The 288,358-nt window shown below is 42.0% G+C and overlaps 3 protein-coding genes across 5 annotated transcripts; 2 read left to right on the top strand and 1 right to left on the bottom strand.

Moving 5' to 3' along the window:
- The first annotated feature begins 23,784 nt into the window (after positions 1-23,784).
- ralylb (RALY RNA binding protein like b) lies at positions 23,785-173,514 on the top strand. Of its 3 annotated transcripts, none has more exons than XM_014180970.3 (9): positions 23,785-24,729; positions 80,961-81,234; positions 144,335-144,410; positions 146,737-146,784; positions 157,254-157,441; positions 164,734-164,850; positions 165,214-165,383; positions 166,466-166,504; positions 170,925-173,514. In XM_014180970.3, exons 2-8 carry the CDS (start codon positions 80,979-80,981, stop codon positions 166,496-166,498), a joined length of 888 nt encoding a protein of 295 aa, XP_014036445.1. In that variant the 5' UTR covers positions 23,785-24,729; positions 80,961-80,978; the 3' UTR covers positions 166,499-166,504; positions 170,925-173,514. The 3 variants fall into 3 exon arrangements, with proteins under 3 accessions (XP_014036445.1, XP_014036444.1, XP_014036446.1); XM_014180969.3 differs by having other exon boundaries at positions 23,785-24,023; XM_014180971.3 differs by having other exon boundaries at positions 23,785-24,023; positions 164,737-164,850.
- A 37,084-nt stretch (positions 173,515-210,598) lies between these two features.
- rbis (ribosomal biogenesis factor) lies at positions 210,599-230,292 on the bottom strand. Its single transcript, XM_014180972.3, has 4 exons — positions 230,195-230,292; positions 229,891-230,007; positions 211,063-211,179; positions 210,599-210,934 (listed from the first exon to the last, which is right to left on the bottom strand). The coding sequence occupies exons 2-4, from the start codon at positions 229,999-230,001 to the stop codon at positions 210,866-210,868; spliced, it is 297 nt and encodes a 98-aa protein (XP_014036447.1). The 5' UTR covers positions 230,002-230,007; positions 230,195-230,292; the 3' UTR covers positions 210,599-210,865.
- A 1,643-nt stretch (positions 230,293-231,935) lies between these two features.
- On the top strand, positions 231,936-240,203 carry LOC106590208 (carbonic anhydrase 1). The gene is made up of 7 exons (XM_014180973.3): positions 231,936-232,161; positions 232,475-232,672; positions 234,432-234,550; positions 234,992-235,084; positions 235,242-235,304; positions 235,426-235,581; positions 238,341-240,203. Exons 1-7 carry the CDS (start codon positions 232,128-232,130, stop codon positions 238,458-238,460), a joined length of 783 nt encoding a protein of 260 aa, XP_014036448.1. The 5' UTR covers positions 231,936-232,127; the 3' UTR covers positions 238,461-240,203.
- Positions 240,204-288,358: the final 48,155 nt, after the last annotated feature.

Raw genomic sequence — 288,358 nt, forward strand, 5'->3', positions numbered from 1 at the left:
CGCCCTGATCTGTTTCACCTGTCCCTGTGATTGTCTCCACCCCTCCAGGTGTCACTTATTTTCCCCAGTGTATTTATCCCTGTGTTTCCTGTCTCTCTGTGACAGTTTGTCTTGTATGTTTAGTTAAGTCAACCAGTGTGTTTTTCCCCGTACACCTTTTCTATTCTCTTTTGCTAGTTTTCCTGGTTTTGACCACTGCCTGACTCTGGACTACTTTCCCGCCTGCCTGATCATCCTGCCTGCCCTGACCTTCAATCTGCCTGCCCTTCGGTACCTATTGGACTCTGAACTGGTTTTGATCTTTTGCCTGTACACGACTATTCTCTTGCCTACCCCTTTTTGGATTAATAAACATTGTAAGACTCCAACCATCTGCCTCCTGTGTCTGCATCTGGGTCTCACTGTGTGCCTTGATAGTACGAACTGGCAATGACAGACCCAGCAGACTTGGAATAGCTCCGCCACGATTTTTCCCTGCAGGGAGCCACCATTGGGAGACATGAGGAATTGTTACAGGGCCTTTCGGAAGGGCTCAGTTCCTTGATGGAACGCCACAACCATTGGTTAAAGGTTATTGTGGAGCAAATCAGGGAGTTAGCTCAGAGGCTGCCTGCCATCTCTGAAAAACCCCAATCACCCAGTAATTCTTTTCCCTATCTGTGGTGACTTTGTACAGCCTTTCTTGGCTCCCCGAGAACCCCGCTTACCTCCTCCGGAGCGATATTCGGGGCATCCTGGTACCTGCCGGGGTTTTCTTTCTCAGTGCTCGCTTATTTTTGAGCCACAGCCATCTTTGTTTCCTTCAGACCAATCAAAGTTAGTGTATATTATTACTGGGCTATGGCAGTTTGGGAGAAACAATCTGCCATTTGTGGTCATCTGGAGGAATTTATGGCAGAGGTGAGAAAGGTATTTGAGTCTCCGGTATCCGGGAGAAAGGTAGCCAGTAAACTGCTTGACTTACGTCAAAACTCCCGTAGTGTGGCAGACTACGCGGTTGATAGAGTACATAGAGGAGTCTCTGGCCACTGGGGCCGTCCGTCCGTCCGTCTGCATCTCCTGCCGGAGCAGGGTTTTTCTTTGTGGAGAAGAAGGACTAGACCCTGCGTCAGTGCATTGACTACCGGAGACTTAACAACATTACTGTTAAAAACCGTTACCCCCTACCTCTCCTCTGCGTTTGAACCTCTCCAGGAGGCCACCATGTTTTCCAAGTTGGACCTTCGGAATGCCTACCACCTGGTTTGTATATGCGAGGGGGGTGAGTGGAAGACAGCCTTCAACACAGCCAGTGGACATTATGAGTACCAGGTCATGCCATTTGGACTCATCAACTCCCCCACTGTTTTCCAGGCTTTGGTCAACGATGTGCTCCGGGACATGCTAAACCATTTTGTGTTTGTTTACCTTGACGACATCCTGTTTTTTTCCCGATCTGCCCAAGAACATGTACTTCATGTCATACAGGTCCTTCAGCGCCTCCTGGAGAACCAATCGTTTGTGAAAGCTGAGAACTGTGAGTTCCACCGCTCTACTATCACCTTTCTGGGATATGTCATTGCTGAGGGCAATGTTCAGATGGATCCTAGAAAGGGGAAAGCAGTAGTGGATTGGCCTCCACCAACGTCCAGGGTGCAGTTGCAACAGTTTCTTGGTTTTGCTAACTTCTACCGCCGTTTCGTTCGGGATTACAGCACCCTGGCAGCCCCCCTCTCGGCACTCACCTCTCCCAAGGTGCCGTTCAAATGGTCTACAGCTGTCGACAAAGCCTTTGTGGACCTGAAGCATCGGTTCACAACAGCCCCCATCCTCATCCATCCGGACCCCTCGCATCAATTTGTGGTGGAAGTTGATGTTTCGGATGTTGGAGTGGGGGCCATCCTGTCCCAGCAATCTGCCCACGACCAAAAGCTTCATCCCTGTGCCTTCCTGTCCCGTTGTCTCAATCCTGCAGAGAGGAACTACGATGTTGGCAACCGAGAACTCCCGGTGGTTAAGATGGCGTTGGAAGAGTGGAGGCACTGGCTGGAAGGAGCAGAACAGTCATTCTTGGTCTGGACCAACCATAAAAACTTGGAATATCTCCATACAGCCAAGTGTCTCAACTCCAGGCAGGCCCAGTGGGCCCTCTTGTTTACCAGATTCAACTTCACCATTTCCTACCACCCAGGGTCAAACAATGTGAAGCCTGATGCTCTCTCCCGCCTAAACCTTCCTCTGCCACACCCTCGACCTCCGAAACCATTCTCTCTACCTCAGGCCTTGCTGCCACTGTGGATTGGGGTATTGAGAACCTGGTGCGTGAGGTGCAACGCTCCCAACCTGGACCTGAAGGGGGCCCGGCTAACCGGCTGTTTGTCCCTAACCCAGTCCGGTCCTGGAATGGGCTCATTCCTCCAGGCTGAACTGTCATCCAGGGTCCCGTCGTACACTAGCCTTCCAACGTTTCTGGTGGCCCACAATGGTTCCTGACGTCTCTGCCTTCGTTGCCTCATGCCCTTCGGTACCTATTGGACTCTGAACTGGTTTTGACCTTTTGCCTGTACATGACTCTTCTCTTGCTGACCCCTTTTTGGATTAATAAACATTGTAAGACTCCAACCAGTCGTGAAGAGGGCACGACAAAGCCTATTCCCCCTCAGTAAACTAAAAGAATTTGGCATGGGTCCTGAGATCCTCAAGGTTCTACAGCTGCAACATTGAAAGCATCCTGACTGGTTGCATCACTGCCTGGTACGGCAATTGCTCAGCCTCTGACTGCAAGGCACAACAGAGGGTAGTGCGTAGGCCCAGTACATCACTGGGGCTAAGCTGCCTGCCATCCAGGACCTCTACACCAGGCGGTGTCAGAGAAAGGCCTTAAAAACTGTCAAAGACCCCAGCCACCCCATTCATAGACTGTTCTCTCTACTACCGCATGGCAAGCGGTACCGGAGTGCCAAGTCTAGGACAAAAAGGCTTCTCAACAGTTTTTACCCCCAAGCCATAAGACTCCTGAACAAGTAATCAAATGTCTACCCGGACTATTTGCATTGTGTGCCCCCCCCCCCCCCAGCCCCTCTTTTTACGATGCTTCTACTCTCTGTTTATCATATATGCATAGTCACTTTAACTATACATTCATGTACATACTACCTCAATTAGGCCGACCAACCAGTGCTCCCGCACATTGGATAACCGGGCTATCTGCATTGTGCCCCACCCACCACCCGCAAACCCCTCTTTTACGCTACTGCTACTCTCTGTTCATCATATATGCATAGTCACTTTAACCATATCTACATGTACATACTACCTCAATCAGCCTGACTAACCTGTGTCTGTATGTAGCCTTGCTACTTTTATAGCCTCGCTACTGTATATAGCCTGTCTTTTTACTGTTGTTTTAGTTCTTTACCTACCTATTGTTCACCTAATATCTTTCTTGCACTATTGGTTAGAGCCTGTAAGTAAGCATTTCACTGTAAGGTCTACACCTGTTGTATTTGGCGCATGTGACAAATTAACTTTGATTTGATCTGCCTCCTGTGTGTGTATGTGTGTATATGTATATGTATATATATATATATATATATATATATATATATATATATATATATATATATATATATATATATATATATATATCTCAACTCATAAACCCTGTGCCATGGAATCGGTACATCAAAAATCTCTCTTGAGTTCAACCATAATATTTGGTCTATCTTTTCAAGGGGATGATATTGGAATTGTAACCAGGTCTGCAATGCTTATTTGAAAGATAATTTGAAAAAGGTTTCATTTTCAATTAATCGAAAATGAGACATGGCAATCTGCACAAAGGCAAAAGTCAATTTTTAAACAATGGGTAAGCTTTTCTTAGTAATCTACTTGAGAACCGTTTTGGATTCAAGTAAAACATTTGTATAAGTGAAGCTTTTAGAGAGGTTTGGTGTGTTTATATTTAATCATCTCAACCCACCCAGATAATATTCATTTTATAGTTAAGATAAAGAGTGCCTGTCTGGTTTAGCATCCCAGATAAATTTAAATATTTTTTTCTCATATGATATGAAAAACGAATAATCAGGAGTAGACAGTGCCATAAGTGAGTAAACTGAGATATAACTAAGAAGTTAATCGGTATAATTGTTTCATAAATAGACAGGTATTTATCTCTCCATGGTTGCAGGATTGTGTCTATTGTTACAACTTTTCTATTGACATTCATTGTGGAGAGCTCATTTATATATTTTGTGATATGAATACTAAGTATGTCTACTTCACCGTCAGCTCTTTTTATAGATAAACTGCAGGGTAATGTAAAAGTTGTATTTATAAAGTTCCAATAAGTAAGATGGTACACTTATCATAATTAGGTTTTAGTCCAGAGAGTCCAGAAAAGTTATCTTCAATGAGACATTGCAGGGATCTAGCTTGCGGACTTAATATAAAACTTGAGCCTTGGATTTCTAATCCTCTAATGTTATTTGATCTGATTTTAATAGCTAGCATTTCGATGGCCATAACGAATAGATATGGTGACAGCGGACACGCTTGTTTAGCTCCTTTTGACAATACAAAACTCTCTGAGAACAAGCCACTATTTACTATTTTACACCTGGGGCTACTATACATTACTTTTACCCATTGAATAAGAGAATCACAGAAATTGAAAAAAATCCAGGCATTTATATATAAAATCCAAAGGCCTTTTCAAAATCCGCTACAGTGGGGGGAAAAAGTATTTGATCCCCTGCTGATTTTGTACGTTTGCCCACTTACAAAGAAATGATCAGTCTATAATTTTAATGGTAGGTTTATTTGAACAGAGAGACAGAATAACAAAAATATCCAGAAAAACTCATGTCAAAAATGTTATAAAATGATTTGCAATTTAATGAGGGAAATAAGTACTTGACCCCTTTGCAAAACATGACTTAGTACAAGGTGGCAAAACCCTTGTTGGCAATCACAGAGGTCAGACATTTCTTGTAGTTGGCCACCAGGTTTGCACACATCTCAGGAGGGATTTTGTCCCACTCCTCTTTGCAGATCTTCTCCAAGTCATTATGGTTTCAAGGCTGACGTTTGGCAACTCGAACCTTCAGCTTCCTCCACAGATTTCTTTATGGGATTAAGGTCTGGAGACTGGCTAGGGCACTCCAGGACCTTAATGTACTTCTTCTTGAGCCACTCCTTTGTTGCATTGGCCATGTGTTGTGGGTCATTGTCATGCTGGAATGCCCATTCACGACCCATTTTTAATGCCCTGGCTGAGGGAAGGAGGTTCTCACCCAAGATTTGACGGTACATGGCCCCGTTCATCGTCCATTTGATGCGGTGAAGTTGTCCTGTCCCCTTAGCAGAAAAACAGCTACAAAGCACAATGTTTCCACCTCCATGTTTGACGGTGGAGATGGTGTTCTTGGGGTCATAGGCAGCATTTCTTCTCCTTCAAACACGGCGAGTTAAGTTGATGCCAAAGAGCTCCATTTTGGTCTCATCTGACCACAACACTTTCACCAGTTGTCTTCTGAGTCATTCAGATGTTCATTGGCAAACTTCAGACGGGCATGTATATGTATTCTTGAGCAGGGGGACCTTGCGGGCGCTGCAGGATTTCAGTCCTTCACGGTGTAGTGTGTTACCAATTGTTTTCTTGGTGACTATGGTCCCAGCTGCCTTGAGATCATTGACAAGATCCTCCTGTGTAGTTCTGGGCTGATTCCTCTCCGTTCTCATGATCATTGCAACTCCACAAGGTGAGATCTTGCATGGAGCCCCAGGCCGAGGGATATTGACAGTTATTTTGTGTTTCTTCCATCTGCGAATAATCACACCAACTGTTGTCACCTTCTCACCAAGCTGCTTGGCGATGGTCTTGTAGCCCATTCCAGCCTTGTGTAGGTCTACAATCTTGTCCCTGACATCCTTGGAGAGCTCTTTGGTCTTGGCCATTGTGGAGAGTTTGGAATCTGATTGATTGCTTCTGTGGACAGGTGTCTTTTATACAGGTAACAAGCTGCGGTTAGGAGCATTCCCTTTAAGAGTGAGCTCCTAATCTCAGCTCGTTACCTGTATAAAAGACACCTGTGAGCCAGAAATCTTTCTGATTGAGAGGGGGTCAAATACTTATTTCCCTCATTAAAATGCAAATCAATTTATAACATTTTTGACGTGTTTTTCGGGATTTTTTGTTGTTATTCTGTCACTCAATGTTCAAATAAACCTACCATTAAAATTATAGGCTGATCATTTCTTTATCTGTGGGCAAATGTACAAAATCAGCAGGGGATCAAATACTTTTTCCTCCCACTGTATATCTGGCGTGGCTTCTTAGATGTTTCATGTTCTATTAGTTCTAGTAGTATGTGTAATATCGTCAATGTATCGTTCATGTAAAAAAGCCTGTCTGATCAGGAGGAACAATACCTGGTAAAACATTTTTAATTCTGAGTGCCATGCATTTTGCTAGTATTTTGCATCACAACATTGAAATGTAAGAGGCCTCCAGTTTTTTTAGATGAACTGGATTTTTATATTTGCCACCTGGGTCTTGTTTAAATAGTGAAATCAGACCTTCCTGCTGATTACCTGACAGACTACCATTTCTTTAGGTGTTGTTAAAACATGCTAATGAAATCAAATTTTATTTGTCACATACACATGGTTAGCAGATGTTAATGCAAGTGTAGCGAAATTCTTGTGCTTCTAGTTCCGACCTTGCAGTAATATCTAACAAGTAATCTAACAATTTCACAACAACTACCTTATACACACAAGTGTAAAGGAATGAATATGTACATAAAAACATATGGATGAGCGATGGCCGAACAGCATAGGCAAGATGCAGTAGATGGTATAGAGTACAGTATATACATATGAGATGAGCAATGTAGGGTATGTAAACATTATATAAAGTGGCATTGTTTAAAGTGGCAAGTGATACATTTATTACATCCAATTTTTTTATTATTAAAGTGGCTAGAGATTTGAGTCAGTGTGTTGGCAGCAGCCACTCAATGTTAGTGATGGCTGTTTAACAGTCCGATGGCCTTGAGAAAGAAGCTGTTTTTCAGTCTCTCAGTCCCAGCTGTCATGACGTTGGCCTGTGGGTAAGGTTTATGACCCCCCCCATAAATACCTTTCCCCCTTCCCCTCTCTTACTGACCCTACTGAAGGACTGCTGTCCTGTTAAATATAGAGAGTCTGTGAACATCAAACAAATGGGGAAAGGTACCACATATTTTGTTAATAAAACCAGTTGGAAATATGCTTGGGAACGTAATGAGTATGTATGTCAGTTCGGTTGTCATCTGAGACATTATGACTGATGACAGGACGACATAAACTGTACCTGGGAAAGTATCCACCCTCTAGTTATCAGAGTCACATGGAATTGTTATGCAATTGAAATGTTTGATATTGAAAATGTTTGTTAGGAGATGAAATGTAATTTTAGCTTCCGAATGAGAGATTTGGGTTTTCATAAGGAAAGTGCCCTGCTCGATCAGTGGCCCAACCCTGTGAAGAGACAGGGGTTATAAACGATGAAACACCTCCCTCCCCCTCTCCACTATATAATCCTCACCAATATCCAATGGTATAGCGTGGCGCGAAATACAAATACCTCAAAAATGCTATAACTTCAATTTCTCAAACATATGACTATTTTACACAATTTTAAAGACAAGACTCTCCTTTATCTAACCACACTGTCCGATTTTCAAAAAGGCTTTACAGCGAAAGCAAAACATTAGATTATGTCAGGAGAGTACATTCCCAAAAATAATCACACAGCCGTTTTCAAAGCAAGCATACATGTCACAAAACCAAAAACCACACCTAAATGCAGCACTAACCTTTGATCTTCATCAGATGACACTCATAGGACATTATGTTATACAATACATGCATGTTTTGTTCAATCAAGTTCATATTTATATCAAAAACCAGCGTTTTACATTAGCATGTGATGTTCAGAACTAGCATACCCACCGCAAACTTCCGGTGAATTTACTAAATTACTCACGATAAACGTTGACAAAAAACATAATTATTTTAAGAATTATAGATACAGAACTCCTTTATGCAATCGCGGTGTCAGATTTTAAAATAGCTTTTCGGTGAAAGCACATTTTGCAATATTCTAAGTACATAGCCCGGCCATCATGGCTAGCTAATTTGACACCCACCAAGTTTGGCCCTCACCAAACTCAGATTTACTATAAGAAAAATGTGATTACTTTTGCTGTTCTTCGTCAGAATGCACTCCCAGGACTTCTACTTCAACAACAAATTGTTGTTTTGGTTCGAAATAATCCATAGTTATATCCAAATAGCTCCGTTTTGTTCGTGCGTTGAGGTCACTATCCAAAGCGTGACGCGCGGGCGCATTTCGTGACAAAAAAAATTCAAAATATTCCATTACCGTACTTCGAAGCATGTCAAACGCTGTTTAAAATAAATGTTTATGCTATTTTTCTCATAAAATAGCGATAATATTCCAACCGGGCGACGTTGTATTCATTCAAACACTGAAAGAAAAACATGGAGTCGTCTCGTGCACGCGCGCTCCAGTGTCATTGTTCTCAGCAGGACCACTCACAAAAACTCCTGCTGTTTTTCGCCCAGAGACTGGAGAGCTCTCATTACACTTTCTGGCGCCTTCCTAGAGCCAATGGAAGCCTTAAATGTCACGTTACAGCAGAGATGCTGTATTTTTGATAGAGATGCCCTAGAAGGAGAACAAATTGTCAGGCAGGGCACTTCCTGTATAGAATCTTCTCAGGTTTTGGCCTGCCATATGAGTTCTGTTATACTCAGACACCATTCAAACAGTTTTCGAAACTTTAGAGTGCTTTCTATCCAAATCTACTAATTATATGCATATTCTAGTTTCTGGGCAGGAGTAGTAACCAGATTAAATCGGTTGTTTTTTATCCGGCCGTGAAAATACTGCCCCCTATCACAAACAGGTTAAAGCTAGTGAGGGAGATAAGTGTTTCCAGTTTCAGAGATTTTTGTAGTTCGTTCCAGTCATTGGCAGCAGAGAACTGGAAGGAGAGACGGCCAAAGGAGGAATTGGCTTGGGGGGTGACCAGAGAGATATACCTGCTGGAGCGTGAGCTACAGGTGGGTGCTGCTATGGTGACCAGTGAGCGGAGATAAGGGGGTACTTTACCTAGCAGGGTCTTGTAGATGACCTGGAGCTAGTGGGTTTGGCGACGAGTATGAAGCGAGTGCCAGCCAACGAGAGCTTACAGGTCGCAGTGGTGGGTAGTATATGGGGCTTTGGTGACAAAACGAATGGCACTGTGATAGACTGCATCCAGTTTATTGAGTAGGGTATTGGAGGCTATTTTGTAAATGACATCGCCGAAGTCGAGGATCGGTAGGATGGTCAGTTTTACGAGGGTATATTTGGCAGCATGAGTGAAGGATGCTTTGTTGCGAAATAGGAAGCCAATTCTAGATTAGGTCGATTAGAAAGGCTTGCTCACTGAAATGTTTCAGGTTGCGTTTGACAGTGATGAGTGGAGGTCGTTTGACCGCTGACCCATTACGGATGCAGGCAATGAGGCAGTGATTGCTGAGATCTTGGTTGAAAACAGCAGAGGTGTATTTAGAGGGCAAGTTGGTTAGGATGATATCTATGAGGGTGCCAGTGTTTACGGCTTTGGGGTGGTACCTGGTAGGTTCATTGATAATTTGTGTGAGATTGAGGGCATCAAGCTTAGATTGTAGGATGGCTGGGGTGTTAAGCATGTCCCAGTTTAGGTCACCTAGTAGCACGAGCTCTGAAGATGGATGGGGGGCGATCAGTTGATTGGTGAGAGACTTGTTTTTAGAGATGGATTTTTAAAAGTAGAAGTTCAAATTGTTTGGGTACAGACCTGGATAGTAGGACAGAACTCTGCAGGCTATCTCTGCAGTAGATTGCAACACCGCCCCCTTTGGCCGTCTATCTTGTAGTTAGGGATGAAGATTTCAGAGTTTTTGGTGGTCTTCCTAAGCCAGGATTCAGACACGGCTAGGACATCCGGGTTGGCAGAGTGTGCTAAAGCAGTGAATAAAACAAACTCAGGAGGCTTCTAACCTGTTATGGATAGGGGGCAGTATTTTCACAGCCGGATAAAAAACGTACCCGATTTAATCTGATTATTACTCCTGCCCAGAAACTAGAATATGCATATAATTATTAGCTTTGGATAGAAAACACTCCAAAGTTTCCAAAACTGTTTGAATGGTGTCTGTGAGTATAACAGAACTCATTTGGCAGGCCAAAACCTGAGAAGATTCTGTACAGGAAGTACCCTGTCTGACCATTTCTTCCCCTTCTTGATTATCTCTATCCATTACAAAGGATCTCTGCTGTTACGTGACACTTCCTACGGCTCCCATGGACTCTCAGAAGGCGGCAAAAAGCTGAATCGTGGCTTTGCAGGCTCTGGTTGAAACAAAGTAGCGCGTTTGGGTAGTGGCTGGTTACAGTACTGTGAGACTCAGGCGCGTGCCCGCGTCGACAGAATGCTTTGTTTTCTTTCCTCTGTTTACCTAAACGCAGATTCCCGGTCGGAATATTATCGCTTTTTTACGAGAAAAATTGCATAAAAATTGATTTTAAACAGCAGTTGACATGCTTCGAAGTACGGTAATGGAATATTTAGAAATCTTTTGTCACGAATTGCGCCATGCTCGTGACCCTTATTTACACTTCGGATAGTGTCTAGAACGCACGAACAAAACGCCGCTATTTGGATATAACGATGGATTATTTGGGACGAAACCAACATTTGTTATTGAAGTAGCAGTCCTGGGAGTGCATTCTGACGAAGACAACAAAGGTAATCAGACTTTTGTAATAGTAAATCGGAGTTTGGTCAGGGCTAAACTTGGTCGGTGTCTAAATGGCTAGCCGTGATGGCTGGGCTATCTACTGAGAATATTGCAAAATGTGCTTTCACCAAAAAGCTATTTTAAAATCGGACATATCGAGTGCATAGAGGAGTTCTGTATCTATAATTCTTAAAATAATTGTTATGTTTTTTGTGAACGTTTATCGTGAGTAATTTAGTAAATTCACCGGATGTTTGCGGGGGGGTATGCTAGTTCTGAACGTCACATGCTAATGTAAAAAAGCTGGTTTTTGATATAAATATGAACTTGATTGAACAAAACATGCATGCATTGTATAACATAATGTCCTAGGGTTGTCTTCTGATGAAGATCATCAAAGGTTAGTGCTGCATTTAGCTGTGGTTTTGTTTTTTGTGACATTATATGCTAGCTTGAAAAATGGGTGTCTGATTTTTTCTGGCTGGGTACTCTGCTGACATAATCTAATGTTTTGCTTTCGCTGTAAAGCCTTTTTGAAATCGGACAGTGTGGTTAGATTAACGAGAGTCTTGTCTTTAAAATGCTGTAAAATAGTCATATGTTTGAAAAATGGAAGTTTTCGGATTTTAGAGGAGTTTGTATTTCGCGCCACGCCCATCATTGGATATTGGAGCAGGTGTTCCGCTAGCGGAACGTCTAGATGTAAGAGGCTAATGTTAACATGAATGAAACCAAGGCTATTACGGTTACAGAAGTCATCGAAAGAGAGCGCCTGGGGAATAGGAGTGGAGCTAGGCACTGCAGGGCCTGGATTCACCTCTACATCACCAGAGGAACAGAGGAGGAGTAGGATAAGGATACGGCTAAAAGCAATGAGAATTTGTTGTCTATGACGTCCGGAATAGAGAGTAAAAGGAGCAGATTTCTGGGGGCGATAAAATTGCTTCAGGGTATAATGTACAGACAAAGGTATGGTAGGATGTGAATACAGTGGAGGTAAACCTAGGCATTGAGTGATGATGAGAGAGATATTGTCTCTAGAAACGTCATTGAAACCAGAAGATGTCATAGCATGTGTGGGTGGTGGAACTGAAAGGTTGGATAAGGTATAATGAGCAGGGCTAGAGGCTCTACAGTGAAATAAGCCAATAAACACTAACCAGAACAGCAATGGACAAGGCATATTGACATTGAGAGGCATGCTTAGCCAGGTGATCATAAGGGTCCAGTGAGATTCAGACAGCTAGCCGGGCCATAGGTAGCAAGCTGGCAGAAGATGGAGGGAGGTTCCGTCTGTAGATTAGTGGGGTTCCGTGTGGTAAGGGGGACCAGTCCAATTGGCAAAATAGTTATAGTGGCCCAAGAAAATTGTCCAATAGACCTATTCAGATAGCAGCCGATAAGACAGCTAACAATTAGCGGTTAGCTCCGGGACCGACGTTAGCCAATAGTCACTCGGGTAGCAGCTAGCAAGCTGCAAGATCCAGGTGGAAATGTCCAGAGCCTGCGGTAGAAATCCGGGGTTTTGGAGAGAAAATAGGTCCAGGATGCTCTGGTCTGAGTCGCGCTGTACAAAACTGGCGATAGCTTTTCAAGCTAAGGGATAGCTGATGACCGCCAACCGTGGCTAGCTGAACTCCAACGTTAGCCAGTGAACTGGCTAACCTCTGGCTAGCTTCTGTTGTGGATTTCAGATTTGAGGTAAATAATATATATTTTTTTTTATTGGTGAGGCGGGTTGCAGGAGAGTGTTTTGAGGTTGAGTTTTTTGAAAATATATATATATATATATATATATACATACATACATACATACATACATACATACACACACACACACGGGACACAACAAGAGGAGGACAAAGGACATCTGACTGCTATGCCATCTTGGAAATATGATCTAACTTCATTAAATGAGCACCAGCAGCCTGTTCTCTGGGCAACCAAACGAGTAGAGCAGAGACTGTGCGTAAAGTAGAAAATCTTGCACATGTGCAGAAACTCCAGACCTTTAGCTATTGGAAAGAGGATTCTAGAGAATCTGGACCCACAGCCACTATGTTTCCCGATTCCCTGTTAAATGTATGTGCACTAGTGTTGTGTTACGATAGACGCCACACACACACACATATATATATATATATATATATATATATATATATATATATACATACATACATACATACATACATACATACATACATACATACATACATACATACATACATACATACATACATACATACATACATACATATATATACATATGGTGACCTAAACTGGGATATTTCTTTTTATATATATATAAAGAAAGCATCCTGAGTAATTAATGCTCAGAACATAGCATTCATGGGACAGTAGACTTCACAACACAAACTTCCCATCAGTTCAATGTTGACAACTTTACTTCTATCTATCACAACGTGACAGAAAAAACAACTAAGTATAGACTCAAGTGTATTAACCCATGCAAGGGTGACATTTAAAGAACAGTGGTGTTTCAAAATCTGTTCAAATATTCTTCAGAAAACATACACGCAAAAAAACAAGGTGACCTTCAAAGAAAGTGTTGTCTTCAGTAAGGTCATCAAGCTTAAATAATTGTTGTTATTCAAACTGTTTTTATCGCAAAGTGTTTTTGTTTAGTTCATTTTGTTTATATTCACACAATTCCTTTCTCACAGAGCAGCTTCAGGTAACAATAACTTAATAACTACATGATTTATGGTTAATTAATTTAATGAATAATTCATTGATGGGTTTTGAATAACTGATGTAAAAATACCCCAGCTAATTGAAAAAAAAATATTATAATGGAAGGTTCCACTAATTGGCTTTCTTTATGCTTGACATCTGAACTTTGTATTTCACCTGGAATGAGCTTAAGTCTTTACCTGAATATTGACACATTAAAATGATAAGGCAGCAAATTAATCAGGAACACAGGCTGTGTCTACACAGGCAGCACAATTCTGATATTTTCCCACTAATTGTTATTTTGACCAATCACATCAGATCTTTTCACATCAGATATTTTTCAGAGCTGATCTGACTGGTCAAAAGACCAATTAGTGAAAAGAATAGCAGAATTGGGCTGCCTGTCTAAACGTAGCCATGGCCTACTGTATCATATACAGTGGTTAGTAAAATTATTGCATCAGGAGCATTGCAGTGCCCAAATGGCATTGTTGTGAACAGCCACAGCCACAGTAGTGAAAAGCGTGTGCCTTTGATGTAAATATACTTTGTATGTCATTATACTCTTCTTCAACCCACTTATCACACTATAGCCTACATCTTTAGTGATATTTTTCCAAATCGAAATGGGAAGCACAGTGACAGTTCATGGGACATCTAATAATTTCCTGAAATAATTGCCTCTATGAATCCACTTGACTTTAGACATTGTAAGTCATTTTGTCTGGGGATAATTCCCCTACACTCAGCTTTTATCTTATGGAATTTGTTCATTGAAAGAATTGGCCAACTTCGTCACTTCAAGATCCATCATCACTCTGACATTTGCATTTTCTCTCCCAGGCATGCCACGATGGCTTTACATATATATATTTTTTATCCAATGTAGACCTATATTACTGATGAAGGCAGAGACTATTCTCAAAATTTCTCAATATTTTTATGCATTAAGTTTTTCTTTTTACTCTGGGCATGTTCTGAGCTTACACCGAATATGAAATGGTGATGGATTGTTTACATCATTGGAATGATCAAATTTCCAGACAGATTAAGTCATTTAGTTTCCAAGTTGATGAAAACAAGAGGGATTGTGCAGCTCACCTACCGTTATACGCTCTAACCTACCCAGGTGGGCCTTTTGGTGTTCAGGAAAGTGTTTCCCTGAAGGTGTCATGATGTTGCCAATGTGAAATGGATAGATAGTTAGCGGTGCATGCTAGTAGGGTTCACTCAGTGACTTCACCTGCTCGGAGACCTAGAAGTATTTGTTTTGTGGCATGACTAGTTAACTTCATGGAGACACATGTCGATGTGTTGATCAGAAGGTCTCTGGTTTGAGGCCAGGTAGGTGCAAGGAGAGGGGTGTAAGCAACGATGTTACACTCGGCCATTAACAAAATAATTACATTTACATTTAAGTCATTTAGCAGAATAATAATGGATTTCTTTGTCTATCCAGCTCATGTAATTACCAGAAACATATCTAACAATGTTTTGAGTAGCCTACTTTTATTCACCATAACAGGAATATACAATGTCATTATATACAGAAATATTTACAAGTAGGCTATGCAAGCTGCTAACTTAATGTTTTGAAGGTAATGAAATTAAAGCAGTGGAAGGTTTGAATTTAGAACATGCAGCTGTCAGGTTACCATGACAATGTTTGCAACAACAGGGTCAAAGTTGAATGTCTCTTGCTCCTATTTAAAAGGTGAATTCAGACAAGAAAGAGGTAAGAAATGGTGCTGTTTGAAAGAAACATTGCCCAATTGTTTTTATTGGCAACATACCGTGTATCCAATGTGAAAGCAGTATAAGTCATCTCCAGATTTGAGATCGCCCCCAGATGAACTTTTCTGCTTCAGTGACACTTACAGTTGACTTTAGTGTGTGAAGTTGATGGAAGAAGTCTGAGCATTGCATCCAGACAGGTTGGTTGCTACATACTGTATTTGCTACATGCTTCATTACATGCATATAGGGTAACGTGGGGTAACCTAGCCCCCCTAAGAACAATGTCCAATTGCTGACACAAAAAAGCAACGTTTGGTAAATATGTGGTACGTGGGTGATGGTCATAAAGGCAAACTATGAAGGGAAATAAGTGGCTACAGTTTCCACATTTTTTGTTATTTAATGAAATGTTGTTTTTAGAAAACGGGCATCTTCCCCAAGTACCGGGGTAACTGCTCCCTTACTTACCTTCATTACCTTGAGGTGACAGAGAGAGTGAAAGCTACTTTATCAACAACCACTGCAAATTAAACCATTTTTATCCTAACCTCAGGCTGATATGGGATCGTTTAATGTATTTCTATCTTCTTTACCTCTACAAAGCTAATGCCTTGTCACATCTCAGAGATATCAAATCATTGCATTTGTCTTCACCTTCACTCTTGTAATGTTGCCACCCAGACTCTGGAGGATGTTAATGGGAGGAAAAGCGGGAGAGATTTGTTTATCATATTGAAGAGCAGGGCCCTTGTGATGTTACTGTAGTCATAACAAAGATAGACAGGACTGTAACGATCTAGAAGGGAGCATAACTGAGGGGCAAAAAGACACCTGTAAATGTATCAAGAGTCATAACAATGACATATGAGGGATTAAATGTGTTAAATAAAAGGTGATGGTCATGGGTGTAAAGACACAAACAGAACCTCCCACCTTAGGCACAATAATGCCATGTCTGTATCATATGAGTATAGAAGGCAAATTGAAACACACAGGGGCTAAAGCGATTTTTAAGTAACTTATTAAAAGCCAACGGACCGATATTGTTTTAGCCACGCCTAATTAATTCACTACTAAGTCTCAGTTTAGCCAATTTCATGCTCCTGTGATCTGACAAAGTGCTTAAATGGTTTAGCATCTGCGAAAAACTCCAATAAGGCGTCCGTCATTAGTAAGGGTGCATTCATAAGAGTGGCTTGATCTCTCTAAGCATTCTCCTGATCTACCCAGAGCACCATATGGTCCAGTGTGCAACATAGTCAAGAACAATGCTAGAATACAAGAACATAGTCGAGGAGAAAGTAAGATGGCATTCACACATATTTAGTGTCTCACACACACACACACATATCTATTAACCATAAGGATGGTATAAATAAAACATTAATACAATCTGTTCATCTCTCAAGGCTGAAACCTCACCTCCTGCTGACACTGGCTATGTGTATGATATAAAGATCCACATTACAGTGTTCCTTTGTGGCCTTGTGTAAAGGTCACTACTCCATAGTTTTAGTGGGTGGGCATAACTGAGACATTTGAGTGAGTGTGTTATCTGTGAGTTATGCTAATTAGGTAGATTACAGTTGTGTAACAAGGGAAATACGACGACAGATGTGGATGTGCTTGTTTGGCAGAACCTCTCCTTGTTTTGAAGCACAGTTGCCATGGAAATGTTGTAACTATTTTCCGTGTGTTTATGTCTTGTCTTCTGAGCCAATTATTTTGCTCATCAGAATGTAACATTGTGAGTGACTTATTTTCAGAGCTCCTTGTGTCACTGACTGAATGCAATTAATCCGATATGCAAAGGCCACATTTGTTTTTGCAAGTCTTAATTTTAAATTAACCAGAAGCAGAACAGCTTTATAATACAGTATAGCATCAATAAATTGGCATAGTGAAGCATACCTGATGGTAAAGTGTGTGTGTGCATGAGCAAGTGATCACATGTGAGCAAGGAACACTGATTCATTCTTTTGTATAAAACCTCTCGACAACACATCAAACCCTGCGTTGGTAGGACAGGAAGCGAAGCATATGTTCACTGCAGAGTGACAGAATATGAAACACCTATAATTGGGTCTCCTCTACAAACAGGCTGTGTGAGAGAGAACCTCAGTCTGAGTAAAGGAGAAGTGGGAAGTTGACTGTTGCAGTGAAAGAATTGGAAATATGCCTGTATTCAACAAATGTTGAAATCACATTGCAAAACTAACATTTGCAAAAGAAAGTAGTTTACCAAGGATATGTCACCAACTTTAGTGCATGCAGATCTGAATATCAGCAATGTAAATACTATCTAATTCAAACACATTTCTGGAAGCTCCAACCTGTAACAGTAGGGACAGTGTAACAATGAGGGACTCAGTTGGGTTTGTGGCTTTTTCCATGTCAGTGTTGCCAACTTCACTTACTTAATTGCTTGATCTTTTCAGACCCCAACAGCAGAAGCTACAAGACACAAAGTTCAATAATTATATGGATTTTGATATTCATTTTGTGAATGCAAGACTAATAAGAAGGGTTTTGTCCATTTTCTCTTCTTTGCTGTCATTCTTTTCAATAAGTACTGTATTTTCTCTCTCATGTTTCCTGTAGCTTTCAGACTCTTCATTGTTTAGGGCCATTATGCTCAGAAGCAGAGAGCTATCTGTGCATACTCAAAATAAAGTGCTGTGCTGTATTTAGTGTATCAGACAGCCAAAGTCTACCGACAGCTCCGGAAATCTTTTTCAATTGAGAATCATCACCATGATGCTACATATACAAAATGGCCTGCCATCAAATATAAGCTAATCATAGACAACACCAAATCGCACACAACATGGAATGCGATGGGGAGCAATAATCACCTAGTAACACTTTGCATCCAAATACATTCAATTCAATAACATATGGAATGAAATTCTCATCTAAGTCCTTTGCTAAAGTATGTTCAAACATCAGAATACGGAATGTAGATAACAGAACGAAGATGTAGACCATGTAGCCATGATCCTTTCCCTATGTCAGGTAAATAGTGCAAACCCCCTTTAGCGTGACATCAGTGGTGATAAGACCACATCAAGCTAATGAGTACAAATCCTAGCTGCTTCCTGCTTCCAGGCTGGCTATGGCATTGAGGAACTGAAGTAGAATTAATTTACCTTGATAAACACAGAAAGGTGAGGTTCTGCACTGGGATGGGTCATGTTTGGCATGTGCTGAGTATAAATCATCATTAAACTGTGAAGACATATTGGATTACTTTTATATGTTGGTAAAATAAGAGGCAGAGCTTAGCCGACTTATCAAAGCAGACTTAATTTTTTGTTGGGTTCTAAACCTAGCTCTTCATTAAAACATACATTAAAATACCCAACATTGTTAATCAAAGTTAATTACCCTGATTTTCATGCATGCTATTGTTCCTTACCAACTCTGCCATATGTTATTTATTTCCTCTGTCTTCTCAGACTTAGTGGCTGCGTTTCTACATGCCCACCCCTAGCAGGTGTTGAGTATCTGATATGAAAGGAGCATAATTTGTACCTGTGACAAATACATTTTTTGGGAACCTATGCGATTCACTCTTAGCATTGAAAATAGGAAATCCAAGTGGGAGTTTATACATCATTGGAAAATAAAGACATTCAAACTGTAGGTGTCTTTTATTGTACTTATTTTTGATTGGATTAACATTGTAAGAATGTTTACAACGTAATCCCTGGTTACATTCCCCAGCCTTAAGGTAAAGTCACCCCCATGTTACAGTATTAAAGACAAACAGGTTCATTGACTTAACCAAAGGTCAAATTTAGCTTATTTCCCAGAAAGCACAGTTGGCGCACTTATAATTCACCCACAGAATTGACTTTGCTCAAGCTGATTCTAGTTAGGGAGAGGAATCCACTAGCCCATAAGCCCTACCTGAATCTTTATGGCATAATATGAATATTTCATTCCTAAACCCATTTTGCCAGACATGGACACACTGTACCCAACACGCCTCCATCCCTCCATGTTTGGCTGCATTGGAGATTCAGTAAGACGTGTGTTTAATAGTAAATACTTTCAAGAGACGTCTCAGGTAGGACACATGGTGTAACCGTGACCAAGAGAAGTTGTAGGATACAGGATATTTTAATTCTCTGTGTAAGTTGCCTAAAAGGGTTATTTGGCTGTCCCCATAGGAGAACCATTTGAAAAAAAAGGTTTGGTTCCAAGTAGAACCCTCTTTGTTCTATGTTGAACCCTATTGGGTTCCATGTAGAATCTAAAAGAGTTCTACCTGCAACCAAAAACGGTTATACCTGGAACCAAAAAGGGTTCTCCTATGGGGACAGCCGAAGAACCCATTTGGAAACCTTTTTTCTAAGAGTGTAAGGGTGATTTCTGAGACTTTCGAAGGTGCTATTGTTTGCCTTTCCTTGTGGGGCAAGGGCCATTATGGCCACCAGAACGGACGCAAACAGCAAGTTGAGGCAAGCAAAGACCAAACTGTCCTTATTATTGCTGCCAGAAAGAAACATTTAGGATAAGCATCATTGTGTGGATGAGCAGAAGATCAGCCAACTCCTGCTTGGAGAGAGTGCAGCTGCTGGCAAGCCTTTGCTTATTTAGTCAAATCATGCTTTAAAACTAATGGGAGTTGGGGAGGAAGCCAAGGGAATGTGGCGTATATAGGTTAATGGAAAACGAATTACAAAAAAAATATGAATAGCTGCATAGTCTGTGTGCATCAAGTGAGAAAATGTGTTTATGACTGAAAAGAAAGAGAAACAACTCTGTGTATATATTACCAATGTGTATTTGCTACTACCTCAAAAAAAATCACATAAACGAATGCAAGAAAATGACAGTTATCGCATGATCGTGCTTTAAGATGTGCATGAGCACATATGATTATTGATTAACACATGCTGTGTTGTTTGAACAGGTAAATAAATAGTTTGCACATTGGTGCCGCGCTGACACCACAAAGGTCCTTTTTCCATTGTGATATCAATTAACAGAATCCGTTCATCTCAGACTGTAAATTGTGTGAATATGGCACGGGAAGAACCCAATCCCCAATAATGACTTGTTAATCCGAGCACCGTTGTGTCTGTGCAGTCCATTTGTTTCTGAATTGAGTGCAATATCCATTGGCAACAATTACACATTTCCTAGGAGTCCATAACAAAACTATCATTTAGAAAATGCTAAATCCATAATTGTGACAGTGGAAATTAATTCAGTCCATATTGTGTATTAATCAACGCAGCGGGAGCTTGGACTCTGTTGGCAAAGCCGTGACTGGGCTGTGACCATGTAAGGAATCAGTTTCCCTTGTCTAAGTCTGAGAAATTCAATCTCATTCCCAGCAATAAAACTCAAAATGCCATAAATAGTCAAACCTTAATCAATGGTCTCTTTTGGGTCTTGTGCCATGTGCTTTGGCTATTAATTCATTTTAGAATATGGATTAAACCTTCACTTAAAAATTCCCGAAATGATTCCCATGGTGTGCATTTGTTTCTTCAGCTCTTGCGTGTATTTGATTACAACATTGTATGAAGCTGAGACACGAGTTATTACCATAGCAATCAAGCTCATTTAATTTCCAAAACATGTACACCTGCATAGGAGAGGCCATACAAATAAAAATGTCCAGGTTTTGCTCAAAGCGAAAAGGCAATTATTAAGTGGAAAGTTGTATTTTCAGGCATCTCAAACCGCATATGTTTTAAATGCCTCAGGTGATATCCAGACATTCATTTTTTTCATCTCTCTCGGGAGACATCACAGAGAAATCTCAATCAAGCTTAAAAGACAGTCAAACAGGTAGCATTTATGTCCTTAACAATGATGACAGACAATCATAAAACATCAAACGAAAGTCAAATTAAGCAGGCCTCTGAAAATTATGAGAGATAATTTTGACATTTAGTATGGGAATATGAAGGTAGAATTCCATAATACAGTACCTCTTTTTAGAAGATAAGACTAATCTCCCTGCATTTTACTATTTTATTTTTTATTGCAGTTCAGTGTGAAGCTCCATATAGTACAACAATTTAAAAAAAAGGTTAAAGCATTCGGTTAAACAGAATATTTTATATTGATTAGATACGCACATAGACTGACAACAATGAATCGGTCCATAATTAATGCACACACATTTATTGATTCATGTTACCCTTGGAGGATGAGGATGTTGAGTGTTCAGAGGCCCAAAGGTTGATTGAACTTTGACCCTGGCTGTCTCTGTGGCTTCTTTATGCTTTATGGTCTTGGGGGAAAATGGTTTCAAAGGATGTGACATATTTACTGTATTTCTGACTATATTTACTGTATTCTCTTAACTCAAATGAATCTGTTCTTGGGTCAAATTGTTAAATGTTTCCTTGTTTTTGATCATTGACATTATCGAGCTAAACTAAGCCAGTTGTTATTCATAACTCCAAGGGGTCCAGGTTTAGATAACGGGGCTGGCTAATATTGGAATATACAGTACAGTGGATAGGGAAAGCTTACCATATCGCTGTGACAACAATGATAAAAGCCGTTATTGATATCTTATTTCAGATATTCATAAAGGGCATTCCTTTAACCTTGGGGCTCTTTGTACGATGCATCAGCAAGTGATAAAGAATGTTCGCCGCCACCTCTGAATAAAAATGGTCTGTCATTGTAAACATTATGCCTTATATTCTGTTTATTGTGATGTACATAAAATCATGTCAAAGTTGATGTAAAATCACATGTAAATAACAATCGTAATATCACACTGCTTTGTTTATTTTGTATTTTATTTAACCAGGTAGGTTGACTGAGAACACATTCTCATTTACAGCAATGACCTGGGGAACAGTTACAGGGGTGAGGAGGGGGATGAATGTAAGCTAGGGATGATTAGGTGACCGTATGAAGGCCAGATTGGGAATTTAGCCAGGACACCGGGGTTAACACACCTACTCTTACAATAAGTCCCATGGGATATTTTAGTGACCACAGAGAGTCAGGACACCCGTTTAACATTCCATCTGAAAGATGACATCCTACACAGGGCAATGTCCCCAATCACTGCCCTGGGGCATTGGGATATTGTTTTAGACCAGAGGAAAGGGGGCCTCCTACTGGCCCTCCAACACCACTTCCAGCAGCATCTGGTCTCCCATCCAGGGACCAACCCTGCTTAGCTTTAGAAGCAAGCCAGCAGTGGGAGGCAGGGTGGTATGCTTTTTGTAATAAGAAAAAAGATTGGCTGCAAAGGGGGAAAAAAATGCAACCATGCGTAAGTCATAACCTATTGTATTATCTTAACAGGCAAAAATGAAAAAGATATGGTTTCCATTTTGTTATCTTCCTTGTTGGTTACTGGACTCAGGGAAATGTAGAAAATATCAGGGTTCGTATGTATCAAACATCTCAGAGAAATAGTGCTGATTTAGTATCAGTTTTGCCTTTTAGATCACAATGATTAAGAATACATGGGCAGGGGGGACTAGTCCTAGATCAGCACGCCTACTGGCCTCTGATATCATGATGATCTGATGGGATCACTATGTGCCGTTGAGGGGCAAACCACAGCCATGTCCACATATGGCTTTGAGGCAAACTACCTGTTACCACCCATATTCCATTAATGAGTCATACTGTAGAGGTCTGGGACCCAAGGCTTCCAATGGTTCTTCCTATAAGGTCATCAAGACCACTAGGCACAGATAGGCATTAATCTGATGAGTACAATATATTTTAATGAAAAAAGTCAGATACACTCTGGAGCAGGAACGACAAACTATGACAGGTGCCTCTATGATGTAATCTTAGCAGTTAGCACATTGGGAATGTCATATTGAATGACATTAAATGTCCCAGTAGTGTATTTAGGTAAATGCGCTGGTTCTGAATCTGATGGACTGTTGCAGGTACACAATGCTGTCGAATTCCACCCTGGGGATAGCAGTGTGTTCTTAGATGTTAGATCACGAATAACAAAATAACATGCTTTACACTGTAGCCTTTAGAGAGGTATGTGACACCATAGTCATGCACACTATTGGCATTCAAACTGCATGGTCGAACAGCTTTCATTTGCCACACTGATTTAGAGTGCACAGCTAAAGTGCAGCGCAATGCTGAGCAAGCATGCACTGAAAGGAGTAATGTTAACTGTTGCCTTCAGTGCATTGACAGCGCATCTTGTATTTTCAGTTACCGAAGAGTTAAGTCTACTGTTCACATTCAGTGCATGCTTAGTCTGATTAACGTTGCTGTATGCTACTTTACCTGTGCAAACTCTACAAGCCACTCCTGGTACACTTGTAACAAGAGTGGCTTATACCAAACGAAAATAGCCAATATCATACAGCAAGACCTACTTGGCCTTACAAATCGCTGGGATACAGCAACAATCACGTCCAAATGACTGCTAGGTAGTGAAGGAATCAACCAGAAGTTGAAAGAACAGCCTTGATGTTACGTAGGCTCTGACATCGAGTGAGCGCTGCATCTTTAAAAAGAAAAAAAAATCTAGAAGAAAAAACACAACCAGCTCAGTCATAACTGTAGAATGATAAGGACTACCTCTTTTACTTTTGGAGAGCGGCGAGCCGTTCGGAGAGTATTCGGCTTCAGCTGTTCTACGCTAGTCGCTCATTGCTGGATGTCGGGCTGATTCTGAGTCACATGACAGAACCGGAGGCTGAGATCTAGAGAAAAGCACATCATTTCGGGCTTGCACCGCCATACTGTATTTTGTGCCATATCACATTTTTATTGCAACATTTTACTCCCGCTCGGTGAGTACATTTCCAATGGCTTTTTCTAAGCATTTTTTGTCTTTTTAATTACTCTTTTTATTTTTCCTCCTTTTGCTGGTGTTTAAGATGATATTTGAAGTGGTGGTTTTTAGCGTTTTTCCATCCAGGCTTCAAGTTTTTAGCATGCAGTGATTCTGAATCTTGTGTACCGAGATGGGTAACGGTTTGCATCGGGCACTGGAGATTCGTGCTTGCAGTCTTGTGAAATCATGAAACTGGTTTTTCAACCAAGCGGGTTGTCAGTCTAATATTTTTCTAATGTGGTTTTACTGGTGGTTTTCAAACATTTTTATTTTTTGTTTCTGTCGACTTTTGCTGTTGCTATGCTTTGCTTTGTATTTTGCAGTGTTGTTTATACGAGTTTTGTGATTTTGGTGTCTCGGTGCTCACTGACCAAGCCTTTGCTTTTATTTTGGTCCTCTTTTCTTTAAAGGAGTCATTTTTAAACCTGATGACGTTTTAACTTGAAACTTTTCTTGCAGCTCACTGATCACAGGTTTGTTTCTTTTTGTGTTTCTTTCATTTTTTCGATTTATTATACTTTTGCAGATATCAGTGTCAAGTATTTTTGGAAGTATCATTTTTCATAGATGGTGCTGAGTGGACGAGGAGTGTTTTGATTCTTGGGTCAATGCGTTTTTGTTTTCTGTTTCAACGAGGATGAACAGACATTCTCCCTTTGCAGGTATATAATGAGTGGATTAGTTGTCACACCTTTAGTGCCTGTGTATTTGCAATAAAAAGCAAGGTGGTACAGAAATATGCACCTGTGGCTGATGCATTATTTTGTGAGGGAATATTGCGTTTATTACTGTATAGGCCTGATGCATTTGAAGGTTGTCTGAAGGTTTTGCACAATAATACTTGGTAATAGGCCAACTCAATGAAAACGAATAAAAAACACATGCAGGTTGGTACAGTATAATGAGTTTCCTTCTGATCAACAATCACCAAGTCGCCGCATGAAGATGGTAAAGGATAACACTTCTGATGTAAGAATGTAAGTACGGTTCTCTGAAATTCTACCATGGTCCCGATAATAAGTACAGCAGATCCAAAGTCTATTGCTCACTTTATTAAATATGCACCATATGACATGCCGTAGCCTATAGGCTATCCAGGCTGTTGCACCGATACAGTTTAGCTCCGCGGAAAATAAACCGGCGCTCGAGCCAATTACATCCACATTTCCTTCAGAGTGCATCATTGTGGATTAGATGAAGAAATGAGTGAGAAAATAATTGGCAATACAATGCACGCGCATAGGCTACCCTGTGGACTAATGGTACTTAAACAATGCGTCCGTGCATGGTCTTTCCGTTGAAGGCAATCCATTTCGATACAGCTTTTAAAGGCTATTAGGCATGGTCCTTATTCCCTTTACCCCCTCCCCTCGCCAGTCATGGTCTGTTTGTGTGGTTCACACTTGTAGTCAATCTCTTTGTTATGATTGCAGTAGTGAAGGTACACTGTAGAGAGGTGTTGCTATGTGGTTATTGTGATTTGGTCTAAATTAGATTATGATTTGGCATATTTGTAGTAATAGTAGCTGTAGGTTACTGTTTACATAATAACAGCCAACTCCAAAATGCTGTATAGGTATCATAATCTATCAATAAGATGTATGTACCCTCTGTAGGTGTTGAAAGGTATTTCTGCCATATTGATAAAAAATACCTCCAACACGTCTCCTGCTGGGCGTTATGATGAGGCTGCATTACTTCCTGCAGTTGTTGTGTCTGCCCTCTAGGCAGCTCCCCTGTTATCTGGGCCCAGCCAGCCTCGCACAGCCCTCGCTATAAATGAAAACTGAAAAATATGATAGCTCATATGTGGAGATACCTTGGCTCTCATCATGAATAATACCTCTGACAGGAAAGTCCTGTTGACATAGAGTTGAAGTCGGAAGTTTACATACAGCTTAGCCAAATACATTTCAACTCAGTTTTTCACAATTCCTGACATTTAAACCTAGTAAAGATTCCTTGTCTTAGGTCAGTTAGGATCACCACTTTATTTTAAGAATGTGAAATGTCAGAATAATAGTAGAGAGAATGATTTATTTCAGTTTTTATTTCTTTCATCACATTCCCAGTGGGTCAGAAGTTTACATACACCTAATTAGAATTTGGTACCATTGCCTTTAAATTGTTTAACTTGGGTCAAACGGTTCGGATAGCCTTCCACAAGCTTCCCACAGTAAGTTGGGTGAATTCTGTCCCATTCCTCCTGACAGCTGGTGTAACTGAGTCAGGTTTGTAGGCCTCCTTGCTCGCACACGGTTTTTCAGTTCTGCCCACAAATGTTCTAAAGGATTGAGGTCAGGGCTTTGTGATGGCCACTCCAATACCTTGACTTTGTTGTCCTTAAGCCATTTTGCAACAACTTTGGAAGTATGCTTGGGGTCATTATCCATTTGGAAGACCCATTTGCGAAAAAGCTTTAACTTCCTGACTGATGTCTTGAGATGTTGCTTCAATATATCCACATAATTTTCCGTCCTCATGATGCCATCTATTTTGTAAAGTGCACCAGTCCCTCCTGCAGCAAAGCACCCCCACAACATGATGCTGCCACCCCGTGCTTCACGGTTGGATGGTGTTCTTTGGTTTGCAAGCGTCCCCCTTTTTTCCTCCAAACAAAACGATGGTCATTATGGCCAAACAGTTCTATTTTTGTTTCACCAGACCAGAGGACATTTCTCCAAAAAGCACGATCTTTGTCCCCATGTGCAGTTGCAAACCATAGTCTGGCTTTTTTATGGTCGTTTTGGATCAGTGGCTTCTTCCTTGCTGAGTGGCCTTTCAGGTTATGTCGATATTGTGATACAGTGAATTATAAGTGAAATAATCTGTCTGTGAACAATTGTTGGAAAAATTACTTGTGTCATGCACAAGGTAGATGTCCTAACCGACTTGCCAAAACTATAGTTTGTTAACAAGAAATTTGTGGAGTGGTTGAAAAACGAGTTTTAATGACTCCAACCTAAGTGTATGTAAACTTCCGACTTCAACTGTACTTGCGTGCCTTGTCCATGATTGTGTGTGTGTGTGTGGTGTGTGTGTGTGTGTGTGTGTGTGTGTGTGTGTGTGTGTGTGTTTGTTTGTTTGTTTGTTTGTGTGTGTACTGTTCAGGGTCACTGCACACAACCCAACTGGCTGGGTCAAAATAGTCCAGTGTATGTTGTGTCCAATATTTATCCAGCGCTGGGTTACCAAATAACCCAAATTGATTTGTTTTTAACCCAGTCAGTTGGGTTTTTGAGGGTGTATTCAGAATATTGTTGTAGTTTTATCCCATGTAGCCATTGAAAAGGTTAAGGCTTCTAACTCTGTCAGTATATTCTGTATCCATGAAAATGCGCCTTCCTCAGATCCCCATGTCATCAAAGCTGCAGGGTGTGTGGGACAGGAATCAAAGAGTCTTTCAACAGAACTGTCTGATCTCTTAGAGGATTGGCCACAAGTAACCAATATCTGAGTCCATGAAAAGGAACTCAGGGCTTCAAGGATGGTGGCATGCATATGGGATAGGAAGCTATTTTCACTTCTGTTACCTGAGTTCCCAGTTACACATCATGGTGAAGAGAATCAAATTAAATAAGTCATGAAATCACATTCTAAGGTTTGGTGGGAAAGCAGGGCCTGTGAGTTTAGCCTCTGGTATATGAAGGCCTTCATTGCAATGTAGTTATCAATTATTCAGTAGTTCTTCATTTTGATTGTTGAATATTCTTTGCTTCATCTCCTTGGGCTTTAGAGCTTGATATTAGTGAGTGTGTGCATCCTAAATGGGACCCTATTCCTTATCAAGTGTGCACCACTTTTGACCAAGGCACATAGGGCCCTATATAGTGCACTATATACTATATAGGGGATAGGGTGTCATTTGGGACGCACAGATTGTTCTGTCATTCCTGTTGTCAAAGACACCAGCCACCCAAGTCATAGACTGTTCTCTCTGCTTCCGCACGGCAAGCGGTGCCAGAGCGCCAAGTCTGGGATTAAAAGGCTCATGAACAGCTTCTATCCCCAAGCCATAAGACTGCTAAACAGTTAATCAAATGGCTACCCAGACTTTTTGCATTGACCCCCTTTTCCTTGCAGTGACATTCTTGCACTGGCTCTATGCACACTCTCTGGACTCCACCCACATACTCACACATACTGCACTGACACACAAACACACACACACTCACACAATATATACGCTCACACACACACACACACACACACCACACACACACACACACGCATATATACGCCACACTCATACATAGACACACTTTCACACTCTTCATATATGCTGTTGCTACTCTGTTTATTATCTATCCTGATTGCCTAGTCACTGTTACCCCTACCTACATGTACATATTACCTCAACTACCTCGTACCCCTGCACATTGACTCGGTACTGATATACTCTTTGTATATAGTCTCGTTATTGTTATTTTATTGTGTTACTTTTTCCTTTATTTTTTTGCTAATCTTTTGTTACTTTTTAACTCTGCATTGTTGCGAAAGGGCTCATAAGTAAGCATTTCACAGTAAAGTTGTATTCAGTGCATGTGACAAATTTTTAATTTATTTTCATTTTTTATTGCTCATTCGCAGCCACTCTTTTTTTTTAACCTTGTATGGGCTCTGGCTCCATTGTCTATGTATGGCAATCTCCCATAAATAAATTATTCCTTATTATGAAAACAAACTCCCATATTTTGCACTCCACTCATATCTTAATGAGTGGTTGGATTATAAATGAGTAAAACAAATATTTTCTCTCAATGAGGCGTTCCTCTTCTTAGCTCCATTCTCCTTTTGAAGAGATAAACAGCTTACCCATTCCGCTTTTTTTAACCGTTATGTACCTCGAGGTCCCCTTTTCTTAGCTGTTAATTTGATAAGTGAAAGGATATCTCACTTAGTAATCATATTCTATACAATTAAACCCGTATCTGAAGAATTGGACCGGACTGAACGACTTTTCAGTGCCAATTATGTGGAACCATTTGAGTTATAATTCTCCACTTAAATGAGCCGTTCATGACACATTGGGACTCAATTGTGTGTGAGGATTGCTGATGAAATAGTGGTTTTAGAACAAATGACATTTCATTAGTTCGTTAATATCATGATTGATTATGGAAACTCATTTAGAAAGACACTCTTATCCAGAGCTTCCCATGTTAGTTTTATATTTTGTTTTTAATGATTGTGTATGCTGAAGGTGGTAACTTAATAGCGTAATGCTTACTTCTGGGCAAGCTTATCCACATACTATTGCAAAAGAGCTTCTGAATAGACACTACTGAAAAAGGCAAGTTGTCACTCAGTCTTGATATTGCTGTTGTCGACTGTGGACAACAGCAGTCAATTTTGTGCTGCATTACGGGGAGTGACTGAATCATCCCCCCATGATTTCACCTCTCTGTTTAGGACAGTATGTCTCATCTGTCTGTCTTCATGGCTCTTTATAAGGTTGACCCCCCACTTACCCCCATCTATCTGGAGCTAAAGCACACTGCATCTATCTCTTCTCTATTGAATGCGATCAGAGTAGAGCCCCACAATATTGATGATAGGCCTAGTCTATATCTACCCGACAGCAATATCAACTCTCTCTCTGTCTCTTTATTTTTTTATTTCGCTCTTGCCCCAGCTGAGTAAGTGGTGTGTGTGTGTGTGTGTGTGTGTGTGTGTGTGTGTGTATATGAGTGTGAAAGAAAAGAATAACTGAAAGCACCATGTCACGCTCCATTCATTTTAGGTCTGGCAAATTAGGCATTGCACATAATCTCTTTCTTTCCTTCTTTCTCTCTATTCTGTATCCCCAAATCCACTCTTGGGATGATTCCTAAATGAGTTTTGGAGAAAGAGAAATCATATTTGCAGCGAGTTTTAGTCTTCTTCATCCTTCAGACCTAATTTACTCTCTTCTCTATTATCATTGGGTTGTGACTGGTGTCATTTTTCAAATAGTTATATTTCTCCCATATCCACCAGCATGGGACCAGGGATGTATACACACCAAATACCCAACAAATCACAGGGAACAGTACACTTAGTGAATTGCCTTTACGTGTGCCAATACATTTACAGTATATCACACATTATCTGTCCTTGCTTGGAAAATATTTATGATTCAAAGTTATTTCCCCTTGCTCACAGATTCACTGAATCTTAAACAGAAACCCAACTGGCAAGAGACCATCCAACGGGTTTTGTCATTACATTTTTTTTATCGTAAAACGTTTTCTTGGTGTTAGATACAGTCTGTGAACAAACTTAAAATGTATGACTTAATGCTTCGGATTACGGGATGGCAAGGCCATATTTTACCATAGTCTCTTCCAGTTAAAGTGCTGTTCAGATTCAATTAGATCTGTGGACCATACTTATTTAATGGCTAGCTCAGAATATGAGCTTTCCAAAAGTTATTTATATATTATAGAGATCAGTCCTTTCAGGAGCCCAGATCATTTATAAACCCCATCATTGGATGGTGCGGTAGTTGAATTTCCCAAAGGACAGCATAGCTGACATAAGTTGTAAATATAGAAAAAAATGAGTTGCCTGGTATTGCGTATGTATCTTTAAAATCTTGGAATTTTCAGAAACCATAATTGTTCAGGATATCGGTAAGCGTACGGGTTCCACATTTGGATCATTGGTGGGATGAAAAGGGGTACCCTCCAGATCGCAAGGTATTATTGTGAAATATTGGAGTATGAGCATGCCATTTTGATTCCAAGTTACTTTGTTTTTCAATTTTGCACCAAATAGAAATTGTTTGAGCAATAATAGGACCAAAGCATAGTTTACATTGTTTAAAGGATATATCAATGAAGACCACCTTTGCATTTTATTAGGAAATCTGCAGTTTTGCATACATGGATGTATATAATTATGGTATGTGGGCATGTAGGGTAATTTGCACCACCAAATTAAATAAAACACTGAATTATATGATGTCTATGGATTGCACACCAAGTGCTAACTTTGGCTTGTTCATAACCATAGAGACAGTGATTGAGCAATGAAGCAAATTTCAGGACCATGGACTGGTTTTGTGATAAGGTACTTTCAATCATGGACAGTTCAGGACAATCGACACTGATTTTGTGAAAAACTATTTCAGGACCATGGACAGTGATTTAGTGATAAAGCCCATTTCAGGACCTTGGACAGCGCTTTTGTGACATTCTTTTCAAGCCCAAGGACAGTTCAACGTTAGAGCATTGCATGATAACCCTTTATCAGAACCACGGACAACTCCAATTTCTGCAGGAGTACATTTCTGCACCAAGGACTCATAATAACTGTACACTTATCTCTAATTAGAACAAATATACCAGACTACTATATACCAGACTACTGTAATACAAAGATAACATTTTCTGGTGAGAGTGAGTGTGTTTGCTTCTATTGCTCTCTCATTGTGTATCGATGTGCACATTATTTTATCCTTGCAGCTGATTATATCGGGATTCACTTCATGGAATCGATTTCACAGCCTATTTCAGTAGCATCCCTTCCAAGATCAGACTGAATGTCATTTTAGAGAATGATTTGTCTCGCTTCAGGTGCACAAGCTTTTCCAATGTATATACTTTTCTCAATGTATCATATTTGCTTGCAGGAAAGAAAAATCGTAATTAGTGTCAAAAGACTTACCCTCGGGCTTGAGTACAACTAGACAGTGACTGCTCAACAGTCTCAACATATACATCTTCTCACACTCTGGATTGTATTATGTTCGTAAAATGCTAGAGAAATGATTGGGCAAAACAAACAAGTTAACACGCCTGTACGCACGAATGCAAACACACACGCACGCACACACACAGAGTACACACACACCGTTGCTAGTGATATTTTGGGAATATGTGGAGTGAGTAATGACAACATTCGTGACACAGTAACGCGCTAACTGGTTTTGACAGTCACACACAACACAACTCACCATTTACGTTGCTGTAACAAGCTTTGATGATGACAATGTGTCTTCATGACATGTCTGTGCGCTCTGTCTGGTTTGGGTGCTGACAGTGACTTCCCTGTCTGTGTGTGTGTTCTGTCTGTATTTGAAGTTGACAGTCCACGTGTCTCACTCCTGTGTCCTAATGGAGACAAAGATGGTTTCTGACTCTTGAGTACACAAAGCTAAAATAATGGTGACATCTCAGTGTCTTTGACTTCAACACACTCACATTCATCTCTATTTCAGATGTGCTGTCTTCATTCTATTTTGATATATTTATTCCTGCCTTTCTCTACCTCTATCTCCATCCTTTTTTGAGCCTGTCTCAATCCGTCTGAGCTTAGCCATTGGAATACACCAATAACTTCATCTCTTACCTAAAATAGTTGGCTATATTGAACGATTTAGTAAATAGTTTAAATCTCAATATTTCTTTATTGTGATGTTATATGAGAGAGTTCATATAGAGCTCATTCCAATATGTCCCTTTTAGACACATTTATTTAAAGTGACGTTTAGGGGAATCTGCTGAATTTTGGATGCTGAGAGCTGGGTCTTCACAACCAAATTGTACTTTTGATATTTGGTCGTAAGAGAGTACTCAGTGAAGCATTTTCTACTTTAAAGAGCTCAGTATTTTACAAAGGGTTCCACCTAAATACAATGATTCTAGGCATAGTAAAAGCAAAGGACTTGATCCATGTTCCTCAAGCACGTATCGGACATGGCTATGTGACTGTGTGATATTTAGAGAGTCTGGGAAAGAACAACAAACAAACCAACAAGGAGGCAGATGAGAGGTCTGTGGCCCTCCAGAGCAGGTGGTGAAGGCCGACAGATGCTGCAGAGAAGCACTGAAGCAGATAATGCCCTGCCTGGCTCCCCAGATGACCTCTGGGACCCGATTTAAGGAGGATTTTTCCCCATCTAGGTCAGCTCCATGCTGGCTCTACCACTGGACTCATCTGTTCTGACTAGTTCTGTTGGACTCAGCTGTTCTGACTGGTTCTGTTGGACTCAGCTGTTCTGACTGGTTTTGTTGGACCCAGCTGTTCTGACTGGTTCTGTTGGACTCATATGTTCTGACTGGTTCTGTTAGACGCAGCTGTTCTGATTGGTTCTGTTGGCTGGTTCTGTTGGACTCAGCTGTTCTGACTGGTTCTGTTGGACTCAGCTATTTTAACTGGTTCTGTTAGACTCATCCATTTTGACTGGTTCTGTTGGCTGGTTCTGTTGCATTCAGCTGTTCTGACTGGTTCTGTTAGACATAGCTGTTCTGGCTGGTTCTGTTGGCTGGTTCTGTTGGACTCAGCTTTTCTGACTGGTTCTGTTGGACTCAGCTGTTCTGACTGGTTCTGTTTGGAGTATGGTAGTAGGTGCCATGTGCACCGGTTTGAGTGTGTCAAGAGCTGCAACGCTACTGTGTTTTTCACGCTCAAAGGTTTCTTGTGTGTATCAAGAACGGCCCACCACCCAAAGGACATCCAGCCAACTTGACACAACTGTGGGAAGCATTTAAGTCAACATGGGCCAGCATCCCTGTGGAACGTTTTCAACACCTTGTAGAGTCCATGCCCCGACAAATTGAGGCTGTTCTGAAGGCAATATTAGGAAGTGTTCTTAATGTTTTGTACACTCAGTGCACTACTTTTGACCAGGACCCTGGTCAAATTCAGTGCACAAACTAGGGAATAGAGTGCCATTTGAGACAAAGATTAAGAGTTTGTTGTTAGTCAGACCCACTACTATTCAAGAGTTTTCCACTAGACAGGGTTTATCATGGTTTCATAACATCTCCTCGCTCTTTCATTTCACACTTTCCACTACATCTAGTGTGTTTCACTGCCTGTCTGTATTGGTTTGAGAGGGAGTGGCGGGAGTGTGAGAGATAGAGACAGTGTGTTATAGTGTTAGGGTTCTTCCTTTCTAGTTAATCTGCCTGTTCTCCATTGGGGTGTCACACCGTGTCATCTCTGTACACCTCACTGTGTCACAGAATCACACCATGTCTTCAAGGTTGGTCACACAGCTATGCCCATAGACGTTCACCCTCTGTCACCATGTCCCACTATATCTCTATTCTGTAGCGTTCACCATGCACAATGCAATCAAGAGCTAAGATACTCCAATACTAAGAGATTTGCACTTTGCCTTCTGGGGGCAAATGTATCAAGTGTCTCAGAGTAAGAGTGCTATTTTAGGATCAGTTTTGCCTTTTAGATCATAATGAAAAAGGTTACATTGGCAGGGAAGACCTGATCCTAGATCAGCACTCCTATTCTGAAATATTTGATACATACGGCACTTGCAGTATTTCTGAAATAGAGGTGCTCCCTGAGTAAGATATCTCTGCACACTTATGAGGATCATGACCTCAATTTCCAGAGTCTATCACCAGGAAAACAGAGGTTCATTCAATGGGAGAGAAGGAGTGAAGGGAGATGTGTTTGTCTTTAAGCACGTCCAGGAAGCAAACCTTCTCGGGCCCTCTCCCAATGGTTCACTCTAGCCCATCGAAAGTTCATTTTTTTGGTAGTGATCTTTGATTTTACTCCACAGGATGTTGTTTTGAACTGTGTTCCTGATGATGATTAGCCTCAGGGGAGTGCAGGAAGTAGACTCACTTGAATCTAGTGTTTGGACTGATGTAGTATGCTATGACTGCTGTAGTGATTGGAATTAGTAGCTGTCCATGAGGTTGATTCAGTGTGTGAACCCTCGACAATGCTCTTAAAGGGCCCCAGAAAGCCAGGGCTAACAGGGAATGAGGATGTGTTCCAAATAGCACCCTATTCCAAATATAACTTTTGACCAGAGCCCTGTGTCCATGGGGGAAGAGTGGAGAAGTGTCATGGGGGTAAGGATATGGATGCAGCTAGGGAAGTCAGACATGGATGTGCTGTACACATTCAGTGGTAATGAGAACCAGCTGGGGGCTGTGAATGGTAGAGCTATGACTATGATAATGTGTGAGTGCGTGCGCGCGTGGGAGCGTGTGTGTGCGCGCATGTGTGGGGTGGGTGAGGGTTTAAGCATAGCAGTTGCCTCACTCATTTCATTCCGTCTGCATAGTAGGTTCCCTTTAAAACCTATGAAAAAGCCCAACCATCTGGCTGTTCAAAACATCACCATTCTAAAGTGGAACAAAATTGTCCTCTGATTTAATTTCCCTTCGCTTAGCACAGCAATTTTCTCTGGGATATCAATAGCTTGTTGACATCTTGCAGTATGCCACAGTCCATCAGGTGACGTGTGTAAACAAGACTCCATTCTCCCTATTGATTTTCTCTCTGTTTTTGACATCAGATGAAACCAAGGTGCTTAGTGGTTATTGTTCTATTAGATGCCAGGAGCCATATTGCTCCTTAATTGTTAATTTCCCCTGTTCAAATGAGTATTTAAAGCCATACGCCATTTTTGCTCCACAAACACATTGACTCAGTTGATGAATATGGCTATGATCCACTGGTATTACGGGAAATGGATGCAAGTGTTCACATTGATTGCGATAGATATATAACAAACCATTAGCATATTGCATCCAGAAGTAATTTAGAACATCGTCAAATGATCCTCCTCCACGCATCTCCAATGACTTATGTGCTCTCTGTCTCACACACACACATACACATACACACACACACACACACAAACACACACACACTCACAATTTTATCAGCATTTGATCTCAGGTAATGTGGTCCACTAAGCCGCTCTCCTGTATATCAATACCGGCATCTGAAGTTATTAAGTGTGTAGGAGGATCTAAGAAAATTGTATTAAATCGTGTGTGTGTGTGTGTGTGTGTGTGTGTGTGTGTGTGTGTGTGTGTGTGTGTGTGTGTGTGTGTGTGTTCCACATTCCTATCCTTCAGTGCAATTTCAGGTCCTTTGTTGTTTTGATTCAGCATCCCTCTCACTCTGAGATTGAAAAATCCTATCCAATATGTCCATGGATTAAACCTTGCACAAAAAAAGGTAGTAGAAAGCCATTATTTGTATGTAATGAATTGCTTTGTCTGTTAAGCAAACAGTAGCGCAGGGTGTATTTGTCTCTATCGTTATTATTTTGCTGTACTGTCAAAGACACATGACAATAGCATCGTTAGAGATTACCAACATAATTAAGTAATCAAGCAGACCCATTATGCAAATGGTGCTAATTAGAGACATGGGTTTAAAATAGTCCTCTGAATTAGTCACAACACTTAGATAGTGATCTCTCAAACAAATGTAATCATGGTGCTAATTAGGTCAGTCAACGAAAGTTGAAACAATTTGAAAAGCAATTCCAGTTTCCAATTACTTGTTCAGTGATACTGCCCTATAACTGGGTAGAATGCAAATATAGTACTGTCGGAGGATGCAGAGAGCTCTTTGAGCTTTGAATATGATCTCATGAATATAAGACTATGTCGCTATCATGGACTCAGTCATCCTTCATTAAGTGAGGTTGAATGTATTGTGGATATATGTATATTTGTCATAGTTTGATATTCAGAGCACAATGATGTAAATGTTGTCCTGTCCATGATGTGAAATTCCTGTCCACCCTATTCCCTATATAGCAGGGGCATAATTTTTAGAAGTGGGGGGGACATCACATTTTTGAATTTTTTATTTTGTTATTATTTTTTCCTGTCAGATAAACCCTCCAAACAGCCTACCCGACCGCTCAGAGTCGTCCGCATGGTCCTAAAGCACACCGTTGCCCCGTTTTTGTATCACATTCTAATAATAAAACTGGGACAAACAAAAATGCAATTTCTTTCACTGGGGACATATCCCCCCCATCCCCAGTGAAAGTTGCGCCCCTGCTATATAGTGCCCTTGTTTTGTCCAGACCCATATGGATACAGAACAAATGCATGCCTAGCAGTCCAATCTAGCTCCACCCATTATCAGGAGGACCTGCTAGAACCTGAGTGAATAGTCCATCCTCATTCGTCACATACTAGCGTAGCCTAGTGGTTAGAGCGTTGGACTTGTAACCGCAAGATTGCAAGTTTGAATCCCTGAGCTGACAAGGTACAAATCTGTCGTTCTGCCCCTGAACAACCCACTGTTCCTAGGCCGTCATTGAAAATAAGAATTTGTTCTTAACTGACTTGCCTCGTTAAATAAAGGTAAAATAAATAAACATTTTACCTGTAGAATCATCCCAGTAGGTTAGTCTCCTCTCTATAGCTTATCGTTGAGGGGTGTCTGCGCCCTAAGCGCTAGCCTGCTGAATACCATCAGAATAATTCAATCATTATCAGAGATCTCATTATGGGGCCAGCGCCGGGGCTTTAGCAGTCAAATTCCCATACAGTACAGTGGGTCAAGTGATTGACAGACTGAAGGTTCTTTCAGGGTGAGTTCATCATTAAATTGCGTTTCACTTCCCAGACTGTCTGAGTTGGCATTCACCCATCCAGCCTCACAAGTTACTTGGATATTTTTAATCCTCTGTGTGTGTGTGCATTTCTTATGGTAATCTGTTTTATAATCTACAAGGCATGAAGCAGCAAGGCAACTATTTCTGTGTATGTATTTCCAGAAGAAGACCATTGACTATTCACATGCAGAAATAAAGAGAGTGATGAATTGAATATAATTTCTTTTTTTGGGCATCGGTCTTTATTCCCTGTCTCCATCACTTACCAAAGCTCCTGACTACTACTGCCTGAATTTGATATCATTAAATTCCTTGTTCACTTTTCACTTCTTTCTTTTCCAACTGCGTTTACACAATATTTTTTTTTTGGAGACTTCTTCATCAATAGATATTCCTTCTCTGATGATAGAGCTCCTGCGGTGCACACAATAGGCTTTTTTTTGGTAATATCTCAGAGCCCAACATGTACTGTATATTGTCACATAAAAGCACTTCGCTCTTGAAATGAAACCACAAGCTAGCTTCAAGGCCTTCCTCTGAAGTTTTGATAGTGGTCCCATTGCGTTAAGTAAGTAAGTAAGTAGATAGGTAGGTAGGCAGGTAGGCAGGTAGGTAGGAAGGAGCATAGTGTACTGAAGTTTTCCAAAGAATACACACAAGGGCTCTCCTCATGCAACTGCAATCAGAGAGTTGGTTCTGGATCGTCTCATGAGAGTGCACTCGTGGATCATGGTGTGCATCTTTCTTCATCTCTGCACACTTAAAAATAAAGCAGCAAGTTGGAACCCAATAAGGTTCTTAAGAGCGATGCCATATGGGAACCATTATAGAGTCTCTGAAGAACCATAAATGGGATGGTTCTTTGAAGAACAAAAATCCCAAACCAGAAATGTTTTGACCCTCCAGGACCTTATTTGCATATTTCCTTTCAGGTGAATTTTAGAGCTACAGTACTAGTACCACACTTGACTGTTTGCTAGTGACAGAGACATGGTTGTTGCATTCATTCATTTTCAGTCCTGTGGTGTTCACCAAGTGAGATTCTAAGTGAATATATTGTCATTAAAATGAATTTGTTTAAAGGTCCAGAACAGTCATTTGGATTCCCATTTAAAATAACCTTTTGAGTGACTAAAATGTCACCGTAATATTTTTTTTGCAGATAGAAATGCTTGAAATTGGTGAAAAATAACATCTTCTCTCATTTCGAGCTACCAAGAAGTTTGAAAAGACAGGCTTAGTGGGCGGGGAGCTTATATTCATGAGTTTGCCTTGACTGACAGCTCTTTGAAATGCCTATGTCAACAAACTTGGATGCAGTGTGCAGCATTGCAGTGAAAAACTCTCAAGCTAATTTGGTGATATACAAAGCAATTCGAACATTGAAATTGCATCAATGATATATATATATTTTTATACAGCTCCTGTTTGACATGTCTCTTGTGATGCAATTCACAGCAGCACTGACAGATGTGTTGACATGACAACTACGTCAGAGTTTTGAACGACTCTTTTGTTCCATGCTGTTCCCTTTTGTTCCATGCTGGCTGAAGACCTAGCTAGCCAGGAACTAGCTAACACCAGACACAGATGATAGGGGAAACATAAGTATCTTTGCTACAGATAAATAGTGTACATTTCTTATTATATTTGCTGACACCCTACAGTCAAACGTTGGCACCAGTAGAGTAGCTATATAAACCACTCTCCTCTGCAAACCCACCTTCTCCGATGTTTGTTAAAAGGCGGAACTTATTTAAATTAGTTAAGAAAATATCATGTTACCATTGGTGTATTACAAATGTTGTTATATAATCCCTGAATCCAAGTGTTTGACATGGGGGAGGGGACCAGTAACTTTATGATCAAATTTATCAGTGTAGAAGCAACAGTCATTGTTCATACTTTGGTCATCATACTTCGATCTGGTTTCATCCAAATATTATTCAATTTCATAAAAAACATGATTTTGACTGTTCATGACCTTACAATACAATACATATTTAATAAGGCCTTCTTTTGAGGGCCTAGTTTTATCCTAATACAGTGGCCTGAAACTCATAGTTTACAAGTCACATTAAGCTGGCTTGCAAAGTGATGTGTAATTCCTATTAGAATGCAGCCAGAGTGAGGATATCCAACATTTTAAATTTGTATTCACCCGCAAACTGCATTCAGAAAATGACTGCCAGGATTCAGAAGACTAAAATATGAGAATACCTTAAGCATCTTAACTGGAACAACCATTCCAGTAATGGGTGCAATATAAGTCCAAGTAACATATTGGAATGGTTTAGAAAAATGTATGTTATTTATATTTGAGTAGCATGATTAATTAATCAATCACTGTACATGCAAAAACATAGATATTGAAACAAACAGTTCTAAAAATTAACCTGCAATAGAGCATAGTGGAAAATATGATAATGATGGGCATGGTTTTGGTTCAATTCTGGTTATTAACACCAACACTGGGGTCATTTTACACCACTGGGTGTTGTCTTTACAGTGTTAATTTAACTCTTGAGTCAACACTAGAAATGTTACACTGAAAAACCAACACTAGTTAACACTGGCCAATTTGCTGTGTGGTATGAAAGGGGCACATCTGCAGGCTTAAATACATTTGTAAAACACTTTTAGAATTCTGAAGAAATGTAGATGCCACAAAAATAACCCCACACTTAACTCAAATGTTATTTATTCAGGCAAAAGTTATCCAATGAAACTGAGCAAGAGCTGAGGAAGAACCATTTAAGAACCTTTATTTTTTTTCAGTGTGGCCCCCAATGGAATACACTATTTCACACATTATTCCTCTCTCATACACTCCCCCCGTCTTTTACATACTTCTCCATGCTCTCATAAACTCCCCTCTCCTACTCTATTACTCACAACCTTTCTCCCACACGTGACTCTGGGCCCCCTGAAAAGTTACCTGTGGCCTGTGAAGCTTTGGTCATTTAGTGTAGCAGTTTTGGTCATTCAGAAGTTTTGGGCATTTAGCAGATTTGTCATTTAACAGCTTTGGTCATTTAGCAGCTTTGGTCATTTAGCAGCTTTGGTCATTTAGCAGCTTTGTCATTTAACAGCTTTGGCCATTTAACAGCTTTAGTCATTTAGCAGCTTTGGTCATTTAGCAGCTTTGGTCATTTAGCAGCTTTGGTCATTTAGCAGCTTTGTCATTTAACAGCTTTGGCCATTTAACAGCTTTAGTCATTTAGTAGCTTTGGTCATTTTGAGCATCCACTGTGGTCCTGTCGATGCGTTTTTCTGGATTTTTTTGTTGTTATTCTGTCTCTCACTGTTCAAATAAACCTACCATTAAAATTATAGACTGATCATTTCTTTGTCAGTGGGCAAACCTACAAAATCACTTTTTTTCCCTCACTGTATGTACAGTTGAAGTCGGAAGTTTACATACACTTACGTTGGAGTCATTAAAACTCATTGTTCAACCACTCCACAAATTTCTTGTTAACAAACTATAGTTTTGGCAAGTCGGTTAGGACATCTACTTTGTGCATGACACAAGTAATTTTTCCAACAATTGTTTACACTTATAATTCACTGTATCACAATTCCAGTGGATCGGAAGATTACATACACTAAGTTGACTGTGTCTTTAAACAGCTTGGAAAATTCCAGAAAGGGATGTCATGGCTTTAGAAGCTTCTGATAGGCTAATTGACATAATTTGAGTCAATTGTAGGTGTACCTGTGGATGTATTTCAAGGCCTACCTTAAAACTCAGTGCCTCTTTGCTTGACATCATGGGAAAATCAAAAGAAATCAGCCAAGACCTCAGAAAAAAAATTGAAGACCTCCGCAAGTCTGGTTCATCCTTGGGAGCAATTTTCAAATGCCTGACGGTACGACGTTCATCTGTACAAACAATAGTACGCAAGTATAAACACCATGGGACCACGCTGCCTTCATACCGCTCAGGAAGGAGACACATTCTGTCTCCTAGAGATGAACGTACTTTGGTGCGAAAAGTGCAAATCAATCCCAGAACAACCGCAAAGGACCTTGTGAAGATGCTGGAGGAAACAGGTACAAAAGTATCTATATCCACAGTAAAACAAGTCCTATATCGACATAACCTGAAAGGCCGCTCAGCAAGGAAGAAGCCACTGCTCCAAAACCGCCCTAAAAAAGGCAGACTACGATTTGCAACTGCACATGGAGACAAAGATCGTACATTTTGGAGAAATGTCCTCTGATGACCATCATTATGTTTGGAGGAAAAAGGGGGAGGCTTGAAAGTCGAAGAACACCATCCCAACCGTGAAGCACGGGGGTGGCAGCATCATGTTGTGGGGGTGCTTTGCTGTAGGAGGGACTGGTGCACTTCACAAAATAGATGGCATCATGAGGAGGAAAATTATGTGGATATATTGAAGCAACATCTCAAGACATCAGTCAGGAAGTTAAAGCTTGGTCACAAATGGGTCTTCCAAATGGACAATGACCCCAAGCTTCCTTCCAAAGTTGTGGCAAAATGGCTTAAGGACAACAAAGTCAAGGTATTGGAGTGGCCATCACAAAGCCCTGACCTCAATCCTATAGAAAATTTGTGGGAAGAACTGAAAAAGCATGTGCGAGCAAGGAGGCCTACAAACCTGACTCAGTTACACCAGCTCTGTCAGGAGGAATGGGGCAAAATTCACCCAACTTATTGTGGGAAGCTTGTGGAAGGCTACCTGAAACATTTGACCCAAGTTAAACAATTTAAAGGCAATGCTACCAAACACTAATTGAGTGTATGTAAACTTCTGACCCACTGGGAATGTGATGAAATAAATAAAAGCTGAAATAAATCGTTCTCTACTATTATTCTGACATTTTACATTCTTAAAATAAAGTGGTGATCCTAACTGACCTAAAACAGGGAATTTGTACTAGGATTAAATGTCAGGAATTGTGAAAAACATGAATTTAAATGTATTTGGCTAAGGTGTATGTAAACTTCCGACTTCAACTGTACATAGACATGGAATCACTGGTCACTTTAAATGGAACGCTAGTCACTTTAATAATGTTTACATACTGTTTTACTCATTTCATATGTACGGTCCCTTCGGAAAGTATTTTGACCCCTTCACTTTTTCCACATTTTGTTACGTTACAGCCTTATTCTAAAATTGATTAAATAAAACTAAATCCTCAGCAATCTACACAGAATACAACATAATGAAAGCGAAATCAGGTTTTACAATTTTTTACAAATGTATTTAAAATAAAAAAACACATACCTTGTTTACATAAGTATTCAGACCCTTTGCTATGAGACTCGAAATTGAGCTCAAGTGCATCCTGTTTCCATTGATCATCCTTGAGATCTACAACTTGATTGCAGTACACCTGTGGTAAATTCAATTGATTGGACATGCACACACATGTCCATATAACCACCCAGCCAAACTGAGCAATCTGGGGAGAAGGGCCTTGGTCAGGGAGGTGACCAAGAAAGCGATGGTCACTCTGACAGAGCTCTAGAGTTCCTCTGTGGAGATGGGAGAACCTTCTAGAAGGACTTTCTGGTAGAGTGGCCATGCGGAAGCCAATCCTCAGTAAAAGGCACTAGACAGCCCGTTTGGAGTTTGCCAAAAGGTACCTAAAGACTCTCAGACCCTGAGAAACAAGATTCTCTGGTCTGATGAATCCAAGATTGAACGCTTTGGCCTAAATGCCAAGCGTCACGTGTGGAGGAAACCTGGCACCATCAATACAGTGAAGCATGTCGGTGGCAGCATCATGCTGTTGGGATGTTTTTCAATGGCAGGGACTGGGAGACTAGTCAGGATCGAAGCAAAGATGAACGGATCAATGTACGGTGAGATCTTTGATGAAAACCTGCTCCAGAGCGCTCAGGACCTCAGACTGGGGTGAAGGTTCACCTTCCAAACAGGACAACGACCCTAAGCACACAGCCAAGACAACGCAGGAGTGGCTTCAGGACAAGTCTCTGAATTTCCTTGAGTGGCCAGCCAGAGCCCAGACTTGAACCCGATCGAACATCTCTGGAAAATCGCTGTGCAGCAACGCTCCCCATCCAACCAGACAGAGCTTGAGAAGATCTGCAGAGAAGAATGTGAGAATGTCCCCAAATACAGGTGTGGCAAGCTTGTAGTGTCATACCCAAGAATACTCAATTTTGTAATCGCTGCCAACGGTGCTTCAACAGCGTACTGAGTAAAGGGTCTGAATACTTATGTAAATTTGATATATCCATTTTTTCATACATTTGCAGAAATTTCTAAAAACCTGTTTTGCTTTGTCATTATGGGTTATTGTGTGTAAATTGATGAGGGGAAAAATGATTTAATCTATTTTAGAAGAAGGCTGTAATGTAACCAAATGTGGAAAAAGTCAAGGGGTCTGAATGCTTTCTGAAGGCACTGTATATACTGTATTTTAGTCAACGCCACTCAGACATTGCTCATCCTAATATTTATATATATCTTAATTCCATTCTTTTACTTTTAGATGTGTGTATTGTTGTGAATTGTTAAATTCTACTGCACTTTGAGCTAGCAACACAAGCGTTTCGCTACACCCGCAATAACATCTGCTAAATGTGTGTATGTAACCAATCAAATTTGATTTGATTTGACTCTCACATTGACAGAATCCTGAGTGAATGTGTTGAGAAACATTCTGTCAGAGAGGACTCCATGTGCAGGGAGTGAGGGACAGGTTCTGAAAGGGTTAACTATGTTGGTAATCTCTAATGATGCTATTTGACCTCGTTAGAGATTAGCAATTTGATCAGGTGTGGATTAGCATGTTAGCTAGCAGTAGGACAAGAGTAGGGGTGTGAGAGAAAGAAGCAGCCTTCTCATGCTTGGTTTGTCCTTATGTGAATCACAGAACACTCTGAATCACAGACATCTTTTGCCTCTGCTTCTCTCTCCACTGAAGAATGTTTGCATTGTCAGGAAGTTTTGCAGTGTTCTCATGGGAACATTTGAATGTATGTATTGAATAACAAAGACACTAACAATACTGAAGAAACAAACAAACACAATGCAAATATTACAGTACACATGAAAGCAATAGGGAATAAATTATTAAGGAAACATAAAGCAGTAGACCTGTTCTTTTTGCACTATTTATATGCTTCCCATGCGTACATTTTGTTTTTGCATCTTTTACTTTCGGTTTTGTACAACAGCTTCAAAAATCTGAAAATACAATATTTTTGATTATGGAAAATATATTTTACAGCAGTTTAGATGGTACAATGATTTGCTACACTATACTTGCTTGTTTTGTCACATAAACTGAAAATAGGTGAACTAGTCGGATTTTAGCAACCAGGAAATGGTGGAGACATTTCTGCATAGTTCATCTTTAATACATTGTGGTAAATGGGTTATTAAAGCTTTAACATTGTCACAGTGTTTTAGAATAGCTACATTCATTCTCCCATTTATTTTCTCAAAAAAGGAAGATGGCCTTGTCAGAAAATCACAGGAACAAATGCCTCTGGGCTTTTCTCTAACATCAATCTTCATTTTTTTTCTAAATTTCCTTTTCTCCTTTTCTCTGTGAGCCTCACCAGCTGTTGTTGCAGATGGGCGAAGCAGGAACAGACCCCACTCTAATAACACTATCTATTCCCACATAAGCAGACAAACAAATGGAAGCAGCTTGGCTAACCATGTGAGAATAGCAGCAACCTTTTATAATTACGCAGACAGAGAGGTATAGTGATTGTGATGACGTATGAAATGTTAGACACCTCCAATACAGCGTAAATAACCTGAGAGAAATAGGGTCGCACAAGCCACATTTTTCCTCTTGTTATCACTAGCTGTTTCCCTCTGTCTAGCTCTATGCTCACGATCTCACCATATTTCACTCTCTACCTCTCTTGCTTTATTCAGTACCTTTTCTCAGAATGCTCTTCTTTTCCTTTATTCTCTGTCACGCTGCTGTTTATTTCTATCAATGCTTCTCTCACTCATTCCCTCATCTCCTTTCCAATATCATCCGATACCTCTGCTTTGGATTGGGACCTTCGATAAGGAGGAGAGAAATGAGTGACCCTTTTTCTCTCCTCCTTGTCGAGGGTCCAATCTTGCCAGCGTGTGACGCTGACATGTAAGCTTTTAGCTCCGTAAGCGCAGAGATTTAAGGCAAAGGTGGCTTCTATTGAAAGGCCTTTGTGAGCATCCGCCTTCTACGTGGTGATAGCATCAAGTGTCACAGAGCAGAGTAGAGGTTTGTTGTGTGTGTGTGTGTGTGTTAGGAGATTCAGACTGAAAACGTTGACTTTAGATCAGATTTAATTCAAGACCAACCTAAATACAAACTGAGGATAAATGGTGTGGGGCTATTTTATGAGAAAGTCACTGTTATACAGTTCTAAAATGTGGAAAATCAGTTGTTGTGAATTGTAATATTCATTAATTATCTACCTAGTAACTAATCTACTGTATTCAGGCTGGTCAGATATTGTTAATTGCTTTAGGAAGAACAGGAAGTAGTGGAGTTAATGCATGGGTCTAACGGTGGTCAATTCATCATTAAATCTGCAAAAGAGTAATCAGTCTCCATCCAGTGTTTGTTTACATAGCCATTCATCCTCCACCATCTAAAGAACCCTCCAACTACAATGTATCTTCTGTTTTGCAGGTACTGTCTGCAGCTGCTTGGAAGTACTGTATTGTCGCTGTCTGATCAAAATCTCGTAACTACATTTTTGCCAATGTAATATTTTTTGACATTTATTGAAAACGGTAACTCCTCTCAATGTACTCTGAACATTTCATGACTCTAGGACCAAAAACATGTATTCAAAATAGCTTCTAAAGTTTAATAATTGTATGTTCATTAAATATGCAATATGTAACTTTTTGAGCGACCCCACCAAATTCACATAGACATTTTTGTCTATAGATCTGTCATTCTCATTGAAAGCAAGTCTAAGAAGCGCTAGATCTGTTCTATGTGCGCTATTTCTTTTACTTTTGGTTTTGAACACCAGCTTCAAACTGCTGAAAATACAATATTTTGCGTTGTGGAAAATATATTACACAGCATTCAATGGTACAGTAATTCTCTACACAAAGACTGCTTGTTTTGTCTCAAACTGAAATTAGGGAAACTATTTGAATTCTAGCAACCAGAAAATGGCGGCAGCGATTTCTGCATGTTGCACCTTTAAAAGTTTCTGCTTTGGAGATTAGGTTTTCATCAGACAACGACGGTATAGGTCAAGGTTTTATATCTAGACTAAAACTGTATTAGGCACAACATACTGTATGTACTAGAGCTGTTTGTATTGTTAAGGTGGGTGTTTTAGATCATACTTACTATTGTGTGTAGCCTTTGTTATTTTTAGATACAAAACTAGACAGCACTTCAAGTAGTTGACAATTATCAACCTTAATATAATCAGTAAACTGAAAGTCTTTTTTTGTTGTTGCTCAACTGTCAGACGTCACAAGAATGATGATAATGAGTGACACTGTTAACCCAATGGCAAATGAAGCAACATGAGTAAATAGGCACAACCTTAAAGCCAAGATGCATCAAAATAGAAAGCTAATTATAGGTACACCATGTATATTTTGGCTGTCCGTCTTCATATTTAAATGCCTTTTCCGCTGTCTTTGACTTCCTGCCCTTGTCAGTCTTAATGAGGAGTGGTCGAGTGGATCACATGTCTTTGTGGAGCCACACAGGGTAATGTACTGTGATGCTCTGAACAGAGGGAGACAGGCTCCATGTTGAATTGGAGTGACTGAGTAGTTTGAACCTTATTGATCTCTCAGATCAGAAGTGTCGACTGGCGGACCTTAGTGAAGGTGGACCTGACAATCAAGAGCCCGTAACGTTGAAATATCATATTGATTGAAAGTAATGGGCTCATTTTAAAACCAAAATGGAGGCAGTTGTGTATGTGCGTGCGTGTGTACTGAATGTGTGTGTAATGAATGTGTGTGCATTTGGGCTCTCTGGCCAATGGGATGACCTGCCTCATGCATTGAGCGCCCCTCAAGCTTTAACCCCCTATTCCACGTAGAGCTGTAGCTTAGCTGTGACTGCAGCCTTGACTAGCTCCGTAGCTGACTTGACTCTGTGCCAAGTTTTTTTTTCTCCATTTGGCCATCAAGGAGATTCACAGCCCCCTTTGAGAGGATGGGTTTATAATAAACAAACAGGATGAAGCCAAGAATGATGTTTGAAGGCCCAGATAAGTAGAACGGGTCATACCACATCAGCTCAATGGGGTCGCACAGAGTAGTGACCTGGCACCATGAATTCCATTGATAATATTTTAAAAGCTTGTGTGGACAAAAAAAGACGGGGGAAAAGAAAAGAAAGGGTGACAAAGGGATGGACTAGTTTTGGGGTGAAACACGAGTCAGAGGAATCCATATTTATGATTTATAATTTTTATTCCAATCTCTATTAGCTGCTGAAGAAGCAGCAGCTACTCTTCCTGGGGTCCACACAAAACACTAAATATTCACTGCTGTGTTTGAATGATCAAGGTAGAGGAATCGAGGTGTGGAGAGAAAGCTTTGATAGTAAAATGACTGTCTTTCTTCATTGAAAACAATGTCGTGGGAATCTATTTACCTCAGACGTGTCAATATAAAATGAGGTGGAATGGTTCGTAATGATGAAAGGATGTTTTGAAAGCAGAGAGGATTGTGTGGAAGAGATACAGCTGGATTCGGGGGTCATAGCATCTCCTGAGTGGCATGTTGATACTGACAGACAGCCCAGACTTTTTTATTTATCCAGTAAAGCGCTGTATAGAATAAGAGGATGTACAGTGCATTCAGAAAGTATTCAGATCCCTTCACTTTTTCCACATTTTGTTACATTACAGCCTTGTTTTGTTCTAAAATGTAATAAATATTTTTTTCCCTCATCAATCTACACACAATAACTCATAATGACAAAACACAGAGAGTTTTTTAGAAATGTTTGAACATTTTACATAAGTATTCAGACCCTTTTACTCAGTACTTTGTTGAAGCACCTTTGGCATCGATTACAGCCTTGAGTCTTCTTGGGTGTGACGCTACAAGCTTGGCACACCTGAATTTGGGGAGTTTCTCCCATTCTTCTCTGCAGATCCTCTCAAGCTCTGTCAGATTGGATGGGGAGTGTCGCTGCACAGCTATTTTCATGTCTCTTCAGAGATATTCAATCGGGTTCAAGTCCGGGCTCTGGTTGGGCCACTCAAGGACATTCAGAGACTTGACCCGAAGCCACTCCTGCGTTGTCTTGGCTGTGTGCTTAGGGTTTTTGTCCTGTTGGAAGGTGAACCTTTGCCCCAGTCTGAGGTCCTGAGTGCGCTAGAGCAGGTTTTCATCAAGGATCTTTCTGTACTTTGCTCCGTTCATCTTTCCCGCAAACCTGACTAGTCTCCCAGTCCCTGCCACTGAAAAACATCCCCACTGCATGATGCTGCCACCACCATGCTTCACCGTAGGGATGGTGCCAGGTTTCTTCTACACGTGACGATTGGCATTCAGGCCAAAGAGGCCAATCTAGGTTTCATCAGATCAGAGAATCTTGTTTCTCATGGTCTGAGAGTCCTTTCGTCTGGTTGAGTGCAGCAGAGATGGTTGTCCTTCTAGAAAGTTCTCCCATCTCCTCAGAGGAACTGTGGAGCTCTGTCAGAGTTACCATCGGGTTCTTGGTCACCTCCCTAACAAAGGCCCTTCTCCCCCGATTACTCAGTTTGGCCAGGCGGCCAGCTCGAGGAAGAATCTTGGTGGTTCCAAATGTCTTCAGTTTAAGAATGATGGAGGCCACTGTGTGGGACCTTCAATGCTGCAGAAATATTTTGGTACCCTTCCCCAGGTCTGTGCCTAGACACAGTCCTGTCTCGGAGCTCTACGGACAATTCCATTGACCTCATGGCTTGGTTTTTGCTCTGACATGCATTGTCAACTGTAAGATCTCAATTTCGAGTCTCATAGCAAAGGGTCTGAATACTTATGTAAATAAGGTATTTCTGTTTTTTATTTTTAATAAATGTGCAAAACAATTTACCAACCTTTTTTCGCTTTGTCATTATGGTGTATTGCATGTAGATTGATGAGGAAAATAAATAATTGAATACATTTTAGAATAAGGCTGTAACTTAACAAAATGTGGAAAAAGTGTAGGGGTCTGAATACTTTCTGAATGCACTGTAGTGTATATCAGCTTCTAAATGTAAATGAATCATCATTTAATGTTGCACAAGCATTTGAAATGGTTTCTGCATCATCATGATGTTGATTTCACACTACGTTGAGGTAGAAATCTGAGTATAATGCTTGTATGGATGTCAACCACAACACATTAATGTCATCGTCACTAATCAACTGCATTACAGTTAAAAACAACGTTGACTACCACCACTGAGTTCTGTATGCTAGCTATGATAACCAGCTTGTACAAACAGGAGTTAGCATTTAGCAGTCACTTCTTCTAAACCTGGAAAGGGACAACTTCTAAATCTTATGCAGCGAAAACAGCCAAATATATCCAAATTGGACTTAAGTACCCACATTGTGGGCCCGTTACAATACATAAATCATGACGTATTTGACGAATATACACTTTGTTAGAACAGATTTGTTGAGTGTGTGCCAATCTGGTCATGGTAATGGTCTGCGTTCCGTTGACCCCTTTACCGCATCTATGTCATAAACCCTCAAAGTTCCAGAATGGGTGAAAATGGCAGCCGTATTAGTCAGGGAGAAATCCAAACCAGTCTAATTGGAATGAATGGCAGTGGAGGCATAATCCTGATTTTTCTTATGCAGGAAAATAAAAGTAAGGCATGTGATTTATCATAAATTGTGTAATATAATTATTTTCAACCTAAAATACAATTATAAATAAAGTTTGAACGGGTTTAATCAAATATTTTCTGTATAAATAGCCTCTAAAATATATGTGAACAGACCATAAATGTCTAAATGTTTTGTTTTCTTCCAAAGCTATAAGTGCTATTATATGATACAATATCAGTACCTGTTGCATTTACAATTTGTCTTTCATTAACTGATTTTAGCCAGTGTATGCATTGTTTGGAATGTTGGCATATTGGCAGTTAATTTGAAATATGTATGGAATCCTTCCTCTAAAACTGGTTGGCTGGCTAACTAACAAACATGCAGTGCAGATAGCCTAGTGGTTAAGTGCATTAGGCCATCAACCAGAAGATGCTGGTTTGAATTGCTATTTTTAGACAGCACTTAAAGTAGGTAATAATTATCAACCAAAAAATCTGCAAACTGAAAGTCTTTATTTTTTTGCTCAACTGTTAAATCCCACAAGCATGATGATAATGAGTGACACTTAGTCCAATGGCAAATGAAGCACCATGAGTAAATAGGCACAACCTTAAAGCCAACATGCATTAAAATAGAAAGCTAATTTTAGGTACACCATGTATATTTTAGCTGTCCGTCTTCGTATTTAAATGCCTCTTCCACTGTCTTTGACTTCCTGCTCTTGTCAGTCTTAATGAGGAGTGGTCGAGTGGATCACAAGTCTTTGTGGAGCCACTCATTGTAATGTGCTGTGATGCTCTGAAGGCAGGCTCCATGTTGAATTGGAGTGACTGAGTGGTTTGAACCCTGTTGATCTCTCAGATCAGAAGTGTCGACTGGCGGACCTTAGTGAAGGTGGACCTGTCAATCAAGAGCCCATAACGTTGAAATATCATATTGATTGAAAGTAATGGGCTCATTTAAAAACCATATAGGGAATAAAATGTAGGCAGCGGTGTACGTGCGTGCGTGTGTACTGAATGAGTGTGTACTGAATGTGTGTGTACTTGGGCTCTCTGGCCCATGGGATGACCTGCCTCATGCATTGGGTGCCCCTCAAGCTTTAACTCCCTATTCCAGATAGAGCTGTAGCTTAGCTGTGACTGCAGCCTTGACTAGCTCCGTAGCTGACTTGACTTTGTGCCAATTTCTTTCTCCATTTGTCCATCAAGGAGATTCCCTGGCTGGCTAGCCAGCTAACAAACATAAAGGGAAGATAGCCTAGCGGGTAAGCACATTAGGCCAGTAACTGAAAGGTTGCTGGTTTGAATCACTTAGATAACTAGATGAAAAATCTGTCGATGTGCACTTGAGCAAAGCACTTAACCCTAATTGCTCATGTAAGTCGCTCTGGATAAGAGTTTCTATTAAAATTCATTATTTTACACTATCTTATCACAGCACTGGCAAACCATGGTTGACCAATTCCCTGACCAAAATGGCTGACCTTTAGAAGGTTCATGTAAATTCTAGTATTCTAATTCCTAACTCTATGGTCAGACAGAGTATCATGGTGTGTATCTCTAGTCAGTACAATCCTGTTGACAGAAATCTGCTTCAGCAGCCTCTGTACTGGATGTGAGGCAAAACTCACAACATGTTTATTTTTAGACTCCAGAGTGCTGATTGAGTTGAGAGTGATTTATTAAGCAGGGGGAGATTGACGTTGCTGGGTTTTAGACATAACACTGGAAGGTTAGCCACATAAAGCAGACCTTTAGGAGTAGGAGGGAAGAGGAAGGGAGGCTTCGCCGTTCACTGCACTGACTGACGCACGTAAGTGGTCACCTGGGGGCCTTACTTAGAAACCGTGCCTAAGTACCAAATATACCCCAAAATGTGTGTGTGTTAGAAAACGTGTGCTTTGCTATATTATACTGAACAAAAATAAACAGCAAAAAAAGAAACATCCCTTTTTCAAGACCCTCCTCAAAGATAATTTGTAAAAATCCAAATAACTTCACAGATCTTCATTGTAAAGGGTTTAAACACGGTTTCCCATGCTTGTTCAATAAACCATAAACAGTTAATGAACATGCACCTGTGAAACAGTCGTTAAGACCCTAACAGCTTATGGACGGTAGGCAATTAAGGTCACAGTTATGAACACTTAGGACACTAAAGAGGCCTTTCTACTGACTCTGAAAAACACCAAAAGAAAGATGCCCAGGGTCCCTGCTCATCTGCGTGAACGTGCCTTAGGCATGCGGCAAGGAGGCATGAGGACTGCAGATGTGGCCAGGGCAATAAATTGCAATGTCCGTGAGACGCCTAAGACAGCGCTACAGAGAGACAGGGCGGACAACTGATCGTCCTCGCAGTGGCAGACCACGTGTAACAACACCTGCACAGGATCGGTACATCCGAACATCACACCTGCGGGACAGGTACAGGATGTCAACAACAACTGTCAGAGTTACACCAGGAACACACAATCCCTCCATCAGTGCTCAGACTGTCTGCAATAGGCTGAGGGAGGCTGGACTGAGGGCTTGGAAGCCTGTTGTAAGGCAGGTCCTCACCAGACATCACCGGCAACAACGTCGCCTATGGGCACAAACCCACCGTCGCTGGACCTGACAGGACTGGCAAAAAGTGCACTTCTTTTACGAGTCGCGGTTTTGTCTCACCAGGGGTGATGGTTTATCATTGAAGGAATGAGCGTTACACCAAGGCCAGTACTCTGGAGCGGGATCGATTTGGAGGTGGATGGTACGTCATGGTCTGGGGCGGTGTGTCACAGCATCATCGGACTGAGCTTGTTGTCATTGCAGGCAATCTCAACACTGTGCGTTACAGGGAAGACATCCTCCTCCCTCATGTGGTACCCTTCCTGCAGGCTCATCCTGACAGGATGACAATGCCACCAGCCATACTGCTCGTTCTGTGCATGATTTCCTGCAAGACAGGAATGTCAGTGTTCTGCCATGGCCCGTGAAGAGCCCGGATCTCAATCCCATTGAGCATGACTGGGACCTGTTGGATCGGAGGGTGAAGGCTAGGGCCATTCCCCCCAAAAATGTCCGTGAACTTGCAGGTGCCTTTATGGAAGAGTGGGGTAGCATCTCACAGCAAGAACTGGCAAATCTGGTGCAGTCCATGAGGAGGAGATGCACTGCAGTACTTAATGCAGCTGGTGGCCACACCAGATACTGACTGTTACTTTTGATTTTGACCCCCCCCCCCCCCTTTGTTCAGGGACACGTTATTCAATTTCTGTTAGTCAGTTTTTGTCTCAGTTGTTGAATCTTGTTATGTTCATACATATATTTACACATGTTAAGTTAGCTGAAAATAAACGCAGTTGACAGTGAGAGGACGTTTATTTTTTTGCTAAGTTTATAAATGCAACATGCAACAATTTCAACGATTTTACTGAGTTACGGTTCATATAAGGGAATCATTCAATTGAAATAATTCATTAGGCCCTAATCTATGGATTTCCCATGACTGGGCAGGGAGACCAGCCATGGGTGGGCCTGGGAGAGGCCCACCCACTGGGGAGCCAGGCCCAGCCAATCAGAATAAGTTTTTCTCCACAAAAGGGCTTCATTACAGGCAGAAATTCTCCTCAGTTTCATCAGCTGTCCAGGTGGCTGGTCTCAGATGACATTGCAGGTGAAGAAGCCGGATGTGGAGGTCCTGGGCTGGCGTAGTTACACATGGTCTGTAATTGTGAGGCCGGTTGGGCGTACTGCCAAATTCTCTAAATCGACATTGGAAGTGGCTTATGAACATTAAAATTCTCTGGCAACAATTCTGGTGGACATTCATGCAGTCAGCATGCCAATTGAACGCTCCCTCAAAACATGAGACATCTGTGGTATTTTGTTGTGTGACAAAACTGCACATTTTAGAGTGGTCTTTTATTGTTCCCAGCACAAGGTGTACCTGTGAAATCATCATGCTGTTTAATCAGCTTCTTGATATGCCACACCTGTCTTGTAGATGGATTATCTTGACAAAGGTGATATGCACACTAACAGCGACGTAAACAAATTTGTGGACAACATTTTAGAGGAATAAGCTTTTTGTACATATGGAACATATCTGGGATAAAAAATGGCTCATGAAAAATGGGACCAACACTTTACATGTTGCGTTTAAATTTTTGTGCAGTGTGTATATATATATATATATATATATATATATATATATATATATATATATATATATATATATATATATATATATACACACTGAACAAAAATTTAAACGCAACATGTAAAGTGTTGGTCCCATTTTTATATCGATCCCTGCGGTGTAGAGGGGATACAAGTCTGGATGCTTCAATATACTGAACAAAAATTTAAACGCAACATGTAAAGTGTTGGTCCCATTTTTATATCGATCCCTGCGGTGTAGAGGGGATACAAGTCTGGATGCTTCAATATACTGAACAAAAATTTAAACGCAACATGTAAAGTGTTGGTCCCATTTTTCATGAGCCATTTTTTTATCCCAGATATATATATATATTTCATATCTTAAAGTCTGGCAGCCTGCAGCAAAGATACGCTCTGGGACTGACCTAGTGACATTCAAACAGAAGGCGTGTGGCATAGAGCAAGGCACCCTGGGACTAGGGCATTGGCCCTCCAGACATGCCAGATGGAGTCTCAGGAAGGGTGATATAAAGCGTGCTAACAGCCCCTGAACACTTCCTCAGATACAGGCAAGCACTGTGGCAGGCAATATGAGAGATTAACCTCTCGATATCTATATTGAGCACACTGCTGCATCACATGCATAAAACAGCACAGATGTAGGCATAGAGATCTACATTACACAGACATACACTGTACATGATGATGATAATACAACTTTACTCCTATTATCCAAGCAGTCCGCAACCCCACTATCCTTCAGAAAGTTGGTGATCTAGTTAGTAGTGTTACAGGATATTGGCAGATATGTGTGGTAGGTCAAAACCTATTTATGCTAACATCGATACACCTTTCCATGTAGTGTATTGATCGAACAGAGTGCCACAGCACTAGCCTACAGATAAATATATAAATAAACAGTGTATTGACCGAAACTGTACAGTAGGTAAAAAGCCAGCAACACTACCAATTACACACCCATACCCATATCGATCACATAGACTTCAACTGTAGCACTGTCCTTCTGAGATTGAAGCATCCAGACTTGTATCCCCTCTACACCGCAAGGATCGATATATATTGACTAATGAGACTGCTTTATGAGATTCACCCTCCGAGAATAATTATTGCCTCCGACTAAGCAGCGGCTGTATCCAGGGACATTGGTGTTCTAAGACAACAGAGCTCATCTTTTTTTTAAAAACAAACACAGTAGAATCAAGAGGATATTTTTTGTGGTCGATCAGAGACAAACATTATTTGATGATGCAGGGAGAGGTATGTTACAATTAGTGATGCTCCAATATTACATTTTTGGCCGATACCGATATCCGATATTTTCCTTGACAAAAAGCCCTATACCGATAACCGATATAAAAAATGTAGCGGCCTTTTAAGCATTCTAGTACAGTTAAATTGTTAACACACACACATGGATGCAGCGGTCTAAGGCACGGCATCTCATTGCAAGAGGTGTCACTACAGTCCCTGTTTCGAATCCAGGCTGTGTCACATCCGGCCGTGATTGGGAGTTCCATAGGGCGGCGCACAATTGGCCCAGCGTCATCCGGGTTTGGCCGGGGTAGGCCATCATTGTAAATAAGAATTTGTTCTTAAATGACTTAACTGCCTAGTTAAATAAAGCTTACACACAGACACCACACTGACCAAAAAGTTATTTTGTTGGCATTTACGTATGTCCCCATTACCAGTAAAACATAATCAAAACATATTTCTTTCACTTACTTGCTGTGCTGTTTCGTTGTTTATTTGTTCAGTCGTTTCATTCTCAACCAGGATTTCTATGGAACGCCGTTTGAGTCTTTGCGTGTCAAAAAATATACTATTTAACACTATTTGACGTGTCAAATAACACTATTTGACATGTCAAATAAGTTTGTTGACCAATCAGGACCTGAATATGACTGAACGTCACAATAATTTAACGCGTACATACATTTTCTACGTAGTTATTACACATTGATGACACTATCACTCGTATTTCATATGTCACAACGATTCATCGATACGTATGCTATGATGCTGATAAAGTTGTCTCGCGCACCTACAGTACTGGTCATTTTTTTTTAAAAGCATGGATGCAAACAATGTTCTTCCCCAAAAACATATAAAAACAACATAATCTGTTTCAGTAGCTATAGTTAGCTAGCTAACTATATATCTAGGTGTCATCTAAAATAACCCTCATTTATAAGACAGTTCTTATTTGATTAATGGTGGTTGGACCCATCTATGTGAAGCTAACCACAATAGTGGACTTTGCGGTTAGCCTTCAAAATAAAAGTATGGCATAATTCTACTATTTGTATTCATTTGCATCACTGTCAATTACATACTTTTATTTAGATTTTGAAGGCAAACCGCAAGTTGCACTATTGTGGCTGGCTTCACAACACATAACCCGGTCCGGTCGACCCTCACTAGCCAGATGAAGCTTGCTGGCTGCTTATAATGTTAGCTTTGGGCAACAGGGTTAAGTAGCTGGCTAGCAATTTATTGTCATGAACTGAAGTTCAATTTCAATAGGTGAACAACAAGTGGCAACCTAGCTAATACTTACTCACAAAGATTCCTAAATCATTGCTAAGAATAATGAAAATGACTGCAGTTTCTACTGGTCATTGTTTTCAGGCTGGTTGTATTGGTGCTAGCTAGCTACCCCAGAAGTTGCGGTCGAACAAATGATGCTTTATTACCAATGCGGTATTGTAAATACATTGTTCGTGTCCGGTGTTTGCTTGTTTGTAGACTTTTTTGTACATCTTTGACAGTGCTAGTGTATATTTTTTGACACGCAAAACCCAAACGGTGTTCCATAGTATGTATGTCTTGAAGCTAATAGCAGTGACACTATTACTGTGTAACTCCAGAAGGGCAACATCTGAAAAATAGCGCACTTGGTAGTGTGTACCGGTGCTCGACCAGTCGGCGAAAGCCAACATCACCCATGACCGAGAACGGTTGATTGGCAAGGGCAATGAATTCCATTATCTTGGCTTTAATGGATTTCGCCTGTTGAGTTGTCTCGCTGAAATGTTCTTACTCTTTCGAATGACTGCTCGACTTGTTGACTGCTCAATCCACAGAGCAGACATTGTGGGCTAGGTTATGAATGCTTTGTTGCACGTGTAGTGGAACATTTTACATGTCGTCATTATGGCATGTACCTACGTTATATAGGTATGCATGTCAGCTTTGACATCGGTTTTGCACATCAACGCTAAACTAGACATCGGCCAATAACGATGTTGACATTTTTAGCTAATATCGGCCGATTCCGATATGTTCACCGATATATCGTGCATCCCTAGTTACAATAATTGTCAAATATTGGCGTTGTTTGGTATAAGACACATACGAGGTGTAAAGGTACAATATGTTCCATGAATATATCATGCAGACCACAGTGAAGGGCAATCTTCGGTTATTGAGCAGACAACAGCCTTCTTGTTAAACTAAGCCTACTGATTGGGTGGTACAAAAGACCATCTTGTGCTTGTCACACATCGATGTTTTTGTTAAGTGTTATAACACCACTATCAATACCATATCAGTACGCTACTCACTTATCAGTACTTATAGAGAACAAAAATATAAATGCAACATGTAGTGTTGGTCCCATGTTTCATGATCTGAAATAAAAGAGCATTTGTCCTTTGCCAAGATAATCCATCCACCTGACAGTTGTGGGATATCAAGGAGCTGATTAAACAGCATGATCATTACAAAGGTGCACCTTGTGCTGGGGACAATAAAAGCCCACTCTAAAGTGTGCAGTTTTGTCACACAATACAATGCCACAGATGTCTCAAGTTTTGAGGGATAGTGCAATTGGCACCCTGACTGCAGGAATGTCCACCAGAGCTGTTTCCAGATAATTGAATGTTAATTTCTCTACGATAAGCCTGCTCCGAGATCGTTTTAGAGAATTTGGCAGTACGTCCAACCGCCTCACAAAAGCGGAACATGTGTAACCACGCTAGCCCAGGACCTCCACATCCGGCTTCTTCACCTACGGGATCGTCTGAGACCAGCCACCCAGACAGCTGATGAAACTGAGGAGTATTTCTGTCTGTAATAAAGCAATTCTTGTGGGGGAAAACGTACTCTGATTGGCTGGGGCTGGCTCCACAGTGGGTGGGTGTATGCCCTCCCAGGCCCACCCATGGCGGTGCCCATGCCCAGTCATCTGAAGTCTATAGATTAGGGCCTAATGAATATATTTCAATTGACTGATTTCCTTATGTGAACTGTAACTCAGTAAAGTTGTTGAAATTGTTGCATGTTGCATTTATATTTTTGTTCAGTATGTATCAGTATCGTATTAGTACTCCAAATCGCAAGCTTTAAATGCCCAAAATATGTTTTCATAAGTGCACTGCTTACTCATTCACTTGTATTTAACTTTGTGGTACAATAGTGCTCTTTTGAATTATCTGACATCAGCACACTCAGAGAGAGATCTAGGGACATATTTCACATTCTTGCCTCGTCTCAAACCTTTCTCTGATACAACTGTCACTTTTCATTGTGGCCCTTTTCATATATATATTCATGAAGTCTAATAAGAAGAACATTTGTTTTGTTTTTATCCTGTTTATCATGTTCTGAAGGGCTATTTCATTTCACACCAAACTTGAACTTCATCCCTCTCTTTCTCATATTCATCTCCTCTGTCTGTTACAGACAATCTCCTTTCATAAATAAGCTCCAGAGAGAGTCATTAATTACAGGAGAAAGTCATTACATGTCTTCCGCATACTGAATGATGAAGCTCAGCGGAGACTCGTGTGTTAGTCGTTAATACATTCATTACCGGGCTTCAATCTGGCCTTCATCAGGAACAAGGATACAGCTGCATAATCAGCCTTCTCTTGATGCTGCCCAGTGACAAGACTTCCTTCATGAACGTGTTGGCTCCTGTCACATCACAACCTACACAAACATTCCTAATTGGCCTGGTGCTCTTTAGGACACTTTGTTACTCCTGGGGAGAAACACACATTGGAATCATAGACCCTCTTGCAAAGTGAAGATTGAAGTGAAGGCTGAACAGATTCAGTATGTTAGACTTTATAGGAACTAACTATCTATGGCAGAAAGTAATTTGTACCCAGTGTTCATGTTTGAAGCTAGTAGAAGGACTATAACATATTTACTCCACCCTCTCAAACCCATGTATTTACAAGTCAATTAAACAATTCAATTATTTCATTCTCTCTACATAATGATAAGTCCTGTATAATATGCATTCAGAGGCTATTGATAGTGCATATAACCCTATAACCATATTGATGAAACATACAGTAGATGGTACACACATACCCTCAACTGCAAGGGCGGATAGCCAAAAAGCAGCAAACAGTACAATGCTATAAATTAAATGTAACAAAATGATTTGCAGCAGGTATTCAAGAGCACATTAAGTATCTCATAAAAAGTCAATGGTTTTGTGCAAGCTCAATTTGAGAGAGCCAGAACCCCTTTTGACAGCCTGCAAATGGAGCGTGGCTTATAAGGTATTTTCTACAGTGTGGTAGCATGCCAGTTTCTGAATAGCTTAGTGCTGGCTAACGGATTAAACTGTCTATAGGCATTGAACACAATGGGATCGTATTACGTGGGGAAATTATGTTTTTATGCTTCTGACGTTATTGCCTCATTGTGAAGGAACAGAACATTGGATGGGGAGGCTGAAGAAAAGGCTGCAGCAAGTCTAGATGCACACCACTGGTGTTTGTTTGTGTGTGTGTGCGAGATAGACAGAAAGTAAACATGTTGTGTGTGTGTGTGGAGAGAGAGAGAGAGAGAGAGAGAGAGAGAGAGAGAGAGAGAGAGAGAGAGAGAGAGAGAGATCATCCAGGACCAGAGTTCCCCACATTCCTCAGAGAGATGGGGAACAGTAAACACTAAGCTGCCTGCAGCCCTGTCATAAATATTATTGGCTTTGATATGATGAGAGCCTCCAAATAATCCTCTTGCACTCTGTTAGGCGATTTGGAGAATGAATGTACACTGAATAAACATATGATGGCATATTGTGTGTGTGTGTGTGTAAGAAAATAATAACTGAAAGCACCATGCCACACTATGTGTGTCATATTGAGAATCAACAACTTCTGCCTTTGGTCAGTGTGGTCAATATACTTTAAATAAAATAATAGTTTATTTATGAATGTTTTCCGATAGCTAATGTAGCTATAGAGTAAATACCCTGCCATCCATCCACTCTCCCATAATCCTTACTCTGCATTAGAAGGCCTATCAGCACTTCTCAGTTCTCACTCTGTGTTGCATTATTCACTAGGTACTTCATCCAATGGTAATAGATTGAGCTGACAGATTTTGTGTCTTGCCCAGATTTGGATGCAACTGGTAAAAAGCATTAAATGAGTGAGAACATTTCCTATGTTAGTAGCCATCACATCATACTGTAGTAGGAATATTTTTGTATTCTCTGCGATTATGAAATACTTTGCTAAACTAATAATTAACACAGGATATGCCATATATGAAAATAAAGAGTATGGGCACTTGAAGAGTCTCCTTCCAAAGCGCTATATAAACACATTTTTCACATTTGTGTTTTTTCATCAGAAATTATTGTTTATGGGTACCCCCATTTGTGTGTTAAATATTACTGTTCTCAGATTTTGTATTCATACATTTTAGATGTGTATTAAAATGGGTTTTGTTGCAAAACGCTATATATCCATTGTTTAGATAGAATGGAATGTGTAAAACATAGCAGTACTACTTATTCCTCTGAGAGTTTGCAACGAAACATGATTGTTTGTCCCACTGAAATGAAACCATCAAGTGATAGATTAAAAAAAAAATACTTGTCTGTCATTGAACAACCCCATGCCATGATAAATTCTGTAGTAATCAATAAAAGCTAATTTACTAACATTTCTGAAAATGGAAATTTTGCGTTTTGTAACGAAACTCTTCACTTTTAAACCCACAACAACTACTATTCTTTTACTTGCAATGTTCAACGTGTGTATAACTGGGTTTTGCCCCGTGCAGTGGTCAGGTTAATAAAGTTAATTAAAGTGCTAACATGTTCTATTGCTTTAACTCATTCATCTTGATGACTTTAATTCAATCACAGCAGATAAGGCAAAACGTGTTGACAAGTTCCTAGAGCAATACCAAGAAGCACTAAATATGTCACTTACTTCATTTGTTTTCTTTATTCTTGGTGTTTACCTTATCTTGGTAACTGTCTGCCTCTCAGACTTATCACTGGAGTCTTGTTAGACACTGTATTACAGCAGCAATTCACAGGGTCACATTTGATGATATGAACTTCTGATAAATTATAAACATGGTGGATGGCAAAATGAAGAGGCGAGAGGGGGCCTCCATTTCAAGCATTAAAGACTGTCCCCTAAATGGTCTATTTGTTTGGAACATATACGGTGTCAATGTACTCTTGTCAAGCATTAGGCACATTAACACTGTTTTTAAGTGTCATTCACATTACGGATCCTACTGACATGAAATAACGTTACTGTCGATCATGTTTCAGTTTCTATGCAGTACAAATGGTGAGGTGTAAGTGTGGCAGGGTGTTATGATTTTTGTGTTGAAGGGTGAATGCAGAAGTGGGAACATTCCTGCTCACGTTTAGTGTTATCGCCTGGCTTTAGCTCACCCCTCCAAGACGCTCCTGTCACTAAAGCAACAGGACTAGGAAATGGTTTGAATACTATGCTGCTTTATCAAGTCTGACCTCCAAAACAGCCAGGCTGACATTTGGACTGAGATTGCTGGTGGACTTGGTTGAATTCAGCTCATAGACTGTAGTGAGGCTACTTTTATTAGGATTAGATTTTGAATGGTTTCTTGATGACCAGATAATGGGGGATTATTTTAGGAGGTCAATTTGACATTAAGTTTACATATGTGTAGTTTCTCCCTAATGTAATTCATTGGCATAAAAAAGCAGTTTCCTGTGCTGTGATTCAAAGGAGAAGACATACCGTAGTAGAATTTGGTTTAAATATAAATGTGCTTTTATGCCTGAGGAGTTGCACAGCAATTTATGTTCAATTAAATTAGTCATGTTGAAAATTATAATTAGTCTTGTTAAGTGAAAAGATTGCCCAATTCCATATAGTGATAAAGCATGTCACGATTATAGCTGCTAGACTAGTTTTATTTTATTAATAGGGAACGAATCAAGACATCTAAAAGTATGAAGCAATGTACTTCTGAAATCAGTATAACATGGCATGTGAAGCATAGTTATGCTCTCTGAAAGTAGTGGGGTCCCTGCTGTTAGTAATTCCAACTTCAGAATGCACACAAGCAATTTTTTGTATGTCAACTTCATCACAAACACCTTTGTGAGACACAATCACAAAATAAAATCAAATTGAACCAATGATGAGACACTTTCTTTGACATCTGATTTTTGCATTCCTTCACATGCATTGTTTTTTTTCAGAAGTGGGGAATGAAATTGACTCGTCTACAAAGATTTGATGTTTTTCAAAGCACCCAAAGTTAAAATGTTCCTTATCTTTAACTACACTGTAAAGGGGTTACCATGAATTTGACAGTAATTTACAGGCAGCTCGATTGCTAGTCAAATTCTGTATTTAATAGATTGGCTAGCTCCTTTGAACAGAACAGTGTCCTGACGAGAGGGCACATGTTCTACGCCAGGCGAAATCGCGCATCATTAGCTCATTGTCATGGATGTATCCAAATAAATGGCACTAGAAAACAGCTTAAACAAACGCAAATGCAGCTACTTTGCTGTTATTCTGGCTGCACTGTTTGACATGAACGTGTTAGCCATAGTTGGCTAGCTAGCAAGTAAGGGATAAGAGTGTTGCCAGCCAGCATGGCAACGGAACATTTGGAACAAACACGTGGGTCGTGTATCTGGCAACCTAACCGATAGAATGAACGACCAGACGGCTTGGCTAGCAACCATAGATTTGTGTCGGGACTAGGCCTATATTTTCACAGTGGGGTGACATAGTAGCCTATGAATACATTTATCAAAATAATGTTTTTTATTATATGGTAACCCGTTGTAGAAGAGCAATTTTACACTTTAGATTGTGCCAAACTATTTTTTTAGCACGGCTGTGCTGATCTATGGTACTTGGCGGACTGCAGCACAGCCGTGCTAAAAAAGTAGTTTAGTACACGCACTTGTGTACAATTGCTTTAGTATTCTGTGGAGTGGAATTACAGTACCAATCGAAATCTAACAATTTTAGGGCGGCAGGTAACCTAGTGGTTAGAGAGTTACGCTAGTAACCAACAAGGTGAAAAATCTGCCGATGTACCCTTGAGCAAGGCACTTAACCCTAATTTGCTCCAGGGGTGCCGTACTACTATGGCTGACCCTGTAAAGCAACACATTTTACTGTCATTTACAATATACTGCTGTAAAACGTTTCAGATACCTTTTTGTTTTACTATTGATAATACCTCAAATTACCCTATGAATAGCAGTTTTTCGTTACAGTGTAGTAGTTCTACTACAACTGTAAGTATCAAAAAGCAAACATTGATAATTAATAAAGAACTCCTCAACTTTTGGCTTTATGACTTGTGTCTTTTGCATATGATCTATTCAGGTAATTAACTACAGGGAGATACATAAAGGGCTGCTGCAATGCCAATGTGTTTTTTTTATCTCTCTGTGGAGAGGAAGACAGGAAGATACATGTTTCAACAATCCTCAAAGTACACACAAGGAAGAGAGATTGCACTGTCAAACTGGCCACATTTTTAAAGTTATACTTTGAAGACTGTGCGTGCATGAGCACATGCGTGTGTGCATGGGTGTGTGTGCATTTCTTATGATAATCTGTTTTAGTCTACAAGGCATGAAGCACTAAGGCAACTATTGCTGTGTATGTATTTCCAGAAGCAGACCATTGACTATTCACATGCAAGAATAAGGATAGAGTGATGAATTGAATATAATTGGTGTCTTTGTTCTCTCTGTCGCCATCACTTACCAAAGCCTACACACAGCTCCCAATTACTGTGTGTGTGTGTGCGTGCATGGGTGCATGCCTGCGTGCATGAGTGTGTAAGTAGTGAGAGTGCACCTACTTTCTATACCAGTGGTGGTCGGTGCCATTTAAGATTAGGGAGGACTTATTTCTAATACAACATATTCGATGACTGTCATTCATATTCCATTCACCCAACTCATTCTAACATCGATTGTCAAGCTGGTATAAATGATTCGGGAGACAGGCGCAGGAATGCGTAATATTTGTTTTTATTATGCTCCAAATTTCAGCGTGCCGTGTAAAGCCACGGGGACGAAGACCAAACAAACACGTAACAAAAACACAGGGTTGAAACCCAAACAAAAGAGAGAGGAGTACCTTGAATAAATAACACTAGTGCACAATGATTGTCACACGGGACGAGACCTGTAATCATCTGCGCAATCCACAACGGTACGAAAGCCCAAAACACACAGCACAGGTACTCACATGCACCAAAGGACATTGTAACAATAATCGACAGGACCATGGTGAACAAAGGGCACATATATACAAATACAATCAGTGGGAATAGGGGCCAGGTGTGCACAATGAAAGTTCCAGAGGGATCCGTGACAGTACCCCCCCCCCGTGACGCGCTGCACCAGCAGCACAACAACACCAGTCTCGAGGACGATCACAGGAATGCAGTGCAGGTCGATCAGGACCCGATGCAGCTGCTGAAGTTGCGTCGTCATCGTCGGACTGGCCAGTTGCCGCTGCCGAAGGTGCGGCGGCGTCGGATGGACCAGTAGCAGTGGCGTCGGACGGACCGGTTGTGGCGGCATCGGACGGGCCAGTTGTGGCTGATGAAGTTGCGTCGTCAGACAGACCCGTTGTGGCGTCGTCGGACGACCCAGTTGCAGCTGCCGAAGTTTCGGTGGCGCCGGACGGACCAGTCGCAGCGTCGTCAGACGGGCCATTCCCGCTGTCTCCCTCAATGGTCGATTATTCTGTCACGCTGGTATAAATGATTCAGGAGACAGGCGGCAGGAATGCATAATAGGGTTTTTTATTACGCCCCAAATTACGGTGTAACACACAGCACAGGTACTCACACGCACCAACGGACATAGTAACAATAATCAACAGCACCATGGTGAACAGAGGGCACATATATACAAATACAATCAGTGGGAATAGGGACCAGGTGTGCACAATGAAAGTTCAAGAGGGATCGGTGACATTGATAGGTTTAGGCTATTCCATGATACTCGAATTTGAACTATAGCCATCATGAGGTTGCTATAACCCAGCCTACAAATGAAAGCTTATAACGTAGGTGCACAGGTCGAGAGGACAAATTGGAGTAATCAAGATGACTGATGGTGACACGCTCTTGCTTCCATCTAGCTGATCTTGGTTGTAATCATTAGTCCAAACAGTTGCTAAACGTTGCATTTTGCAACTAAAATGAGAGTTTCTTTTAGAAAAAGTTACTGTAGGTCCATCCCGTTTTGTTCTGTTTCCCAAGCCTCTCTTTGGGTCAGTTTCTACCATAGAAGACTCAAACCAGTTTATCGGGAAAAAAATATATGAAATTCACTGAGTAAAATGGTCCTCCTCTGAGGAGCCTCCACTGTTCTATACTTATTCAGCTTGTGTCCACACACAGTGAGTTTGTTACATCCGTCATAAAGATTGGACCAAGGTGCAGCGTGGTAGGCGAACATTTTACTTTTATTTAAAATGAACACCGACAAAACAACAAAATACAAAACGAACGTAAAGTTCTGTAGGCTACACAGCAACTATACAAAAACAAGATCCCATAAACTAAGGTGGGGAAAGGGCTGCCTAAGTATGATCCCCAAAAAGAGACAACGATAGACAGCTGCCTCTGATTGGGAACCATACCTGGCAAACAAAGAAATAGAAAAACTAGAATGCCCACCCAAATCACACCCTGACCTAACCAAATAGAGAAATAAAAAGGCTCTCTTAGGTCAGGGCGTGACAGTACCCCCCTCCCCCAAAGGTGCGGACTCCGGCCGCAAAACCTGACTCTATAGGGGAGGGTCCGGGTGGGCATCTAGCCTCGGTGGTGGCTCCGGTGCGGGACGTAGACCCCGCTCCACTCGCGGATCCGCGATCTTCGGTGGCGACTCTGGTGCGGGGATCATCGCCGGAAGCTCCGGACCGTGGTTCGTCGCCGGAGAAACTGGACCGTGGATCGTCACCGGAAACTCTGGACCGTGGGTCGTCACCGGAGACTCCAGATCGTAGGTCGGCGCCGGAGACTCCGGACCGTAGGTCATCGCCGGGGACTCTGGACCGTAGATCGTCGCCGGGGACTCCGGACCATAGATTGCCACAGAAGGTTCCAGACTGGGAACCCCGCTGGAGGCTCCGGACTGGGAGCCGTCACTGGAGGCACCAGACTGCCGACCGTCGCTGGTTGCTCCGGACCGCCAACCGTCGCTGGAGGCTCCGGACCGCAGACCGTTGCTGTAGGCTCTGGACTGCAGACCGTCGCTGGAGGCTCCGGGCCATGGATCAAAACAGGAGGCTCCGGTCCATGGATCATCACAGGAGGCTCCGGTCCATGGATCATCACAGGAGGCTCCGGTCCATGGATCATCACTGGAGGCTCCGGTCCATGGATCATCACTGGAGGCTCCGGTCCATGGATCATCACTGGAGGCTCCGGGCCATGGATCATCACTGGAGGCTCCGGGCCATGGATCATCACTGGAGGCTCCGGGCCATGGATCATCACAGGAGGCTCCGGGCCATGGATCATCACAGGAGGCTCCGGGCCATGGATCATCACTGGAGGCTCCGGGCCATGGATCATCACTGGAGGCTCCGGGCCATGGATCATCACTGGAGGCTTCGGGCCATGGATCATCACTGGAGGCTTTGTACTGCGGAGGCGCACTGGAGGCCAGGTGCGTGGAGCCAGCACAGGGCGTACCAGGCTGGGGAGACGCACTGGAGGCCGGGTGCGTGGAGCAGGCACAGGTCGTACCGGGCTGGGGAGACGCACTGGAGGCCGGGTGCGCGGAGCTGGCACAGGATATAGTGGGCCGTGGAGGCGCACTGGAGGTCTGGAGCGTAGAGCTGGCACAACCCGTCCTGAGTGGATGCTCACTTTAGCCCGGCAAGTGCGGGACGCTGGCACAGGACGCACTGGGCTGTGAAGGCGCACTGGCGACACAGTGCGTAGAGCCGGCGCAGGATATCCGGGACCGAGGAAGCGTACTGGAGGTCTGGAGCGTAGAGCTGGCACAACGCGTCCTGAACAGATGACCACCTTCGCACGGCAAGTGCGGGGGGCTGGCACAGGACGCACTGGGCTGTGGAGGCGCACTGGAGACACGGTGCGTAGAACCAGCACACATTGTACCGGAACGGTGACACACACCTCAGGACGAGTGCGTGGAGGAGACACAGGACATACCGGACTGGGGAGGCGCACTGGAGGCCAGATGCGTGAAACTGGTGCATATGACACCGACTGGTGTCACGCTCCTCAGCACGCCCGCTCTGCAGCGCTCTCAACGCCAACACCTCTCTCCGGAATCTTTCATCGAGTTCCTCACTCGACTCCCTGACTGGCTCTGGTTCACCCCTCGGCTCTGCCGACCACTCCGTGTGCCCCCCCCCCCCAAAAACAAAATTTGGGCTGTCTTTTAGGACTTGCGTCCTGGTTTCGAACCCCGGAGTCGTCGTTGATCCTCCTTCGCTGCCTCCACCTGCTTCCATGGCAGGGTCTTGTCCCCTGCCATAACCTCCTCCCATGTCCATGATGTCCTCCACTCCCTTTTCTCCCGGGCCCAGGATCCCTGCTCCTTCTGGCCACACTCCTTGGTCCTTTGGTGGTGGGATCTTCTGTTACGTTCGTCGTAAAGATTGGACCAAGGTGCAGCGTGGTAGGCGAACATTTTACTTTTATTTAAAATGAACACCGACAAAACAACAAAATACAAAACGAACTTAAAGTTCTGCAGCCTACACATCAACTTTTCAAAAACAAGATCTCACAAACGAAGGTGGGAAAAAGTCTGCCTAAGTATGATCCCCAATCAGAGACAACGATAGACAGCTGCCTCTGATTGGGATCCATACCTGGCAAACAAAGAAATAGAAAAACTAGAATTCCCACCCAAATCACACCCTGACCTAACCAAATAGAGAAATAAAACGGCTCTCTAAGGTCAGGGCGTGACAAAGTTTGTGTATTCAGACAGTTAATCTCAGCCTGTGATATATTCCACTGATATATGTGGCCTTGCAGTGTGCAGTGATAGACTCACTCTTCAGTAAAAGATGAACAAATCCGGAGTAATAAAGCAAGCCACTACCCTCAATGAAACAGCAATGACCATCTAGCAGCTCTGGGGACCCATGGAGGTGTCCCCTGGGCTCTGCATGGCTACATCCAGAACCTTCTCTCTGTCTTGTATGTTTACCCACTAATCACAGCTCTGAGTCATTGGTCTGTCCACTAAATTAGTAGGCAATTAGACCAGTCATTCAGGGCTACAGACCCTCTACTGCACACATTTAGGTTTTTAATTGAAAAAAATATGCCATCCTATTTTCCGGAAGGTTTTCTGATAATGCATCAGTAATTTAAAAAATAACTTTTACCCTTCACAAACAGATTATTTTTGGTTGCCTCAGGGCAACGTGGTGCCATAAGGGTCCTAAAACACAAAGGAAAATCCGATATTTTCAGAACATTTATTAAGTGAAACATAGTAGAAACAAGCACTCTTTTTGTAAGAAAATGCAAGTTGGGCATAAACTAGTATTTCATTGCCTCTCAAACCTGATTCTGGGGTCCATTCTTCCTCGCTGTCACTGTCCTCAAGCTCACTGTCCTCACTATCAGAGGGTATGATCCCTACTGCTCGATTAGGCTCAAAACATTGACCAAGGCCATCATTTTACATCAAATGGCATGTCTTTCATTGAGCATGATATTACCCTGAAAAGTAGCCTAACTGGACATCGTTGCCCCAAGGCAACCAAAAAAGTAGCCTAACAGCAAAACAATTCCCCAAGGCAAAAAAAAATAAAAAATATATATATATATATATATATATATATATATATATATATATATTTTTTGTTTTGCTGTTTTGCTGTTTTGACTAAATAAGCATTTTTGATAGATTGTTTTATATATTTTTTATATATATATATATATATATATATATATATAAAAAATATATAAAACAATCTATCAAAAATGCTTATTTAGTGGTTCCTAGACAAGTGTTTTATTGTGAAGTTATCTATTTAAAAATGCAAAAGAATGAAATGTATCTTACCCTTTTCTCACACCATTCGCTCGGGTCACTCTGCTTCCTGAAATAATGTCCCTCCCCCAATTTATACATCATACCAACTTCTGCACCTCATTGGATTGTTTACAGACATGTCATCACATATTGTCATGTGTAGCATTTTTTTTATTATTTATATGGGCGGATGTCAGGGGCAAAAAGGTTTTCTCTTGCCTGAAGGCAATGATGTGCAGTAGAAGGTTAAGAAAACAGTGGGGCATAAAGGGCAATTTTTCCAGAATACCACCAGAAAGGAGATGAAGAAAAAAGATAGGAAGAAGAAAGAGAGAAAGACTGTGGCTAATATGGAGAGACATACTTAGCGTGACGGTATCTCTCATTAACCCTATCTGATTTTGCCTCTTCGTCATTCCTCTTATGGAGTGCTTCCCCAGACTTGAATAATTCAATGGGCTGCAGACATCAAGTGCACCTCTGCTGAAAGATTCATACACAGTGGATGGAGGAGCCATCAAATATGGAGGACCCTTTATTTGGGCTTTCTCCATTACAAACACTGTGCAATTAAAGGAAAGTGCTATGAATGGGAGTAATGAGGATTCTGCCAGGAGAGGGTGAGGGCGTGAACCATGCTTAATATAGACACCATGCACTGGCACCCAATTAAATAATGCAGTTGAACATATAATTTACCTCTCGGAGACAATTTACTTCTCAGCCTGAAGCATGTTTTAAGTTGAACCATTCAGCCAGCAATGGGGATATGTATCTACCTACAGGGATAGGTATCTACAATGTTCCCTTTCTTAGAATTGACTGCGTTTTGACAGAGCACTCTCCTTGGAGTCAAAATATGGCATCTTGGTTCATAGAGAGTTAATGTGTTTGTTCCGGTTCAGACTGGTAAATGATTGGGTGGAATCGATTTCTTTGTCTGACTTCCCCACCTGGAGGACTTGCATGTCTCGCATGAATTATTTGACAACAAGGCTCTGGTTGGACAACTCCTTCTAGCCCAGAGGAGAATACATGTTACACCTTCCTCCCCAAACCTAAAACTGGTATATGGGTGGTTATCCCTTTATCTGCATTTCATTTGAATTGCCCAATGTTCTAACATTCAGTAGTTAGCCTACACATTAAGCTTATAGGGGATCAAGTGATTGAACTCAAATAAACAGTGAAAATTAGAGTCGGCAGCGATATGGTTTTCGGACATGCTGTTAGTCAAATTGTTGATTGTTGATGTGTTTTCTCAGACTTCTAATAGATCACATGATCTCAGGGAAAGGACCTAAGCCTGTCTGACAGACAGATCCATCAACATGCAGTTGTCAGTTAAGCTTCTTGTTCATCTCTGTAACCTCACTGCAGGGCTCCAAAAGACAAAAACATCAGTCCTCCCCAAATAGAACAAAGCAAGCTAGGAAAGAAAAATAACCAGTCTTTTTACAGCGGAAAGGGGGAAGGATATTGATTCACCAGGTACAGTGTAAGAAACTGTGGACTTTTTGCAAGAAATCAGTCTCAAAGAAAAATATGGAAAAAACTGCAGGTACATAGTTACAGTAAAGATGAGATTAAGATTGTCCTAGACAATTCATGGGGTCATCCTCGTGTCTGGACAACATGATGTAGCCAAAGTGTTCAATTATGACTATGAATATAAGATATTGCAGGGGCGTTAATGACAGCTAGATATCCTAGAATCTCCCTTAATGGCAGCACTTAACCTGTGATTGCACAATCGTTCGACTGATTGGTGTGTTCTGGCAGCTGTAATTACCAAAGTGTCTTCAGCCAACGGAAGGGCAAAGAATGCAGGCTAGGGGCAGTCTCTGTCTCAATTAGTCTTCTCTGTTTTATCAGCCTCACTCCAAACACACTTCAATGGCACCGAGAAGGACGTCTGTCCCAGCAAAACACAGCTGGTGGGTATGTCCTGTCGTCCTTAAAACAGAACTGGAGAAATTCAGTGAGTCCCAGAGAAGATTAAAGCTGTCATTGAATTCTGGGAGATTCTTTGAAGTTGATATTGGGTATCTTGAATTGATGTTACACAAAGGATTATACAAGCCCTTTTATGCATAATACAGAGTAACATGATACTGTAACTAATGTACTTTTTGACAAACTGCACACTTTCTTATCAGGGTATTCCTAAATTGGGGGGGGGGGGGGTTGGACTATGGTCCAGAATAAGCTATGCATGATGGAAGCCTCTAAATTTCTCCAGGTAGAACCTTTTTGGATTCCATGTAAAACCCTCAGTGGAAAAGGTTCTACATGGAACCCCAAAAGGTTCTACCTGGAACCACAAGGGTTCTACCTGGAACCAAAAAGGGTTCTTCAAAGGCTTTCCCTATGTGACAGCCAAAATAACCATTTTAGGTTCTAGATAGCACCTTCTTTTCTAAGAGTGCACCTTGCATCAACCTTTAACAGAGTACAATATGTTAATGATGAAATTACAAGCCAATAAAAAAGATGCAAATTGACAAGCTCTTCTGTCTGTGCTATGGATATATGTCGATCATGAGAAAAGCATGGCGAGGCAGAAAAATGGCAGGGGAACGCAGTAGTATGCAGATGAGCTCGAGGGCCAGAGAGGTTCAGTAATTCTACAAGAATCTAACCTTGAGTTTGTAGCAGAGGTACGCATCAAATCAAACTGAATTGTGTGGCTAGTCTTAGTAGATAGTTCTCTACTGTATATGCACATACTGTGGAAAGCAAATAGTTTGAGGCATCGTTATGACATACACACACATGCGTGCACAACATGCACGCACACTTGCGCACACACACACACATAGACAGACACACACAACACACACACGCACACATATACATACCTCAGAGCTACTTCACAGCTGTGTTTTTCTGAGTGAGAACAGGGGAGGGAAAATCAGAAGCAGGTCTGTGTGCGCTCCCTGTCTACCTCATCGTGCATTACTTCTGCATGAGAAATATGCACTGTAGAAAAAAAAGAGGTTGAGACGCAGAACTACCAACATGGCATCACTGTGGTGTCAGAGATGAGAGGAGTACTGCAGTGAAGGAAAGTGGGTGGTGGTCTGGTGGATGAGGAGATTCCTTACTCATGGGTCAAGTCAAGACTACTGATGTTTCACATGCTGTCAACATAGCACCATTGGAGAACAGAGAAGGAGAATCTAATACAGAGTAGAGATAATGTACAGTAGTTGGATATTTTTATAATGGTACACTGCAGAAACACATAAAACTTAAAGGGTCAGTATTTGAAAATAGCGGCACAATTCCCAGTTCTGGGAGATGGTCACTTCTGGTCACTAACTCAGTTGGGAATGTTGCCTTTTGTGTTTGTCTGAGTATTTTTGTCCATTTGCAAATGATTTCCATTTCTTCCTCCTTCTAATCAGACTCAGGCTGTCTCAGGCAAGCCTTGAGAGACACAAAATGGACTGTCATCATGCTGATAAAGACAGGCATTTCAGCACTTACAGCTCTTTCAGAGCACTTTCAGACTCTTTGTAGTCAAATGTTTTGATTTCCACCAAGCAAATATGTCTCAGACAACCGCCAATACTTTTGAGTGAATATCTTTCAAAAAGTGTTATTGATGAAACAAGAATGTGTTCCCTCAAATGCTAATTGTCCTTAAACCCCACTCATCGGTGCCAAAGAATGTTTCACCATCACATGGTATCAGTTCTGATAGAAGCATACCTTTGATAACCAAAATGTACTCTGTATATTATATATTCAAAACTTTGCTTGTTGAAGGAGCCACTAATAATATTTGGACTGGCGATTATCTGTACTAATGAAGAGTTGAGACACTGTTTTACTTCCCCTGTAGAGTGCAACATAAGCTAATGCTAATTTCTTCCCAATTAAAGCACTTTCAGTTGCACCTGGTACTAAGAGTTCCAATCATGACATAGATTCTAACGAGGGAAGAAGAGCATCCCTTGAAATCAAGTACACCCAAAACAGCTAAGACTCAGTCACTGCATTACCAACCTTAAGCATGTGTGTATGATTGCCTGCTTTGACCCGACAAACTGATAGATGTTTGGTGGTACCTTTGAATCAAATTGATACATCTCTGCTGTACCTCAGATCGCATATCTGCAGATCGATTCAAATAGATACTGAACTCGGTGACATTCACACTGCCGTTACAGGCTGACAATGTTGATACCATCTGTCTCACACTGGTATATTCCAAGCGAGGTAGTAGCTAGACATATGTCCAATGTCCAAGGGTAAGCTGGGGGCAAGCGTTTTGCAGACCAAGGCATGTTTGCAGTAGATAATGGATTGGCCTGGAGCCCACGGATTTGACCAATCACCTGAGGCAATACACAGGGGTCAAATAAGTGGGGGTAGACAGAGAGGTGAGATCTTCAGGTTAAGTCATCAGAAGGGGAACCTGTTGACTTCACACATGAGCAAACCCTGAGCTGACTACAAGCATTATCATCACTCATCCCAACGTCTGTCTCCAATGCAGAGGGTTTTTCTTCCATTTTCCCTTCTATTGAGGAGATTTGCATGTCCATCTTTTACGAAGAAGTTGGTTTCAAATTCTGATAAATGACACCTATGCTGGGTTAAAAACAACGCAATTTGGGTAAATATTGGACAGAACACACGTTGGGTTATTTTGACTCAGCCAGTTGGGTCACAAACAACCCATTTTTTTCTTGAAGTTGGGTTGTTGTTGCTGGTTTATTAAGCTATGATCCAACAGGGCAGATCAGAAGACCGGAGGCGTGACTTAGTAGGTGTGTGGCTTTCAGATAGTTATTTTTGGCCACCTCTGAGAGTAAATGTAAATCCAGTTCTGTTGTATTGTCAGCACATGTTAAGATTCAGCACTAACACGTTTGTAGCTTTAATAAGGCTTACGCAAGAGTATGAGTTTCTTAAGTGCCTATGCATGTCCTAATGTTGGGATAGTTACCAATATGTTATAATAGTGTCATGAATTTTATATAAAGATAATTAATGTGCAAAAACAGAAGGAACATTTTTATTTTCAGCGTACCAACTTATCATGATGAACATGAATGACCGAAAATAACTTTCTGAAAGCCACGCCCCCAATAGCCCAATTCTTTGAATTAAGAAACATGGGTTAATTTAACCATCAGTTGGGTTTTTATTCACTTTCATGCTACAGTAGGTTGACCCAGCAGATCAGTCTTTAGAAGTGGTGACCTAATGGGGGCGTGCCTTTCAGATAGGTATTTTTGGCCATCCGTGACAGTAAATGTAATTCCTATTCATCATATTATGTTAGTACACTGCAAATTAAAATGCCCCTACAATATTTTACACATTATGTATTTTAATACGCAATCATTTACATTATTGTTTAAATATTCTAAAACCAATAACTATCCCAACTTTGGGATATACGTAATCACTTGAGAAACTCACCTTCTGCAAGTGTCATTAAGCTACAAAAGTGTCAGTGTTCAACTGTAACATATAGTGTATGGACAATACAACAGAACAGATTAACCGGAATAACATTTACTCTCACGGGTGTCCCAACTGGCTGGGTCAAAAATAACCCACTGTTTACCCAGCACTGGGTTGTTTTTAACCCAGCATTTTTTAGAGTGAACGTGCCAGCCTTACCAATCAAGTGGAACTGCGACCAGACAGGGATTGATCTTTTTTTTATTAGCACTTCTTTGTGTTCAGAGAGATTGGTGTAAATAATGTGTAGCTCGACCGTACGTTGGAAAGCAATTAAATCCAGTCACTGCAAAAGTGTTTCCCTGTCCATCATGGACAAGTGATTCCGTTCAGGCAATTTCGAGTTCCACAGTTATCCATTTGGTATTTGCAATGCTCCCAAACACACACTCCTGTAGCTCCCTTTCCTCCCCTTGTCCCACACCACACCTTTGTTCAAGGTGAGGAGAATACTCCTGCAGGGAAGGGTTTTAGTTCCGTGTTGGAAGAAGAATGGTGTTCTCAGTCTTAGTAATGTCATGTTACGGAATTCATACACTGAACATTAGCTACAACATGGACATCGCAGCCGACAATAGTGACATGTTGTCCCACATTCCACAGAAGGCAATGAATAAACCGAACCTAAAGCAATTGCATATCTTTGAGTGAGGGTTATAGAGAGAAAGACCTTTTGCATATTGCATGTCATGGTCCTTGAGTTATTTTAGGCCCATTGCTGTAGAATGAGGAAGGCAAGAGACAATGTATTATCGGCAGTCTATACTCATTACACTAATAGAGTGAAGTAATTTACTGTATCGAGGGATCTTGATGCGGTGTTGTGCACAGTGTCCAGTCACAGTGGGAAAAACAGGTGAGTGTTTGACTGAGCTTTTTCAGGCTGATTGTCACTATGACAGGCTGCCTTGGCAACAGTCAGAGTAGGGCGACTGTGGCAGAGGGGAAAATGAGCAGTGGCAGAGTTGTAAATTACACAGAAGTCAATTCTGGAGAATAGCTTAATGAACCCACAGGCAGACCTCTTCAAAACTCAAACGGTTCCCTTTTGAGAACCTTCTCTACCTTGGTACAATCCATTACACTGCCAGTCCTAGCACTTGCCCTGCGAAGTCTGTCATCCAACTCTCTCATCCTGTGAGGCTTTTACTTTGCATCAGTCTGTTATGCTGGTGAAGGTTATGAATTTCAGTCAACTCTTGGAGAACCAATATCATTATGGCCTTATTTCAGAGGCAGAGAAATTAGTTGGAGAGTATTTCTGTTAGGCTTATGACCAGGGGATATTGGGAACAGGGAACTAGGACATTGCATAGTGGGCTAGTCACTGAAATGGCTTAGGTCATTGTTAGAACTTTTGCTGTACCTATTCCCACAGCATTTAGTATTTCCCATACATAATCAGTTTGCGCCATGTTTGACGTCCAAGTTGTTATCTAATGTTCTCTTCATTGCAATGTCACTCAAGTGGTTGGACAGTTTAATGCAGGTTGTAAATAAAGTAAACAGCAACAGGAACAGTGGAGATAAAATCTATTAAGAGGCCCGTGCTGAAAAAAAGACCGGAACTCTAACAGTGATGAGGAGGCCGTGGTGAGGAAGAGGGCACATGTGATTACCCACGTGTGATTTATCGGAGATTGAGAGGCAATCTAACGGTTCAACGCTTATTTGTGGACTTTGTTAATTCCCTGTCCACAACGTCCATTTGGGTGTCAGAGTTGCCGGCCTAAATTACTGTTCGATGCTCATCATGACAGTAAAGTCATAAAAAATGAGTGTGCGTGTGTGTGTACCTGCACCAGCATTATTTTATTGCTTGCCAATAAATATCAAGGCTATAAGAGAAGGTAACTCACAGCAGTGTAATCAAGCTTAGAAACAAGTCAAACACATACTTTAACCTAGAGTCGATGTCCGCTCCCCCGCGGAAATGTACTTAGCATAATAAAGAAATACCCATAAAATCTGACTATTTAAACTAGAGATATCTGGGGTTTTTTGCATGGGCTGCATCTCAGTCCACCACATACGCTAATGGTGGCCTTCCGCATCTGGGGTGGAAGGTTGCCGAGCTACAGCGATGTTTGTCAGACCATGAGACATTCCGAAAATTGGTCTTCTCACGAAAATGCCTGAGCAGTTTGGCCTACAAAACTAATACGGCCACTCTATGGAAAGATGAGACAATCACGATGGTGTTCTCCATTTTGTTTTACGACCCCCCCGTCACGGGACTCTTCTGAAGTAGGTACCCGACGATCTGCAAACTTCTGTCTGTAGAGTCCGAACAGTTTGGGCTACAAACTAATATGACCCCGCTATGGAAAGGTGAGACTCTCAAAAACACATACATGTTTTGCTCTCCACAAGCCTCACAAGACTCGTCTGAAGATAGTCCGGTACTAGTTTAAAAAAATTATGGAAGTATACTTGTAAGCAGTGCCAAAGACAGGGGTTAAATATGGGTAAATGATCCCCACGCATAAACTCTTAAGGATTACAGGGGTTGCTGTGAATTTGACAGTAATTTACAGGCAGCGTGGTGGCAAGTAAAATATGCCAACTGCATTATAAATACTTTATCAATGGAAGTACTGTGTAATGACACACAGTACAATACAGTAAAATTTACTGAATTATACATTTAAAAAAGTAAATGCTACCATAATTGGAATGAATGGATGAATGAATGAAATTCATTAAGGGAGGGAGTTTGTATTTCACAGTATTTTACTGTAATTACAAGGGATTGTTGCAAGCATTTTTATGTTTTATGTCACTTGCACTTTTAGAGGCCTTAACAAAGGAATCCAAACTGGGCAAAACAGATCAAAAGGACATGGCAAAATGCTCAACCATTTGAGGTTTAAGCCTTGCTGTCCCTCCAATCTGTCCCCTACACATTTTAAATTTCCCGAACAGTCATTCTGATTTCCATGTAAAATAGCCTTCCAAGAGACTAAAATATCTCCCATAATATTTGTTTTGGATAGAAATGCAAAAAATGTGACAAAAGCAAACAAGCTTATATTCATGAGCTTGCCTTGACTGACAGCACTGTCAAAGGTGTTATCTTGTCAATGGAGAAATGCTCACTAACAGGGATATAAACACATTTGAGAGAAATAAGCTTTTTGTGCATATGGAACATTTCTGGGATCTTTTATTTCAGCTCATGAAACATGGATCAACACTTTACATGATGCTTTTATATTTTTGTTCAGGATATATTTGCAATGTAGAGTATCTATGGAGATATATAAACCACACCCCTCTGCAAACACGCCTTCTCCGATGTTGGTTACAAGGCGGTACTTATTTAAATTAGGTAAGTGAATATGATGTTACAATTGGAGTATTAAAATGAGAGTTAGGATGAAGGGGATGTCAACCTACCCTCTTAATAGTCCCGAATCCAAGTGTTAGACATGGGGGAGGGGACCAGCAACTAAATGATCAAACTTTATCAACGTAGAAGCAACAGTCATTTTTTATACTTTGGTCATCATACTTTGATCTAGTTTCCTACAAATATCATACATTTTCATGAAAAACATAATTTGACTGTTTATGACCATTCAATTGTTGGGGCATTATAACCACATATGAGTCAAATTGATACAACATTCTTACTCACGGGTGCAACAAATATAGCCTCTTCCAAGACACGCCTAAAAACGGGTTAATGAGCCAGAAACAACAATACCATGCACCCACTAATTAATGGTCAAAAGGTTTTTGGTGCTCCAAAGATATGGTACGGTACTGTATTCTGTGGGGTATAATTACAATACCATTTGAAATACTGCATTTTTCATACAATGCACTATAATTTACAGTATACTAAAGTTAAACGTTTCAGAGATTTTTACTGTTGATAATACCTACAATTACCGTATATATTACATATATTATAGTACACACACACAAACACACACACATTGCAGAAAGGTTTTCTTCTTGGATTAACCATATTTCCTTTGATTGTCTCCATTCTATGATACTTTAGATTTAACACTCACAGGACAGTAGATGATTTTGAAGTGTAGATGGAGTGTGTAATGGCTTACGCATATACTGTACTATCGCAAGTCAGAGAAAGCCATGAAGGAGTGGTGTTTATGTTCCTGAGTGGGCTGCTGAACAGCCACACTAGAGTGATCTCAGTCTCAGGTGTAATGGACGACTGACAGAGAATCTCTCCCCTGTAAATCACATGGCTGCTCTCTATTTAGCGGCTGACTGAACAGCTTCCTCCCTCGGCCAGGTACAAAACAAGCTAGTTTTGGAGAGAAACTTCACTCAATGGTCAGGGACAGTTTTATTGGTAGTATTTCACTTGGGCACATTGCATCTTATTGAAGGTTAGAAATAGTCACGCGTGTCAAATGGTGGGAAATATGCATGTTTAGCCATGAGATTCAGGTTGGAAATAATGCCATTTTACCTGTTTATAAACAGATCATGAAACCTTACAAAGGGTGAAGTATTAGTCAATTAGTGTACTGAAATGTAGCTATAAGTTATAATTAAGGAAATACATAAACTGAGAGGAGAGTGAAATGTGTAGCGTTGTGCAAATTCTGGGAGATAGAGATGTTTTATCAGACCACAGACCACACATTGTGTTTGTCTGAGCTTTGAGGAAAATGGGAAAATTTCAGCTGGTAAGTCACCTTGGTGGAAAATGAATGAAAACCTACATTTCTGGGACCTCACAACAATGCAACAGTGCATGTGTGCGTGTGTGCGTGCGTCAGTCAGTATCTGTGTTACCATGGTAACTAATCCTATTTACTGAGAATTGGACCCATTATTCAGGTATTTGGTCTCCTGTCTCAGGGACACTGAAGCAAGAGACCAGGACGATCATTGATTGTTTTCTCTGTTACTGAATATTGCACTTAATTCTGTTATTGTATTCCAAGGTCAATTCAATTATACAGCATGGTACTCTTTTAGACATTAACAACGGTGGCTGCAGTTTGCTTGTTTGCCACGGGGTAAATGCTTATGTGGTCCCCTATATCACAACAGGTGTCATTTTACTCACATTATTGGTTGTGCAAACCTTTACAACAACTGCTCCCCGGGCGCCGATGACGTGGATGTCGATTAAATACGGAAGACACATTTCGGTTGAATGCAGCCAGTTCTGCAACTGACTAGGTATCCCCTTTTTCCCTAGTAAAATGTCTCAATCAGTGCGATGAATGCTAGTCTGAGAAATTCCATTGAGATGCTGAAGACAGCCTTGAAGGAGATTAGTGAACTTCGTATAGCAGTGACAAGCATGGTGTTTTGCGCTCTAGGTGCAGGGCTGTCACATCGAGAAGCATTGAATGAAGTGCTGTTCAGCCCAAATCTGTGTATTGCAAGCCTATTCCTGTTGACACAAGGACTCTGTGCAACCCGATGATATCTTTATAACTGACAATGCTACAATGTTATGTAAGGGCCATGACAAGTTCACTTAAAATGGTTGTGAGGGCGGCATTCAGAACTCATACTTCATTTCAGGAGACATTTTGACGTCACAAAAAAAAAGAGATACTGTTATAAAAATAGACGTATCACTTCAAATAGTTGTGCAAAATGTATTCAAAACAAATTCGTGACTGATCACTAGTATGCTCAATATGTGATATAAACTTTTTGCAGTCGTATCACATGGTTTAGTTGTCTGTGGTGTTCATTATTGCTACTCTCACTTGACCATTGCACTAGCATAAAATAAACCAAAGTTGAACATGCTGTCTTCTCTCCATTCACATTAGATCAACTCTCAGCAAAGGGGTTGGGGTTGACTAGTGACTCTAAAGCCCTCTACTCCTTGTATCTGTCTGTGTCCCAGGAGGGCAACCGGAGGAGGATGACCGGTAAGATTCAGACCAGCAACGTGACCAACAAGAATGACCCGCGCTCCCTCAACTCCAGAGTCTTCATCGGCAACCTCAACACCGCCATCGTCAAGAAGACCGACATCGAGGTCATCTTCGCCAAGTATGGCAGGATCGTAGGCTGCTCTGTTCACAAGGGCTTCGCCTTCGTCCAGTACATCAGCGAGAGGAATGCTCGCGCCGCCGTGGCCGGAGAAAACGCACGTATCATCGCTGGACAGTCGCTCGGTGAGTTGCCATTTTGATTTTCCCTGGTTTTCCATGTGAGCATCAGATTTTCTTTCAGTGTTGAGTGAATTGATTTTACAGCTTTTAGCCATCATATAGCCAGGAAATGGCTTGGTAAACTAGGACATTTGGTTTCAAGTGCATTATGTAATGCCTGCATCTGTACTCATTGCCATTGAACACAGCAATAGTTTTATTATAGACTGTGCTATTTTAGAGTAATGGACTATATGTCCCTCATGGGGACCCATCATGCCTGAGACGTCTTTTAGGCTTGTTTAGATGCTCTCATGGTTCTTGAGGTTGAAGAGTATGTATGTCGTGCTGTTCTCAGGAAAGGGGACCTGCTGAATCCATTAGTTTAAGTAGTAGTGTATGTCAAAACAGTTAGAATGTGGCTCACTAAAGTATGTCAAGTTTCTTTAAGAGTTCCTGTGGCTAAAACCACTAAAGGAAAAGCACAGACCTGTTTTCTTTTTGGAAAAATTCCGGCAGTAGCTACCTCTTTGTTCACTCTGTTTCAAAATGTTTTCTTTCTACTGAATATGACCTTGGTTGACACACTGCAATGCTAGTTTCAGTTTTTTTTGCTGTGCCACGGTTTGCATTTAAAACCCTTTCTGTGACTCTAGAGCTATGGATTTTGTGTAGTTGATTCTCTAAACGGCAGCCATTTTGGTTCTCACTTTTAAAAATTTCTTCAGTGTGTTCCCTCAGGAGACATAAAGATAAATTACAGATGCGCTGCAGCAGTACACCGTCTAACTGAAATCCCTGACCTCTCTTGGGACCACTACTTTTAACAAGGAGGTGCTACAGATAACTTACCCTTTAAGTGCAGTCTCATTATCCAATTGACCTGCTTTCAGAAAAGTTGTTTTGTTTTTGCAATGCAAATCTGTGGCACAAAAAATCTGCTCTCTATACATAATGCAGAGTATAGCCAAGAGACCACTATTAAAACTAGCCCATTTGGTTAGATGTAATTGCATGCAAGGGCAGTGAGAGTGTGTCAAAGAGAGAGAAAAAGTAGAGGATAAAAAGGAGAGAAATTATGGTGTTGTGGAGAGAGGAAGCAAGAGAGGGAGTGAAAGAGAGAGAAAGCGAGACAGAGAGTGAGAGTGTGAGAGAGAGTGAGAGAGATGAAGTGGGAGAGAGAGATCCTCCCATGCCCCTTATATAATCTTCCACCAACACACAGGTCTGTTGGTTATTACATGAGTGATAGCTGGCTAGATGACTGATGATGGCTAATGCACTGAAAATGTCTTTCAGTATTTTAGGCCTCTCACTTGCAGTTTCCGTGTTAGCGTGAACTTGTGCATTCAGAATGTAAACAGAACAGACAGAACCATTGGCTAATGGAATCCAGTCAGGGAGATAGATACCATCGCCAAGCCTCTATTACGCCAAGCTCCCTCTTTCTCTCTCTGCAGTCATGGTGAGTGTCCTGGAGAGCCCTGCCGGATGTTACATATTTATACTGTCCGACATTGCTTTACGATAAGCAACTTGAATATAAATATTTATTTTCATAAAGCCACTCGCTTTGCGGTTTCCTGAAGACGCACACAACCTCAGGCTGTTTTCTATTTACAAACCCCATATCAGAATACAAATGTTGAAGCTATTCAGCGTTCAATACTCTTGTCACTAGCTCTACTTTGGTGATTCTGTCACTGAAGACCCATTAGTAGAGAAGGAGACAAAGATTAATCTCAGGCATACTGATGTGGGTTTATGGAACTACCTGAAATGCTGTGGTGTCCACCAAGGCAGTGTGTGGTTGTTTTTTGGGTGTTACATAAAGACCGACATTACTACATATTTCTGTTAACTTTCCCAAATTTCACAGGTTTTCCAGAAATCCCGGTTGGAAGATTCCCAGATTTCTTTCTTATTCCCTCCAGATTCTGGGAATCTTCTATCCGGGATTCCTAGTAAACCTGCACATTTTGTGTAAATTACAGGACATTTGGAACCCTAATGATGACCCGTTTTGTCACAAGGTTATCATGATACATTGCCTTCCAAATAATCTAAAAACTCCTTGAATACTTTTAACGTGACAGGTAATTTTCCATTAGATTTTTTTGCAGATGACACTGCATTTCTTGTGCTCTACTGCTCTCTGCTCTTTCTACCTACCTTATGAATGGTAGTGCACGGTATTTTCATCACTTCCCAAAGGTCATCGACATGATCACTCACAAATCATGTGGCAGAGTAATGTTTGAAAGCACATCCCCGATTGACAATTATGGATACTCATTCTCATTCTCCTGGACTGATATGTTTTATTAACATTGTGTAGAGTTGTGAATGTGCAGTACAATTATATATCGAGGACCGGCTCTCCCAAATGGACTACTGCTGAACCTGTTCTCCCTCTCCATAAATTCTCATTAAAGGAAATGGTGCTGTTAAGCCTGTCAGTTGCTTGTGGCCTAAACACCATGGTGAAAATAGTCATATAAGTGTGATGTGCCATTGTAAATCTTGCAAAAAGGAGAGAGTTGCAACCCACTACTAGTGTTACGGCATTGGAAGGTCAATTGTCATTGTCTAGCATTAGGGGTTATGACATTTGTCATGTCTTGCAGGCTATTTGATGCCTATTTTAAGAGCCACTCTACCCTTCTCCTTCTCATTCAGTTCATGTTGTTAGAGTAGTCCTCCCCTTTGGCTGATGGCTGTGTGGAAGTTTCCCGTTGGCACCATAACGACAGCTAACATTCATGCCACCATAACGCATTATCTGAGATGACAGTTCCCTTACCTCACCCTTCATTGGGCTGCCGTGGTTACGTCACTACAGAGACCGACTCGCAGCCCTGAGCCATCCCAGCATGCAGTGTACCTTTCCATGTGTCAGCACAGCGCAGTGTCCAAATCCACATATGCTCAACGAGAGGAACTCCAGGAGGTCCTGAGGACGACACAACACGCTTCAACCTACATTTCTGCCTGCAGCACTGCAACCTCAGAATAGAGAACGACCAGAGAAAATAAATGCTTTTGTCTTGGAGAGATGCTTACTGGACTCTTGCTGCAAGTAGACCTGAAAGGAAATTGAATTAGCATTCCATCTATAATTCATCAAAACATACGTCCTCATTTTATATTTATATCGATTTGTCGTACGTTTGAGATGGCAGATCTTGTGCTTCATGTCTTCCTTACTGAATCCATAAATTGACCAGTAGCATTCTCAGCTTAGTTTTCCCCTGTTTCTAGTGTTGTTTGTTACAAGACTTACTGCATTATGGAAGTTCTTGAGAGCTTAATTGAGATTGCACTGAACCTGTCAAGGTTATACCGTACAAAGGTATGTGAATATGGATGAATTTTGTATGATGCTGCCCAGCTTGCTGACCGGGTTGGAGTTGGTTTAGTTTTCCCTCTTGACTACTACAGCATCTTCCCTTACTGTAGGGTTTGGTCAATGGGCAGGAGGTTTTATAACGACTGTGAGTTCCATACACTGTAAAAACAAGTGTTTAGGATCTGTACACATAACTAAACACTTTTCTGTAACACTTTTTAAATGTGTCAAGTCATTTAGAATTTCAATAAAAATAGTGTGTGTTTAGACCTGTTTATTTGCATTTGGGTTTAAAAAATTAAACACTGGGGGTGTTGTTTTAACACTGTGGTGTTTACAGCTGTATTTGCATATTTCCCAGCATCCATTTCGAGTGAATGTGTGTGGTACCCACCCATGATTGTGTTAGTCAGTGAGAGACACATGGTTGTTGCATTCAATAATTTTTTATTTAAGGGCTTTCACTAAGTGGTTGCTTAAGTGAATGTGGTTCAATTAAAAGTTAATGATTTATTACTTTATATTACACATGTCATAAGGCCTTTAGATATGGCTTAGTTATCCACAACATTGTGGTCTGAAAATCCTGGCTCATGGGTCTCATCAGACCTCAATGTCACAATATGATGGTTTGTGAAATTATTATTAATTCCTATCAAAATACAGCCAGAAAGACAATATCCAACAATTTCAATATTTTATCACCCACAACCTGAAATCAGAATGACTGGTATGGTGAAGGACTTAACAGATAAGACTACCGAAACCTAAACTGGAACAACCATCTCAGTAACGGGTTCAATTAGTTTAGAAAATGTAAATTATTTATCTTTGTGTAGTATAAGATCAATTAATCATTCAATGTGTATACTCTAGATATTATAACAAACTTTTCAAAAACAAATCCAATAGTCCGTGACTGCATCCCGCAATTTGGGGCATTCAGATGAAGGAACGCCCCCATTCGAGCATCCCATTGGTTCCTTCATGAACACTCCCTCCCCTCGAGTATCCCATTGGTTCCTGCATGTACAAGACAAAGCAAGACAAAGGAGCTGATCATGGACTACAGGAAAAGGCGGGCTGATCAGGCCCCCATTAACATTGACGGGCTGTAGTGGAGCGGGTCGAGAGTTTCAAGTTCCTTGGTGTCCACATCACCAACGAACTATCATGATCCAAACATACCAAGACAGTTGTGAAGAGGGCACGAGGAGACTGAAAAGATTTGGCATGGGTCCCCAGATCCTCAAAAAGTTCTACAGCTGCACCATCGAGAGCTTCCTGACCGGTTGCATCACCGCCTGGTATGGCAACTGCACTGCATCTGACCGTAAGGCGCTACAGAGGGTAGTGCGTACGGCCCAGTACATCACTGGGGCCAAGCTTCCTGCCATCCAGGACCTATATAATAGGCGGTGTCAGAGGAAAGCCCATAAAATTGTCAGACTCCAGCCACCCAAGTCATAGACTGTTTTCTCTGCTACCGCACGGCAAGCGGTACCGGAGCGCCAAGTCTAGGACCAAAAGGCTCCTTAACAGCTTCTACCCCCAAGCCATAAGACTGCTGAAAAATTAATCACCAGACTATTTATATTGACCCCACCTCCATTTGTTTTGTGCACTGCTGCTACTCAATGTTTATTATCTATGCATAGTCACTTCACCCCTACCTACATATAGTTTATTTGGTAAATATTTTCTTAACTCTTCTTGAACTGCAATGTTGGTTAAGGACTTGTAAGTAAGCATTTCACGGTAAGGTCTACACTTGTATTCGGCGCATGTGACAAATAAAGTTTGATTTGATTTTGATGAACGCACCCCCTCGAGCACCGCATTGGTTTCTGCATTAACGCAAATAACTACACAGTAGAGTAACAACAACACCACGCAATTGCAAAGATTTATTGAATCAAATGTCCTATTCAGTTGTGTTGAAATGTAGGTGACATACGTTCCTAACACTGAAATAAAAGGCATGGAAGTCACATCATTTTCTAATGACTAAATACGCTCTAAATAGGACGATGGGAAAGTAAACATTAGGGTTTAAAGTCATTAGTGTTCAAACATTAGTGTTCTCCTGGTTGGAAACGGCTTCGAACAAGTTGACTTTCATTTTTAATTCTTGTGATAACACTTATTTTCAAATCTAAATTCCTGATATTTAAATTTTAAACACTGACGTTTAGGTTATAAACATGTCACATGTTTCATGATTTTACAGTGTGCCCAGATGTTCTGGAGAGAAAAATTATAATCATTGATTGACTAATTTCTATCTTGATGGAGGTAAAGAGAATATTACAAACAGAAATATTGTTTTGTACCTCTCCTGTGTCTTGTAGTGTTTGTTGTAACTGTGTTTAGTGTTTGTGAGCCTGGTGGCAGCAGGATTGTGTGGCTGGCAAGGAGAGATGGAGACACTGGTAGAGGAGACTGATAGGATAACACAACATGCTGTTAGAGTGGCCGGGTATAAAGAGTCCTGAGCCTCCAGCTTCAAATAGAGCGAGAAGGAGAGGAAGAGAAAGGGAGAAAAATAGAGAGAGCGTACAAGCATTTCCAGAGAGACTCATCATTAATGTTTTTCTGTTTCCCCCTTTTAATTCTATGGAGAGAAATGAACAACCGAGTCCAACAGAAATGTATTCACACATCACAAACAATAAATGTTGATATGATGTTGTGTTACCTCCAATCATCTAATAGTGTAACTCTATATCACCTGCTGCCATCCAAAGCTCTAACCCAAGGTGCAATGGCCAATATATGGCCCATATTGTATGCACACCTTGTGTGCACTTCACCTGAACAGTAGAGGGGCTTCTGCTATTATATTACAGCGGTAATGAGCACAGTGAAGGGTAATGAATGATGGATCACCTATCGCTGTGTCTCCAAATGGAATTGGCAAGAGTTAGGCACATACATAACAAAGTGATTTAGATGCAAAATCCATCCTAAGCGGATTACAGTGGCAGCGACTCCGCAATCAATCGTCATTTTGGGCCAACATGATGCATGGCAAGTAGAAACACACATAGAAAATAACCAGTGGAGTGGAGGGAGGGAGGAAGGTAGGGAACGAGGGAGGGAATGAGGGAGTTAGGGATGGACGGAGGGAGGGAGGGAGGGAGGAGCAGGATGAAATGACAGTAGGGCCTCTTCCAAACTCTACATAGTATCTGTGTCTGCCTCTGTAATCTCTCTTTCTCTCTTGCTCTCTTTCTTCATCCCACTCTCCCACCTGTCTGTGCCACATTGCTTTTGGAACAGGAAGGAAAGGTCACACCATCTCTTCACAAAATGGCAGCTTATCCATCTCCTCCATTCAAATAAATCATTCAGTCCCACAATCTTACACACTACCATAGTCAGCAGATTTAGTCAAATGTTGAACCTGAAAAGGTCCACATGTCCCTATGGATGCTGAACAAAAGAACAGCATGGAGCTTTGAAATGATTTAAGAATAAGCTTCAGAGGCTAGTATGTAACCAGTGATGGCAGATACTGTATTAGGCGATCACTCGAGATACATAGGTGTACGATAGTTTCCATGAATCAAAAGATACACGGGATTTTATTAGTTGGGGGCCTATTCAATCCGTATTGCAGAAGTACAGCGTAATTGAAATTTCAAGGCAATGTTCCCGCGTTAGCGGAGACTGCATTGACGGTAAACGCTGCATATGTCGGCTCAATTGGAAATGACCTTTACATTTCCATTGTGCAATCTATAATGCTTCAGTGATGTAGATTGAATAGAGCCCTTGATCTTCAAGGTTACGCCAAGGAAACACGAGGACGTTTCAGTCAGGGGTGTGCAATGCCGTTTCACTATGGCCCTCACCTATGGCCCTCACCTATGGCCCTCACAAAGTTGTGAGGGCCATAGTTAAGCAGCATTGCACAACCCTGACTGAATGGAGTTCCGTGGGGATTGTAGTATGGAACTAGAAAGGCCAATCCTTCCTGATCCACTGGACTGAGTTTTGCCAGGACTAACCCCATAAGACCCACTCTCTGTCTTTTATGTCCCTGTGTTTGGTTCTGAGGCTTCGACTCTGTGTAGTGTGTGCGTGGGCGTGTGCGTGCGTGTGTGCGGGAGGGAGGGAGGGAGGACATGAAGGAGGTTTCTACTCTTTGCTCTCCTCCACAGGCAAAAAAATAAGGAATTTAAGACACCTCACTGGAATGATAATTTCAAAACAACTCTCTCTCTCTCTCACACACACACGCACACACAAACTTGTCTGTATAGTAGAGAGTCCTTGTGGGTGATTAAAATGCACCCTGACTGTCTGTCTGCTCTCTCATTAATCACACACTGACACACTGAGGTGGACTCACAGTGTGATCACAGTGTGTGAATATACGCTGTGTTCTCATCACACCACTCCACACAGCTATTATGATGAATATTCACCTGAAAGAGCTCCACGTAGAACCATAACACTTAATATAGAGCATGTAAGAACACTGTGACCATAATGCTGAAAGCAGTGAGTCTTCAGCGGGATACTGCAGACACAAGGCTGAATATACAGCAGAAAAAGGGAACTGCACAGGGATCCTATTCTGTATATAATAGGATAATAATTCGGAAGATACAGCACACAGTGTGCTTTGAGAGAGAGAGAAATAAAGAGAGAGAGAGAGAGAGAGAGAGGGGAGGGAGAGAGAGAAAGAGGGGGGGGGGGGGGGGCTTGGCAGGTCTATTAAAGCTCTGTGTGCTGTGACTCTGATTCACTGCTCAGCTTTTCCAGCCTCCTGAACCCAGATTTCTAATCACAGAATTAGCAGTGTTTGTCCTGCCAACATGCAGCCTATAATCCATCTCACTTTGCCCAGGCTGTGCTTCTGTATAGCCCCATGGAGAGGTGTGTGTGTGTGTGTGTGTGTGTGTGTGTGTGTGTGTGTGTGTGTGTGTGTGTGTGTGTGTGTGTGTGTGTGTGTGTGTGTGTGTGTGTGTGTGTGTGTGTGTGTGTGTGTGTGTGTGTGTGTGCGTGCTTCTGAGTCTTTGTTGGCCAGCAATGACCACAGCAGGGCTGAATCCACTCAGCTAAACATCTCTCTCTCTCTCTCTCTTTCTCTTTTTCTCACTCTCCCTCATACACTGTAAACCCCAAGGCATTTTGAACTCAAAGTCAATGAAAAGTCATTATTACTTAAAATGTTCATGTGATACTGACTCAAAACTAAATGAGAAGTCACATCAACTCTAATTTTCTTTCCCTTTATGCTCTACTGCAGGTAGATCTTTTTAGAATAGTTTTTAATATCTGTGTTTTTGCATGTCCGTTGAGAAATTGATTGATTGATCTTATGCTACACAATAATAACATACATTTTTCTGCTGAAATGATTGTTCCAGTTTAAATGGCTTAGGTAGTCTCCTCACACTTTTCCTAACCCTGGCAGTCATTATGAATGCAGGTTGCGGGTGAATACAAATGTCAACTGCTGGATATCCTAACTCTGGCTCGATTCCAATATGAATTACACTTCACTTTGCAAGCAAGCATAATGTGACTTTTCGGTAGGGTTGCAAAATTCTGATACATTTCCCAGGTTTTTGAGAAATCCCTGTTGGAATATTCCTGGATATCCTTCAACCAGAATTTTTGGGAAAATCTGGGAAATTTGGGAAAGTTACTGGAATTTTGCAATCCTACTTGCAGGCCTGAAGTGGCCTGTATATCATTAGTTTCAGGCAGACCTTCCCAAATTCCTGGAGATGGTCTAGCCTCTTTGGTGAGGCGCCAGGCAGCCTGGGAGTCCTTCCGGAGAGAAACGAAGACGCTGGCAGAGAGGTGGACGTGCGGGGATCTTAGCGAGACGCAGATCGACCCGTCCACCATTAGCGAGCATACTACTCGCAAATGTTCAATCATTAGTGAATAAACTTGATGAACTCAGAGCGAGGATCTCCTTCTGGAGGGACATCAGATTCTTCCACATACTCTGTTTTCTGAGACTTGGCTTTCCCCCGACATCCAAATGGATTATATGTAACCAGCGAGTTTTACAGTTCATCGAGCGGACAGGAAGAGGGCTCTCTCTGACAAGAACAAAGGCAGTGGTGTCTGCTTTAGGACCAATAACAAGTGATGCGATGGGGGAAATGTACAGGAACTCCCAACTTGGAATACTTGGTTATCAAATGTTGCTCTTTTTACCTTCCGAGAGAGTTCCCAGGGATTATTGCCACGGCTGTGTACATCCCGTCCCAAGCCGACACAAAAAAATGCTCTCTAGGATCTTCATTGGACAATGAACAAAATGGGGATTGCGTACCTGGAGCCAGTGTTCATTGTTGTGGGGGACTTTAACAAAAGTAATTTAAGGCCCTCTCCTGTCCTCCTTTCGGCATATGTGTGACTCTATTTTGCTTCTCCCCGCCTACAAACAAAGACTCAAGAGGGACGTTCCGGTGGTCAAGTCTGCGCAACACTGGTCTGACCAATCAGAATCCATGCTCCAAGACTGTTTTGATCACGTGGACTGGAATATGTTCCAGGTCATTTCTGGCGATAACATCAATGAATACGTCAACTCAGTCACTGGATTCATAAAAAAATGCATAGATGATGTGATACCGATGGTGACTTTCAATACTTACCCGAATGAAAAGCTGTGGATTGACGGCAGACCTTTCAGAAAATTGAAGGAGAGAGATGCTGCTTATAAACACTGAAAAGTGACCGGGACAAGCCTATGGTTAAACAGTACAAATACGATCTACGCAGATCGATCAAGGTGGCGAGACAAAAGTATAGGGACAAAGTGGAGGAGCAATTCAGCGAGTCATACACAAGGCGTATGTGGCAGGGGCCTCTAACAATCACAGATTACAAAAAGAAAGCCAGTCACATTGCGGACAACAACGTCGCCCTACCAGACAAGCTAAACACCTTTTTCTCATGCTTCAAGCATAACGAATCTGAGCCTCTGAGGATAGCCCCTGAGGACGACACGGTCTCCATGAAGGACGTATGTAAGTCATTCAAACATGTTAACCCTTGCAAGGCCGCCGGCCCAGACGGCATCCCTAGCCACACCCTCAAGCATGTGCAGACCAGCTAGCTGATGTGTTTTCTGTCATTTTCAATCTCTCTTGCTCAGGCCGTTATCCCCACCTGCTTCAAGATGTCCACTATCATCCCCATTTACAAAAAAGGGAAACTAACTGAACTGAATGACTACTGACCTGTAGCACTCCCTTCTGTCATCATGAAGTGCTTCGAGATGCTAGTCAAAGACCACATGACCTTCTCATGCCCCGGTACTCTCGACCCTCTCCAATTTGTCTACCGCCCAACAGATCCACGGACGACACAATCCCGATTGCACTGCATACTGCCTTGACCCACCTGGACAAAAGGAATACCATACTCCTCCCTATGCAACTAGTCCTGAACTTCCTGATGAGCCATCCCCAGGTGGTGAAGGTAGGCAACATCACCTCCTCTTGTCACCAGCAAAGCACCATCACACCTCCTCCTCCATGCTTCATGGTGGGAACCACACATGCAGAGATCTATTCACCTACTCTGCGTCTCATAAATACACGGCGTTTGGAACCAAAATCTCAAATTTGGACTCATCAGACCAAAGGACATTGCGCGTGTTTGTTGGCCCAAGCAAGTCTCTTCTTATTATTGGTGTCCTTTAGTAGTGGTTTCTTTGCAGCAATTTGACCACGAAGGCCCCATTTCACGCAGTCTCCTCTGAACAGTTGATATTGAGATGTGTCTGTTACTTGAACTCTGTGAAGCATTTATTTGAGCTACAATTTCTGAGGCTGGTAACTCTAATGAACTTATCTTCTGCAGCAGAGGTAACTCTAGGTCTTCCTTTCCTGTGGCAGTCCTCCTGAGGGCCAGTTTCATCATAGCGCTTGATGGTTTTTGTGACTGCACTTGAATAAACTTTCAAAATTGTTGACATTTTCTGGATTGACTTAAAGTAATGATGGACTGTCATTTCTCTTTGCTTATTTGAGCTGTTCTTGTCATTATATGGACTTGGTCTTTTACCAAATAGGGCTATCTTCAGTATACCAACCGTACCTTGTCACAACACGACTGATTGGCTCAAACACATTAAGAAGGAAAGAAACTCCACAAATTAACTTTTAACAAGGCATACCTGTTAATTGAAATGCATTCCAGGTGACAACCTCATGAAGCTGGTTGAGAGAATGTCAAGAGTGTGCAAAGCTGTCATCAAGGCAAAGGGTGGCTACTTTGAAGAATCTCAAATATAAAATATATTTTGATTTGTTTCGCACTTTTTTGGTTACTACATGATTTCATATGTGTTATTTCATAGTACAATGTAGAAAATAGTAAAAATAAATAAAAACCCTGGAATGAGTAGATGTGTCCGAACTTGACTGGTACTGTATATATATACAGTGCCTTCGGAAAGTATTCAGACCCTTTTACTTTTACCACATTTTCTTACGTTACAGCCTTAATTCTAAAATTGATTACATTTTTGTTTTCTACACACAGTACCCCATCATGAAAAATCAAAAACAGATTTTAATATATATATATATATATATATATAAAACTGAAATATCACATTTACATAAGTATTCAGACCCTTTACGCAGTACTTTGTTGAAACACCTTTGGCAGCGATTACAGCCTTGAGTCTTCCTGGGTATGACGCTACAAGCTTGGCAGAGCTGTTTTTGGGGAGTTTCTCCCTTTCTTCTCTGCAGATCCTCTCAAGCTCTGTCAGGTTGGATGGGGAGTGTTGCTGCACAGCTATTTTCATGTCCCTCCGGAGAAGTTTGATCAGATTCAAGTCTGGGCTCTGGCTGGGCCACAAGGACATTCAGCGACTTGTTCTGAAGCCACTCCTGCGTTGTCTTTGCTGTGTGCTAAGGGTTGTTGTCCTGTTGGAAGGTGAACCTTTGCCCCAGTCTGAGGTCCTAAGCACTCTGGAGCAGGTTTTCATCAAGGATCTCGCTGTACTTTGCTCCGTTCATCTTTGCCTCAACCCTGACAAGTCTCCCAGTCCCTGCCACTGAAAAACATCCCCACAGCATGATGCTGCCACCACTGTGCTTCACTGTAGCGATGGTGCCAGTTTTCCTCCAGACGTGACTCTTGGCATTCAGGCTAAAGAGTTCAATCTTGATTTCATCAGACCAGAGAATCTTGTTTCTCATGGTCTGAGAGTCTTTAGATGCCTTTTGGCAAACTCCAAGCGGGCGGTCATGTGCCTTTTACCAAAGAGTGGCTTCTTTCTGGCCACTCTACCGTAAAGGCCTGATTGGTGGAGTGCTCAGAGATGGTTGTCCTTCTGGAAGGTTCTTCCATCTCCACGGAAGAACTCTAGAACTCTGTCAGAGTGATCATCAGGTTCTTGGTCACCTCCCTGACAAATGCCCTTCTCCCCCAATTGCTCAGTTTGGCCAGGCAGCCAGCTCTAGGAAGAGTCTTTGTGGTTCCAAACTTCATCCATTTAAGAATGATGGAGGCAACTGTGTTCTTGGGGACCTTCAACGCTGCAGACATTTTTTGGTACCCTTCTCCAGATCTCGACACAATGCTGCCTCGGTGCTCTACAGACAATTTCTTCGACCGCTTGGTTTTTGCTCTGACATGCACTGTCAACTGTAGGACCTTATATAGACAGGTGTGTGCCTTTCCAAATCATGTCCAATCAATTCAATTTAATACAGGTGGACTCCAATCAAGTTGGAGATATATCTCAAAGGATGATCAATGGAAACATTATGCACCTGAGCTCAATTTCAAGTTTCATAGCAAAGGGGCTTAATACTTATGTAAATAAAGTATTTCTGTTTTTTAATTTGAATACATTTGCATAATTTATTAAAACCTGTTTTTGCTTTCTCGTTATGGGGTATTGTGTGTAGATTGTTGAGGGGAAAAAGTTTATTTAATCAATTTTGGAATAAGACTGTAACGTAACAAAATGTGGAAAAAGTCAAGGTGTCTGAAGTACTATATATGCCGTCTTGCGATCTTTTTCATATTCTATTATTTTACTTAGTATTATTACTATTATTATTATTATTGTTTCACTCACTTCTCTTTAACCTGCATTGTTGGAGCTCACTGCGTAAGAATTGCACTGCCCTGCATTTACATATGCAACCCTGTACATGTGACTAATAAACTCTGATTTGATTTGGGTAAAGCTAGGCCTCAAAATAAGTCCTCATGAGATATGTAATGTATTGTCATAAAGACTTTAATTATAATGATACTATTGAACTAGGAACTCACTTTGTGAAGGCCACTGGACTGAAAATTAGTGATGCACCGATATTACATTTTTGGACGATACCGAAAACCGATATTTTCCTTGCCAAAAACAAAACCGATAACTGATATTTACATTTTTAGCGGCCTTTTAAGCATTCTAGTACAGTTAAATAGTTAACACACACACATGGACGCAGCGGTCTAAGGCACTGCATCTCAGTGCAAGAAGCGTCAGTACAGTCTCTGGTTCGAATCCAGGCTGTATCACATCTGGCCGTGATTGGGAGTCCCATAGGGCGGCACACAATTGGCCCAGCATCGACAGAGAACGATTGATTGTCAAGGGCAATGAATACCATTATCTTGGCTTTAATGGATTTCGCCTTTGAGTTATCTCGCTGAAATTTTGTTACTCTTTCATATGACTGCTTGACTTGTTGACTGCTCGATCCACACAGCAGACATTGTTGGCTAGTTTATGAATGCTGTGTTGCACATATAGCACAACATTTTACATGGTGTCATGTACCTTCGTTATATAGGTATGCACGTCAGCTTTGATATCGTTTTTGCACATTGGCTGATACCGATGTTGGCATTTTTAGCTAATATCGTCCGACTCCAATATGTTCACCGATATATCATGCATCCCTACTGAAAATGATCAAATTCAACAACCATGTCTCTGTCACTAACAAATACTGTCATGGGTGGTAACTCTACAATTCACTCGAAAAGGCACACTGGGAAATTATATTGGAGGCGTGGCTTAGTGGGTTCGTACTCAAAATGTTCAATCTGATACAACTAAAATCTTGACCCGCCACACTACAGGGTCACAGTGACTCTATCGGTTTGAGTAATGACTACAGAATCACTGTATCCATTTCCTGCAGTCAAATGACCTACAGTAGTGACTCCATGAGTGGAATGTTATTCATATTTTTCATACTTTCATAATTAATAAACAATATTTTTTAAATCCTGCCAAAAATCCGGTGTTTCTATGTGAAACAGTTTTGTTATATTTCAGTCTTGATGTATAATGTAATATTGGGATGCAAACTCAAAATTGAATAGATTTCAACTCTATATCTGACATGGTACAGGTGCAATGTTCTCTCTCGCCAGCTCCCAGGGACTGCTGCGCAGAAGCAATATCAGCCTGCAGCAGAGAAGCACGAGATTGAACTTCACTCAAATTTCTAGTTTTTCTCTTTAGTTAACATTATCAATGCTTCCCTCTACTGTGGGAATTGCCAATATTATCCACTTTCAATGCAACATACCGAAATAAAATGAATTATGCAAGACTTAGTATGCAAAACTAACTATGAAAGAGATTTTCTTGTAGGCAGAACCCACCGGAGTAGTATTCTATTGCATTGACAGGCAGGACTCAGCCCATACTCTACAGACCAGTGCGGCATAACCAGTCACAACTGCAGCATCCTTATATGCAAATAGTACATTGCCATATATGGATCTGTGCCGTTCACTTTGAACTGAACTGTGTTTACAGCACGAGTGGTCGTGAGTAGATGCGCTTGTTTTGAGATCAAAGCGAGAGCTTCATGTAGCCATGTGTGCACATTTGTTCATATTCTTTGATAGTAAGTGTGTTACTAGCCCAGTTATAGCTAATTTCTAGTCAGCAATGGGGGAGTGGTTGCTTCTTACAAGAGCACACAACGTGTGTGCATTTCTAGCTATGTTTGAAAAGCAAGTCAGGTAAAGAGAATTTGTTATGTCTTAAAGGGGTAGTGTTGTATTTTGAGACAGGCTTGAATAAGCTAGCAAATAAGTAGCAAATATGCAGAGGGTAGCATAATTTGTCTGATTCTCTGTAATAATGGTATGGGAATAATAATTCACTTTATTTTGTAAAGTAGTTTCTTGCATCAAATAGCACATTTTCAGTCACCTCCTTGTCTGAAGGACAAGTGGATAAACAGGTTAATGTCAAGCGCTGCATATTTTTTCCAAAAGTGTCACAGAATGTAGGCCTACGGGCTACAGTAGGCTGAATGATAGAACAGCTGTTTCCATGTTCAAATGTTATGGGATGCATTTTCTCCATTGTTTTTGATGGTAGTCCACTCTGATAGGCCTAGATTATGATCAAATAGCCACAGTAGCCTACTTGGCCACTGTTATAACTGTAACTTAAAGCGGGTACAGCCTCAGTGTTCACAGTAAATCCGAGCCAGAAGTTGCACAGAATTTTCACAACGTTCAAGTTTGCACTCAGCAGACCTGACATTTGCTCAGTGCCAAAACATTTTTTGAGGGAACATTGTACAGGTGTCTTCTTTTTTTAAGCCCATAACCATCTGTGTGAGGTGCATACTTTTGTTTCAAAGCAGATTTGTTTAAGACTACCAAGAAACACTCTGTGTGACCCTGATTTAGCCCACTGCAGTAAAAGGTTATTAAGTAACTGTACTCAGATATATTAAGTACAACGGGTTTCTTCAAAAGGTTTGAGTAATGACAAGTTTACAGTGTACACAGATTTAGACTAGACCAGGGACATCATTGAGAAGATTACTGGTAAAGTGGAAAAAATACAGATGTGTGCTATAATTACACAACAACTTCAGTCTTCATGCATCCTTCCTCCATTTCATTTTGCATTTGATTCTCGCAGCAATTCTACATTCATAGATATAACATTTGAGTTTGAGTTCAGTAATCAACTTGAATGGCCCTGAAGATGTTTGTTTTCTTAGGGCAAAAAAATTGTTTGAGTGTGTTAAATGAATAATACATAATATGAAGAAAAAAAATGATGTTATTTTGGGTCATGTTGACAACTAATCCTTCTATTTTCATTTTCAACTGAGACCACAGATTGGCTCTGACAGATTGATAATCATCCACGATTATGAGCACCTTGAGGCATTGAAGAATTAACAAACCACTCAATGGAGATTGTGTCATGTATTGTTATTGCAGTGTGTTCTAACTGTGTAGCATGTCTGCTTGTTTTTTTAAACATTTTTGTTTCTCTTCTTCACTCCAGTTCTCTCTTGGTGTATCTTCCATCTGACTGGTCTCTACAAGCTGCAGGACGACCGAGGTTACAGTTATTCCCCTTAGCGTTACACTGTGCAGTAAACAGCACACAGAATGTCTGTCCACTTTGAGACCGCATGGGGGAGTGTGGCATGAAGGACCAGCTCATAGCCCAACAAGAAACACTGTCTTCCAGGGACACTCATTACAAAACACACACATGCGCACACACACACACACACACACACACACACACACACACACACACACACACACACACACACACACACACACACACACACACACACACACACACACACACACACACACACACAGGCAAGCAGGCACACACACATGTGCACACACATACACACGCCACACACACACACACACACACACACACACATACACAGCTCGGCTCTCTTATACAAACACAGAAGAGTCCAAGCTGTGAGGAGACTGCAGAAGTGCTGAGTTTGAGTTTTATCAGGTCATGGAAGGCTGGCATTGCAGTATTTCCCCTGGATAACTTTATCAAAGATATATGCTTGCTTACAGATGAGGTCTGGAGTTCACATAGAGGTCAATTACACCTGTGGGAGAGGGGTGGGGGGGGGGGGGGGGGGGCAGGACAGACCCCTCCGTGTATCTTCGTGGATTTGCTATTGGTCACTTGAGGGGGATAATGAACCAGTCGCGAGTTTTGTCATGAAAATACAGAACTCTTTTAAGAGTTTGAAGTACATAGGCTACATGGACATTTTGCTATAAAAAAATAGGTAGGGGAACAATTTTAGTGGTTTGGAATTGGTCCATTGAATCGTGGATTTCCAGGAAATAAAACTCCATCTCCTAGTATACACAATAATGTTTTCTAATGGACTGGAATAGAAACTCTCTTCTGCAAGAGCATGGTTGATAATGGCTTGGAACAGATCCCTGGACTACAAGGGCATGGTTTGAACTGAGTTTTAACGGGAATCCTGAGGGTATGTACTGTAATGGATTGGAACGGCTCTTTGTCTTTAGGATTAGGACTAATGGAGATGTCACAGAGTCAGCCAGCGCGACAATGTGTGTGAGGTAGAGGCGAAGACTGTGTGTGTGTGTGTGTGTGTGTGTGTGTGTGTGTGTGTGTGTGTGTGTGTGTGTGTGTGTGTGTGTGTGTGTGTGTGTGTGTGTGTGTGTGTGTGTGTGTTACAACAGGACAGCAGGTGACCTTTAAACGGAGCGAGCCTTTACAGCAGAACAGATCTTTATGGGCCTCATATGGACCCCTGGAATAGAAAAGCTGCCCTTTTTGCTCTCCATCAGGATTGATCTGCTCGCCATGCTTGGCTCGTTATTAACACCATAATCATCGACTGGTTGTGTCTGAGAGCCTATTCAACTGAGATTATATGACAGAATTAACACTAGGAGCGCGATAAGAGCAAATACAAATTGTAAAGATTACGTATACTGTAGTCTACATCGCGGTTCATGGTTTCTAATAATTCATGCTAGGATAATTACTTTGACCCTTGAGGTTTTTCTGTGACTGTGGAATTGCTCTTCTGACTCCCACAGATTAAGAATGGCTTTGACACATTTTCTGATGTACGCAGCCCAGGCCCGGAACAAGATGGACATTGTAAACAAAATAACACACTCACACATACACACACACACACACACACACACACACACACACACACACACACACACACACACACACACACACACACACACACAGTATCACACAGTACTGTATAGAGCCATAACTAAATGCAATTCTCTTCCACCTCAGGTAAATCAAGCTAGCAGTAAAATCAGATAAAAAATACATTTTTAAAAAGATAAAACAACACCTCACGGCATGGCACACTCACGGACTGTGAAGAGACACACTCACACACACCCACACATTATTCTTAGTAATGTAATGTAGTATTGTAATATTGTAATGTAATAATGGAGCAATGTCCATTTGTATAATGCACAATCATTTGTTTGATGTAACGTTTTATCTCTGTTTGAACCCCAGGAAGAGTAGCTGCTGCCTTGGCAACAGCTAAGGGGGTTTCTAATAAAATACTAAATACTAAACTAACACACTCACACACAAACACAATTAGCGGCTAAGCTACGGGGCAGTGCATGAGTCACTGCAGTCACTGGTCTTCGGTGTTGTCTAATTTGCGAAGGAGCAGGAAAGCCTTGGGCCCGTCTGGCTACCAAAAGGTCACATCAAGCATATTTCAATAGACACACATTACCCCCTAGTTTATGTTGAATCACCTCCAGTTTGTTTCTATAGATACCACACATTCATTCATTATTTTACAGCATTTCTAACAATGCTACCAGCTAGCGTTAGATTTTATAGCATTGTAGACACCATCTTCTTGACCTTTGACTTCAACCAAGTTATTTTGTGTCTATATGCCAGAGGAGACGCTCGAGTCTATTTGGCCAAATTACTGATGGAGCAGAAACTGTGCATAACACTGCATTTAGAGCACCCTGAACAGCTCTGTTAAGTCGTGTGTTCCTTAAAGTGTGCCATTGCTCTAGCCCTGTGGGATCACTGAGCGTGCAGTACAGTGGGACCACTGAGCGTGCAGTACAGTATGTGTGTTCTCTAAAGTGTGCCATCTCTCCCAGGCCTGCCTGTGTGACAGCATTATTAGTAGACACTGTCCATAATTATTCAACTTGTAGTCCTGGTAGAAGAGGAGCTGAGCTGACTTATTTGAGAAGTGGGACTGCTGTTGTCAAATGAAATTTGGGTCTGGGCTAAGATGATAGGCTCTTGTTATAACTAAAGTGGAACTTGATAAAATATTAATTACTTTTGAAATGATGCTGAAGAAATTCTCAATCAAGTCTTGTGCTTGTTGAATGAATGAATGGTCTTTATGAAAATGCTAGACATGCCTTCCAGCTCTGTCGAGATTAGATGTTCTGCTCCTTTACCTTTGTGGTCCTGAAGCGCCACTCTGTGGGGGAAATTGGTACTGTTACAACACCTAGAGAAATGAATGCGTTATGCATATTTGATATATTCTCCTTAGATTTATTTGATAATCTACATTTAATCATATTATACTGAACAAAAATATAAACACAACATGTGAAGCTTATTTCTGTCAAATTTTGTGCACACATTTGTTTACATCCCTGTAAGTGAGCATTTCTCCTTTATCAAGATAATCCATCCACCTGACAGGTGGGGCATATCAAGAACCTGATTAAACATCGTGATCATTACACAGGTCCGCATTGTTCTGGGGACAATAACAGGCCAAAAATGTGCAGTTGTATCGCACAACACAATGCCACAGATGTCTCAAGTTTTGAGGGAGCGTGCAATTTGTATGCTGACTGCAGGAATGTCCAACTGTACCGGGCAGATGGCAGACAGTGTGTATGGCATCGTGTGGGCAAGCTGTTTGCTGATGTCAACGTTTTGAACAGAGTGCCCCATGGTGGTGGTGGGGTTATGGTATGGGAAGGCCCATTGTTGTGCCATTCATCTGCCGCAATCGCCTCATGTTTCAGCATGATAATGCACAGCCCCATGTCTCAAGGATCTGTACACAATTCCTGGAATGTTCCAGTTCTTCCATGGCCCGCATACTCACCAGACATGTCACCTATTGAGCATGTTTGGGATGCTCTGGATCGACGTGTACGACAGCATGTTCCAGTTCCCACCAACATCCAGCAACTTCGCCAGCCATTGAAGAGGAGTGGGACAACATTCCAAAGGCCACAATCAACGCCCTGATCAACTCTATGCGAATGAGTTGTGTCGCGCTGCATGATGCAAAAGATGTTCACACCAGATACTTACTGGTTTTCTGCATTATGCACCTACCTTGATTTAAAGTATCTGTGAGACATAGACAGATTGAGAGAACTTGCCTCAGTTCCTCTTACTGACGCACCAATACTCTTTTGACTTACAAATGTAATTTACCAGTACATCACAGAATTACACTGAGTATAATTTCAATGTATTCTTTGATAGGTTGTTTGTTGGTAGCATTTGAGAGGGAGTAGGGCTAAGGTTAAAATGTTGGCCATGTGTGACCCAATCATAGTTTTTTTTCTGGATTATGGCAGTATTTCCTTAACCTTTTACTGCAGTGGGCTAAATCAGGGTCAGTGTTTCTTGGTAGTGTTAAATAAATCTAGTACTTTGTAACAAAGTAATACACCTCACACACATGGTTATGGGCCTAAAAAAGAAGACACATGTACCATGTCAAATATAGAGTTGAAATGTATTTAATTTTGAGTTTGCATCCCAATATTACACTTTATATACATCATAGAAGACTGAAATATAACAAAACCGTTTGACGTAGAAACACACAATTTTCTGCGTTTTTTTTTTAATAAGGTTTATTCATTATGAAATGATGATGATTTATAACATTCCACCCATGAGGCCACTAGGTCATTTGACTGCAGGAAAGGGCTACTAGGATTCAACACACACAATAATTAGTGTGTATGTAAGCCATTTTCTCTCATGTTCTTCCCGAAGCTGTGGCTATTGCTGTGCTGTACAGTGCACTCGGAAAGTATTCAGTCTACTCATCAATCTACACACAATACCCCGTAATGACGAAGTGAAAACAGGTTTTTAGAAATATGTTAAAAATAAAAAACTAAATACTATATTTATATAAGTATTCAGACCCTTTGCTATGAGACTCGAAATTGAGCTCAGGTGCATCCTGTTTCCATTGCTCATCCTTGAGATGTTTCAACAACTTGATTGGAGTCCACCTGTGGTGAATTCAATTGATTGGACATGATTTGGAAAGGCACACACCTGTCTATATAAGGTCCCACAGTTGACAGTGAATGTCAGAGCAAAAACCAAGCCATGAGACAGGATTGTGCCGAGGCACAGATTTGGGGAAAGGTACCAAAACATTTCTGCAGCATTGAAGGTCCCCAAGAACACAGTGGCCTCCATCATTCTGAAATGGAAGAAGTTTGGAATCACCAAGACTCTTCCTAGAGCTGGCAATCGGGGGATAAAGGCCTTGGCCAGGGAGCTGAACCTGATGGTCACTCTGACAGAGCTCCAGACTTCCTCTGTGGAGATGAGAGAACCTTCCAAAAGGACAACCATCTCTGCAGCACTCCACCAATCAGGCCTTTATGGTAGAGTGGCCAGACGAAAGCCACTCCTCAGTAAAAGGCACGACATCCCGCTTGGAGTTTGCCAAAAGGCCCCTAAAGGACTCTGACCATGAGAAACACGATTCTCTGGTCTGATGAAACCAAGATTGAACTCTTTGGCCTTTATATATTCATAATTCCATTCCTTTATTTTGGATTCGTTTGTATTGTGTGTATTTTTTTGAAATTGTTAGATATTACTGCACTGTTAGAGCTAGAAACACAAGCATTTCGCTACACCGCAATAACATCTGATAAACATGTGTATGTGACCAATATAATTGGATTTGATTTGATTTGAATGCCAAGCGTCACGCCTGGAGAAAACCTGGCACCATTCCAACGGTGAAGCATGGTGGTGGCAGCATCATGCTGTGGGGATGTTTTTCAGCGGCAGGGACTGGGAGACTAGTCAGGATCAAGGGAAAGACGAACATAACAAAGCACAAAGAGATCCTTGATGAAAACCTGCTCCAGAACACTCGGGACCTCAGACTGGGGCAAAAGTACACCTTCCAACAGGACAACAACCCTAAGCCCATAGCCAAGACAACGCAGGAGTGGCTTCGGGACGTCTCTAAATGTCCTTAAGTGGGCCAGCCAGAGCCCGAACTTGATCCCAATCTAACATTTCTGGAGAGACCTGAAAATAGCTGTGCAGAGACGCTCCGCATCCAACCTGACAGGTTGTGATGTTTTTTATTTGTAATACATTTGCAAACATTTCCCAAAAACATTTTTTGCTTTGTCATTATGGGTTATTGTGCGTAGACTGATGAGGGAACAATTTGTTTTTAATACATTTTAGAATAAGGCTCTAACGTAACAAAATGTGGAAAAAGTCAAGGGGTCTGAATACTCTCCGAATGCACTGCACGTGTCCACTTTTAGGATATCTTTATAACCCCTACTAATGCAGTTAATAACTAATAACTCATCTTTAGCAGAGGGGCCAGCTCATCATGGTGATAAAGCCCAGCTCATGTGTGTCATCATTAAGAGAAAAAGAAAGTGATTTTTTAACTTGTGAAATGTGGTTTTGGAACACTTCACATGCCATGATATTTTACATAAAGTTTCACTTGGATATTTTTCACATGAGATTTCACAGGTGATGCCATGCAAACGAAAATGTGTGGTTAGGAATTTCCGGGAATGTCAAGCAGTCGCATAGTTTTCAACTTACATATTTGACATAGAATACCAGTCAGAATTTTGGACACACCTACTCATTCAAGGGTTTTTCTTTATTTTTACTATTTTCTACATTGTAGAATAATAGTGAAGACATCAAAACTATGAAATAACACATATGGAATCATGTAGTAACAAAAAAAGCGATAAACAAATCAAAATATATTTTATATTTGAGATTCTTCAAAGTAGCCACCCCTTGCCTTGATGACAGCTTTGCACACTCTTGGCATTCTCTCAACCAGCTTAATGAGGCAGTCACCTTTTTTTAAATTATATATATAATTGAGAAAGAAAAAAAACCTTCCAACTGACCCTACACTCATTAAAAACACATTACCTCATTCCACTACTTTGACCCTATCTGCTCCTGCACCATGCCAACAGCCTGGAAGGACACCACAACTCAACACACCCTGTAACTCTTCTGAAGTCAAATCTCGTATACCCAAATACTTCTCTGCAGCTGCCACCACAACATCTATTTTATGTGATTTATGTTCCATTTCTGCGGTACAGTTGATAACCATTGAAATGAACGCTAAAAGGCTAACCTTACTGAAGCTTACAGTATATCACTCGTTGGCCTATCCCGCTAATCTGGCACAGATCTACTACTCACAGGGATCTTCTCAGTATCCTTCACCCTTGACCCATCCTCCTCTACTTTCTTCAATGCCTCAGCATATGACACCTTCTGCACTACTCTGACTCTGGCCACCTCAACCTAGAATCTCTCTCCTGTGACACACTGACCGGAAACGTTGCATTTGAAACACTGCAGTGGATTCGGCACAAAAGCTCTAACAAGATAACTGATATATTCTAACATGACTTTGTCTGGTAAATACTCAGATACTCTGACTCAAAACTCAAAAGGCCTGACAGTGACTCCTCTGTTTCACCTCGCTCACCAACGGGGTCTGCGTTGCACCAAACAGCGGGCATCACAAAAAACAGGAATCTTCAACTTCAATTGATCCACATCCACAATTCGCTCTACCCCATACCATCACTCCTTTCAATCGTGCCCTATTCCTAAGCACAAAGCAAGAAACAGATCTTGACCCAAGTTGCGTGACATGGAGCGCCCGATCCCTCAGGGCAGAATAAACACAAACAAATATCACAAGTCCACCAGCGGCAGTCAGTGCCGTTTAAGATGAGGGAGGATTATTATTTATTTTTTATTAGGAGCATGGCCTTATTTCTATTACAGCATATTGGATGACTGTCATTCAAATTCCATTCACTCAGCTTAATGTAACATCAGTAGGTTTAGGCTACTACATGATACTGAAATTATCCCTGTACCCATCATTTGGTTGTTACAACCTAGCCTATGAATGAAAGTTTACGACGTAGGTGGACAGGTCGAGAGAATTTTGAGTAATCAAGATGACAGACAGTGACACATTTAATATCACCTTGCACACTCTTGCCTGCATCTAGCTGATCTAGGATGTAATCATTAGTCCAACAGTTGCAAATGAGGGTTTCTATTGGACCAATTCAGGTATGTTTATCCCCGTTTCATTCTGTTTGCTTCCGTTTAAGAAACGTTTTTCAACAGAATCCGCGGATTGAATACATCCCTGATCACACACAAACAGTTCACTTTCATAGCAGCCACATAAAAACAGCATGATCACTTTGCTCATTGTATATATAATTCCTTCTTGCAACTATTTACGCATTGTCCTCCTCTCACGTTTTCCCTTCAGCTGTCGGTTACCAGGTGAAAGAATCTTTCCAAGCCAAACCTTCATATCATGACCGCTATCCACTACAAACAGCCTACATCATTGTCACGCCATATTCAACTAGAACTAATACAACTAACACGTTAGTAAACCCACTACAACATGCAGTAAAGTGTACATTCAGAAAGAAATTGAGCAGTTACACCGGTGGGCCCCGGTGGCAATAAATTAATAAAATCAAAAGCTTAACTTGATTTGGAAGAGTTCCAGTGTTGGATAACCATAGCCAGGTAGCTAACAAAGCATCCCTCTCTGTTTGAGCTGGGTATTTGAATAGGCTAACTAACTCTCTCTCTCTCTCTCTTTCTCTCTTGCTTCTACTTAATTTTTTAAGAAATTAATTTGTTCAAAACTGTTAAACTATTGTCTTTCTCTCTCTTCGAGTCAACTACTCACCAGATCTGATGCACTGCAGGACTCGCTAGCGGTAGCTTATGCTTTCAGATTGGGTGGACATGTCAGTTCATGCAGCGAGAGCTTTTATAAGTCTATGGAAGGGGTTGAGAACCATGAGCCACCTAGGTTTTGTATTGAAGTCAGTGTACCTAGAAGAGGATGGATCTAGTTGTCCTCCGGCTACACCATGGTGCTACCCTACAGAGTGCTGCTGAGGCTACTGTAGACCTTTATCGCAAAATCTGGTGACGTGACTATACACTGCTCAAAAAAATAAAGGGAACACTTAAACAACACAATGTAACTCCAAGTCAATCACACTTCTGTGAAATCAAACTATCCACTTAGGAAGCAACACTGATTGACAATAAATTTCACATGCTGTTGTGCAAATGGAATAGACAACAGGTGGAAATTATAGGCAATTAGCAAGACACCCCCAATAAAGGAGTGGTTCGGCAGGTGGTGACCACAGACCACTTCTCAGTTCTTATGCTTCCTGGCTGATGTTTTGATCTTTCACTCTAGTGGTAGCATGAGACGGAGTCTACAACCCACACAAGTGGCTCAGGTAGTGCAGCTCATCCAGGATGGCACATCAATGCGAGCTGTGGCAAGAAGGTTTGCTGTGTCTGTCAGCGTAGTGTCCAGAGCATGGAGGCGCTACCAGGAGACAGGCCAGTACATCAGGAGACGTGGAGGAGGCCGTAGAAGGGCAACAACCTTGCAGCAGGACCGCTACCTCCGCCTTTGTGCAAGGAGGAGCAGGAGGAGCACTGCCAAAGCCCTGCAAAATGACTTCCAGCAGGCCACAAATGTGCATGTGTCTGCTCAAACGGTCAGAAACAGACTCCATGAGGGTGGTATGAGGGCCCGACGTCCACAGGTGGGGGTTGTGCTTACAGCCAAACACCATGCAGGACGTTTGGCATTTGCCAGAGAACACCAAGATTGGCAAATTCGCCACTGGCGCCCTGTGCTCTTCACAGATGAAGCAGGTTCACACTGAGCACATGTGACAGACGTGACAGAGTCTGGAGACGCCGTGGAGAACGTTCTGCTGCCTGCAACATCCTCCAGCATGACCGGTTTGGCGGTGGGTCAGTCATGGTGTGGGGTGGCATTTCTTTGGGGGGCCGCACAGCCCTCCATGTGCTCGCCAGAGGTAGCCTGACTGCCATTAGGTACCGAGATGAGATCCTCAGACCCCTTGTGAGACCATATGCTGATGCAGTTGGCCCTGGGTTCCTCCTAATGCAAACAATGCTAGACCTCATGTGGCTGGAGTGTGTCAGCAGTTCCTGCAAGAGGAAGGCATTGATGCTATGGACTGGCCCGCCCGTTCCCCAGACCTGAATCCAATTGAGCACATCTGGGACATCATGTCTCGCTCCATCCACCAACGCCACGTTGCACCACAGACTGTTCAGGAGTTGGCGGATGCTTTAGTCCAGGTCTGGGAGGAGATCCCTCAGGAGACCATCCGCCACCTCATCAGGAGCATGCCCAGGCGTTGTAGGGAGGGCATACAGGCACGTGGAGGCCACACACACTACTGAGCTTCATTTTGACTTGTTTTAAGGACATTACATCAAAGTTGGATCAGCCTGTAATGTGGTTTTCCACTTTAATTTTGAGTGTGACTCCAAATCCAGACCTCCATGGGTTGATAAATTGGATTTCCATTGATTATTTTGGTGTTATTTTGTTGTCAGCACATTCAACTATGTAAAGAAAAAAGTATTTAATAAGATTATTTCATTCATTCAGATCTAGGATGTGTTATTTTAGTGTTCCCTTAATTGTTTTGAGCAGTATATTTAGTATAGTTTTATCTACAAAGGATAACTTTTTTTTAATGTTTCACTATTTAGATTTTTATGACATTCACTGAGGAGGATGGGCCTCCCCTTCCTCCTCTGGGGTCCACAACAGGTTACCTTCACTGATTCAACACCCAACTCCTTTCCCACCCACCTTGAAACCACAAATGGATCCACCCAAAGGCGAGGATCCACTTTCTCCAAAAATGTCACTCCTACTGGACCAGATTCTTCTTTATCAGGTCCATCCATGCCAGGCTCGGGCTCTGAACTCTTCACAACACCTTCCACCTCACTTAACTCGCCCTCATTCACTTCCATTTCACCTCCAGAACTCAGTCTGGCGTACGGTTCACTAGGTTTTCACTTGACACCTATCTTCTTCGACACACCACCTCTTTCCTCCATCTTCAAAAGATTCAGACTCCCTCATTCTCTTCAAACTCTTCTTCCTCTCATTTTCCCTCCATGGTACATTCCTCTCTTGCTAGATGCGCAATTATACAGGAATTACACTCAAACATTTGACTGTGTTTCTTCTCATGTGATTTAATCCTTGACATGGACTCAGAACATCCATTTTCATTGTTTCTCTATGAATAATTGTAATATTGATAGTACAAAACAGAAACAAATCCCAAACCAGGAAAAATTAAACAGAGAAAACAGAATTCAGGAAAATAGAATTAGAGTTGTTTATTAGCCATTATTTTACCAGGTATATAGACAGAAAACATATCTCTTGTACACCAAGGACGCGGGAAAGAGAAGAATGTGCCTGTTTGAATGCTATAAAAATATATATATATATCTCATGATAGAAAAGGTTGGAGACGCCTGCCCTAAGGGTCCTCCAAAATCATCATTTAAAATAATAATTATTGGGTCAGTGGAGCCAAACACAGGTAAAGTATACACCCTCCAAAGGAGGTGAGTACAGTATCAAAAGCAATTGAACTAACCAGCTAATTTACTAGTGGCTAATAAGCAAAAGGAACTCATGGCCTTGGACCTGACCTGACACCATGTATTTATGCCGTATATCAACCAATGGCAGGCATTGGTTGATATACGGCATAAAGAAGTACAGAACGGTCTCTAAACTATAACATACAGAATTCCATCTAGCCTAATTAGGGGTCAAAGGCATTTTGTAAGACAGCTGCCACAGCCCCCCAGGGGCCAAAGCAGTGGTACCTCAATATCTAAATATTTTCGGGGTACATCAAATCAAATCAAATATTATTGGTCACAAACACATGTTTTGCAGATGTTATTGCGGGTGTATCGAAATGCTTGTGTTTCTAGCTCCAACAGTGCTGTAATATCTAACAAGTAATATCTAATAATTTCACAACAATACACACACATCTAAAGTAAAAGAATGGGATTAAGAATATATAAATATTTGGACGAGCAATGTCGGAGCGGCATAGACTAAAATACAGTAGAATAGAATACAGTATAGACATATGATATGAGTAATGCAAAATATGTAAATATACTGCTCAAAAAAATAAAGGGAACACTTAAACAACACATCCTAGATCTGAATGAAAGAAATAATCTTATTAAATACTTTTTTCTTTACATAGTTGAATGTGCTGACAACAAAATCACACAAAAATAATCAATGGAAATCCAATTTATCAACCCATGGAGGTCTGGATTTGGAGTCACACTCAAAATTAAAGTGGAAAACCACACTACAGGCTGATCCAACTTTGATGTAATGTCCTTAAAACAAGTCAAAATGAGGCTCAGTAGTGTGTGTGGCCTCCACGTGCCTGTATGACCTCCCTACAATGCCTGGGCATGCTCCTGATGAGGTGGCGGATGGTCTCCTGAGGGATCTCCTCCCAGACCTGGACTAAAGCATCTGCCAACTCCTGGACAGTCTGTGGTGCAACGTGGCGTTGGTGGATGGAGCGAGACATGATGTCCCAGATGTGCTCAATTGGATTCAGGTCTGGGGAACGGGTGGGCCAGTCCATAGCATCAATGCTTTCCTCTTGCAGGAACTGCTGACACACTCCAGCCACATGAGGTCTAGCATTGTTTTGCATTAGGAGGAACCCAGGGCCAACCGCACCAGCATATGGTCTCACAAGGGGTCTGAGGATCTCATCTCGGTACCTAATGGCAGTCAGGCTACCTCTGGCGAGCACATGGAGGGCTGTGCGGCCCCCCAAAGAAATGCCACCCCACACCATGACTGACCCACCGCCAAACCGGTCATGCTGGAGGATGTTGCAGGCAGCAAAACGTTCTCCATGGTGTCTCCAGACTCTGTCACGTCTGTCACGTACTCAGTGTGAACCTGCTTTCATCTGTGAAGAGCACAGGGCGCCAGTGGCGAATTTGCCAATCTTGGTGTTCTCTGGCAAATGCCAAACGTCCTGCACGGTGTTGGGCTGTAAGCACAACCCCCACCTGTGGACATCGGGCCCTCATACCACCCTCATGGAGTCTGTTTCTGACCGTTTGAGCAGACACATGCACATTTGTGGCCTGCTGGAGGTCATTTTGCAGGGCTCTGGCAGTGCTTCTCCTGCTCCTCCTTGCACAAAGGCGGAGGTAGCGGTCCTGCTGCTGGGTTGTTGCCCTCCTACAGCCTCCTCCACGTCTCCTGATGTACTGGCCTGTCTCCTGGTAGCGCCTCCATGCTCTGGACACTACGCTGACAGACACAGCAAACCTTCTTGCCACAGCTCGCATTGATGTGCCATCCTGGATGAGCTGCACTACCTGAGCCACTTGTGTGGGTTGTAGACTCCGTCTCATGCTACCACTAGAGTGAAAGCACCGCCAGCATTCAAAAGTGACCAAAACATCAGCCAGGAAGCATAGGAACTGAGAAGTGGTCTGTGGTCCCCACCTGCAGAACCACTCCTTTATTGGGGGTGTCTTGCTAATTGCCTATAATTTCCACCTGTTGTCTATTCCATTTGCACAACAGCATGTGAAATTTATTGTCAATCAGTGTTTCTTCCTAAGTGGACAGTTTGATTTCACAGAAGTGTGATTGACTTGGAGTTACATTGTGTTGTTTAAGTGTTCCCTTTATTTTTTTGAGCAGTGTATTATTAAAGTAACTAGTGTTCCATTATTAATTAAAGTGTCCAGTGATTTCAAGTCTATGTATATAGGACAGCAGCCTCTAAGGTGCTAGTGATGACTATTTAACAGTCTGATGACCTTGAGATAGAAGCTGTTTTTCAGTCTCTCGGTCCAAGCTTTGATGCACCTGTAATGACCTCTCTTTCTGGATGATAGCAGGGTGAACAGGCAGTGGCTCGGGTGGTTGTTGTCCTTGATGATCTTTTTGGCCTTCCTGTGGCATCGGGTGCTGTTGGTGTCCTGGAGGGCAGGTAGTTTACTCCCGGTGATGCGTTGGCAGACCGCAACACCCTCTGGAGAGCTCTGCGGTTGCGGGCGGTGCAGTTGCCATAACAGGCGTGATACAGCCCGACAGGATGCTCTCAATTATGCATCTGTAAAAGTTTGTGAGGGTTTAAGGTGCCAAACCAAATTTTCCTCCCGAGGTTGAAGAGGCGATCTTGCGCCTTCTTCGCCACAATGTCTGTGTGTGTGGACCATTTCAGTTTGTCAGTGATGTGTAGGCCGAGGAACTTGAATCTTTCCACCTGCTCCACTGCGGTCCGGTCGATGTGGATAGGGGGGTGCTCGATCAGCTCCTTTGTTTTGTTGACGTTGAGTGAGAGGTTATTTTCCTGGCAAAACACTCCTGGGGCCCTCACCTCCTCCCTGTAGGCTGTCTCATAATTGTTGGTAATCGGGTCTACTGCTGTTGTGTCGTCTGCAAACTAAAAACTACATGAATCTACCTCTGTGCCACATTTGGTGTGTTTAGGCCCATCTAAAAAAAAGGCCCTCAGAACTGTAATACTGTATTACCAACAGTGACCATTGTGTAAAATGCCATGACTCCCAGGGGCTAAATATGTGGTAGCTCCATATCTAAGTCTTGTCAGGGTCCATAAAACTATTGACAATTGAGTCAAACAAGTCCATGTCACAAAGATGATAATGGGATTGAAACTCACAACCAACCAATACTTCTGCTTCTTTCACCCCTTCATACCTGGTTGTGCCCCTTATTTGAAACCCATTCCACTCACTCCAATCTCTCATTAGGAAATATTAAGCTGCCAATCTGAGAGAAGCTCTATCCAACAACATCCATCATCCATGCTGTATTAATCTCAAACTGGCTGCCATTACGCTGAGAAGCAGCTCTCCACAATGGAACATCAGGAGATGATAGCCTTTTCATCATTAACCATATTACATGATGAATGCAAAGCTTAGTGGGGTGGATGGAATGAGGGAGGATGGGAAGCGTGAAGACAATTAAAAGAGAGGAAGGAAAGAGAGGAAGAAAAAATTTAATGTGCCCACAATTTTCTTTTTTTCCTAAATTTTTCTCTTTATTTCTCTCTCTCGCACTCACTCGCTGTCTCTCCAAATATCATTCGATGGGTGCTGCGTCTGCCATTAGAAGCTCCATTATTTTGAGGAGACATTATGTTGCGTGGGGCAGGTTTCTCTAACCCCGCTGCCATGTGTGGTTTGTATTATCTCTGCTGGCTCGATGAGTGACTGCGAGAGTGATAGAGTCTGAGGCATATTAGATTAGTCAGTTTCTAATGCCTGTCTGAATAGCAATCGGCAACATTTGAATATTTCTTAATGTGATGCTTTGCACTCTGCTGCCCCTGACAGATGGAGAGAGAGAAATGGATGGAGAGGAGTGAGAGAGAAGAAAATAGAAGGAAATGTTTGCTTACAGATCTTCGTGACAAGAATAGGAAATTATTTGTCTCTTTTTCAAGACAGTTTCTATAGAGTTCAATGTTTGATGTGTTTTGCTGTAGAAAACTATACATACATTATAAAACTATAAATAGACAATACGAATATTACTATATTTCTGGATGCATGGTTGATTAAGAACTTGAGTTGAAGGTTGTGGTAGGGTGACATGGTACTGTGTAGGCTGTCATCAAAACATTGAAATAATTTGAGATATATTTACTGGGGAGACAAGAAAATGGAGGATGTGATTAAATCCAGCCATGTACTGTACACTGAGTGTTCAAAACATTAGGAAAACCTGCTCTTTCCATGACATAGACTGACCAGGTGAATCCAAGTGAAAGCCAACATCCCTTATTGATGGCAATCCACTTCAATCAGCGTAGATGAAGGGAAGGAAACAGGTTAAATAAGGATTTTAAGCCTTGAGACAATTGAGACGTGGATTATGTATGTGTGCCATTCAGAGGATGAATGGGCAAGACAAAATATTTAAGTGCCTTTAAACGGGGTATGGTAGTAGGTGCCAGGTGCACAGGTTTGAGTGTGTCAAGAACTGCAACGCTGCTGGGTTTGTCACGCTCAACACTTTCCCATGTGTATCAAGAATGGTCCACCACCCAAAGTACATACATACAAGCCAACTTGACACAACTGTGGGAAGCATCGGAGTCAACATGGGCCAGCATCCCTGTGGAACGCTTTCAACACCTTGTAGTGTCCATGTGCTGACAAATTGACACTGTTCTGATGGCAAAAAGGAGTGCAACTCAATATTAATACAATATATTTGTACACTAAGAGTATGTGAGCTGCAGCCACTGCTACTGTTGCTCAGCTCGCCACTAGGGGATGCTCATTCCCATCTCAGGCTCTAGAAGCACTATGACTCTTCATGTAAAATTAAAATAGACCAAGGATAGGAGGCATTGCGTTAAAAGGAATAGGCCTAACAGTATCCCATAGAAAAAGTAATGGTTTATACTATTCTCGATAATTTGCAGGATTCTGTCCCCAAATTGCCCATGTTTTTGTTCAGACCTGGTTTTCATGACTGAGTTGAGTTCTCTCAATTTGTATTTTTCATAGCATTAAATGTAACAGATGCTTAGCCTAGACGAGAGCACCTGTTCTAATGCAAACTGTAGCAGTGTGGTGCTTCTAATGCAAATTTGATTGACGATCAAAACTTTCCTCTAAACGAGGTTGCAATGCAGGAAATTAGTTTGTACTTGTCATCAAAGTTGAGTTACAAAGACGAGTGCGTGCATGTGTGTGTGTTTGTGTCTGAAACTATTGCGCAACACATCGTGCAGTACAGTAAGTTCCTCTAATGAGCTATTAGAAGTTATGCGCCAAAGGTTAATGAGATTGGATGGTTTTACCAGCTGGAAAAACCACCATGTAGACATTCTATCCTGTGGACAAATTGCTGTATCTCTGTTCCAGTGAGTGTCATTTGACTACAGCAAGCCTCGTCTGTAACATCAGTGAATCATAGTGGAGAATAGCAGACTTCACATGGTGCACATGAACTCTGAATGGTATACATTTTCACCAAATTTGGCAAAATACAAAAGATGGCACAGTTGGTAATCTAAAAATGACTTTTCATCCAGATCAAGTTTGTGGCCTGAGATAGTGAAGATCAAAGGTAAGCCCCACATCAACAATTGAGCCCCTTGATAAAAGTCGAGCAAAGTTTAAATGCCACAGGATAGCTGAACATCATTGCCAATCAGGTGAATCCCTTCATGGCAGCAGTGTATCCATCTGCGAATAGATTTTTTCAGCAGGATAATGCCCCATGCCACAAGGCTAGGATTGTCCCTGAATGGTTCCATGAACATGACAGTGAATTCAGCTTACTGCAGGGGCCTGCTCAGTCCCCAGATCTCAATCCAAGTGAGCATCTGTGAGATGAGATGGAACGAGCTATTCGAAGTAGAGATCCACTACCAGCCAAATTGACACCACTGTGGAAAGCATTGGAGTTAACATGGGCCAGCATTCCTGTGGAACACTTTCGACCCTTTGTAGAGTCCATGCCCCGACGAATTGAGGCTGTTCTGAGGGTGAAAGGGGGTGCAACTCAATTTTAGGGAGGTGGATTTAACATGTGACATCAATAAGGGATCATAGCTTTCACCTGGATTTACCTGGTCAGTCTATGCCATGGAAAGAGCAGGTGTTCCTAATGTTTTGTACATGTACTCAGTGTAGATGAAGGGGAGGAGCCAGTTTAAAAAAGGGATTTTTAAGCCTTGAGACTATTGAGACATGGATTGTGTATGTGTGCCATTCAGAGGGTGAATAGGCAAGACAAAATATTTAAGTGCCTTTAAACGGGGTATGGTGCCAGGTGCACAGGTTTGAGTGTGTCAATAACTGTAACGCTACTGGGGTTTTGACGCTCAACACTTACTTATGTGTATCAAGAATGGTCCACCAGCCAAATGACATACAGCCAACTTGACACAACTGTGGGAAGCATCGGAGTCAAAATGGGCCAGCATCCCTGTGGAACACTTTCAACACCTTGTAGTGTCCATGCCCTGACAAATGGACGCAATTCTGAGGGCAAAAGGGGGTGCAACTCAAAATTAGGACAATATATTTGTACACTCAGAGTATGTGAGCTGCAGCCACTGCTGCTGTTGCTCAACTCGCCACTAGGGGATGCTCACTCCCATCTCAGGCTCTGGAAGCACTGTGACTCTTCACGTAAAATTAAAATAGGATAGGAGGTGTTGCGTTAATAGGAATAGGCCTAACAGTATCCCATAGAAAAAGTAATGGTTTATACTGTTCTCGATAATTTGCTGGATTCTGTCTCCAAATTGCCCGTGTTTTTGTTCAGTCCTGGTTTTCATGCATGAGTTGAGTTCTCTCAATTTGTATTTTTCATAGCATTAAATGTAACAGATGCTTAGCCTAGACGAGAGCACCTGTTCTAATGCAAACTGTAGCAGTGTGGTGCTTCTAATGCAAATTAGATTGACGATCAAAACGTTCCTCTAAATGAGGTTTCAATGCAGGAAATTAGTTTGTGCTTGTCATCAAAGCTGAGTTATAAAGCAGAGTGCGTGCATGTGTGTGTGTTTGTGTCTGAAACTATTGCGCAACACATCGTGCAGTACAGTAAGTTCCTCTAATGATCTATTAGAAGTTATGCGCCAAAGGTTAATGAGATTGGATGGTTTTACCAGCTGGAAAAACCACCATGTAGACATTCTATCCTGTGGACAAATTGCTGTATCTCTGTTCCAGTGAGTGTCATTTGACAATAGCAAGCCTTGTCTGTAACATCAGTGAATCATAGTGGAGAATAGCAGACATCACATGGTGCACATGAACTCTGAATGGTATACATTTTTAACAAATTTAGCAAATGGCAAAAGATGGCACAGTTGGTAATCCAAAAATAACTTTTCCTCCAGATCAAATTTGTGGCTTGAGATGGTGAAGTTCTAGATCAAAGGTAGGTCTACATCAAGAAGATTCCTGAATATATTAATCTCAGAACTATAATCAAAAGAGTATATATTCTATTCCTTTTCATTTTCAGTTGAGGAAAAATCTTGGTGGGTACATTGAAAGACTAGCGTTTGTATTCTGACACACACATTTTACTCCAAGAGACTATTTTCGTCTACAAAAATATTTAGTTTGAACGGGAAAATATAAGATATAAACTATACATTGTATGGATTATCATGATGCTCTCAATAATATGATACCCTGCAACAATCCCTTAAGACCAGTAGAGGGCCCCACAGGAAAGGAATGAATGATGGCTTGCCAGTGGAACGTTTCATTATGTTTTTAACCCTTGCCTCAAGGAAGGCACACTGATTATAGCGTTCATCAGTTTGTTGATTGTTTTTTGTACAGACGGGAACACCGATTGACTGTGTAGATTTGTAGGCTGTAGGTAGGCTAAATGCATAGTGATATGTGAAAAAATGGCAAATAAAAAATCTGAGTGTCCATTATGTGCAGAATTTACATTGAATCCATTTCGTGGGAATTCATCCTCCTTCCATTTGAGGAGAAAAAATAAACAGGTGTGATTTATCATTTTAGAGGAGAGCTGTAGACACAGAGCTGTAGAATATTGATGGGCTTCTAGCTATTTCCATACAATGCAATTGGATTTTATATTGTTCATCTTCACTGCATAATTCTTTACAGGCCCCCTCAAAATTGTAATTCCACCCGCATAGAGACAGTGCACAATAGCTGAATAAATAGCACAAGATCAACATACTGATCCCCTTCTGCTTTGTCTCCTTAGCAACCCAATCCCCTTTATAGCCTGATAAAAATGTCCTCGAGTATATGCCTACCCAGAGATGGTGCATGATTGAATATTGTAGCGACCCTGTCTAGAGGCTAGGTTTCCATCCAATTGGCGACAGATTTCCATGCGAGTAGTCTAAAATCCGCATAAAAACAATATGCGCATTTTCCCACAAAACATGTTTCAATCAAATTGATTTATTACAGATAAAAGGATGTGCGTGATGAGGTAATGCACATGTACCGAATAAATAACACAAGTTAAATGGTTTCCATTGTATTTTCAACTCTACTGATGGTTTTCTCATCAAAAATGTTGCGTTATATATAGCAGGTGTGCAAACTAGCATTGGCACGTGCGCTCGAGTGCACATATAGCCTACATGATGAGATTATTACGGACAAAAGAGCGAGATTATTTTTTTTGTCAAACGGCAGCCAAGCATCGATGATCAGGTCACCAAAATATTTATTGGAAACGAGCATAAAGCTCATCACCTATCACCACCCTGTGATTTTCATAAGAACGTATTTTATCTGTAGCCTATTCAACTGCATGCTTTCCCGACGAGTCGTTGTGGGAGGACAACACAACATGTCATCGCGTGTCTCCACGTTTACTTCGACCTGATGATTATTAAATCAATATTTGCACATGAAAGCGTTTCCACTGAAAGCGTTTTCATTTTACTGCCACAAAAAGAACACACCTTGTCTAGTGTATTCTGTTTTGTCAACATTTGGAAAGTCCAGTCAGGGCCATAAATATTTGGACATTGACCAAGTTATTATTGTTTTAGCTGTCTACCACATCATATTGGAGCTGACATTAAATCATGAATATGAGCTGAAAGTGCAGACTTTCAGCTTTAATTTCAGGGTGTTTACATCCAAATCTGGTGAATGGTGTAGGAATTACAGCACTTTTTTATATTTTGTCCCCGCTTTTTAATTAAGAGACCAAAAGTAATTGGACAATTGCTGCTCAGCTGTTCCATGGCCAGGTGTATGCTATTCCCTCATTAGTTAATTTACAAGTAGGCAGATAAAAGGTCTAGATTTGATTTCAAGTGTGGCATTTGCACTTGGATTCTGTTGCTGTTAACCCTCAATAAAAAGTCCAAAGAGCTGTCACTGCCAGTGAAGCAAGCCATCATTAGGCTGAAAAATCTAAACAAACCTATCAGAGAGATAGCAAAAACATTAAGTGTGGCTAAATCAACTATTTGGTACATTCTTAAAAAGAAATAACGCACCGGTGAGCTCAGGAACACCAAAAGGCCCGGAAGACCTTGGAAAACAACTGTGGTGGATGACAGAAGTCAACAATCAAGAGAAGACTTCACCAGACTTCATCCGAAGCATACCACCTCATCTGTGAAGCATGGTGGAGGTAGTGTTATGGCGTGGGCATGCATGGCTGCTAATGGAACTGATTCCCTTGTATTCATTGATGATGTGACTGCTGACAAAAGCAGCAGGATTCATTCGGAAGTGTTTAGGGATATATTATCAGCTGCAGTAAAGGCCTGGCAGAGCATCACCACGGAAGAAACCCAGCATCTGGTGATGACTGTGGGTTCCAGACTTCAGGCAGTCATTGACTGCAAAGGATTTGCAACCAAGTATTAAAACTCTCAATTTAATGTATGATTATGTTAGTTTGCCCAATTACTTTTGAGACCCTAAAATTGGGGGGCTATGTATAAAAATGGTTGTAATTCCTACACAGTTCATACAATAACTTTGACAATACCCTTAAATTAAAGATGAAAGTCTACAATTAAAGCACATCTTGTTTGTTTCCTTTCAAATCCATTGTGGTGGCGTACAGAGCCAAAATGATGCAAATTGTGTCACTGTCCAGATACTTATGGACCTGACTGTATACCGAAACATATTCTGTTTCCATCAGGCCTGTAGTGACATTTATTTATCCGACATGTACTTTACTCGCATAAAAAGGTTGGCTGGAAACCTTGTTATTGGTAAATAAAATACAGTTTTTGTTGAGTGAGTTAATTGTATTGGCACAATAACACATTGTGGATGCCCCTCACAAGCGCATTCTTCTGAGTTGATGTACCTCACCCTTAGGAATTTACTACGCTTGTGTCAGAAGTGGGATTGGGCTGCAGTTGGGCAATTGGTTATGCATCTGGGTGGTAGTCTGAAAGGGCGTGAAAGAAACACAATCAGCCTACTGCAGTGGGTTACCCCTAATAGCAAAGGAGCACGCCTTGTAGACAGATGCTTTTGGTCTCCAATGGGAGAATAAAGTAGTAGACTGGATGAATTACTATTTATCATTAATAATAGCGACAGTAATGGTTCATAATATGTCCAAATTTAATTACAGTGCTTTCAGAAAGAATTCACATTCCTTTATTGTTTTACATTTTCTTGTGTTACAGCCTGAATTTAAAACTAGTTAAATTTAGATTTTTTGGTTACTGGCCTACATACAATACCCCATAATGTCAAAGTGGATTTATGATTTATGAAATGTTTACAGGTTAATTAAAAATGTAAACCTGACATGTCTTGAGTCAATAAGTATTCAACCCCTTTGTTATGGCAAGCCTAAATATATTCAGGAGTAGAAATGTGCTTAACAAGTCACATAAGTTGCATGGACTCTGTGTGCAATAATAGTGTTTATCATGATTTTTGAATGACTACCTCATCCCTGTACCCCACACATACAATTATCTGTAGAGTCCCTGAATTTCAAACACAGATTCAACCACAATAACCAGGAAGGTTATGTAACTAGTCAAGTCAGTTAAGAACAAATTCTTATTTACAATGACAGCCTACACCGGCCAAACTCGGGACAACGCTGGGCCAATTGGGTACTGCCCTATGGGACTCCCAATCACGGCCAGTTGTGATACAGCCTGGATTCAAACCAGGGTGTATGTAGTGACACCTCTAGCACTGTGTAACGGTTGTCTTCTGTAGAAATGGACCAAGGCGCAGCAGGTACGTGAATACTCATCTTTAATTAAAATAAAGGAGTAAAGCATCCACTTAACAATTCAAACAAAGTAACAACAGCTACAGTTCTGCAGGCTAGAAACGCAGTGCAAAAAACAACCACCCACAACCCCAAAGAAAAACACACACATCTATATAGGACTTCCAATCAAAGGCAACTATACACACCTGCCTTCAATTGGAAGTCCCAATCATCCACCCAACATTTAACCAATACAAACATGCCACGCCGCCCCCCACGCCCCTGCGGCGGCGGACAGTACCCCCCCCTCAAGGTGCAGACCCCGGAATGCACCTACCAACAACAAAAAAAACAACACAAAACCCATAAACAATAACCCTAAAACAATAAGGGAGGGAAGGGAGGGTGGCTGCCGTCACCGACGGCACTGTGCTACACCCTCCCTCCCCAACCCACCTATCCTGGAGGTGGCTCAGGTGCAGGGCGTGGACCTTGCTCCACCGTCGGCGTAGCCCACTTCGGTGGCGCTGCTAACTGCGCCGGGCAGATGGGCCACTTGGGCTGACCCTGGCAGACGGACCACTCGTGCTGGGCCGGAGGACAGGAGGACCCCTCGGGCTGGGCCGGGGGACAGGAGGGCCCCTCGGGCTGGGCCGGGGGACAGGAGGGCCACTCGGGCTGGGCCGGGGGACAGGAGGGCCACTCGGGCTGGGCCGGGGGACAGGAGGGCCACTCGGGCTGGACCGGAGGGCAGGAGGGCCACTCGGGCTGGACCGGCGGGCAGGAGGGCCACTCGGGCTGGACCGGAGGGCAGGAGGGCCACTCGGGCTGGGCCGGAGAGCAGGAGGGCCCCTCGGGCTGGGCCGGAGAGCAGGAGGGCCCCTCGGGCTGGGCCGGAGAGCAGGAGGGCCCCTCGGGCTGGGCCGGAGGGCAGGAGGGCCCCTCGGGCTGGGCCGGAGAGCAGGAGGGCCCCTCGGGCTGGGCCGGAGGGCAGGAGGGCCCCTCGGGCTGGGCCGGAGGGCAGGAGGGCCCCTCGGGCTGGGCCGGAGGGCAGGAGGGCCCCTCGGGCTGGGCCGGAGGACAGGAGGACCACTCGGGCTGGGCCGGAGGACAGGAGGGCCACTCGGGCCGATCCTGACAGGCAGGGCACCCTGGCAGATCCGGGCAGTCTGGCACCTCTGGCAGTTCAGGGCAGTCTGGCCACCCTGGCAGTTCAGGGCAGTCTGGCCACCCTGGCAGTTCAGGGCAGTCTGGCCACCCTGGCAGTTCAGGGCAGTCTGGCCACCCTGGCAGTTCAGGGCAGTCTGGCCACTCCGGCAGTTCAGGGCAGTCTGGCCACTCCGGCAGTTCAGGGCAGTCTGGCCACTCCGGCAGTTCAGGGCAGTCTGGCGACTGTTGACTGGCGGGCAGCTCTGACGACTGTTGACTGGCGGGCAGCTCTGACGACTGTTGACTGGCAGGCAGCTCTGACGACTGTTGACTGGCGGGCAGCTCTGGTGACTGTTGACTGGCGAGGCTGGGTTGACACACTAGACTCCTGATGCGTGGGGCTGGTATAGGACGTGCCAGCCTGGAGACACGCACCTCCATGCTAGTGCGTCTGGCGGGAAACACCGGACCGAAAGGGCGCACTGGCGGTCTTGAGTGCAGGGTTGGCATCACCCCTTCCGGCTCGATGCTCCCCTTGCCCTGGCACCTGCGGGGCGCTGGTACTGGGCGAACTGGGCTGTGCGTCCGTATAGGCGAGATGGTGCGCACCTCAGCGTAACATGGCGCCCTCCACCTTGTACGCAGCTCCCTGTAGTCACGGGTAGCTGGCTTACGGCTCTTCCCTGGCCTGGCCAAACTACCCGTGTGCCCCCCCCCAAAAAAATCTTGGGGCTGCCTCTCGGGTTTCCTAGCCAACCGTGTTCCAGCGTAACGTTCCCGATGGTTCCTCTGTCCAGCTGCCTCCACTCTCCTGAGTGCCTCCACCTGTTCCCATGGGAGGCGATCCCTTCCGGCCAGGATCTCTTCCCAGGTGTAGGCTCCCTTGCCGTCCAGGACGTCCTCCCATGTCCATTGTTCCCTTTTTCTCTCCTGTGGCTTCCTCCTCTTCTGCTGCTTGGTCCTTTGGTGGGTGGTTCTGTAACGGTTGTCTTCTGTAGAAATGGACCAAGGCGCAGCAGGTACGTGAATACTCATCTTTAATTAAAATAAAGGAGTAAAGCATCCACTTAACAATTCAAACAAAGTAACAACAGCTACAGTTCTGCAGGCTAGAAACGCAGTGCAAAAAACAACCACCCACAACCCCAAAGAAAAACACACACACCTATATAGGACTTCCAATCAAAGGCAACTATACACACCTGCCTTCAATTGGAAGTCCCAATCATCCACCCAACATTTAACCAATACAAACATGCCACGTCCTGACCCCAAAACTAAAACACTAGCTCCATCTGCTGGTCAGGACGTGACACACTGAGATGCAGTGCCTTAGACCACTGCGCCACTCGGGAGCCCAATGCCTTGCAAAGAAGGGCGCCTATTGGTAGATGGGCACAAATAAAAAAGCAGATATTGAATATCCCTATGAGTATAGTGATCAATACACCCAGTCACTACAAAAATACAGGCATACTTCTTTACTCAGTTGCTGGAGAGGAAGGAAACCACTTAGGGATTTCACCATGAGGGCAATGGTGATTTTAAATAAGTTACAGAGTAATATTCCAAAACATGCATTCTGATTGCAATAAGGTACTAAAGTAAAACTGCAAGAAATGTGGTAAAGAAATTAACTTCATGTCCTGAATACAAAGTGTTATGTTTGGGGCAAACACAACCCATCACTGAGTACCACGCTTCATATTTTCAAGCATGGTGGTGGCTGCATCATGTTCAGTCTTCTTTCCAACAGACACTGAGAGACAAATTCATCTTTCAGCAGGGTAATAACCTAAAACACGAGGCCAAATATACACTGGAGTTGCTAATACCAATACAACATTGAATGTTCCTGAGTGGCCTAGATACAGTTTTGACTTAAATCAGCTTGAAAATCTAAACTATGGCAAGGGTTGAAAATGGCTGTTTAGCAATGATCAACAAGCAACTTGATAGAACTTGAAGAATTTTGAAAACAATAATGTCCAAATATTGTACAATCCAGGTGTATGAAGCTCTTAGAGACTTACCCAGAAAGACTCAGCTGTAATCGCTACCAAAAGTGATTCTAACATGTATTGACTCAGGGGTGTGAATAGTTATGTAAATGAGATGTTTCTGTATTTCATTTTCAATAAATGTGCAAACATTTCTAAAAACATGTTTTTGCTTTGTCATTGTGGGGTATTGTATGTAGATATGTGAAAGAAAAAAAAAGCTATTTAATCCATTTTGAATTCAGGCTATAACACAACAAAATGTGGAATAAGTCAAGGGGTATGAATACTTTCTTTAGGCACTGTACATCTATGCAGTATTATATGAGGACTTCTTTCAGTATTGAAAATCCACGAATCAAGTAACTACTGATGCAGAAGAATGAAGGGGATTTGAATAATTAACCCCAAGGCTTATCGTGGCTTGAGTAAATCGTCGTGTGTACTGCCTGCTTGGCTACTGGATATCCGTCCCCAAATAATTCATTCGAGAGAGCATCCCAAAATTGATGATGGGCCAGCCATGGGCTACTGGCATGATCCTAAAACGAAGAAACCCCCCTCTCTGAATGCTGCGATTGGTATGGCCCTTACTCAAGAAGTGGTTTCAATTCTCCCCTGAAAAGGCAGATTTATTTCAAGGCATATACCAGGTTGGATGAGGCTGACATTCTTGTGCATCGACGTTGTTTCAAAGGGGTTTTCATCTCGCAAAACTGGACCCGTACAGAATGACTATGTATAAAGGAAAGCGTCGTAATCAACGATGTAAGTCGCCCTCCATCCGTACCAGTCTACTTGATTAGAAAAAAAACATCTGTTTTTGTGTAGCGCGTGCTTTTATAGATTTTCTGAAGTTAACGATATGAACTCCGTTGTATTTGCTGTTTAGTTTTTTTTTTACAGTTTTATTTATTTTGATAATTCCGTAAAACTATAGATTTAGGGGATGGACCAACCAAATTCATCTGGGATTGGTGCGATTCGATAAGAACTATACATTTTATAAATTCACGTTTCAGTGTGGGTTAACGCTGAGCAATTGAATAATTTCACATTAACACGCAGATGTTTTCAGAGGTGTTAACAACTTGATTGTGAAATTAAAATTATTTAAAAAAAGTTATATTATAGCCTGTAGCTTTAGGTTATGAAACCTGTACTAGGCTATTATGAAATACAGGTATAGGTAGGGTACCTGATATTAGTGTCACTTTAAGTGTGAAATAATTAATTTCGTTTGTAAAAAGAGTTATTTTAATTTTAGTAAAGTTATTTATCTAAGACAAATATTAAAGTCTATGATAACAATCCTGTATTCTTGGGTAATGGGTATTGTAGTCAAATGTCAGTGAAAGGTGTCATTATAGTGCAATTGTGTGTGCATAATGAGATTGCATATTTGGGGTTAGGAACACAGACCAGATAGCATTGGTCTGTGCCTCTGAACAAAATGCTTTCTGCCTCTTTTCCATGTCTCAGTTATAGCTGGGATTTTGAGTTCTTAAATCGTAAATATCTAAGACTTTGCATTTAAGGAATCTTCTGAGATCAGCACATCCATGTGTTTGTGGCCATACCCACACCCTTGCAACTCAGTAGAAACAATTTACAATGTTCACAACTGGCTCTAACGTTATAGCATTTGAGAGAAATGTATTTTTGAATGTTTGCTGCAATAGGTTCTGTTCAAAGTCTGATAGCTACCCTTTTTAGACATCCTCTGTGCGTCACGAGTTTTGACCCTCCAGACGTCTGCAGCTGTCTTTTGTTTCAAGTAGGCATTTTCACCCAAGAGTCCTAGTTGCAGTCTGCAGTGCAGGGCAAATTAATGGAAGCCCGCCGTCTCCTGCTAAACCTCTGCAGATGTTATCTGTGTTCTGTCTGTCTTGCCCTGACAGAGAGGAAGCGGGATGGAATGATAGAAACATGGCAAAGAGTGGCAGCACTAAGATCCTTAATAGCACCCTGTGTCAAGCCAAAGGCCCAAATTAGTTCAGTGTAATATCGCCTAAACAATCCTTATAGCATACAACAGCAGCATATTACTGTATCTTCGTTTACATCTGCCACCATAGCAGATCCTTCCTTACATTGATGGTTAAAGGGATAGTTCACACAAATTACAAAATGACATATTGGTTTCCTTAGCCTGGAAATAAATGTATTGGGAGAAGTGTATTTTTTTAAATATTTGCTGCAATAGATTCTGTTCAAAGTGTGATAGCTAGATATGACAACAATCCAGGCTTTGGTTTAGTTTCCCTGGCACGGTTTCCAAAATGCATTTGTGGCACAAATCCCGTTCAAGTCATGGGAAATCCTTCAAATCCAATTCATAGAATTTTTTGCACATCATATTCACATCATCTATAAGTGACTTTGATTAGCTTTTTTATTTTATTTAGTATTTTAGATACTTTCGGGTGATTTGGACATGAAAAATTGTAATATCAGTCCCATGACTTAAATGAGATTTGTTCCACAAATGCGAAAAAGAGCCAGGGAAATGAAAACCAAAGCATGGATTACTGTCATACCTGAAACCAATGTGCTATTTTGTAATCTGGGTGAACTATCCCTTTAAGGCAGGCCTATAACTTCCAAGTGCTCCCAGTCTTAGTGCTTAGACCTTGGTATTTTGGTATTTTATTAGGATCCCCATTAGCTGTTGCAAAAGCAGCAGCTACTCTTCCTGGGGTCCACACAAAACATGAAACATTACATAATACAGAACATCAATAGACAAGAACAGGTCAAGGACAGAACTACATCATCTTTGTTTTAAAGGCACACGTAGACTACATGTCAATGCATACACAAACTATCTAGGTCAAATAGGGGAGAGGCATTGTACCGTGAGGTGTTGCTTTATCTGTTTTTTGAAACCAGGTTTGCTGTTTATTTCAGCAATATGAGACGGAAGGAAGTTCCATGCAATAAGGGCTCTCTAAAATACTGTACGCTTTCTTGAATTTGTTCTGGATTTGGGGACTATGACATCTCCCTAGAGACACTCAACTCAATGATGTAAGCCTGAAAAGTGTCACTAGTGAAACAGAGATTGTGCTTGTCCTGGACATGTTAGGTGTCTGTCAGCATGGGTCTAATGAGGTCCCCTGTCTGATGAAGTTGGCTGACATATTAAACTACTTTTCTCCCCGAGTACCTCTCCAGTCTCCATATACACACTGACTACTGCCTCTCCACCTGTCTCATCACCAGCAGTGTGTGTGTGTGTGGGTGGACAGTCGCCAGGGCAAACACAAATAATTAGTCTCACACACACACACACACACGCAAGAATGACTGGCAAAAATGTACACACATACATTCTGGTGCAAGAATGACTGCTAGCTTCTAGTTCACATATTTTAAACTTTATAATGAGGTCTGATTTGTGTGAAACCCCATAGGAAATCCACCAGCTATATAGAGCAACAGGCTTGTGTGACTGACATTTTCTTGTATTAGGTCTAATGTGAGAAGTTAATGGATATGTAAACGACTCGGGGTTGCCACAACAATATGTTCAACACTGAAGTAAATGGCTCATACTGTATAATATATGTCAGATGTTGTACTTACTTGGTAGCAAGAGCACTTTCAGATTTTTTAGGGCAACAAGGAATAACTTGATATTGACAACAAACAGACAAACCAGCAACCCTTTTGATTTGAGGTTCTCCCATAGCTTGTCAGTACTTAGATGTTATGTTCCTACCGTACTTTTATTAACTGACACTGTATATCTGTGTTATTATCAGATATGCTCTTTATCCCCATCTTGAAATGAAATATACATGTTGTACAGAGAAGTGCAAGGTGTTGTGATGTCAGCCCTGTTCAAAGAGATCTTTGTCATACGTTTGATACCAGAGAGTTAGCTAGTGACGGCCTATTTTTAGAGTTCATACTAGGCAGTCAGAGAGTTGCGGTAGAGAGATATACATTTGTGGTGGTAACCTGGTTATCATGGCCTATCATGATTACATGTATTTCAAACCACAGAATATCAAAGAGAAAACACGTTCTAAAATGTGTTCATATTTGTTTTCTCCTACACGCCTCATTGCTCACAATCAAATTATCACAAGCCTTTAAGCTAATTAGGTTCCTATCCCTCTAGGGCCTTGCACACTGCAATATTTATCAGTCTCTGAAGGGGAATATGGTTCAAGCCTGATTTCTCTGCTTTTTAACGAAGTGCATCATTGTTTACGGAATGGAAGTTAGCCAGCTCGCTTGATTTCACAGTTCATATCAAAGTGCTATCTCACCGGGATACCTTTTCCCTTATCTATTATTCCGGTCCCTGAGGGGCATGGATTTGGAGTTGATCCATTTAGACTATGTGGTACTCATAGTGTAGAGCTTCAGAGACTAACTGGGACAGGGGAATGAGACTAAGTCCTCTGTGTTCTGTTCACTGTAATGGAAAAAGGTGTCATAAAGTCCATGCATTTTCCACTGAATGGACAAGTCGCTTATGCAGAAGAGATAAGAAACTCTGCCAAGCATTTAACATCTGTTCCATGTTAACACTATTTATGGTTTATAGCCAAGAAAACCAGGTTACAATACAAAACTAAAATATAAACACAACATGTAAAGCAGGGCTGCCCAACCCTCTTCCTGGAGATCTACTGTTCTGTAGGTTTTCAGTCCAACCCTAATTTAGCAGTTCTGATTCAGCTAGTTAAGGTCTTGTTGAGCAGCTAATTAGTAGAAGAAGGTGTGTTAAATTAGGATTGGACTGAAAACCCACAGGATGGTAGATCTCCAGGAAGAGGGTTGGGCAGCCCTAATGTAAAGTGTTGTCCCATGTTTCATGAGCTGAAAATAAACATCCCAGAAATGTTCCATACACACAAAAAGCTTATTTCTCTCTCAGATGTTGTGCACAAATTTGTTTACGTCCCTGTTAGTGAGCATTTCTCCTTCGCCAAGATAATTCATACACTTGACAGGTGTGGCATATCAAGAAGCTGATTTAGCAGCATGATCATTACACAGGTGCACCTTGTGCTGGGGACAATAAAAGGCCACTCTAAAATGTGCAGTTTTGTCACACAACACAATGCCTCAGATATCTCAAGTTTTGAGGGAGCGTGCAATTGGCATGCTGACTGCAGGAATGTTGCCAGAGAATATAATGCTCTACCATAAGAAATGTCGTTTTAGAGAATTTGGCAGCATGTCCAACTGGCCTCACAACCGCAGACCACGTGTAACCACACCACCCCAGGACCTTCACATCTGGCTTCTTCACCTGCAGGATTGTCTGAGACCAGCCACTCAGACAGCTGATGAAACTGTGGGTTGCACAACCAAATCATTTTTGCACAAACGTTAAGAAACTGTCTCAGGTAAGCTCATCTGTGTGCTCGTCATCCTCACCAGGGTCTTGACCTGACTGCAGTTCGGCGTCGTAACTGACTTCAGTGTGGAAATGCTCACCTTCGATGGCCACTGGCACGCTGGAGAAGTGTGCTCTTCAGAGATGAATTCCGGCTTCAACTGTACCGGCAGATGGCAGACCGCGTGTATGGTGTTGTGTGGGTGAGCGGTTTGCTGATGTCAACGTTCTGAACAGAGTGCCCCATGGTGGTGGTGGGGTTATGGTATGGGCAGACATAAGCTGCGGACACAATTGCATTTTATCGATGGCAATTTGAATACACAGAGATTCTGTGACGAGATCCTGAGGCCCATTGTTATGCCATTCATCCACCGCCATCACCTCATGTTTCAGCATTATAATGCACGGCCCCATGTTGCAATGGTCTGTACACAATTCGTGGAAGCTGAAAATGTCCCAGTTCTTCCATATATATTCACCAGACATGTCACCCATTGAGCATGTTTGGGATGCTCTGGATCGACATGTACAACAGCGTGTTCCAGTTCCCGCCAATATCCAGAAACTTCGCACAGCCAATGAAAAAGAGTGGGACAACATTCCACAGCCCACAATCAACAGCCTGATCAACTCTATGCGAAGGAGATGCATGAGGCAAATGGGGGTCACTGGTTTTCTGATCTACTCTCCTATCTTTTTTTTAAAGGTATCTGTGACCAACATATGCATACAGTTGAAGTCGGAAGTTTACATACACTTAGGTTGGAGTCTTTAAAACTAATTTTTCAACCACTCCACAAATTTCTTGTTGGCGGTTAGGACATCTACTTTGTGCATGACACAAGTCATTTTTCAAACAATTGTTTACAGACAGATTATTTAACTTCAAATTCACTGTATCACATTTCCAGTGGGTCAGAAGTTTACATACACTAAGTTGACTGTGCCTTTAAACAGCTTGGAAAATTCCAGAAAATGATGCCATGGCTTTAGAAGCTTCTAATAGGCTAATTGACATCGTTTGAGTCAATTGGAGGTGTACCTGTGGATGTATTTCAAGGCCTACCTTCAAACTCAGTGCCTCTTTGCTTGACATCATGGGAAAATCAAAAGAAATCAGCCAAGAACTCAGAAAACAATTGTAGACCTCCACAAGTCTGGTTCATCCTTGGGAGCAATTTCCATATGCCTGAAGGTACAATGTTCATCTGTACAAACAATAGTACGCAAGTATAAACACCATGGGACCACGCAGCCGTCATACCGCTCAGGTAGGAGACTCGTTCTGTCTCCTAGAGATGAACGTACTTTGGTGCGAAAAGTGCAAATCAATCCCAGAACAACAGCAAAGGACCTTCTGAAGATGCTGGAGGAAATAGGTACAAAAGTATCTATATCCACAGTAAAATGAGTCCTGTATCGACATAACCTGAAAGGCCGCTCAGCAAGGAAGAGGCCACTGCTTCAAAACTGCCATAAAAAAGCCAGACTACGGTTTGCAACTGCACATGGGGACAAAGATTGTACTTTTTGGAGAAATGTCCACTGGTCTGAAGAAACAAAAATAGAACTGTTTGGCCATAATGACCATCGTTATGTTTGGAGAAAAAAGGGGGATGCTTGCAAGCTGAAGAACACCATCCCAACCGTGAAGCACGGGGGTGGCAGCATCATGTTGTGGGGGTGCTTTGCTGTAGGAGGGACTGGTGCACTTCACAAAATAGATGGCATCATGAGGCAGGAAAATTATGTGGATATATTGAAGCAACATCTCAAGACATCAGCCAGGAAGTTAAAGCTTGGTCGCAAATGGGTCTTCCAAATGGACAGTGACCCCAAGCATACTTCTAAAGTTGTGGCAAAATGGCTTAAGGACAACAAAGTCAAGGTATTGGAGTGGCCATCACTAAGCCCTGACTTCAATCCTATAGAAGATTTGTTGGCAGAACTGAAAAAGTGTGTGCAAGCAGCAAGGAGGCCTACAAACCTGACTCAGTTACAACAGCTCTGTCAGGAGGAATTGGCCAAAATTCACCCAACTTATTGTGGGAAGCTTGTGGAAGGCTACACAAAATGTTTGACCCAAGTTAAACAATTTAAAGGCTATGCTACTAAATGCTGATTGGGTGTATGTAAACTTCTGACCCACTGGGAATGTGATGAAAGAAATTAAAGCTGAAATAAATCATTCTCTATACTATTTTTCTGACATTTCACATTCTTAAAATAAAGTGGTGATCCTAACTGACCTAAAACTGAATTTTTACTTGGAATAAATGTCAGGAATTGTGAGAAACTAAGTTTAAATGTATTTGGCTAAGGTGTATGTAAACTTCCAACTTCAACTGTATCTGCATTCCCAGTCAGGTGAAATCCATAGGGCCTAATGAATTTATTTAAATGTACTGATTTCCTTCTATGAACTGTAGCTCAGTAAAATCTTTGAAATTGTTGCATGTTGCGTTTATATTTTTGTTCTGTGTAATTGTGATTGAATATGGCTAGGGATACACTCAATGCACCGATAATGAAATTCTAGGCCAATACCGTTTAGCAATATTTTCTCGATCATGACGGCAGATACTGATAATAATTATAGCAAACAAACTGACATGTTTTCTCATCGTGCGATAAGGCCAACTCATGCAAAGAACAGCGTTGTAGAAGTTACACAGAAAATAAACTATGGATGAGCAACCGGCATACCATAATGCACACAGGACCATACAAACATACTGTGCACACTATTAATTATCCAGAGACATACTGTTTACATAACCCTGCTTAGTTAAAAGAGGGACAGACGGACAGACTCACTGTTTTACTTTAATATGGTTTTTAATGAATTGCCTTGTTCTGTTTGATTTGCGGAGGTCTACAGGAAAACACCTTGATATGCAGAGTGCTCAAGCCTCAATGGCAGCCAAGTGTTTTACTGTGTAATGAAATCACAGTGTAACCTCGGGCTGCATGTAGCCTTTCCCCACTGTTACCCTCTTTAGTAGCCAGCCCTGATTAGTAAACAGGTAGGCTCTCTGTTGAAAGGTCTGGCATTGAGCCAGCAAAGAGGAGAAAAGAGACGGAAGTGTTCAAGTGACAAAGGACAGCGTAAATGGTTTTGGCAAGATGGGCGACGCTTTCTATATGTGACCTCGGTTGAAGGCCGCACTGCTCGAGGAAAGGGAAGGGATAATAATAGTGTCTCCGACTGGAGGGAAGGAAAAGTGATGTCTGTATTGCAACCAAACCAGGGTACATGAAGTCTTTATTTGTCTGAAGGACAGGCGGTGATGTTAAAGGCAGGCATTTTATTTTATTTTATTTTATTTTATTAGGATCTCTTTTTGTCCTAATTTGCACTAATCTTCCAAGACTCCTTAAACATTAAAATACAATTTATAATACGATCACATTTTCACATAAAACACACTGTTACAAACAGCCATAACACACTGACATATTGACCAGATAAATACTCTTAACAGTTTGAAAAGATAGATTGATTCCTTCATCTACCATAGTCCTGCACAACCTTCCGATTTATTATATTTAAATGGTTATAAAGTATTGTTTGAATTTATATGTTGAAAAGCTGGTTTACTGAGAAAAATTATGCTATTTCTTTATTGCTCTGAATCGAAATGTTATTTTCCCTATTTCTCTTTTCTGTCTGGAAAGCACATAGATGGTGGACAATCTATTCTTAGTATTTATTGAATGTCTGTCTCTTACCAACCGAATATTGTTCTGAATGGAGTTGGGCCGTTATAAAGGGTATACATTGTGAAATAAAATAAGCATGCTTTTTTTCAATTATCTTGCTGATTGATTACCAACCAAGCTCATTTTCCATGACTACAACAAAGAACCATATATCCACCTTAAAACAATCCTTGCTGCTTTGTTCAGTGCAATCGGCAGCCTCCTAATTTCACTTGCTGATGCATTTCCCCAGACCACAGAACAGCAGTTCACCTGACTCCCAATTAGTGCTTGGGTTATTTGCTTAAGAATCTTTCCCTGTAAATATTTAGCTATCCTTTTGATCATGCGTGCAGTTTAAATATATCTTTTTTTACATAGATTATTTATTTGAGATGACCATGATAAGCAGTTGTCTAGCTGCACCCCTAGTAGTTTGGTTTTTGCCACTTCCTCAGTTAGTACTCCCCCCATACTTAATTGTTCCTGGTGAAACAGACCAACATAACCTTGGTTTTCTTGGTGTTCAAAACACGTTTGTTCCGGCATACCCACTTCCTGATATTTCCCAGATCTACTTGTAGAATTTGCTGTACCTATTGTACTGATTGTCTTGCTGTATAAATTCTAGTGTCATCTGCAAATATAGTAGCTTGAGTTTCAGATAAGGCATAAGGAAGGTCGTTGGTATATATTAAGTAAAGAAGTGGCCCAAGGCAGCTGCCCTGTGGTATTCCACAGTTTAAAGCATGAGGGGAAGAAAATGACCCATTGATATAGGTGGACTGTTTCCTGTCAGTTAGATATGACTTTACCCGATTCAATGCTGCCTCCTTAAACCATAATGTAATAATTTTGTCAAAATTATTTCATGATCCACTGAATCAATTTCTGCACTAAAATAAAAAAATAGTACACCAAAACATCTGCCATTATCTATAGCATTGAGCCACTGGTCAGTCATGTCAACCAATGCAGTGCTAGTGGAATGGTTTGTCTACTCACAATACCCTCCGATATCTTACTGAGTGATGGAAGTAGACTAATTGGTTGACTATTGGCAGGCGTAATGGGTTCTTTGCTGTCTTTCAGGATTGGACACAGTTTAGCATGCTTCCATACATTTGGAAATGTCCCCTTTTCCAGTGACCAATTAAATATGTATTTCAGTGGAGCTGCAATCTGTAGAGCAGTATAGCCAAGTAAAGAATTGTCCATAAGATTATAACCTGTAGATTTACCACTGTCACACTCTGACCTAAGAGAGCTTTCTCTGTTTAGTTAGGTCAGGGTGTGATGGGGGTGGGCATTCTATGTGTTTGTTTTCTATGTTTTGGCCGGGTATGGTTTCCAATCAGAGGCAGCTGTCTATCGTTGTCTCTGATTGGAAGCCATACTTAGGCAGCCTTTTTCCCTTGGTTTGTGTGGGTAGTTGTTTTCTGTTTTGTTAGATTAACCTGACAGAACTGTCGGCTGTCATTTTTGTTTATTTGTATTCAGTGTTCTATTTTCATTCAAATTAACGATGAGCACTCAACACGCTGCGCCTTGGTCCCCTTCATATGACGCCCGTTACAACCATTGGGTAATGACTACAATAGGTTTAACACCTCCTTTACTGACACCATTTGTAGACTAAAAGAGCCAGGGTTTTTTGCTCATAATATGATCACCAATCAATTGGACAATAGCTTGTTTGGAAGAATGGGTGTCAGCAAAATGATTGGCATTATCAGCTTGTTTTGTTATTGTTCTCCCGTCAATCTCCACTCTCGATGGGCATGATGAGATAGCCCTTTACTGTATTCCATACCTTTTTAGAATAATTTTTACAATTAAATAAAAGCATTTTTGTAAAATAAAGTTTTTTTCTTACAATTTAATTTAACTGCATAATTACGTAGTGTTCTACAATTCTGTTAATCAATTTCTAGTTTAGATTTGGCTGCAAAGACTTTTGCCATATTTCTTTGTGAAAATGCCTCACCCAGTTCATCATCAATCCATGGAGATAGACGAGCCCCAACTGTACTCTTTCTTACTGGGGCATGATGGTCCATTACCTCAGTGAGCAAATCAATAAAACATTCTGTAGCGTGATTTAAATCATCCCCTAGATAAATCAGCTCCCAGGGTACAGCAGCCAAATCCTTTTGAAGTAGCTCATGATTAAATGTTTTAACATTTCTCTTGACCACAATCCTCAGGGGTTTCTTTGGAACCTTGGTGTTTATGGTTACGGTCACAATATTATGGTCTGTCCAGCCCACTGGCATTGATCTGGCTTTTAAGCAGTACAAAGGTATATTACAGAAGATCAGATCAATGCACGTGTCTGAACGGTGACCTAACTTAGTTGATGATCTACTATTTGTTTCAAACCACCGCTCTCTGCATGCCTTATTAATTTAGTTATATATGGAATTATTATGATCCTTTCAATTTATATTAAAATCACCCAAGATAAGTACATCTCTGTTACTATCTTTGGCCTGGTCAAAACCAGTGTATAAGTCATCCAGATAGGACACCTTAGACTAGAGCTTGGAGATCAATACACACATCCTACCAATATGGGTACCTGGTAAGGCAGATGTACTTGAGCCCATAGTGCCCCTATTTGACATACATTAAGGTCATCCCTCCTCTTAAAAGGTATATGATTCTGAATGTACAGTGCTACACCCCCACTATTCCTGTCCCTTCTAAATAGACTATATCCATGAATGTTCATTTGCCCATCATTTACAGATGTATCCAAATGCGTTTCGGTCAAAGCCAAAATATGAATATTATTTATGTTGACCAAGTTAAAAGCCCCATGTATTTTGTTAGGAAGGCTACATACATTAACCTGAGCTATATGCAGCCCTTTTCTTGTCAAGTGAAGATTTGTTATAGTTGAAGTTGTCATGATACACTACAACACACAAACTCAGATTTGAACATTGGATTACAATATCCAGGGAGTTACTCTGGTGTCCCAATACAATTGGCCGTTGATGTAAGGTTTATCCATCACCAAGGAGACTCGTTGGTTCAGGCCACGCTTTTCTTTCATGCTGGGCTTTTTTTCTCCTTTCATTGATCTCCGTGGGGAAAAAATAATTAATTCCAAAATCAGTGTTCCTGAGTTCACTGCCCCTGCTCGTCGCCATTACCTTTTGCTTAAAATGTTCAAAACATGCAATAATAGCCCAAGGCCTAATCCCAGAGGCCTTACCCATTCTATGGACTCTGGAGAATGTGGTATTACACACGACATCTGTGAGCAGTTTCAGTTGAGTTAACAGTGTCGGACAGTGTCCTCACAGCTTCTGCTGTTGTCATTCTCCGGTATCCCTGAAAATATGAGATTGTCTCGCATTGATCGACACTGTACATCCAGCAAGGTTTATTTAAGTTGTTTGTTCTCCCTTTGGACCACCTCCACCTTGCCATGAATATAGTCTATAGTACCTTTCAGCTCCGTGTTCTCATCAATCTGACATTGGCTGATTTCTAGACTGGCACATAATGCATTCATGTCCTCTCATAGTATATCCAAGATATCAAGTTTGGCAAGCCTTTCATTGATGGATTTTAAAAAGTCAACATTCATATCAATAAACCTCTCTTCACTCTCCACGCTTGGGGATGGTTTGACGCCATCATTGATACCGCTTGGCCAACTTGGCTTTGGTTTGTTTTGTTGATTGGGTTTGTTGTCCTTAACAGTGCTTGAATCCTCCAAAACCTGTGACATGTTTCTTTGAGCTCGTAAGTATCTCTCGTCAATCATCCGCTGGATGATTCAATGGATTCTGAATCATCCAGCGTGTTTGCAGGCAGAGTAAAACAATAATTAACAAAACGACGGATATATCTTTCCGGACAAATACATTCCAATACAAAAATAAAATCAAACGATTGTGTACTCACTCCTGCCTGTTAAATTGCAATATTTTCCGCAAACAATTAACCGAATCTGCCACCAATTTCACCTTCGTGTGTCAGCTTGATTTGGCCAGAGGGAATCAGAATGATATTAGCCAACTAGACAGCTGTTTCAGGTAATCTCTTTGTGGTAGCTATTCTGTCGGATCTTGAGCATAATACGTGTTCTCAGGCCTTTGCTCTAAGGGCTAGGTGGACCATACATCTTCTTTCTCTGCATCAACAATTCACATTCTTTGTACCTCACCCACGTATGACATAATAAAACCAAGTACATTACGTAATTCCAGTGTTCAACATTGTTTATATAAGAGGCTAGAGATGTATTTTCTATAGATGGAAAAGAGATTTAATTTTTCTTTTTAAAGGCAGCAAAAATGTCAACGTGAACACCAGCGAGAATCAAAGGCGGTTTGAGTCGGACAATGTTCTTCCCACAGTTATTTATTCTGAAGACAATGTGCCGTCTTTTCACTGAGTATTACACTGAACAACTTCACCATATCCTCCCTCCTCCTCATCTTTCACCTTACCTACTCTCACGTCTAAGCAGCACAGTCTCGGTTAGAAAGCTATTTCAAACCATCTTAAAAACAAACTTCTGATGAGCTGTGTGGGTTGGCCACTGGGTGGTCTGACAACAATCTATTCTACTAAACGCTGCCAGCTCTCCCGCCTCGCCTCACGTCCATCACAAGCACGTCTCCTCCTCTCCTCCTCTGCTCCTCTGTTCTTTTTTCCTTCCCTCCCGCCGCTTCTCGCTTTCCATAATTAGTTACTTCGTTCAATTAATTAAGACGGAAGCAAGATTGGCGGCAGCAGACAATTCTCTTTCTCCCTCGCTCCCTTTAAGGTTTATCTTGTCAAAGAGACAGCAGGGTTAGGAGGGGGGAGGAGGGAGGGTGCATGGTCAATTTGACAAAGATGTATTAGGAAACACCAGTATTCGGGGATACAGAGTCTGCGTCTGTTTGAGGGAGATGTAAGGGATGTGTTTTTCAATGAGAGAGAGAGAGAGAGAAAGACGGAGAGAGAGTCAAAACAGCAGGTCCGGGACAAAGTAGCACAACCGGTTAATCAGGTCAGGGATCCACAGCTGCAGGCAGAGAGAGAGAAAGAGATCAGCAGTCACGCCGGATCAAGAAACGCCTGGGATGCTTTTAGACCAGGCAGAAGCATCGACACTGTGGTTAATCAAGAGATGCTGTTGTAAGAGTCTGATGCACTGTAGGTCTGATTTTATCTATGTGTTTACCGTGGAGCTGTAAAACAGATGGTAGCCTAGGATGACTCAGTCTAATGTCTGGCCGGGACAACTGTCGGAGATGAGATGTGACTGTAATATATAGCGAGACCGCATTCAATGGAGCTCATTCCATTGAGTCACTGCCCAATGTCAAGCCAATACTAAAGCATTTTTCTTAAAGGTGATGCTGTTCAAGGATGGAGTACTTGGTTTATCTGGTGATTGTACATGGGTGGCACAGTATAAGACAACTAGAAATACAGTTATGAAAATAAAAGAGTAGACCTATGGAAAAGAGACCATATTTTGCTAATATTTTAATCTTCATATGACCAGCAAATTGATTAAATAGTAAAACGCTCCCACTTTTCGCTTCCAGGCTCCATGTCTCTCACTTCTACACTTTTGCTCCTGAGTGGCGCAGCGATCTAAGGCACTGCATCTCAATGCAAGAGGCGTCACTACAGTCCCTGGTTTGATTCCAGGCTGTATCACATCCAGCCGTGATTGGGAGTCCCATAGGGCGGCGCACAATTGGCCCAGCGTTGTTCGGGTTTGGCCGGGTTAGGCTGTCATTGTAAATAAGAATTTGTTCTTAACTGACTTGCCTAGTTAAATCAAATTTAAATAAAAACGTTCTATCTTGGTCTCTTCCTCCTTACTCACTCCTTTTCTCCCTCCACTCACCCACTTTCTTTTCCATTAACCCTCCCTCTCTGAAGTAATTCTGTATCTCCCACTCCCACTCTGTAAGTGGGTGTGGGGTTTCTGCCCCCTCTCCCTCTGACCTTGAGGTGATCTGCCAGCTCCTTTCTCAAGCCCCAGGCTCTGTATGTATGTGTGTGTACTGTCTTATAGAGTGGGTGTGAGAGTGCCTGTGTGAAGAGAAGGTCTGACCTCTCAGAGCACTGGAGAAGTGCCCTTTCTAGCTGTCTGACGGTGTGCGTGTGTTGGGGGGGGGGTAGTTAGGAGAGAAAAATGTCTGACCTTATTGCCTGGACTGGGTTTGTTCTCGATCTGCTTCAGTACCTTAGGTGGAATCCCTCCCAGCAATATGAGTACGTTTTTTTATTTTCTCTCTCTCTCTTTTCCTCTGTGCTGCACCTCCATCCTTATCTAAATTGTGGTCGTAGCCCTAATTTTATTTAGAAAATGTGCTACTGCTGCTATGGGCATTGCGTCAGCTCATTTGATCCCTCACTTTGTAGTAGTACTTACTCTAATATGCCTAAGTGCTATTACCACAGTTTTATATGTCTGTGCAAAGGCTACGTTGGTGAGGTGGTATAACTAAATGTTGCAGTCATGGCTTATAGTCAAGGCCTCCACATATTGATACGGTATTATTCATTCCTCGCTTCTGGGGATAATAAGAAAAGGGAGAGAGTGAGGCATGACATGCAAGTCTCTCTTTGGCAGCAGAGGTCAGATATGAAGGGCACGCGGGTAAGGCTCGGCATTAAGTGAAGCTCTCGCTCCTATGGGGAGATGTGAGGGGCACAAATAAGTCCAATAAAAAAAAGCAGGCCTCCGTACCCCAGGGAGTCACGGTTGCATGTTCACTTGTCAGAAAAACACAGCTGAAGCCGAAATGATTGCTCCCTCGCGCTCTTTCCCTGCCTCTGTGTCTCTCGAATAGATTTCACCTTGTACCCACTTCTTTTATTTATTCATCCTTTCAGAGAAGATACAGTATGGCTTTCACTTATTCATCCATGTGGATCATTTATGTTGTAGGGCCTGCATATGATTACGGAAGTGAATGTATTGCAAGTGCAATGACAAATATAGTTTTTTTTGTGTGTGTGTGTGTATGTGTGTGTGTGTGTGTGTGTGTGTGTGTGTGTGATACAGAATACATACACACACTACCGTTCAAAAGTTTGTGGTCACTTTGAAATGTCCTTGTATTTGAAAGAAAAGCATTTTTTTTTGTCCATTAAAATAACATAAAAATGATCAGAAATACAGTTTAGACATTGTTAATGTTGTAAATGACTATTGTAGCTGGAAATGGTCGATTTTTTTATGGAATATCTACATAGGCGTACAGAGGCCCATTATCAGCAACCATCGCTCCTGTGTTCCAATGGCACGTTGTGTTAGATAATCCAAGTTTATAATTTTAAAGGCTGATTGATCATTAGAAAACCCAGAGTTGCAAAGAAAAAGCCATATCTTAGACTGGCCAATAAAAATAAAAGATTAAGATGGTCAAAGAACACAGACACTGGACAGAGGAACTCTGCCTAGAAGGCCAGCATCCCGGAGTCACCTCTTCACTGTTGGCGTTGAGACTGGTGTTTTGCGGGTATTATTTAATGAAGCTGCCAGTTGAGGACTTGTGAGGCGTCTGTTTCTCAAAGTAGACACTCTAATGTACTTGTCCTCTTGCTTAGTTGTGCACCGGGGCCTCCCACTCCTCTTTCTATTCTGGTTAGAGCCAATTTGCGCTGTTCTGTGAAGGGAGTAGTACACAGCGTTGTACGAGATATTCAGTTTCTTGGCAATTTCTCACATGGAATAACCTTCATTTCTCAGAACAAGAATAGACTGACGAGTTTCAGAAGAAAGTTCTTTGTTTCTGGCCATTTTGAGCCTGTAATTGAACCCACAAATGCTGATGCTCCAGATACTCAACTAGTCTAAAGAAGGCCAGTTGTATTGCTTCTTTTATCAGAACAACAGTTTTCAGCTGTGCTAACATAATTGCAAAAGGCTTTTCTAATGATTAATTAGCCTTTTAAAATGATAAACTTGGATTAGCTAACACAACGTGCCATTGGAACACAGGAGTGATGGTTGCTGATAATGGGCCTCTGTACGCCTATGTTGATATTCCATAAAAAATAAGCCGTTTCCAGCTACAATAGTCATTTACAATATTAACAATGTCTACACTGATCAATTTTATGTTATTTTAATGGACAAAAAAGGTGCTTTTCTTTAAAAAACAAGGACATTTCTAAGTGATCCCAAACTTTTGAACAGTTGTGTGTGTGTGTGTGTGTGTGTGTGTGTGTGTGTGTGTGTGTGTGTGTGTGTGTGTGTGTGTGTGTGTGTGTGTGTGTGTGTGTGTGTGTGTGTGTGTGTGTGTGTGTGTGTGTGTGTGTGTGTGTGTGTGTGTGTGTGTGTGTGTGTGTGTTCCGGTATAAGGTGTGTAATATTACTGTGGTCAGCAAGTTCAGTGATTACAGAGTATTGAATGTAGCCATTGAGATGAAGAATTAGTTCTTGTTGCGGATGCTGCGAATGATTCGGTGTGAAAGCCGGTCTGAATGGGAAGCTTTCATTTCTCCTGCAGCCAAAAGTCACCAAGTTTTCTCCCCCTCCTCCTCTCCACGGAGCTCTGATTTAGCACCATGGACAGCGCCCTTCCTCTCTACGTGTCAAGACTTAACTTGACACCAGCGAGCAGAAATTGAACATTTGTATAGTCATGCCTTGAAATCAATGGGGAAATCAAATTAAATGTGCATGCGTGTATGTCAAGTTAGGATTTGGCTGAGTGGAGTGGATGTCTGCTTTAAGTCCATGGACAGTACTCCATATTCTCCGTAGTAGTGGTGCTTGATATCAGTAGTACGGACAGCCACACTCATCATAGTGCTTGATATCAGCACCACGGACAGCGACAATATTCTCTGTATTGCACATTATCAGCACCATGGACAACCCCTCTTTTTGACCCTGGGAATCTGATTCATTGCAAGTCATTGTCTCTGTCTCGTACTGTGCTGATGCTCCAGCGAGAGAGCCCTAAGGGCTGGTCTAGGATCAGCCTTCGCTTTCCTTGTCGCTTCTCAAATGGTGTTGCTGTAGCATTGATGGATCTCCTTCCTCCAGTAGAGTTAGCACCTGAGTCAGGTTTATCCTGACAGCCCAGTCAAACTGTTCTAAACCCTCTGGCAAGTGCCAAGTGGAGCCAATGCCGATAGACAGTCTGTCAGGTTGCTGGATGAAGTGCTGTATGGCACAGTGTCAAGTTGTGTGTGCGGGCTTTAAGCCATGCAGAGATTGCTCTGTGTTATCCTAAAGTACTACAGTACCTGATCTTTATACCTGTTATCACCTGGGGCATACATGACTTCAAATGGATCTTAAAGGCACTCATTTTATAAAATGAGTGTACAAAACATTAAGAACATCTTCTTAATATTGAGTTGCACCCCCTTTTGCCCTCAGAACAGCCTCAATTCATCGGGCATGGTGTCGAAAGTATTCCACTGGGATGCTGGCCCATGTTGACTCCAATGCTTCCCACAGTTGTGTCAAGTTGGCTGGATGTCCTTTGGGTGGTGGACCATTCTTGATACACACGGGAAACATTTGAGCTTGAAAAACAGCAGCGTTGCAGTTCTTGACACACTCAAACCTGTGCGCCTGGCACCTACTACCATACCCCGTTCAAAGGCACTTTGTCTTTCCTGTTCACCCTTTGAATGGCACACATACACAATCCATGTCTCAGTTGTCTCAAGGCTTAAAAATCCTTCTTTAACCCGTCTCCTCCCCTTCATCTACAATGATTAAGGTGGATTTAACAGGTGACATCCATAAGGGATCATAGCTTTCAGTCTATGTCATGGAAGGAGCATGTGTTCCTAAAGTTTTTATATATATATATATTTCCACACTATGAGGTTGGAATAATACTGTGAAATTGTGAAAATGATGATAACGCCCTTCTAGTGTAAGAGCTGTTTGAAAAGGCCACCTGAAATTTCAGCCTGTTTTGGTGGGATGGAGGTTTGGCCTTCCATGGTGACATCACCATGCGGTAAATTAGTTAAAAGACCATTTAAGAAAGAGGGTTCCAAACCTCTCTGCCTGTAGCAGCAAATGTTCAGTTTTCCTCTCCCCACTCAGACCACTCCCAGACAGTACTTGCTAAATTCTTGTTTGAGAAATCTCTCTTGGCCAAGAAGCTATTTTTGTTTCATTTTGACCATTTTTAATTGAAAACAATCACAGTAATGTACTTAACTGTTACCCCAAAATGTTTGATATCTTTTTGTGTCATTACTGTGGAAGAAATCAACCAAGATAAAAATGATTATTTTAGTCACACACACACCTATGTAATAGGATTATATTAAAGACATCCTCACTGATAATCCCCACCATACACACACACAAACACACACACACACACACATATATACACACACACACACACACACACACACACACACACTATCTCTCCCACATTCTAAATGAACAAGGCGGTGTTTTAGGATGTCTGACAGGGTAATGTACAAACAGCCGTGGGCATAATCACATTTCTGTGGAGAGCGGAGGGGCGGGAAGCTAGGCTGCAAAATCCTCCCGCCGTTTATTCTGCCTCTCCCTGCTATGATCTCACTAGTGAGGTTCAGCTTCTCCCGAGTGAACCCAGCCGGGTCCACATGCATAATTTAGACTAACATCTGCTTAGATAGGACTGACTAGAAGTGCATCTTAAACAGTGAGATGTGCATACACATGGTATTCTGTTGGGCACAAAAGGCTTTGGTGAACATCCTGTACTGTCGCTCTCATCGAGGGTCTTGTTTTGTGAGGAGTGATGTATTTTCCTGTTCCTGTCTCTCTTGTGTACTGGGTTCCTGTCTCTCTTGTGTTGCCATTTCAGAACGACCTTGCAGCTCAAACAGGTCTTGAGCATCTTTGACATGCAATAAAAAGGGATGAATTGTACAGAAGGCAGAAGTTGTGAAGGAGACCTTGTAAAAGCCTTGCTGATATAGAGATAGCGATTTGAATAGCCTATACACTCGGTGTTTGTGATCACAGGACATCTGATAAAGTGAGTCGGATAAGTTGAAACATTCAAGGGTGACGGTCTCATACGCACATGAGAAAGTACATAGACAATAGGATACCAAAGGGAGGGAAATAGTTGATGTCATATAATACTTGTGGATAACGAGAAATATAAAAAAAACTGATGTCCTTTCCTTCAACTATCTATTTTCTATCCGAGAAATGGATGGTTGTAAATGAAAGAGCATTCGCTCTACAGCATCCTTACCTTGTTGGGTTCTCTTCTCTCCCAAGGAAGCCCATTCTGTAAATGAGTAATGAAGGACACTCTGTATTCTCTCCCTCCCCCTTACACCTGGGCTCGTACTGGTACCAAGGTTGTTATGGCTATCTTCAGAGTACTTTAGAAAAGAGCTTCAAGCAGGAAAGTTTCAAGGAGGATGTTGGACATTTTCGCATATAGACTACTATATTATTTGAAATGGTAAGTTACCTGGAATTGTTCAATTAAAGGTATTTGAATCTCCCCAGGACTGAAGATGACAAACCTTGCTCTGTATTGCATCAAATCAGTTCTCATTGTACACCATATGTTAAACATTTAATTTACACACTAAATAATGATGTCTGACGCTATTTTTGCATCCCCTTACTGAAAAGGGTTCTTCAAAAACCTGACTTTTTCTTGTAATTTACACTGCACTGAAGTGTTAAATTGGATTAGATGCCGGAACGGTTTTTCAGTGACAGGATTGGTACTGACATGAGTTGCCGGTACTTTTGGTTGTTTGACTGTTTTAGGGAGGGGAGGAAAGAGTGGATGAAAAAAAGAAAAGCTGAGTAAAGAACTGCTTTTTATTTGTATGTTTTTTACAGACATAAACATGGCAGGGGAGCCCAAACCGTACCGGCCCAAGCCAGGCTCCAAACGGCCGCTGTCGGCTGTTTACAGGTAAACCCGTAAAGATCTCTCTCACTCACTCTGTCTGTCTGTCCCTCACTCATTTCTCCCTCTCAGCTATGGAGAGATGAGGAACCTGTCTAAAGTGTGTGTCTGAGGCTTTCTCCTGCTGTAACAACTTGTAAAGGAGTTGGATTAGTGTGTGGTGTCAGGTGAAGGCTAAGGAGTGATGCAAATTCAGATTATGTCTAGGAGTTGGCGAATCAGCAAGAACCTATAGAAAACTGGGGTTAGCAGCTACATTAGGCTAAAGATACTCTGGCTTTGCATGGGAACTCTGGCATCATTATTTTGTTAAAGGTCAGTGTTCTGTGTTGGTTTAACTCTAGGATTGTGAGGAAAAAAATCTATGAAATCGATATGGTTTTAAATCATTAACAATATGGGATTTAGTTTGCTCATGTTTCTCAAGAGCACAAAAAATAAGAACCATGAAAACTTCTGGTAAAAATGTAAATTCTCATTTCCCAATTTACTTTACTTCCCAGGTACTAGTTATTCGACTCTTGACATAAAACAGATCCAACATAAGAGACAAAAAAATGCAGAAAATGTTGAATATGAAGGCTTTATTACACATGGACAAATTTTTCTCACATACACGTCTCATGATCATCAAAGCTATATTTTTTTGTCAATGTATAATACACTCAGTGGTCAGTTTGTTAGTTACACCTCCACATTCACGAAAATGGTTCGTTCCTACAGACAGTGAGTCACGTGGCCGTGGATTGCTACATAAATCATGCAGACAGCATTGAGGCATTCAGTTACGGTTCGATTGAACATTAGAATTGGCAAAAGAAGTGACCTAAGCGACTTTGAGTGTGGTATGATCGTTGGTCCCAGGCCCGCCGGTTCCAGTATCTCAGAAACGTCCGGCCTCCTGGGCTTTTCACCCACGACAGTGTCTAGGGTTTACCGAGAATGGAGCGAAAAACAAAAAAACATCCAGTCAGCGGCAGTCCTGTGGGTGAAAATAGCCCATTGATGAGAGGTCGAAGGAGAATGGCAAGAATCGTGCCATGTTAACAGGCGGGTCACAAACAGGCAAATAATGGCGCAGTACAACATTGGTGTGCAGGACACCATCTCGGAGCACACAACTTGTCGATCCTTGTCACAGATTTGCTATTGCAGCAGACGACCACACTGGGTTCCACTCCTATCAGCTAAAAACAAGAAGAAGAGGCTCCAGCGGTCACTAACACTGGGCAATTGAGGAGTGGAAAAACATTGCCTGGTGCGACGAATCCCAGTTCCTGTTGCGTCATGCTGATGGCGGAGTCAGGATTTAACTTAACTTTATGTAAGCAGCATGAGTCCATAGCCCCATCCTGCTTGGTGTCAACAGTTCAGGCTGGTGGTGGTGATGTAAAGGTGTGGAGAATGTTTTCCTGGCACACGTTAGGTCCCTTGATATCAATTGTTTCTACGCCCGAAGAATTCAGGATGTTCTGGAGGCAAAGAGAGTTCTGGCCCGGTACTAGATGGGTGTACCTAATAAACGGTCCACTGAGTGTATAACTGATGTGCAGCCATATTGGTCTATTTACTATGACTAATGGTTAACAGACTGTTGTATAGTGGTCCCTTGACACCCTGTCAACCTATAGTTGTCCCATTCATTGGCTTGTTCCATTAGGCCTCTTTGTTTTCTTATTTATGAATTTGCACATTGTTTTTTATGTTACAAATTCATTAAACATTAATTTGCATTTTAATACCACAGCTCAAAACAGCCATGATGTAACATGGTAATTAGAGAGCCAAAACCAACACTAGGCTGCACTAAATGGAAATGACATTTGCATGAATCTTAATTAAAAATTATCCCTGTGAAAAAGAAATGTGAACTTCTCTCCTGTTCTGAATAGGTGTACATTTTTTTCCCTTCTCTGAAATGTAGCTTATGTGTTCTATTTTTTGTTAGTACTAATATTTTCATGATTACTCTGAGCTCACAATTGACGTGAGATTGACAAATGTGTTGTTGATGGCGGTACCTTAGTTCTTGTGACCTTCCTAGGTTTATCCACAGGTTGCAGCCTTGAATGTAGAACCACTCTGAAACCACTCTTATTCCTGTCAGTCAGTCTTTGGCCTCCGCATGTCAGATTAGCTAAGGTTTTCTCCATCTGCGGTGGCCTTAAGACTTGACCTACATGTCTGTTTGGATCAAACGGTTTCTGTTTTGATATGTTAGCATTTGACAGAGCTTATAGTAGACATTAAATGCTAAACACACTCTCTCTTTTCTCTCTCTCTCTCTCTCTCTCTCTTACTCTCTCTCTCTCTCTCTCTCTCTCATCCCCAGTGGTTATGAATTTGACTATGACTACTACAGGGATGATTTCTACAGTCGGTACGTATTGAATAATTCACTTACTTTTATGACGTTTGAAAAAACTGTAAATTACGTTATGCCAAATGCAAAACCGGTCAAATGAAAAATTCCCGGAAATATGGAAATGTACTCAGCAAAGTACCTTCTGCTTCAAGTAGTTTTTGCTAAGCAACCTTCTCTCCGAATATGAATAAGATAACTTTTCAGTCGTTTCATCCATTTGAAAAGACTGAGTAGAGCACGTCCTTAAACTTTATCAACCCGTGTTTTCTTTCTCTAATTTGTTTTGGTGTTCAGTGCTTTAATCTGCTGAGACATTTACTAAATGTCAACTCGGACAGAGCTGTGACAAAAATCAACTGGCGCTGTGAAATGAGTCAAGGAAGACACATCACTTTGACATTTACATCTTATTTTATTTATCCCCCTTCTTTTAAAGATGGATGGGAAGATAATTGATAGTACATTAGAGTGTAATAGTAATTTGATCAGTGTGAAAAATAATGAAAAGTCAGGCTTGTGAGAGATTTGACATTTATTTGCATCCAAAAGGACACACTTCAATTGGAATGTTTCAAAATGGTAGAGTACAGATTTGTACGTCATTGATAAGGAACAATTTAAGAAGTCATAGAATGAGATAAAGTATACTGTATAGAAAGATAATGTGAGACAGAGGCATAGGCTATGAATAATAGGTTGTACAAATGGATTGCCTGCATTTGAAAATATGACAATTTGATAAGCAAATCCATGTCAGATAGACCTACAGTAGATAACCATTACACAGCTACCATCAATGTTATATGTAATAGATAGATTGTTGGGAGATATACTTCATAAGTCATTGATGACAAAATACATACTGTGAGGTGTAATCATTATAGTCATGCCGGTTGGTGCGAATACACAGTAGTAGGGATTGATTGAAGCTCAATGTTAAATTCATATCTAAGCCAATATGACACCAATGTCGATGAAAATTTGCAAATCAATTTGATTGGAGGTACACGACTCACTCCCCGCCTCACGTCATGATCCGTCCGGCCATTACAGAGAACCTTTATACCGTATTTTCAACAGGGTCGTTATCATTAGGGTCGTCCAGATTCTTGGGGCCCAAGATTAAAACGAGGCTGCGGCGTCCACAAGGTGACAATTACACTTGGATATATTTGGACTCAATACGTTTGTAGGTGCAGCAGTTTTTATTAAATGTATAATTTATCGCTCACATGCACATTTCAGTCCTTTAAGAACCAACGAAGTGCTACCTTTTTGTAACATTTTTGACAATTAAATCAAATTTTATTAGTCACATGCACAGAATAAAACCGGTGTAGACCTTACAGTGAAATGCTTACTTACGAGCCCCTAACCAACAATGCAGTTTAAAATGCAAATAGTCTGGGTAGCCATTTGATTAGGTGTTCAGGAGTCTTATGGCTTGGGTTAGAAGCTGTTTAGAAGCCTCTTGGACCTAGACTTGGTGCTCCGGTACCGCTTGCTGTGCGGTAGCAGTGAGAACAGTCTATGACTAGGGTGGCTGGAGTCTTTGACAATCTTTAGTGCCTTCCTCTGACACCGCCTGGTATAGAGGTCCTGGATGGCAGGAAGCTTGGCACCAGTGATGTACTGGGCCGTTCGCAATACTCTCTGTAGTGCTTTGCGGTCGGAGGCCGAGCAGTTACCATACCAGGCAGTGATGCAACCAGTCAGTATGCTCTCGATGGTGCAGCTGTTGAAACCTTTGAGGATCTGAGGACCCATGCCAAATCTTTTCAGTCTCCTGAGGGGGAAAAGGTTTTGTCGTGCCCTCTTCATGACTGTCTTGGTGTGCTTGGACCATGTTAGTTTGTTGGTGATGTGGACACCAAGGAACTTAAAGCGCTCAACCTGCTCCACTGCAACCCCGTCGATGAGAATGGGGGTGTGCTCTGTCCTCTTTTTCCTGTAGTCCACAATCATCTCCTTTGTCTTGATCACATTGAGGGAGAGGTTGTTGTCCTGGCACCACACGGCCAGGTCTTTGACCTCCTCCCTATAGGCTGTCTCGTCATTGTTGGTGATCAGGCCTACCACTGTTGTGTCATCGGCAAACTTAATGATGGTGTTGGAGTCGTGCCTGGCTGTGCAGTCATGAGTGAACAGGGAGTACACTAGGGGACAGAGCACGCACCCCTGAGGGGACCCTGTGTTGAGAATCAGTGTGACGGATGTGTTGTTACCTACCCTTACCACCTGGGGGCGGCCCGTCAGGAAGTCCAGGATCCAGTTGCAGAGGGAGGTGTTTTGTCCCAGGGTCCTTAGCTTATTGATGAGCTTTGAGGGAACTATGGTGTTGAACGCTGAGCTGTAATCAATCAATAGCATTCTCACATTGGTGGTCCTTTTGTCCAGGTGTGAAAGGGCAGTGTGGAGTGCAATAGAGATTGCATCATCTGTGGATGTGTTGAGGTGGTATGCAAATTGGAGTGGATCTAGGGTTTCTGGGATAATGGTGTTGATGTGAGCCATGATCAGCCAATCAAAGCACTTCATGACTACAGACATGAGTGCTACTGGTCGGTAGTCATTTAGGCAGGTTGCCTTCGTGTTCTTGGGCACAGGCACTATGGTGGTCTGCTTAAAATATGTTGGTATTACAGACTCGGACAGAGAAAGGTTAAAAATGTCAGTAAAGACACTTGCTAATTGGTCAGCGCATGCTCGCAGTACACGTCCTGGTAATCCGTCTGGCCCTGCGGCCTTGTGAATGTTGACCTGTTTAAAGGTCTTACTCACATCGGCTGCGGAGAGCGTGATCACACAGTCATCTGAAACAGCTGGTGCTCTCATGCATGTTTCAGTGTTACTTGCCTTGAAGCGAGCATAAAAGTAGTTTAGCTCGTCTGGTAGGCTCGTGTCGCTTGGCACCTCTCGGCTGTGCTTCCCTTTGCAGTCTGTAATGGTTTGCAAGCCCAGCCACATCCGACGAGCGTCAAATCCCGGTGTTGTACGATTCAATCTTCGTCCTGTATTGACGCTTTGCCTGGTTGATGGTTCGTCGGAGGGCATAGTGGGATTTCTTATAAGCTTCCGGGTTAGAGTCCCGCTCCTTGAAAGCGGCAGCTCTAGCCTTTAGCTCAGTGCAGATGTTGCCTGTAATCCATGGCTTCTGGTTGGGGTATTTACATACGGTCACTGTGGGGATGAAGCCAATGACTGATGTGGTGTACTCCTCAATGTCATCGGAGGAATTCCTGAACATATTCCAGTCTGTGCAGTCTGTAGTTTAATCTTGCACGTAGGTCATCAATTCTATTCTCCAAAGATTGTACGTTTGCTAGCAGAATGGAAGGAAGTGGGGGTTTATTTGATCGCCTACGAATTCTCAGAAGGCAGCCCACCCTTTGGCCCCTTTTTCTCCGTCTCCTCTTCACGCAAATCACGGGGATTTGGGCCTGTTCCTGAGAAAGCAGTATATCGTTCGCGTTGAGCTCATCAGACTCATTAACTTCTCTAGGGCCAGTGGGACGATTTCGTCCCACCGACGTAACAGCCAGTGGAATCCCGTGGCGCATTATTCAAATACCTTAGAAATGCTATTACTTCAATTTCTCAAACATATGACTATTTTACACCATTTTAAAGACAAGACTCTCGTTAATCTAACCACACTGTCCGATTTCAAAAAGGCTTTACAACGAAAGCAAAACATTAGATTATGTCAGCAGAGTACCCAGCCAGAAATAATCAGACACCCATTTTTCAAGCTAGCATATAATGTCACATAAACCCAAATCACAGCTAAATGCAGCACTAACCTTTGATGATCTTCATCAGATGACAATCTTAGGACATTATGTTATACAATACATGCATGTTTTGTTCAATCAAGTTCATATTTATATCAAAAACCAGCTTTTTACATTAGCATGTGACGTTCAGAACTAGCATACCCCCCGCAAACTTCCGGTGAATTTACTAAATTACTCACGATAAACGTTCACAAAAAACATAACAATTATTTTAAGAATTATAGATACAGAACTCCTCTATGCACTCGCTATGTCCGATTTTAAAATAGCTTTTCGTTGAAAGCACATTTTGCAATATTCTAAGTAGATAGCCCGGCATCACAGGGCTAGCTATTTAGACACCCAACAAGTTTAGCCCTCACCAAAGTCAGATTTACTATAAGAAAAATGTTATTACCTTTGCTGTTCTTCGTCAGAATGCACTCCCAGGACTTCTACTTCAATAACAAATGTTGGTTTGGTTCCAAATAATCCATAGTTATATCCAAATAGCGGCGTTTTGTTCATGCGTTCAAGACACTATCCGAAAGGGTAAAGAAGGGTGACGCGCACGACGCGTTTCGTGACCAAAAAATTCTAAATATTCCATTACCGTACTTCGAAGCATGTCAACCGCTGTTTAAAATAAATTTTTATGCCATTTTTCTCGTAAAAAAGCGATAATATTCCGACCGGGAAATCGTGTTTTAGTACAAAGAGAGAAAATAAAAACATGGTGTCGCCCCGTGCACGCGCCTCAGTCTGATGGTCCTCTGATAGAGCACTTACCAAAGGCGCTAATGTTTTTCAGCCTGGGGCTGGAATTACATCATTCAGCTTTTTCCCGGGTTCTGAGAGCCTATGGGAGCCGTAGGAAGTGTCACGTTACAGCAAAGATCCTAAGTTTTCAATAAACAGAGCCAAGAAGAACAAGGAATGGTCAGAGAGGGTACTTCCTGTACAGAATCTTCTCAGATTTTTGCCTGCCATATGAGTTCTGTTATACTCACAGACACCATTCAAACAGTTTTAGAAACTTTAGGGTGTTTTCTATCCAAAGCCAATAATTCTATGCATATTCTAGTTTCTGGGCAGTAGTAATAACCAGATTAAATCGGGTACGTTTTTTATCCGGCCGTGTAAATACTGCCCCCTAGCCCTAACAGGTTAAAGGAAAAAAGATTCTGCCAGTCTATGGTGAGTAATCGCAGTCCTGATGTCCAGAAGTTGTTTTCGGTCATAAGAGATGGTAGCGGCAACATTATGTACAAAAGAAGTTTAAAAAAAAGAAGTTACAAAAAACACGAATAAAAAAAATAAAAAACACAATCGGTTGGGGACACGTAAAATGTCTGCCTCCTTCTCCAGTGCCATTCAGCCAAATCTGAGTTCTGAAACCTGGACCAACAACTCCGTTTCTGAGTAACAGCAGCAGCTAGCTAGTAGCAGGCTAGCAGCAGCTAGCTAGTTAATACCAGTATATGAGAAGCAAGCTACAAGCAAAGGAAGCTAGCTAGCTAGGTATATTTTGCTATGGAAGGTTTTCCATATGGCTGAAGTCATCAGTGTAAACTAAATCAGAGCACAAATAAATAAGCTAGCGAACGTCCTTGGCTGCTATTATAGCACATTGCTCATCTAGCTACTCCGGAATGATACAGCCGAACTGGCTAGATAGCTACGTGTGCAGCCAGATGTTAGTTTCAGCACAAACACTGCTAACATTTCCTCAACCAAGACCAGCCTATCACAACTCAAACTGTTGCTGATAAAACAAATTGTCTTGCTAGGAAACAGTTGAATCTAAACCCAGCCAATGCACATTGGGCTCCCGAGTGGCACAGCGGTCTAAGGCACTGCATCTCAGTGCAAGAGGCATCACTGCAGTCCCTGGTTTGAATCCAGACTGCATCACGTCTGGCCATGATTGGGAGTCCCATATGGCGGCAATTGGCCCAGCGTTGGCCGGGGTAGGCCGTCATTGTAAATAAGAATTTGTTCTTAACTGACTTGCCTAGTTAAATAAAAAAAACATGCAAGTAGTGCATCGGCTGTGCATTGCAGTGAGTGTGCACATGCTAATTAGCTATATCAGCACACGAGACAGAAGACACGTCTTTGTTCAAGCATCCAGAACAAGTTCCAGCACTTACCTTATGATGCATTAATTCAGTACACCTTCCTCGGTCAATGCAATTTTCTTCATGTGATTTTAATCCGAATTTGCACTGACTGACCAACAGTGCCAAGTTACTTCTCAGTGTATTCCCATTTTAAAATATGTATTTTCCAGACGTTGAAGTTAGGTTCATTTTAGCTTTTGAATGAAAGGTTAAAATAAGTATTTTCAGGAAGTTTTAAATATGTTTTTTTCAGACATTGCAAATTCGTATTTTCCAGACATTGAAAATACCTATTTTCCGGACATTGAAAGGTTTTTCTTCGGTTGTTGAATGTTGAAAACACTTTCTCTACTTTTTTACTGTAATGTACTGCACTTTTCTGTGCTCTACTGCAGTGGTTCTCAAACCTCTCCTCGGTGGCCCCCAGATGTGTCACAATTTTGCTGTAGCTCTGAACTAGCTATTGAGATTCAGGTGTGCTAGCTCTGGAATAGATCAATTAAATGGAACAGCCTAGGGTCCCCATGGAGAGATTTAAGAACCACTACTGTACTGTACTGTGCTGTCCAAACTTGTGAAACATAGATGTCTATGATTGGTTCAGATTTGGCCCGTTTTCCCATCTATGTATGGGCCAAATCAAGGCCAGTCCAGATCGGACCAAATCTCAACCAAACATTAGACGTCTATGATTGATTCAGATTTGGTCCAGACCAGAATCACAATCTACGTCTGTGGACGAGATTCCCTAAAACCAAGCCACTTCGATACAGCTACAACGTTTTTGTAATGCTCTCCTAATTAAGTAGCAGTTTAGGAGTATTCGATTAAGTTTAGGAAAAGGGTTAGCAAAAATGCTGCAAAAATGCTTTCCTAACCTGCTTTGAAAAGTCACTTGAATCATAGCGAGTCCTGTCCGTGGACATTGAAATCAAGGCTGGTCCGGACTGCACCAAACAAACGAAAAAAGACGTCCAAAAGACGTCAGCGTAGGTCCCCTTTGTGGGAAGTAGCCATCAACTAGTAGAAACCTGGAGGGGGGTCTGGGGGTACTTCCCCTGATATATATATTTTTTTTAATTCTCCAAATGCTCACTAAGCCAACTTATTCAGTACTTTGAGAGTCACTTACAGGAACTGGTATTTGCTTAATGTAAAGCAGCTGTTGATATTCACCCCCTCCCCTCTTTAAAGGAAGAATCCATATGTTTTGCATAAAGACAAATAGACATGTCTATGAAGTAATAGCCAGGGCCCGTTTACAAGTGTTTTAATGATGCATTGTTTGTATAACGGCCGAAGAACTAACATGCGTATCCCAAAATACCACGTAGGGAACTTATTGAATGTATGAAGAACTTTCAATAAGTGCGTCGTCAGAGCATGTGTCGATACTGATAGGATCGAAAGAAAGGCAGTACTGCTCTCGGATCAGCGTTCTCCATTCATTAGATACTGATGATGGATCAGCTCCGAGAAAGAAAGGATCACCTATGGCAGCAAATATTGAGGCAGTTAATTCTAATGCTTAGGCTATGCACTAAATGGAATATTTGGAACATCATTGCGCACATGTTGTTAGGCCTACACATCATGAAATCGAGGCAAGAATTACAGACAGTAGCCTACAATTAGAAAAATAAAACTCAATCGATTGAACTTGAAATTGATTCAATATGATTGAAATACAGTGCCTTCAAAAATACTTTTCCCACATTTTGTTGTGTTAGTGTCACGCTCTGACCTAGGAGAGCTGTGTTTTCTCTGTTTAGTTAGGTCAGGGTGTGATAGGTGGGTGGGCATTCTATGTTTTTGTTTTCTATGTTTTGGCCAGGTATGGTTTCCAATCAGAGGCAGCTGTCTATCGTTGTCTCTGATTGGAAGCCATACTTAGGCAGCCTGTTTTTCCTGTGTTGGTGTGGGTAGTTTATTTCCGTTTTGTTAGTATACCTGACGGAACTGTTGGCTGTCGTTTTGTTGTTTTTGTTTAAGTGTTTTCATTAAAGTGAAGTATGAGCACTCTACACGCTGCGCCTTGGTCCCCTTTATACGAACCTCGTTACAGTTAGAGCTTAAAAATTATTCAATGGAGATGTTTTGGTCACTGGCCTACACACAATACCCCATAATGCCAAAGTGGAATTATGTTTTTTCAAATATTTACAAATTAAATAAAAATGAAAATTCAACCCCTTTGTTATTACAAACCTAAGTTCAAGAGCAAAAATGTGCTTAACAAGTCACATAATAAGTTGCATGGACTCACTCTGTGTGCATTAATATTGTTTAACATGATTTTTGAATGACTACCTCATCTCTGTACTCCACACATATTATCTGTAAGGTCCCTCAGTCGAGCAGTGAATTTCAACCACAGATTCAACCACAAAGACCCGAGAGGATTACCAATGCCTCGCAAAGAAGGGCACCTATTGATAGATGGGTAAAAATAAGCAGACATTGAATATCCTAATGAGCATAGTGAAATTATTAATTACACTTTCAATACACCCAGTCACTACAAGGATACAGGCGTCCTTCCTTACTCAGTTGCCGGAGAAGAAGGAAACCGATCATGGATTTCACCATGAGGCCAATGGTGACTTTAAAACAGTTACACAGTTTAATGGCTATGATAGGAGAAAGCTGAGGACAGATCAACAACGTTGTAGTTACTCCACAATACTAACCTAATTGACAGAATGAAAAGGACGCCTGTACAGAATACAAATATTCCAAAACATGCATCTTGTTTGCACCAAGACACTAAATACTTCAAAAAATGTGGAAAAGCAATTCACTTTTGGTCCCGAATACAAATTGTTATGTTTGGGGCAAATCCAATTATTGAGTACCACTCTTCATATTTTCAAGCATAGTGGTGGCTGCATCATCATATGGATATGCTGGGGAGGTTTTCAGGGGGGGGGGAAATGAAACAGAATGGAGCAAAGTACAGGCAATATCCTAGAGAAAAACCTGCTTTCCACTCGACACTGAGAGATTAATTCACCTTTCAGTAGGACAATAACCTAAAACACAACGCCAAATCTACACTGGAGTTGCATTCCAAGAAGACCATGAATGTTCCTGAGTGGCCAAGTTACAGTTTTGACTTAAATCGGCTTGAAAATGATGGCAAGACATGAACATTGTTGTCTAGTAATGATCAACAACCAACTTGACAGAGCTTGAAGGATTGTCCAAATAAAAATGTGAAAATATTGTACAATCAAGGTGTGCCACCATCTTAGACTTACCCAGAAAGACTCACAGCTGCAATCGCTGCCAAAGGGATTCTAACATGTATTGACACAACGAAATGTAACACAACAAAATGTGGAATAAGTCAAAGGGTATGAATACTTTCTGAAGGAACTGTAAATGCAATCAATTTTATCCCACTTTGTAACACAACTACACACAGTAGGCATAAGTCTACTGTATGTAGCTTACCGTATTTATATTTGAATGCAGTCATCTCGGTTTTCATTTGAGGCATCTTTTTTACCCTTTGCTTGTTTATAACAATTGCAAAGACATTGGCAATTTTAGATTTTAGTAAACTTCGTTGTGAAGTTATCGACGGTCACAGAGGGACAGATAAACATCTTTATTCTAGGTTTAGCAGAGATCTTCTATGTATGAAGTGGGCAAAAAAGCATCTAATGACCCAGTTATCTGTTCTACGGGTGGTCTGAGGCAGTCGATAAATAACGAGTGTTTTCAACTTTAGTAAAGATGGTTTTGGGAAACAGCTCTGAGATGTAACCATGTGCCTACAAAGGTTTTAACGATGAACTTAGCCTTAAGATGCTTTTAGGAAACCGGGCCTTGGACAATAAATCGTGTGAGACAAAACACATAATTTGAAGCGCAAATTACATTTTTGAAAGTTACTTTTTGCATGTGGAAATATTTTTGATAATTTTGTATAATCACCTTTCAGTGTAAAAACGATTGAAATTAAAAACAAAAAACAATGTTTTCAGTGAGAAGTAGGCAGGGGTCTGAAGCTGAAAAAGCAAGGAAATTCACATGAGCACCACAATGCCTACACCACCCATGCTCTACTAAACAAGTGTTTCTGAGCTTACTGTATGTCAATGTTACATAGGTAAGCTAATGGTTACAGAAATCAGGAATGGCGACATGCTCTATAGACCTCTATATGAGTGACTGTGTCCAGCACACCACCCTGTTGTTATGTTGGGCACCTACTGACCAAACAAGTATGTTGGGAAATATATATTTTTCCTCAATGACATGTATTGCTAAAATAAATGTTTAAGAACATACAGGCAGGCACCACATTACTACATTACAAAACAGCTTGCTCAGTCAAGTATGATGGCCCTTTAAGTATAAAAGCAAAGCTTGCTTTCATACAATAAAAAAGCTTGAAAAGGTAGTGGAATGGGATTAGTGGATTCCAATACTTTAACTTGTATGCGATGCAAATCACATTATTGTGGGAGCACCTCTTCTAATAGTATGAATTAGGCTGTTTGATCTCTATGGGTGTAATTTCCTCCTGTCCTCAGGCTGTTTGATCTCTATGGGTGTAATTCCCTCCTGTCCTCAGGCTGTTTGACTACCACGGCCGGGTGGCCCCACCCCCCAGGGCGGTGATCCCCTTGAAGCGCTCCCGGGTCCTGGCTCCATCCACACGACGTGGGAAGACATCCTTCCCCATCAAGACCACCTCCTCTTCCTCCTCTTCCTCCAGACCACCCACCTCCTCCTCCTCCTCTACCTCTTCCGGACTCAAGTGTAGGTTCACCAACTGTTATACTGTATATGTGGCTGATTCCAATGTAGCAATACTAGGATTGGAAAATGATTAACACATATGGCTAACATTCAGCTAAACATAATAGATATTGTATCGTCGAATGTGAGGGGGATAAATAATCCAATGAAGCAGGAAAATATGTACAGACAGATTAAGTTGCTTAATATAGAACAAGTATTTCACATTGGTAAACCATCTGAAATAAAAGAAGACTTACCAAGTGATTTTACTCTCCCTTAACAAAAGGAGCTGTCATGTCCCAACCTACCTCAGCACAACTTGCACTTTCTCTGCCGCTATAAAAAGCAATGCCGTTTCCAGAGACAACAGGAACGAGCAACAGCAATGTAGAGCGCAAACAGAACGCTGTATCCTTCCAGTCAGAAACGATTCGTCCATATCTGCCTCTGACCCACATTGAATCGTTTGATTAGCAAATGAACAATAAGACCACGTTTTACATTTAACGTGCTGATCAGAGTTCTGTGTTCCTGAACAGCAGTCTATAAGGAACGGGCTGTATAATTGGACTCAGTGTGTGGTCTGTACGGTTTCTGCTTCTCCCTTATTCAGTGCAGTGTTATCAGTACCCACAGCTTGCTAACGTCAGTCAAGGGGCTCTGATGCAGTGGACTTATGGAGGGAGCGGAAAAACATGTTTTCCTCCTTTTTTGGATAGACTATATTGATTTTTCTCCAAGCCGGGCATCACGGTTCTATATCTGGTAGCCACAGTCGCTAAAGTCAGAACCGTGAGAAATTGCTGTTTCTATTGACGTAGATGGATTGGGAGCAGGCTATGATTTGGGTAGGTGGATCTATATAGTTTGTAGGGGCTGTGGTGCATAACAGCCATTCAGATCCTATGTAAGCCATAGCTGTCAAAGACAAGGCCTAGCAGACAAATGGACTAATATTCACAGTATTGACCTCTTTGTCCTCTACAATTCAATAGAGATAAGCTCTGCATACGACAACAAAAGTAATGCCAGTGGCAAAACAGACCATATTGTTCAGAGCATGCTGGAGATTTCCCTAGCGCTCTATTTGACTTAAAGCTATCCAGGGTTTGAAATGACTTCGGTAAAAACAATCTGAACTCTCCTTGTCTAGTGCAATCTTCATCTTGCAGTGATTCAAAGAGACCGTCGCTATCTCCAAGAACACATTCCTCTCTATGGGTCATCGTTAAGTCCCAGAATAAGATCCATCCATCCACCCCATAGAAATAGAAGAGACTATGTTGTATTTCTCTGTAATGCTGAGCTATCAGAGGGTGCTGTTGATGAAATTATGTTGGATTAGGCTGGGTATGTTTGGAGTCTCTCTATCTGTGGCTCGTGTGGCTTATAGCACAAAGGAACAGGGCCTGAAGTCACTGATAAATTAGAAATGGCTCCACACTTTCTTATCATCAAAGGACAACTATAGTAAGTTGCCCAAAGCATACGCAGTTGTTGTTGACTGTTGAAATAACAAATTGCTGTGTGTGTGTGTGTGTGTGCATGCATGCATGCGTGTGCGTCTGTGCCTGTGCGCGCGCCTACCAAAAGCATTGAAGGAGGGAGACTTCATTGTATCCTATCACACCTCCTTGGCACCATTCTCTATCTCCACTATATCCTCTATACTTTCTATTTTCTCTGTCTGTGGTATGGTTGATCCAGAGCTCTCAACGCTCAAACAACAGAGTCCATGGCCTCTTTAGGGAATAACAGGTGGCTGGCTTGTGATTCCAATACACACGTTGACTCTGCATTGCATCTGAAGTAGGATTGCATACCAGACAAGCACAATGCTGCTTTGAATGGAGCGAATGCATTTACAAACACCACAGAATGCAAACACACGTTCTGTCCACACGTATGTCCTTACCGACCAATACTTTCAAGTACCCTCCACTTTAATTAAGATCAACAAGGGGTCATGTCACCTCTAGGGTCAGGTGCTTGTGGTTTGATGTTGGACTGGGCAAGAGAGACAAAGACCTCTATGGCTTCAACTGTGTCCAGGTCGTCATTGTAAATAAAGTTAAATAAGTTAAACTGATCAGCTAGGAAAGGGGCAATAGAAATAAGTTCCACCAGCCATATCTGCTTTCCTTAGAGATAAGGCTCTTTCTCCTGATCTAACAGCAACACTGTATACGCTTAGAAAAAAGGGTCCAAAAACGGTTCTTCTACTGTCCCCGTAGGAGAACCCTTTTGGTTCCAGGTTGAACTCTTTTGGGTTTCATGTAGAACTCTCTGTGGAAAGGGTTCTACATGGAACCCAATAGGATTCTCCCTGGAACCAAAAGTGTTCTACCTGGAACCAAAAAGGGTGCTTTAAAGTGTTCTCCTATGTGGACAGACAAAGAACCTTTTTAGGTTGTAGATAGCACCTTTTTTTCGAAGAGTGTAGGACATGTCCTTGGTGAAAAAGTAGAGGAGAGAACAACAGCAGGGAGCTTAATGATGTGCTTTTGTGTAATAAATCAATGTTTTAACAATAAATAGTGGCTACAAAGCACCATGAGATTGCACATAATGAACATTTCTACAACATTTATCAGAGGCTTCTGATTCGGCAACTAAAGCCCCAGAATTAAGTAATGGGAATGCTTCACACAGCCACTCATGCGTCCTCGTTCTGACACTGACCAGCTTTGATTGGTGTCAAAGTCCATTTTCTTATATCAGACTTGTGCTGTCTGTTTTTCCCTATTTTGACAGTTGTCAAATTTTCAACCATAAAAAAATTGACAACTGCACCATATAGATTGTAGAATGTTATATATATATATATATATACACATTCTTTCAACCAATAGAATGGTATAAATTCTTTCAACCAATAATGTTTATATATATATATATATACATACATACATACATACATACATACATACATACATACATACATACATACATACATACATACATACATACATACATACATACATATATATATAGTATGCATATATATAGTATGCCCCATACTGTATATGGGGCATACAACCATCCCAGCTCGGCAGATTTTTCTGCGAAAAGAGAGAATCATTAGATCATTTGTTTTGGTACTGTCTATGTACAGTAGCTTGTTTTTGGTCACAGGTCCAGGTATGGCTGAAGAATTCCAACATTTACCTGGAGCTAACTCTGCAGATAGCACTGCTGTGTGATATGAAAAGTCATAGTCAATCTATCAATGATATAATAATACTCTTAGCATAAATGTTATCTTTAATTTACAATCTTTAGAAACTATGAGAATAGAAAGGTTCAGAGCTTTTGTTGAACTTCAGAGCACAGTTCAAAAATATATGCCTGATAGAAATCGAAACTGAATGGTGTTCAGAGAGAGATGGAAGGGGTTGAGTGGAGCTGAAGGGTGGGACTAAAAATAAGAAGATAACTAATGTAAATTATAAACTGGGTGGTAAGGCACCTCGGGGGTTTGTGATATATGGTCAATATACCACGGCTAAGGGCTGTGTCCAGGCACTCCGCTTTGCATTGCGCCTAAGAACAGCCCTTAGCCGTAGTATATTGGCCATATACCACATCTCCTCAGGCCTTATTGCTTAAATATACAGTGTCCGTAAAATGAATATAGGTTCAAAACTTTTGTGAAACAGCACAGTTGGAAAATATGTGAAAAATAGAAATCAAAACTGCATGGTCTTCAGGGATAGATGGGAGGGGTTGAGGGTAGCTGAAGGATGGGACTAAAAATAAACAAAATATAACAATTGTAAAATATACTGTGTCTGTAAAATGTATATAGTATGTATTAGCTGGAAGTAGAAGCCTAAGTGTTGTTGTCCCTTAGTTAACACCAATTAGGGGAGGGGTGGTAGGGTTAGTTGAAAATAATAAAGGAAGATATATTTAAAAAATATATATACAATAGCAGTGAAAAGTTTGGACACGCCTAGTTATTCCAGGGTTTTTCTTTATTTTTACTATTTTCTACATTGTAGAATAATAGTGAAAAAAATCAAAACTATGAAATAACACAGAATCATGTAGTAACCAAAAAAGTGTTAAACAAATCAAATCACATTTATTTATATAGCCCTTCTTACATCAGCTGATATCTCAAAGTGCTGCACAGAAACCCAGCCTAAAACCCCAAACAGCAAGCAATGCAGGTGTAGAAGCACGGTGGCTAGGAAAAACTCCCTAGAAAGGCCAAAACCTAGGAAGAAACCTAGAGAGGAACCAGGCTATGAGGGGTGGCCAGTCCTCTTCTGGCTGTGCCAGGTGGAGATTATAACAGCACATGGCCTAGATGTTCAAACGTTCATAAATGACCAGCATTGTCAAATAATAATAATCATAGTAGTTGTCGAGGGTGCAACAAGTCAGTAACACAAGAGTAAGTGTCAGTTGGCTTTTTCATAGCCGATCTTTGAGAGTATCTCTACCGCTCCTGCTGTCTCTAGAGAGTTGAAAACAGCAGGTCTGGGACAGGTAGCACGTCCGGTGAATAGGTCAGGGTTCCAGCAGGTCTGGAACAACAGGTCTGGGACAGGTAGCACGTCCGGTGAACAGGTCAGGGTTCCATAGCTGCAGGCAGAACATTTTGAACTGGAGCAGCAGCACGGCCAGGTGAACTGGGGACAGCAACGAGTCATCAAGCCAGGTAGTCCTGAGGCATGGTCCTAGGGCTCAGGTCCTCCAAGAGAGAGAAAGAGAAATCAAAATATATTTGAGATCCTTCAAAGTAGCCACCCTTTGCCTTGATGACAGCTTTGCATACGCTTGGCATTCTCTCAACCAGTTACCTGGAATGCATTTTAATTAACAGGTGTGCCTTGATAAAAATTAATTAGTGTAATTTCATTCATTCTTGATGCGTTTGAGACAATCAGTTGTGTTGTGACAAGGTAGGGGTGGTATACAGAAGATAGCCGTATTTGGTAAAAGACCAAGTCCATATTATGGCAAGAACAGCTCAAATAAGCAAAGAGAAATGATAAACCATCATTACTTTAAGACATGAGAGCAGTCAATCCGGAAAATTTCAAGAACTTTGAAAGTTTCTTCAAGTACAATCGCAAAACGCATCAAGCGCTATGATGAAACTGGCTCTCATGAGGTCCGCCACAGGAAAGGAAGACCCAGAGTTACCTCTGCTGCAGAGGATAAGTTCATTAGAGTTACCAGCCTCAGAAATTGCAGCCCAAATGAATGCTTCACAGAGTTCAAGTAAGAGGCACATCTCAACATCAACTGTTCAGAGGAGACTGCGTGAAATGGGGCCTTCGTGGTCAAATTGCTGCAAAGAAATCACTACTAAAGGACAGTAATAAGAAGAAGAGACTTGCTTGGGCCAAGAAACACAAGCAATTGACATTAGACCGGAGAAAATCTGTCCTTTGGTCTGATGAGTCCAAATTTGAGATTTTTGGTTCCAACTGCCGTGTCTTTGTGAGACGCAGAGTAGGTGAACGGATGATCTCTGCATGTGTGGTTCCCACCGTGAATGAGTAGGTGTGTATACATATATATATATATATATATATATATATATATATATATATATATATATATATATATATATATATATATATATATATATATATCTTTATTTTTACTACACTTTTTTTGGTTACTACTGTGTTATTTTATAATGTTGATGTCTTGTGTCCAAACTATTGACTGGTACTGTGTGTGTGTGTGTGTGTGTGTGTGTGTGTGTGTGTGTGTGTGTGTGTGTGTGTGTGTGTGTGTGTGTGTGTGTGAATGGGGCATTGGAAATGATGCAGAAAATTACATTGATGGAATCCACAATCTATCAGCAATATTAAAGCTGATCTACCCCCTTAAAAAATATATATATATATAATGTTCAACCATCAAGATAGTGAAGCAGGATATAATTTTTTTAAACCCGGAATTCCTAGTACTTCCAGCGACTTAAGTATACAGCCTAATGTGTACTGTACATCAGAGAGATGGGCCTGCGCAGAATTAATCTGACGTCCGTCAGATATGGTTTATTTGGTAGGCCTATTTTTTAAGTGGATGTGATCTGCATTTCAAAGTCAAATCCCATACTGTGGTTGAATCCCAAATGGCACCCTATTCACTACCTGGTGCACTGCTTTTGACTTGAGGCTGTGGTCAAGAGAAATGAAATATATTGGAAATAATGTGTCATTTGGGATGCAGGCATTTTAGGTTGGCCAATTCTTACTTCAGCGTCTTTGGTTATGTATAGTGTAAGAATGCAGCCAAATAACATTTGACCACACCTCCACAAGTTCACAAACATCATGATGCTTATCAGTTTAGTTCTATTTTTATATATCTGTTTGAAATACATTACTTATTCACATAAGACAGAATTTATTCTATATTTATCAGCTTATTGTTATTATTAGCTTATCATATTTGAACCATGCAGTGCATTAATTTATTTACTGTTCATTGTTTGTTACAAAGACCTGGGTTAAAATACTATTTAGGGTATTTCAATTATTAAAAAATATATTTGGAAGTAAGTATCTGGATATTTTTTATTTGACAAGACAAGTTGAGTATCGGAATGTATTTGGAAATATACTTGGAAAGTATTGGCATGTATTTGAAAATACTCAACACTGACTCAGATACACTCCCATGCATTTAACCCAGGTATTTGAAAATAGTATTTGAAATAAGTATTTGAAAACACTTTCAAATATTAGTATATTTAAATGAAATTATTTGAAAATACTTTCAAATACTTCCAATAGAAGTAGTTGATTCTGCCACATTATTTAAAAATACTCAAATACACAGAAAATGTATTATTTAAATAACAAATAATGAAATACACATGTATTTGAACCCAGGTCTGTTGTTACATAATGTCAAAATGGCATCATCCCCTTTATGTTGTCTTATTATGTTCCCAAAAAGTAATCAGAAATTATAAGGAGAGAGGTTAGCTACAGCCACTAACGCAGGTAATGAGCAGGAATCAGACATCATGGTGGATGTAAGCCATGAACTAATCTCCTAATTGAAAGCAGTGGTTTCATATTTGGAATAGGAGAACTGTACACGGTCGGATAAATTGATATGTTCACCCCTGGAGAAAATGTAATTTGGCTTGATGATAGAATGATAGGGGGGTCCTGGGGTACGATCAGATGATAACATAGTTCTGCGATACTCGGTTTATGAAAATGAATCGTGGAGTGGTGTTTAAAAGAAAAATTATCTTGTAAAATAAACCCACACTATGGTATAATAAATCGATTTATTGTCTGTTTGTGTTTTTGATTATGTCTCAGCAGTGAAGACGGACCAGCTCCAGACCATTAAACGAGAGCTAACTCAGATCAAGATAAAGATCGACTCCCTGCTGGGTCGCCTGGAGAAGATCGAGAAACAGCAGAGAGCCGAGTCCGGTGAGGGGGGAGGGGGAGGGGGGACAAAGAGGGTAAGGGTGTCAGAGAGAAAGAGAGGGCAACGGGGGGAGAGAGAGATAGAGACGGAAAGAGAGAAAACATGTCAAAGAGAGAGAGGACAGTCTCACAGCAGGGGAGGTGAAGTAGAAGAACATTTAAAGCTTGTTCAGATGTTAAACACATTTTCACCAAGACTGATTAGTATGATGGCAGGAATCTCAATTGCAAGTCTCTCCTTATCCCCTCAGAGTAGCTAGTCAGCATCTTGTTACTTTTTGTCACCAGTTGTTACTTTGGTCTCATTTCTTTGTCCTCCTCTCACTCTTTCTTTCACGCTTTCTCTTCTTTTCACGTTTTCTCCAGAGGCTCAAAGAAAGTACGAGGACAACTGTGACTCTCTCCATGAGGAGTCTGTGTCGGAGACAGCTGAGAACTCCGGGGAGGAGGCTGGCAACAGGGCACTGGATGTCGAGGCCGGAGAGATGACCGACGGGGGCGAGGATGACTACGACGAAGAGGGCAGCCATCATCTGGTAAGGGAAGTGGGTGATGAAAGGGAGCCTGGAAGAGGGTCAGGGGAGATAGTGGTTTTAGGATAGGAGATTTAAATTGGGCACACCAGTCTTGCCCTTAAGAAAGTTAATTCTGACGAATTATTCAAGGCTCAAGATCTGAAAAGCAGTGTGAGGTTGCTCATGAGTAAATGATGAGTGTGCCACCACTGACAGTTTCTCCCTGACAGCCAAACTCAAGTGAAGGCGGTGGCAGGTCCCTGTTCATACACACACAAACGCACGCACGCGCGTGCACACACACACACCCCACACCACACACACTGTGATGGGTTGTAATTAAAACAGGGCGCTGCAGACATACCAGGGGGACTTGGAGGCCTGTCTTAACCGGTCCAAATATGAAAATGAAGATGGAGTTGCTACTGAGGGAACTGAAAGTGTTCTTCAAAGTCACCATTTTATACTCTATAAAGAACTAGACTGAGGGAAAAACGAAAGTATTTTTGACAACTTCTGGAACAGCTAAGATGACAGCTACAATTATTGATCCCTTCAGTCAACAACTCACCTTATTGATATTTCTCACAGTTATTATCACAAATAGAATGCTATTTGAGCATGTCATTTTCCTAAAGAATTATATGATCCCTGTTGTGTCACTAGAGTCTTGCTCCTCATAGAGTAAACATTATTTCAAGTTCAAGCAGGAAGATCAAAGGAATTATCTGTGTGGTTCATCTGTGGTTCAATGCCACCATGCTTTCCCCATTATGCGATATTTATGACCCATTATAAAATGGAGCGGGTGCATGCCGTCCAAGAGCTAAGCCTTGTCTTCTCGCTAATAGAAGAGATTATTTTTCCCAGCGAGTGTGTGGGATATTTATTTGTTTCTTCATTCAAGGTCATATTGATCAGATATGGTGGTAATGTGAAATGACCCAGGACATTTTTTTTTTCAAGTTGACAGTACTCTCCAACAACTTGGAAAAACCCTGATTTAAGTTCTGATTTGAGCAGGGTTTGTTTTATAGCTGATTACATTAGAACTGCCAAAATTGGATTTTAAATACTGATGCATTTTGTCCTTTTCTTTTCAGATAGAGAACCATGTTTCTGACATTGACAACTGAGAACAGGTAATAATTTGGAACCAATAAACTTTTGAAAATTATATAATCCAAGCTTGTTTCGTCAGTCATTTTAGGTTCTCTAACGTTTTCCTTTAGTTTCATGAACCTTAGTAAATCACAAATGTCACAATTATTGGAGTTTTTCTTTAGTCCTAGATTCAACCAGATCAAGCATTAACCCGCGGTAGCGGACACACACATAGCTGGTATTTTGGCGATGTCGGAAGTGTAACAGCGTTAGAGCTGTCAAATCGGTGAGCGGTTGCGTTTGCTGTCATTGTCACAAAGCCACACCCATCCCACTCGCATTAGAAGTTCAGAATGAGAAAGTGTAGGCTACTGAGAAATAATGACACTCAAATTGAAAAACATTCAACGAAATTACGAGGATCTCTATAAGTCTAACCGAGGTGCAGATTACATCTCACATTCCAGTGTTCAAACTTGTAAACAAGGCTGCATGAGATTTCTCTAAATGCGACTCTGTGCAGCCAATGACAATGTCCGCTTTAGGTTTAATGCCAGGAGCCGCTTGTGGATTTGACAGCTCTAACGCAGTTCCACCTCCGACACCGCCAAAACAACTGCTATGTGGAGGTTGGCTCGCGCGGATCTGATAGAATCTAGCCCTTAATCTTAACCATCACCAAGCATCGACTCATCAGTCATGTCCTAAAGTAAAAGCACTGTGACAGACGTAGGGCCAGTTAGCTCCAGTGAAGGGCAGCTAATGCAGACACTGACAGAGAGCGTAGTAATGGAGTTGCAATGGGCCAGAACTGGCCACAAACAACATTCATCTCATTTAATAGTGTGGAAGTGGAGAGACTGAATGAATGGCAGGGCCCGAGGAAAATTGTTTCTTCTCGCCTGTCGTCCTCTCAGGCTCAGGGTAATGACCAAGGAAGCCACATCATCACTAGGCCTAGCATGCAGAGTTATCCTAGCAGGGCTATTTAGTAGTATTTATGACTTCTGTCCAAATGATGCTACATTAATCCAAAGTTCTCTTAGAGACTGGCTGATAGATGAGATCACTAGCCTTGATGTAGACTAGAGAAAATGTTCTATTTATGGTTGTTACAGTATTCATTACTTTTTATTATCATTGAATGTGTTGTCTTTCTTTGGTTTAAGGTTGATGGAGGAAATGTTACATGGGAGATCATATGTAAAGTACTATGTTGGCCACATATGGTGTTAAAAGTCATAGCATATGGCTGTAATGGACAATGCCAAGTTATCTTTCTCTTTATCTCTCTGCCTCTCTCTGCCTATCCATTCATCTGGAGAGCCAATTCCCTTGCTCATCCACATATAAAACAGCCATATGTCACACTGCCATTTCCCATTTCCTTTTGATATGTTTGCCACTTTCAAATTCAATCAGTGGCCCCATCCATATGCAGCGCAACCTCAGAGCGCAGGCTTTAAAAATACCTAAAACACTTAAAACACAAACTGTTCTGCTAAGACATAAGACTGTTCTCTAAAACACATAAGACCAATTACAATGGAGGGAATAGCAGCCGTTTTACTGACTCCTGACCAATTATGCTATTTTGTGTATTTTTTGGCACTGATCTTATCTTTTTTTGTGCATAAAGTTTCCACCATAATTTCCTATGACCAAAAAGAGCTTCTGCATATCAGATCAGCTATCACTAAAGTCGATTTGGATGAAAACTTACACTTCAATGAATCGGAGGCAAAGGACATATTGATTATCCCGGACCAGGCCCAAATCCCCAACACTTGGAGGAGGCGGCGCTATAGAGGTGGGATACCTGTGCAATCACTGGAGAATAAACTGGACGAGCTCTGTTCGAGACTATCCTATTAATGGGATCTGAAGAACTGTAATATTATATGTTTTACCGAGTCCTGGATGAATAAGGACATGGAAAATATAAATCAAGCTGTTTTTTCAATACATCGGCAGGACAGAACAGCAGCTTCGGGTAAACTCAGTTTCTTTGTTAACCACAGCTGGTGCGCAATCTTTAATATCAAGGAAGTCTCGAGGTCCTGCTCGCCTGAGTTAGAATACCTCACTATTTTCCAAGTGAGTTTTCATCTATATTTTTCCTAGCTGTCTATTTACCAACACAAACCGATGCTGTAACTAAGACTGCACTCAACAAGCTGCATAGGGCAATAAGCAAACAAGAAAATGCTCACCAGAGGCGGCGCTCCTTGTGGCCGGTGATTTTAATGCAGGAAAACTGAAATCCATTTTACAAAATGTGTATCAGCATGTCACCTGTGCAACTCTAGATCACCTTTACTCCACACACAGAGATGTATGCGAAGCTCTCCCTCGCCCTCCATTTGGCAAATCTGACCATAACACTATCCTCCTGTTTCCTGATTACAAGCAAAAACTCAAACAGGTAGTGGTCCATTGTAGTGGATGCTAAGCGACAGGACCATTTCACTAGCACACTGTTCTGGGATTCATCCGATGGCATTGAGGAGTTTACCACATCAGTCACTGGCTTTAATAATAAGTGCATCTACGACGTCATCCCCACAGTGACCGTACATGTCCCAACCAGAAGCTATGTATTACAGTCAACATCTGCATTGAGCTAAAGGCTGGAGCTGCCGCGTTCAAGGAGCAGGACACTAATCTGGACGCTTATAAGAAACCCTGCTATGCCCTCCAATGAACCATCAAACAGGCAAAGCGTCAATACAGGACCGAATCCTACTACACCGGCTCTGATGCTCGTTGGATGTGGCAGGGCTTGCAAACTATCACGGATCACAAAGGGAAATCCAGCAACGAGCTGTCCAGTGACTGGAGCTTACCAGATGAGCTAAATACCTTCTATGCTCGCTTCTAGGCAAGCAACACTGAACCACGCATGAGAGCACCATCTGTTCCGGACGAATGTTTGATCATGCTCCCCGTAGCCGATATGAGTAAGACCTTTAAACAGGTTAACATTACAAGGCCTCAGGGCCAGACGGATTACCATGCGCTGACAAGTGTCTTCACTGACATTTTCACCCTCTCCCTGACCCAGTCTGTAATACTCTCCCTTTGCCCAAGAATGCCATGGTAACCTGTCTAAATGACTAACTACAGCTCAGCGTTCAACACCATAGTGCCCTCCAAGCTCATCACTAAGCTAAGGACCCTGGGATTAAACACCTCCCTCTGCAACAGAGATCAGAGATCTGGAAGTGTGGTGCCAGGACAACAACCTCTCCCTCAACATGAATAAGACAAATGAAACGGAGGGCCAAGCATGCCCTCATTTACTTCAACAGGGCTGTAGTGGAGCGGGTTGAGAGCTTCAACTTCCTCGGTGTTCACATCACTAAGGACCTATCATGGTCCAAATACGCCAACACAGTCATGAAGAGGGCACAACAATGACTCTTGCCCCTCAGGAGGCTGAAAAGATTTGGCATGGGCCCTCAGATTCTAAAAACGTTCTACAGCTGCACCATTGAGAGCATCTTGACTGGCTGCACCACTGCTTGGTATGGCAACTGCTTGGCTTCCGACCACAAGGCTCTACAAAGGCTAGTGCGTACTGCCCAGTACATCACTGAGGCCGAGCTTCCTGCCACCCAGGACCTCTATACCAGGCGGTGTCAGAGGCGGTGTCAGAGGAGAAGGCCCTAAAACTTGTCAGACTCCAGCCACCCAAGTCATAGACTGTTCTCTCTGCTACCACACGGCAAGTGGTACCGGTACCAAGTCTGGGACCAAAAGGCTCCTAAACAGCTTCTACCACCAAGCCATAAAACTGCTGAAAAGTTAATCAAATGGCTACCCGGACTGTTTGCATTGACCCCATTGTTTTTGCACTGACATTCTTGCACTGGCCCCATGTACACTCACTGGACTCTACCCAAACACTGACACTCCAACATACACATAGTCACACACACAAAAACACACTTTCACACTCTTCACATTCACTGCTGCTACTCTGTTTATTATCTATCCTGATTGCCTAGTACATACAGTATTACCTCAATTACCTCGTACCCCTGCACGTTGACTCGGTACCAGTATGCCTTGTATATAGCCTCGTTATTGTTATTTTACTGTTTTTATTTGCTAATTTTCTTACTTTTTAACTCTGCATTGTTGGGATATGGCTCATAAGTAAGCAGATCACTGTAAAGTGTTGTATTCGGGGCATTTGACAAATAGCAAGGATTGGATTGAACATCACAGTGAAGAGCGCTAGATAGAATGTCTGGAAGGATTATGGAAGTTCTAGTCCCTACTCCCAAAAGGATCAACAAACTTCCCCAAATTCTAACTATGCGAGCATTAAGCACCGTGTAATAGTCCATTTTGCGGTATTATAAATAGTCACATTAATACAAAGGAAAGCCTGCGGCTATTTCCTGTTTTCTCATCTGCATTTTTGTCATTGTCATTTGTTTATATCTTCAGGATGAGGGAGCGGACATCTCTCCGTCTTCTCTACAGCATCAAGAGACATCCTCATCACCTCCTAGAGAAAGCAAAGGATCTCTGGGGAAGGAACCATTGTGTGGTGTAAAAACAAGATGGCAGTCTCCTTCTTTTCCATCTCTCTCTCTCTGTGTAGCGGAGACGTTGAACAACATTCAGATGCCCCTCTGTGCAGCAGTAACTATATGAATATGGCCTGCTGCTGTCAGAAAAAATATATTATTTTACTGCATCTGCCCTAATTCACTCCTAGATATTCAATTTGCAATTGTTTTCAAGAGACTGATTCAATCATATTGATGCTAGAGAGAGAAGAAAATACTCATTAAAATTGTAGGGGAGTGGGATATTTGTTGATGATAACTGTCATTCCCTTGAGTTATGTTCATATCTGTTTGTGTATGGCTTTTATTTTCAGTGCTGAACACAGTCAAAGAGGATCAGCGTTTACATTTTCGTCCTGTCGATTTGATCTGTTTTTTTCCCCCCATTTGGCCCGAAAGTAATAAATTATGATAGATCATGCACTATTGAGATCACAAATGTTTAGCTTTTTTAAGGATTTGGAAAGGTACAGAGGAGCATCAGTCTTACCCATGCATAAGCGATCGCTTTAGCGTAACTTTTGCAGATTTTTCCAGATTATCCATTTATCACATGCATGCCCTGGGGGGATGATCCATTCTTTATCCTGAACTCCTACCAAATTTCAAAGGGGAGAACGGGCTTCCTGTGATAGCCAGCCAACATCTGCTTTGGCTTCCTACCAGGGAACAGTGTCTCGCTGTAGTCGGCCCCGCACAGTTTGTACTACCCAGCATGTATCCCTCTGTAGGAAGCTGTGCCCTCTCTCTCCACACGGATCTGACCTGTACTCGGGAAAGGAGACAAGGAGAGAAACGTGTGTTCTTTTGCCTTATTTGAGCTCACTGCACCACCACCGCAGCACCACATGCGCAGAGGCTTCAAAACCTATCCGAGCAAAAATGAAAAGAGGGAGAATTATAGTGCTGTACTGTCACTTATCTCATCCAATTTAGAAAATCAGCCAAATTGAATAATTAACAGAATTGGTCCCAATGAACTAATTAGACTATTTTTAACTCATTATTGGGATTGGATGTTGAAATATTTTTTTCTGTTACTGAAATTAGTATTTTTATGTTGTTGATTTTGCTGATTTTTCATTGTTATTGAGTCACCTGATAGGTGAAACAGATTCAAGGTTTCAGATAACCTAAATAGAAAGAGCAGAGGATTATATTGATACACATTCTTGTACACTTTGTAGGTTGAGATTTCTCTGCTGAAAGAGGTGTTTGTATTTGGAGTAGAATTAAAAAGGTTCAGAAACTGCCTCTGCACAATAGTTGATTTTCGTACAATCCACACAAATTTGACTTCTGCTTATTAATATTATCACTACTTTTGTATTGTGGAATGTCTTTAAGAAAATGGTCATACCACTACCTGTTTTGATTTCACAATGATATATCCCATTCATTACTCTCAAAAACATAGTTTGAAATTCAATCAGGCCGTCACTGCAGTACATCCACACTGCAGAAACACATTGTCACTATACCACTCAAAGCATATTTTAAGTAGATAAAGTAATACATTAGATAATTATGTAGGCCTACTAGGTGGATCAAGAGAAATGCTCATTTTGATTCTATTGAAAGGGTTTTTAGCCTCGATGGTTCAGCAGTGTGGATTTATTGAAATGTAGGCTTTGATTGAATCCTTAGCAGACACCATTGAGTGGAGAAAAAGAGTCTCGATAGACCAATTATTTGGGTTTGTTTGTTTATTGACGGGTAATGCAATTAGTTATATGTCATGTTTTGCATACAAGGTCATCTTTAACTCAAATCTAACTCCATAATTTTGTCTGCGGTTTATGCTACTCTGCACCTTGCAAATCAAAGCAAACCTTGCTATCAAAAGCAACAAGTGTAATTTGGTGCCAGTGGAGAGGATTAACCAAAAACCATGGAAACATCACAGAGTTGGATATGATCTTAAAGCCCGGAAAATTAGATGATCGTGACCTTGTTGCAATTGACCCCCTGTGTTTAAAATAATACTGTACTTGGGTTGGGAGTGGAAAAGGGTATTTTAGAGATGTGCAATTAAAAAATATTGTTGCATAGAAATGTACATTTTTGTAAAGATATTTTTATGAATGGCATGTTTAATCTGTGTTTTTCATTTGAATGTATATGGTTGCAACTGTTGTATGGCTATAGGGTCCATTGCATAGAACATAATACGATGACGTGTCATTGAAAATAAAAGTGTTTTATTTGTTTTCTCTTGTCGATAAAATGTTTCTGATTTATGTCATGTAATTTGAATGACACACATTTATTTTACTTTGAAAATAAATATAAACTGAAAGACAACTGAAATGATAATATATTGTCAATAATAATGCAGTTATTGATAGCTATTTACAATACATTATCTTTGTGTTAAATTTCATCACACATTTTAGATGTTCTAAATTCTCTTGGTAATGTTAAGGCAAACCTAGAAAACTATTATTAAATGGGCAGACCATGAAGTGTGTGCTTAGTGCCGTCCTTTCATTCTTTCTCCTCAGAAAGTGTTATCTAGATTCTAGACAGGTCACTGTATGAATTCACATTCCATACCCAAATAAGGTAATTCCTAGAACAACTCCAAATAGATGGGTTAGCTGACAACATCACGAAAATGATGCTCACCCTCAATGGGGCAGAAATTAGTGTGTTGTTGTGATTCTGGATGGCTAGATACTGTAGCTAGCAACAATGACAAGAAGCTGCCATGTAGCTTGTTTCAGCTAGTTTTATCTAGTTCGTGATACCATGTCTTGTTTTGAGGTGTTTTGACTGATGTCATGTCTATGCTATTTGATTTTGAATTTTAGGACCCCTGTATGTATAAAAACATTTAAATAAATTACTACTATAGCCCATAGAAACGCATTGAATAACTCATTCATAAATAGCAAAAAAGACAGTAATATATATATATATATTTCTAAATGTCTGTCCTATATCAAGGGGATATAAGAAAGCTCAGGAAATAGTTTGGGTTTTGGAGAAATTTAACAACTTTTTTGCCACAAAACTACCTCCATACTTCCATTCATTTCTATGGGTTACCGTCACACGAGTCCCGTGATACTTATAGGGGTCGTACATCAACACGGAGAACACCATCGAGTCTCATCTTATATGAGTTAGTAGGCCAAACCGTGAGTTAGTAGGCCAAACCCACCAAACCGTGAGTTAGTAGGCCAAACCCACCAAACCGTGAGTTAGTAGGCCAAACCCACCAAACCGTGAGTTAGTAGGCCAAACCCACCAAACCGTGAGTTAGTAGGCCAAACCGACCAAACCGTGAGTTAGTAGGCCAAACCCACCAAACCGTGAGTTAGTAGGCCAAACCCACCTCTTTAAGGAATACCTAGGATAGGATAAAGTAATCCTTCTAAAACCCCCCCCCCTTAAAAGATTTAGATGCACTATTGTAAAGTGGTTGTTCCACTGGATATCATAAGGTGAATGCACCAATTTGTAAGTCGCTCTGGATAAGAGCGTCTGCTAAATGACTTAAATGTAAATGTAATGTAAATGTAAGACGTTTTCGTGAGAAGACTGATTTTCGGGTTGTCTCCTGGTCTGACAAACGTCGCTGTAGCTCTGCCATTTTGCACCGCAAATGCGGAGGGCCGACAGGCGGATGTGGGGGATTTAGACGCAGCCCATGCAAAAAAAAACAGATATCTCTAGCATAAACTGTTGGATTTTTTATGATGTTAATTAAATTGATGCACGGGTGCGTCAATGGACTCTTAAATCAAATCAAATCAAATGTATTTATAAAGCCCTTCTTTCATCAGCTGATATCTCAAAGTGCTGTACAGAAACCCAGCCTAAAACCCCAAACAGCAAGCAATGCAGGTGTAGAAGCACGGTGGCTAGGAAAAACTCACTAGAAAAGCCAGAACCGAGGAAGAAACCTAGAGAGGAACCAGGCTATGAGGCGTGGCCAGTCCTCTTCTGGCTGTGCCGGTGGGAGATTATAACAGCACATGGCCAAGATGTTCAAATGTTCATAGATGACCAGCAGGGTCAAATAATAATAATCACAGTGGTTGTTGAGGGTGCAACAGGTCAGCACCTCAGGAGTAAATGTCAGTTGGCTTTTCATAGCCGATCATTCAGAGTATCTCTACCGCTCCTGCTGTCTCTAGAGAGTTGAAAACAGCAGGTCTGGGAGAGGTAGCACGTATGGTAAACAGGTCAGGGTTCCATAGCCGCAGGCAGAACAGTTGAAACTGGAGCAGCAGCATGGCCAGGTGGACTAGGGCCAGCAAGGAGTCATCAGGCCAGGTAGTCCTGAGGCATGGTCCTAGGGCTCAGGTCCTCTGAGAGAGAAAAAAAGAAAGAATTAGAGAGAGCATACTTAAATTCACACAGGACACCGGATAAGACAGGAGAAATACTCCAGATATAACAGACTGACCCTAGCACCCCGACACAAACTACTGCAGCATAAATACTGGAGGCTGAGACAGGAGGGGTCGGGAGACACAGGGCCAAACAGGCAGGACATAACCCCACCCACTTTGCCAAAGCACAGCCCCCACACCACTAGAGGGATATCTTCAACCTCCAACTTACCATCCTGAGACTAGGCTGAGTATAGCCCACAAAGATCTCCGCCACGGCACACCCCAAGGGGGGGCGCCAACCCAGACAGGAAGATCACGTCAGTGACTCAACCCACTCAAGTGACGCACCCCTCCTAGGGACGGCATGGAAGAGCACCAGTAAGCCAGTGACTCAGCCCCTGTAATAGGGTCTAGGGGCAGAGAATCCCAGTGGAGAGAGGGGAACCGGCCAGGCAGAGAGAGCAAGGGCGGATCGTTGCTTAAGGATTTTAATGAAAGAGCTCTTTCACATAATGCTGACTTGTTAAGGTATGACAATGTCCTTGAAAGGTGTGCAGTACATCCTATGCCTTCAACAGGGTACCTTTTAAAGGTAGCAACGCAGCAACAGATGGCTAATTTACACCAGTCAATTAATCAACAGTAAAAGGTAATGTCCCACTGTTAACGAGGGCCAACTGTGATGTCACAGGTAATTAGCCCACTGTATTAAATGGTTCCACAATACCTGGTCTGATGGTTCACAGCTGTTTCATTTAACCCGTATTTATGAAGCCATTCACCCCAAATAATGTGTTGGTAATGTGCTCAGCTCCTTTGGGTGATTGAATTACAGACTTTAGGATGGAAGCCAAATGGAGATTTAAAAAAAAAATTATCCTGTGAAATATGAAAGTAATAAGGGATATATAGGTATTAAATAGTTACAGACATAATTTCATTGAATTAAGTTCTGATATAGTGTAGGTTTAGACTTTCTATAGGTATTAATTTGTTGAGCTGTAGCCTACTCTGTGTTCTCATTCATACAATTCGACCTAAATGCATAATAATCAGGTGGCTTTTTTAATCCTTCAATATTGATTTGTTTGTCTACGTTTGGAAAACAAATAGACATACCGATGTCTTATAAGCTTATCAGCTCAGTCACAAAATCCTATCTTAACATTAATGCGCCTGTTTGCTGACAGATTTGCCAATCTGCAAATGTTCATCATATTCCAATTATGCTTATTACAAATGTGAATTATTGAGGGGGGGAATAAACTTCATTTGGAGGAATGCCAAAGTAAATGAACATTTTGGCATCGAAATGGAGCAGGCATTATGCTGATAACAACTTTTCTTTTCACACTCCAACATTTTCCTATTGGTCTCATTATTCATCTATTCCCTACCTACCATTTATTTACATTCCTGGACATTCCAAATGTGGAAGAAAAAACCTAATACAGTATCCAATTTCATATCCAAAAAGTTATAGAGGATTTGCCATATTGCAAATGTTCATCTCCCCAGCTCACTGCACAAATCGTCATTAACATTTATATTATATTAGCTCAGGGGTGGATGATGTGCATATTTGCAAGGTCTGATTTGAAAAATATTTAAATGAGTGTGTAGTGTTGTGTGTGCGTGCATGCATGCATGTGTGTGTGTGTGTGTGTGTGTGTGTTGCCAATAATCTTAGTTTCAGGCTCTAGAGTAAATCAGAATAAAGTGACCTGATTTCTCGTATCTCTCAACGGATTCATGAAATATGACAAAATTAGAATGACAAACACCACCGACAAAGACTGAAGGTGAAATTGAGAGAACCGGTCAATTACATCCAACTGGCCATTCATTTTGGAATGTTTTTTCCTGCCACATCACAGAGCATAGAATGAGTCGGTCAAGTCATTGAACGAGTCATTTACTGCAAGTATATTTTTTAACAGCACTTGAGATGTAATACCACTTAAACTTTGAAAAACAGCACTATTAAGAGAATCATTTCCTGGCTATTGATGGATAACATAAAGGATTTAAAGCTGAGGTGGAACAATTCTTTTTCCTGAAAGAGTCATTGTGAAAGTCATTCAGATTGGCCCCTTATGTATCCATCAATGGATAATTTAACATGGAAAATATGCCACTGTGATGAATGACAGGAGGATAATGGGAGAGAGGTGGTATGCAAAGGTCAATTTTGACTAGCTAATGGGCAGACATATGGGTATCTGGGTGAGGCTTCTCACTTTGAGACAAAACATGTATATTTAAAGTATTTTGGGAAACAAGTGTTATAGCGGAAGTAAAACACTATTTTAGGCTACAGAGTGCATGACACTCATGTGATGATTGTAGATGGTAAATATTCTGAAAAATCTCAAACTGTATACTGACATTAGTATACCAACACTGACTACTTAACTCTGACATTGACAGTTAATGAGAATTGATGACCATTAGTCAATACTGCGGATGATTCATCGATCAACTACATTCAGCACTGATGACATTAGACAGACGGTACAATGATACAATCCCTAACGTGCAATGCATCTATGTAGTCTCTTCTCTGTGCTAAATGTGCTGAATTAATATGACTATATAATCCAGTCTAATAAAAGTTTTCTGTACAGCTTGACCTTGGGGCCGTCTTTGCTTCTTGACAGTGACACTGACAGATCTATTCTACCGGGGAGAGAAATTAACAACCAGAGAGAAAGCGAGAAGAAAGGGGAAGAGAGCGAGAGAGGAAGAGAGCGAGCGAGAGAGTAGTAGGTTACAATGGAACAAGAATTTGCCTAAGAAAGTTCTCTCTTTTAAAAAAGCCCAGCTCCCTACATACCTTTAGGTGGGTGTGTGTAATTGAATCCCTCCACCTTGGCTTCACGGTCAGGGGCCCCTGGGGGCCGAGGTGACAGGCTCCCATAGATAACACACTATCACCAGCCTGATGACTGCCTGTGGACAGACTCATTATGCCACCAGACTATTGTGCATCTGAATGGAGAAATGATAGCGTTTGGGAGACAGAATTGTCATATTATAATTATGAACACTGGGTGGAAAGGAAAAAAAAAAACTAAGAGTTGTGGCGATACACCCACAGCGACACCAATTACATTTTCAACAGGACAGAGTCCATTCACACACAACTGCAAATGAGATTTCCAATTTAATAGCACTACCTGTCTTTATTATCGTTCACGGCATGACAGAACTTTCAGCTGAAAATCAACAGGCTGGAATGGCAATATCCAATAATAAGAAAACAACCACATCAAAACACCAATATTCAGTGAGTGTACAAAACATCCATGACATAGACTGACCAGTTGAGTCCAGGTGAAAGCTATGATCCCTTATTGATGTCACTTGTTAAATTGACTTCTATCAGTGTAGATGAAGGGGAGGGGACAGGTTAAAGAAATATTTTTAAGCCTTGAGACAGTTGAGACATGGATTATGTATGTGTGCCAATCAATCGGGTGAATGGGCAAGACAAACAATTGAAGTGCCTTTGAACCAGTGGAGGCTGGTGGGAAGAGCTATAGGAGGACGAGCTCATTGTAATGGCTGGAATGGAATAAATAGAACAGTATCAAACATATGGAAGTCACATCTTTGACTCAGTTTAATTTGTTCCATTCCAGCTATTTCAATGATCCGATCCTCCTATAGCTCCTCCCACAAGCCTCCACTGCTTTGAACGAGGTATGGTAGTAGGTGCCATGTGCACCGGTTTGTGTCAAGAACTGGAGCGCTGATGGGTTTTTCACGCTCAGCAATTTCCCATGTGTATCAAGAATGGTCTACCACCCAAAGGACATCCAGCCAACTTGACACAACTGTGGGAAGCATTGGAGTCAATATGGGCCAGCATCCCTATGAAACTCTTTCAACACCTTGTAGAGTGACCCGACAAATTTAGGCTGTTCTGAGTGCAAAATATTAAGAAGGTGTTCTTAATGTTTTGTACACTCAGTGTATTAGCCAAAATGTGATTTAAAAAAGGTTATGATGACAGAAATTATGGAAGAATTCTAACTATTATCCAAGAATATAGCCGACAAAAGAAGCACCGCTGTGTGCATGCATTTATGTTTTCCTCTCAGAACATGTCTGCAAAGATATTTTAGCTCCAAAGGAATTCAAGCCATTGTGGTAGAATTAAAAGTAGCCCTATCAGTCTGGATCTGTCTAGCCCATATACTGTAAGATGGCAGAGCCACTGAACGAACAGCGTGAATGATGCACTTCTTTACAGATATAATCGACATCTGTGTACTATCTTAGCATATAGCGCTGCCTCCCTGAACTTGCTTCCGACTTGGCTTGAACCACGGTCCTCTCGCCAACACACATGAGCGCCCACTTGCCAACGTACGAACCGATTGAGCTGTACAAAAGGATCCAATTTGATAGCTCCATCGGCGACATTTTAAGCTGTGGAGTGAGCTTAGAGTACGTTCTTACTTTGTTACACACATATGGTCATACATATTCATCATACTTTCTTCTAGCTCTCCGAGTTATTTGGAAGACAGAGGAAGAGAATAAAACAAATTCCCCTCTGATCCAGTTCAGCTTTTGAGGACGAAAATTGCATATCGACCATCACCGCGGTGATAGCGGCTTATATCTCACTGTTGATTGATTTCCTGCAAGTCGTGACTGGCTCAGCCAAACCACCAGTGATGTGAGATGGGTTTCAGGGGTTGCAGAGCCGCGAGGTCGATACACATAATCAGATACAGCAAATTCACTGTCCAACTAGTCTGATAGACTTTCATGAAGTTTCTTATGCTTGATAGTATTGGAGATTATGAGCTCTGTTTTTCAGGGTTTTTACCCCCTTTCTTCTATTTTTGTGGCTATATCTGAAGATAGAAAGGGGATACTGAAATGAAGGTCATTCCGTTCAACTCTGTGAAGGGGCTTTGTGTAATCAGTGCTGTCAGAGTGAAAGTGACTGAGGGTTGTGGACAAGGCTGGGGCAAAGAGTTCTCTGGTATTGTGTAGGAGAATGGCAGGACTGCGACTCAGTAGGGGGGCAGTCTTTCTGATGACACTTTTCTATGCATTCTCAGATTCTCGATGGAGCCTTGTGGCTTTCGTAGGATTAGTAATTCACTGACCATTGATTTTCATACAAAAATTCATTGCCTTTTGGCATGGCTGTCAAAAAAGAAATTGACCAATCATATGCCACACATTTTGATCAGTTTCCAAATTTGATTGTAGAAACTGAGGGTCTAGACTGGTGAGCAATTTGACTCCCATTTGGCCTCAGATATGCCGTAATTAAAATGGCAACACAATCCATAATCTACAGAAGGCACCACAGACTGCCCCACATGCCATAATTAAACCCTTTACACTTGTATTCTTCTACGGGTTGAAAATGTCAGATTTGGACACTGATAAGCACCTAAATTGGAACGCAGTGGCTGTACAGTAGCATGCTATAAACGACATCAGAGCTCAGGCTCTGCGCTTCACAGCAATGTATGGGTTTTGATTGACAGCTGTTCTGAACTGAGCACCGCATGCAACAAGAGGTTGCCCTCGTCCCTCCCGCTAATTGGGAAACTTTTGCAAATGTTTTGTTGTCTGAGTGAGGGAAATTAGGGAAATTCTGTAAATTAAGAGGACTCAATGTATTTTGAAAGATGAAAGGATTATAATAAATACCACTTTTATGTCATACAAGCAAGCCAAACACCCATATCATAAAACTCATGTCATCTATAGTGTAAAAGTTTATGATCACTATGTTTGATGTAAAGTCATACACTGGGTTGTTCTGACCAGAATGAGTCTATGTTTGTTTAATGTGAAGAAAATTCACAGCGAAACACGTACCTGAGTGCACCAGAATTACGATCTGTTTCTCTGAATTGCCTTGTGAAAGCATAATACTGTAAGATTGTATTTTATAACTTAGCTAGTCATGTTTGCAATAGAACAAGCTTTCAAATTATGCTCACCTGACCCAGATTACGATTTATAATGGGCCGTTTTTTGGATTGCATAAACAACAACAGTAATTGTGTGATGGCGGGGATACAGGGTTGTGTTACAAACAAACAACTACAAGTCTGCTTGCTCTAGTTCAGGGGTAGGCAACTAGATTCAGCGGGCAATTTTTGTCGGAGCGGATGGTCAGGGTGCCAGACCATAATTAAAGTAATTTGTACAGTGCAAATTGACCACAACTAACCACCAAAACAGAGATTGTATATCATTTCATACCCTGATTATATTGAGACGCGATCTCTCTTTATTTTTGTGGGAATGCTTGGTGAACAGATTTTCTAAATAAAACACATTTCTAGCTGAATTCATGAATTTTCACCAATAAATAAAATGGTGGCCCAAAAAATTTTACTCGGGACAGTTTTGGCCTGTTACCGACCCCTGCTCTAGTTCCTCAACGACAGGAGAGCTAAAAAAACAAAACATTTACAGTAGTTGAAGACTATTCTTTAGGTCATAAAAGTGCATTGAAATATCTTAGGAATTGTACACACTTTAGAGAGGTTAGTTGAAGACTCTTCTTTGAGTTATAAAAGTGCATTGGAGAGGTGATCCTGTGGAATGGCGAGTAATGGGCACCGGAGGGGATGACTACCGTTTTACAGGCTCCTATCCAATTGTGCTATTCTGTGTGTTTTTTTGCTTTGTTAGTAACTTTTTTTGTACATAATGTTTCTGCCACCGTGTCTTTTGACCGGAAAGAGCTTCTGGACATCAGAACAGCGATTACTCACCTCGGACTGGACAAAGTTTTCTTTAACGAATCAGAGGTGAAAGATTTAAGGCTCCTTCCAGACCAGGCCCAAATCCCAGTCATTCACATGAAGAGGAGATGCCGATACAAGGGGCGCATATCCAGGTGCTTGGTGAGAATTCGTCAACAAGTGGATAATCCGCCATCCATCCTACTGGCGAATGTGCACTTACTGGAGAATAAACTGGATGAGCTCCGTTTGAGACTATCCTACCAACAGGACATTAAAAATTGTAATATCTTATGGTTCACCGAGTCATGGCTGGGTTTTCCATGCATCGGCAAGACAGAACATCAACCTCCGGTAAGATGAGGGATGGTGGTCTGTGTAACGGTCGTCGTATGAAGTAGACCAAGGCGCAGCGGGTTGAGTGCTCATTTTTAACGTTTTATTTTAATAAACTTGAACACTTAACAAAAATAACAAAACAAACAAAAGACAGGTGAAAAAAGGACTACCTAAGTATGACTCCCAATCAGCAACAACGATGTACAGCTGTTCCTGATTGAGAGCCATACCAGGCAAACAAAGAAATACAACACATAGAAAAACCGTAGAAATACAAAACATAGAACAATACCCAAAAACCCGGAACACATAAAACAAACACCCCTTTTACATAAATACATATCCCAACAAACCCTGAACCACATAAAACAAATACCCCCTGCCACGTCCTGACCAAACTACAATAACAAATAACCCCTTTACTGGTCAAGACGTGACAGTACCCCCCCCAAAGGTGCAGACCCCAGATGCACCTCACACAAAAAAACACAAAAATAACCCCCCCAAAAATAATCCCAAACTAAAGGGAAGGAAGGGAGGGTGGCCACCGTCAACGACGGTTCTTGTGCTACACCCCCCCTCCCCAACCCACCTACTATGGAGGTGGCTCAGGCCTTTCTCCCCCACCTAACCTGACCACCACCGCTAAATATATATTACCCCTCCCGAAGTCTCTGGGCTATGGCGCATCACTGACCTCGGGCTGATGTGCGTTGCTGGAGACCTCAGGCTGATGCGCGTCACTGGAGACCTCGGGCTGAAGGGCGACTCTGGCTGCGCCGATTCCGGACTGTAGGGTGACTCTCGCTGCGCCGATTCCGGACTGTAGGGCGACTCTCGCTGCGCCGATTCCGGACTATAGGGCGACTCTCGCTGCGCCGATTCCGGACTGTAGGGCAACTCTCTCGGCTCCGGACTGTGGGCTGTCTCTCTCAGCTCCGGACTGTGGGCCGTCTCTCTCGGCTCCGGACTGTGGGCCGTCTCTCTACGGGGCACTGTCGCTGGACACTCTGGACGGGGCACTGTCGTCGGACACTCTAGACGAGGCACTGTTGCCGGAAGCTCTGGACGAGGCACTTTTGCCGGAAGCTCTGGACGAGGCACTGTCGTCGGAAGCTTTGGACGGGGACTGCGCACTGAAGGCCTGATGCGTGGGGCTGGCTTAGGACGCGCCAGACTAAGGACATTACATTTACATTTACATCATTTAGCAGACGCTCTTATCCAGAGCGACTTAGAAATTGGTGCATTCACCTTAAGATATCCAGTGGAACAACCACTTTACAATAGTACATCTATATATTTTTTTGGGGGGGGGGGGGGTAGAAGGATTACTATATCCTATCCCAAGGATTCCTTAAAGAGATGCACCACAGGGCTAGTGCGAGGAGCAGGAGCAGGACGAGCTGGACTGGGCTGATGCACTGGAGGCCTGGTGCGTGGGGCTGGTAGTGGAGGTACCAGACTGGTGACACGCACCCCAAGGCTAGTGCAAGGAGCGGGAACAGGACGTACTAGACTGGGCTGACGCACTGGAGGCCTGGTGCGTGGTGCTGGCTTTGGACATGCCAGACTGGAGACACGCACCTCAGGGCTAGTGCGAGGAGCGGGAACTAGATACACCGGGCCATGGGTAAGCACTGGAGGTCTGAAGCGCACCTCCTGCACAACCCGTCCTGGCTGGATGGTAATAGCAGCCCTGCACGAGCGGAGTGCTGGCACAGGGCGAACTGGGCTGTGCAGAGGCCAGAGGGTTCCCGTGCGTAGAGCAGGCGTAGGGTAGCCTGGGCCTAGGAGGTGCACTGGTGGCCAGATGCGCTGCGTAGGCATCCTGCTTCCAGGCTGGATGGATCCCCACTCTAGCACGGCACTTGTGAGGGGCTGGGATCGCTCGCACTGGACTGTGCGTGCGCACGGGCGAGATCGTGCGCACTTCCGCATACTCCGGCGCTCTCCACTCCATATGCTCCCCATAATAAGCACGGGGAGTTAGCTTAGGCTCCCCCTTGGCCCAGCCAAACTACCCGTGTGCCCCCCCCAAAAACAAATTCTTGGGGGTGCTTCTCGTACTTGCCCCTCGGCGCGCGTCGTCGCTCCGCCTTGGCTGCCTCTATTTCCTCCGGTGGGCGACAGTATTCACCAGCCTGGTGCCATGGTCCAGCCCCGTCCAGAATTTCCTCCCATGTCCATGATTCTCCATAGTCCATATAGTTCCTCAGCTGCTCCTTACCCCGCTGCTTGGTCTATTGGTGGTTGGAAGTTCTGTAACGGCCGTCGTATGAAGTAGACCAAGGCGCAGCGGGTTGAGTGCTCATTTTTAACGTTTTATTTGAATAAACTTGAACACTTAACAAAACTAACAAAACGAACGACAGCTAAACAGTTTTGCAGGCTAACCCTAGCAGTGCAAAAACAACTTCCCACAAAAGACAGGTGAAAAAAGGGCTACCTAAGTATGACTCCCAATCAGCAACAACGATGTACAGCTGTTCCTGATTGAGAGCCATACCAGGCCGACAAAGAAATACACAACATAGAACATTACCCAAAAACCCGGAACACATAAAACAAACACCCCTCTTACATAAATACATATCCCAACAAACCCCGAACCACATAAAACAAACACCCCCTGCCACGTCCTAACCAAACTACAATAATAAATAACCCCTTTACTGGTCAGGACGTGACAGTCTCTGTCTATTTGTCAACAAAAGCTGGTGCGCGATCTCTAATATTAAATCTTAAGGTTTTGCTCGCTTGAGGTAGAGTACCTCATGATAAGCTGAGGATCACACAATTTATCAAGAGAGTTTTCATCTATATTTTTTGTAGCTGTCTATTTACCGCCACAAATTGATTGTCTCAATGTTTTATTAGTTAATGTGACGACTGCTGCTCATCGAATGGTTAACGGTTTATAATTGTGTGATTAAATGAATCAGGCAATTATTAACTCATTAACCTGGGGCACCTTAATGTGACGACTGCTGCTCATCGAATGATTAACAGTTTATAATTGTGTGATTAAATTAATCAGGCAATTATTAACTCATTAACCTGGGGCACCATAGGAAAATTAGTTTTATTGAGTTTCTATTTCCCAAATTAACTCAAAGAATATCAGAATATCGATTTTACAACAGTCGCTAATTAATCAATTTCCTCTACAATCTCATTCTGAACGTCGCATAATCCGGGAATCTGCACAAACCCGAGTCCCACCAATTTTTATTTTTTTATTTCACCTTTATTTAACCAGGTAGGCTAGTTGAGAACAAGTTCTCATTTGCAACTGCGACCTGGCCAAGATAAAGTATAGCAATTCGACACATACAACAACACAGAGTTACACATGGAATAAACAAAACAAACAGTCAATAATACAGTAGAACAAAAGAAAACAAAAAGTGAGTGCAAATGAGGTAAGTTAAGGCAATAAATAGGCCATGGTGGCGAAGTAATTACAATATAGTAATTAAACACTGGAATGGTAGATGTGCAAAAGATGAATGTGCAAGTAGAGATACTGGAGTGCAAAGGAGCAAGATAAATAAATAAATACAGTATGGGAATGAGATAGGTAGATACATCGGCTGTTTACAGATGGGCTATATACAGGTGCAGTGATCTGTGAGCTGCTCTGATAGCTGGTGATCAAACCCAGTGAGGGAGACATGAGTCTCCAGCTTCAGAGATTTTTGCAGTTCGTTCCAGTCATTGGCAGCAGAGAACTGGAAGGAAAGGCGGCCAAAGGAGGAATTGGCTTTGGGGGTGACCAGTGAGATATACCTCCTGGAGCGCATGCTACGAGTGGGTGCTGCTATGGTGACCAGTGAGCTGAGATAAGGCAGGGCTTTACCTAGCAGAGACTTGTAGATAACCTGTAGCCAGTGGGTTTGGCGATGAGTATGAAGCGAGGGCCAACCAACGAGAGTGTACAGGTCGCAATGGTGGATAGTGTATGGGGCTTTGGTGACAAAACGGATGGCACTGTGATAGACTGCATCCAGTTTGTTGAGTAGAGTGTTGGAGGCTATTTTATAGATGACATCACCGAAGTCGAGGATCGGCATGAGTGAAGGATGCTTTGTTGCGAATTAGGATGCCAATTCTAGATTTCATTTTGGATTTGAGATGCTTAATGTGAGTCTGGAAGGAGAGTTTACAGTCTAACCAGACACCCAGGTATTTGTAGTTGTCCACGTATTCTAAGTCAGAGGCGTCCAGAGTAGTGATGCTGGACGGGCGAGCAGGTGCGGGCAGTGATCGATTGAATAGCATGCATTTAGTTTTACCTGCGTTTAAGAGCAGTTGGAGGCCACGGAAGGAGAGTTGTATGGCATTGAAGCTCGTCTGGAGGTTAGTTAACACAGTGTCCAAAGAAGGGCCAGAGGTATACAGAATGGTGTTGTTTGCGTAGAGGTGGATCAGAGAATCACCAGCAGCAAGAGCAACATCATTGATGTATACAGAGAAGAGAGTTGGCCCGAGAATTGAACCCTGTGGCACACCCATAGAGACTGCCAGAGGTCCGGACAACAGGCCCTCCGATTTGACACACTGAACTCTATCAGAGAAGTAGTTGGTAAACCAGGCGAGGCAGTCATTTGAGAAACCAAGGCTGTCGAGTCTGCCAATAAGATTGTGGTGATTGACAGAGTCGAAAGCCTTGGCCAGGTCAATGAATACGGCTGCACAGTAATGTCTCTTATCGATGTCGGTTATGATGTCGTTTAGGGCCTTCAGCGTGGCTGAGGTGCACCCATGACCAGCTCTGAAACCAGATTGCATAGCGGAGAAGGTACAGTGGGATTCGAAATGGTCGGTAATCTGTTTGTTAACTTGGCTTTCGAAGACCTTAGAAAGACAGGGTAGGATAGATATAGGTCTGTAGCAGTTTGGGTCGAGAGTGTCACCCCCTTTGAAGAGGGGGATGACCGCGGCTGCTTTCCAGTCTTTGGGAATCTCAGACGATACAAAAAAGAGGTTGAACAGGCTAGTAACAGGGGTTGCAACAATTTCGGGCAGATCATTTTAGAACGAGAGGGTCCAGATTGTCTAGCCTGGATGATTTGTATGGGTCCAGATTTTGCAGCTCTTTCAGAACATCAGCTATCTGGATTTGGGTGAAGGAGAAATGGTGGGGGCTTTGGCGGGTTGCTGTGGAGGGTGCCGGGCAGTGGACCGGGGTAGGGGTAGCCAGGTGGGAAGCATGGCCAGCCGTAGAGAAATGCTTAATTAAATTCTCAATTATAGTGGATTTATAGGTGGTAACAGTGTTTCCTAGCCTCAGAGCAGTGGGCAGCTGGGAGGAGGTGCTCTTATTCTCCATGGACTTTACAGTGTCCCAGAACCTTTTGAGTTAGTACTACAGGATGCAATTTTCTGTTGAAAAAGCTAGCCTTAGCTTTTCTAACTGCCTGTGTATATTTGTTCCTAACTTCCCTGAAAGTTGCATATCGCGGGGGCTATTCGATGCTAATGCAGAACGCCACAGGATGTTTTTGTGCTGGTCAAGGGCAGACAAGTCTGGAGTGAACCAAGGACTATGTCTATTCCTAGTTCAAAAATTTTTGAGTGGGGCATGCTTATTTAAGATGGTGAGGAAGGCACTTTTAAAGAATAGCCAGGCATCATCTACTGACGGGATGAGGTCAATGTCATTCCAGGATACCCCGGCCAGGTCGATTAGAAAGGCCTGCTCGCAGAAGTGTTTTAGGGAGCGTTTGACAGCGATGAGGGGTGGTCGTTTGGTCGCAGACCCATTACGGATGCAGGCAATGAGGAATTGATCGCTGAGATCTTGATTGAAAACAGCAGAGGTGTATTTGGAGGGTGAGTTACTTAGGATGACATCTATTAGGGTGCCCGTGTTTATGGATTTGGGGTTCTACCTGGTAGGTTCATTGATAATATGTGTGAGATTGAGGGCATCAAGCTTAGATTGTAGGATGGCCGGGGTGTTAAGCATGTCCCAGTTTAGGTCACCTAGTAGCACGAGCTCAGAAGATAGATGGGGGGCAATCAATTCACATATGGTATCGAGGGCACAGCTGGGGGCAGAGGGAGGTCTATAGCAAGCGGCAACAGTGAGAGACTTGTTTCTGGAAAGGTGAATTTTTAGAAGTAGAAGCTCGAATTGTTTGGGTACAGACTTGGATAGTAATACAGAACTCTGCAGGCTATCTTTGCAGTAGATTGCAACACCACCCTTTTTGGCAGTTCTATCTTGGCGGAAAATGTTATAGTTAGCGATGGAGATTTCAGGGTTTTTGGCGGTTTTCCTAAGCCAGGATTCAGACACGTCTAAGACATCCGGGTTGGCAGAGTGTGCTAAAGCAGTGAGTAAAACAAACTTAGGGAGTAGGCTTCTAATGTTAACATGCATGAAACCAAGGCTTTTACGGTTACAGAAGTCAACAAATGAGAGCACCTGGGAAGTGGGAGTGGAGCTAGGCACTGCAGGACCTGGATTAACCTCCACATCACCAGAGGAACAGAGGAGAAGTAGGATAAGGGTACGGCTAAAGGCTATACGAACTGGCCGTCTAGCACGTTTGGGACAGAGAGTAAAAGGAGCAGGTTTCTGGGCACGATAGCATAGGTTCAAGGCATAGTGTACAGACAAAGGTAAGGTAGGATGTGAGTACATTGTAGGTAAACCTAGGTATTGAGTTATGATGAGAGAGATATAGTCTCTAGAGACGTTTAAACCAGGTGATGTCATCGCATATGTAGGAGGTGGAAGAACATGGTTGGTTAAGGCATATTGAGCAGTGCTCTACAGTGAAATAAGACAGTAATCACTAACCAGGACAGTAATGGACGAGGCATATTGATATTAGAGAGAGGCATGCATAGCCAAGTGAACATATGGGTCCAGTAATTGGTTGGGCTGACTGGGGACCCGGCGATTCAGACAGTTAGCAGGCCGATGCTAACAAGCTAACAGTTAGTAGGCCGGGGCTAAACAAGCTAGCAATTAGCAGACCGGGGCTGGCATGCTAGCAGTTAGCAGATCAGGTTAGCAAGCAAGCAGTTGGCAGACCAGGGCTAGCAGTTAGCAGACCAGGGCAGGCAAGCTAGCAGTTAGCAGATTGGGGCTAGCAAGTTAGCCTTTGGGGGACGTCACGATGGGGGTAAGTCTGTTTTTGCCTCTTCATGCGGTGACGTCGATAGACTAGTCGTGGAATTAGTAGGGTTCCAAGTAGCTCTAGATAGCTAGCAGGCCGGTTAGCAGAATGGGCCTTCAGCGGACGTCGCGCCTGAGGGGCCTGTTGGAATCCTTGGGCAGATTATGTCGGTATTCCAGTCGTAGAGGATCGGAGGGGTTCCGTGCCCCTTACCGGCAGAAGAAGGGGTCCAGATATTGTCAGCTATGCTTATTTTAACCCTAACCTTGCCCCGAACTGCCACTCTTATGGGTCAGAATATAATGATGTAATTACGTGTTGAAGGTCTCCTCTGTGGGTCTCTGCGTGGACCGTTTCGTCTTCTCGGATGGCGCACTTCTCTGGTTGTCTTCACGATGTCAGTGTCCTTTTTGCTTAGTGGTCTGATTCCTCTCCCTTGTTCTGAAAGGGGTCTTCTGAGGACAGCCAGCCCTGTAGCTCAGGGCTCACAGCGTAGGAATGAAAACAGTGTAGGTACACGCTTCGATGGGGAGTGGAGACTTCTGAATTCACCCTCTTAGACGCAGATACTCCTCCGTAGCATGGATAGAATAAGGTTCCTTTGTCTTCAACCTCGTGTTGCGTTTTGAGTTCGTTGACTACTCAGACCTTTGCTGCAGCTTGGGTCACTTAGCCTGATATGTTAATTCTTAACTCACATGTCTTATACCCTCGGGTCAGAAGTGGGCGAAACCACCTGTAGGGCAATTCTCTGGGCGTACCAAGTTATGAGGTAAGGTCTAGATTTTACTCAGATCCAATTTAGACAACTAACTTCACATTTCATCTTTACAAAAACATTCTCTTTGATTTGGACATTTTCCACACAAAGTACAATGTATAAACATCAAGCACATATTAGGAAAACTCTTAAAGTTACAATGTTTTCTTTATAACGTTGTCCTTTGACTTTTATTAACATAACAAAAATGACATAAATTTTCATATTCCATCTATCGTCATTACCACCATTGTGGCTGATAAAACCATTGTTCCAAAGTCCATTTACTGCATGTTTAATGTTCTGAGGCAGGTTCTCCATAGTGAGAGGACAAAGGAATTTTGTCTGTTGCCTAAGATTTACAATGGGCGTGAGGGATCATAAAACCCCCACATCTTCATACCCCTAGATCTCTCCTCCTCTGTTGGGGTGAGAGATAATCTGTAGGGTTGTGGTCTCCTGTAACCTGACCTGATCAGGACAGTCATGACACGATGCAGGCACTAAGACCACACTCAACAAGCTGCATAAGGCCATAAGCAAACAAGAGAATGCTCACCCAGGAGCTGAACTCCTAGTGGCCAGGGACTTTAATGCAGGAAAACTTAAATCCATTTTACCTCATTTCTACCAGCATGTTACATGTGCAACCAGAAGGAACAAAACTCTAGACCACCTTTACTCCACACACAGAAATGTGTACAAAGCCCTCCCTCACCCTTTGGCAAATCTGACCATAATTCTATCCTGCTTACAAGCAAAACTCATCAGGAAGAACCAGTGACTCACTCAATACAGAAGGGGTTTGATGATGTGGATGCCAAGCTACAGGACTGTTTTGCTAGCACAAACTGGAATATGTTCCGGGATTCATCTAATGGCATTGAGGAGTATACCACATCAGTCACCAGCTGTATAAATAAGTACATCGACATCCTCACAGTTACCGTATGTACATATCCCAACCAGAAGCCATGGATTACAGGCAACATCCGCACTGAGCTAAAGGCTAGAGCTGCCACTTTCAAGGAGCGGGACCCTAATTCGGACGCTTATAAGAAATTCCGCTATTCCCTCTGATGAACCATCAAACAGGCAAAGCATCAATACAGTACTAAAATTAATCCTACGACACCGGCTCTGACGCTCGTCGGATTTGGCAGGGCTTGCAAACTATTACGAATTACAAAGGGAAACCCAGACATGAGCTGCCCAGTGATGCGAGCCTACCAGATGAGCTAAATGCCTTCTATGCTCACTTCGAGGCAAGCAGCACTGAACCATGCATGAGAGCAACAGCTGTTCCAACTGTGTGATCACGCTTTCCTTATTAACCGAGAGTATGACCTCTAAACCGGTCAACATTCTCAAGGCCTGCAAGGCCAGACGGATTACAAGGACGCGTACTCAGAGCACGCACTGACCATTTGGCAAGTGTCTTCACTGACATTTTCAATCTCTTCCTGAACGAGTCTGTAATACCTACATGTTTCAAGCAGACCACCGTAGTCCTTGTGTCCAAGAATGCCAAGGTAATTGGCCTAAATGACTACTGCCACGTAGCACTTACATCTGTAGCCATGAAGTGCTTTGAAAGGCTCACATCAACACCATCATCCCAGAAACCCTAGAACTACTACAATTTGCATACCGCCCCAACAAATCCAAAGATGACACAATCTCTATGGCATTTCACACTTCCCTTTCCCACTTGGACAAAAGGAACACCAACGTGAGAATGCTGTTTGTTGACTACAGCTCAGCGTTCAACACCATAGTGCCCTCAAAGCTCATCACTAAGCTAAGGACACTGGGACTAAAGACCTCCCTCTGCAACTGGATCCTGGACTTCCTGATGGGCTGCCCCCAGGTGGTAAGGGTAGGGAGCAACACATCTGCCACGCTGATCCTCAACACGGGGTCCCCTCAGTGGAGCATGCTTAGTCCCCTCCTGTACTCCCTGTTCACCCACGACTGCGTGGCCAGGCACGACTCCAACACCATCATTAAGTTTGCTGACGTCACAACGGTGGTAGGCCTGATTACCGACAACGATGAGACAGCCTACAGGGATGAGGTCAGTGACCTTGCAGTGTGGTGCCAGGACAACAACCTCTCCCTCAACGTGAGCAATACAAAAGAGCTGATCGTGCACTACAGGAAAAGGGGAGCTGAGCACGCCCCCATTCACATCGACGGGGCTGTAGTGGAGCGGGTCGAGGGCTTCAAGTTCCTTGACACCCACATTGCTAACAAACTATCATGGTCCAAACACACCAAGACAGTCGTGAAGAGGGCACAACAATGCCTATTCCCCCTCAGGAGACTGAAAAGATTTGGCATGGGTCCTCAGATCTTCAAAAAGTTCTACAGGTGCACCATCGAAAGCATCCTGCCTGGTTGCATCACCGCTTGGTATGGTAACTGCTCGGCATCCTACCGCAAGGTGCTACAAAGGGAAGTGCGTATGGCCCAGTACATCACTGGGTCCAAGCTTCCTGCCATCCAGGACCTCTATATCAGGCGGTCAAAGGAAGGCACTAAAAATTGTCAAGACTCCAGCCACCCTGGTCATAGACTGTTCTCTCTGCTACCTCATGGGAAGCAGTACCAGAGTGCCAAGTCTAGGTCTAAAAGGTTTCTTAACAGCTTCTACCCCCAAGCTATAAGACTGCTAAACAGTTGATCAAATGGCTATCCGGACTATTTGCATTGACCAGCTTTTTACGCTGCTGCTACTCGCTGTTTATTATCTATACATTGTCACTTTACCCCTATCTACATGTGCATATTACCTCAATTACCTCGAATAACCTGTACCCCCACACATTTTGTCGGTACTGGTACCCCCTGTATATAGCCTCGTTAATGTCATTTTATTGTGTTACTTTTCTTCTAACATTTATTTTTGTATTAGTATTTTTTTTAGCAACTATTTTGTTACTTACTTTTTTTTTACAATTCTGCATTGGTATTAATCATTTCACAGTAAGTTGTTGTATTCTGTTGTATTCGGCACATGTGACAAATACAATTTGATAGAATTTTGATTTTGGTTGAAATTTCACCAGCAAAACAAGTTTACCTTGATGACTTTTTGCAAATCCAATGTATTTTCCATGTAGTTTCCACATCACAATACTTTGAAAAATGACATTGAAACAATGTTGATTCAACCAGTTTGTACCCAGTGGGGTTAGATGCCGAGTCTCACAATTCTCATGATTCTACTGTCCTGTGCCTTCAGAAAGTATTCACACGATCACACCACTTGACTTTTTCCACATTTTGTTGTGTTACAGTGAGATATTTGGTCACTGGCCTAAACAAAATACCCCATAAAGTCAAAGTGGAATTAAGTTATCTTTTACAAATTAACAACAATTTTAAAGCTGGATTGTCTTGAGTCAAAAATAATTTAACCCATTTACTATGGCAGGCCTAAATAAGTTCAGGAGTAAAAATGTGCTTAACAAATCACATTACAAATAATTTAACCCATTTACTATGGCAGGCCTAAATAAGTTCAGGAGTAAAAATGTGCTTAACAAATCACATTATAAGTTGCATGGACTAATAGTGTTTAACTCCTTTATGTCTGTACTCCACACATAAAATTATATGTAAGGTAGCTCAGTCGAGCAGTGAATTTTGTAATATATGTTGGAATGTATTTAAAATGTTCTGTATATTACACAAAAAAAGAATACATCATTTTTATGTTTCACATGTACAGTATCCTAAAAAAAGTTATCTAAATATATATATATATATATATATATATATATATATATATATATATATATATATATATATATTTAGTATATATATATACTGCTCAAAAAAATAAAGGGAACACTTAAACAACACATCCTAGATCTGAATGAAAGAAATAATCTTATTAAATACTTTTTTCTTTACATAGTTGAATGTGCTGACAACAAAATCACACAAAAATAATCAATGGAAATCCAATTTATCAACCCATGGAGGTCTGGATTTGGAGTCACACTCAAAATTAAAGTGGAAAACCACACTACAGGCTGATCCAACTTTGATGTAATGTCCCTAAAACAAGTCAAAATGAGGCTCAGTAGTGTGTGTGGCCTCCACGTGCCTGTATGACCTCCCTACAACGCCTGGGCATGCTCCTGATGAGGTGGCGGATGGTCTCCTGAGGGATCTCCTCCTAGACCTGGACTAAAGCATCCGCCAACTCCTGGACAGTCTGTGGTGCAATGTGGCGTTGGTGGATGGAGTGAGACATGATGTCCCAGATGTGCTCAATCGGATTCAGGTCTGGGGAACGGGCGGGCCAGTCCATAGCATCAATGCCTTCCTCTTGCAGGAACTGCTGACACACTCCAGCCACATGAGGTCTAGCATTGTCTTGCATTAGGAGGAACCCAGGGCCAACCGCACCAGCATATGGTCTCACAAGGGGTCTGAGGATCTCATCTCAGTACCTAATGGCATTCAGGCTACCTCTGGCGAGCACATGGAGGGCTGTGCGGCCCCCCAAAGAAATGCCACCCCACACCATGACTGACCCACCGCCAAACCGGTCATGCTGGAGGATGTTGCAGGCAGCAGAACGTTCTCCACGGCGTCTCCAGAGTCTGTCACGTCTGTCACGTGCTCAGTGTGAACCTGCTTTCATCTGTGAAGAGCACAGGGCGCCAGTGGCGAATTTGCCAATCTTGGTGTTCTCTGGCAAATGCCAAACGTCCTGCACGGTGTTGGGCTGTAAGCACAACCCCCACCTGTGGACGTCGGGCCCTCATACCACCCTCATGGAGTCTGTTTCTGACCGTTTGAGCAGACACATGCACATTTGTGGACTGCTGGAGGTCATTTTGCAGGGCTCTGGCAGTGCTCCTCCTGCTCCTCCTTGCACAACGGCGGAGGTAGCGGTCCTGCTGCTGGGTTGTTGCCCTCCTATGGCCTCCTCCACGTCTCCTGATGTACTGGCCTGTCTCCTGGTAGCGCCTCCATGCTCTGCACACTACGCTGACAGACACAGCAAGCCTTCTTGCCACAGCTCGCATTGATGTGCCATCCTGGATGAGCTACACTTCCTGAGCCACTTGTGTGGGTTGTAGACTCTGTCTCATGCTACCACTAGAGTGAAAGCACCGCCAGCATTCAAAAGTGACCAAAACATCAGCCAGGAAGCATAGGAACTGAGAAGTGGTCTGTGGTCCCCACCTGCAGAACCACTCCTTTATTGGGGGTGTCTTGCTAATTGCCTATAATTTCCACCTGTTGTCTATTCCATTTGCACAACAGCATGTGAAATTTATTGTCAATCAGTGTTGCTTCCTAAGTGGACAGTTTGATTTCACAGAAGTGTGATTGACTTGGAGTTACATTGTGTTGTTTAAGTGTTCCCTTTCTTTTTTTGAGCAGTGTATATATTATTTTTAGATTTTTTTCATATGGGTTAAACGGACCAGCCATGCCATATCAATGTTGCTGCATTGATGGCCAGTTATGGATTTTTTCTTTGGAGATTGCATTGATATTTTGTTAATTTCTCAGTTGTGCTGAGAGCAATAAAGGAAATAGCATTCAATGTACAGTATTCTCTCAATAGCCACATATTGCCTCGTTAGATTATCGAGCCCAGTAGCTTTAGATTGTACAAAACAACTCAATTGGAGGCAGTGAAATTCCCATTTCATTACACACTCAGTGTCTATGGTGTAATCTATAAGACTCAACAATACTGTCTATAGGCATGAGGATGTGTCATGTATACCAAACTGTACAGACATGCATGAAGAGGGAAATAGTATTGGAGAATCAATATACAGCAGACCAGATTCAGTTAGAAGATAGTGCCATGCACAACTGCTAAAAAAACATTAGTTTAAACTTCCTCTCCCGTGAATATTATGTTGCCGACGTAATAATGTTCCTCAGCTCTTGCAATTAGGATTGTGAACTCCCTAATCACTCGAGTTTAGAGCTGAAGGCTCATTTGACATGAGAAACTCACATAGCCTTCAGATGAAATTATGCATGTAATACTGTTAACACTTGATTAACTATGTCAAAGACCAGCTTGGAGCACGCTTAAAGGCAATTTAAATGAAAAATGAAAGTAGTCCTCACACAGGCATGTTCTATTTAAGCAATAAGGCACAAGAAGGTGTGGTATATGGCCAATATACCACAGTTAAGGGCTGTTCTTATTCACGACGCAACGCGGAGTGCCTGGATACAGCTCTTAGCCGTGGTATATTGGCCATATACCACAAACCCCCGAGGTGCCTTGTTGCTATTATGAACTGGTTACCAACGTAATTAGAGCAGTAAAAATAAAAATGTTGTCATACCCGTGGTATACGGTCTGATATACCACAGCTGACAGCAAATTAGCATTCAGAGCTCGAACCACCCAGTTTATAATATAGAATATTCTAGGTGTGATAACATAGACAAGTGCCTCCCTGACTATACCTCGAAGAGGGTAATGCATCCAATGGATGCATTACAAGAAATCATGGCACATTTATTTCTCGCCTTCTAGGTCTCGGGAGCTTGTTGAAGAAATATATGAGTTATGCCACACATTGATGACGTGCCTGCAGAAGCAAACGGTCCATTTCTAAAATGTCAAATGAAAGGCTGTAACCTTTCAAAAGGTTAGGTATAATAGGAAATGCCCCCACTGCAAAAACTACCAAGCATGTCTGTGTATGTATCCATGATTCGTCTCCCAGCCAACTGTCATCAAGATGATGAAGATAACCCAAGATGTAATGGCATCGATCTCAAATTGAGTTATAAGAATCCTAATGGTGATATGAATGGCTCCTGCAGTGCGGTCATTTATAAATTATGCGAGGGGGTTGCTGAATTTGAATTTCCTGCTTCGCGTGCATTAATTGATTTACTAAACAGCTGCGAGCGCATGCAGGGCAGTGTGGTGGGCTTCATTAGAAGGTGAGGGAGCAATTGGTGAGGAAAACAAGGAATGTATGTGTGGGGGTGCTTAGGTACAGCTCGATGTGAATGTCAGCATTTGTGGTCTCTCTGAATTTAATTTTTAATTAAGGTAGGTGGCACAATCGATTCGGGGCCGGCCCATCTACCTCTGGAATGACTGCAGTTGATTTGGTGAGAAAAGTGCATGTTGTGAAATGGGATAGGGTTAAGCAGTGTCTTGGCTGTAATTGCAGGTGCTGAAGGTGAAACGCTTGGCTGCATTCCAATGTCTTGCTAGAGAAAATATGAACGTAGTAACTGTAATGTTATGGAGGGTCTTCTAGTTTTCCTCATTTGGAAAAAAAACAGTGCAGATTTGTAGATTGAAGTGTGATTCTCATCTGATAAATGTAGGTTACATAGTATACTGTTTACAGTGTATACCAATGTGGAGTCTCCATTTTTCTGTTATTCCACTTGGAATATTCAAACAAAATGCTTTTGACTGTCAAAACAGACCACTGATGTCACTTTTTGGAGTCCCATGGCACACGCTTTGCCTTGACATGCACTAAATCGATTTTTCAGACACCTGTCACTGGGGTTTACTTTGAGTTGTCTGCCAGGGACTGTCTCAAGTTGACTGTTTGAACAAGGCACACCAAGATCGTTACTTGTCATTCAGTGGCCCGCCTGACAGAATAGAACTAATGGAAGTTTCCAAAGAGTACAAAGACCGACAGGAAAGGTGAAAAGTCTGGAAGAAATAGGACACATTTTGTTACCATGGTGACTACCAAAGAACTGTGAGAGAATTGAATGTAGCTTCCTCTGGAAAGAGTGTCTAAAAGGTGAATTATCAGAACAATTTGTCTCTCACTCTCAAAGGAAACTCAATACATTTCATAAAGGTGTTGAATCTTACTCAACACATTTCTGAGATGGGTGGTATCCTTACAGAGCTATATGCTTAATTTATTAATACCGCCCTGAATACATGCAAGGTGCCACCTAGTACAGTTACCCAGAAACACTCATAGAAAACTGAGAACAAAGTTGCTGAGTGTGTGTTTGATTTAGGTATGTGTCTTTCTGCTTTAAAAATCCTTAGCCCCTATGACACAATTGTAAATACATGTATACACATTTGCAACCGTTGCCTCCAATACACTAACACAGGGCTCTCCAACCCTGTTCCTGGATAGCTAGTGTCCTGTAGGTTTTCCCTCCAACCCTAATCAAGCGCACCTGATTCTAATACGTAATTAGCTGGTTGAGAAGGTGAATCAGGTTCGAGCAACTGAGGTTGGAGCAAAAACCTACATGAGGGTAGCTCTCCAGGAACAGGGTTTGAGAGCCCTGTACTATAATGTCGTTTTTGGTATAAATATTACATAAGCATCAACCCATCTGTCACCTCACAGGAAGCTCACACGGTGTCATGCAGAGTATTGGAGCTCTCCCACGGATTATGTTCTTATTGAGTTGTCCTGAGTCTTCAGTGTGCTATCGAGCTCTGATAACGGCCCTGGCTTAATGTCCATGGGTGTTCACACCTGTTTGGTTTGAGAACATCCCTTTTTTTCTTTCTACCGGCCCGGTCACGAGGAAATTTGTGTTCAAAATGATGTGTGATTCATGAGGTCTGATGGGTGGAGGAAATCTATAGGGTTGATTTTGGTACCTGGACTCGGTTGTAACTTTGAATTTGTAGTGCAGAGCATCGTAATAGAGAAACCAAGGTATTGAATGTTGCTCAGTTGCATCGGATGGAATTGTATTTACTCCCCCTTTCAATGGTAGCTTCTCAGGAAGATCGCTCTAGTTTAAAGTCAAAGTTAGACATCCATCCAGGTCCCAAGAACGTCTAGATCTGCCTTCAAAACCGGCAATTATGGGCAACGGTGAGTGCTTTTACCTTGACGTAAAAGCGCCAAGGATTGCCTTTACCAAACTTTAACCCTTAACCACTCAGAATGAATTCCTAAACTTAACCCTATTTTAACCCTATCCCAAACCGTAACTCTTAACTTACCGAGACCAGCCCGAGGCTAATGTTTTTGGTTTCACTTTTGCGGAGTTAGGTAACAGTGAATCAACTTAAACATCTTACCTTGACTTCACCCATAGACATTTGGAAAAACAATTTGATAATTGCACTTTAATCCTGCCACCTTATTTTTTGGTATTCTTTTCTTTTCACATTTTTAAGTTGGGCTCTGCCTGTCATCATCTCCTGCCCTTTCGCCCTGGGGTTACAAAGGTGCCCACTTTGTATGCAGGGCCCAGGACGGTCCAGCCCACAGAGGCTCACTGAAAAGGGCTTTGTTAAGACTTGCTGCAGGGCCAGCCTTCATCCAACAGAGCCTCAAGACTCATGAAGAGTTTTCACAGAAAGTCTGACTTCTCAAAAAGTCTCACCATGGACAGAATGCTAATCAACTGATCTACATATAAAGGTGTTGAAAACACAGTTATGCATACTAAATGGTAATATACAAATATTCTGAACATTAGGGCTGGGAATTGCCACGGATCTCACAATACCCTACTTCCCACTGGGAACACCATGTTATTTAACCACGGCACTTTGGTTAAAATTTGGTTGAGATGTTGATCAATAGGATTTCAACCTTTATTCATCCACTCAAAAAGACAGCCAGAAGTTTGGGAATTCAACAATGTGTTGTCACTACGCTTTCAACCATTTAAAAGCATGACCAAGTTCAAATGGGAATGCAATGTCAGATATTTAGCATTTATACAAAATGTTTTATTACTGTACTTCATCTAATAGCACAACCAAATGACCTGGATTGCAACAGAGATTACATTAAAAGTACACAGTACAAGTGATCAATGCTGTTTATTATAGCAATTGTGAAGATCTCCACAGACCTGCAACCTTTGCATGCAATCTTGAACATGTATGCTTTCTATGATTACATAATAAGAAAAACATTTTATAGTTACAGTAAACTAGAAATGTGGCCATGTATGTGTTACTCATTTCAAGGTTATCAAAAATAAAATAAAAATGAAATATCACATTTACATACAGTGCCAGTCAAAGGTTTGGACACACCTACTCATTCAAGGGTTTTTCTTTATTTTTACAATGTGTGTGTGCAAAGCTGTCATCAAGGCAAATGGTGGCTACTTTGAAGAATCTCAAATATAAAATATATTTTGACTTGTTTAACACTTTATGGGTTACTACATGATTCCATATGTGTTATTTCAAAGTTTTGATGTCTTCACTATTATTCTACAATGTAGAAAATAGTAAAAGTGAAGAAAACCCCTGGCATGAGTAGTATACACATTTTTGACTGGTACTTTAAGTATTCAGACCCTTTACTCAGTACTTTCTTGAAGCACCTTTGGCAGCGATTACAGCCTCAAGTCTTCTTGGGTATGACGCTACAAGCTTGGCATACCTGTATTTGGGGAGTTTTCTCCCATTCATCTCTGCAGATCCTCTCAAGCTCTGTCAGGTTGGATGGGAAGCGTCACTGCACAGCTATTTTCAGGTCTCTCCAGAGATGTTCAATGAGGTTCTGGCTGGGCCTCTCAAGGACATTCAGAGACTTGTCCCGAAGCCACTCCTGCGTTGTCTTGGCTGTGTGCTTAGGGTTGTCGATCTGTTGGAAGGTGAACCTTTGCCTCAGTCGGAGGTCCTGAGTGCTCTAGAGCAAGATTTCATCGAGGATCTCTTTGTACTTTGTTCCGTTCATCTTTCCCTCGATCCTGACTAGTCTCTCAGTCCCTGCCGCTAAAAAACATCCCACAGCATGATGCTGCCATCACCATGCTTCACCGTAGGGATGGTGCCAGGTTTCCTCCAGATGTAACGCTTGGCATTCAGGCCAGAGAGTTCAATTGTGGTTTCATCAAACCACAGAATCATGTTTCTCATGGTCTAAGAGTCTTCAGATGCCCTTTGGCAAACTACAAGAGGGCTGTCATGTGCCTTTTACTAAAGAATTGGCTTCCGTCTGGCCACTCTCCCATAAAGACCTGATTTGTTGGAGTGCCGCAGAGATGGTTGTCCTTCTGGAAGGTTCTCCCATCTCCACAGAGGAACTCTGGAGATCTGTCAGAGTGACCATCGGGTTCTTGGTCACCTCCCAGACCAAGGCCCTTCTCCCCCAATTGCTCAGTTTGGCCAGGCGGACAGCTCTAGGAAGAGTCTTGGTGGTTCCAAACTTCTTCCATTTAAGAATGATGGAGGTCACTTTGTTCTTGGGGACCTTCAATGCTGCAGACATTTTTTGGTACCCTTCCCTAGAGCTGTGCCTCGACACAATCTTGTCTCGTAGCTTTACGGACCATTCCTTCGACTTCATGACATGGTTTTCACTCTGAAATGCACTGTCAACTGTGGGACCTTATATAGACAGGTGTGTGCCTTTCCAAATCATGTCCTATCAATTGAATTTACCACAGGTGGACTCCAAACATGTTGTAGAAACATCTCAAGGATAATCAATGGAAACAGGATGCAGCTGAGCTCAATTTCGAGTCTCATAAGTTCTGAATACTTATGTAAATAAGCTATTTCTGTTGTCAAAAATGTCTAAAAACCTGTTTCACTTTGTCATTATGGGGTACTGTGTGTAGATTGAGGAAAAAAGTAATTTAATCCATTTTAGAATAAGGCTGTCAAGTAACAAAATTTGGAAAAAGTAGAGGGATGTGAATAGTTTCCGAATGCACTGTATGACAAAGTATGGTTACATTTCATTTGCTCTGTTAAACCTACCCTTCAGACAGACTTCGATAGCAACAGTGAATCTATTTAATTATTGAGAGATCTCTTAATAATCATTCTCACAATAGCACATTGGTAGCAGTCAGTGAAAAATATCAAAGCTGGGCTTGGTTAAAACCCTTGATGGGAGACCAAATGGATAGCTGTAGATAAATTCTCCAGTAGGAGACGCTGCCCAGCCTATAGTTTTTTACTGATAGTGGATATAACGTTGAAGATCTGACATTGTTTCAAAAGTCAACATATTTTATACAAGGTTTGTCTAGTTTGAAAAATGCTTACCATGACATACACAACACTTTACATTGATAACTTTTTGCAAATCCAATGTATTTTCCACGTCACAATATTTGGACAAATTACGTTCAACCAGTTCGTACCCAGTGGGTTGTGCACTTCATTGCGATTTAATGATCCAAACATATATCTCACGATATGTATCCTGCAGAAAGAAGAGAGAGCATGAGAAAATTAGCTTTGATCAGCCATGGAAATAAAAGTTCTGAAAACATGTTGTCTCACTATTTAAAAAGAAGATGGAGAACAATCCGACTAGCACTAGCTAATGACACCTACCTTTTTCTTTCACAAATCCATACTTGGAGTCAAATATCGATGTAATATCATCCAAAAATGATATCCAGATATGAAACTGTATCGGTTTCCCCCCATTACTACTGTACATAAGTAAGCATTGTGTCTTCACAAAAACAAACTGTAGGATGCATTAACTCATATACAACCACACACACACCATCACGGTAGGACAAAAACAATCCTTATTCCTTGCACTAGAGGAAAATAAATTGATGGGTTTAACAAAGGAGAGGTCTGCACTTTCTCAGTGGGAGTAGAAAGTGCTGTGAGTTTTGATATTGAGACATCAATGCCAAACTGCATTGCAAGAGAGCTGGGCAGAGCCACTGGTGTATAGAAGCAGTCCACTGCACACGTTTGGAAGGGAAGCAGGCAGGTAAGTACGAGGGAGGGAGGAACGAATTGTTGAGCCAGTGAACACCAGACAGCTTGTGTGACATTGGGTTGTCTGTGTGTGTGTGTGTGTGTGTGTGTGTGTGTGTGTGTGTGTGTGTGTGTGTGTGTGTGTGTGTGTGTGTGTGTGTGTGTGTGTGTGTGTGTGTGTGTGTGTGTGTGTGTGTGTGTGTGTGTGAGCAGACCTGGGTTCAAATACTAATTTAGGGTATTTCAAGTTAATAATTGGAATGTATTTGGAAATACATTTGGAAAGTATTGGCATACATTTGAAAATACTCAAATACACAGACAAGTGTATTTTCAATTACAATTACTTAAAATACGCTCATGCATTTGAACCCAGGCCTGTTTGGTATTTGAAATGTTGTACTTGAAAATAAGTATTTGAAAATAGTTTCAAGTGGTAGGCTATTTATAGGAAATTATTAGAAAATGCTTCCAATAGAAGTAGGTGACTCGGCCCACATTATTTGAAAATACACAAAAAATAAGTATTTAAATAACAAATAATAAAATACACATGTATTTGAAGCCAGGTCTGATGTGTGTGCCCGCGCAAATGCGTGCATGTGTGTTTAGGATACTTCTTGCTCGAGGACTGACATCTAAGTAGAGAAGATGAGGAGAACAGATGCACTTGGTACACACATCTGACAGGTGTACCAAACAAGCACTATCCTTTCTGCTTCACTGAATTGCATACACACCTCTCCAAACTCTCCTCGAGCCATAGACCTCTCTCTCCCCCCTCCCTTCTCACACCAAACAATCAGCGTCGGGTGGGAGTCCCAAGAGCATGCGCACAGTTTCTGTTGATTCTATTTAGAAAAGCCACGGTTGTGTTCTCTGTGTCCTCTCAAGTGTAAAACCGATTTCTTTCCCAATGAGCTAAACAGCTTGCAGTGGCCCGATGCTCTGATGGGTTTGTGGAGAGCTGCACAGCGTACTGTCGGTTTGATTGTTTGGTTGTTTGGTGAGGATCCAGTTCTGCAGCACGGGGTTGAAGGTTGTAATGGTGGGGCTCCAAAATAAGCCTTCAATCTAGGCCTTTGCTGGTCTTGTGTAGCAATACAGTACCTCGGTGATGTAATGCAACCTGTTTAATCACACAATCTCTAAAGACTCATCTTTGAGGGGAAAAAAACATGAATTTGTTCTTCATTGTTGAGCGTGTCATTCTTTTACTTCACTACTTTTTCAAGCAATCAACCCTTTCCCATTCCTGGATATGTCAAAAACATAGAAAACGACTGGGTATTACCCAGAAGTCATTGTGACAGCCGCATGCAGGGAAAGAATGACCACTGGTCAGAGATTAAATACCCTGTCCCAGCAACAGTGACCGGAGATTGACTTAAAAGCAGAGCAAATCTCTCTCTCACACACACACACACACACACACACACACACACACACACACACACACACACACACACACGTTCTCATTTCTGTCAGAGTGGTGGAGAGCAGTCGCTGTGACCTCTTGGTGTTAGACTGTCAAAGTGAAAAACCCAGCTGTGCAATAAGAGTGACGCACCGCAAATGTGCCTTCAGCTCCTCATTGACATTCAGTGTGCCTCACACACGTCCCACACACAGCCGCAGTCTCTGCCTAAAATGCATGCATGCACGCACGTACGTACACACACACACACACACACACACACACACACACACACACACACACACACACACACACACACACACACACATAACCGTTCTTTTAAAAGCATGGGAACAGGTTAATAACGTTATTTTATGTTCTAGGTATTTTTTTCCAGTCCCACAGAAAATGCAACAAAGCGCCTATGCAAAGCCCTCACTCTGTCCCTCAGAAACATATTCCAGTGTCTGCCTGCTTGCCAGCTGAAAATTAAAGAACAATGGATTCACTTTTTCAATGCTAGTTAAAGGATACAATAGTTATGATGTTTCACATTGGATTTATTGAATACAAAAAGGTAATTCTGGTGCCGCTCTACACACACAAGCTTATTAGCTAGCTCTGGTCCAAGTTCAAAGACATTCAACGCTCCTTCATAGAAGCCGCTCCTCGGTAGGTATAATTATGTGGGCCTGTCAGTTCATAACAACAAGATGTCCAACGGTTCAAGCCAAGCCTCCTCCTCCACCCTCACTCTACACTGTCCAATGTATGTAAATAGCTTTCCCGCTCCATAGCAAGCTGCTCTACCAGCACTGATTGGTGAAGGAATTTCTCGAGCTAGATGTAAAAAAAAATGTATAATTCAAAAGTTTAAGAAGGAACAGAAAGGAATAATAGAAACAGTTACTTTTTTGGTGTTTGAACCGGTTGAAAATGTATTTTGCTGGTCGGAACAGTGGAATGGAGCAAAAGAAATTATAGTTCTGTTCAGAATGAAACGATTGGAAAAAAATGATGTTGGTTCCAAGTTCCTACCCGGTTCCAATAAATTCCACTCAGTCATAACTTTAATTGAATCTGAGAGGTCACAGTTCCAGATGCCAAAGAATATACTGCTCAAAAAAATAAAGGGAACACTTAAACAACACAATGTAACTCCAAGTCAATCACACTTCTGTGAAATCAAACTGTCCACTTAGGAAGCAACACTGATTGACAATAAATTTCACATGCTGTTGTGCAAATGGAATAGACAACAGGTGGAAATTATAGGCAATTAGCAAGACACCCCCAATAAAGGAGTGGTACTGCAGGTGGTAACCACAGACCACTTCTCAGTTCCTATGCTTCCTGGCTGATGTTTTGGTCACTTTTGAATGCTGGCAGTGCTTTCACTCTAGTGGTAGCATGAGACGGAGTCTACAACCCACACAAGTGGCTCAGGTAGTGCAGCTCATCCAGGATGGCACATCAATGCGAGCTGTGGCAAGAAGGCTTGCTGTGTCTGTCAGCGTAGTGTCCAGAGCATGGAGGCGCTACCAGGAGACAGGCCAGTACATCAGGAGACGTGGAGGAGGCTGTAGGAGGGCAACAACCCAGCAGCAGGACCGCTACCTCCGCCTTTGTGCAAGGAGGAGCAGGAGGAGCACTGCCAGAGCCCTGCAAAATGACCTCCAGCAGGCAACAAATGTGCATGTGTCTGCTCAAACGGTCAGAAACAGACTCCATGTGGATGGTATGAGGGCCCGACGTCCACAGGTGGGGGTTGTGCTTACAGCCCAACACCGTGCAGGACGTTTGGCATTTGCCAGAGAACACCAAGATTGGCAAATTCGCCAGTGGCGCCCTGTGCTCTTCACAGATGAAAGCAGGTTCATACTGAGCACATGTGACAGACGTGACAGTCTGGAGACGCCGTGGAGAACGTTCTGCTGCCTGCAACATCCTCCAGCATGACCGGTTTGGCGGTGGGTCAGTCATGGTGTGGGGTGACATTTCTTTGGGGGGCCGCACAGCCCTCCATGTGCTCACCAGAGGTAGCCTGACTGCCATTAGGTACCGAGATGAGATCCTCAGACCCCTTGTGAGGCCATATGCTGGTGCGGTTGGCCCTGGGTTCCTCCTAATGCAAGACAATGCTAGACCTCATGTGGCTTGAGTGTGTCAGCAGTTCCTGCAAGAGGAAGGCATTGATGCTATGGACTGGCCTGCCCGTTCCCCAGACCTGAATCCAATTGAGCACATCTGGGACATCATGTCTCGCTCCATCCACCAACGCCACGTTGCACCACAGACTGTCCAGGAGTTGGTGGATGCTTTAGTCCAGGTCTGGGAGGAGATCCCTCAGGAGACCATCCGCCACCTCATCAGGAGCATGCCCAGGCGTTGTAGGGAGGTCATACAGGCACGTGGAGGCCACACACACTACTGAGCCTCATTTTGACTTGTTTTAAGGACATTACATCAAAGTTGGATCAGCCTGTAGTGTGGTTTTCCACTTTAATTTTGAGTGTGACTCCAAATCCAGACCTCCATGGGTTGATAAATTGGATTTCCATTGATTATTTTTGTGTGATTTTGTTGTCAGCACATTCAACTATGTAAAGATACAATTATTTAATAAGATTATTTAATTCATTCAGATCTAGGATGTGTTATTTTAGTGTTCCCTTTATTTTTTTGAGCAGTGTATATCTAATATACAGTGCATTCGAAAAGTATTCAGACCCCTTAACATTTTCATTTTACATCATTTAGCAGACGCTTTTATGGCTTGGCTGTGTGCTTAGGGTTGTTGTCCTGTTGGAAGGTGAACCTTCGCCCCAGTCTGATGTCCTGAGCGCTCTGGATCAGGTTTTCATCAAGGATCTCTCTGTACTTTGCTCCGTTCATCTTTCCCTCGATCCGGACTTGTCTCCCAGTCCCTGAAAAACATTCCCACAGCATGATGCTGCCACTACCATGCTTCACCGTGAGGATGGTGCCAGGTTTCCTCCAGCCGTCACGCTTGGCATTCAGGCCAAAGAGTTCAATCGTGCTTTAATCAGATCAGAGAATTTCATTTCTCATGGTCTAGGAGTCCTTTAGGTGCCTTTTGGCAAACTCTAAGCGGGCTGTCATGTGCCTTTTACTGAGGAGTGGCTTCAGTCTCGCCACTCTACCATAAAGGCCTGATTGGTGGAGAGCTGCAGAGATGGTTGTTCTTCTGGAAGGTCCTCCCATCTCCACAGAGGAACTCTGAAGCTCTGTCAGAGTGACCATCGGGTTCTTGGTCACCTCCCAGACCAAGCCCCCCCTCCCCCGATTGCTCAGTTTGGCCGGGTGGCAAGCGCTAAGAGTCTTGGTTCCAAAATTCTTCCATTTAAGAACGATGGAGGCCACTGTGGAGCCAGGCCCAGCCAATCAAAATTACTTCCAAATTCTCTAAAACGACATTGGCGGTGGCTTATGGTAGAGAACTGAACATTAAATTGTCTGGCAACAGCTCTAGTGGACAATCCTGCAGTCAGCATGCCCATTGCACACTCCCTCAAAACTTGAGACATCTGTGGCATTGTGTTGTGTGACAAAACTGCACATTTGAGTGGCCTTTTATTGTCCCCAGCACAAGGTGCACATGTGTAATGATCATGCTGTTTAATCAGCTTCTTGATATGCCACAACTGTCAGGTGGATGGATTATCTTGGCAAAGGAGAAATGGTCACTAACAGGGATGTAAACAAATTCGTGCACAAAATGTGAGCGATTTAGGAAATTTTCTGGGATCTTTATTTCAGCTCATGAAACATGAGACCAACACTTTACATGTTGCGTTTATATTTTTGTTCAGTATATATTTGTATAAACTTCACCTAATATAGAATAGAAGAGGCATTTGAATTTAATTGTATTATATTTCCTTTAATTCAAATTGCAATTTTGTATCCATTTACAATTTCAATTGAAATTCAAAAGTTGTATTGGAATTTATGAGGCATTCTCAAATCAATTCTGGAATTGAGCCCAACCATGACACACCCAGTCGTTGGCCAACCCTTAAGTCTTCTAATAGCACCACCTTGTGGACATAAAAATATCGAGCTCCTCATTAGATTCTTATTTAGGAAAAAAACAATTACAATAAATTACTTAGGCCCAAAGCCATCTTCTTCCTGACACACCTAATTAATCAGATGGGTTATGTCTTGTTTACTTCCATATGTAAATAAATCATTTCATTTTTTCCTCTGGCTAAATTCAGATGATTAAATAATAGTTTAAAAAATATATTATAACTCTTCCAATGCAGTTGCATTTTTGAATGACATTCAGTGGTCAGTACTAAGTAAATGTAGAAAAAATGGCAAGAAGAACGTACTTCAGAAGCAATTGTCTTTATAGTTGATTAAGTCAGAACTTTATCTCAAGCTTTGAGCTGCTAACCTTATGGTGATATACTGTATCTGCATCTAAAATGCACTGTGGCATTTGAATTGTCAGCCATTTTAGTATTTTGCCGTTTCAGCAATAAGCCGAAAAATAAAAGGTAATAGCCTTCATATAACTTTTTTTGAGTGGGCAGAATTGATGAGTCTCTAAATAACATTCTAGGCCAAACTAAATTTGTTGTACTTCACAAATTTAGAAGTTAATTTGAACAATGTACCACAGCAGATTCAAGGAAGCAGACTCAAGATAGCATACTGGAATGTTGTCAAAAACTGCATCTGTCATGGTGACATTGATATGTGTAGAATGAGCGATATAATAATCACGCTGTTTTAGAACCACTGATAGCGTCAATAGCGCCATTTAGAAGTTCAGAACAACCAGGCAGTAGACAGCGACCATCTAAAACTCAGACAATCTTATTTTTCTTAGAAAATTCTCTCGCGCTTTATGGTCCTGTCACGAGGACCCCTTTTGAAGATCAAGTCATGCTTGAAATGATGCCACCTACTGTGGAAACGGAATTGACAGGCCAGGCACAATGTCTTGTGCTACCACACAACCCTTTCGTCCATGAGATTTTCTCACCTTAGTAGGGTGTAGATAAAACTCCCACTGTGCTTTGTAGTGTAGCTGGATGGAGGGTTTCTACTGCATAAGTCAACGTAATCGTGTGCGTGATCGTGTTTTTCAGTTCTATATAAATTCATGTGTGATATGTATTCTCTTCCCCCAGGGTATTATGGTGCCACCCCACTGTCTCTAGCTGTTCCATCTGGAATCTCAATGGGATGTACCTGGCCCCAAGGCCAGTCTGAAACCTCTACACTGTAGCAGCTGTCACACTAACCCCACTGTGTCCAATCATTCAGAACCAAGAGAACCATTTCCTCTGCCGTATTAAATACAACAGCTACACTCTCACAAATGCATGTATATAGGCCTACACTGAAAATGTAATGTCCTGGCACCTTAGCTTCACTTCAAGGTTCAGAAAAGTGTTTTAGCTAAGCCCTGAACATGTATCACTGTTCCACTCACCTCATACCAGTCAGTTTTGGGGGAGGGGGGATATTTCAGGAATATTCTGCTTAGCACCTAAGTTCTAAGTGGTGACACTTTTAAGATTAAAGCCTCGAAAAGACTAATGAGATTGGAAACACAGGATTTAACATATATCGAACAATCTGCCATTACATATCATTTCACCAATAACCACCTCCAGAAAAACAGCTTACAGAAAGAAGCATGGTACAAGATGTAAAATGCGAATGGAGTCTCAGTTGCAGCACTTCCCAGGCACACATATGCCTTGTGACAGCCCCATGCTTACTGACTGAATAAATACAGTCTCCACACAGGTGGCTGTCCACAGAGACAGGCAATCAGGAGCACATCAGTAAAGCACAACCAACTGGCTACCGCTGAATGTGCCCAGCATACTTAAAACCAGCCACTGCGCCGAGATGTAGTTCTCCTAAAGTTATTTAAAAAAGGAGAAGAACGAGTGATTTACTGATACACCCACGCATCATACAGTAGATTATCCAAGAACAACTTATTACTTAGTACAATATCTCATCAAGAGTGAAAATGCAATAAAAACTACCTTCATAAATGAAATACTGTGTGCTACTAAGACCCTGGCATTCAGCATTGGCAGCAGTCTTGTGAAGAGAGATCAATATCAGCATCGATACATGCAACGGACACCTTAAGGTTGTTGATCATTATATTTGACAGATGTATCCAACAGGGAATCTATAATTTTACAGCATGTGTCAACCTCTCACAAATGCATCCTTCACATTCTTCAAATATCTGCACACATTTTTGTTAAAATATCATCATATTTACATATCGTCATCATATGATATTAGTCATATTACATTCCACACAAGGTGGAGATGATGCCCCTTATGTGAATGGGGCAGTGTGGACTGTTCGAATTGTAACTAGATTTCATTTCGTGCAGCCATTCCGTACTATAGCTGAGAGAACAGCTGGGTGGCGCCGTCAACATTCGCAGACTCTTTCGGTGCTTCGCGGACAACCTGACATAAAAACAAAAAACAAGAGTTGAGAAAGGATAAAGGAAGACAAATCAGACAACCATCAGATGGAGGATACTTAGCACACTCAACTCTGTCAGGTAATCCATTGATTCTCAGTTTAACCTTACCGGTGTTGGCTTTCTGGGCACCGGAGCAGTGCATTTTGATACACTTCTGACATCCCGTTGGACCTCTGTAAATATTTTATTCAGGTTCTCCACCTTCTCATTCTTCACTTTATTGATCTGTGTACAAAGAAGAAAAAAAAAACTTGTCAGCAACTGTGTCAAATACTACCCTTGCACAATACATATACAAGACGGATAAGTTAACCTTCAGGAACAACCATCTTATGGTGAGATGACAACAACCTGTTGAAGTCATTTTTTTCACAGAGCATTTGCTGAGTGTCAGGGTTTAACAGGGAACTATCCACAGGAGATAAGACACCAGAGCTTTCCAAATCGAGTAAAGTTTGGAAGTATCTCCAAGAAAAGTTTGCCAAGTAAAAAGTTGGCATTTTGAGACAGTGGCAGGCTGAATACTTACTTTATGGCATTGTGGGTGAATTCTTTCAATGCATTCAGTCAGAATGTAACTAGGCTATGACTCCAATGGGATTAATTAGAGAAACACCATCAACAAATGCTTATACCAAAAATCAGGGAACCTGAAAAACAGCATTGTTGTAGCTAGTTGATCCCCCAGCATAAGAGTATTTCGTAATATTCTGTATGTAAATCTGAGACACTACATTTAGTATGATATGTTATGTTTCATATGTATTCATTTGTGGATGTCCATCATCCATTTTGTACATGTTAAGAATTGCAATTTGTACAATATGTTACGAATTAGTAAAATATGTGATATGTTACAAATACCAATGTTGCAGCTAACTTTATCTAGGTGGTTAATACTAACATTAGCTAGCTATAAGGTTAGGGGTTAGGAGTTAAGGGTAAAGGGTTAATGTTAGGGTTAAGGGAAGGGAAAGGGTAAGGTAACAGGCTAAGTAGTTGCAAAGTTGCTAATTAGCAAAAATTCAAAAAGTTGTCCGTGATGAGACAGAACACGCAACCTTTGGATTGCTAGACGTTTGCGTTATATACCAACTCCAACTCCTTTCGTTTTTGCCTTACAGTGCATTCGGAAAGTGTTCAGACCCCTTCTAAATTTTCCACTTAGCTACATTACAACCTTATTCTAAAATGGATTACATTTTTTTTTTTTTAAATCCTCAATCTACACATTATACCCCATAATGACAAACGAAAACAGATTTAGACATGTTTGCAAACTTATGAAGAAAAAAAATACCTTATTTACATAAGTATTCAGACCCCTTGCTATGAGACTCGAAATTGAGATCAGTTGCATTCTGTTTCCATTGATCATCCTTGAGATGTTTCTACAACTAGATTGGATTCCACCCGTGGTAAATTCAATTGATTAGACATGATTTGGAAAGGCACACACACCTGTCTATATAAGGTTCCACAGTTGACAGTGCATGTCAGAGAAAAAAACCAAGCCATGAAGTCGAAGGAATGGTCCGTAAAGCTAACAGATAAGATTGTGTCGAGGCACAGCTCTGGGGAAGGGTACCAAAAAATGTCTGCAGCATTGAAGGTCCCCAAGAACAAAGTGGCCTCCATCATTCTTAAACGGAAGAAGTTTGGAACCACCAAGACTCTTCCTAGACCTGGCCACCTGGCCAAACGGGGGAGAAGGGCATCGGTCAGGGAGGTGACCAAGAACCCGATGGTCACTCTGACAGAGCTTTAGAGTTCCTCTGTGGAGATGGGAGAACCTTCCAGAAGGACAACCATCTCTGCAGCACTCCAACAAATCAGGTCTTTATGGTAGTGGCCAAACAGAAGCCAATTCTTTAGTAAAAAGGCACACGACAGCCCGCTTGGTGCTTGCCAAAAGATACCTAAAAGACAGACCATGAGAAACAAGATTCTCTGGTCTTATGAAACCAAGATTGAACTCCTTGGCCTGAATGCCAAGCGTCACGTCTGGGGAAAACCTGGCACCATCCCTACAGTGGCAGAATCATCCATGGCAGTGGCAGAATCATGCTGTGGGGATGTTTTTTAGCGGCAGGGACTGGGAGACTAGGATCGAAGGGGAAAATGAACGGAGCAAAGTACAGAGAGATCCTTGATGAAAACCTGATCCAGAGCGCTCAGGACCTCAGAGTGGGGCAAAACAGATCAACAACCCTAAGCACATAGCCAAGACAACACAAGAGTGGCTTTGGGACAGGTCTTTGAATGTCCTTGATTGGTCCAGCCAGAGCCCGGACTTCAACCTCATCGAATATCTCTAGAGAGACCTGAAAATAGCCGTGCAGCGACCCTCCCCATCCTACCTGACAGAGCATGAGAGGATCTGCAGAGAAGAATAGGAGAAACTCCCCAAATACATGTGTGCCAAGCTTGTACCGTCATACCCAGGAAGATTTGAGGCTGTAATCGCTACCCAAGGTGCTTCAACAAAGTACTGAGTAAAGGGTCTTATGTAAATGTGATATTTCCATTTTTTTTTTCATTTAATACATTTGCAAAAAAATTCTAAAAAACTGTTTTCACTGTCATTATCGGGTATTGTGTATAGATTGATGAGAAAAAAAAAACGATTTAATCCATTTTAGAATAAGGCTGTAACGTAACAAAATGTGGAAAAAGTCAAGGGGTCTGAATGCTTATTGAATGCACTGTAAGTGTCCTATGTTATGTAACCATACCAAACGTAACATACTGTAACATTAACACTATATCCCAAAACTCCCATTTCTGAACCTACCACACCACTTCAATTAATAGCCCGGGCGTTTATTTGCTTAAATCACAACAGCCACTTATTAAGCCTTGTTCACACTGTAGGCCTTAACGCTCAACTCAGTTTAAAAAAATCCACCAAATCAGGTGTGTGTGTGTGTTCAGACGGCAGTAATTTGCTGACAAGGCCACGCTAGTTGTCATAGTAACAACAGGTGTGTGTGCAATGGTGTAGGCTGATTGGTGGTGCTTGTGCTTTCTATCACTCAAAAGTTATGTCGCAAGCTAAGCCTCAAAGGATAAGATGATCCAACTTTCAAAACAAGTCATTTTTGGCTAGCCACAGCAGTCAACTAGCTAGCTGTTTTGTTCTAGCACATACACTAACTTGTTTGTTAACAATTAACAAGCTAGTTAACTGTAGCTGGCAACCAACAAGATATGCCGAATAACAGTCTAAAAACCATCAGATTGGACCGTTCACATGGCCAGGAATAAGATTTGTATCTGACTTTAAACCACGAATGAAGGTGGTTTGAAATGTGGCTAATAATGAAATTTGATTTGTCACTTGCACAAAATACAAGTGTAGACCTTACAGTGAAATGCTTACTTATAAGCCCTTAACACTTTTCTTAACTGCATTGTTGGTTAAGTATTTACTCAAATAAACTGAAGTAAAAAAATATATATATATACACACACAAATACATTTTATAATTAAGGAGCAACAATAAAATAGTAGTAGCTAGGCTACATACAGTGGGTAACAGTACAGAGTCAATGTGCGGGGGCACCAGTTAGTCAAGGTAATATGTACATGTAGTTAGAGGTAAAGTGACTATGCATGGATAATAAACAGAATGGCAGTAGCGTAAAAATGGGGGGTGGGGGACAATGAAAATTAGGTAGCCATTTGATTAGCTGTTTGGGAGCCTTATGGCTTGGGGGTAAAAGCTGTTAAGCCTTTTGGACCTAGTTCCGGTACCACTTGCCGTGCGGTAGCAGAGAGAACAGTCTGACTAGGGTGGCTGGAGTCCTTGGCAATTTTTTGTGCCTTCCTCTGACACCTCCTTGTATAGAGGTAGTGGATGGCAGGAAGCTTGGCCCTAGTGATATACTGGGCCATTCGCATTACCCTCTGTAGTACCTCGCGGTTGGAGGCTGAGAAGTTGCTATACCAGGCGGTGAAGCAACCAGTCAGGATGCTCTCAATGGTGCAGCTGTAAAACTGAGGATCTGGGGACCTGGGAGGGAATAGGCGTTGTCATGCCCTCTTCACAACTGTCTTGTTATGTTTGGACCATGATAGTTGTGACCTGATTCAGGAAACTAGGCGTATGTTGCAAGTCAAGACTTCACAGGAGAGCCGTTTGAACGTAAAAAATATATTTTTATCATAATGCGTTTGTTGGCAGAAATGGCTTGTCGAACATGTGAACTTTCATGGTCCTTAATAACAAACTTGTATGCCATCTGTAAATACAAATATAATTGTTAAATTGCGAGCCTTGTTGGTTAAACCACAGAAAAAGTTAGCAGCCTTCCCACTCGCCATGATCGGCTGAGATAATGAGTGGGCTGTACATGCCGAGAGAGGATTGGTCTGTCATATAGAAGGCTTCTGTCTATTTAAGCTCGTCTGTCTGTGTTGGTAATTCTGTCAAACATGGCTTTTTTAATAATGTATTGTGTAGTGGAGCTGCATAAGTGTTGCGATCCACTTCCTGGAAAATCAAGTTTTGAAAATCAGTGGAATTAAAGTATGATAGCTAAAGAGATGGAGAAAACACCCGTCTCCGGATTACATCTTCAAACTAAGGGCAACCGTGGTACGGCATTCCTGACAGGGAGACGCATCCATCATGCATGATGATGTATACAGGTAAGAGTCTAGCGTTAGCTAGCAACGTTTTCAGATATTACACATTCCTAATTTGTTTAATTTCAAGCTAAAGTGTACTGTTAGCTAGCTAGCTAACGTTAGCTGGCTGGCTCCCTAGATGACGTTATTATTCATTTCCCAGAGGCGTTTGCTTTTCTAGTTAGAGCCTAATGTTAACTAGCTAACATTGAACCTGGTTGGTTAGCTCCCAGCACTGTGGCATTGTTCATTAACTAGCTAATGCTAGTTGGCTGGCTGGCTCGTTACATGCTGACCACACCTCTCATGTCACGTGCGCTGCAAAATAAATTTACACATACATGTCATTCAATTGCACCCACACTGCTCGCATGCGCCAACAAGCATCTGCGTTGCCAACCGCTAAAATTGAAGTCAGTTCTATTACGTGACGCTGAACGCGGCGCAAGTCCTGCTTCTCCCATCTCATTGGATTATAGAAGCATATACCCACGTGCCATCTCCTCATTGGTTATACCCACGTGGGTGATTGAAAGATGAACGGAGTGTGGATAAATTGTTGGAGTAGTGTGTGGATGGATTACTTGTCGCAGTGCATTTCAGGAAAAATAACTCAACGTTTATATCACAGGACAAATTAGCTAGCAACTGCAAGCTAGCTAGCTAAATTGCCATAAATGTTTAATGCTTTTCAACCTGTCCACAAATTAATATAATTGGTTCAGAGTTTGATTTAATATTTCAACCTGCGTGTTGTGGTTGCATTTGGTGTGGGCGGGATCAAAATCAATTTGCGCATGTTGACACGCGTGTTTAGGTATGGTTGTTAGCTAACATTACATGATATGTGCACAACACCCATTGAATTATGGCCCATGTCAGTAAACGTCTGCAAAAAAGTGTAATGAAATTGTTGCCAGGAGAGCTGGTTAGGCTGTTTTCATGTTATCCTGAGGTAAACAATCATCGGCCAGAGCTTCAAGTTTGCGCTCCGAGAGCGCTCCAAGATGGGTGGGGCTAAAGCTTAAGACGGTGTGAACGATGCTGAATGGGTGTAGACAAAGAACTTCACTTGATATCAAAACATTCAAAAGGCAATTTTCTCAAAAATGAGTTTACAAGTTGATCAACTTTCAAAGCAGAATTACATTCCCATTGTTCCTCATATATTGTATGATATATCATTTTGTAGCTCGGAGTCTACTTTTATCCAATGTAAAAAACAATTTCAAATTTTGCTATATAAGACCTAATCCAGGTGGTGAGTCAGTGTGTTGGTGATGTGGACACTAAGGAACTTGAAGTTCTCAAACTGCTCCACTACAGCCTCGTCAATGAAAATGGGGGCGTGCTCAGCCCTTCTTTTTCTGTAGTCTACAATCATCTCCTTTGTCTTGATCACGTTGAGGAAGAGTTTATTTTTTTTATCCTGGCACCACACTCCCAGGTCTCTGACCTCCTCCCTATAGGCTGTCTCATCGTTGTCGGCGATCAGGACTACCACTGTTGTGTCGTCGGCAAACTTAATGATGGTGTTGGAGTCGTGCTTGGTCATGAAGTCATGGGTGAACATTGGAGTACAGGAAGGGCCCCTGTGTAGGGATCAGCGTGGCAGGTGTGTTGTTACCTACCCTTATCACCTGGGGCCGGCCCGTCAGGAAGTCCATGAGCCAGTTGCAGAGGGAGGTGTTTAGTCCCAAGGTCCTTAGCTTGGTGATGACCTTTGAGGGCACTACGGTGTTGAACGCTGAGCTGTTGTCAATGAATAGCATTCTCATGTACACTACCGGTCAAAAGTTTTATAACATCTACTCATTCAAGGGTTTTTATAAATGTTTTACTATTTTCTACATTGTAGAATAATAGTGAAGACATCAAAACTATGAAATAACATATGGAATCATGTAGTAACCAAATAAAGTGTTAAACAAATCGAAATATATTTTATATTTGAGATTCTTCAAATAGCCACCCTTTGCCCTGATGACAGCTTTGCACACTCTTAGCATTCTCTCAACCAGCTTCACCTGGAATGCTTTTCCAACAGTCTTGAAGGAGTCCCCACATATGCTGAACACTTGTTGGCTGCTTTTCCTAAACTCTGCGGTCAAACTCTTCCCATCTCATTTGGGTTGAGGTCAGGGGATTGTGGAGGCCAGGTCATCTGATGCAGCACTCCATCACTCTCCTTGGTCAAAAAGCCCTTACACAGCATGGAGAAGTGTTGGGTCAATGTCCGGTTGAAAAACAAATGATACTCCCACTAAGCACAAACCAGACGGGATGACGTATCGCTGCAGAATGCTGTGGTAGCCATGCTGGTTCAGTGTGCCTTGAATTCTAAATAAATCCCTGACAGTGTCAACAGCAAAACACCCCACACATTTTACAGTTACGTCATTTAGCAGACGCTCTTATCCAGAGCGACTTACAGTAGTGAATGCATACATTTCAATTAATTTCATACATTTTTTTTTCTCCGTACTGGCCCCCCGTGGGAATCGAACCCACAACCCTGGCGTTGCAAACACCATTGCAAACACCATGCTCTACCAACTGAGCCACAGGGAGGCACCATCACACCTCCTCGCTTTATGGTGGGAAATACACATGCAAAGATCATCTGTTCACCCACACCATGTCTCACGACCAACGGACAAATTCCACTGGTCTAATGTCCATTGCTCATGTTTCTGGCCCAAGCAAGTCTCTTATTGGTGTCCTTTAGTAGTGGGTTCTTTGCAGTAATTTGACCATGAAGGCCTGATTCACGCAGTCTCCTCTGAACAGATGATGTTGAGATGTGTCTGTTACTTGAACTCTGAAGCATTTATTTGGGCTGCAATTTCTGAGGCTGGTAATTCTAATGAATTTATCATCAGCAGCAGATGTAACTCTAGGTCTTCCATTCCTGTGGCGGTCCTCATGAGAGCCAGTTTCATCATAGCGCTTGGTTTGTTACTGCACTTCAAGAAACCTTCAAAGTTCATGACATTTTCCATATTGACTGACCATGTCTTAAAGTAATGGACTGTTGTTTCCGTTTGCTTATTTTAGCTGTTCTTGCCATAATATGGACTTGGTATTTTACCAAATAGGGCTGTCTTCTGTATACCACCCCTACCTTATCACAACACAACCGATTGGCTTAAACGCATTAAGGAGGAAAGAAATTCCACAAATTAACTTAAGACATACCTGTTAATTGAAATGCATTCCGGGCGACTACCTCACAAAGTTGGTTGAGAGAATGTGTGTGCAAAACTGTCATCAAGGCAAAGGGTGGCTACTTTGAAGAACCTCAAATATAAAATATATTTTGATTTGTTTAAAACTTTTTGGTTACTACATGGCTCCATATGTGTTACTTAATAGTTGATGTCTTCACTATTATTCTGCAATGTAGAAAATAGTAAAAAATAAAAGAAAAACCCTTGAATGAGTAGGCCTTCTAAAACTTTTGACCGGAAGTGTAGGTACTCCTTTTGTCCAGGTGGGAAAGGGCTGTGTGGAGTACAATAGAGATTGCGTCGTCTGTGGATCTGTAAGGGCGGTATGCAAATTGGAGTGGGTATAGGATTTCTGGGATAATGGTGTCATGTGAGCCATGACCAGCCTTTCGAAGCACTTCATGGCTACAGACGTGAGTGCTATGGGTCGGTAGTCATTTAGGCAGTCATTGTTGTTCTTGGGCACAGGGACTATGGTGGTCTGCTTGAAAACATACTGGTATTACAGACTTGGTCAGGGACAGGTTGAAAATGTCAATTAACTCTTACATCTAGACGTTCCGCTAGCGGAACACCGCTCCAATATCCAATGATAGGGCGTGGCGCGAAATACAAACTCCTCGAAAATCCAAAAACTTCAATTTTTCAAACATGACTATTTTACACCATTTTAAAAAGACAAGACTCTCCTTTATCTAACCACACTGTCCGATTTCAAAAAGGCTTTACAACGAAAGCAAAACATTAGATTATGTCAGGAGAGTACCCAGCCAGAAATAATCAGACACCCATTTTTCAAGCTAGCATATAATGTCACAAAAACCAAAACCACAGCTAAATGCAGCACTAACCTTTGATGATCTTCATCAGATGACACTCCTAGGACATTATGTTATACAATACATGCATGTTTTGTTCAATCAAGTTCATATTTATATCAAAAACCAGCTTTTTACATTAGCATGTGACATTCAGAACTAGCATTCCCACCGAACACTTCCGGTGAATTTACTAAATTACTCACGATAAACGTTCACAAAAAACATAAAATAATTTAAGAACTATAGATACAGAACTCCTTTATGCAATCGCGGTGTCCGATTTTAAAATAGCTTTTCGGTGAAAGCACATTTTGCAATATTCTGAGTAGATAGCCCGGCCATCACAGGCTAGCTATTTTGACACCCACCAAGTTTGGTACTCAACAAACTCAGATTTACTATAAGAAAAATTGGATTACCTTTGCTGTTCTTCGTCAGAATGCACTCCCAGGACTTCTACTTCAACAACAAATGTTGGTTTGGTTCCAAATAATCCATAGTTATATCCAAATAGCGGCGTTTTGTTTGTGCGTTCAAGACACTATCCGAAGGGTAACAAAGGGTGACGCGCCGGCGCATTTCGTGACAAAAAATTTCAAAATATTCTATTACCGTACTTCGAAGCATGTCAAACGCTGTTTAAAATTCATTTTTATGCGATTTTTCTCGTAAAATAGCGATAATATTCCGACCGGGAGTGGTTGTTTTCGTTCAAAGACTGAAAATGTAAAATGGACTCTTCACGTGCACACGCGCACCCATCTCATTGTTCTCAGATCGACCACTATCCAAATGCGCTACTGTTTTTCAGCCAGAGACTGCAGAGTCATCATTCTACGTTCTGGCGCCTTCTGAGAGCCTATGGGAGCCTTAGAAAGTGTCACGTTACAGCAGAGATCCTCTGTTTTGGATAGAGATGACAAAGAAGGCCAAGAAATGGTCAGACAGGGTACTTCCTGTACAGAATCTTCTCAGGTTTTGGCCTGCCATTTGAGTTCTGTTATACTCAGACACCATTCAAACAGTTTTAGAAACTTTGGAGTGTTTTCTATCCAAAGCTACTAATTATATGCATATTCTAGTTTCTGGGCAGGAGTAATAACCACATTAAATCGGGTACGTTTTTTATCTGGCCGTGAAAATACTGCCCCCTATCCATAACAAGTTAAGAGACTTGCCAGTTGGGCAGCGCATGCTCAGAGTACACGTCCTGGTAATTCGCCTGGCCCTGCGGCCTTGAGACTGTTGACCTTTTTAAAGGTCTTCCTCACGTCGGCTACGGAGAGCGTGATCACACAGTCGTCCGGAACAGCTGATGCTCATGCATGTTTCAGTGTTACTTGCATCGAAGCGAGCATAGAAGTTATTTAGCTCATCTGGTAGGCTCGTGTCTCTGGACAGCTCGCGGCTGTGCTTCCCTTTGTAATAGCTTGCAAGCCCTGCCACATCCGACGAGCGTCGGAGCCGGTGTAGTACGATTCCATCCTGGTCCTGTATTGGCGCTTTGCCTGTTTGATGGTTCGCCGGAGGGCATAGCAGGATTTCTCATAAGCGTCCAGGTTTATGAGAAATCCCGCTCCTTGAAAGTGGAGCATTTAGCTCAGTGCGGATGTTGCCTGTAATCCATGGCTTCTGGTTGGGTTATGCACTGTGGGGACGACGTTATCAATGCACTTATTGATGAAGCCAGTGACTGATGTGGTGTACTCCTCAATGCCATCGGAAGAATCCCGGAACATATTCCAGTCTGTGCTAGCAAAACAGTCCTGTAGCTTAGCATCTGCGTCATCTGACCACTTCCTTATTGAGCGAGTCACTGGTACTTCCTGATGAATTTTTTTTGTAAGCAGGAATCAGGAGGATAGAGTTATGGTCAGATTTTCCAAATGGAGAACGAGGTAGAGCTTTGTACACGTCTCTGTGTGTCAAGTAAAAGGTCATCTAGAGTTTTTTCCCTGTCTGGTTGCACATGTAACATGCTGGTAGAAATTAGGTAAAACGGATTTAAGTTAAAGTCCCCGGCCACTAGGAGCGCCACCACTGGATGAGTATTTTATTTTTTACTTATGGCCTTATACAGCTTGTTGAGTGCCATCTTAGTGCCAGCATCTGTTTGTGGTGGTAAATAGACAGCTGCAAAAAAATATAGATGAAAACTCTCAGCTTATCATGAGATACTCTACCTCAGGCGAGCAAAACCTTGAGACTTCCTTTATATCAGATTTCCTTTACCAGCTGTTATTTAAACAGAGACACAGCCACCCCTTGTTTTATCGGAGGCAGCTGTTCTATCTTGCTGATGGCCCGAAAACCCCGCCAGCTGTATGTTATCCATGTCCTCGTTCATCCACGACTCGGGTGAAACATAAGATATTACAGTTTTTAATAGGGATGCATGATATTACAAAATAAATAAAAAAATACATTTTTTTTCTTCAAAAAAAATTAAATATTTGAAAAAAATAAATGTACCATTTTTTTTTTTAATAATATAAAAAAATTTTTTTTAAATATTTAAAAATATAATAAATCGGTAAGTATATGAGATTCAGCCGATATTAGCTAAAAATGCCAACATCGGCACTATGAATAGTTTAACGCTGATATGCAAAACCAATGTCAAAGCTAGGGTTGCACATTTTGGGGAATAGTAAGAGGTGGAAACTTTCCGTGGGAATTAACGGGAATATATGCAAATTAATAACATTTAAATGTAGATATTTTTTGCATTGGATATATTTACCATATCATATGGAGACAAACATAAACCTTTTACCTTATCATAAGTAGACAAATTGCAAATGATTAATTCTTCCAATATAAATAAATAAAAAAATTGTTACGAATTGAACTTTAATTAAATGAGTTGACTTCACATGGGATGATTTCACTGAACAACAAAAGGGAATATTGAATGACCCATCGCATCTCCCAAAAACATTTTCAACATACATCTGTAAAATTATAGTCTAGAAACTAAAGCTTGGTTGTCTTCCTCTCAGGCTTCCATGTCTTCTCCTCTTCAATGTCCACCTCTAACATCAGACTGAGGCCTCATCTTCACTGTCACTTTCCAACCTTGTTGAGGATGTCTCGTTGTCAGGCTCAAAAATCATCAAATTTGCCTGGATGTCCACCAATTTTTCTACCCTTGTAATTGGTCAGCCTGTTGCGTGCTTTGGTGTGCGTGTTCCCAAACAAGGACCAGTAGCGCTCTGAGGCGGCTGATGTTGGTGGGATTTGGAAGATGGAGGCAACAGGGGAAAGAGCCTCAGACCCACAAAGTCCCTTCCACCAGGTGGCTGATGAGATATGTTGGCACGACTGCCATATTGCATCTCCAGCCCAAAGCCCTTGCTTGGAAGTGTACTTCACCAGACTGCCAAGAACCTTGCCCTCATCCAGGCCAAAGTGGCGAGACACGGTAGTGATGACACCATAGGCCTTGTTGCTCTCTGCACCAGACAGAATGCTCTTGCCAGCATACTTGGGGTCCAAAATATACGCTGCAGCGTGTATGAGCTTAAGGCAGAAGTCTTCACGCTTCTTGATGATTTTCAGAACTGCAGTTTCTTCTGCTCGGAGCAACAGCGAATTGGGCAGGGCAGTACGGATTTCTTCTCTTGCATTTGCAAGCAGAGTCTGAACATCAGACAGGATGGTATTGTCTCCCTCAATCCGTGCAATGGCTACTGCTATAGGTTTCAGGAGTTTCAGGCTGCTTACCACGCTCTCCGAAAATACCTCATCCAGGAAGATCCTCTTGATGGGGCTGTACATATCGGCAGACTGTGATATGGCCATTTCTTTGAGAGACTCCTTCCCCTCCAGGAGACTGTCAAACATGATGACAACACCACCCCAACCGGGTGTTGCTGGGCAGCTTCAATGTGGTGCTCTTATTCTTCTCACTTTGCTTGGTGAGGAAGATTGCTGCTATAACTTGATGACCCTTCACATACCTAACCATTTCCATGGCTCTCTTGTAGAGTGTATCCATTGTTTTCAGTGCCATGTCGTCCTTGAGCAGCAGACTCAACGCATGAGCAGCACAGCCAATGATGCGAGGGTAGGACGCCTCCACTTTAGACCAAGCAGCCTTCATGTTCGCAGCCTTGTCTGTCACCAATGCAAATACCTTCTGTGGTCCAAGGTCAATGATGACTGCCTTCAGCTCATCTGCAATGTAGAGACCGGTGTGTCTGTGCTCTTGTAGAATACTGGTTGAGGCGTGGAGATGTAGTTAATTATTCCTTGCCCACGAACATTCGACCACCCATCAGAGATGATTGCAATACAGTCTACTTTCTCTATGATTTGCTTGACCTTCACTTGAACTCGGCATCCAGCAAATAAGTAGATAAAGCATGTCTGGTTTGAGGGGTGTATGCTGGGCGAAGAATATTCAGAAATCTCTTCCAATACACATTGCCTGTGAGCATCAGAGGTGAACCAGTTGCATACACAGCTCGAGCAAGACATTCATCAGCATTTCTCTGACTACGTTCCTCCACTGAGTCAAAAAGACCTCTGATTCTAGGAGGACCATGAGCTGTTGCTGTCATTAACATGTCTGATTCATCATTTTCAACTCGAATAGAAATAGAGGGACTTTTTGTCAGAGGTTGCTTGTTGTGAGCACTGAGGGAACTTTATGCACTTGGCCTGATGAAAGTGCTTTGTTGCATTCTTCACATATGATTTGGCACAGTATTTGCAAATGTACACAGCTTTTCCTTCTACATTAGCTGCAGTGAAATGTCTCCACACATCAGATAGTGCCCATGGCATTTTCCTGTAAAGATTAGAAAAAAATGAGTAAAAAAAAACCTAATACAAGTCTATGTACAGATAAATAGTTAAGCAGTTAGATTAAACAACTCATTTGTGAGATAAATGTTTTAAAATGAAACATGTATGGAAACAAGTAATTAACACTCCTCAGTTAGCAGGCTCAAGCAAGATAAAACCCACAGTTTTTGCAACTTAGTAGCAGAAATTGTTAACAAGTTAGAAATGATTTAAACACTTTTCTGTAGGCTACTATTTACTAGTTATCAAATAATTGTGTCATATAAAATATATTCACCCCACCCAGCATTGTAATCAAAACTTACCAGAAAGCATGTAGTCCTTGGCTCAGACAGTGTAGTAGTGTGGTCTCAAAAGCATCTCATTAGTGTGCAAGATCTTGAAAATCAGCTGTACATGTGATGAATGCACTGCACATGTGATGGAAAAAGACACTGTGCATGCATAGGGTTGCAATTCCATCGAATTGGGGATAGCTTAACCTGTCTGGGATAGGGGGCAGTATTTTCACGGCCGGATAATAAACGTACCCGATTTAAACTGGTTACTACTCTTGCCCAGAAACGAGAATATGCATATTATTAGTAGATTTGGATAGAAAACACTGAAGTTTCTAAAACTGTTTGAATGGTGTCTGTGAGTATAACAGAACTCATATGACAGGCAAAAACCTGAGAAGATTCCAAGCAGGAAGTGGCCAGTCTGCCAATTTGTAGTCCTTCTGTTGCATCTCTATCGAAATTACAGTATCTGTGCTGTTACGTGACACTTTCTAAGGCTTCCATTGGCTCTCTAAAGCCTTCAGAAACCGAATTGACGCATCTCCTGTCTCTGGGCAGATAACAGCAGCTCAGTTTCTCAGTGGTCTGCCTGGTGACAGAGAGACTGGAGATGCGCGTTCATGAGACCTCGCTATTTTTTTCTTTCCCTCTTTGAATGAATACGACATTGTCCGGTTGGAATATTATCGCTATTTAACGAGAAAAATAGCATAAAAATTGCTTTTAAACAGCATTTGACATGCTTCTAAGTACGGTAAAGGAACATTTTTTTTTTTTTTTGTCACGAAATGCACTCGCGCGTTACCCTTTGGATAGTGATCTGAACGCACGAACAAAACCAAGGTATTTGGATATAACTATGGATTATTTGGAACCAAAACATTTGTTGTTGAAGTAGAAGTCCTGGGAGTGCATTCTGACGAAGAACAGCAAAGGTAATCCAATTTTTCTAATAGTAATTCTGAGTTTAGTGAGCCCCGAAGTTGGCGGGTGTCTGAATAGCTAGCCTGTGATGGCTGAGCTATGTACTCAGAATATTGCAAAATGTGCTTTCGCCGAAAAGCTATTTTAAAATCTGACATAGCGATTGCATAAAGGAGTTCTGTATCTATAATTCTTCAAATAATTTATGTATTTTGTCAACGTTTATGATGAGTAATTTAGTAAATTCACCGGAAGTTTTCGGTGGGAATGCTAGTTCTGAACATCACATGCTAATGTAAAAAGCTGGTTTTTGATATAAATATGAAATTGATTGAACAAAACACGCATGTATTGTATGACATAATGTCCTAGGAGTGCCATCTGATGAAGATCAAAGGTTAGTGCTGCATTTAGCTGTGGTTTGTGTTTTTGTGACATATATGCTTGCTTTGAAAATGGCTGTGTGATTATTTTTGGCTGGGTACTCTCCTGACAAAATCGAATGTTTTGCTTTCGCTGTAAAGCCTTTTTGAAATCGGACAATGTGGTTGGATTAACGAGAGTCTTATCTTTCAAATGGTGTAAAATAGTCATATGTTTGAGAAATTGAAGTTATAGCATTTTTGAGGTATTTGTATTTCGCGCCACGCGATTCCACCGACTGTTGAATAGAGTGGGACGCTAACGTCCCGCCTAGCCCAGAAAGGTTAACCAAAATATGCCACAAGACCTAGAATTGCCTTGTGTATCCAACAACAACAAAAAAAATCACTTTTATAAGCTAACATTTTTGATGATTTTAAGCAAAATTCCCCAAATTTCTGGGCTTAACTTCCCATGGAAAATACTGGAAATTTACCGGAAAGTTTCCGACCCTCTGCAACCCGTCAAAGCTGACGTGCATACCTGTATAACGTAGGTAGATGACGTAATGACGCCACGGAAAATATAACGCTACACTTACAACACAGCATTCCTAACCTAGCCCACAATGTCTGCTGTGTGGATCTATTTTGAAGTTTCAAAGGAGAAGATAACAAAAAGGCCATATACAAAGTTTGTGTTGCTATTATTTCCCGAGGGGAGAAAGTGAAATCTTTCAATACCACAAACCCAACTACTCATTTGAAAGTGCAACACCCCCAGACGTTCAGCGACTACTAGTCGAGCAGTCATTTGAAAGAGTAAGAAAATTTCAGTGAGACAACTCAAAGGTGAAATCCATTAAGGCTAAAATAACGGCATTCATTGCCCTTGACAATCAACCGTTCTCTGTCGTGGATGATGTTGGATTTCGCCAACTTGTCAAGCACCGGTACACACTACCAAGTAGGCGCTATTTTTCAGACGTTGCCCTACTGGAGTTACACAGTATTGTTGAAACGCACATCCATGAACTACTTGCTATGGGCGTCACTGCTATTAGCTTCACGACTGACATTTGGACCAGCGATGTCAGCCCCATGAGCATGCGGAGTCTGACAGCACAGTGGGTCGACGAGGATTTCGTACTGAGGAAAGCCGTATTGCATGCTCAAGAATGTGCTGGTTCCCATACCGCTGCTGTCATTTCAATGGCATTTGAGAACATGTTTTAAACTTGGAAACAAGAACACACTCCTAGCTCCATTCAAACAACTGACTTGAGAAATAAGCTCATCAACTGCGTCTGGAGCAGACGTGATACCCTCTGTCATGGCACTGAAACGCCTGCTCAACAAAACTGCCGACAGACCGTGGGGTTAAAACTTGCAAAAGTACTCTACTAGAGGCTGTGAACATGCGAGTCGGTGGTATTCTCTCTGAGCCTCTTTACTGTGTCGCCACCATGCTCGATGCTAGGTACAAGGACTGCTACTTCGATGCAGACAAGAAACAGAGTTTACGTGAAATGTTACAGACACAGCTGGACAAGTTGGAAACGGACACAGTGACAGTACGCACCAAGGAAAACATTGAATATCGGTATCGGCCAAAAATGTCATATCGGTGCATCCCTAGTTTTTAATGTCCCGTTGGTAGGATAGTCGTGATCGGAGCTCATCCATTTTCTTATCCAATGAATGCACGTTGGCAAATAGGACTGATGGTAGAGGGGGATTACTCACTCGCTGTTGGATCCTTACAAGGCACCATGACCTGCGTCTCCGATATCTCTGTCTCTTCATGCGAATGACGGGGATTTGGGCCTTGCTGGGTGCCTGAAGTAAATCCTTCACGTCCGACTAATTAAAGAAAAAAATCTTCATCTAGTACAAGGTGAGTAATCACTGTCCTGATATCCAGAAGCTCTTTAAGGTCATAAGAGACAGTGACAGAAACAGTATGTACAAAATAAGTTACAAATAACGCAGGAGAAAAAAAAAAACACGATAGCACAATTGGTTAGGAGCCCGTAGAACAGCAGGCATCTCTTCCGGCGCCATCATATCCGATTCCACGTGCTTTGTGGCTGTTCAGACTCCAGGAAAATACAGTCGAATCAGATATGCAAATAAATAGAATTTGTGTCACTTCAAAGAGCAAACACGGCTTTAGAGACAGAATTTTATATGAGCTAAGTGTCTATTTTTCTAACGCACACATCTTTTGCTAATTTGCATAGTTAATTGTTTAATTCCACCATTCACTTCCAGTATTTTAATCAATTTCTTCATTCCATGAAATAGTGTTGGCATTTACACACAGTCACATTTCCGAGGTCTCAGTATGCCTGTTTAAAAATAAAAAATAAATGCAGTTCTTACTTTCGCCACTAGATGGCAATCTGCCAATTTATAGGGGTCTGTCCTAAAGTTGTTGACTGTTTTCCTGCTTGCCAGTTAGCTAGCAGTTCTCAGCTGTCAGCAGCTTCTTACTGGCGATAAAAACGCCATATTTTTTGGATTCTTTACTGAATGTAACAAATCAAACATTAACCTCGTAAACAATATTTTGCTCCTCCCTTGTACTTGATTGATGAATTAAGGTCACTAATTAGTAAAGAACTCCCTCACCTGGTTGTCTAGGTCTTAATAGAAAAAAAGACGCTAGACCCTCCATAAAATGAGTGACAGCCCTGTCATAAACAATTCATGGTAACCTCGTAAACAATTCATTTAGACCCGATGTTGTGCAATGCGTGCCGTGGTCCAGATATTAAAAAGGGACAAGTGGCTATTTGAGAGTCAGCAATTAATTGACATTTTACGATATAATATCCGATAATTCGCACCAAGCTTTGTTGACATAGTGGTGCCGGTTTCTCGTAACAACTTCTTAGAATTTTACATTTTGTCGTTGTCATCTTCAATGTTGTTTCCGCTGGTAACAAAAAGCTAAATTTGCATGAAAAGAGCTGATATTAATGTTAAAGACTTTCAAAATAAGTTTGGTATACGCTCAGTGCGCCGTTGACATTTCACAGATATAACTTGTTTTTGTGAGATCTAGAAAAACAACAAATGTAACATTAATATGAAAAGCACACTCAAATACTACATGTCATGTCTCAAAATCAATATCCATCTTACCTCTGTTTTATGTCCTGCGGATTCGAGAAGAACGATAAAAAGTTAAAATGCAAAGTAAGCCTGTCAGTGTTGGGTCGCCAGTAGCTTTAAAGATGCACTATGCAGAATCGCTCCGCCATTTCCTGGTTGCTAAAATTCTAAATAGTTCACCTAATTTCTGTTCGTGACAAAACAAGATACATTGTACCATCAAAACAACTGTGAAATATATTTTCCATAACCAAAAATATTGTATTTTCAGCTGTTTGAAACAGGCGTACAACACAAAAGAAAATACGCAAAAACGAAAATGAAGCATGGGAAGCATAGAAATAGTAACATACAACAGATCTACCGCCTTACACTTGACTTCAATTAGAAATACATGTGAGTTATAGATCTGTCAATGTGAACGTGGTCAGGTCAGACAAAAATATCAATATTGCAGCTTTAATTCTTGCACAGAATCCAGCCTCGTTGACATGATGCAACTTTCCTGCTGACCACTTTTTATCCTTTGTCCTCCATTGATTTAGTCACCTAATTCTGGCCATCCTTCAACGGTAAAACTCCAATAACTTTAACGGATTGTGATAGAGACATGAGGTTTGGATCATTGGTTTTCTTCATTGGTTTACTCATTGTTCAAAAGACGCGTTTTTGATTGGGCACCCTATTGTGTGAAGCCTATTAGCTAAACAGTTGGCTAACTAAGATGGTAGCTAGCTAGCATTATCCACTTACGTGTTTGAGAGTTGAAGTGACAGGTTTTGCCTTATTCTTTTGTTTTGTCTGTTTGTTGGCCACTCGGAAAACATTCTGCTGCTTTTTGCCTTTTTGTTTATTCTTCGCCATGATTACCTATGAGAACAAACGTATGCTGTTAGCAAGGTGGCTAAGCTTGCTCAGACCGACCCGTTGTGATCATACAGTTTTAGTTTGTTTTCACAATATATAAAAAAAAAAAAATACAGTAACATCACGTGCGTTCAATATGTGAATCCACATAACTAGATAAACTCGAAGAATAATAACAAAATATACAAACCTCAAGAAGTGGACGACTATCGGCAAATGTAAAACGTGTTGAAGCAACGGAGCTTGACGCAATTTAGATGCGACTAAAATCTGAACCAATCAGTCCTCCCGAAGACAACAGATTGAAACGCCCACATGGTGCGCTCGATTTCTACACTATCCGTGCTGAATCCGCGCTGGGTTAGAGAAGGAGTGCAAAATAAAATATAACTTTATTTGTCACATGTCTGAATACAACAGGTGTAGACCTCACCGTGGTTACCCCTATTTACATGTACAAAATACGTCGATTAACCTGCACCCCCGCTCATTGACTTGGTACAGGAGGCACTAGAATGTCTGCAGGCAAGGAAGTTTGGCCCAAGTGATGTACTGGGTCGTACGCACTACCCTCTGATCAGTGTTATGTGGAAATGTTATACTCCAGTTGCTTTGCCTCATGTTGTTATTCTACAGCCTATATGCAATACATGTATTTTATCTGAGGACATTATCATATCATTATTTTACCGTCCTCATTCCCTTCGATGCAGATGAGGTTGCCAGTTTTCGGCTAACAAGACAGACGGTTTACTGGCAGCAACAAAAACAGTTGCTTTCTCGTTATGACCGCCAGATGGCAGCAACGTATCGCCGCTGATACACTTCCATAAGAGTCCGTGAGAGTACTCTGAGAATACCAAACATTAGCAACACCTTCTTAAACCTGTCTCCTCCCCTTCATCTACACAGAATGAATGGATTTAGCAAGTGACATCAATAAGGGATCATAGCTTTCACCTGGATTCACCTGGTCAGTCTATGTAATGGAAAGAGCAGGTGGCCTTAATGTTTTGTATTCTCAGTGGCGGAGTTAACCCACTGGGCACAGACGTCAATTCAAAGTCTATTCCACATTGGTCAACGAAATGACGTGGAAACAACATTGATTCAACCTATGTGTGCCCAGTGTGAAGCCTTTCACTTTTATAAAAGGGTTTTAAGCAACGCCATTATGTGGGTGGTTTTTTGCATTATCAGCATATTAGAAAATAAGTTAGTCTGTCTTTAATATTAAAGAAAAACTAGGATACAGACAGACAGACAGACAGACAGACAGACAGACAGAGAGAGAGAGAGACAAACACTTAACTGTTCTCAGTCTAGGCAAAATGTCATAACCTAGGCCTAAACGGGATCAATAGACTAATACAATTAATTATATACTTCCGTAGACCTGGGGCTAGGTGTAAATTAGAAACATCCACCTAAAACAATAATACACAATGATTCCATCTGCTCTATGCAATAAATAATTATTCCTAAAGTCCGTGAATACCACATAGCCTAAACGCTCAATACTGTTTTATATATATATATATATTACAGTTATGGTCATGTTCATTATTAAAAGGGAAGCGAAGAAAGGGACTCTTGAGTTCTCTCTCTCCCCCTGAGTGTGTGTACTCAAAATGCAAGTGTAGCGTTCGAGTTTAGGAAGTGGAAGGCGCAACATCAAAGAGTTATTGCACATGGTACTGCTCGGGAATATCCATACAGCTTGTGTCGCGCCTTCCAATGGCAAATTATTTGGATGAAGGAGCGCTGGACGTATAGCGAGGCGACTACTCACAGGATCTGTGGTGCCGCGCGCACGCACATACACACACACACAGAGAGAGAGAGAGAGAGAGAGAGAGAGAGAGAGAGAGAGAGAGAGAGAGAGAGAGAGAGAGAGAGAGAGAGAGAGAGAGAGAGAGAGAGAGAGAGAGAGAGAGAGAGAGAGAGAATCTGGGCTCATCGATTGTGCATCTAACTCCTCCCGCTCCTACACGCAATCCACAGGGAGCCTATATAAGCTCTGACAGTTGTCAAGTGGGGGACACTGGCTGTTTGCACTCGGGAGCGACGCAATTTTGGGAGATTTACAGCAATAGATACACAGAAATACCCAAATAGTAACAATGTCTCATGCATGGGGATACGCACCGGACAATGGTGAGGCGCTTGTGCTCTGTTCTTATCATGACATTAAAAGGGACCTGTAGTACAGCATATACTGTCGGATGAATGAATGAAAAGACAACGGTCATGCATTGATGAATCATTGTCTACATGTATTTTAATGCATCCCTCTTTGACATTGCTATTAGGCTACGGTGCGTCATAACAATCTTACCCGGTTACAGCAAGCTGCGAGTTTATAAAAAATATTCTCAATGTCAATGGAAAGCAATAATTTACGTAGGCTACATTTTTGACAGATACTGAAATATTGTCTCCAACTGCAATGTCCCCACTGTCATTCTAGGACCCGACAAATGGTGTGAAGGCTTCCCAATTGCCAACGGACCCCGTCAGTCTCCCATTGACATCGTACCTGGGGAGGCTGCCTTCGACGCAGCCTTGAAGGCGCTCACTTTGAAGTACGACCCTTCCACCTCCATTGACATTCTCAACAACGGACATTCCTTTCAAGTGACCTACGCCGACGACAACGACAACTCAAGTTAGTGTCAATCTTAAAGCATGCGTCATGACAGGTGTCTCGAAATGGTACCTTAGAGTTGCGGATACTTTGTGCACTTCTTTAATATTAATAATTCATACATTTACAAAGTAACAAATATTATGGGCATGGAATATGGCTGGATGAGACTATATACGTTCACCACCCACACTATAGCATGAAAACAATAGTAGGTAATGGAATTGGTAACGCAACCCGTCACAAACCTTTCCCTGCACGCTAGACCTTTAGACTGGAAGAGCGGTCATTAGCGCAAAAAAAGGCGAAGGTCAGTTTATGCAAATAGGACTGAGTCTGGTTAACCATTAATGTGTCAGGAGTGGATGGTAATGTTTTTAGTAACTAAGTACAACATTATGATATTTTACTAGTTCTGCTGTCGTTATAATTCGATTAAAAAAAAATAGGCTATTGCTTAATTAATACAGTGCAAAAAAAAAAAGACAAAATCCAGAAGAAAAAAATACAAAAATATTTTTTTTTTGGGGGGGGGGGGGTTCACATTCATATTTATAAAATATTGCTGTGAGAAATGTAAAAACTACTCAATCCGAATCTTAATGTATGGTGTTGCATTTTTATATTCCTGTGATTTGTTACACAAGAGATTCTATTGTCTCTGTAATCCCTGATGGCATGTGATCCTAGCACCTTAGTAATATGCAGCATTAGGCCTATATGTCAGGTGGTTTATTGATATTGAATTGGTAATCCTCTATTTATGATCACCTTAGTGCTTACAGGGTAAATGTATCATGTTTATTGTGTTAACTTAATGGAAGCTAATTTAAATTGAATGCCAAGTTCATATTCAAACGCAAATATAAGCTTATCCCTGAAAGAAGGAATGACTGTTAGTCATACCTGTCTGTGTGTAGACCTACATTGGAAATTACGCCATCATAGCTGTAGTCTAAATCTACCCACAGGGTGTGGTCAATGTCAGTCTCGTAATGTAATCCTGCATCAGAAACCTGTATACACTCATACACTCACACCTTTTGCTACTTGTCAGAAAAGTCTCCACCTTCTTATCAAGCAGAACCAACTATTGTAAATCGTGTCCTCAAAATAGTTTTAGAAGAGAACCTACACGCTATAGCCTATTCGGTCAGCATCAACTGTGACATCACGTGAGATGGGAATAGACTAATTAGTGAAGGATTACCTGCTGCCACTAAATTGGTATAAATAGATGACTATGTCAAAGGAACAATACCTGGAAAGTATCTTAGGCTGACCTTGGGCTTGCTGCTTTTGGGTCTGGATTACGTAACAGGAACTGAGTCTGCTGCTTCCATCAAACAGGAAGTCTGTGTCTGTGTGCTAGTGTGGGGGTAGAGGTGGGGGTGGCAGTGACACAAGAGCGGCTTTTGCATTGCTCTCTTAATATCGTTCTGGCATTGACGTCTGTCAGTATGTCTGTCCACATTATACCTGTCAAGACAACTCATCTCGTTGTGTCTTGTGACACATTTTCATCATGGACCAACGATTAAAAGAGATGTTATCTCAGTAAAAAAGGAACATGGTGTGTTTTGAAATCTTATTATGAAAGCATAATGATCCTGTTCAAAATGTGAACGTCTTATGTGTTTTGTACATGCATGTCTTGTAGTGCTATTATACAAAGTGCACTTAAACTGATGTTAGGTAGTATTAACTCGGACCACATAACAGGTTGACCCATTGCACTTATACGTGTTCATGTCTTTTGTTTTCTGTGTTCTGTTGGCAGCTCTGACAGGGGGGCCCATTTCAGGGACGTACAGGCTAAAGCAGTTCCACTTCCACTGGGGTGCCAGCGACGACAGGGGTTCTGAGCATACCGTGGCCGGGACCAAGTATGCTGCCGAGGTACTGACACTCTGGTCACACACACTTGATTTGAATCCCTTAGTTTCAACACCAAAGTTTGAATGGTATGCATTAGTAGTGCAACCCACAGTATTTGGCAAGCCATCAATATGTTTCTTTTAGTTTTTTTGATAAATGACTTATAAGGGTCAGTGAACATTCAGTTCATGGAGTGAAAATGTTTGCATGACATTCAATGAGGAATTTCTGCCAGTTCGTGAATCGAATTTCAATTTATTTCATGAATTGGCTTTGCTGAAATGGAATTGACTTAAACCCTGCTTTTCAATAAATATTTTGTAATTCAACAAAAGCCTCAGCCATGCAACTTCCAAATTGGTCTAAACCCCTAAACCCCACTGTACAAAAGACCCAAGGCCAAGTGGTAAGAAAATACTCCCTAGGGTTGCTCACTGCTTGTGTCCTATTTCTTTATTTTAGCTCCACCTGGTACACTGGAACACAAAGTACCCCAGCTTTGGTGATGCTGCTAGCAAGTCTGATGGCCTTGCTGTTGTAGGAGTCTTCCTCCAGGTGTGTAGCAATGGACTCAGCCATTTTGCTGTATACCTTCAATTGTTTTGACTTAGATTATTAGTTAAAGATAATATAAATATATTTTCAAGTGCAATATTTTGGTCAAATGATCATTATTATTTGCCATTTATGTGTGTTGAATTTGTCTGATTAGGTTGGAAATGAAAATGCCAATCTTCAGAAGGTCCTTGATGCTTTTGATGCCATTAAAGCCAAGGTAAGTCTATCTGGAGCAAGCATTGTAAGTGGTGCTACTGCTAGCATGGAACCTGTTGTTCTCTGAGCCAATCCTTGACCTGCTGATGTAAACTTGTCGTTGCCTCCCTCTTTGTTTACAGGGCAAGCAGACCTCTTTCGAGAATTTTGACCCCACCATCCTGCTCCCCAAGTCCCTAGACTACTGGACTTACGACGGCTCTCTGACCACACCCCCTCTGCTGGAGAGTGTCACCTGGATCGTCTGCAAGGAGTCAATCAGCGTCAGCCCTGCCCAGGTATGATAGGTCACGACCTCATTGAGTAGTAAGGAATTGAATTTACACTCTGCAGCTACAGTATACTGGCTTTGTTCCAATAGTCTGGAATAGCCTCCTTTCTTAATCTCTTCAGTGATAAAAGAGTCTGCTTGACAACTAAAATGTATTGTAGATAAGAGGATTTGATAGTTGAGAGGCATATGGCTGCTATTTCTGCAGTCTTTTCTCCTATTTTAGAGTAATGGGACACGTCATTCCAAGATTCCAGGTCATTGAGGTCGTTCCCAGTTCTCCACCAAAACTGAAAAGATTCCTATGTGCCTGTCCAGCTGGACGTTCTGTTGGCCAAACAAATAAAGTACTATGTGGGAGGTCTGTTTATTTTTAGTGGACTTGAAAATGCTCCTACTTTAACCTCCTGTAAAATGGCAGCCCACGTCTTCTCTAAACCCTGCCCGTGTGGCTTGACTCACTTGTGACCATGTGAAAATTAACACTGCCCAGTCAAATGTTTATTTTATACCTTTGCCTGGGCTTCTCAAGGGTGAACAGGGAAATGTACACATAGGCTTTAGAGGGGGTGCCGTACTAGGCAGAGACATAAGATATGATATCAAATAAATTATTCATACTGTAAATATCATGAATGGTAACAGTAACACTTCAGAAGAAGGAACACTGTATTAAGTGTTTATCAGTAGCTAATGACGCACTATTAGAAGCTACTTGACGATTAGAATATTTGGGTGGATATTAGTCTAATAAGAACTTACTTGTCTCCTGTTATGATCAAATGGTATTCAATCCCTGAGGGTGAAAAATAAGATAGACTTGTTTCAGGGGTTGAAAGTAGTCTTGTGTGCACTATGTACTTTACAGTATGTCCAATGGCTGTAGCCATGAACTTGTGACCTCTTACTAATTTATTGGCCAAAATGAATGGCAAATCTCTTACAGTGAGGGAAAAAAGTATTTGATCCCCTGCTGATTTTGTACGTTTGCCCACTGACAAAGAAATGATCAGTCTATCATTTTAATGGTAGGTTTATTTGAACAGTGAGAGACAGAATAACAACAAAAAATCCAGAAAAACTGATGTCAAAAATGTTATAAAATGATTTTCATTTTAATGAGGGAAATAAGTATTTGACCCCTCTACAAAACATGACTTAGTACTTGGTGGCAAAACCCTTGTTGGCAATCACAGAGGTCAGACGTTTCTTGTAGTTGGCCACCAGGTTTGCACACATCTCAGGAGGGATTTTGTCCCACTCCTCTTTGCAGATCTTCTCCAAGTCATTAAAGTTTCGAGGCTGACGTTTGGCAATTCGAACCTTCAGCTCCCTCCACAGATTTTCTATGGGATTAAGGTCTGGAGACTGGCTAGGTCACTCCAGGACCTTAATGTGCTTCTTCTTGAGCCACTCCTTTGTTGCCTTGGCCGTGCGTTTTGGGTCATTGTCATGCTGGAATACCCATCCACGACCCATTTTCAATGCCCTGGCTGAGGGAAGGAGGTTCTCACCCAAGATTTGACGGTACATGGCCCCGTCTATCGTCCCTTTGATGTGGTGAAGTTGTCCTGTCCCCTTAGCAGAAAAACTCCCCCAAAGCATAATGTTTCCACCTCCATGTTTGACGGTGGGGATGGTGTTCTTGGGGTCATAGGCAGCATTCCTCCGCCTCCAAATACGGCGAGTTGAGTTGATGCCAAAGAGCTCCATTTTGGTCTTATCTGACCATAACACTTTCACCCAGTTGTCCTCTGAATCATGCAGATGTTCATTGGCAAACTTCAGACGGGCATGTATATGTGCTTTCTTGAGCAGGGGGACCTTGCGGCCACTGCAGGATTTCAGTCCTTCACGGTGTAGTGTGTTACCAATTGTTTTCTTGGTGACTATGGTCCCAGCTGCCTTGAGATCATCCTCCCGTGTAGTTCTGGGCTGATTGCTCATCATTCTCATGATCATTGCAACTCCACGAGGTGAGATCTTGCATGGAGCCCCAGGCCGAGAGAGATTGACAGTTCTTTTGTGTTTCTTCCATTTGCGAATAATCGCACCAACTGTTGTCACCTTCTCACCAAGCTGCTTGGCGATGGTCTTGTAGCCCGTTCCAGCCTTGTGTAGGTCTACAATCTTGTCCCTGACATCCTTGGAGAGCTCTTTGGTCTTGGCCATGGTGTAGAGTTTGGAATCTGATTGATTGATTGCTTCTGTGGACAGGTGTCTTTTATACAGGTAACAAGCTGAGATTAGGAGCACTCCCTTTAAGAGTGTGCTCCTAATCTCAGCTCGTTACCTGTATAAAAGACACCTGGGAGCCAGAAATCTTTCTGATTGAGAGGGGGTCAAATACTTATTTCCCTCACTAAAATGCAAATCAATTTATAACATTTTTGACATTAGTTTTTCGGGATTTTTTTGTTGTTATTCTGTCTCTCACTGTTCAAATAAACCTACCATTAAAATTATAGACTGATCATTTCTTTGTCAGTGGGCAAACGTACAAAATCAGCACGGGGTCATTTGACTGTACTTCACATTTGTGACCTCAATCTCTTTGTCAGACTTAAGCATCAACAGAAAGACACTAAGCTTAATTCCATGAATCACTGTTTAGGAAAATCATTTAAATAGAGAAGTCCCACACAACCTTGGCTTTACTTAATGAAGGCTACCAACTGTATGACTGGAGATGTATTGGGTTGAGTGACAGGGACAGGAGGTAAGGAGTATAACTCTATCTCCTCTCTCTCCTTTCTCCTCTGACAGATGGGCAAATTCCGGAGCCTGCTTTTCTCTGGAGAGGGCGAGGCCGCCTGCTGCATGGTGGACAACTACCGCCCCCCTCAGCCCCTCAAGGGCCGCGCTGTGCGTGCATCCTTCAAATAAATCCCCCCGCCCCCAATCCACCCCCCCCCCCCTGCTTAGTGAGACACCCAGGCGTGCCTCCCCTGTAGTAAGACTCAGAGCACATGTACTGTATGTCTGCCCTTACATTTTTTTAGAAGAACGAAATCCCTCCTTTCCTGTCGCCCCATTCCTACCAGTGCAGGGTTGCCCTGCTGTGATGTGACATGGGAAGAGAAAACAGTTGAGGCATTGATCTTTTTAGTATCCTCTCTCCTCTCTTGAGTGATAACAAGCCAGAGAAGCCCTGATGTACTTCCCAAGAGGAGCACTCCACAGTGGTGGCTATAATGTGACAGATCTACTGGGATTTCGCCTGCGGTGCCAATGTTGTAGACAGCTACTGGGCTCTGTAGTTTTTCATAGATAGATAGATAGGATGTGTCAACAAACAAACAAAGCTTGCTAAGAGGCTAAGACTATAGAAATGTTGCTGGGATCATGTAATGGATGATTCAGTTGGAGAAAGACAAGCAGACTTGACTAGCAATCAGTGGCAGGCCTGGGGTGGATGAAACTGCTTCACCATCTGTGAGTAGGGCCACACACACACACCACACACACACACACACACACACACACACACACACACACACACACACACACACACACACACACACACACACACACACACACACACACACACACACACACACACACACACACACACACACACACACACACACACACACACACACACACACACACACACTGCCAGTCTGTCTTTAATCTCTGATTGACTGCCTGCCTCAGGATCACGGCAGCTTAATGAAACACAGTGGTCGCTTCCATCACACCCGATTGAACCAGAACATCCCCCTCTGGAACACACACACACACACACACACACACACACACACACACACACACACACACACACACACACACACACACACACACACACACACACACACACACACACACACACAGTCATTGACCTGCTCATTGATTTTCATATTAAGCATGCCCACAGTGCATACACAGTATACAGACACACACATTGACATACATACATGCACACACACATAATAGGTTACAACTACAAACTCTTAGCTATTGTGCTCTGTCATGACAATGACTTTGCTTTCCTGTGTTTTTATAGCAAAGCCTCATCTTCAATAATTTGTTTTATTTGTTTGTTCCTCTTGATGTTATTAGCAATATTAATGGGTTTATTTTTTCAGTATTTAAGTGATTCCTGAATTGTGTTTTGCAACTGAAAGCTCCTCTATACTTGTAGTATTGTCTTGATGACATGACAACAGGAGGGTTAGGTTATGACCCTTTTCAGACATTATGAATTGTGTAATGGAATATCCGTCTAAGCATTGTTTTGCAAGCCCCTATGTATTGTGTTGTAACGTTTCAAACGCACAGTCGCCTTGTGCGATGCCATAGGGCACTACAGCCAAGGAAGAATCAACCCGCCAACTGATAAGCTTTGTAGTGATAGTGGGGTGTCAGGTCCTTTTAGGCCAGATTACTAATGACGAAGGGTCACCTTTAACTTTGCGACCACAGAATCATGCTAATAAAAAAAAATTAAAATGTTGAATGCAAGTGAAATTATGAATCATGTCTGTCAAAAAAGGATGACTGTATTTGATAATGAAATTGAGTTTAAAAGCCTTATGCCAAGCACAATTAAAAGGCCGCCCTGGGAGTTAGTCTTGCTGTTTTTGGAAGTGGAAGTTTTATCAGTTGAATAAATATATTTTATGACTATTTTTTTGTCTCCGTTGTACTTTGTCTACTTCACAACCAGACAGTTAGGGCTTTATTCAATCAGATCCACTTTATCCGACATCCGCATAGCGGTTGTTTTGGTGGTGTCGGAGGTGGAACTGAGTTAGAGCTGTCAAATCCACAAGCAGCTCTTGGCATTATACCTAAAGCGGACGTTGTCATTGGCTGCACAGAGTTGCAATTAAAGAAAGCCCAGGCAGCCTTTGAACACTGGAATGTGAGATGTAATCTACACCTCCATTAGGCTGATAGAAATCCTCATAATTTAATTTAATGATTTTCAATCATTCTTTTTATGTAGCCTACACTTTCTTGTTCTGAACTTCTAACTCAAGTTGGCTTTGTGACAACGATCAAGAGTGTGTCTTCGTGACAATGATGAAGAGGAGCTACTCACTGATTTGACAGCTCCAACGCAGTTACACCTCCGACACCAGTAAAACATTAGCTATGCGGGTGTCAGCTATCGCCGGTTAACGCTTGATCTGATTGAATCTAGCCCTTAGTCTCATTTGATGCCATCCTTCCAACTCCTATTCATCACTTACATGAGGAAGGTTAGAAATTGAGTTTACCAGACGGTTTCAATTTATTTACTTCCTGGGCAAAAGCTCAATCTCAATAAACATCTAAATCTAAATGTAGCTTTTAAAATGTTAGGGGCCATTCAGTTAGCTTGCCCAAATCCATAAAGGCATCCACATACTTGGTTTGGTTTGGTTTTTGTTCCAGGTAAAACCATTTTGGGTGGCCATGTAGAACACTCTGTGGAAAGGGACCAAAATGGGTTCTTCAAAGGGTTCTCCTATGGGTACAGATGAAGAACCCTTTTAGGTTTTAGATATCATATTTTGTACAGTATATACAAACACCAAATACACACTTACTCGCACACACTACATTGACACTCCCACACAAAACACACACACATTCACATACACTACATATGCACACACACACACACGACACACAGCATACCAACACAACACAAACACACATACATACACATTACACATTACACACACACAAACACACAAACACACACACACTTTTACACTCATCATTTGCTGCTGCTACTCTGTTCTTTATTTTACTCATGTTATTATCTATCCTGATGCTTAGTCACTTTACCTTCCCTTCTTGTACATATCTACCTCAAATACCACAAACCTCTGCACATTGATCTGGTACTGGTACTCCCTGTATATAGCTCCACATTGATCTGGTACTCCCTGTATATAGCTCCACATTGATCTGGTACTGGTATTCCCTGTATATAGCTCCACATTGATCTGGTACTGGTACTCCCTGTATATAGCTCCACATTGATCTGGTACTGGTATTCCCTGTATATAGCTCCACATTGATCTGGTACTGGTACTCCCTGTATATAGCTCCACATTGATCTGGTACTGGTACTCCCTGTATATAGCTCCACATTGATCTGGTACTGGTACTCCCTGTATATAGCTCCACATTGATCTGGTACTGGTACTCCCTGTATATAGCTCCACATTGATCTGGTACTGGTACTTCCTGTATATAGCTCCATTCTTATGTATTATATTTTATTCCTCGTGTGTTACTGTTTTATTTTTAATTGTATTGTTATTTTTTAACTCTGCATCATTTCATGGTAAAGTCTACACCAGTTGTATTCGGCGCATCTAACAAATAACTTTTGATTTGATTTGAATGTCTGTGCCTCGTATAGTCAGTTGTCACTAGTTACTACAGCCACAAAGTCATAAACCCCGCCTATTTCTACAATTTCTCTTCTTAAAATGTGATTTTAAACCGAACCTTAATGCTAGCCTTAACTGCACTGCTAACCTTATGACTAACCCTAACCTTAAATTAAGACCAAAAAGGGCTGTGGTAACTAGTGGAAACCGGCATACTCCCTTAAAATTACATTTGCTTGAAAAACAAGAAAAAAACAGCAATATTACTGTTTGTCCCTCTTGAGATGCCGTAGCAATAACACAGTAACACTTCCTTAAAATAGTCTATATCAATCTAAGGTAAATCAAGAAATCTGTCAATAATTTAGAAGTTTTTGAAGAGGTCTTCCTTGCAAAATTTTACATCTAACTAAGATGTTTGGTGCAGAATTTCTCAAGTGAAAACGTGCATGAAAACTAGTCATCTGTTGTTGAATGACAACAAATACTTAATTGAAGAATTCCTACTGTTGACCAATCACAGATGAAAGGGCGAAAACTTCGGCTACCAAACTTTGGCTTACCTCAAAAAAATGTGTGTTCGAACTGCCTAAAAAAAACTTCAGAACGCTTCCAAACAGCAAAATGAACTAGATCATCAAAAAATGTCATAATAATATATGCATGAACTGTTTCGAATGGGAAGCATATGGTAAGCTAAGACCGTAAGTTAGACCCAGGCTCAGATGCTCTCACGCTCAGACGGTCTCATGTCAACTAGTAAACAGTGTGACTCCTGTATACGTCCATCATATCTTCTCATGCCAGATGTTCACTAGTTGATAGGAGTACATATTATGACTCCAGAATCTACAGGACACTCCACCACCTGTTAACTACTGACATGAGAGCTGTCCACAACTTCACATGACCAACAGATTACCTTTGACCTATATCATCACAGATCACAGCTAGGTCCTGATCAGAGGGACTGGCCAACGATGTCATATGATCCAACTCAACTATGGGAGCACCAAGCAGGAAGAGATCCAAACACGGATGAGCTTGGGTTACTAACTACCTCATAACTGATCTAGGCTCCTTAGAAAACTATTTGGAACTACATACAGTGGCTTGCGAAAGTATTCACCTGCCTTGGCATTTTTCTTATTTTGTTGCCTTACAACCTGGAATTAAAATAGATTTTTTGGGGGGGGTTGTATCATTTGATTTACACAACATGCCTACCACTTTGAAGATGCAAATTATTTTTTATTGTGAAACAAACAAGAAATAATACAAAAAAAACTGAAAACTTGAGAGTGCATAACTATTCACCCCCCCCCCCCCCCCCCCAAAGTCAATACTTTGTAGAGCCACCTTTTTCAGCAATTACAGCTGCAAGTCTTTTGGGGTATGTCTCTATAAGCTTAGCACATCTAGCCACTGGGATTTTTGCCCATTCTTCAAGGCAAAACTGCTCCAGCTCCTTCAAGCTGTATGGGTTCCGCTGGTGTACAGCAATCTTTAAGTCATACCACAGATTCTCAATTGGATTGAGGTCTGGGCTTTGACTAGGCCATTCCAAGACACTTAAATGTTTCCCCTTAAACAACTCGAGTGTTGCTTTAGCAGTATTCTTGAGGTCATTGTCCTGCTGGAAGGTGAAGCTCCGTCCCAGTCTCAAATCTCTGGAAGACAGAAACAGGTTTCCCTCAAAAATGTCCCTGTATTTAGTGCCATCCATCATTCCTTCAATTCTGACCAGATTCCCAGTCCCTGCCGATGAAAAACATCCCCACGGCATGATGCTACCACCACCATGCTTCACTGTGGGGATGGAGTTCTCGGGGTGATGAGAGGTGTTGGGTTTGCGCCAGACATAGTGTTTTCCTTGATGGCCAAAAAGCTGCATTTTAGTCTCATTTGACCAGAGTACCTTCTTCCATATGTTTGGGGAGTCTCCCACATGCCTTTTGGGGAACACCAAATGTGTTTGCTTATTTTTTTCTTTATGCAATGGCTTTTTTCTGGTCACTCTTCCATAAAGCCCAGCTCTGTGGAGTGTACTGCTTAAAGTCCTCCTATGGACAGATACTCCAATCTCCGCTGTGGAGCGTTGCAGCTCCTTCAGGGTTATCCATGGTCTCTTTGTTGCCTCTCTGATTAATGCCCTCATTGCCTGGTCCGTGAGTTTTGGTGGGCGGCCGTCTCTTGGCAGGTTTGTTGTGGTGCCATATTCTTTCAATAATTTTAATAATGGATTTAATGGTTCTCCGTGGGATATTCAAAGTTTCAGATCTTTATTTATAAACCAACCCTGATCTGTACTTCTCCACAACTTTGTCCCTGACCTGTTTGGAGAGCTCCTAGGTCTTCATGGTGCCGCTTGCTTGGTGGTGCACCAGATCCTATTTAGGGGCTTCATAGCAAAGGGGGTGAATACATATGCACGCACCACTTTTCCATTTTCTATTATTTTGCATTTTTTGAAACAAGTAATTTTTTTAATTTCACTTCATCAATTTGGGCTATTTTGTGTATGTCCATTACATGAAATCCCCCCCCCCAAAAAAAAAATCTATTTAAATTACAGATTGTAATACAACAAAATAGGAAAAACAGCAAGGGGAATGAATACTTTTGCAAGACACGGTAACAAATGTATCCTTGAATCAGTGAAACAGGTTACTAAACGTTAACTGATCTTGTCACACCCCTGATCTGTTTCACCTGTCCTTGTGATTGTCTCCACCCCCTCCAGGTGTCGCTTATTTTCCCCAGTGTATTTATCCCTGTGTTTCCTGTCTCTCTGTGCCAGTTTGTCTTGTATGTTTCCAAGTCAACCAGCGGTTTTCACGTTCTCATGCTTTTTGCATTCTCCTTATTCTAGTCCTCCCGGTTTTGACCCTTGCCTGTTTCTGGACTTTGTACCCGCCTGCCTGACCATTCTGCCTGCCTTGACCACGAGCCTCTCTGCCACTCTGTACCTCCTGGACTCTGATCTGGTTTTGACCAATTGCCTGTCCACGACCATTCTCTTGCCTACCCCTTTTGGATTAATAAACATTGTAAGACTCCAACCATCTGCCTCCTGTGTCTGCATTTGGGTCTCGCCTTGTGCCTTGATAGATCTAGAACCATTAGAATTGGAGCTACAATTTTGTACCTTCATTTAGCCAGGGAGTCATGACGAGACCATGTTCTCTTTTGCAGATGAGCCCTGCATGAACACATCAATTAACAATAATTACACTATACATATCAACACCTTCCTAATATAGAACCCCCCCTTGCCCTCAGAACAGCCTCAATTCATCAAGGCATGCTCTACAAGGTATCGAAAGCGTTCCACAGGGATGCTGGCTCATGTTGACTCCAATGTGCACCACAGTTGTCAAGTCGGCTTGCTGTCCTTTGGGTGGTGGACCATTCTTGATACACACGGGAAACTGTTGAGCATGCAAAACCCAGCAGCATTGCAGTTCTTGACACAAACCGTTGCACCTTCTACCATACCCTGTTCAAAAGCACTAAAATCTTTTGTCTTGCCCATTCACCCTCACGTGAATGGACATGTACTCAATCCATGTTTAAATTGTCTCAAGGCTTAAAAATCAATTTTTAACCTGTCCTCCCTTTATCTACACTGATTGAAGTGGATTTAACAAGTGACATCAATAAGGGCTTTGGTAGGCCACTCAAAGACATTCAGAGACTTGTCCCGAAGCCACTCCAGCGTTGTCTTGGCTCTTGAGCTTAGAGTCGTTGTCTTGTTGGAAGGTGAATCTTCACCCCAGTCTGAGGTCCTGAGTGCTCTGGATCAGGTTTTCATCCAGGATCTCTCTGTACTTTGCTACTGTCATCTTTCCTTTGATCCTGACTAGTCTCCCAGTCCCTGCTGCTGGAAAAAAAGAAGCATCTCAATAATGGAAACAGGATGCACCTGAGCTAAATTTCAAATCTCATAGCAAAGAGTTTGAATACACATTATTTTAAATAAATGTGCAAAAAAATCTAAAAAACTGTTTTTGTTTTGTCATTATCAGTATTGTGTGTAGATTGATGAGGGGAAAAAACTATTGAATCAATTTCAGAATAAGGCAAGGGGTCTGAATACTTTCCGAATGCACTGTATACTCATCAATTACACAATTCATGAAAAGCAAACACAAACCATGAAAAGCAAAACACAATCATATGAAACAGCACATTCTTCAGTAAAAGGTTCTCTAATTTCCCTAGATGCACCAATTCCACCAACTATAAGGAGTTTGAGGTAATTACACATGAGATGTGCAAAAAAAGCTAAAAGCAGATTGACCAAACACGATGGAGATTGAAGGGATCTCCAGGGTTAACCATCCCTGATTCCGGGTCTGGCAACTTATGTATCTGAAATTAACATTAAGGTAAGGTATGGCGGAAGTTCATGCAAGAGGACTTTATAAACAAAAAGAGTGCAATGCATTGATCTACGAGACTTCAAAGAGGGCCAGCCTACTTTCTGATACAAAATGCATCTATGTGTACTGAACCGATTGCCCACAATAAAGCGCAATGCGCTATGATAAACTGTGCCCAATGGCTTCAATACAGTGGCAGCTGCATTCATATACAGTGGGGGAAAAAATTATTTGATCCCCTGCTGATTTTGTACGTTTGCCCACTGACAAAGAAAGGATCCGTCTATAATTTTAATGGTAGGTTTATTTGAACAGTGAGACACAGAATAACAACAAAAATATCCAGAAAAACGCATGTCAAAAATGTTATAAATTGATTTGCATTTTAATGAGGGAAATAAGTATTCGACCCCCTCTCAGTCAGAAAGATTTCTGGCTCCCAGGTGTCTTTTATACAGGTAACGAGCTGAGATTAGGAGTACACTCTTAAAGGGAGTGCTCCTTACCGCAGCTTGTTTCCTGTCAAAAAGACACCTGTCCACAGAAGCAATAAATCAATCAGATTCCAAACTCTCCACCATGGCCAAGACCAAACAGCTCTCCAAGGATGTCAGGGACAAGATTGTAGACCTACACAAGGCTGGAACGGGCTACAAGACCATCACCAAGCAGCTTGGTGAGAAGGTGACAACATTTGGTGCGATTATTTGCAAATGGAAGAAACACAAAAGAACTGTCAATATCCCTCGGCCTGGAGCTCCATGCAAGATCTCACCTCGTGGAGTTGCAATGCTCATGAGAACGGTGAGGAATCAGCCCAGAACTATATGGGAGGATCTTGTCAATGATCTCAAGGCAGCTGGGACCATAGTCACCAAGAAAACAATTGGTAACACACTACGCCGTGAAGGACTGAAATCCTGCAGTGGCCGCAAGGTCCACCTGCTTAAGAATACATATACATGCCCGTCTGAAGTTTGCCAATGAACATCTGAATGACTCAGAGGACAACTGGTGAAAGTGTTGTGGTCAGATGAGACCAAAATGGAGCTCTTTGGCATCAACTCAACTCGCCGTGTTTGGAGGAGGAGGAATGCTGCCTATGACCCCAAGAACATCATCTCCACCGTCAAACATGGAGGTGGAAACATTATGCTTTGGGGGTGTTTTCCTGCTAAGGGGACAGGACAACTTCACCGCATCAAAGGGACGATGGACGTGGCCATGTGCCGTCAAATCTTGGGTGAGAACCTCCTTCCCTCAGCCAGGGCATTGAAAATGGGTCATGGATGGGTATTCCAGCATGACAATGACCCAAAACACACGGCCAAGGCAACAAAGGAGTGTCTCAAGAAGAAGCACATTAAGGTCCTGGAGTGGCCTAGCCAGTCTCCAGACCTTAATCCCATAGAAAATCTGTGGAGGGAGCTGAAGGTTCGAGTTGCCAAACGTCAGCCTCGAAACCTTAATGACTTGGAGAAGATCTGCAAAGAGGAGTGGGACAAAATCCCTCCTGAGATGTGTGCAAACCTGGTGGCCAACTACAAGAAACGTCTGACCTCTGTGATTGCCAACAAGGGTTTGAAGTTTGTTTTGCAAGTCATTTTGCAGAGGGGTCAAATACTTATTTCCCTCATTAAAATGCAAATCATTTTATAACATTTTTGACATGCGTTTTTCTGGATTTTTTTGTTGTTATTCTGTCTCTCACTGTTCAAATAAACCTACCATTAAAATTATAGACTGATCATTTCTTTGTAAGTGTGCAAACGTACAAAATCAGCAGGGGATCAAATACTTTTTTCCCCCACTGTAGACAATATTGCCATAGTCAATAACTGCATCGCAGTGCTAACTGTGCCACTAGTGATCCTGGTTCGAGTCCAGGCTCTGTCGCAGCTGGCTGCGACTGGGAGACCCATGGGGCGGCGAACAATTGGCCCAGCGTCATCCGGGTTAGGAGAGGGTTTGTCCGGCCAGGATGTCCTTGTTCCTTTGCGCTCTAGCGACTCCTGTGGCGGGCCAGGTACATGCACGCTGACAGACGCCAGGTGTACGGTCTTTCCTCTGACCCGTTGGTGCGGTTGGTTTCCGGGTAAGTTGGGCATTGTGTCAAGAAGCAGTGCGGCTTGGCTGGGGCGTGTTTTGGAGGACTCAATGCTCTTGACCTTCCCCTCTCCCGGGTCTGTACGGGAGTTGCAACGATGGGACAAGACTGTAACTACCAATTGGATACCACGATATTGGGGAGAAAAAGGGATTTAAAAAAACATGCTTTTTGAAATATATTTCTTCTTCAATCCAGATGCCCAGATATTTATAAGCGAGGAAACGGTCAATGACGGCAAAATCTTAAGTACGTATGCATAAATCATCAGATTCATTTTTACGTGATTTGGAAAATAACATATATTTACATTTTCAGTTCACCAAAGGCTTTCTGCAGGGGAATATTGCAGATTGAAGCTCTGACAGAGCCTGGTCCGCTGTGAGGGTAGTAGCATATTCCACAATGTCATCTGCATACAGGTGAAAGTACATTTTTGTACAGATAAACCAACATTGCTAATGTATATGGTGAAATGAACCTGACCAAAAATCGATCCCTGTGGGACACCCTTTGTTATGTCCTGATTTAACACCCTCAGTAAACACACACTGTGTTCTGTCCTTTAAACAGTTTTCAAACCAGCTACAGCAGCCTGGTCCAGACCAATTGATGAGAGCCTCTGAATAAGTAATGAGTGTCCACAGTGTCAAACGCTTTAGACAGGTCAATAAAAAGGGTTGCACAGTGTTTCTTGTTATCCAAACAATTAAGAACATAATTTAAAACCAAAGAAGTAGCAGAGATGGTGCTATGACCTGGTCTGAAACCTGAATGGTGTACATTTTGAATACATTTTGTAGTTAAAAAGGATTTAAGTTGAGTATTTACAAAGGATACAATACATTTTTGCTAGACAAGAGAGATTGGAAATGGGGTGATAACTATTTACGTCACACGGGTCACCGCCTTTGTGAAGGGGGAGTATATGGGCCGCCTTCCAGAACCTGGGGATGGTACCAGAAATAATTATAAGGTTAAAAATACGTGTTAAAGATTCTGCAATCAGAGGAGAAGAAAACATCAGCAACAAAGAATCAAGCAAATCAGCTTACATAAATCTTACAAGGCATCTAGCATATCACAAGTAGAAAGCCTTCCCTGTGGCTCAGTTGGTAGAGCATGGTGTTTGCAACGCCAGGGTTGTGGGTTCAATTCCCATGGGGGGCCAGTACAGAGAGAAAAAAAGAAAAAGAATCTATGAAATGTATGCATTCACTACTGTAAGTTGCTCTGGATAAGAGCGTTTGCTAAATGACTCAAATGTAATAAAATAAAAATATTCACTAGAAGTTGGAACTTCCATTGAGCCAACTAGAGGCTGGGAGAGGGGAAGGCAGTCGACTGGTTGACCTGGGTCAATTAAACCACGTTTTTCTAATAAAAATCCTGCAGAGATAAATTGCTGATAAAAAGCATCACTTATCTCATTTTTCTTCGTAACAATGCCAGAGTTTGACAACTTGCTTAGGCAGGGAAGGAGAAATGTCCACGCTTCAGTGCATTAACTGTTTTCCTAAATTTGTCTGAGATGGAACTTAGAAAGTAGCTAGATTTTTGCTATCTTGATTGAGGAAGTGCATCTATTTAAGAGTTACACAACAAATATGTCTTTAGATCAGATGTGACATACTGTATCATGTCCACACACCCCTCATGAAAAAAGTGCTACTGAATTACTACACAAAACCTATTTGTGCAGTAGTGACTATGAAGAAAGTTGTAGGGAGTGCGTAGTGAATGTGCAGTTTATGCACTACTCAAGATACACAAGTAGAGTTTTGTAGTTTTCAGTAGGAAAACGGTAGGGTTTCCAGTATTAATCAGTTGGAGATTTTTACTTCCTGATGTTGGTAGTAAATACAGTAAGTACTCAAATCACTACAGCTTTACAATAGTAATCAGGTAGAGTTTTTACTATTTGATGTTGGTAGTAAATAACAAGTAACAACACTAAAGCCAGACTACACCAGCTTTTCACGACCGTAGAGGAAGACAAACAGGGAGTAGTTGGTTGTTGTTAGCTAGCTACTGTTTTTGACAATCCCGAATGAAGTCATCTTCCTTCCTTCGTCGTCCTGTATTTCATAGCCCTTCTACTGGCACCATCTGTAAGTTTAACTTTCCTTTATGTTTTATGGATATTTTCATGTCACTGCATAGCCATTTATATAACTTAGTACCACATAAAAAATATTGATATCCAAAACGGTCTTGTGTTTAGCCTAGCTGTTTGCTAGCCCCATTGAGATGTAGCTATGTAGCCTCTGTTAACTATGCTAACTAATAGGTTTGTGTGTTTGTATGCAAATGTGAAGCGTCCCAATTTATCACCCATTACTACTTAAATTACTACATAAATCACTACTGGTTTCCTACACATCTCATTAGCAATCGAGTAGTAAAACCAGTAGGTTTTGTGTAGATCTTGTGTAGTAGGGATGAATGGTGATTCAGTAGTACTTTTTCATGAGTAACTTCTCTGATAATGAATCCTTCATACTCAGATGAAACACTATCAAAGAGGTGTCAGGGAACAGTCTCACCTCCTCTCACTGAAGTTAGAAATATTTGGGGGTTTCTCCTCCACGCTTGAGGTACTGGCCAGGAATGTGTTCTCTTCCTGGTCCATTGGGATAGGCTAAGCTTGCAGTGGTCAGTCCAAACCATGCTGAGCTTAGAGTTTGTCTGGCCCTTTCCCCAGTTCTTCTCCAGTTACTGCCAGTCAACCAGTCAGTCTGCCAGCAAGACTCCAGTAAGCAGTCTGGACTCCGATCTATAGGTCTTTTGTTGCTCAGTCATTCCAAATTTGAGATACTATAACATATAATGTTACAGTTTTGTTCTCCTTTTTCAAATATAGTACATACATTAGACAGACTGCATTGAGGTTTATCGAGGTTTGTTCGTGTTATTGGAGGAGATCTGGAATGATGGTAGCAGAGAAGCTTAGAGGGAAGGGAGGCTTAGAGAGAAGAGAGGCTTAGAGAGAGAGACAGAGATAGAGAGAGACAGAAAGAGAGAGAGAGGGAGAGAGAGAGCCAGATAGAGAGAGAGAGAGAGAGGGGGAGAGAGAGAGCCAGATAGAGAGAGAGAGAAAGACAGACAGAAAGAGAGAGAGAGACAGAGACAGCGAGAGAGAGAGAGCGAGACACAAAAATAAAGAGAGAGGGACAGAAAGAGAAAGAGAGACAGAGACAGCGAGAGCAAGAGAGTGAGAGTGAGTTTAAATATATATATATATATGCCACAGTATCTCCATTTTGAAATGTCCTCTGCCTCAGCCTCTTTCAACAGTGTACTGGCTCTCTTTATATCTCCTGGTGTTATGACAGCTGGGCGAGAGGAAAGATCCTGCTGGGTACCAATGTAGCTAGTGCAGCTGAAACCATGCTTATTTATCTTTCTTGTCTCCATCATATGACAATATGAGAACAGTACAGTACAGAAGATTTCCTGGTCACTCATTCAGTCTAGTGCTTCTCTAGGTCACAAACTCTCGGTGACATAATAGATTTGATTTGGTGTACATGTAACGTGGGGGATTTAAAGATGGACTATGCAGAAATCTGCCATTTCCTGGTTGCAAAAATTCTAATAGTTTGCCTAATTTCAGTTTATGTGACAAAACAAGCAAGTATAGTGTAGAGCAGTGGTTCCCAAACGTTTTATAGTCCCGTACCCCTTCAAACATTCAACCTCCAGCTGCGTACCCCTCTAGCACCAGGGTCAGCGCACTCTCAAATGTTGTTTTCTGCCATCACTGTAAGCCTGCCACACACACTATACGATACATTAATTAAACATAAGAATGAGTGTGAGTTTTTGTCACAACCCGGCTCGTGGAAAGAGACACAGAGCTCTTATAGGACCAGGGCACAAATAATAACGTAATAATCATCAATTATTTTGCTCTTTATTTAGCCATCTAAAATGTAAAACCTTATTTGTTCATCAAAAATGGTGAATAACTCACCACAGGTTAATGAGAAGGGTATGCTTGAAAGGATGCACATAACTCTGCAATGTTGGGTTTCGTTAGAGAGAGTCTGTCTTAAATAATTTTCTTCACACAGTCTGTGCCTGTATTTAGTTTTCATGCTAGTGAGGGCTGAGAATCCACTCTCACATAGGTACGTGGTTGCAAAGGGCATCAGTGTCTTAACAGCACGATTTGCCAAGGCAAGAAACTCTGAGTGCAGCCCTATCCAGAAATCTGGCAGTGGCTTCTGATTAAATTAAATTTTCACTGAACCGCTTGTTGCAATTTCGATGAGGGTCTCTTGTTCAGATATCGGTAAGTAGACTGGAGGCAGGGCATGAAAGGGATAACGCATCCAGTTGTTTGTGTCGTCCGTTTCGGGAAAGTACCTGTGTAATTGCGCACCCAGCTCACTCAGGTGCTTCGCTATATCACATTTGACATTGTCTGTAAGCTTGAGTTCATTTGCACACAACAAAATCATACAATGATGGAAAGACCTGTGTGTTGTCCTTGTTAATGCAGACAGAGAAGAGCTCCAACTTCTTCATCATAGCCTCAATTTTGTCCCGCACATAAAATATATTTGCGAAGAGTCCCTGTAATCCTAGATTCAGATCATTCAGGCGAGAAAAAACATCACCCAGATAGACCAGTTGTGTGAGAAACTCGTCATCATGCAAGTGATCAGACAAGTTCTCTCACGTCACCCCGCTCCTCCGCTCTCTCCACTGGCTTCCAGTTGAAGCTCGCATCCGCTACAAGACCATGGTGATTGCCTACGGAGCTGTGAAGGGAACGGCACCTCCATACCTTCAGGCTCTGATCAGGCCCTACACCCAAACAAGGGCACTGCGTTCATCCACCTCTGGCCTGCTGGCCCCCCTACCTCTGAGGAAGCACAGTTCCCGCTCAGCCCAGTCAAAACTGTTCGCTGCTCTGGCACCCCAATGGTGGAACAAGCTCCCTCTCGACGCCAGGACAGCGGAGTCAATCACCACCTTCCGGAGACACCTGAAACCCCACCTCTTTAAGGAATACCTAGGATAGGATAAAGTAATCCTTCTAACCCCCCCCCCCCCCCCCCCCTTAAAAGATTTAGATGCACTATTGTAAAGTGGTTGTTCCACTGGATATCATAAGGTGAATGCACCAATTTGTAAGTCGCTCTGGATAAGAGCGTCTGCTAAATGACTTAAATGTAAAATGTAAATGTAAGTGAAAATTATGGTCAGTAAAGGAAACTTTAAGCTCGCCTCTCAATTTAAAAAAATGTGTCAATACTTTGCCCCTTGATAACCAGCGCACTTCTGTATGTTGTAAAAGCGTTACATGGTCGCTGCCCATATCATTGCATAATGCAGAAAATACACGAGAGTTCAGGGGCCTTGATTTAACAAAGTTAACCATTTTCACTGTAGTGTCCAAAACGTCTTTCAAGCTGTCAGGCATTCCCTTGGCAGCAAGAGCCTCTCGGTGGATGCTGCAGTGTACCCAAGTGGCGTCGGGAGCAAGAAAAAGCAAATTTCTTGCAATTCTTCACTTTTTGCCATGGGGCAGGGATTTTCCCTGTTTTCTAGCTTATCTCATGCTTTTGTTCACATCTTGTCATGAGGCTGAGAGAAAATGTTGCAGTTTTAAAGCGAATTTGCTATCACATATGATCCCTCGGAAGCTCACGTACAAAGTCCCTATCACAGGACATAAAAACATGTACAAAGCCACAATTCAATTAAACAGAGGCTTGAGTCACGGCATATACACAGATCAGATCAATATTCCGCACAGGCAAAGAACATGTGTTGCGCAACACCTCGGGAGGGTGTACCCAGGGACAAGGAGAGTGGGTTCAACTGGCATACGGGCAACCTTGCCATAAACACATTTATGACCCATGGAAACACTTCTGAATTTGAACTAGCCCAATAACCCCACTCCCATTCTCCCTGCGCATGTCAACCTTCACATGGTAATCTCTACAACAGGGATGGGCAGCTTTGAAGGGGGCCACAAAAAAATCTGAATTCATCGTGAGGGGCAACAGTTGCTCATATGGCAAGCAAAATATTTTTGAACTTTACATATAGACAGAGTGAATGCATGGAGTCTAATGTTTATGCTCAGCATACAACAACCATATGACACACACCACTGTCAGTAAATCACTCTTAATCCCTCCAACCTTGTCTCAGTGCTGCCCATTATAGTAATCTAGCATGGCAAGTACCACATATTAAACAGGCAGTTTACACTCATTCACACACAGCTTGTCACAATTTTCTCTCATTCACACTTTCATTATCACAAATACACACAGTGAGCTGGATTGAATGGATCTACAGCAATGCTGGGTGGATGGTGCATGGCCAAAAAACCTGACAGTGCACTTCTCTGTGACTAACAACCAGAGCGAAACCCAACACTGAGTCAAGGACAGGGAACCAGGAACATCCATCTCCCCAGGCATTAGAAAGGCAGCCCAGCCTAGCACAGGAGTAGCACTCAGTCCCAACCACACCGCACTACAAAACAGTTTCAAAATCTATGTTTCAAAATAAAATAAGAGATTTTTGCAAAGTATTGTAATTAATTAAAATACATGTATTTTAAAATACAAAAGTACATTTGCTTTGTGGCGGGCCGAACAGCAACAACATTCTCAGTAATGGTTACAGAAACTTTATACTTTCTATGACTGTGATATGTTGTTGTCTATCTACCTTGGTTGAAAGCACTCACTCTGGATAAGAGTGTCTGCTAAATGACCAAAATGTAAATGTATAAGTGAAAATGAACAACTGTAAAGCACACTGGGTATTGTCATTGGTCTTGTTTCGGAGCGGGGAGTGCATTAGAATGATACTCAGCATGCTTTGCAATTGTTCATTTTTACGTATTTACATTTAGTTCATTTAGCAGGCACTCTTATCTCACGATAGTGCCATAAGACTTTTGAGACCAATGTAGGGTGAAAAGTATTTTGTATTTTAATATACAAATGACAACTTTCGAAAGTATCAGTGCAATACAACATACAAAATAATCAAAGTAATTAAAATACATATTTCAAATACATGTAACAGAAACACTGCCCATCTATGACATCATCGACAATAATTATTGTTTTATGAAACGTGTAAATTCTCTCAATAGATGACACATTATTGACAAGTATTGACAATGTGAGAGCAGGCCCAGTGGGAGTTACTGTGGATGATGATGTGAAACGTGAGATTTGGCTGGAGATAGGTTCCAAGTTTTTACCTTTCACTTAGTTGTTTTAAGTCTCAAAGGACAGAGTCCAAGGGGGTAAAAAAACACTAAATAATATCTGAGAAACTCATCAGATGCCAAATGTAACCTTTTGATTAAATAAGTGGTAGAATGTGGGCATACTGGCTCCTGAAACAGTTTTTTTTATTGTCTCTCTTGTTTAGGAGTTCACGTGAGATAGGCCGCTGGTCTCACAGGCAGGGTTGGGGAGTAACGGAGTACAAAAAAAATGTAGCTGTAATCCATTACATTACCAGCCCAAATATTGTTATCAGATTACAGTTACTTAAAAAAAAAAAGTAGATTATTATTTCTAAGATTACTTCTAAATTCCGAAAGTATGTTTGCAAAAAAAATATTTGACACCTTTCTTCTGTTTTCTCAATAACCTTCAAATCAGTTTGGTTCCGTCTGAGTGAGACTGAATAGAAATCTGAGACCACCATGATGACACACCAAATACGTTTGATGGATCGCGGGGAAAGACCAGGAACATGCTTTTGTAGGCTACAGTCCAAGCTACAGTATGTCTTCCAATGGTCCAACTTGAGTAAACGCTTGGAGGTAAGGAAGACAGCAGTGGTGTAGCCTAACTGCGATACGGATATCGCGTAGGCCTATTATAGGCTACATAGCGCATTCATTTAGCAATTTGTGGTTGTTGTGGATAGCTGTTCACAAATGTATTTTAACCCAATAATGGTTTAAACTGAAGAAATGTAAGCTGCCAATCATTGTTTTTGCGACCAGGGGTGTCGCCTATTCATTAAGGAAACCATTTACCGTTTAAGAACCAAACGGAAGAAAATGGCGCAAAACGAGAGTTTCTATTGGACAAATGCAGGTAGGTCCCGCCCTGTTTGCTTCCGTTTAAGGATATTTTTTGCAACAGAATCGGTGTAATGAATGTGCCCCAGTGGAAAATGCGCTCCTGCAAAAGCGGATCCCAGCCTATGGAATAAAAGTTTGAGTTCCTCCCTTCTAAACTGCCCCTGTGGTATTGTGCTCCATACTATAAAAAACTAGTTTAATTTAGGAAGAGCAGGAGTGGGGCTTTTATTGCTCATTTTTCTTCTTCATAGGCCTAACAGAAACATGCTCGAAATCGCACAATTTTGAACAGCTGCAAGTTAACAATATATCAACGTGTCACCAACAAAAAAGTAAACAATTGGACTAATTAAATGCATCATATGGAATTGATTTTTCACATGCAAATATCACTTTTCGGTGGTGCTCAAAGCATGCCATTCCAAGAGCAGCATTTATTTTTCAATTAGAAGAAATGAGCCCAATCAGTCTTCCATGACAACAAAATCATAAACAACAGGGTAGGCTATTTAGTCTTTCGCTTTTGGGTTATGCTAAACAGAAAATTCCACAGTGTTAATGCACTGCTTAGTGTAAAGCTTTATTTGCATATTTCCTAGAATGCCTTGCCTTTGTAGTGAATTGATGAGTTACCATCCATGACTGAATTTGTTAGTGACAGAGATATTCTTGTTCCATACATCCATTTTCAGCCCTGTGGACTTCAAGTGAGAACATAAGTTAATATAACTCAAATTTATTGTTTTAACACAATACTATTTGTATTTTATAAGGCTTTATTTTGAGGGTTAGTCTAAAAGGAAATACTTGTTTTTTTGGATGACCCGCTTGCAGGCATCTGGTCACTTATACTGAACACAAATATAAATGCAACATGCAAGAATTTCAAAGATTTCTATGTATTTCTATGTATTTCTATGTATTTCACATATTCAGCAGGGGCGCAGCCACGGGTGGACCTGGGAGGGCATAGGCCCACCCACTTGCAAGCCAGGCCCACTCACTGGGGAGACAGACCCAGCCAATCAGAATGAGTTTTTCCCCACAAAAGGGCTTTTTTACAAACAGAAATATGCCTCAGTCCCCACCCCGTCTCTGACGATCCTGCAGGTAAAAAAGCCGGATGTGGAGGTCCTCGGCTGGCGTGGTTACACGTGGTCTGCGGTTGTGAGGCTGGTTGGACGTACTGCCAAATTCTCTAAAACGACGTTGGAGGCAGCTTATGGTAGAGAAATTAACATTAGATTCTCTGGAAACAGCTCTGTTGGACATTCCTGCCAAAGCATGCCTTGAATCTATTCCATCGCGCCCAGAAACCTGCTCCTATTACTCTCTGTTCCGGACATACTAGACGACCAGTTCTTATAGCCTTTAGCCGTACCCTTATCCTACTCCTCCTCTGTTCCTCTGGTGATGTAGAGGTTAATCCAGGCCCTGCAGTGCCTAGCTCCACTCCTATTCCCCAGGTGCTCTTATTTGTTGACTTCTGTGACTGTAAAAGCCTTGGTTTCATGCATGTTAACATTAGAAGCCTCCTCCCTAAGTTTATTTTATTCACTGCTTTAGCACACTCTGCCAACCCGGATGTCCTAGCTGTGTCTGAATCCTGGCTTAGGAAGACCACCAAAAACCCTGAAATTTCCATCCCTAACTATAACATTTTCCGACAAGATAGAACTGCCAAAGGGAACGGTGTTGCGATCTACTGCAGAGATAGCCTGCAGAGTTCTGTCTTACTATCCAGGTCTGAACCCAAAAAATTTGAGCTTCTACTTTTAAAAATCAACCTTTCCAGAAACAAGTCTCTCACTGTTGCCGCTTGCTATAGACCACCCTCTGCCCCCAGCTGTGCTCTGGACACCATATGTGAACTGATTGCCCCCCATCTATCTTCAGAGCTCGTGCTGCTAGGTGGCCTAAACTGTGACATGCTTAACACCCCGGCCATCCTACAATCTAAGCTTGATGCCCTCAATCTCACACAAATTATCAATGAACCTACCAGGTACAACCGCAAAGCTGTAAACACGGGTACCCTCATAGATATCATCCTAACCAACTTGCCCTCCAAATACACCTCTGCTGTTATCAACCAAGATCTCAGTGATCACTGCATCATTGCCTGCATCCGTAATGGGTCTGCGGTTAAACGACCACCCCTCATCACTGTCAAACGCTCACTAAAACACTTCAGCGAGAAGGCCTTTCTAATCAACCGGGCCCGGGTATCCTGGAAGGATATTGACCACATCCCGTCAGTAGAGGATGCCTGGTTATTCTTCAAAAGTGCCTTCCTCACCATCTCAAATAAGCATGCCCCATTCAATTTTTTTTACCAGGAGCAGATATAGCCCTTGGTTCTCTCCAGACCTGACTGCCCTTGACCAGCACAAAAACATCCTGTGGCGTTCTGCATTAGCATCGAATAGCCCCTGTGACATATACAGGCAGTTAGGAAAGCTAAGGCTAGCTTTTTCGAGCAGAAATTTGCATCCTGTAGCACAAACTCAAAAAAGTTCTGGGGCACTGTAAAGTCCATGGAGAATAAGAGCACCTCCTCCCAGCTGCCCACTGCACTAAGGCTAGGAAACACTGTCACCACCGATAAATCCACTATAATTGAGAATTTCAATAAGCATTTTTCTACGGCTGGCCATCTGGCTACGCCTACCCCAGTCAACAGCCCTGCACCCCCCACAGCAATTCACCCAAGCCTCCCCCATTTCTCCTTCACCCAAATCCAGATGGCTGATGTTCTGAAAGAGCTGCAAAATCTGGACCCCTACAAATCAGCCAGGCTAGAGAATCTGGACCCTCTCTTTCTAAAATTATCTGCCCGAAATTGTTGCAACCCCTATTACTAGCCTGTTCAACCTCTCTTTCGTATCGTCTGAGATTCCCAAAGACTGGAAAGCAGCCGCGGTCGTCCCCCTCTTCAAAGTGGGAGACACTCTAGACCCAAACTGCTACAGACCTATATCTATCCTACCCTGCCTTTCTAAGGTCTTTGAAAGCCAAGTTAACAAACAGATTACCGACCATTTCGAATCCCACCGTACCTTCTCCGCTATGCAATCTGGTTTCAGAGCTGGTCATGGGTGCACCTCAGCCACGCTCAAGGTCCTAAACGATATCATAACCGCCATCGATAAAAGACAGTACTGTGCAGCTGTATTCATTGACCTGGCCAAGCCTTTCGACTCTGTCAATCACCGCATTCTTTTCGGCAGACTCAACAGCCTTGGTTTCTCAAAGGATTGCCTTGCCTGGTTCACCAACTACTTCTCTGATCGAGTTCAGTGTGTCAAATTGGAGGGCCTGTTGTCCGGGCCTCTGGCAGTCTCTATGGGGGTGCCACAGGGTTCAAATCTCGGGCCAACTCTTTTCTCTGTAGACATCAATGATGTCGCTCTTGCTGCTGGTGATTCTCTGATCCACCTCTACGCAGACGACACCATTCTGTATACTTCTGGCTTTTCTTTGGACACTTTGTTAACTAACCTCCAGACGAGCTTCAATGCCATACAACTCTCATTCCGCAGCCTCCAACTGCTCTTAAATGCAAGTAAAACTAAATGCATGCTCTTCAACCGATCGCTGCCCGCACCTGCCCGCCCGTCCAGCATCACTACTCTGGACGGTTCTGACTTAGAATATGTGGACAACTACAAATACCTAGGTGTCTGGTTAGACTGTAAACTCTCCTTCCAGACTCACATTAAGCATCTCCAATCCAAAATTAAATCTAGAATTGGCTTCCTAATTTGCAACAACGCATCCTTCACTCATGCTGCTAAACATACCCTTGTAAAACTGACTATCCTACCGATCCTTGACTTCGGCGATGTTATTTACAAAATAGCCTCCAACACTCTACTCAGCAAATTGGATGCAGGCATCACAGTGCCATCTGTTTGTCACCAAAGCCCCATATACTACCTACCACCGCGACCTGTATGCTCTCGTTGGCTGGCCCTCGCTTCATATCCGTTGCCAAACCCACTGGCTCCAGGTCATCTATAAGTCGTTGCTAGGTAAAGCCCCGCCTTTTCTCAGCTCACTGGTCACCATAGCAGCACCCACCCGCAGCACGCGCTCCAGCAGGTATATCTCACTGGTCACCCCTAAAGCCAATTCCTCCTTTGGCCGCCTTTCCTTCCAGTTCTATGCTGCCAATGACTGGAATGAACTGCAAAAAACACTGAAGGTGGAGACACATATCTCCCTCACTAGCTTTAAGCACCAGCTGTCAGAGGAGCTCACAGATCACTGCACCTGTACATAGCCCATCTGTAAATAGCCCATCCAACTACCTCATCCCCATACTGTATTTATTTATCTTGCTCCTTTGCACCTCAGTATCTCTACTTGCACATTCATCTTCTGCACATCTACCATTCCAGTGTTTAATTGCTATATTGTAATTACTTCGCCACCATGGCCTATTTATTGCCTTACCTCCCTTATCATACCTAATTTGCACACACTGTATATAGACTTTTTCTACTGTATTATTGACTGTATGTTTGTTTATTCCATGTGTAACTCTGTGTTGTTGTATGTGTCGAACTGCTTTGCTTTATCTTGGCCAGGTCGCTGTTGTAAATGAGAACTTGTTCTCAACTAGCCTACCTGGTTAAATAAAGGTAAAATAAAATAAAAAATTGCATGCTCCCTCAAAAGTGGATACATCTGTGGCATTGTGTTGCGTGACAAAATGGTGCTTTTTAGAGTAGCCTTTTATTGTCCCCAGCACAAGGTGCACCTGTCTAATGATCCTGCTGTTTAATCAACTTCTTGATATGCCACACCTGTCAGGTGGATGGACTATCTTGACAAGGGATCAAATGCTCACTAACAGTGATATAAATACATTTGTGCACAACATTTTTGAGAAATAAGCTTTTTGTGCATATGGAACATTTCTGGGATCTTTTATTTCAGCTCATGAAACATGGCACCAGCACTTTACATGTTGCGTTTATATCTTGGTTGAGTGTTGTTGGGTTATTTTTAAAAAAAGAGCAAGGTTGGTTTGCTGATGATGGGTTATTGAGATATGACCCAGTGGGTCAGATCAGAAGACTGGAGGCTTGGTTTAGCAGGGCTGTGGCTTTCAGGAAGTTATTTTTGGCCACCCGTGAGAGTTTATGTCATTCTGGTTCATCTGTTCTGTTGAATTGTTATCATATGCTACTGGCCAACACTGACAAGTTTGTAGCTTTAATGAATCTTACAGAAGTATGATTTTCTTAAAAGTCCATGCAAATTCAAGCGTGAGATACCCAATGGTAAATTAACAACTTTGTTACCGTATCTAAATAATTTTTAATATAATCTTTTAACAATCTTTATTAAATCTGCAGATCCATCCATGGTGTAGCAAGAAATTCAGGTTGTTGGCAACCAAGAGGTTCGGAGTTCAAATCCCATTGAGATGAACTTCCAAGTAATCAGAATTTAGTTGGTCTGCAAAACCACACCCATCACTATCATATTTCCCAGCATGTTGTATTGCAAATATGTTTTTTTTTGTTTCAATGTGTTTTTGCATGTACATTGACTGATTAATTAATACATTAATTAATCTAATGTTACACATTTCATACATTTATAAACTTGTTGGACTTCCACCCGTTACTGAAATGGTTTTCCACTTTACCTTTTTTAGCTAGTCTCATTAATATGTCTTCCTAACCCTGGCAGTCATTCTGAAGGCAGATTATGGGCATCCACGCTGGCGGGTTTCCAATTGGAATTAAACATTACGTTGCAAGCCAGCATAATGTGACTTGATGCTGGTTTTAATTTAGCTTATGTTGGTCACCAGTATCCAAAACATAGTGAAGGCTGGCCACCATCAAAAAACAATGAAGGCTGTTCACCAGGGAAAACACAACGAAGTCTGGTCACCAGGGAAAACACAACGAAGTCTGGTCACCAGCAAAAACGCAATGAAGGCTGGTCTGCCAGCATAACCAGCAGAGATAGGCAACTCCAGTCGTGGGGGCCAGAGTGGTGTCACACTTTTTCCCCATCCTAGCAAACACAGCTGATTACAATTAATTGCATTCTAAACTGAATATCATGATTAGTTGATTTTTGGAGTCAGGTGCGTTAACTGGGGCCGTGGCAAAAGCGTGACGCCAATCAGACCCCCGAGGACTGGAGTTGCCTATCTGTATCGATGTGCGCTGAGCGTAGGGAAGCAATTTCGGGGAGTGAATACATTTTAATAAATAAATAAATGAACAAAACAAGAAACACAAACAGCAACAATGACAACTAGGGAAGAAACCAAAGGGAGTGACATATAAAGGGCAGGTAATCAAGGAGGTGATGGAGTCCAGGTGTCATTATGCGCGTAACGCTGGTGACAGCTGTGCGCCCTAACGAGCAGGCTGGTGACCTAGAGGCCGGAGAGGGAGCACACGTGACAGTACTCCCTCCCGTGACAGTACTCCCTCCCTCTGACCAGTCAAAAACCTTACAGAATGACACCTCACAAAAGGGAAGCATCAAGGAGTATTTAAAAAAAAATTGTGTGTCAGGTGGAATGACGTCGGGTCCGGAGCCGCTACAGGCTTTCATGCCTCAGCCGGATTGCCGGGCTCTCCTGCCTCAGTCGGCTCGTCGGCTCCTCTAGGTCACCAGGCTGCTCGTTGTGGCGCACACCTGGCACCATCGTAACACGCATCTGCGCTTCATCACTCACCTGGAGTCCATCACTTCCTTGATTACCTGCCCTATATATGTCACTACCTTTGGTTCTTTTCCCAGGCGTCATTGTTTCTGTTTCGTGTCTGTGTGCTGTTAGTGTTGCTTGTTTGGATTATGTTTATTTTATTGAAACACTCACTCCCTGAACTTGCTTCCTGACTCTCAGCGCATATTGTTACACTATCCATGCTGGTAGATCTGAGCTAGACCAGCTTGAACAGCATTGACCACCTTGAAATGTATGTTGGTCTATGCTGTTTTTTTCAAGAGGGTTAATGGGGAGGTCTGGAAAGATGGAGCAGAGAGGAGATACGGGAAAGAGAGGCTTAGAGAGAGAAGACGAGAGAGGGCAAGGTAGACAGAGTATTACGTTATCTAAAGTATCTCAATTTTTAAATGTCCTCAGCCTCAGACTCATTCAACACTGTACAAAGGCATAGATAGGCAACATTTACAAAAAACAACTACAAAATACAATTACAACATACCATAAAGATCAATGTATAAAAATAAACGACAAAATACTTGCATTTTGTAATGTATTTAGTTAAAATATATAAAATACAAAATACATTTGCAAGCAGCAACAACATTCTCAGTAACAGTTTTCATAAACTTTTTACTTGCTATGACTGTGATATGTTGTTGTTTATCTATCTTAGTTAAATGCCCTGACTGTAAGTCACTCTGGAAAAGAGTGCTAAATAACCAAAATGTAAACATATATGTGAAAATGAACATAGCTAAATTAACTGCAAACCACACTGGGTATTAATTGGCCTTGTTTCATGGCAGAGCTCATTAGATTAATACTCAGCATGCTTTGCAATTGTTCCTTTTTACATATACATTTTTACATATTTAGTTCATTTAACATATGCTCTTATCATACCACAGTGCTATCATACTTCTGATGCCAATGCAGTGTTAAATGGAGCCACAAAATGTGAACCGGTATAGAAAAGTATTTTGTATTTTGAAAATACAAATTGCAGCTCTCAAAAGTATCTTGTTACAAAATACATTGGAGTGTTAGTTCAGCCCAGTGTAATTCAAATGTCAAAATACTCAGAAGTAATTGAAATACATATTTCAAATAAATGTAACAGAAATACAGCCCATCTCTGTACTCAGGGATGTGCATAAATCACACATTACAATTACGAAATACAACTACAAAATACCATAAAGATCAATGTATCAAAATAAAATATAATAAATACACTTTTACAAAGTATTGTATTTAAAGGTCATGAAAAGTCAAAATCATGTTTTTTATGAAACATTCTTACAATTACAATTTTATTTTTTAAAACCTTTTTTAAGGGGGTAGATCAGCTTTAATATTGCAGATATATTGTTTTTCATTAAATATGTTGATATTTGGATGAAACCAGATCAAAGTAGTATGAAAAATTACTGTTGGTTCTACATTGATAAAGTTTGACCATAAAGTTACTGGTCCCCTCCCCATGTCAAACGCTTGGATTCAGGAGGTGGGATTATTAAAATTAACTCTAATTTTAATACACCAATGGTAACATGTTATTCTCTTACCTAATTTAAATAAGTACCACCTTGTAACCAACATCGGAGAAGTTGTGTTTGCAGAGGAGTGTGGCTTATTTAAGCAATAAGGCCAGAGGGGGTTTGTATATGGCCAATATACCACCGCAAAGGCTGTTCTTAGGCACGATGCAATGCAGACTGCCTAGACAGAGCCCTTAGCCATGGTAAATTGGCCATATATCACAAACTCCTGAGGAGCCTTATTGCTATTATAAACTGGTTACTAACATAATTAAGGCACTAAGTATACATGTTTTGTCATACCCGTGTTATACGGTCTGATGTACCATGGCTTTCAGCCAATCAGAATTCAGGGCTCAAACCACCCAGTTTATAAATAGCTATATACTATAGCTACTCTACTGGTGCCAAAATTTGACTGTCGGGTGTCAGCAAATATAATTAAAAGTTTACACTTTTCATCTATGGTAAAGATACATCATTAATGCAATTTCAATGTTTGAGTTGCTTTGTGTATCACCAAATTAGCTTGAGATGATTTTACAGCAACACTGCTCACTGCATCCAAGTTTCTTGACTTAGGCATTTCAAAGAGCTGTCAGTCAGGGGGAGCTCATAAATATAAGCTCCCAAGCCGACTCAGCCTCTTTTCAAACTTCTTGGTAGTTAGCCATTGGCGAAAAAGTACTTTTCTCAAATTTTGACCATTTCTACCCTACTTTTTTTTATGGGTGATATTTTAGTCACTCAAAAGGTTATTTTACATGGGAATCAGAATGACTGTTCAAGACCTTTAATGAAAATACATATATTTAGTATTTTAATATACAAAACACATTTGCAAGTAGGTGGGCAAACAGCAACAGCATTCTCAGTAATGGTTACATAAACTTTTACTTGCTATGACTGTGATATGTTGTTGTTTATCTACCTTAGTTGAATGCTCTGTCACTCTGGATAAGAGCGTCTGCTAAATTAACAAAATGGAAATGTATATGTGAAAATGAACAACTTGTGATACCAATGTAGGGTGAAAGAGGGCTACAAAATGGTTAACCACTATAAAGAAATGGTATAAAAAAGTATTTTGTATTTCGAAGGTATCTTGTTACAAAATACATTGGAGAGTAGTTCAGCCCAGTGTAATACAACATACAAAATACTCAGATGTAATTAAAATACGTATTTCAAATACATATACGGCTTCCCTGTGGCTCAGTTGGTAGAGCATGGTGTGTGCAACACCAGGGTTGTGGGTTCAATTCCCATGGGGGGCCAGTACAAAAAAAAAAATACAAAAAATGCATGAAATGAAATGTATGCATTCACTACTGTAAGTTGCTCTGGATAAGAGTGTCTGCTAAATGACTAAAATCTAAACGTCACAGAAATACTGCCCATCTCTGACTGTACTTTCCTTATGACGTGATTTTATTTGGAGTTAATGTGATAATTTGAAAACGTTATCTTGTGAAATAAGTGTGACAACATGGGGATTCAAAATGTCAACATGTGATACCAGGAAACTACACGTGACAACATTTGAGCACATGTGAAAACCAAGGTGTCAAATGTCAGTCAGAATATTTTACTTTAAATGCATAGTTGACATTACTTGAATTTAAACAGTCATAGTCGCCTGCAGGTTTTATCTAGTTCCCCATTAGTTCCAGGGACATCCCCCCCCCCATCAGTTTTTTTTTTAACATTATGTCAGTCCCCTGGATCATTTGGGATTTAATCTCACTTGGATTTGAACTCACAACCTTTTGTTGTTAGGTAACTGAATTTCCTTCCCGCTGAAACACCAGGTCTATGTGGACTAAAGGTGACTAGAAATGTCACGTGAAGTTTTTCAAAAACACATTTTCACAGGATTTCACATGTGAAATTTGGTGATTTTCCATGTGAGATAATGAGGTTTTTCTGTAAGGGGGGGGGGCTCTGTACTGTGTCTCGTTATCTCTCCTGGTGTTATGACAGCTGGACAAGAGGAAAATCCTGCTGGGTACCAATGTAGCTAGTGCAGCTGAAACCATGCTTATTTGTCTTTCTTTGTCTCCATCATATGACACTATGAGAACAGTACAGTACAGAAGATTGCTCATTACTCTCTCAATCAGTCTAGTGCTTCTCTAGGTCATAAACCCTCTGTGACCTAATATGTTTGTGTTTGGTGTACATATTATACACAAGCATGGGGCTCAAACGCATTACAAGTGAGACCAGAGTGACAAATAAAGAACGAAAGAGAGATTGATTTAATAGAACTTTACATATAGACAGAGTGAATGCATGGAGTCTAATATTTATGGTCAGCATACAACAACCATATGAGACACAGCACTATCAGTAAGTCACTCTTAATTCCTCCAACCTTTTCTCAGTGCTGCCTGTTATGGTAATCTACAGTGGTTCTTCCTTTGAAAATTGCAGCGTACTGCAGCACAGCTTGCGGTGTGCCGCAGAATTCTATGGCATGTTATTTAAGTGTCAACCAGTGTTGCAAGAATGACGCAATTTACCAGAAGCTGCCACCATCTCATCTACCACAAATGGTCGCGGCATAAGCTCAAAACGTTTAAATAAAGAACCACTGTAGCAAGGCAGGCGTCACATATTTAACAGGCAGTTTACACACACACTCACACACAGCCTAACACAATTTTCTCTCATTCACACTTGCATTATCACAAATGCACGCAGTCACACAGAGACCGGGGTTTAAATGGCTCCACTGCAGTGCTTGGTGGATGGTGGATGGTAAATAAATCTGACAGTGCACTTCGCTATGACTAACAACCAGAGCGACACCCAATCCTGAGTCAAGGACAGGGAAACTGGGACATCCATCTCCCCAGGCATTGGGGAGGCAGACCAGCCTAGCACAGAGTAGCACTCAATCCCAACCACATTGCACTACAAAACGGGTTCACCCGAAACTCCCATTGGCTACTTCCTTCACGTCATTGACTATAGCTAGTTTCTAGGAAATATGTGTCAATTCTGTCAATTGGTGGAGAAATATGTTAATATTGACGACACATTATTGACAAGTACTGACAATATGAGAGTAGGCCGAGTGGGAGTTACCGTGGATGTTGATGTCAAACGTCAGATTTGGCCAGAATGAGTGCATAATATTTTCCTGGAGATAGGTTTCATGTTTTTACCTTACACCTATTTGTTTTAGAGTCTCAAAGGACACAACATCCCACAGAGGTTAAACACACCAAACAATATAGCTGAGAAAGTCATATGTGAGAGTACTGACTCCTGAAACTATTTTTTTTAATGGGCTTTTATGCTTACAGTATGAGTTTGTGAGATATGCTGCTGGTCTCACAGGAAAAGAACTATCAAATAGAAGCTTATAAGCACCATCCAACAGTTGTGAATCTGTACTCAATCAGAGATATGAATATAGAGCTACATACTGTAGCAAGCTGCTCAGGGTTAATGTGGGAAATGTGACTCAGATGGAATTGAGCGGTGGACAAGCAATACGAATCTGATAGCAGTTTGCTGAGAATGTAGAGACCCTTCAGAGAAGCATGAGTACATTTTGTGAACTATGAGCTCCAACAGCATGGAACTGTGGGCCTACAAGCAGGGATTTTTCAAAGTCGGGACAATCCTTGTCCAGCAGGGAAACTATATTTTATATAGCTGAAAAAAAAGGATATTGTTGCATTATTTGAGCTTAAAGATAACAATTTCATAAGTGAAAAGATTTTGGGGGAATTTTCTAAATACTTTCAACATTATTTATTTCCATGTCAGCTTTATGCCTGGAAATGCCATTGTCCGGAGCAAATAATGGATATTAACTGAAAAATGATCGTATGTTGTTTCTTGCAATAGCCCTCTGTGACTTTAAAGAATATTTATCTGAAAACGTTGATTCCTAAAAGAGATTTGTGTCTGGAGATTTGATCAACTATTTGTCTAAAATCCTAAATTAGTCAGGAATGAGCAGGGTCAGCTGTACCATAACAACCCCTTATTCATCTCCTCATTACATGTAGTGCTACAACACCACTCATGGTCTGTAAAGTTCACTACTTTTGATTTAAACAAACAATATTGGAATCTCCATGTTCCCAACCATAAACTGTCAAGTTCATCTGCCTGAATACTAAATTGCTACTGTGTATACCACTTGAATGAAGAAGAAAAAGTATATTTTTGTAAAACATTAACTCCGTCAAGTTTTTGTCTAATGTCAACTCTGTCACAGTGTTGAAAGATCTGATAGAATGGTTATGTTTTTTTGGGAGATTAATCATTTTCCATATTTTACAAAGGTTTGTATTGAATATTTATTTTACAGACAAAAATATGTATGTTTTAAGTATCTGTTGTCAACTCCGTCAGTGGCTTGTCAACTCTATCATTGATGGCTAACCCCTTTAAGATCCATTTTTGTAATCGCTGTTCTGCAACATATGCCATGAACCAAGTGGTTGTGAGGTCAAATCCCAGGTGAGGACACGTGAGATAATTACTGTATAAATAAACATACACAATGTAATCAAAGTGTGTCAAATATGTAAATTGAAAGTACTGTGTGTATCAGAACAACGCATTTTTTATTTCACATGTGACATTTGTTCCAAAAACACGTTTTCACATTTCACATGATTTCATGTGAAATTTCACGTGAAATCATGTGATTTTTTTCCCATCAGATCAAATAAATAAAGAATTGTCACATATACATGTTTAGCAGAGTGTAGCGAAATGCTTGTGCTTCTAAGATGCTCTCAGTTATGCATCTGTAAAAGTTTGTGAGGCTTTTATGTGGCAAGCCAAATTTCTTCAGCCTCCTGAGGTTGAAGAGGCGCTGTTGCTGGTGGACCATTTCAGTTTGTCCGTGATGTGTACGCCGAGGAACTTAAAACTTTCCACCTTTTCAATTACTATCCTGTCGATGTGGATAGGGAGGTGCTCCCTCTGCTGTTTCCTGAAGTCCATGATCATCTCCTTTTGTTTTGTTTTGTTGACGTTGAGTGAGAGGTTGCTTTCCTGACACCACACTCCGAGTGCCCTCACCTCCTCCCTGTAGGCTGTCTCGTTGTTGTTGGTAATCAAGCCCACTACTGTTGTGTCATCTGCAAACTTGATGATTGAGTTGGAGGCGTGCATGGCCATGCAGTCATGGGTGAAGAGGCAGTACAGGAGGGGGCTGAGCACACACCCTTGTGGGGTCCCAGTGTTGAGGATCAGCGAAGTGGAGATGTTGTTTCCTACCTTCACCACCTGGGGGCGGCCCATCAGAAAGTTCAGGACCCAATTTTACAGGGCGTTGTTGAGACCCAGGGCCTCAAGCTTAATGATGAGCTTGGAGAGTACTATTGTTGAATGCTGAGCTGTAGTCAATGAACAACATTCTTACATAGGTATTCCTCTTGTCCAGATGGGATAGGGCACTGTGCAGTGTGATGGCGATTGCATCGTCTGTGGACCTGTTGAGGTTGTAAGCAAATTGAAGTGGGTCTAGGGTGGTAGGTAAGGTGGAGCTGATATGATCCTTGACTAGTCTCTCAAAGCACTTCGTGAAAACAGAAGTGAGTGCTACGGGACGATAGTCATTTAGTTCAGTTATCTTTACCTTCTTGGGTACAGGAACAATGGTGGCCATGTTGAAGCATGTGGGGACAGCAGACTGGGATATGGAGCGATTGAATATGTCTGTAAACACACCAGGCAGCTGGTCTGCGCATGCTCTGAGGCTAGGGATGTTGTCTGGCCCAACAGCCTTGCGAGGGTTAACACGTTTAAATGTCTCACTCACGCCGGCCATGGAGAAGGAGAGGGGGGAGCGGCATTCCTTGGTAGCAGGCCGCGTCATGGATCTGTATTATCCTCAAAACAGGCAAAGAATGTGTTTATTTTGTAGTGAAGCAAGACGTCTGTTTCTGTCGGCGCGACCCCTGAAGACACCCAGTGGCTGTACTGACTCTGACAACATATCCTGAGAGAACCATGTTTCCGTCAAACAGAGAATGCTACAATCTCTGATGTCTCTCTGGAAGGCTACCCTTACCCTAATTTCGTCCACCTTGTTGTCTAGAGACTGAACATTGGAGAGTAATATACTCGGAAGCGGTGGGTGGTGTGTACGCCTTCGAAGTCTGACCAGGAGGCCGCTCCGTCTACCTCTCCTGCGGCGACGATGTTTTGGGTTGGCCTCTGTGTCACAGCTGTCGAAAGGATGGGACCAAAGTGCAGCATGGTTGTAGTTCCACATTTTATTAAATCCGTGAAACTTTGCAAAACATAAATAACTGAATTTACAAAACAACAAACCGTGACGCAGAGAGAAACAAACACTACTCAAAAGATATAATCACCCACAAAACCCAGGAAGAAAAACCCCTACTTAAATATGATCTCCAATCAGAGGTAACGAGGACCAGCTGCCTCCAATTGGAGATCAACCCCAAAAAAAACAACATAGAAATAGAAAAACTAGAACTTTAACATAGAAATTGAAAACATAGAAAACACCCCCTGGCACGCCCTGACCTACTCTACCATAGAAAATCACATCTTACTATGGTCAGGACGTGACAGTACCCCCCCCAAAGGTGCAGACTCCGAATGCACCTAAAACAAAAGAAACCACAAAACAAAAGGGAGGGTAGGGAGGGTGACAATTGTCTATGGCGGCTCAAATGCAGTCCACATAACCTTAACCTCCAGCAGAGGAGGCGGCTCTGGTTCGGGGCGTACTCCCCGCTCCACCCGCTGATCCTTCTGCTTTATTACCACCTGACCGTGGATCGTCATCGAAAGAACCGGACTGTAGATCATTGCTGGAGGCTCTGGGCTGCAGGCCGCCGCTGGAGGCTCTGGGCTGCAGGCCGTTGCTGGAGGTTTGCTGCAAGCTCCATGCCATGGATCATCAATACAGGTTCCGCGCCATGGATCATCACTGGAGGCTTCATGCCATGGATCATCCCTACAGGCTTCTTGCCATGGATTATCCCTACAGGCTCCAGACCATGGATAATCCCTACAGGCTTCTTGCCATGGATTATCCCTACAGGCTCCGGGCCATGGATTACCTCTGGAGGCTTCGTGCCATGGAACATCCCTACAGGCTCCGGGCCATGGATCATCACTGGATCATCCGTCTACCTCTCCTGCGGTGACGATGTTTTGGGTTGGCCTCTGTGTCACAGCTGTCGAAAGGATGGGACCAAAGTGCAGCATGGTTGTAGTTCCACATTTTATTAAATCCGTGAAACTTTGCAAAACATAAATAACTGAATTTACAAAACAACAAACCGTGACGCAGAGAGAAACAAACACTACTCAAAAGATATAATCACCCACAAAACCCAGGAAGAAAAGCCCATACTTAAATATGATCTCCAATCAGAGGTAACGAGGACCAGCTGCCTCCAATTGGAGATCAACCCAAAAAACAACAACATAGAAATAGAAAAACTAGAACTTTAACATAGAAATAGAAAACATAGAAAAACACAAAACACCCCCTGTCACGCCCTGACCTACTCTACCATAGAAAATCACATTTTACTATGGTCAGGACGTGACACTCTGGGATTAGATCCAATGTCCTGGGTGGTGGTCCGAACAAAGGATCCGCTTCGGGAAAGTCGTATTCCTGGTCGTAATGTTGGTAAATTGACGTCGCTCTTATACCCAATAGTTCTTCCCTGATGTATGTAATAACACTTAAGATTTTCTGGACTAACAATGTAAGAAATAATATATAAAAAATTTAAATACTGCATAGTTTCCTAAGGACTCGAAGTGAGGCGACAATCTCTATCTCTGTCGGTGCCAGATTTTGTAAGGGTAAACGTGTATGTGAGAGGAATAAACCCTTAGCCCTAATACCAATATCAGGATATTTGAACTGAGAACCAACTGTACTATATGAACATACATCATAGACTCCAGTAGTGGAGGCTCCTCAGAGGAGAAAGGGGAGGACCATCTTCCTCAGTGAATTTCATAAAAAGAAAAATTCAAACAGCTACCATCTGTCCTCCTCTGGGTACATTGGCTTCCATACAAAACCAAGGAGGCTCATGGTTCTCACCCCTTCCATAGACTTACACAGTAATTCTGACAACTTCCAGAGGACATCCTCCAACCTATCAGAGCCCTTGCAGCATGAAACTGACATGTTGTCCACCCAATCAAAGGATCAGAGAATGAATCTAGTACTGAAAGCATAAGCTACAGCTAGCTAGCACTGCAGTGCATAAAATGTGGTGAATAGTTGACTCTAAGAGACCGAAAGACAATAGCTGAACAGTTTTGAACAAATTCATTTCTTCGTAGTATGCATCTAGCTAGTTTAGCCTTCTCAGACACCCAGTTAAAACAGAAAGGGATGCTATGTTAGCTAGTTGGCTATAGTTCTACTATGTTGACTATGATGTTAATATAGTGAAAACAATGTAGGCTATGTGTAGCTGTTAGTGGTTATGTTATGTAAGTTTGGCTTGGAAAGGTTTTTTGCCAGGTCACAGACAGTTGTTATATTGTGCCCTGAATTCCACAAGTGTAGGGAAAAGGTGAGAGGAGGAGAGAGTGTAGATGCGAGAAGAAACTATATATACACAACAAGCAAAATGATCATGCAGTTTATATGTGGCTGAGTTCTGTGTTTGCGTGTGATCAGGGGTGTATTCATTCTGCCAATGCTGTTGAAAAATGTTTATTCAACCGAAGCAAACGGGAGGAAACGGGGATAAACATACCTGAATTTGTTCAATGCAAACTCTTATTTGCAACTGTTGGACTAATGACTACAACCTAGATCAGCTAGATGCAGGCAAGAGTGTGGAAGGATGTATTGAATGTGTCACCGCCTTTCACCTTGATTACTCTAATTTCTCGACCTGTCCATCTACTTTATAAACTTTCATTTGTAGGCTAGTGTCACGGTCGTCGTTGGTTAAGGAGGACCAAAACGCAGCAGGAATGTTGATGCTCATCTTGTGTATTTATTTACAAATTAAGTGAACACCAAAACAACAAAACGAACTTACGAACAACGAAACAGTCTTGAAAGGCTCACTCGGCAAAACAAGAAACAATCTCCCACAAATACACAGACAAACATACCCAACTAATATAGGACTTCCAATCAAAGGCAACACCACACAGCTGCCTTCAATTGGAAGTCCACCCCAATTAACTCAACCTAGACTAAACATAGAATTACATAAACAAGGAACAGTGCCCAAAAACCCCGGAATACATAAATCAAATGCCCTTTTTCGAAAAAACACCACCCCGAACCACATAAACCAAATACCCTCTGCCACGTCCTGACCAAACTACAATAACAATCAATCCTTATACTGGCCAGGACGTGACAGTACCCCCACCCCCCCTAAAGGTGCTAACCCCGGAAGCACCTCAACAATAACAAAAACCCCAAACAACAACAAAAAATCACCCTAACTAAAGGGAGGGAAGGGAGGGTGGCTGCCGTCAACGACGGCACTGTGCTACACCCCCCCTCCCCAACCCACCTATATCTGGAGGTGGCTCTGGTTCAGGCAGCTCCGGGTAGACGGGCCACTCGGGCTGGCCCGGAAGACAGTCGGGCCACTCGGGCTGGCCCGGAAGACAGTCGGGCCACTCTGGCAGACCCGGAAGACAGTCGGGCCACTCTGGCAGACCCGGAAGACAGTCGGGCCACTCTGGCAGACCCGGAAGACAGTCGGGCCACTCTGGCATCGCCGGGCAGTCTGGCATCGCCGGGCAGTCTGGCATCGCCGGGCAGTCTGGCCACTCTGGCATCTCCGGGCAGTCTGGCCACTCTGGCATCTCCGGGCAGTCTGGCCACTCTGGCAGCTCCTGACTAGTGGGTGGCTCTGGCGACTCTTCACTGACGGGCGGCTCTGGCGATTCCTCACTGACGGGCGGCTCCGGCGACTCTTGACTGACGGGCAGTTCGGGCGACTCTTGACTGACCGGCAGTTCTGGCGACTCTTGACTGACGGGCAGTTCTGGCGACTCTTGACTGACGGGCAGTTCTGGCGACTCTTGACTGACGGGCAGTTCTGGCGACTCTTGACTGACGGGCAGTTCTGGCGACTCTTGACTGACGGGCAGTTCTGGCGACTCTTGACTGAGATGACGCACTTGAAGCCTGGTGCGTGGTGCTGGTACTGGACGTACCAGACTGGGAACACGCACCTCCAGGCTAGTGCGGGGAGCGGGAACAGGACGAGTTGGACTGGGCTGACGCACTTCCGGGTCCGCACGAGAGACAGGAGCTGGAAACCCAGGGCTATGGAGGCGCACAGGCGGTCTTGATCTTACCTCCTGCACAACCCGTCCTGGCTGGATGGAACTAGTAGCCCTGTACGAGCGGGGTGCTTGTACAGGGCGGACTGGGCTGTGCAGGGGCCTGATGGTAGCCGTGCGTAGAGCGGGAGTTGGGTAGCCTGGTCCTCGGAGGCGTACCGGCGACCAGATGCGCTGCGCAGGCATCCTCCTACCAGGCTGGATGCCCGCTCTAGCACGGCACCTGCGAGGGGCTGGAATAACGTGCACCGGACTGTGCGTGCGTATGGGTGAGATAGTGCGCTCCTCAGCGAAACATGGCGCTCTCCACCTCATACGCTCCTCCATATAACCACGGGTAGCTGGCTTCCGGCTCTTCCTAGGCCTAGTCAAACTACCCGTGTGCCCCCCCCAAAAGAAATCTTGGGGGTGCCTCTCGTGCTTCTCCCTCAGCGCGTCCAAGGCCTCGTACCTCCGCCTCTTTGCCTTGGCTGCCTCAATTTCCTCCCGTGGGCGACGGTACTCCCCAGCCTGGTGCCAAGGTCCAGAACTTCCTCTCAGGTCCATCTCTCCCGCCAGTCCAACTCGAAATCCCTTTTCCTCTGCTGCTTGGTCCTTAGTTGGTGGGAGATTCTGTCACGGTCGTCGTTGGTTAAGGAGGACCAAAACGCAGCAGGAATGTTGATGCTCATCTTGTGTATTTATTTACAAATTAAGTGAACACCAAAACAACAAAAACGAAACGAACTTACAAACAACGAAACAGTCTTGAAAGGCTCACTCGGCAAAACAAGAAACAATCTCCCATAAATACACAGACAAACATACCCAACTAATATAGGACTTCCAATCAAAGGCAACACCACACAGCTGCCTTCAATTGGAAGTCCACCCCAATTAACTCAACATAGAAACAGATTACCTAGACTAAACATAGAATTACATAAACAAGGAACAGTGCCCAAAAACCCCGGAATACATAAATCAAATTCCCTTTTTCGAAAAAACACCACCCTGAACCACATAAACCAAATACCCTCTGCCACGTCCTGACCAAACTACAATAACAATTAATCCTTATACTGGCCAGGACGTGACAGCTAGTTTGTAGCAACCTCATGATGGGTATAGGGAAAATGTTTGTATCGTGTAGTAGCCTAAACCTATCGATGTTACATTGAGCTGCGTGAATGAATATGAATGACAGTCATCTAATATGCTGTAAAAGAAATAAGGCCATGCTTATACAAAAAAGAAAAATTGTCCTCCCTCATCTTAAACAGCAGTGGTCGCCACTGGACTCCAGTGATCAAGTGATAAAATACCAAGCAAGTGTATACAATGGACATGACAGCCCTCATAGTCCTTCATACAGATTGGAATTTGGATTGTGTCTTCTGTTTATAATACATGGATGCAGGCTGGGGACTCATGACATAATGAGGGTGTCAGGTGATATTTTGGGTCATATATACTGTAACTTATCCAACGATATGAATGTGTTCATGTTTAAAAGCAGTTTATAAGAGGACTTTCAAATAGTGCTACAATTCTTATAATGATCATTATTTAACATTCACATTTCCCAGTATTTCTACACTTTTACCTCTATTTCTCATCTGATCTACATCAAAGTCTACAACCAAGGCACTTGTGGGTCACTCAAACAGGATATTTGCCTCAAAAATCAACAGCAATGTTATTACATGATAATCCATGGGAATGTTGTATTAGACAAGAAGATATCCTCTATGTTAAATAATGAACAGAAACATTCAAATATTTGTTGAGTAGATTTGAACTTGTATATATTAAATGAGAAGATTGACCTTGGGGAATATTTGTTTGTTGTTCATTAAACTGTGTGCTGGGAAGCAGATTGAACTCAGATTGAATTAATATTTTCCCAACCATGTGTCCAATGCTCAGCTGTGAGGGCTTCAGCACTAAGCTATTCACTAGTAAACAGCGGTAGGCTATATAGCCTCACCATAACTGCTAAAGCTAAATGGGAGTATCAAATATTATGTGTATAGAATGATATAAAGTAAAGTTTAAAAAAAGAACCATGTGTATTGGGGTGTGATCAGAAAAGCAAGTTAAGAATAAATATGACTTCTATATAGTTATACTACTAATACTGTGACATTCATAAAATATCCACAGTTTTAACATGCATGGGATCATAGAATAATTCAAATGACTATAAACTCTTTCAAAACAAGTAGATTATGGGTAATGAAGAGTAAAGTAACATACTAACTGCTTTAAAACTTTACACTTATTGTACACAATGACCAACATCTCTAAAGTATATATTGGAAATATTTCATCCTTTTGATTAACTAATTGTGTGTTTACTGGTTCAGTTTTTCTATAGCCACACCATGTTCTGTTTTTAGTGGAATATTTGGACTGAAGTCGTTATCGCCTAGTGAGGTACATTAGTATTTTCTTTCGAGCCTCTGATGACACATACAGGAGGGGAGGTGATAGGGAGGGTGTGTCACCTTGGAGGCCCTTGGTTTTCCACACTATTCTAATCCTAACTAGGTCACCTACATAGAACATGACCTCTCCTAGCCATACTGATAAGGCCACACCATTTCACTAGGGAGGTTTTCACACTGGAGCAGTGGACACAAACCTTATTTGAGTCGAAATCACCTTCTGAATCAAAATGCAAGCCGAGATCTACTGTTATATCTTTTTTTAACATGAGTTAAAAAACATAAGCCTATGCAACGGTAATGTATTAAAAACAGTACCGTAGTAATGAGGTTTGTGCAGTAGGCTATAGGCCCAAAACATTATATTGGCTTTGCTTAAATTGCCCTGATAATGCATTGTTGTTCTTCTCAGACCATTCAAAAAATGTACATTTCAACATTTGATGTAGGCTATGTAGGCTATGTGATCACACCGGTAATAGATCCGTTGTTGTATTATTTGTGAGGCACAACTGATTGAGCATACACTTACATATAATTTGTATTTTATTTTACTGGGCTTAAATAGCCTGCATCTGATGGTCAGTCTCAGTGGAAGGAAAGAGCAGCAGACTGAGGGTCTGCCTCTCAACGTCCCTCTGCTTTCGCTTTCCTCCACCGACACTGACCAAAAAGGGACACCGTCTTCCAGCTGATGGCAAAACTTGAGTCGCACAGCATTATTTCTGCCTCATGCACAAATTCATGTTGTTACTCCTATGACCAGAAAAAGTGAAATATTCCTCGATATTAAAAAAGACCCAAGCTTCTAATAACAAGAATGCAAGCCTATTGATACACTTTCCTACTCATTCATTACAGCTACAGTGCTGGTTGTAGGACTCCTTCCATGACATAGACCGGCCAGGTGGTCGAGGTGATCCCTTATTGATGTCACTTGTTAAATCCACTTCAATCAGTGTAGGATTTGTAAGCTTTGAGACAATTGAGACATGGATTGTATATGTGTGCATCCCCGGGGAACACTTTCGACACCTTGTAGAGTCCATGCCCCGACGAATTGAGGCTGTTCTGATGACAAAATGGGGTACAACTCAATATTAGGAAGGTGTTCCTAATCTTTTGTACACTGAGTGTATGTTACCTTAACAATTAACATTGAATTGAACATTTTTCAGTCAGCCTCTCTCTTTCTCTCTGTCCCATCATTCCTCCCTCCACCTACAACCCTGGCACCACTTTCCCCATGAATTCTCTCCTCCTCTCCTCTATTGCTGCTCATTCAGCCAACCCCTCAGTTCACGGCCCACTAGCTCTCCTGTCTATGGTTCACCTCCATGCCCCTACTTTCCTGTGGTATGCTTGGGAGAGGGGCTAGCATTACCCAGGGAGAATAAAGTTTCCCGAGGAGCGGCAGGGGGTCAATTCTCTCAGGTTACCACGTGTTGGCAACTGCTTGCCCTGCAACCTCTCAGCTGACACCCAACAGGCCGCATACTGTATTTGTATGCTTGACGTAAGTGAATAGAGACATAGGGCTCCATTCCATCAAACTTGTATTAAGGGAAAGAAATATTACAGATTAAGAGAATGCATGGTCAAATAAATAATCCCATTAGTTTCATTCAATTGGTTTCAATCAGTAAGCATAGTAATGTAAGTGATTTCAAGCTTTTTCTTGGTGGGACGCCAATGCATTTATTATGCAATGCTGGTTTGATTACATTGAACCCACGGTCCAGTCAAGCCGCTTTATTTGAAGGACCATTATATCATCATAACTGATTGGGTGATAAAATATGTACTGCACTTGGCATTGTGTTATACTTGGCACTGAAGCGTCCATTTCATCAGACAAGCCGATGATCAAATGTATTATTCTTACTGACTAATATTTAATTATCTCTGCCATCAAGGATGTGGATATTGTTACACAACAAAGAGCTCTTGTTTAGCAAAAATCAATTATTTTATTGGAGCATGTATATAAGTGATTGAATATCCCCATTTATTTTCACTTTGAAAATATTTAGTGGTTTGCCCTGAACAGGTTTTAGTAGTTTCACTTGTGGATGTGGTGTAAGGGTGTGTGCAACAGTGCTGGTATCTGTTTTGAACAGGCATCTAACCAGAAGATCCTAATTTCATTTCAGTTGTTGATTGTATCAGTGTCTACTGCATGCATAACTGCAGATACACACATCAGCTTGCACGCACACACATAAAACAACCCATATCTCCCTAACACATTCACGTAAAGACACATGACATGACATGTAACAGCATTCACATGCAAACACAGAAATTCACACAGGCACACACTTTTTGAACATAAAGGTCTCTTGGTTCACCCCACTGGACACAAACTGGTTGAATCAATGTTATTTATCAATATATTGTGACGTTGAATCTACATGGGAAAATACATTGGATAAAAAAAAAAGAGTAATTGAGGGTGGTATTTCAACCGCAGGATTGTGTCATCGTGATAACCAAATTCAACCTCGACAAACCTATCTTTAACTTACATTTTTTGGTTGAGATGGAGATGTGAATCCAACATAGAAATATTTTTTTTGTAGACAAAAATGTAAGCCAGAGGCACTGATATTTGTCACATGTGCTCCCTCTCCGGCCTCTAGGTCACCAGGCTGCTCATTATGGCGCACACCTGTCACCATCCTGATGCGCACTTGCGCATCATCATTTTTTTACATTTTAGTCATTTAGCAGACACTCTTATCCAGAGCGACTTACAGTAATGAATGCATACATTTCATACATTTCATTTCATGCATTTTTTTGTAATGGCCCCCCCATGGGAATCGAACCCACAACCCTGGCGTTGCACACACTATGCTAGCACTGCAAACACCATGCTCTACCAACTGAGCCACAGACTCTCACACTCTCCTGGACTCAATTACTTCCCTGATTACCTTCCCTAAATATGTCAAGCTCTTTGGGTCCATCCTTAGATGTGGCGTCCTGATGCTGGAGGTGAACGTACCTGGGAGGGGGTACCGTCAGGTATGCGCTCTCTAGGTCGCCATGCTCCTGCATCTCAGCCGGATTGACAGGTTTCCCGCGCCTCTGCAGAGATGTCCACTCCTGATCCCAGGGATTGTCATTTTGGTTGGCGTCCTGCGGCTGTAGCCGCGCGTCGGGGAGGGGGTACTGTCACGTGTGCTCCCTCTCCGGTCTCTAGGTCACCAGGCGGCTCATTATGGTGCACACCTGTCACCATCGTTATGCGCACCTGCGCGTCATCAGACTCACCTGGGCTCCATCACTTCCCTGATTACCTTCCCTATATATGTCACTCCCTTTGGTTCCTTCCCCAGGCGTTATTGTTTCTGTTTCATGTCTGTGAGTGTTTCTTGTTTTGTATTATGTTGCGTTTTATTTAAAACACTCACTCCCTGAACTTGCTTCCCGACTCTCAGCGCACATCATTACAATATTTGGTTGCATTGACAACCAAGCAAAATTCAATATCACTTTTGATATACAATAAATAGCCTATTAACTTGTCGACAAGATAACAAATTATATATTGTATTCACATCTCCAACTCAGCCAAAAATAACAGTTAAAGAATGGGATTAAGGCAATGGCTCAGATGGAACAATTTAAAGCAGTAGATACATGTCCTTTGAATACTGATATTTGGTTGCATTGTCAACAATAACTATTCAATATTACTTTTGTAATACAGTAAGCCTTAACTTTAGGCTCTTTTGGCCATCTTACAAACTAATGTAACATTGAAACCTAAAATGAGTATCACATCCATGGTTACATTTTGATGTGACTAACAATACATTTCTTCTTATGTAATCATAAAGCGTGCATGTTAAAAATAGCATGCATAGGTCATCGCAGGTCTGTGGAAATGTACAATTGTTGTAATCTGTGCAGAATCTCAGCATCAATCACTTGCACCATGTATTTTTAACTGGATCTGTGCCCCGAAATCGGGACAAATATTGCTCAATATGCGATAATGTGACTAGAATGACGGTGTAAACAGCCAACTTCCCGGGACATAGACATGTCTTATATGGGCAGAAAGCTTAAGTTATTGTCCAATTTGCAGTAGCTATTACAGCAAAAAAATACCTTGCTATTGTTTGAGGATAGTGCACAACAACAAAACACTTATGACGGCAACTGGTTTGATACATTCACCTCTGAAAGTAAATAATGTACTTGCATTCAGTAATCTTGCTCTAATTTGTCATCCTGAGGGTACCAGAGATAAAAATGTAGCATAGTTTTGTTTGATAAAATCCATTTTTATATTCAAATGTAGGAACTGGCCTCTACAGTTTGACCCCACTGCTGTCTCTGGCTCCACACCCACCCCGCCTGGCCATCTAGATGTTTGAAGGTTAATGTATTTTCTTTAGGGAAGGTACTGATCCAACATGTATGACATTCCTGGGAGTGTGTAAAATGTTTTATTACCATAGCATTTTTGTATGTTCTCTATAGTTATGTAATTGAAAATGTATCAATTGGCACATTTGGGAAAACTGGTGAAGGACACCTGGCAGACTTGATATAAAATATTGTGTGATGATGTAATTCTTCAGTGGATCAGTCTGAAACCTTGCACACACACTGCTGCCATCTTGTGGACAACATCTAAATTACACCTAGAATCCTACTTCATTGTCTGGCCTTTCTCTTGCATTTCAAAGACGATGAAACAACAAACAAAAAATCGAAAATGCATGTTTTTTGGTTTGTATTATTTTTTACCAGATCTAATGTGTTATATTCTCCTACATTAATTTCACATTTCCACAAACTTCAAAGTGTTTACTTTCAAATAGTATCAAGAATATGCATATCCTTGCTTCAGGTCCTTAGCTATGTCATTTTAGGCGGAATTTGAAAAAAAGGCACCGATCCTTAAGAGGTTTTTTATGTAATCTCAACTGCAATCCAGGTAATTTGGTTCTGCAATAACAATGTTTCCCGACTCTGGTCCTCAAGTACCCCCAATGCCTGATTCAGCTTGTCAAAGGCTTGATGATTAGTTGGCAAGTTGAATCAGGTGTGCTTGTCAGGGGCCCCAACAACAATATGTACTGTTGGGGGTACTCAAGGACCGGAGCTGGGAAACACTGTGCTATAAAATGAAGCACAGTGATAACACATTCATCTGTATAAATAAACAAAATATCTGAAGTGATATTCCCATTAGAATTTTGCTGTGCTTTTAAATGGTTGAAAGTGCAGTAAGACATTTGGGTGACAACTAAACCAAATATCTGACATTGTTTTTCCATTGGAATTTGGTTTAGATGGTTAAAAGAATAGTGATACCACATCAGAAATTCTACTGACTTTTGGCTGTCTTTTAGAGTGGGTGAATATAGGTTATAATCTCAATGATCAACTTCTCAACCAAATATTACCAAATTATCCACGTTGAAATGACGTGGTGTGCCCAGTGGGATTGTTGTGCAAGAACAACAGTAGTTGGTCCCGTTTTTGAAAATGAATCTTTGTGGAAGGATTATTCAAATCCTCTCTGCCCCTGCTCCCTCATACACATACAGCATATAATCATGTGGATAAGAGATTCAGTGAAACCAGGACAATATCAAATTCCCCAAAAGCTCTAAGCTTGTAGACATAACCTTTATAACAAAGAGACTTAGAATTACAAGATGGCCGTCTTAAAATGCTTTGGAATAATGCAAAAAATCTCTCTTTTATGCAATGTGTTGTGTAACGCAATAGTCAAGGGGTACTGTGAGAGACAAAGAGCAAAGTACTGTATGTATCACAAAACATCCCTTGCACCTTATGGGAACATAGGCCTTTGCACTTTGGCGCCATGTTTGTACAAGGAAATTGGTTTGAATGTAAACAAGAGTCTATGCAAAGAGATCTAGTCATTGATAGCCCTATACACAAGCCAAACAGTTTTTTGAGGTGTGCAAGGGACTATGGGGTCATTCATCAGAGACACTAGTGTATGACAGCCCTCATACTCATAATCATTTTTACAGATTGGAGATTGGAACGTCTCTCTATAGTGCCTGGATGCAGGTTGGGGCGTGAGATATGAGAATACCAGGTGAGGTGCATAGCTCATGTGCAGCTGCGCAATGTGTGTGGCGCCACCAAAGGACTAGGATCGTGGGATCGTGGCATATCTCAAGTCATAATTCAACTTCGGATGATATGGCTTGTATAACATTTGACAATGACGTATTAATAGAAGATTTTATTTGTGAGAAGCAAATGACATTGCTCTCTCACTCTCTCTATCTCTCTCTCTCTCTATATATATATATCTATCTCACACGCACATGTAGATGCAGTCTCTTACACTCTTTTGTGGTTTGGCTGTCTGTCTGCTTATGGAGACTTTTGGGGAAGTAGGTTTATATTTTTCACAGGAACATAAGCATGTGATTAAATAAAGCATCTGACAGATAGGACCTTTACTTTCTCATAATGTGAAAAGTTCAGAAGGTGAAAAGGTCAGGCAACCATGACTTCAGCAGCCCTGCGTTATACATAGATCGTATGAGGAACAAGGAAGGCTACCCTTGAGTGAAACTGAAAATGTTTCATGTGGGAGCTTATTGTACTATTAAGTATTCCAAATACATAATATTAACAAACAAAAAATTACAAATAATTTCATCCAACTGATGTACAAAATATTGGAACATACGATACATTCACGTGACAAATTCTGCATAAAGTGATAGATGATAACATCATTCCTTTGAGACAGCCTGCACATCTGGAAAATGCCTTGACCTGCTGTACAAGTTCAAATTGTACTCAGTTACTATAAACAGGAAAAAGAGTGCAGACAATATTGAACTGTTCATTGAATTCACTCAGAGCTCACGGTCACCGGTCATGTGTCATGGGTATAGGGCCCTGAGCTGTTCCAGATCACATAGTCAGGGAAAACTCAGGGCCTCGTGGGAAGAAGAAGGAAGAGGGAGAGTTTCAAGGAAGAAAATGCGTTACTGCATTTATTGGTTGAGTTTTGATTGCAATTCAACTTTATTGAGTTAGAAATGCACCTGAGGCTCGAACAATGGTTGCATCATCCAAAATGTTGTCAAACTTTAGCTTTGGCAGCAAACATGGTAAGGGTTGACTTCCTATTTGACAGCCAATAAATAGACGCAATTGATGTCTATAACATGGTAATATACATGTATTTAGTTTTATGACGCATAGAGACAGTTTAGTTTTATATTTGTGTAACCAGTGTCTGCCGCTAAGTGTATGGCCACTCATCACATGATCTGCAAAATGTCCCTCTGTACATTGTATCACAGTGTTAAGATTCCACTCTGTAAACAATTCACAGACATGTTCTTATGTAATCGTTTACATGTACTATACCTTCCACCCACAGACCTAACTTTTTCTAGTGACCGTATATATAACACTAACTGCACACACCAGCCGGTTGCTTACTGTGTGATGTGTATACATTAAAAGGAGAAATTCCACCGGAGGGTAAATGTGTAAAAAATAATAAAAATTCAAAAAAAGAGACGCATGCTATGGTCACTTTGAGGTCATTCTGTTTCAGAAATTACCACGGTTATGTGAGCTATATGGATCACTCCAATATATTGATATCACTCCGCGGCGGAGGGATACATCCGAGGTGAGGATTTACAGGTTTTCTCCTGGGTACACCTGTGGTCCACCCCTATATATAGACCCCATGGCCGTGACAAATGTTCCCTACATCATTTATGAGGCGCCTCTAGCACCATAGAGGATTGGAGTGATCCATATAGCTCACATAACCGTGGTTACATACGTAACCTTCGTTATGTTTCTCTATATTGGATCACTTCAATATATTGGTATACCCGTACCAGATTTAGTCGGTGCTAGAGGGACCTGGCCAGCCAGTGGCGAAGTCCCAACGCGGGACCGAGACGCAGGGGCCGTCAATGTGGAAGGGGGGTCCTGGCACAGTCCCCGGAAGGGGAGACGATGCCCAGGACCGCTGAACCAACCACAGAGGGAGGTGCCACATTTACCCGATAGTACCTAGCAAAGGAGCAAGAGGAAGCCCAGCTGGCCCCAGTACAAATATCAGAGAGGGGCACTCCTCTCAGTAGAGCCCAGGATGCAGCCACACCTCATGTTGAATGTGCCACCACAAATCCCAGCACTGGCCTGCCAGCCAGGCGGTATGCTGTCGTAATTGTGTCCACAATCCAGTGAGAGAGCCTCTGCATTGATAGCCCAGCCCACAGGACACACCATAGCAGACAAAGAGCTGTTCTGTTGTTCTCACTGACCGTGTCCGCTCCACATAGGCAGCCAGTGCACGCACATGGCATAGCATGCCGGAGGGAGGCATAGACTCCCCCGCCACTTCCCGGGGGGTCATAAGCAGACAGGATAAAAGGGATGTTCACATGCCTGTCTGACAGAACCTTTGGGGGGAATGAAGGTTTGGGGCGGAGAGATATACTCCTCCCACCAGGGTCCATCCGGTAGCACTCAGAACTTACCGAAAGAGCATGGAGCTCACCGACCCTCTTCTTGGAAGTAATCGCTACCAAGAAAGCCACAGAGGTCCTGGTGGCTATGACATGGAGTACCACAGGGGGCAGTGTGCATCGTACAGGGAGGCAAACAGGTCCACCTGCGCCCTCCCGAACATGTCCCACAGGTGTTGCACCACCTGGGGATGTAGGCTCCAGTCCCAAGGTGGCGGGCCCTCCCTCAAGAGCGTATCCACTGCCACATTCAGGATGCCAGGTATGTGCGCTGCGTGTCGAGACGCTAGAGGTCCCTGAGCCCAGAGAAGGAGCTCCCATACCATAAGATGGAGACAGTAGGACCTCAGTCCACCCTGATGGTTGATGTAAGCCACCACTGTGGTGTTTTCCATTGTCACCAGGACTTCAGATGTGGAAGGAAAGACCGCAGGGCCAGCAGTACAGCTCAGAGCTCTAGTGTATTGATGTGCCTGCCACTCCAAGGAGGTAGCCAACAGCCGCTGGCCGACCTGCCCTTGGTCACAACCCCCAGCCGATCTAGGAGGCATCTGTGCTGACTAGCTCCCGGCGACACATCCTCAGCATCTCCACCCCACCTGAGAGAAAGGAGCGACAGCGCCACCTCAATAATGCCCTGAGGCACTGTGCGGTCACCTGCAGCTGGCGGTAAAGGTTGCGCTTCGGGTGCAGCCGGTGGAAGTTAAACCACCGTTGAAGAAGCCGGCAATGCAGCAGGCCCAGGGGAATTAGCAATGAGGCTGCCGTCAGGGCGGATACCACCCGCCCCTGCCGAAAGTTGAGGCAAGATAAGATCGCCTGAACCCTTCTGGTGGGCAGGTGTGCTCTGATGAGGACTGAGTCCAGTTCCATGCCAATGAAGGCCACCCTCTGGGTGGGCATCAGACGACTCTTCTTGTCATTTACAGCAATGCCCAGCCCGCCGATATGGGTCAGGAGCATGTCTCTGTCTGACAGGACCTGGGTCCTGGTTGGGGCACAAATCAGCCAATCGTCCAGGTAATTGAGGATCAACAATCCTCGGTATGTGAGAGGTGCCAGGACCTGCATCCATGAACTTTGTGAAAGTGCGGGGTGCCAAGGAGAGGCCAAAGGGAAGAACCATGAATTCATAAGCCATCCCTTCAAAAGCAAATTGGAGGTACTGCCAATGAGCTGGGTGAACAGGAACATGGAAGCACGCCTCCCTCAGGTCCAGCGTCACAAACCACTGGTCCCTGGACATGGCCTGCAACACTCACGCTGGGGACAGCATGTGGAACCTCAGTACCTTGAATTACCCATTGAGGTTGCAGAGGTCCAGAATCGGTCGAAACCCTCCGTCTCTTTTTAGGACCACAAAATAAGTAGAACCCCACCTAGCCGTTCTGATGTCTCGATCCTGCAGATGGCACCCTTGTCCAGGTGTGAGGAGATCTCCAACCGCAGGGTTTTCTTCTTCAGGGGGTCGGCCACCGTGGTGACACGAAGGCCCCTGAAGTACGGGGGCCGGCACTGGAATTGGAGTCGGTACCCCTTCAGCATTGTGGACAACACCCAGGGGGACTTCACACCCTCCTCCCACTTTGTCCTTTGAGTCCGGGAGAAGCGGCCGAGGCCGGGGAAGGGTGTGTCAGGGGTCCTGCCAGGGCCCGCCTCTCTTCTGGCGCCCCGAGCACCTGGGTCCCCCAGGCACGTACCTATGGCGGTGACAGTTGACAGGCTGTTGCTCCACCGCAAGTTGTGCCCCTCCCCGCTGTCGCCCCTCAGCACGATATGCAGTGCATTGGCTACCCGAGTGAGTAGGCTCCTCATAGCCTCTCGATCCACTGAGGGCGATGAAGACCTGCTGTGGCTTCTGATGGCCTGTCAGCCTGGTAGCCCTGCTCACGGTGGTGAACAGTGCCAGCATCGTCCCTCAGGAACAGCCTATCACTGGCCAACAGGGAACAGCAGTCGTCACCATCGAAGCTATCAACCTCCTGACGCAGGGCATCCCAGCGGTCCGACTCCTGGCCTCCAATCGCGCCATGCGTTCTGAGAACACCACACAAAACAGGCATCCAGTAGGGCACTCCACCGCCCTCTCTGCGTGGCTCAAACCCAGGCAGTGCATACACAAGGTATGCACATCCCCAGGGGGGAGGCCATCATCACACCTGTCACAAAGGGAAGCCATAAGCTCAGCCAAGCCAACAAGACCACGGAGCAGGGGTCCAATGCCCTGGGAGAGCTTATGTCGTGACCCGCTTGGAGGAACAGGAACCCGGTGAGGGATAAATTACCCAGTACCTCGGGAAGACCCGTGTGGGAAAAGCAGGCAGACAAAAAAAAACAGAAACCAGGTAATGGATTTGTTTTATTT

This window comes from Salmo salar, chromosome 29 (assembly GCF_965601325.2).
Source record: "Salmo salar chromosome 29, fSalSal1, whole genome shotgun sequence".
Classification (NCBI taxonomy): domain Eukaryota; kingdom Metazoa; phylum Chordata; class Actinopteri; order Salmoniformes; family Salmonidae; genus Salmo; species Salmo salar.

Coding starts and splice junctions, on each gene's coding strand:
- LOC106590208 (XM_014180973.3), top strand. CDS start 232,128: ATGTCTCATGCATGGGGATACGCACCGGACAATG. Junction 234,551..234,991: donor GGACCAAGTATGCTGCCGAG/GTACTGACACTC, acceptor TCTTTATTTTAG/CTCCACCTGGTACACTGGAA. Junction 235,085..235,241: donor TTGTAGGAGTCTTCCTCCAG/GTGTGTAGCAAT, acceptor TTGTCTGATTAG/GTTGGAAATGAAAATGCCAA.
- ralylb (XM_014180970.3), top strand. CDS start 80,979: ATGACCGGTAAGATTCAGACCAGCAACGTGACCAACAAGAATGACCCG. Junction 164,851..165,213: donor ACAGCAGAGAGCCGAGTCCG/GTGAGGGGGGAG, acceptor CGTTTTCTCCAG/AGGCTCAAAGAAAGTACGAG. Junction 165,384..166,465: donor AAGAGGGCAGCCATCATCTG/GTAAGGGAAGTG, acceptor TTTTCTTTTCAG/ATAGAGAACCATGTTTCTGA.
- rbis (XM_014180972.3), bottom strand. CDS start 230,001: ATGGCGAAGAATAAACAAAAAGGCAAAAAGCAGCAGAATGTTTTCCGA. Junction 211,180..229,890: donor TCACTTCAACTCTCAAACAC/GTAAGTGGATAA, acceptor CTTTGTACACAG/ATCAATAAAGTGAAGAATGA. Junction 210,935..211,062: donor TGCCCAGAAAGCCAACACCG/GTAAGGTTAAAC, acceptor TTTTTATGTCAG/GTTGTCCGCGAAGCACCGAA.